The sequence below is a fragment of the Arvicola amphibius genome, chromosome 12, assembly GCF_903992535.2.
Source record: "Arvicola amphibius chromosome 12, mArvAmp1.2, whole genome shotgun sequence".
In the NCBI taxonomy this organism is placed as follows: domain Eukaryota; kingdom Metazoa; phylum Chordata; class Mammalia; order Rodentia; family Cricetidae; genus Arvicola; species Arvicola amphibius.
This window is the reverse complement of record NC_052058.2, coordinates 164,872,594-165,160,951: the sequence shown is the minus strand read 5'-3', so window position 1 is coordinate 165,160,951 and position 288,358 is coordinate 164,872,594. Positions and strand designations below refer to the sequence as shown.

The window sequence follows — 288,358 nt, the reverse complement described above, 5'->3', positions numbered from 1 at the left end:
CCGCCAGGTGAGGTGAGGGTCTGGTAGTGGACCCAGGCTTACCCTTCTGTGAGTGATGCCAGATCAGATGACAAGGATATCCATTGGCATTCTCTTTCAGAGACCAGGTGGGGGGTCTGCTCTCTGACAGGCTACCAGTCCCATAAAAGCGGTGATTTATGCGCTAGTCGGCTGTGGACCATGGTGTCGTCTGTGCTGTGTTTATTTATCTGTGAGAGCCAATTAGGTTCTGGCTTCTCCGTCCTTCTGTCCGCATGTGTTCTAACCCCACACAGGGTTTGGGGGAGAGGGGTACGGATGGATGCCTTGGAATTATTTTGCATGAAATTGCCATGGAAAACTCTTTGGCCCGCGTTTGGTTTCACCCCTGTTACAGTATAATTTGTTTTCCTGAAACATGCGGCAGCTGAGGGCCTGGAGAGGCAGGCGTTCTGGGGGAGGCGGAGGCTCCACAGACAGAGGGAGCAACATCGTGGTGGCACTGCCGCCTCTGGCTGTGACCCGATTTACCTACGCCTAGGGAAGACTCTTGGAACCCTGCCAGCTTCGATTTGCCTGCCCATCGAATGGGGACAAGGCTGCTATGGTTTGTGTCTCCATCCCCGTGGCACAAGCAACTGAAGACACACGAGGTTTATTTCAGCTCCTGGTATCTGAGGTCTCAGCTGACTGTCTTTCGCTCTTGTTTCTGGGGCTGCCGTGACAGAGCATCATGACAGCCTGAGCGTGGAGAGAAAGGGGGGGGGGGGATGAATACATATCATGGGCGAGATACAGTCCTGAAGACAGCTCTACCGCCACCATGTGACCCAACTCTCAGCTGAGTCTCACTCCTGAAGTTAAACAGGACCAGCAGCTGTGGACCGAACTTTATGCTTTATAAAATTTTATCTGTGACCTCCTTGGGAGGTGACAATTCATATCCAAATCATAAAAGCTACCTTCTTCCTAGAGGTGAGAAATGATGTGTAGAAAGCTCAGAGCTGGGGATGGAGATGGCTCAGTGGTTAAGAGCACTGACTGTTCTTCTAGAGGACCTGGTTCAATTCCCAGCATCCACATGGCAGCTCACAGTTCACAACTGTCTGTAACTCCAGTTTCAGGAGTTCCTACAAAAGGCCTCAAAAATAGAAACAAATAAATAAAGTTTGCTATTATTTCTAGACAGCCTTTGAGGCATGAACAGGTGTGCCTTCTAGTGCAGATGTGGAGGTGGGGAGGACCGGGCTGCCCCTCACTATGCATGATCCAAACTGAAGGAGGCAGCAGGAGAGCATGACTGGGAGTTGGATTAAGAGCCATCTGGACTGGGGAGATGGCACAGCAGTTAGAAGCAAGCGCTGTCTGCTCTTCCAGAGGACTTGGGTTTGATTCCCAACACCCACATGGTGGCTCACAACCTTCTGTAATCCCAGGTCCAGGGAATCTGGTGCCCTTCTCTGGCACGTGAGTGGTACGTAGACATACATGCAGGCAAAGTAGACATTGAATAAAATACTTTTAATAAAAAAAAAAGAGATCCTTGTGAGATTAGTGAGGTAAAAGTCTTAGCGTGCCTACGAAGTATTTCCAGAGAGAATGGACTCTGGAAGACCCCCCCCCCCCAGATGTGGATGGCTCACCCTACTGCCAGGGGACCCAGAGAGGATAAAGGATGGGAAAATAGAAATAAAGTCCGGAGGATGAAGGCCTTGCCAACAGCCTAAATTTGATCCCTGGGATCGCATGGTTGAAGGAGGGAACCAACTCCTGAAAGCTGTCCTCTGGCCTCCATGTATGCATCACAACACCCCCCCCACACACACACACAAACAAACGATAATTTAAAATATTTTAACCACAAATCGCTGGCTCACAGGCATTATCCTTTTCTCTGTTCCTTGGCCACCATGCTACGAACTGAGCTGATCTGCTATGCCTTCCCTGACTACAACGGACTGAGCCCTCAAAAACTGAATCAGAAGCCAGACATGGTGGCACACTCCTTTAATCCCAGCACTGGGGGAAGCAGAGGCAGGAAGATCTTTGTGAGTTCAAGGCCAGCCTGGTCTACAGAGTGAGTTCCAGGACAGTCAGGCAGAGAAACCCTGCCTTAGAAAACAAAACAAAACAAACCGCTGAATAAACCAAATCTTTGCTAAATCTAAGTTGTTCTTTTGGGTATTTGATCAAAGTGCCGCAAAACTTAACTAATACGTAGGAAGCCGGAATTGTGGGATCAGTTATGAGGGTCGCGGATGCCAGAGACATCCACTGGAGAAGCGTGAGGAGGACCCTGAGCCGATTTCTCCACAACAAAGGGCACCCAGGCCTGAAGGGGAAGCTGGGTCAGGTCCATGAGCAGCTGTGGCGCCTGCTCTCGTTTCCTGGGCTTTCATAAAAAACGGACCACAGACTGGGGCCTTAAAACAACAGGAACCTGTTCTTAAACCTCTTACGCTACCCTGCCCCCTGGGTGGGCATGCCACAGCGAACGAGCACAGTCCGAGGGAGCTGGCTTTCTGTGTCCACCGTGTGGGTACCACAGCACTCAGGGAATAGGCTTGGTGACAGGTGCCATCTTGAGGCCCCTCTTACACTTCCTGATGCTGAAAGTCCAAACTCAAGGGGCTCTCCTGGCCATGCTCTTGCTGAGGATGGTAGGCAAGAACAGCTGTCATTTCTCAGGCGCAGTCTGCCTTTGAGATGGTCTCCCTTACTAGCGTGAAAACGCCTACACCTCTCCAGCGCTGGCATTACAAGTGGGCACCGCAGGAGTGGGCACCACAGCACCCAGGGTTTTGTCACTTGGGTCCTGGGTATCAGACTCGGGTCCTCAAGCTCACAAGGCAAACATTCTACGGCAGAGTCATTTCCCCGGTGAGTTCTCTGCTTTCCAGTTTCTGGTGGCAGCCAGCAAGCCTGGCTTTCTGTTCAGAGCAACACCACCCCAGTCTCAGCCACTGTTGTTTCCTGTGCCTTGTGTCCTCTCTGTCTCCTAGGGTTAGCCGTTATACTGGAGTTAAGGCCCATCGGAATCCAGTACAACCTGCACCTGGTATCTATCCGCCAAGTCGCATTTCCAGATGTTTACAGGAACCTCGGTCAGAAAACCAACACACACTGGGGAGTGGGACGCAATTCAGCCTACCACAGCTCCTGTAGCTTTCAGTCTCTCAGTCACTGAGAAGCGCAGAGGCTCTGAATCCCAGGACCCGGTTCATCAAGAATGCTCCTGCTTGGGATGAAAGCAATGTGGAGAATCACAGAACTGGGGGAACACAGTAAGCCCCCCAAGAGTACAGGCAGCGCAAAACTGTAACCAGAAAAAGGAGGAGAGGAGTGGCTGAGGCCAGGGCCATGGCAGAGAGATGAGGCCAGAGCTGGGGCAGGCCTGGAAGGGAGGGGAGGGTGCTTTCTAACTGCTTAGCAAGGAATGATGTCATCCTTGTTCCTCTGGGTGCGACTCAGTGACAGGCAGGGGCGTGAAGGCTGTCTGCCAGAGAGCTTAAGCAGGCAGCAGATGCTCTGTGAGTGACAATGAGAGATCAGAGAGACCCGGTGCTCCCTATGGGGATTTGGTTAGGGGTCAAGCAGTGTTGAGAATGTCAATTACATGGTAAGTCTTTATTCTCTATGGTAAACACACACACACACACACACACACACACACACACAGAGTGTTTTCCCGTGAATGAGCAAAACTGTGCTGAGCAGGGCTTTCAGTCCCTTCAGTGACACCCACACACCCTTCCCTGATGTCTGTCTGCCAGGGAGCCAGCCAGCAAGCAGCCCTGTCTTTGACAACTATCTGAACTGTCATCATGGTGGCCTGGCTGCTTTGAACATTGCGTGGTCACTCCTAGGAGGGTCCACTCCAGCTGGAAAGACCCCGGCAACCACAGCTGCTACTGAAACCCAACTCCTGCTTCGGATAGGCTCTCTCCAGTCGCAACGGCTCCAGACGGTGCACCTGCTTTGGAAGATACTTCTGGAGACAAGACAAGTCGTAGTGAGCTCCAAAGAATCCAGTTTGCCCTCCAGCCATGGGCTCTCTCGGGACAGGAGATGGACAAACCTCAGTGACTCAGCAAGAAGCCTGTGATCGATTGGGTCAGTGCAGAGCCTGCGATTGGTGGGGCTAAAAGCTGTGCCTGAGTGAGGGCTGTTACTGGAGGAATTATATACCACATTTCTGGCTACTTAAGAAGGCCTTTCAGGATGGTGTGGGCTTCTTCTTCCCATGACCCTCAACATGAGGCCCTTCACGGCTTCTCCTAGGCAGTCCTTTGATTTCCTGGGTCTTTATCAAGAGTAGAGCAGGCTGAGCTGTTTGAACAAAGAACACAAAATGGAAAAAGTGTGTGTACGCGTATAGGTGGCATAAGACCCTGAAGGAAGGGACAAGGACATCAAGAGGAGGAGGAGGATTTCAGTGGAGGAGGAGCTGCTTTAGAAATTTGCCCAAGCTGAGCCTTGGCTGCTGACTGAATTCACAGGAGGCATGGGGAGTCCTCAACACTCTTAGTTCTAAGTTTAAAATGAATCAGCTGTTAAGACTTGAAAGCAAGCTAGGTCAAAAGAGTTCCTTGTTTTAAAGACACGGTCCATGAAAATGTTGGAGGATGAGGCCAACCTCTGTCTTCTGGGAACTTAAGGCACCCAAGAATGGGGGTGGCAAGGCACAGAGCACTGCGTCTGTTGGCATCTGGTTTCCCGGACTGGGGGCAGTTGACAGGAGTTTCATAGCCTTCCACTCAGCTCCCCAAGAGGAGCCATACCTGACTCTGGAACCCAAAGCACAGATTCAGCAGTAGAGTATGTGTGGACCAACCTCAGTCGCATGCACACCCTGATGCCATCAGGAGTCAGGCTTGGGGTTCGGCAAATATGGCGGTGGGGGCTCTAGCTCTCCGGCCTGACCTCCAGGGGGGCTCCAAGACCCTTAATCATCCCCGAAGGAATCTACCGACCCGTAAATGTCAAAGATGGATGATATTAAGAGAAAATACGTTCACAAGAGACAACAAGAGGAGCCTATGGGACACGTGGAAAACCCTACAGGAGGGAGTATAAACCAAAGTGGTAGGCACATTCCAAAGCCCCATCGCAAAAGGCCACGAAGGCCCAGAGCTGGCCCTCCCTGCTCCTGCAGGGAGCAGACAGATGTCCAGGGGCTGGGGAAAACAGAGGGAGCCCTTATTTCCCTCCCTATTCCCAGCCTGCTCATTGCTCTGAGCACCCGCCCCTTCTGCACCTCCTTGATCCGTTCAATACCAAGAGGGGCCCCAATCAGCCTCACTGCTGGGCCAATGAGAGCAGAGAAAGGGGCTGTCCCAAGACCACGGTTTGGGGCTCTTCCCTTCTTCCTTCACACCAGTCTCCCTGACAATGACCACGCTGAGGTGCTTCTTAGCGCCTTCGTGAGTACCAGGGCCCATTTTTACCTTGTATTGCTGTTTCTTAGGGTCCCCAACTGAGCGTCCTAGGAGATGCTAAGGACTGGCTCCGGTACTTTAATCTGTCCGCACCTTTCATGTTGCTAACTGAGGTGCAATGGCGTTGGCCTCCTCTCCTCAGCCACCTCCGGGCTGTGTGGATGTTTGTCTGACAGATGTAAACAGAGGCTGCTGGCTCACAGGCTAGAATTCCATCTGCCTGGGTCTCCCAGGGAGGAGCAGGCTGGCTGGCTTTCAGAGGCCTGGGAACCACAGAGCCCTTGGGGAGCCCAGAGCCCTGAGTTCATTGCTTGCCTTCCTTGTCCCAGCCTAGCCTGAGGCTGCTTGGGACACCCAATTCCTCCTGGAATCTCTATTTGGGTTTGGTTTGGGGTTGGAGTTTGTTTCCATTCAGGGCAACTTGATCCCATCCCAGCCTCTACTCTCCTCTGCCCCCAGCCTGCGGAGGGAACTTGACTTTGCCGCATGCTGACAGGGCAGGGGCTCAGACCTCCCACAGAGGGGGAGGGAAGCTTGGTGGCCTTTGATGTCCCTGTAAGGAGGCCTCCAGCCTCAACCCCCTCAATACTTAAACAACTCAACTTGAGAAGACCGAATGCCACCCTGTGGGGAGGAATGGAAAGAGAAATGAGCCTAGGGAGGTGGAGGAGCTAGGATATGGATACATCCTGGTCAGTTCCTCACTGTTTGATCCAGAACACACCGACCCTGTGGAGAAGTGGCCAATATGGCAGCCCCAACAGATGGGTTATGTGGCTGTTGAGGTCTCATCCAGTGCAGAAGGGAACTGGATGCCTTGCTGTAGGCTGTTGGCTGTAGATTACAAAGTCAGAAGCATTTAGCTCCTCCCCCTACATTTAGCTCCTCCCACAACCTCAAAGAACTTGTGGGGAATTAAGTTCTAGAAAAGTTACTCAGCGAAACAGCCACTCCCAGGAGCAGGGCAGATCGGACTCAGCCAAGGATGCTGTTCTCTGCCTGCTACATATGAGGAAACTGGATACCATGGACGACTGGTTGTCTGCAGGGTGGAAGTGATGCCCAAGAAAGGCTTAGCTAAACTGCGCCCTCCCTGCTGGGGGTAAGTTGGTGTCCTCGGTTCCTTCTTTGACCACAGACACCTGTGTTTCCAGCTGTCCATCATTGAGCCTCATCAGGACCCCAGAGCCTTCCAGAGAACGAGGTGTTGTTCAGGCCCCACACGCTCCGTCTCTAGAGAGAGCTTAGAAAATGATGGGCCATGAGCTGGCAGTGGAAGAGCCTCTCGTGTCCTCCTTGTGTCCCTGCTGCGTACAGAAGGCCTGTTGGGTGCTGCAGGGCTGGGGTCAGACTCGTTCTCTGCATCCTGCTTTTCTTCCCACCATGCCGAGAACCCTGGGCTCTCCCTTAGCTGGACCGCTCTGTGGCCCCAGACAGGGATCTTCATGCCTGCCATAAGCGGTGGGTCACTTGGGTGCAATTTGACATTTTTGACACAGGCAAGCTAGCTGAGATGCTAGTATTCCAAATGCAGAGATCCTGAGTATGGAATCTCTGGTTTTAACATAATAAAGCCTTAAGATTATCATTGTGGCTCCCTCTGATTCCGTGACTGGAGGAATCTGGGATTACATGAGTCTAAACCTCCATTATCCTATGATTCTAAAACCTTAGAATTCTAATTCTCTTGAGAGGTTGGGCTTTGAGGAACAGGAAAACCCAGTGGGGAATGGGGCTGAGGCGGTGAAGGCAGCCTTTCCCATAGCAGAGTTTTCTAATTGTGAAGGACAACACATTGCAATGCATTCCCTGATTTTCATTGTGTTTAGAGGAAAATGCTCAGTTAAGTGTGGCCAAGCCACATCAGAGTGTGAGTTCATCTGCCCGGGGCAGACAGCCTCTTGAGTTAGCGGAGGGGGAGGAGGGGGAGGAGGAGGAGGAAGAGGAGCAGGAGGAGGAAACTAGATGTCTCCCTCATCCGTTTTTTGCGGGGAGGGGGCAGTGTTTCTCTGCCTAGACCTGGCTATCCTGGAACTCACTCTGTAGACCAGGCTGGCCTCCAACTCACCAAGTTCCACCTGCCTTTGCCTCCCTCTGCCTCTGCTGCCATTAAAGGTGTGAGCTCCCATCGCCTGGCTTCATCTGCCGTTTTGGGGATAAATTGAAGTCATCTTGCCCTTGTGCAGAGGTCACCTGGATGCTGAGGAAAACCGGGCCGGAAACACCACCATGTACAGCTACTGTGGTCTGCAGAGCCCTTCTCAGAGGACTTCCAGGGGCTGGATAGAGAGGAGTTCCCAGAAGAAACAGAGAGCCACACTGCAGCCTGGACTTCCTTCTGCTCTGGCTATTCACTTCTGTGCCCCCCACCCCTTTCTGGACATCTGCTGTCATCCCTCCCCCACCCCCCGCAGTCTCAGGTTCCCATCATGCAGCCTGGCTACTACCAGACTCATGGAAACAGTGCCCCTTGAACCTGGGCTTCAGACCCTGTTAACCAGGTGCCGAATGTGCTTTAAACCACAGAAGCAGCCGCAGGAGCCTCTTTAAGGCAGGAGAGAGGCAAAGCTGGTCCTTCTAGCATATTCTCTTTGCAAGAAGTAGTGGCTTCCCAAGTCCTCAGTCTCCTGCCAAGTGCTTGGACCCTGGAGGACACCATCCTCTCTCTCCTAGCTCCTTGGCTTCCCGGGGGGGGGGGCCCTCAGATTCAGTGAACGAGTCACACTGAAGGCCCAGTCACACTGAAGGCTCGCAGACTGCAAATGCCTGCTCACCTCGTGTGATGGAGGTGGCGCCTGCTGCTGCAGTCTCTGCCTCAGCTAGGATGTCCCTCGTGGAGGAGTGACACCCACCGAGCATTTTCACCGATAGTGTAAGCCTGGGATATGCTGGCTAACAAAGGATGTCGTCTTCAGTCTACAACAGACAGCTGGGTCATTACCTAGATACGTTCCCATCAAGACAGAGAATGCCGGGACCTTTTTGCATCGGTGACACCGCCGTATCTAGCCCTACACATCTCAAGGTCACATCTCAAGGTCACAAGACTTGCTTAGGTGCACCCTATTCCTTCTGAGTCACAGACACGGATAACACCAGTCACACACCTCTGCACGTCTCAAAACCCACAAGGCTGGATTCTGGGAGAGGCCTTTGAGAGAGTTTTCATGTCCCCGAATCCCAGACAACTGTCTTGCCAACAGCCCCATCCATCCCCTCCCCTACTGCTTATGTGTGTGTGGCTGCGAGTACACACATGTGTGCACGCATGTGGTGGTCAGGGTCAGCCTTGGCTCTCATTGCTTGGGATCTTTCACTGGCCTGAGGCTCAGTGAGTAAGCTAGACTAGCTAGCCAGTAAGCCTCGGAAGTCTGCCTGTCTCTGATTCCCCAGCGCTGCTGGTATTGCAAACACATGCCACCAGGCCCAGTAGGCTCTGGGGATCAAAGTCAGGTCCACAAGTTTACAAAGTAAGCGCTTTGCCAGATGAGTAATCGCCCCAGCTCAACCTCCTTTTACTTGTTGCTAAAAGATTTATTTTTGAGCTGGGTGGTGGTGGTTTATGCCTTTAATCCCAGCACTCAGGAGGCTGGTGGATCTCTGAGTTCAAGGCCAGCCTGGTCTACAGAATGAGTTCCAGGACAGCCCGGGGGCACACAGAGAAACCCTATCTACAAACAAACGAAAAGATTTATTTTAGTTATTTTTGATTATGTGTATGCATGTGTGTCTGGGGTGGGGACATGAATGCAGATACCCAAGGAAGCCACAGGCTTTGGATCCAGGCAATTGTGAGCTGCCTGACGTGGATGCTAGAAATTAAGCAAGAAGCATGGGTCCTCTATAAGACCACTTTGTGCTGCTGGTAACTGTTAAGCTCTTTCTCCAGCCCCCCTAAATTTCTTCCAATATTTTCACCTGTTATGGTCTGGAGATGAAATGTTCCCATGAGTGCACGTGTTTGAACACTTGATCCCTCTCTAGCAATGGTATTTGAGAAGACAGGACATGAGGCTGAGCTGGCCTTCAAACCATCGGGAGGGATTGCAGGATATAGGCTGCTTCTGCTTCTGGCCAGAACTCTCAGCCTCCTCTGAGATGGAACAAAGGCCCATCTCTATGCTTCAGCTGCAATGATCTCTGCTGTGCCATGTCGGATTGTCCCCTCTCAAACTGTGAGCCGGGGTAAATCCTTCCTCCCTTAAGTTTCTTCTTCTGAAAAGTGTGGGTTCACAGAGATGAGAGAAGTGGTCAATCCACCACCAGGAAATAAACCTCTAAAATTCACATCCCTAGCTCCAAACACTTAACCCTTACAAGTTTCCCATTTTGTCTCCATCTGAAAAGAGCTAGGGGCCAGATAGAGGGCACCCATTATCCACGATTGTCCCATGGGTCAGGAAGATGCTCATTTGAAAGGAAACCCGTTTAGACCTTGTCTGATGTAGCTGTGCAGCCTTCTGGTTACTGCAGTCTTATGACAAAGGCTCTGGGGGCTGTCAGTGAGGCACAGGGCACAGGGCACAGGTCTCAGGTTCAAATCCTCCATGTAAACCCAGGGAAGCCACCTTGCTTTGAGAGAGCATCCACAGGCAAGGGTACCTCCGGCACACTTCCCAGGCAGCCCTGCCTTGACCCAGAGATCACCCTGAGATGACATCGTCTCCAGAAGCATCACCCCAACCCAAGGCCTCACTGGTGGAGATGACCTCACCCCTAGCACCAGAGACAATTGCATCCAAACACTCAGTCATTCCTATAAATTAAAATCCTACAGTAATAAGCCAGCCATCTTGCAGTGAACTGAAGTTCCCAGAAGGAAAGGGGAGGAGAATGTACCCATCTTAAGATTCTAAGGGTCAAATGTCTAAACTCTGAGATTGTGGAGAGTTAAAATGTTGCAGACCAGAGCCAAATTATCTTGGGCTATTTTTAGTCCCTTTGAAAGCCTCCGCACCTCTGAGTCTGACCTAACATCCTCACGACTATCAAGACCTTACAATGTATTCTTAGCAGGTCACTGGCTCTTGCCAATCCGAGAGCTCAGTGTCACCAAATAGCAGCTGAAACCTAGTCAGGATGTCAGGATGCACTTTAGCAGGCCTACCTGTGGCCTCCACCAATGTATTTGCTAAACACAATGAATCATTATTTTCTTCAATTTGTAACTAATAGATATCTTGTGTAACCACTTCTACAATGGGACATGGTATTTGGAGAAACCAGAATCTTTGGTCCTGGGCCACCCAGCTACCAGGCAGCCCACGACTAGTGATATCATGACACAGGTTCTGAGGGATTGTCACCGGGACTTCACCCTGCAGCCACTGCTCTGCCTCCTGCTCTAAGGGACGGCCCCCTCTCTCCAGGCAGTGTGTCCTCACTGCTCTGCTTGTTGCTATGGCAACATACTTGATAACCTAAGGAAGGAAGAAGGGTACATTCTGGTCCACAGTTTGAGGGTACAGAAGGCGTGGAGGTGGGCACTTGAGGCAGCTGGTGACATCACATCTATGGTCAGGACGCAGAGAGAGAGATGGGCACTGGGGTTCAGCTCTTTTCCTAGTCCATGAAATGGTACCACCTACGTTCAGGTTGGGTCTTCTAATCTCAGCTAACCCAGCTTAGGAACTCCCTAGACTTGCCTAGAGGTTTGTCACTGGGGCGACACTAAGTTTGTAATCATAATAACGAGTGTGACTGAATCCTGGCACACGGGTGCCATGATGTGTGGGTGAAGCCGCCAAAGGACACCTCTCAGGGGTCGGTTCTCATCTTCCATCTTGAGGTAGGGTCTCTCTTGTTTCTGTTCTGCTGTGTCCTGCAAGCTGATCTACACCCTTCTGGGCAGTTCTTCTATTTTCACACCCCCCCCCCACACACACACCTCAAAGTAGGAGTGTTGAGATCACAGATGCGTGCTCTATGTCCAGCTTCTTCCTGCTGGTCCCCAGATGAAGCTCAGGTTGTCGGGCTTGCACGGAAAGCAATTTGCCTGCTGAGCCTTCTCACCAGCTGCTCTAGTGCAGGGTTTCTCAACCCAAGAGGCACAACATTTTGGGCGGGCAGGGGGATCAAACAACCCTTTCACAGGGGTTACCTAAGGCCATCGGAAGCACAGATATTTATGATTCCTAACAGTAGCATAATTAGTTATGAAGTAGTAATGAAATCATTATGAGGAACCACATTAAGGAGTCGCATGAGGAAGACTGGGAACCACTTCTCTCTGTGTTCTATACCCTATTGACTTGACAATTGATATCAGTCTTCACACCTTGGATAAGATTCTTGTCCTGGGGCATATTATTTTCCTGCCTAAAGTGCCTAGGAACATCCCCACGCCTGCTAGGTGGGTCCTGCTGTGAGAGTCTTGGACATCTGAGCCTCAACCACCTTAGCACTAAACTCAGAACCGTGAAATCTAGCCTAAAGCTCGTAGCAAGAGCCAGAGGAGAGCATGTCTGCAGGATCACTCAGCTCAGCACCCAGACATCATAAGCACACAAGTGTTAATTTTGATGACTGTGCAATCGCAGAGTTTTCCGTAATGGAGGAATGGACGTTCCTGTGCCCATTTTATAGAACGGGAAAACTGAGGCGTGAGACCACGCCCCCTAGGGAAAGAGCTGGATCACACCAACTACAGGATTTTGAGCGCTCAGGAGTCAGAGCCCTGCTGAGGAGGCCCTCTCTGATTGGGCTTTAGAGAAATCTTTGGGACCACTGTCCTTCAGGCAAATCCCAGTGACGTCTGTATCCACCCACACAGCTGCAAACAAACAGCCTAGGTTAAGGTAGACAGGACACAAATCTAGGTCCCCCGTCCTAGATGTTCCGGAAGCCACACCCTGTCTCCACGCCTCTCTGGAAAGTCTGGCAGCCTTATCTGAAAGGGGAGGGAAGAGGCCAGGACTGGCTGGGGAATGTCAGAGGAAGGAAGAAAGCAAGACAGAGGAAGATGGAGAGACCCTATGGGACCTGGGCCCATGAGTGTGTCTGTACTATCCTCAAACACTGACGGCCAACCTGAACTCCATCCCATCTCTAAACCTCCTGCCAACCTCGAGTAAACCATGTCTCCTCTCTGGCCTTGGTTTCCCCATCTCTGGGAGTGTAAGGGAAAGCACCCTGGAAAGCAGGTTGTCCAGAAGTCTGTGGCCTCCCCCTCCCCCTCCCACAGCCCCACACCCACCCGCCAGAGCCTCAGAGTCTGTGGTATTTTCATTTATCATCCCTGTGGTTCATAGGTACCAGGGCCGGCAGGCTGATTACTCAACAGGTTTATTGCGCTCCTTGGTGACTAATAGATTCTTCTTCTGTTTGTGTTTCAAAGCCATAGCAATAGCATTGGCTCTCAGGAATGGCATTGAAATCACCACTATTTAGCCAGACCCTACCTACAATGATAAACAAGTTGGGCCAAAACATGGCTCCTTAGAAAAAGGAGACGCCGGCCTCTCGTCTCTGGACCAGTGGCTGGTGGTACCGTAGCTGTGTGTTGGGGGAGGGCTGATCTGATGAAGTGAGAAGCAGCAAGGATTAGGTCATTCACCTAGCCCTTTCCAGCTCTGACCTACACATTAAGACTCCTCAGAGGGAAGGGGGGCTGAATAGATACCATCTTGGCTTTGAAAGGTCGAGAGTGTAGGGTTAAGAGCCTGCCCAGGAGTCAGACAGCCTGGCTATGGGTATTGGCTCCACTACCTGCTGGCTAGGTGACCTTGGCAAGTCATATCTTCTGGGGGAGCTTGTCCTGTCTGAAAAGAGACAGAAATAAGATGCCCCCCGAAGAGGCAGCTTCTGCCTCGCTCCATTCACTCCCCACTTCTCCCCTTCCCCCTTCTGTCTCCCCCCTCTCTCTTTTCTCTTCTCCCCCTCTCCTTTTCCTCTCCATAACCCACTAAATAAATATTCAACCTAAAAAAAAAGATGCCATCAGACTGAGCAGCGTGGTACACGCCTGTAATCCTAGCAATGGGGATGTTGAGAAGGAAGATTGTTGAGCATTTGAGGCGAGCTAGGAGGAAGTACTGAGGAGCCGCACTCAGCACACAGTAGGCCCAGCACACAGCGGGCATTTAGAAGTTACAGCTTCTAAGTGCCATGGACCGGAGCTTAGCAGGATGAGGGACTGACATCAAAAGGGACTTGACACCCCGGGGGAGCAAGCTGAGGCTGGCCACTGTCGAAGCCACATGGCCTCTCTTGCTCCGTTTATCTGTCAAAGCCCCAATGAACAAATTAGCCCAGAGACACAGCAGCCTCACGGGATCCCAGCATCTGTGTGCTGTGCAGAATTGCTAGTCGCTAAATTCTTCGGGAGCAGTAACCGCATTCCACAGCCGTTTGCCTCTTTCCCGGGCTCTCATGGACTCAAAGCTTCCTGGCTGGTTCAGAAGCCTTCCTGTCACCTGCCACAATCAGTGTGTCCCCACTTCCATCTGCATCAGCCTGCAGGCCCCATGCCCTGCCGTTCCACAGGGATGATCGTCGCTGATAACACTGCCTGTTTCCACTCACGGTGACAGAAGCCAGGGCCGCCGGTGAACTAGTAAATATTTAACAGCCGCCTCCCTGAAGGAAAAGGGAAACTTGATTTATATCACTCGCCAATTTCCGTGGTGTAAATACTTCCTTCCTGACTGATTTCAACCTCCGGCTCTAACCACGGGGAGCGGAGTGAGGAAGACACACAGACACGCGGGTGTAAGCACACTCTGCGTTCGCTCACGAGACTTGGCTCCCGCACAGCCTTCACGGGGAGAAACTGAGAGGAAATAAATGGAAAGGAACTGCTAACACAGCACACAGGTCATCATCTTCACGCTGGGGCTGGCGGCCCTAGAGGATGAACCGGACGGGTGTACATGTAGGCTCGCTATGGTGGTGATTTCTATACACACAGGCTGGGGGCCAGGAATGTCCAGCTGGTCCTCAGGCATCACCAGAAGTACTTCTGTCCATGCCCTGACTATTGTGAAATGGCAAATCACTCTCAAAAAATGTTCTGAACACAGGACAATCTTCCCCAGGTTAAAAGGTGACTGTATTTCTGGAATCACTAGGGTGCATTCGAATCCTGCAAAAAAAAAAATTGTGCATATATGTAAAAGAGTTATATTTGAGTCATAGCTAATGTCTTTTCAATCATCCGTACATCCTAAAAGACTGTCAACTGTCTCCACTCACAAAATGTGAGTGGAGACTCCACTCATTGTGACCCCCCAAAACTCACTTCCACAATCTTCTGACAAAACAACTTCCCTGACAGTCCCTCAGTTTAGCACTGGGCACCTGTTAAGATCTAAATGTTCATCCGTTCACCTAAGTAGCCGCTCTCTAAGACACTACCGTGTTGGAGGCTTTATTAGCTCACTCAAAGTCTTCCTTCCAAGTCCGACATAAGCTTAACCATGAACCCACTCAAGATCCAACCACCATCATCTACCATCTATCCATTTACCCGAGTTTATCCATCCACCGCCTAGTCTCTCCATCCACCATCCACCCATCCATCCATCCACCCATCCATCATCCACCCATCCATCATCCACCCATCCATCCATCCACCCATCCATCATCCACCCATCCATCCATCCATCCATCCATTCGTCCATCCATCCATCCATCCACCATCCATCCCATCTATCCATCCATCATCCACCCATCATCATCCATCCATCATCATCCACCCATCCATCCATCATCCATCCATTCGTCCATCCATCCACCCATCCATCCATCCATCCACCCATCCATCCATCCATCCATCCATCATCCATCATCCACCCATCATCATCCATCATCCATCATCCATCCATCCATCCATCCATCCATCCATCCATCCATCCATTCGTCCATCCATCCACCATCCATCCATCATCCATCCATCATCCATCATCCATCCATCCATCCATCATCCATCATCCACCCATCCATCATCCATCATCCACCATCCATCATCCATCCATCCATCCATCATCCATCATCCACCCATCATCATCCATCATCCACCATCCATCATCCATCCATCCATCCACCCATCCACCACCTATCTACTCATCCATACATTCACCATTCATAAATCCTTCATCATCAACTCCCTACCCATTCATCTACTATTCAAAACCTCCCATCCATCAGACTATCTATTATCCATTCATTCCTTCATTTATTCAGTATCCACCTATCCATCCATCCATCTACCCATCTACCTGTCCGTTCAGCTCCTCTATTCCAGACCAAGTACTGACTCCTCGGGACTCAGGATGCTGTCAATCCGATTTCTGTCCTCAGGAAACCGTCAGGTAAATGAGACCCATATATATATTCAGGAATACATCACAGAGCTGGTGAGTGTGGAGATACAAGTGTGATGATGGGCAGGTGTCCTTGGCCAGTGTAAAAATTTAGAGCCCCAGTGTTGATCTTGAACACCTGGATTTGACTCCTACCCAAGTAGGCATTTGCTGGGTAGCCTCAAGAGTGTGGTATCAATCTCTAGGCTTCACTTTTCTCAGTACTAAGAAGTGTCAAAGCCTGATCTCACAGAGCTGTTGTATTCAGTGATAAATAAAGTTCTTGGCGGCCACACGTGCCCAAGCAGGGTCTCAGAGTCCAGGTGGGCAGTCCCTGACTCCAATGGTCTCTGTAGCCTGACCTTGAGGGTGGGGAGGCTTCTGTCTCAACGAGGGTGGGAAGGTTTCCATGGATAGAATAATTCATAGATGACCCTGGGCTTCCCAGATAAAACTTCATAGTTAATTGAACTTCACAAGCTGTCCCAGAGTTCTTATCGCGGCCCTGGTCAGTTGAAGTAACCTGACTTGGGCAGGCTACATAGCTTAGTAGAAAGGGATCACCAAGCCTGCTCTGGGCTAGCCCTCCATGCCGGGTGAAGCTGAGACATCTGAAGGTAAGTACAGTCCTCACTCGGGAAGCTGCAGTCGGACAGAGAAGGTAAGTCTGTCTCCGTTGGCTCTCACGTGACTGGCTGACGGTCCCCAGCATATTCTTATGACCCCTGACACCTTCCTCTTAGGCCCACGGTGGACCCCTGGCTCCCTCGGGAGATGCTCCTGACACAGGCTTCGGAGCTCTTGGCTGCATTACGCCCCCTTAGGGAGGAGGAAATCACCCCACTTCCCTGTCTTCCCTCAGCTCCAGTATGATCAAGGCCCCATGGCTTACAAAATAGCAAACAGCTGCTGTGACCATGGGCTGCCCAGACCCCAGGGGCCCGAGGGAAGCGAGCCAAGGGGAACTTGGAGAAAGAGCTCTTAATAACATACCTTCCCCAAGCTGCTTCCAACGAAACTGCTCCTCACAAATCATTCCATAAACACTTAGCAGGCTCTCAGGAAAGCTCACACGGCTCTCACCCGGCTATTAGGGGGCTCCTCACAAGTAAATTGAGACCAGGCAGCAGAGGCCCGTGCCAAACCCCCCTTCCTGCCCCTTTCCCATGTGGCCTCTTCCTCCTCCACCCTGGGCCCTTCAGCTCCAAGGGCCAGTGTCTCCCACTATACCTTGGGCCTCTCCCGGGGTTGGGATGGGGGCTTCTGTTTCCTTGGAAACCAATTCAAACCTCTGTAACCCAGCTGCTAGATTTTCAGAGGGTTCTCCTGATTGTATATAGGCCTAAATTCTTCAGAGACTTCTGAGGGCCACAGCACCAGGTCAGTCATCAACAGATTGGGAGACCCACATCTGTCCCTACTACCCCTCAGCTGAGGCTGCTGGTGCCTCTCAGGCTGGAGCTGCTCGGTGGGGAAATAGCTCTAGGTTCATCCAAGTCACGCTGGAAAATCCCTCCCATCCAGCAAGCCCCCTCCTGGGAGAGCATTGAGCAACTCGCTTGGGCTGATATCCAGCCCTTGGCTAATATCCAGCCAGGATCGGGGAATGACCGCTGTTCAGAAGTTGACACGTTTGCTTGGAGGTTCACAGCTTGTTGTGGGGAATGGCTTTATATGGATGTCTGAGAACAATGGAGCGGGCTGGTACCCCGGGACGATTCTGGATCATAATTTGGCTTTGGGAAAGACTTCAAGAATGACTTCTCCCTTTTCTTCTCTAGGCCAGGATCATCTCGAAGGTCAGAAAGCTCTAGTGAAAACAGAATCCTGGTTGAAATAAATAAAGCATTTGGATGAAAAGAAATGTTCATATCCACGGAGCCTGAAGTTAGCGGTAGATGGGCCTTGGCCACGGAACTTGGGTCAAATCCCAGCTTAGCACTTACTGGAAGGCCAGTCCTGGCGAACCTGAGCTCCCCCGTTGTGCCATGGGGACAGGCCTGCCTGTCTCATGGAGCCATGGAACTGCTCTTCCTGTCCTGCTGCCCTTGCACACACTCAGAGGAGGTCTCCCAGGGGCACTCAGAGGCTGGGCCTTCACTCACAAAGCCAAGAGCTGCCATCTGTCCACTTCAGGAGACGACTCTGGAGCTGCTCATTCTGTCTTTCAACAATGTTTAAAAAGCGGTATGCTGCCCGTGATGGACACAGGGCTGCTCCGGGCACCAAGCTGTATGCGCCCACCATGGACACCGGGCTGCTCCAGGCGCCAAGCGGTATGCGCCCACCATGGACACGGGCTGCTCCGGGTGCCAAGCTGTATGCGCCCACCATGGACTCGGGGCTGCTCCGGGCGCCAAGCGGTATACGCCCACCATGGACACGGGGCTGCTCCAGGAGCCAAGCTGTATGTGCCCACCATGGACACGACACTGCTCCATGAGAAGCAAGCAAAAAAAAAAGGGGGGGGGGACAGACACATAAGGACAAGGAATGACTTGCACTTTTGGCAAGAGTCACAGTGTCCCAGAAGTCCAAGGATAGACTTTCTGAGAGACGGGGCTCAGGCTGTAGGCTTGAAGCTGCCAGGAAACAGGTCCAAGAGGCCTCAGTAAGAACCAGCCGTCTGATATGTTAGCCCCAGAGGAAGAAATGATGGGTGGAAGCAGGGAGGAGGAAGCCTAGCTCTTGTCATCGCATCTCAACCTCAGCTCCATGTCCAGATGGGACTGTTAGGCTCAGAAAGCAGCCGGGCATTGCTCATGGCCACACATGGCACCTGAAGTCACGTGGAAACCTGGGATGCTAGTCCATCTAACTTCAAGATAAGGTGCTGAGAGATCCCTTCTCCATGTGTAAGACAGAGGGCATCATCCCGGGAAGCCAAGCGTGGTGGGCACCATACCGCAGAGTAACTGGAACACTCAGGACAGACCCTCAGCCTCATCCAAAGGTTTTATCATCTTCTCACAGTTACCTAAGGGTTTAGTTAGCATCGTCCTCTCTGGACACCTCTATGCCTCCATTCTTGGCAGCCAGGGGACTCTTTTTTTTTTCCCACTACAAATTATTCAACACGGCACATAGTACCTGTCCACTCATGAGTCTGTCCACACATGGTGTTAGTCAGCAGGCCAAACCTCTGTTCCCACCCCTCGGATTTGGCTCGCTAACCTGCCCTTCTACCTTCTCCCATCGGAGCACCCTTCACGCCTGAATTCCACGTCCCAGAGCTTGTTCTGATTCCTCATCTTCCCAGAAGGTAATTCAAGAGGGGAGAGGAAATGAGAGTTCTGGCCGGGGCATTAGTGAGCATGTGACCAAGAACCAATCACATCTCCTCTCTTAGGTTCTGTGTTTCCTACCTACAAACCAGTGCTAAGATTCCTTACTTCCTGCATGCTGGGGGTGATTAAATGAGGGGAGAGTATAAAAGAGTTCTACAAACTTCATAATGCTGTTGTTATTTGTGTGATCCCATTGTTATAGAGTAACCAAAATGTGCTTGTGTGTCTAGGTATGGTGGTGTATACCTGTAATCCCAGCACTTGGGAGATGGAGATAGGAGAATCAAGAGTTCAAGGTCATCATAGTTCCCTGACCAAAAGAAAGAGTCTTTCTCAAAAGTCCCTATGAATATTCAGATATTTAATCTTACTGCTTCTGATGGGTCACGTGTCCCCGTGGCCAGTCAAGCTCCGATATGATGCTTGTTATTCAGGCTCAGGTCTCATTGTTGGCTGGGGTACTGAGGTTTAGGGGCCACACTACCTGAAATAAATGAAGCGATGTGTGGAGACAAGCAGAACAAGGTCACTGTGCAGCCCTTTGGTGGGGTAACAGTCACGTACGCTTTTATTTACACATAAAATAATGCCTTCCCATCCCTTTTCCTCCCCCAGACAGAAACAATACAAAGGCTTGTGATCACCTAAGTATGGATCTCTGGGTGATTCGTATTCTCTTCTTTCAAGGTTAGATGGGGTCTTTGGGTCTCGCTATCTACTACAAACCATGATTGTACATTGGCATAAAGAGAATTGGGTCACTGTAACAGTTTAGACTTGAAGGAATGAGGAAAGAGAGGTACCTAGAGCTACCAGTACATAACATTAACCAGTTTTTCTGATGAACAGGGATCACAGAGTCTCCCGGTCCTGACCAAGGAAGGAGTTCTGTGGATGGAGTGACAGACCTCTACTCTAAGGATGTCACATAGTGCTGTGGGAGAGAGGTCTGTACCCTGTCACTTGCATTTTTAAATAAATGCTGGTTGGCCAATAGCCAGGCAGGAAGTATAGGCAGGGCAGCAACCAGGCAGGAAGTAGAAGTGGGGCAAGAAGAAGAGGAGAATTCTGGGAAGAGTCAGTCTGAGTCCTCACCTAGATTCAGAGCAAGCAAGATGTGACAGCCTCGCCGAAAAAGGGTACCAAGTCACGTGACTAACACAGACAAGAATTATGGGCTAATATAAGTTATAAGAGTTAATAAGAAGCTTGAGATACTAAGCCAATCTGTTTATAATTAATGTAGACCTCTGTGTGATTTCCTTGGGACTTAACGACTGCGGGAACCAGGCAGGACAGAAACCTCAGTTAACAACATACCAATAATCCCTAGGCTGCGACTACATCAGATTAAATGATCAAGAGGAAGTGAGATCACAGAGGGAGGGAAGCTTTGGTATCACTCAGTTTTACATTACTGTCATGAAATATCTGTGGCAGGGTACCTAACCAAGAAAAGAGATTTCCTTAGCTCACAGTTTTGAAGAGCAGAAGTCCTAACAGCCTGCTACACACATCCCGTACTTCACGGTGGACGACGCTATACTGTGGGACACTTGTGGAAAGAGGGAAGATCACATGGCCAGACAGGAAGCCAGAGAGAGAGAGGAAAGCCAGTAATGACCCTGTGATGGTTAGCTTCACTGTCAACTTGACTGAATATGAAGTCGGCACGAAAACACACCTCTGTGGCTCTGCCTTTCCCATCACCTTCAAACCATCAGCTGAAACAAATTGCTTAGTCAATTGGCTATTTGTCAGAGTAACTGATACAGACCTCTCACAGGTTCTGTCTCTTAAAGGTATATCCTTTTTGCTTGTTTGGTTGGTTGGTTGGTTTTTCGAGACAGGGTTTCTCTGTGTAATCACCCCTGGCTCTCCTGGAACTCACTGTGTAGATCAGGCTGGCCTCGAACTCACAGAGATCCACCTGCCTCTGCCTCCCGAGTGTTGGGATTAAAGGCGTGCCCCACTGCAGCCCAGCAAAGTTGATCTTTTCAATTTTATATTTTTGTTATATTTTACATTTACTGATTATTTGTATGTGCAAATACATATGTGTGTGCACAGATGCCAACCTTCACATGCCTGTCTTCAGGTCATGTTTTGTCCTCCGGTATATCCTTGCCCAGCAAGGGGCACCCATGCCCACATACCAACAAGGATGCAGCCTTCCTAGTGGGACAGCCTAGAGGAAGGAGGCTGGAATGTGGGACCATAGCTGACCAGTAGACAATAATTCCAGGTCCTGGGGCCTTGACCGTGACTGTGCTGGCCTCCTGCTTTCCTGGGAGGAGCTCTTCCTACCCAGATCTAGACTGTAGTGCGCCTCCCAGATCTGGACTGTAGTGTGCCTCCCAGATCTAGACTGTGGTGTGCCTCCCAGATCTAGACTGTGGTGTGCCTCCCAGATCTAGACTGTAGTGCGCCTCCCAGATCTAGACTGTAGTGCGCCTCCCAGATCTAGACTGTAGTGCGCCTCACAGATCTAGACTGTAGTGCACCTCCCAGATCTAGACTGTGGTGTGCCTCCCAGATCTAGACTGTGGTGCGCCTCCCAGATCTAGACTGTGGTGTGCCTCCCAGATCTAGACTGTGGTGTGCCTCCCAGATCTAGACTGTGGTGTGCCTCCCAGATCTAGACTGTGGTGTGCCTCCCAGATCTAGACTGTGGTGTGCCTCCCAGATCTAGACTGTAGTGTGCCTCCCATCTCTACTCAACTCAAAGCCGTGTGGCTCTCAGCTGCATCCGTCTGTACTGGTGGAGGAACGGAGGGGCTTTGCCTCAAGATTGATTCCTCTCTCTGTTGTCACCTCCACTCTCATCTGATCTGGGAGTGTTCCCGGAGTGTTCCAGGGGGAAGGGCCAGTGCCTCTGATTTCTTCCTGACAAATGTGTCAGGGGCCATGGGGGAGGTAAAGAGATCCCTAAAAACGCTTGTGTGCAGTTTGGGGTGGAGGAAGTTCATGTCAATGTAGGGTTATGAGGGTGCACCCCAGGAGCATCACGGGCCATCTGACAGGCAGAAACAACTGCCTCCTCCTTCCCTGATGCATACAACCCATGGAGGCCCAGGCCACTGCCGTGACTGAGCGAGACAACCAAGGGTCCCAGACAAACACCAACGCTCAAATACAGACCCTAGGATGGCCCAGTGAAACATCCTTTAATCTGATCTCTTTATTGGTCCAGAGAAGGGAGTTAGTTTTTCGTGGGCCACACAATAAAGCTGGAACTACTACCTAAATAGGGCTTAGTTTTCTGGGGGTAAAATCAGGCTCATGAGAAGCTAGAGTGAGGAGAACTTGCTGAGAAACCTGAGTGGGAAATAACAGCCCCCTGTGGATCAAGCCAACAGTGCATGCAGGGCACCTGACCCAATGTGCCAGGCTCATCTTGTTCCGCCTTCACGGTGCCCTGTGATGCTATCATTTCTCCCATTTTTTTTTGTATGAAGAAACCAAAGCTCCATGAGAGAACTTTAGAGACGTGTGTGTGGCTGTATACACATGGAAAAAGTATATGAGCTATGCGTGTTAGATTGGGAGCTTCATTCTGCCAATTTTATACCGTTACTTGTTTAAACGCTGGGAAACGGGCACAGAAGTTAATGAACTATCTAAAGACTGCACAGCCAGGGAGTGGCAAAGCGTAGCCCTTAGCTGTCTGCAAAGTCCACAACTATGCCTCTCAACACAAGGCTGTGTCCCATGTCAGCATCCCAGCCACTCTGCCCCACACGTGGTTCCAGTTTGCTGGACCCAGGCCCAAGGGAGTGGCTAGGAGGCTCCAGAGGGAGGCGAAGAGGTCTAGATGCAGGACACCCAAAGGCCTCCCAGTTGGCCCTGTGTGATACACAATCTGAAGGCCTTATAGCCATTTCCACACCCCGGGGCTGTAGAGCAACTCAAACCCAATCTCTGTTTCCAGAGCTGTGCCTTCCTTCCTCCCTGCAGCCCTCAGCGTCTCTACCCTGCTTTTCCCTGCCTCGCCTCCTTGCTTCTGCCCTTCTGCCTTCTAGGCTGGGCAGACGGGTCCCCAGGGGCCGCCTGCCTGGGGCTGTCTGAGCTCCCTGTGTGGGATGTGTACAAAGCCAGCTCTCCAGTGGGGGCAATGGTCCTTGAAAAGCCCGAAAGCATTCCTTGTCAATGTGTCGTGACGGCAGGGATCAGCGGGAAAGGGTGGGAGGGAGGAGCGGGCCGTGGGAGAGAGCAAAGTCTAACAGAAGTCCCTCTCATTGCTCAGCATCCAGTTGGGTAAGGCCTCTCTGCACAGTTTGACACCTGAATCTGCTGACGGTCAGGTGGAACCAGGGAAGCTCAGAGAGTTCTAGCAATGTATACCCTGACACACAGCAGCACAGAAGGCCGGCTGAGCATGAGTGTCAGCCTGTGGCTCCACCTGAGGCCCCCTTCACCACCATCCCCAGATATTTTCTGGCTCATGTGCAGCGCTCGGGGAGGCAGGCAGCCCACCTGCCAAGCACACAGAGGCGCTGGGGTGTTGGCAGGGATGGTTGAGATGCTTTCTGCTGGGAGGGGTCACGGTCTGTAGGCGCTGTAATCAGTTGGCTCTGTGGCCAGGATGAAAAGAGGAGATTCACCTGCACCAGATGGGCCTGGGCAGGGGCCCACGTAGTGGATGCAGGGGGATCTCAGCGGAGTCAGAGAGACAGCAACAGGCCTGGACCCTCCTGCCTCCCACTCCTGCTAAAACGGGCGTGTGGTCCTCCAAGCAAAACCATTGCTGTCTTCATCAGATCAACCGTGCCTGCTTGCAAGAGGCCGTGAGGAGCCAGTTTGTTGACTACTGGCATCCCCTCAAAAGGAAGCAGAGAATCATCAGACCCTCAGCTGAGAATCCAGCCGCTCCTCTCGGTCATGTGTGTGTGCTTCGGCCATAAATGCACATGGCCTCGGGATCTTGAGAGGAGCAAGAGTACATAGACCCGGGTGCCTCAGAGAGGGGCTCCATCTATGGAACCCTAAAGGACCCATCATCCATGCTGGGTGCAGACTTCCCAGGGTGTCTACTTTGGGGTCACCAATATTTTACAAATAAGCCCCCAAAACTTCTTTCTGGCACTATTAGGTGAACTTTGTTAGAATTGTATGGTTGTTGGGACCTTATAAGGAGGAAGCAGACGTAGCTAACAGCTCCCCAAGGAAGGAATTCTTCAAACAGGGGACAGGCAGTTTGTCTGAACCTCCTTTGTGGCTGGAGATGAATGACAGACTCCAGGTTAAGGGCAGCCTTTCCCGGGCTCCATGCAAATCAGGCAAGAGTAGAGGTGAACATGGCCACTCTGGGGTCACTTTCCTGGATTCAAACCTCAGCTGCCTAAGTATGACCAGGGACGCAAGTCACCTTGCAGATGGGGACAGAATGATCACTGCAGAGAGAGGTTGTGACGTTCCAGTTTGAGAAGTTCAGTGTGTTAGGGCCAGGCAGGGATGACGGACGGGTTGTTGTCTTTCCAGGGAGCTTAGAACTCTTGAGAAAGGACTCGTTGAGGACACCTGCCTGAAACTGCCCCCGACAGCCCTGTCTACCCCTAGTCTCAGTCTGCCATCAGAGGTGAGTAGTTCGGTGCACAGAGTCCCCGAGTCCCTGAGGAGTGCCACACCATGCCCTGAGCAGGCCCCTCAGACAGAGAGAGGACAGTGTGTAGGTACCTAGTTTCCTAACACCTCTTTGGCAATCAAAGCAGATGACAAGTTTTCTCTTTGGTGTGCAGTGGTAAAGACGGAGGACTGACGCACCTTCCCAACCCACCTTCGCGCCCCAATGCTGTCTCTACAGTTCCACTCTGTCATTTGAAAATGGGGCTCACTGTCTTCCCTCTCAGGGAGACATACACGGGAAGGCTCCCTCACCAGACCTGGAACTCTGGAAGTTGGAAGCCCCTGCTTTTTGGTGACTCAGTCGACTGCTGTAATGCTAGCCCAGGTGGAATAGGTTCTGATGTGTCGGGGGGGCCCCAGAGAGGGCCCCCAGAGACCAGCCTCAGTCTTACTTTCCAGGGACATCATGGTCCCCAGAGAAACCAAGGCTGAGGTCAAAAGTGTTGCCGTAAGTGAAGGCTTCATGCTGGCAAAGGAAGTGGCGACCCTTTTCTTGGCCATCGACATGGGAGTAGGATATGTAGGAGGATCCATGCTGTTCTTTGCAGTTCTGTCCTTGCTCTAAATGGTCCACAGTTACAGGAAGTGTTTTCATGAATCACCCAAGTCATCCCAAATACAATCAGCAGCCTGTGGCAGTCAACCAGGCTTCACCAGGAGCCTGATTCTGGTTCACCTAACGTTGCCCACCCCAGACAAGCTCCAGTTGTATCTAGGCATCCAGAGCTGGCAGCACTCCCAGGCACACCCCCTTCTGTGGTTCTGGCCCCCATGCCTCTAGGGATGCAACCCCAAGATGACAGGGCCCTCCTCTGCAGCCTCCCTTTGCTGGCTCCCGCCACTCTCCTGTTCCTATCCTGGGTGGCCTGCAGGTGGGCTGAACCACAGGTGGCAAATATTTGCTGACCGAGGGAATGTATTGTCACCAAAGACACTTGGCAGGTGTTTGTGCACACACTCTGGAGGGGTGAAACAGGGGACAGAGCCAAGGAAGGAACAGCCTGAAGTCCTGCACCTGTGGGGGAGCTTAGGCACTGCCCACCACCGACATGATCAAAGACTGAAGAAGGCCAGGGACAGATCATACACTTGAACATCAGACACTTGAACGACAGACGTGAGACATGAAGACATTGTCAGAGATTAGACAACAGCACCTTAGCTATGGGGGAGGCAAGTACAGGGATGCAGGCCGGTATGCCTAGAAGGGTAGGGGGAATGTGCTTCCAGGAAGGACCCAGAGGCCAGGAGAAGCTGAGCATGCACGGCTGGAGGCTGCGCAGTGCAGTGTAGCACACTAAGACTTGAGTTGAGGAGAAGGCAACTGTGCAGTGTGCTGAGCACAGCGCCCCCTAGAGAGTTATAGTGCCATAACACCTTCCTTCTGGGTTCCCTCTGACGTCAGTACCAATGGCTAGGAGGCACTGGGGAACTCTGACTGCAGGTCTTCATAGAAGAGAAGTACTCAATTGTCTCTAAGTATCTAGGGCAACCCTGGGGCTCCTGGATGCTCCTGAGTGAGACTGGCCCCAACGGTCACAGGGAAAAACATGTTCCCAATGATGCTGGCTCATACCTGGGATCCCAGCTCTCAGGAGGCTGAAGGGTGGGGACCTGAACTTCCAGGCCAGCCTCTGTGCATAAATCCTGTCTAGGGGGGAAGAAAGAGAAAAGAAAAAGAAAAGTGACCTCCAGACGCCAGGACATCTTATTAAGTAAGTACTTGCCAGGAGTCATACCAGGTACTGCTTTGTGAAGGAAGTCATAACCAAGGCATCTTGCATGAAACAGTATTTCGTGGCGTGTTTGCACAGTGCTCCACCAGAGATACAGATATGGTGCTCCCCAAGAACTGGGGGTGTGGTGCTCCCAGGATACTGCCCAAGAGATGCAGATATGGTGCTCCCCAAGGCATGTTGATGAGATGTCCCTATGGTGCTCTCTGATACAGACATGGGTGTAATGCTCTCACGATGCCCCACAGTGCTCCTTAGGAGAGGCAGATGCTAAGACCTCCTGCTTCAAGGCCAGCACATACCACGGGATGCTGTGGCCAGCCAGCCCGACTTCAGGGCCCTGTGAGTCAGTGACATTTTCCTTTCTGTGGCTTGTCTCCTGCCTTTGTGGTTCTTAGAGCCTCTAGCGGGAGGGATGCCTGTGGGTCCTGGGAACTGAGACTTTACACAGCCTTCTGGATTCATGCTCAGCCTGGGAGAATCAGGGAGAGACGTGGGCCAGGGTACGGGAAGTGCCGATGCTGGACAGGCAGGAACCTTCGACATCTCGCATGCATGCCTGCACAGCCAGAAGAGGAAATGGGAAAGCCCAGGGGTGCAGTGGGGGAGGGCATTGGTTCACCACCCTTCACGCTGCTCTGGGACTCAGAAATTTTATTGAGAAAACCTGGTCATGTTGGTCTCAGCAAATTGTGTGCCCAGACTCACCTAGGTTGAGACTCTAGGATGGCAATAGAGGTCCCTGTGAGTTAGAGGGGCTTTGTTGGGCTGGACTGGGAGGGTCTTACTGGCTCCCTCTGACCTTGGAAACCTCTGGACATCATGAGTCTTTGGTTCTTCTGGCACTGAGAAGTGGTCCCTGCTCAAACAGCTCAGCCCAGCGCTACTCCTTGCCTGTACTGTTCTGACCCTTCCAGGCTCCCCTCCTCCTGCATCTCCCCGACTCCTCCCAAAGGGCTCTCTCTCAGGCAAGCAACAGGGAGGGGATCCTTCTCAGCAGTCCTTCAGGAAAATCTCCATGCAGAGAGAGCAGCAGGACCTGCCCTGGAGTCTGCAGAACCTGGCTCATTCCCATGCCTGGGTGTTCTTTGTATGACCCAAGGGGAGATGGTGTGGGCCAGGCTGAGAGCTGAGCTGGCAACTGAATGCTAGGTGAGGAGATGAACTTGAAGAAGGGTTCCCTATCCTGGAATAGAAGGTATAGGAAGACAGAAACCAGCACAGAAGCTGGAGGTACTGGCCAGGCATGGAGCCTAGACAGAATTGTCAGGATGATGACTGGGGAGTGGGTGCCCACTTCCTGCGTGGGGGACTCCCTGTGCCCAGGCTTTCTTCTGTGAGGTGGAGGGAGCACAGTAGTAGTACTCAGCTGAGACTTGGGTCATGGGCAGGACTTTCCTAAGAGGTGCTGGACCCACAGGCAAGCACAGAACCCCTAGACAGCATCACAGGTGCTGGCAGTATGACCATCCAAGATGAGTTTAGCCAGACATAGGCAGGAAGCTCACCCCAGCCCACCTGACGAAGGCTAGCATGCAGTCCCTGCCCAGTCTCTCCTGCAATATCCAGCAACAGGGGTGCTATCTCCAGGATTCCCTTGCCCAGAATCACCTTGTCCATGGGACTCACCTACAAGCTTCAGAACCAGATAAGGCCGCTCTCCTGAGAAGCCTTCTTTGAGCCTCTTACACTGGGCTTCTGTGTTTCTGGGCTTCTCACTCTGATCTCAGTGTACTGTCAATGCCTTGTCTGTGCCTTTGGCCTTGTGAGCTGAGGAAACTGAGGTCTGGGACTCAAGTGTGGCTCTTCATAAATGTGGGATGGGTGTAAGAAAGAGAAAGAAGGGAGGAAGGAAGGAATGAAGGAAGGAAGGAAGGAAGGAAGGAAGGAAGGGATGGAGGAAGGAAGAAATGTGCTGAAGGCCTCAGAATTTCACAAAAAAACAGCATGCCAATAGCAAAGGTTCGAAAAAGGACTTTTCCATTACATGGCAACAAGCCAAGGAGATTATAAGTAATGACCTACTTGTTCTTTATACAACCAAACATCACTACCTGCAGGAAGTAACCCAAAGGATATTCAGAGGAATGAAACCTGGCAGATGTAAATAGAGTTTGGAAAACTAAAATATGCGTACCACACCACTGACACCGATTCCAGTTTTCAATGGGCAACTGCTGTGAGTTTGGGAAAGGTTGATTCGGTAATCACACATTTGCTAAGTTATGGCCATCATGGGTATACCTGCACAAATAAAGACAGACAATGTCTCCAGCATATGTCTCTAAGAAAAGGAAACAGTTTTTTTTGCTTATTATAATATAAAGCATATTATAGGAATACCACATAATCCTACAGGTCAAGCAGTTACAGAACGATCAAATCAAACTGTAAAGAATATGTTAAGTAATCAGAGAAGTATGATAAATACCCCCTGGAAATAGATTACATAATGCTTCATTAACCTTTAATTTTCTTAATACAAATGAGAAAGAAACAATGGCTGTAGGAAGATATTGGATAATATAAAAAAACTTCTGAATTAAATCAGTCAATGTATTTTAAGTATATATTGACCTCAAAATGGAAACCAGGAGATGTGCTACATTGGGGAAGTGGTTTCATTCTTGTTTCCATGGGAGAAGAAAAGCTATGGATACCATCAAAATTAATCAAGATTTGGTTTGAAAAGGAGAAACCTCTTGATAAAGAGAAATGACAGCTCATCCACAGAGGTGACAATCCTGTAGGTTGTAAGAAAACCTCATAATGGTTGGGGCAGGGTTCTGCTCTTGTCTTTACAGGAAAATACCCATCTTCAAAAAGTCAAGAGACCTTGAACATCTAGATGCCTAAAGAAGAAAAGATAGCTATCCAGAAAGAATCACCAAGCAAAGAGAAATCTGACTTATGATACCAGTATCCTCTGCAGGGTAAAATCTCACTACCTAACCATCCATATCTCCCTACTTCTCATTATAATGTTAGTCATGACTCACTTAACAATCAAAGCTGGCTTTGGAGTTGGACAGTGACTCTCTCCTTCTCTAAATTCAAGCATGTTGTTAAAAGAGTTTCTGTCTCACATCAAGAGCCACCTGGTGTGGGACAGAAGGAAGATAAAATCTAGGGACTAACGTTATCAAAACTCTGCTTTCAAAAAATTTACGTCTCCCCATCCCTATTTTCCTCTCTATGGCACCTTTCTTTGAATAAATGTCTATTGAAATTCAAACTTTCCATTTCGATATAATGTTAAAGTTTTCCCAGAGGACAATACATTTTCCTACAGTAATCTTTGAAGTCTCCAGGAAGAAGGTGTGGCCCCACAACGATGATTCCACCTGGTTCATATGATGCCATTCAGCTGATAGCACCCCTTACAGATCAGCTTTAGACTACAAACTGCTCAGAACAACTCCGAGTTGGCTAGCTGAGATGATCCAGCCTAACAGACTACTACTCTAGCCAGGGTTGGAGACAAGTCCTGTCATTACTCACATTTTTTTGAAGATTGCTTGTTTGCAATACTCAATTAATATGCGTACTCAATTAATATGATTTAATGTTAATATGATTTGATGTGGGATTCCCCTCTGTAGGCTGTGAATATCATTGGTTAATAAAAGAACTGCTTTGGACCTATAGCAGAGCTATAGGGGAACAGAGCTAGGTGGGGGAAAACTTAACTGAATGCTGGGAGAAAGGAGGTGGAGTCAGAGAGAAGCCATGGAGCTGCCGGAGACAGACGTGCTGAAATTTTGCTAGTAGGCCACAGCTTTATGGTGATGCACAGATTAATGGAGATGGGTTCAATTAATATGTAAGCGTTATCCAATAAGAAGCTAGAACTAATGGGCCAAGCAGTGATTTAAATAATATGGTTTTTGTGTGATTGTTTTGGTTCTAGGTGGCCGGGATGAGATGTTTGCTGGGGCCCAGATGGATGTCCCTAGTGGATGCTCTCTTTTATGAAGAGCCCAGAGCCTGGTCTCATTAATAAAATAATTTAAGAAAGGACTCAAAATGGAAGCTAAAGGACAATTTTATTAGATTTTAAAAACAAAACCCCCAAGGCAGGCAAGCTGCAAACCTTGGCACCTGCCCAGAGGAAAAGGATGGAGGAGGGAAGGGAAAAGGCCATGCCACTTACGCTGGAGGTGGAGGACACAGCAGACAAGCAGTCCCATGGTGGGGAACGGAGACTCTTGGGAAAGAGTAGGGAAGTTCAAAATGTTGAAGGTATAGTCTAAAAAGAAACGGTGCTTAGAAAAGAGGCAGAAAGTAGAAAAGGAGAAGATATACTGTTATGAATAATTCAGAAAAATGGGCAGAGACTTAGACATTACATGACTGTAGCCCTAAGCAATTACTAGCCACCTAAGTAACTAACTATACCGACTGGGATTCTGGGAGGAAAATTACAGTATCTCATTAAAGGCTAGTTATTCCACTCATCCCTTTAGCATGGTTTAAGGTGAGCCCTCTTTCCCAAGGCAGGTCACTTGGCTGAGTGAAAGACTTGGGATGTTAGGTCTCCACCTAGGCCAGACATTCTGGTCTCCTGACCAGAAGGAGTTTTTTAACTCTGACAAAAACATGGTTGCGAGCCGGGCGGTGGTGGCGCACGCCTTTAATCCCAGCACTCGGGAGGCAGAGGCAGGCGGATCTCTGAGTTCGAGGCCAGCCTGGTCTACAAGAGCTAGTTCCAGGACAGGCTCTAGAAACTACAGGGAAACCCTGTCTCGAAAAACAAAAAAAAAAAAACATGGTTGCATGTACCGTGGATTATGGTACGTCCATGCCTCGGGACCTCACTGTCTCAGTCGGTCTGTGAAATAGTGCCACAATTGCCCCTAAGCCCATTCCGTAGGATGGCTAGGCTAGTTCTGCCTATGAGGAGAGAGCGTCGGGCATCCTCAGATGCTCCAGCATCCTTCTGTGAGTAGGATTGCCTGGGGTTAGCTCCTGGGTTCTGTGGAGAGAAGAGAGGGAGGAAGGAGGACTCTCATCTGTTTTGTGGTCTCCAGGGCCTTACCCTGCCTGCCCCTCCCTGCCCTGCCCTGTCTGTCTGGGAAGCAGGTCCCCAGGTCACCCTCCCATTCTAAATTCTGGGGACAATGCACATACCATTCCAGGGATTCTGTAGCCCCCACCTCTGCCCAGTCTCCTTCAGAGAGGCAGCAGAGCTGGATCTGTCCCTGAAGGGGTGCCAAGCTGCATGCCTTCCCACCTCTCCCAGTGCAGGGCCTCTGAAGTCCTTCCAGCTGGCCCTGAGGAGGGGGCCTGTGCTGGATGCTGTGGCCAGGCCAGGCCTCAGTAGGGGGATTGGGCTCCACTCATCTGGACTCAGGCAAGGATTTTCCTCAGACAGACTGGGCAGTTCCATTTAGCCACTGGCCACTTCCCCTTGGGACTTCTTTCCCCCCCCTCTATGAAGGACGGTAGAGACAGCAAGCAGCATATGGTCATGAACAAACCATAAACTTTGCAGTCTGAGCTCTGGGATGCTGCTCCTGGCTGCTTCTTAGTTCCCTCTGTCACAGAGGAGGGCGCCAGCATTTGCCTCTCAGGTGGTGTGCGGTAAGGCGAGCTGGAAAGGTACTCCATTGTGCTGTGCTGCAGGACCCGGTCTCCCTGCATTTATTTGTTGGTCCCCATAATCCTCAATGTGATCAGAACTGGAGCTTTTAGAAGTAATTATTCAAGCTGGGCGGTGGTGGCACACGCCTTTAATCCCAGCACTCGGGAGGCAGAGGCAGGCGGATCTCTGTGAGTTCGAGGCCAGCCTGGTTACAAGAGCTAGTTCCAGGACAGGCTCTAAAAAAGCTACAGAGAAACCCGGTCTCGAAAAACCAAAAAAAAAAAAAAAAAAAAGAAGTAATTATTCACGTCATGGGAGTGGAGCCCTCCTGATGAGGAGGAGCCGAGCCATTTTAGAAAGAGACATTTGGGCCTAGGAGAGGGTTCGCTGGGTAAAGGTGCTTGCTGTCAAGCCTGACAGCCTGAGTCCATTCCTGACACTCATGTGGCCAAGGAGAGAAAGGAATCCTACATGTTGTCTTCTGACCTCCACATGTCTGCCGTGGCATGCTGAACCACCTCCCCTACCTACATACGATACATACAACACACCCCCCCAAATGTAAAACATTTACAACAAATGTAAAACACAATAAATAAGAAGGAATTGGAAAGTCTGTTTCCTCTCTGTTTCCCACCATGGGATGACAGTGCAGCAGACAGGCCAGCTATGGGCCAGGAAGTGACCCCTCTGTGGCCACCACGCATCTGTTTGAGCCTTGACCTGGGACTTCCAGCCAGAATGGAGAAAGCAGTCTGGTGGTACTAAGTGTTGTAGCATGCACCTGTAATCTCTACCTGTAATCTGGAGGCAGAGACAGGAGGATTGCTGCAATTGAGGTCAGCCTGGTCTACATAGTGAGTTACAGGCCAGCCAGGGCTACATAAGGAGACCTTGTCTTAAAACACCAAAACAAAACAAGCAAACCCACACAACAACAAAACCTTACCAAACAACATAGAATCGTTGTTCAAGTAAGTAATCTAAACTCAGACCCACAGAGAAATCAGGGCCTGCCACCCACGCCACGTCACCCTTGTCTCTGTCACCCACATACCCTAGAGCCCCTTGGAGGTAGGGTCTGAACCTGCTCTGTCTTCAATCCCCCTTCCCACCCAGCACAAGCTTCTGGCTTTACTGCTAAGCAGAGGGGTGAATGATAGAAGGGAAGGTGGGGTTCTCCAGGTCTCTTGAGACCCCAGGACAGCTTTCCTGAGCCTGGTACCCCTGCTTTGCCCTCTCGGGGAAGATGCAAAGACATCCTGTCCCCCACCAGCTCTGATTTGTGTGGCTCCTAAGATGGTGAGAGCATCTTAGGGTCCCCTCTCTCCTGAGCTTATCCCACATGGTCCTCTCAGAATCTCCCTACCAGAAAACTCTCCTAAGGCAGTAGCTTTCAACCTTCCTGATGCTGTGACCCTTTAAAACAGTTCCTCATGTTGCAGTGACCCCTTCCCAACCATACAATTATTTCGTTTCTACTTCCTAACTATAATTTGCTACTGCTATAAATCGAAATGTAATTATCTGATATGCAGAATATCTGACACATAAAACCCAAGCCGGGTCAGGACCCCCAGGTTGAGAACCACTCTCCTTGTTGGGGGCCATCTCTCAACAGCACCAGAGGACGGACATAGCCAGCTCATCCATCAGCCCTGCTCGACACCTGCCTGTGCTGCTTCACGGGGAAAGGCTTGCTCTCCCTTCATGGCATGTTTGCCTTGGAGCCCTTTCCTAGGCCCGTCTGCTCCCCACGAGCGCGACCCGCTCATTTCCTTCTGAAAACACCAAGACTTCCTGGCTTTGCAGAGAACCACCGGGTGAAATGGGCCACGGTCCGAAAGGAGCCTGTGTACCCTCGGCTCTGGCTGCGCCAAGATGGCCCCTCCCTAGCACGTACCGTCCCCCAGAAAGCCTTTATGGGGTCAGCCAGGGTCTGGGCTGCCAGCGTTGGTGACAAGACTTGGAGAAGAGAAGCCAGGGGCTGTCGCTCCAGATTGGGTACAAGTCCTGACTGGGCGAACCCAAGGCTGAGTGTCCGGGTGAGGATCCCCAGACATTGGCATTGGGTACAGATAGGGCAGGGCTGTACCCAATGAGAAAAGTGCTCGTTGATACGAAGCAGGCACCTGGGACAGAAATACTCAAACTAAGGAAGCGGTTCCTGCCAGAGACATCAGACCTTTGCAAACGGGGGTGCTTTGAGGAGAGCCACCGAGAGCCCCATAGTCTGGAGACGATGATGAACCCTCACTACCTCTAAAGCCCCAGAGTCTGACTTCCTGTTCTGGAGGAGGGGACACTGAGAAGCCTGGAGGACCAGGACTCTGTTTCAGACACAGACCCAGGTCGGGGCAGTGGTTTGGATGGGTTCAGTGTAGTCATTGCATTATTGAAGGGCAGGTCTCTGAAGCCTCCCACAAACCCATGTTCAGGTTCTTTGTGTTTCAAAGAATTGAACAAGGCACAGGTAAAGCAACAGTCAAAGGGGCAGCCTTAGTAAAAAGCAAGAAGGACCCTCCACAGGGTGGGGGCAGAGCCTGTGACGCTACAGCTCCTCTTTCAGGGTCCAGGGGAAGAGTAGCCCCCCAAGGGCGTGACCCTTCCTTTGAGCAACATTGGTGATTGACATTTCCGAGCTATACAAAGTTCTGTTTGTTGTACAGGTGCTGCCACACTGTCCTCCATTATGACCACAGGCAGGAGATGCAGCCCTGATACATTAGCCAATAGTGGTTTGTGATGTCTTGGGACAATCTTGTCCCTGGAACGCATGTGCATCTCCAGGGGAATTCATTTCATATTTCCATTGCAGTCAACTGTTTCCCATTTGTTGGAGGAAGTTTGTATAACTTGCAGCCATGGGCAAATGACCCAACCGTTGTCTTCCCTCGGTCCCACCTCCTTAGGAAAAAGGGATGCACCAAGGGGAGATGAGAGAGAAGATGCGGAGGACAAGGTCCAAAGGAGTCTGACTTGTAGGTGAAGGGGAAGATGTGGACAAACGTGTTTATGTCCAGCCACCCTCAGACAGCCCAACCTTGTAGGACCCCTGGATATTCCTAGACCTGTAGACTCAGCCCAGGATGGGCCAGGACAGGACACTCCTCCCTTCTGGGACCACTTGGTTATCAGACAGTTCACCTGATGACACACAGAGATGGGTATATTTGGAATTTCCTGATTGTATATGATACTTCAAAAAAGGTTTGCCCTCCCTCCCTCCCTCCCTCCCTCTTTTTTTCCTTCTTTAACAGCCTCCTGTAGTGTAGACTATTCAAGACTTGAACTTAGCCGGGCGGTGGTGGCGCACGCCTTTAATCCCAGCACTCGGGAGGCAGAGGCAGGCGGATCTCTGTGAGTTCGAGACCAGCCTGGTCTACAAGAGCTAGTTCCAGGACAGGCTCCAAAGCCACAGAGAAACCCTGTCTCGAAAAACAAAAAAAAAAAAAAAAAAAAAAAAAAAAAAAAAAAAAAAAAAAAAAAAAAAAAAAAAGACTTGAACTTGCTGCTATATAGCCTAGGGTAGCCTTGAACTTGGGATCTCTGTCTTCACTTTCCAAGTGTTGGGATTAAAGGCTTCTGCTGGTTTGCTGGGGCTTTGTGTTTGCTAGGCAAGCGTTCTACCAACTGGCTCCCCCCTCAGCCCCTCAAAACAAGTTTCCATTTAAAAAAGCAACAACCATAGCTCCCCTGTCTGCTGTCCCTTCTTCTCCTACCCTAGTCACTGCCCAGTCAGGACATCATAATGTCCCCTGGACCACAATTCTGGTTTTATCTCCATCCTTGCTCCAAATTAGAGCTGCCAGAATGAGTAAAATATAGATACCCTCTCCTTAAAGCCGCTTGCTGTGGTTAGGGAGATGGCTCAGTGGTTAAGAACATTGGCTGCTCTTCCAGAGGACTTGAGTTCGAGTCCCAGCACCCACATGGTGGCTCACAGCTGTCTGAAACTCCAGTTCCAGGGGATTCAATACCCTCAAACATGCAGGCAAAAACACCAGTGCTCATGGAATAAAAATGAATAAAAAAGACCCCCCAAAAACCACTCGTTGTTTCCTGAGTTGCAGATTTAACTGAATATGTGTATCTGACCCAATACTTATAACCCCAGTTCACCGAGAGCCCTGCCACTGGGTGCCTAAACCTGTCCCAGGACCCCCAGCTGTGGGATCATCTAAGTTCCTGAGAATGTTTTTTTTTTTCAGCTTCCAGCCCCTTCCAGATCCTTCCACATCTCCATCTCCCACAGCCAAGCTACAGTAAACTTAAGATTTATCCATCTCTCCACTCACTCAGAGTTTTTTTTTTTTTTTTCTGAGCACTTACTATGTATCAGTCTCTACCCCAGCTGCGTGAGTCCTCCAAAGTACGGTCATTTTGCAGGTGCTGCTGCTCTGCCTAGGAATCCCCTCCAGAGTTTAGCTAGCTGATTAATTCATCTTCAACATTCGGGTCAAGTTCCCCCTATCCTCCCAGGGGACTCCCTGACCCTCCTGACCCCAGGCAACGGGGGGGGGGGCTGTCCTCGGGTTTCTTTGTCTCACACTGGTTTCTCAATGTCATTGCCTGTGTCCACACCTGTCTCTCTATCAGACTGTGACTTCATCCTGGACAAGGGCCAGGTCTGACTCATCTCAGGGTCCCCAGGCTCACCTCAGTGCCTGGAGCATAGCTGGCACAGGGAAAGGTGTGTGGAGCCTGCAGAGGAATGGGTGATAAATAAGCCAGAGTTCTTTCATTTCCGTGGCTCCCCTAAGAACCCAGCGTGTCTTAAGTGCAGTTTAGGGGGACATGATCCCAACCGCAGGAGAGGCCCAGAGATTGGGGTACGGTGTTACATGGTGGCCAGCAGCTGGACTGGAGGAGGTTCTAGCTCTGTCTCTACCTCAGTGTGTCACCTCCCCAATCCTCCACAGCCTCTGTCCCGAGGCTATGAATGGGGCTGTGGAGACTGGAGGGTGTCTGATTGTCCTTGTCACATGGCCTTTCCAGTTCTGGCTTGCCTTCCTCCAATGACCACGGGGCTCACACTCCATCGCCTCGGACTGTGGGAGTCGACACCAACAGCAGCTCAGGTGAAACCCCAGTGCATTAATGGGGCCCCTGTTTACCCAGGCCAGGCTCATAAAATGCTTCAAGCAGAACCGATCTGCACTCGGAGCTGTGGGGCACTGTCCGTTCTGGTTGCTGATCCTTGGAATGGACCACCCGGAGGGCCTGTCCTTCCATAGACACCCTAGGGAACTGAGGAGGGAAGCCTGGGAAAGCCTGGGAGCTAGAGAGGGCAAGGGCGGCTTTGCGAGGAGCAGGCCACTGGAAGGTCAAGCTGTCCACACCTTTCCCTTTGCCAGGGTCCCCCCGAAGGCCATCTGATAGCCAAAAGGAAGAAAGACATAGGCTTCTGCTTGCTGCTTCCAAGCAGAAGCCTGCACGGGCACCCAGCAGACAGGGCTCAGGGACATGCCACCTCTGCCTAGTGTTCTCTTTCCCTGTACTTGTGGAGATCTGGGGTAGAACCCTGGTTCTTCTCTGGTCTGCAGCCTTGTTCCTTTCTACCATTGTCGTCTGTGCCTTGCCCTGTGAGCTATCAGGACCAGATATAGGTCAGATTCAGTATTGCTTTCGGGGAGTTTATGTCTAACCTAGACAATAGCTGGATACCCAACAAATTTGAGAATATAGCAAGAATCTGTTGGGACCATTTGGAGTCCTGGCCTCCAGCTGCTCTTCCCTGCTAGAGATCTTTACTTCTCTTCTGATTTGAGTTACTGAAAGCTGTGTCAAAGTTGTTTACCAGCTCTGCTTCACGAGCACGTGTTGCCTTGGCCTTGAGGATCAGAGGATAAAGTTTTCACCTGTTGGCCCACCTGTGTTGGGTATATAAGCCTCCGTGGTGCTATTCAATGAAGGGCTTCTTACCAGTGACTAGAGGTCTATGTCTCTGTGTGTTTCAATCTCCAGCCCCTTGCCCAAAGCTCACGAACTCTATGGTAGCGCATAGAGCGCAAACAGGCGTTGTGTGCTGCAAGAATCCATCCCTCCATCCCTCCATCCCTCCATCCATCCATTCATTTCTTGAGAACAGTTCCATCAGCTTCTTGAATACAGAGATATAGTGAAGGCTCTAAGTTCCTGTAATCCTGTCTTTAAACTTGCCTTTTATTACACTATCTCTGTCTTTCCTGACCTTAGCTATGGAACTGAGGATTACAGTAGGGCCTGCCACTGTGGCCCAGGTACCAGGAAGCTGATGAAATCCACAGTGCAAAAAAAAAAAGAAAAGAAAGAAAAAGCCGGGCGGTTGTGGCGCACGCCTTTAATCCCAGCACTCGGGAGGCAGAGGCAGGCGGATCTCTGTGAGTTCGAGACCAGCCTGGTCTACAAGAGCTAGTTCCAGGACAGGCTCCAAAGCCACAGAGAAACCCTGTCTCGAAAAACCAAAAAAAAAAAAAAAAAAAAAAAAAAAAAAAGAAATCCACAGTGCAGGGATCTTTCTTTGAAGCTCTTCCTCTGGAAGAGCCCCTAGCTATGTGTTACCATGGCCACGGTGTTCCGTGAAAATCTTGTGAAAAGGGAGCTGTGCTAGCCACAGAAGTTTGGAGCACAGTTTCCTTCCGTGCCGAGTTCCCTCCATCCTCCTTTCCCTACAGGAGTGTTGAACAGCAGAGACATTTGCGGGGCTGAGCCAAGAGGAGCTGAGCTGGGGATTAGTGATGTATATTTATATGGTTTGTGGTCACTTATGGGTACAGTCATTGCTAAAGGTCCCCATGTAGGGAGAGCTTCCAGAATGAGCACCCTGCTGTTCAGGGCACGCAGTTATGTGACACCCCAGGAAGCCAGTGGAGAAACAAGTTTTGAAATGTTTGGCACTGGAAGCTAGTCAGTGGGCTGTTCTTTTAGGCATCCAGAGTGTCACACTGTAGGCAAAGAATCTGGGAACTGACGAAACAGATTCTCTTCTGTCAAGAATGTAACCGGAGAGCTGAAGACCTGGCTTAGATGGTACAGCGCTCGCCACCCAAGCATGAGCACCTGAGCTGGGTCCCCAGGACGTGTGTAAAAAGTCAGACGTGGTGGCATGCACTTCTGATCACAGCACTGGGAAGGCAACTATGGGAAGACCCCTGAGGTGTGCTGGACAGCCAGCTGAGCCTCATTGGCTAACCCAAGGTTCTAGAGCGAGACCTCTCCCCTTCCGCAGACAGCAGCAAAGAGACAAGGTGAGGGGAGTCTGGAGGAGCAACACCCAACGTTGATTTCCGGCCTCTCCATGCAAGCGTACACGTATGCACACATACTTACACACACACACCATACATACATACATACATACATATACATACATACATGCAGCAGAACTGCAAGTGATAACACAGCCTATATAATGAGATAGCATAGCTGTATCTTTGTTTTCTTCTTGGTTGGCAGGTGTGTGAGGTCGAAGCCGGCAGCTGCTCTATGGTTGCTGTCAGGCACCAAGCTAGAGCAGGGCTGAAAGTGGCAAGCGCATTTGGCTCTGAAGCTGCACACATTATAGTTAACTGTGGCGACCGAGTTCCAATTAACCGTGCGACCTAGAGACCGGGCTGCCTTTCCCTTTGTTCTGTTAGAGACAGGTGACAGATATTATAATGTAAAGCAGAAAACAATTGGGACAAGACCCCAATTTCAGTTTTTTTGTTGTTTTTTGTTTGTTTGTTTGTTCAAGACAGGGTTTCTCCATGTAGCCCTGACTATCCTGGATTGCTCTGTAGACTAGGCTGACCTCAAACTCAGAGATCTGCCTGCCTCTTGACTTTCAAGTCCTGGGATGATTAAAAGTGTGTGTCACCACCAGCAAGACCCAAACTTGTAAGAAAAGAATATTGAAGAGAAATTTCTGATAGTTAAAGATACATTTTTTTTTTTATTTGGTGATACTTGTTGGCCTTTAAAAATTTGATTGGGGGCCAGCTAAGCTACGCAAGACTGAGCACCTGGGCTCAATCCCAGGAACCCATAAAAGGTGGAAGGAGGGAGCCAGTGATACAAAGTTGTTCTCTGAATGCTACACACACACACAAACACACACATACACATACATTTACACATACACACAAACACACACATACACAAACATACATACACATGTACACACAGAATGTCCCCCAGTCACACAAAAATAAAGTTTAAAAGCTTTTTAATTGTAATTGATTGCCAGGTGGTGGCGGCACGTGCCTTTAATCCCAGCATTTGGGAGGCAGAGGCAGGCAGATCTTTGTGAGTTCAAGGCCAGCCTTGTCTACAGAGCAAGTTCTAGGACAGGCTGCAAAGCTACAGAGAAACCCTATCTTAAAAAACAAAAACAAAAAAAATTGCAATTGATTGTGATTTTTCTCATTTAAAATAAATATTCACGTCTGTACTTGATTTTAATAAGTTTTTTTTTCAGCCAGCTTCCTCCAAACTGCAGCCAGGCCTGCCTAGCACACGGCAAGACTCTAAACACTAGAAGGTCTCTCCCTGCACCCTTTCATCCTGACCCACTCCATTCAAGGCCTTCCCACTCTGCCATCACGGACCCCAGAGTCGGCCTCCCATATTGCAGCTACAGAGGCCCTCTGTCTCCCCGGAGAGTCCTGTACCGCTAACCTAAGTGGGAACGTCATTGAGAACAACCCGCTACTGACCTTGGCAATGCGGTGTTGGGTGATGTCACAGCACCCCATGCAGTGTCCTTGTTCACCCTGTAATGTCAGGGCTGCCTGCAGCTGCGGCTTGCTCACACCGCCCAGCATCCTGAGGGATTATGGCACTGCTCACCACTGCCCCGGGAAGAGACCCACTTCCAGTTATTTTTTTTTTTATTATGTATACAACATTCTGCCTCAATGTATGCCCGCACGCCAGAGGAGGGCGCCAGATCTCAGTACAGATGGTTGTGAGACACCATGTGGTTGCTGGGAATCGAACTCAGGACCTCTGGAAGAGCAGCCCCCACCTTCCAGTTTTTGAAGATCTGGGGTCATGCCCCATTTTTCTTGTCCCAGCTACTTTCGGGATTGAAACAAGAGGGTGACTCCATGAGTTTAAGACAAGGCTGGTATAGGGAAACCCCCTTCTACTCCCTCAAAAACAAAACAAAACCCTAAAAGGTGAGATACATTTTCTACTGGCTAGATCGCTTCTGTGCTATCAAAGTCGAAACTGTCTTATGTTGGAAAACCACAGGTCAGTATAAACAGATGTATAAATAACATGGGGGATAGCACAGGGTCAGTCCTAGCTGCATCTGAGATGCATTTAGTCAGCCAAACCCTGCCTCTCCCTCCAGAGACTGAGCACATAGGCTGGACCATGCATGACTCACGTGGGTCCCTGAACAGGATCCTAGCCTGAAGGGGGTTTTCAGACTCAGTTTCCCCTGGCACTGAAGATATCCACAGGGATACAGTTTCCCCTTTGTATCTCATAGAGAAGAACACAGGGCTAGAGAGATGCCTCAATTGTTAAAGGCCAGGCTCACAGACAAAAAAAAAAAGAAGTCTATGAGCATGCTGAGCCATCTCTCCAGCCGCAACCCACTTCTTAAAGGTACCGTAACCTTCAAAACCAGATGGTGACTAGGTTTTCAAACATATTGGGGGATATTTTGGATTCAAACAGAACAGACTCCAACCCCCCTGACCCCACCCTTCCCTTTTAAATGATACATTGTTAGAGATTGTTATTTTGTCCCTGCAATGTGGCTGCAACTACTGATCCAAAATAATGAGCACCATGGATGCCCCATGTTCTCTGGGGCTCACCCCAACTCTACACTGTTCTTGTTCTTAGTCTACAGTCCTGCTCCAGGCTCAACCCACCCTCAGCAGCCCCCTGGGCAGGATTTAGATCTGGTCCACATGGCCCTGTCATTTCCCTTCAGGTCCTGCAGCCCCAGTGACCCTGCTGGGCTTCAGTCTTAGGGGTAAGTTCAGTATGAATGGTGGCAGTAACAATTCACAATGGCCCAAGTTCACAGAAGGCTCACTCTCCGGATGTACCTGCTCCATTTCACCAAGTGACAGGTGCTAATTCAACCAGCCTGCAGCCACCTGAGAAGGTGCCACAATTATCCCACTATAGAGATAAGAACACTGGAGCCACAGAGAAGTAACTTGTCCCAGGGTTCCAGGAGTAAGACTTTAGCAGAGTCCGGATAAAACTGATGAAGCCTGGCTCCGAGCCCTGAGTGACATCTCGGCATTTGTGACATGTTCCTTTGTAAAATAGTTGCAAACCGGGACTGGAGGACACAGGGCTGTGGAGATGAAGGTACCTGCGGTTGAAACACCACAAAACAGAAATGCAGGTGTCACACTCAAACATCTAAGGCCACGGCTACTCCTGCTCTCAGACGAGGCGGCTGAGCTCAAAGAGATGGAAGTGCAGAGGTTAGCCCAGCCTTACAGAAGGGAAGAAAAGGACCCCAGGGGCCCCACATCTGAGTGCCCAGTGTTCCTCAGTCCTTGGCCCTGTCACCTATGATGGGATCCTTCCCAGGCAGGCATCAAGTTGATGCTCCTACTTCCCTGGCCCTTATGGAATGCTGACCCTTGGCTATGCCTCAGCTCCTGGTAAGACTCTGAGAGTTAGGAGGGAACGTCAGGCTAGCACCTCATTTTTTTAAAAAAAAAAAATATTTATTTATTATATATACAATATTCTGCCTGTGTGTATGTCTGCAGGCCAGAAGAGGGCACCAGACCTCATTACAGATGGTTGTGAGACACCATGTGGTTGCTGGGAATTGAACTCAGGACCTTTAGGAAGAACAGGCAGTGCCTCTTAACCACTGAGCCATCTCTCCAGCCCCCTAGGCTAGCACCTCTTATCCAGATAGAGGGGTCCCTTGAATGTCGCACAAGGTGCCGCGGGCAAGTCATGGAATTGCTCTGAGCTAGCGCTTTCTCTCTCTCTCTCTCTCTCTCTCTCTCTCTCTCTCTCTCTCTCTCTCTCTCTCTCTCTCTCTCTCTCTCCTGCAGTTCGATATTGAAGAAAGGAATGGTCATGAGAGTCAGTAAAATAAAGCACGTACAACTGACCCGTGCAACAGACTAGGCTCCAAAGCGTGCAAACATCAACTTGACCTTCTCATCACCATCTCCAACCCTGCCCTGCACTGCCTCCCTCACGCCTCCCCCTTGCACTCCTCTGGGATGGAAGCCGAGGATTTGCTGGGACTGCTGAATTCACTCCAGGGCTCTCCTCAGGACCACAGCACCCTGGAGTAGACCGTGGCCTTTCACGGGGCCACCTATCGTAGCAAGCTAGGACTTCAGTACACTGACCTGGGTGGTGCTACTTCCCGCTGTCCTTGGCTGTCTTTTCTCCCCACCCACATCCTCAACCCTCTCTACCGTCCTTGGCAGCAACCAATGTCCTAGCCTGGTCCTGGCTAAATATAGCAGAGTGTCCATGTTAACCCTGTGGCCCTTCTCCTCTCCTCCCAACCCAAATCTTCAGATGACTTAACCCGTCAAGAAGACACACAAACCCCACAGTCCTTGCCCACCAAGGACTTTCAGCTCCAGCCTCCTTCGTACTTGGCTGGGAACAACTGTCCTTATCAGATCGGTTTGGAGCCTACACTTTGTCTCTGTTTTGCACAGATGTCTTAAAATGTGAGTGTAGGGCAGGGTGGTGGCGGCGCCCGCCCTGAATCCCAGCACTCAGGAGGCATAGGCAGGACGACCTCTGTGAGCTCAAGGCCAGCCTGGGCTACAGAGTGAGTTCCAGGAAAGCCAGGGCTATGCAGAGAAACCCTGCCTCGGAAAAAAAGAAAAAAAAAAAAAAATGAGTGTGGGACCTGAAGCAGAGAAGGTGCCCACAAAGACTCCCAGGCCCTTCTCTTCCAAAACAGGGGGAGACAGAATCGGCAGGCAGAATAAAGAGCAGAAAGCAGGGCAACATGAACCACCAGACAGTCGGACCCCTGCAGGCTCCTGGAGATAGACAGAAACCCAGGGATTGGGAGGGATTCGTTTTTAATTAAAAAGCTATCAAGGCCCAGATATAAAGTATCATGACACTAATAGCCCAGGAAATCTGGAACCTTAAATCACAACAATTCCTCCCCCCGAGGGCAAGCCTGGGACCCTGGGATTGGACGTGGATTTTGCCGCGTGCCAGGGCAGGAAGTGCTAGTGGCGAACTCTGACCCCTCCCTCTGCCGGAGCTTCCAGAGGAAAACAGGCAAGTGCTCCGGCTAGATCTGGTTGGCACCGTCATTTCTTAAATGGGGAAACCGAGGAAGGGGCTAGGGGCACCAATATCTATCTCTCAGGGAGCGGGAGCAGAAACTGAGCGGAAGGTTCTCATTTTAGAGCTGGCTTGCCATCATTCTCAGGCGGCCTGACGGTGGTGGGTGGGGCTGACATCAAGACTGCAGATGGGCCACGCAAGATGTCCCCCTGGAGCAGAGGCTTTCTGCATCCAACATGGCCCTCTCCCACACGGGCAACAGCCTTCCACGAGGACACCCTGACTTGTTAATCTAGGGACCGGTGCCCACCTCCCTCTGTGGTGAGGAGGTCGGCTAGACTCCGTAGAGGCCCTTCTGCTGCTAACAGTCATCAAGGCTTTTGGTCAATCGACCCCGCTGTTCAGCTCCTCAGTAAGATGGATTCTGGATGCAGAAGGCGACCAGCAGGGAGCAGTGATGAACGGAGAGACCGGAAATAGTTTGAACTCTCAAAGCAAAACTCTAACAACCACCTCCAACCTGGAGGGTCCCCCTTGTACCACCTGACTCCCCAGAGTTTTCATCTCAGGGCTGGCCTGAGCCAAAAGCCAGACACTTCCTTCATTCTTCTTCCCGAGGATTTATAGCTTCCTGGGAATGTCTTGCTTCTATAATTCTTACGTTGTCTGAGGGCATCTAGCTAAGGTGGGAGGATTTCCCTGCCTCGGCTGAGGGAAAGACGAGATGCCAAGCAACCGCTCATCCCTTGGGCCACATCCACGGAGATACTGTGCCCAAATCCAGGGAGAGGTTATTCTCAATCTATTCTAGATTTCCAGAGAGTGGTGACTGGTATAGGAACGGGACGTTGAAGATCTCCAGAAGAGGTGGCCAGGAAGCTGGGACCTAGACCATGTAAGATTGCCAAGTCAGGTCGGCTCAAAGACTGAATAAATGCAAAGGGCGTGGGTCCTGGGTTCAAGTCTCGAGAAGCAGCTCTGCAGCAGAGGACACGTGTGTCTGGGGCAGTTACAGGCCTGAAATTCTCTCTGTGGAGCTTCTATCGGTACAGTCTAGTGTCCCCAGGCCTGCCAACAACATCTGTCCTCCTGGAAGTTCCTTCCTCATAGGCTGATCTGAAGCTGAGTGTGGTGGTGTATTCCTTTAATCCTAGCAGAGGCAGAGGTAGGTGGATCTCTGTGAGTTCAAGGCCAGCCTGGTCTTCACAGTGAGTTCCAGGGCAATCGGGGTTATATAAAGAAATCCTGTCCTCTCCTGAAAAAAAAAAAAAAAAGATTTGAGCTGATAGGAAGGTCTGTTCATTTGTGACATCCCGGGAGATTTCATTCTCACAACGCTGAATTACCCCTGGTTTCTACAAATCCCAGGCTGAGACCATGCCGGGCAGCCCCAGCAACCACTGATGGAGCCAAAGCAAGCTGAGAGTCTGCCTTGCATCTCTGACACCGCAGAGCTCTCTCCTCTTTCCTGCTTCTGCCACCCTGGTCCCCTCCTCCCTAAGCCTCATCTTCTGAGAGCCTCTGCTTTTGCCTGAGGCTCCGGGTGCCCAGAGAGTCCTCCCTTCATGGCTGGAGGCTGGAAACCTCCTCGTGAAGGCTATGTGTTTCTCATTGCTACGCCATACATGCCCAGCCCCTGGGCTCACTCTCTGTTGTCCCCCAATAGGTACTTGGCATTTGAGTCCTTGGGACATCCTTCCTTGACTCAGCTCTCCAGACCTCCAGGGTGAGCAGGTTTTTCTCTGTTCTCACCCCATGCCTAGCTCTGATGTCTCTTTCGACACCCACATTGGCACAAAGACTTGACTTCGGGAAGGCATGTGAACACCAGGCAACACCGGATCACCAGTGAAACTCCTCCGTGGCAGCCTCACCTAATCCCCTGCTGTTGCAGAAGGAGAAACTGAGTCCCAGGGAAAACAGACTTGAGGTCAGGATCTAAGCAACAAGTTTCCATAACACTAGATGGTCCTGATCAAAGAAACAAAGCAAGTGAAGAGGAGACCTCTGGTGGCCCCTGCTGGCCCCTCAAGCCGGTTACCCTGCAGTGGTCTCGGACCTGTCTCTGGGACTTTGGAGAGGTGAGCCAGAGGTCAGGGGGAGTTGCTGAGGCTTCTGCCTCCCCACAGAGGCCTCTTATGTTCCAAACTGAGGGCCTGCTCTCCGCTGGCAGGAGGAAAGGCCCCTGGTGGGTACTGAGTATCAGCCTGAGGTTCAAAGGCTGCCTGAAACAGGCACCAGCCCTCAGGTTCTGCCACGAATTTACAACCCCCAAAAAAGTCCTCTATGCTGGGAGTGGGAGGCGATTTTCCATGGCTGGCCCTGCTGCCCTGCCTAGTCCCCAACTTACTGGAAAGTCAGAGACAAAGTGGATTGTTCATGCTGGGGAAAGGCCGGGCCTGGCCTGAGAAAACAGACCCCGACTAAGTGGGCTTTGGGTGTGATGTCACAGGCACCCCAATCTGAGAAGGCCTTGTCCTGGGCTCCCCAATCCTGGGATCTAGAGGAACAACCGGGGGTCATTAGGGAGGGAAGGAGACTGCCCTTCTGCTCCCCTTGGCCTACAGACGGGCAAACCTGGCAGAGGATCCCAGTACTGTAGACAGGGGAGAGTGGTTGGGACACAGCGAGCAGGTGACTCGAGGCTGCAGGGTGAGCCCCTTGAGAAGACATCATGAAGGCACAGCTCCTGGGAGAGCAGGATGCCTGCTGTGGCTACCTGAGACTTCTGCCACACTCCTCAGCCCCACAGTTCGCGGATGCTAGTGTCAAATGCCTCAATAGGCGCTGCACTGATTTATACCAGAGTTTACAGGATCTGCAAGCGCCAGAGGCAGGAGAAGCCAAATGGGTCCCCGACACCAAAGTCAGCTTTATGCAAAATGGAGAAGTAAAAGGGAAGAAAGGGAACTGCCCCAGGCTAGAGCTGAACCGGGTAGGAAATGAAACATACCTGGTTCTCCTGCAGTACAACCCGGCTTTGGGGCGTTCACACCTGAGCTAGCTAGGAGAGCTGCAAGCAACACCTAACCCAACCTTCCCTGATTCAGGCTGCATGGGTATGTGGCCCTGAGGTCTCAGATCTGCTACAGGCCTCCTAGTGAGACAGACGCTGAGGGCAGACCCTGTGTTCAGAGGGATAAAGGCAGGGATAGAACGATGTCACAGGGAAGTGGGAGAGAAAGAATCTAGACAGTAGACAAACATGTTCAAAAATCGAGAGGGTATACCCAATGAGGAGCGTACCCAGCCAAGGGTGTGGGTGTGTTTGGAGCATCCCAGGATACAGGGTGGAGTCAAGATGGACAGAAAGAAAGGAAGCAGGAGCTGGGGCAGGAGAGGTATGGTGTGCTGAGCCAGGCTAGGTTTTGGGTCTCTTGTGCATGAAACAGGTTTTCCCCTGAATTTAGAAAGGGTTCAATCAAATGCATCCCTCACAGTTTGCTGTGACAGAGCCAAGCCAATGCTCAGGTACCTTGTTCTGTCTGCACCCATCCGCTCACCACAAAGAGCCACATGTCCCCAGGCCTGAAATCACAAAACACACATACTGGGCCATGCCCAGTCAAAGGCCACCCCAGATCTCATCAAGGTCCTACTCTGGGGAATCTTGTGGGGGGGGGGGTCCTATTTGTCTAGTCCTGGCCTTCTCTAACCAGAAGTTAGCTTCCTGAGGTCTCTAATTGGGGCCATTTTCTTCTGCACATGACACAAATCAAAAACAAAACAACAAGCCTTGTTCCCTGTTGCTTGGGGACAGATTTCCCCACCCAAGAGCCCAGTAGCCTCCACACATGGCTCCCCATCATTAGCTACAACTCCCGTGTGGGCCAGACTAGGGGGCCAAGGTGTGGCGGGTCAGCTTGCCCACCACAGGCTGCAGGAGGGGCCAAATCACAGAGTCCATATAAATTAATTTAATTGGGTCCTATTATCACTTTGCTCTGAGCCTGCAAGTCTAATCTAGCGTTGAAGTAATTCATTGGGTGTGAAGCGTCCCTAGCCAAGACTTCCCTCTGCTCACGGAACAAACCTCTCCACACTTGGCGGAGACCCTGGGCCACTGCAGCCTGGCTCCGGCAGAGGGGTTGTGCAGGGAGCAGGGCCAGCAGGGGAAAACTTAAAATAGCTCCAGCGTTGGCTGCTTCCCCTGACTTTTCCCAGAATGAGGCCCCAGCCCACACCCCACCAACCCCCCCAAAGTACACATATGCTCAGCCACACAAGTACAAGATGAAGTGACATTCAGGCCTTTGCAGAGCCAGAGGACAGCTATAGATGTCCCAGGAAACCCAGGTGAACCCTAAATTACTAGGAACTTTGGGGGCAAGTCTTTTCTCTCTGCTCTGTGCCTCAGTTTGCCCTCCTGAAAAAAAAAATGCCCTGGCTTCTCACTTCAGAATCAAGTCACTCAGTTCTCACCTGTGAAACGGACTCTCCTAACGGCTAGCAGAGCCTCTGGAAGGGATAGAGGAACTAGCAAATGATGCAGACACAATGGCACGCAGTAAGCGCTCCCTAAATGCTCACACATTGTGAGACTCAGGTAGGACAGGGTAGGGAGTCATCTGCAGCTGTAATGGCTGAGGCCAATGCACACACATGTTGTAATTTCAGAGATGCAGAAGGGCGTGGGCTGGTGTGGTTCCCACGGAACCTTGATCCCGGGGTTGGGGGACTGCAAGGTGCCCAGCTTGATGTGTTATGATTTGATTTGCATAAATTATGATGCAATTATGCATAGCCTGACGTCAAGCTCACTAAGTCATCAGACACCATGAACCTGTTGGTTGAGCCCAAATCTGAGGTGGGGGAGACACAACTTGGGGGAACCTGGGGACCTGAGCCCGAGGATATAAGCAGGAGCTCATGCATGAAGACATGTACGCATAGCACACCCACCTCGGGGCCTGCTCCTCTGTCCCAGGCCCTCCTCAGAAAGGGTTGCTGGTTGTAAAGGCCTAGGGGAGGTAGAGGATTTCCTGAGCTGTCTGTCCCTCAATCCCAGATACTGAGATAGCACCAGTTGTTGTTGTTGTTGTTGTTGTTGTTATTATTATTATTATTATTATTTTGGTTTTTCGAGACAGGGTTTCCCTGTAGTTTCTAGAGCCTGTCCTGGAGCTAGCTCTTGTAGACCAGGCTGGCCTCGAACTCAGAGATCTGCCTGCCTCTGCCTCCCGAGTGCTGGGATTAAAGGCGTGCGCCACCACCGCCCGGTATTATTATTATTATTATTATCTGGCCTGGAACTCACTATGTAAACCACTCTGCCCTTGAACTCACAGAGATCCATCTTCCTCTGCCTCCCCAGTGCTGGGATTAAAGGTTTGCAACCACAATGCCCAACACTACCAACTTTTGTCCGGTTCCTGCTCCTGGGTCTGGGCTGACCTCAGAATCTGAACTACACCACAGCTATAGGAACAGTCACCAATAGATGGGGAAAGTGACAGGCGGCAGGAACAACCAGAACCTCTTCTAGCAAGCGACAAAGTCCCGGTCTCCCTAATTCAGATAGTACAGGACCCTGGCCCCCGACTCAGGGGAAATATCTGGGAAACTGAAAGGTGTGGGAAAGGACTTGGGAGCTCAGTTTAGGCCCTTTCTCTTCTCCAGACTCAAGTCTTCTACTGGGAATCTGTGCATGCTGATCTCTTCCGCTGGGGATTACTTTGGCCTCAGTCTTCCCTTCAGCAATGGGTTGCTGTGCAAAATTGTGTCCGTACAAAAATGACTCAAAAATCTCCATAGGGTGCACATTAGCTGTACCAAGACAAACAGCTTCAGAATTCAGCTCTAGAGACACCAAGTCAGGAAATGTTCAAACAGCTCCTTCCTTTTACGCCTCTGTCTCATGAAAGGCCCAGGCTTAAGTCTTCAGAGAAATTCTACAGGCTGGATCTCAGGACTCCAGCCTCATTACCCACAATGCAACCTTCTGTGGTCTCTTACCATGGCCCATGGAGTGGTTGGGAGGTGGGCGGTTCTCCGCTCGGCACCCACAGCTCAGCAGAAAAACCTTCAGACCTCATTCATGTCGGGCTCTGCAGCCAGACAGCCTTAACCTGTCTTCTGCTGATCGTGATGGGGATAGGGACGCAGACAGATACTCTTCCTCTTTCCCTCGTTCGAGGATGCCAAGGCTCTGTTGGGGGAAGGGGCAGGTCATACTTCAGATTGCTCTTGAGTTCTTTTCCTCACATCCGGGTTCCCACCGCTTTTTTCACGATTCACCATGGTGCTTAGACTCCCAGCGTCCTGTCTTTCAACCAGGCTGGCAAGTGGTGTGCCCACACAGAGTGGTGAGAACCCAGCAATGTGCATAAAGATTTCAGTAAAGTGCTTGGGGAACCGTGACTATGACTGGGTGTTGGTGTTTTGTTGTGCTTTGCTGTTTAGCTTGTCTAATCCGTGTCCTGGGAATGGCGGGGCCCAGCTCAGCCCTACCTGTCTTGCCCCTTCACACACAGGGCTGACATTACCTGCTGGCTCTCAGCCAGGACCCGACCATGTCTCTGAAGGGCATGGGGCCATGGATATCACCACAGTCAAGTGAAGGCAGTTCTGAGGCTGTGAAGCTCCAGTAGGAGGCCCCAGATCTCCCTGATGCTATCTTAGGTATCCCAGACCGGCCTCAAACTCCCTGTGTAGCTGAGGGTGGTCTGGAACTGCCCATCCCCCTGCAACTTCCAAGTGGTGGGATTATAGATGTGGCCAACCAGACCCCATCTATGCAGTGCTGGGGATCAAACTCGTGGTTTCATGCACGCTAAGCAAACACTTTCACAGCTAAACTACAGTTCTAGCCCCTCGTTATGGTTTGACTGTGTCCTCTGCAGTGAATGCCAGGCACTGGTACCCACTCACAGCATTGGGAGGTGGGCCTCTAAGAAGTAACTCAGCCACAAGGACCCTCCCTCCTGAGTGGATCCCTATGGAGTGTGTGCTCACAGAAAGGAGTTACCTGCTCCCCCAGATGCCTCCACCGTGTTATGACTCAGCAAGACTCCCTTCCCAGGATGCTGTGCCGCCCAGAGCTGTGAACCCAATCACAATCCTATTTCACTGCAGATTACCTATTCTGTGACATTCTGTTCCAGCAACACAAACACAATAAGATTCTATAAATGGTCGAAGACATACCATGTGTGAGGAGAGACCCATGCTATGTGTGAGCTCTGCAGGGCTATTCCCATCCCGCTTCAGGAGGGAAGCGTGGTAGCCTTGGCCGTCAGCACTTTGGGGAGGATTAGCTCAGCTGAAGAAAACATGAGCAGGACCAACCCCTCTTGTGGGATAGCTTGCATCGGGTTGACTCACAGAAGATGCAGCCCTCACCTCAAACTGGGACAACTACGCATCTCACCCACGTCCCAGAGTTCATTCAGCCATTCTGGCGCGGTGTCTCCCCAGGCCCAGGAGTGCTTCCCCTTCTCTTGTTTAGGAGAGATTCTAAGAGAGCATTTTGCAGGTAAGCCTCCACCACAAAGGCTGTGCACAAGGAAGCAGCTGCCACAGATGGACGCTGATCCACAGATTCATGGCTTTGGTGGAACTGCAATGAGACACGGGGACGAAAGACATTCCTTACCACATGGAAGATCGGGGCGGACATCTGATTCAGGCAACACTCCTGGTCGGGATGAGACTGTGAGTCTGTGAGGAGGAACTGGAGGTCTCAGGAGAGCCAGACGTGGCAGACGCTCACGGGACAACCTCCTAAGGCTTGACTGCTTGCTTGTTTGCAGGGTGGAGGAGGGGAGGGAGCCATCTAAGAAGATGCTTGACTTTAGGCCCAGCTCTAAATGGGTAGTGAGGTCATTTACTGATCTGAAGAAACATGGAAGAGAAGAAGTTGGATGAGGCAGGGGACGTAGATTAAAGCCCTGATTCATATGAGGTATGAACAGTCAAGGACCGAAGCCCAAGCATTGTGAAGTAAATGTGGAGATAATGACTGGGAGCATCTTAGAGACCCAAAGGACCTTGAGCGGTCTTTCTGCAACCCAGCCTAAGTCTGGGAGAGAGATCACGTTGGGTAAATGTTGGCCTTGTGGGTAGATGATGAACTGATTGGAGAAAGGATGGGTAAGCGAATGGGTGTGTGAATGAGCGTACATACACACACATACACACAAATGCACACACACACATACACGTGTGCACGCACACATGCGCACACACATATATACACATGCACACACATACACCACACACACACACAGCGAATGGATGGGACAGTGGGTGGGTGGGTGGGTGACCAGAGGAACAAAAGGATAGCGAATGGACGGATGGATGGATGGATGGACGGACGGATGGATGGATAGGTGGATGGACGGACGGACGGACGGACGGATGGATGGACGGCTGGATGGACGGATGGGTGGACGGATGGGTGGATGGATGGGTGGACGGATGGATGGATGGACGGACGGATGGGTGGACAGATGGACATGTGGGTAGGTGGTTAGGCAGGTATGGGTACGTGGAGAGATGAACAGGAACGTAGGTAAATAGACAGATGGACAAATGAACATATGGCTAGAAGAGTGGCTAGGTGGATAGATGGACGGGTGGAGTGATGGGCAGATGGGTAAATAATAAGTGGACAGACTGAAACGTAGCCATGTTCCCTGCAGCCCTTCAGAGTCCCTGACAGGAAGGGGTGGTCCCTTTGCTGATGCTCACTACCTAGCCCAGGCCTCAGACATAGCCAGTATCTTGGCTCCTGCTGCGGCCACCAACCTCTCAGGAAGATGGAGAAAAGGAGCTGGGAGGACAGCAGTCTGCGATCTACCGATCTCAGCCAGCACCGTTGGGTGCCTACTGATCTCAGCCAGCACCATTGGGTACCTACCGATCTCAACCAGCACCATTGGGTACCTACCGATCTCAGCCAGCACCATTGGGTACCTACCGATCTCAGCCAGCACCATTGGGTACCTACCGATCTCAGCCAGCACCGTTGGGTACCTACCGATCTCAGCCAGCACCGTTGGGTGCCTACTGATCTCAGCCAGCACCGTTGGGTGCCTACTGATCTCAGCCAGCATCATTGGGTACCTACCAATCTCAGCCAGCACCATTGGGTACCTACCGATCTCAGCCAGCACCATTGGGTACCTACCGATCTCAGCCAGCACCATTGGGTACCTACCGATCTCAGCCAGCACCATTGGGTACCTACCGATCTCAGCCAGCACTGTTGGGTACCTACCGATCTCAGCCAGCACCATTGGGTACCTACCGATCTCAGCCAGCACTGTTGGGAACCCTGGGCAACAGTTATGTCCTGGGAAAAGAAAAACCGAAGCCCATGGGGAATTGCTCACTTGCCCAAACATACACCTTCAGGCAATGTTTCAGACGGAAATGAACTGGCTTTTGAGTTTAAGGCTTGATTTCAGTTCCTCACGAAAGACACTGAGCACTGAGTACTCAGGTCTATTCAAGGTCCCCTGTGGGTCCCACCTCCCGCAGTGACCAAATGACACTGGAGAGGCCTGGTCTCTTGGCTTTGGGCAAGGTGCCTCACAGACTAAGTAGGAGCACGGTCGACTTTCCAACCCTGTCGGTGGCTGGCGGGCACCATCTCATCACCTAGCCCCCTGCAGGCCTTGCTGATGTCAGTGGGTTGCCAGCCAAGCAGGCTGGCCTGGAGCAAGGAATCAGAGCTGAGATCGAGATTCCTAAGACGAGGCTGTGTGAAGCAATGCTGGCTCAACTCAACCTGCCAGGTCTTTCCCTTACCCTCCCTGGGGCACTCTGGCTAAAAGGTGCATGGCCATCTATCTGCCTGTGTGCAGATCCCACCACACGCACCCATTCCAAGGGATCACAGGGGACCCATTATCTGCAGCACAGGTGGGGCAGCTAAAGCCAGGGAAGGATGGGGTGTTGCCCAGTGCTGCAGTTGGTAACAGGTTTACACACTGGAGAGAAATCCTCCCCCAACCTCCTCTGCAACCTTTCTGAGAAGAAAAGACTCTGCCGGGAGGAACTTGGTCCACACACCTAGTCAACGACAACACGGAACTATGAGACAACAGTCCGAAAGGGCTGGGGGAGCCCAGAGGCGGCCCACTAAAGGCTCGGATGCTGGGATGCCTTTTGGGAGAGGCTAAGTGAGCACAAAAGCGTTCTCAGCACAGGCAGCACAGAGTGTGCGAGCGACTGCTCGCCCAGCCTGTGCCCCCACCTACCCTGTGTCTCAGTGGTGTGGGACAAGTGAGGAGATGACAGCCCTGCAAGCTGTGAAGAGCACACATGCCGGCCTCAGGCCTGGGGGTGAGGGTGCCTCCTACTCCGTCTCAGCAGCCACCTCTGCACCCTGTAATGTTAGGGAGGGCCGGTGCGCGACACAGGGAAGGGCAGGCCATGTCACGCTCTGGCCTCCAGTTGGGGGTCTCCGTAGATCAGGGAGAACAAAGACACCCACACTACATGAAAGCCGCAGGGAGGATAGGGAAGTCTCTACATGTATGTGTCCCGGTGACCTCTGTGTGTATTTCCTGATAGGCAGCAAATGGTTCAAAGATGAGACAGGGCCAGAGGAGGAGCAGAAATCAGGCAGAGAGGCTACAGGGCAAGCCAAGACTTGCCTGACTTCCCACCTGCAGTGGGATGATGGTTTTCCTCTCACGTCACCTGAGGCAAGTCGGTGGCACCGTCCCAAGAGTCGATCTGATTTTTCTTACTGGGAAATCAGCAGGGACCTCTCCTTGCATATCCCACAGCGGGGCAACAGTGACCAGAGAGTCCCACCATCCAGGACAGGGTGGAGGTAGATAGAGGCACCTCCTCCCGATCGTGAAGTATTTGCCTCGTGGATGTGGTTAGACCCCTTGGCTGCATCAAGCAGCTGTGACCAGGACCTGTGGGAGACACTGGGGAAGCCTTCCAGAGAGGATGACCTCACCACATGGTGTGATGCTGTCTGGCAGCAGGCAGGCGCCATGTTGGGCATACCAAAGTGGCATCTCTCTTCCCCAGCAATCTTACAATGTCCTTCCCCACATATTCCCTCAAAGATGTTCATCTAGAAGGAGGATACACTTGGGGAAGGCTCCCAGCACTGTCTGCACACTCATCCTGGAAGAGAACAGACTCAGACTAGCTGTCATTGAGACCCGGGTTGCACCAAGTACACACTGACAGAATCTCCTGAGATGATCTGAGCAGCGCTCTTGACAGAATAGGAGGCAATGGAGGACCTAGGAATCAGACCTGCATTCTGGGCCTGGCTTACTGTGGGACTTGGGCAGGGACAACCCTCCCCAGGCCTCTTTCTCCTTCAGATCATCAAGGGCTTCCAGGTGTCTCCAACCTTTTAACGTTGCCATGTAATGTTGTTACCTACGAAGTTTACACATTATAGAAACAAATAAAAAAATCTCAATTTTTAAAAGAACTTTATGATTTTTGTGTTGGGTTGCATGCATGGCTGTCTGTAGAGGCATGTAGCCCACGATGAGCCACAGTTTGGACACACCTAGCAGCTTTAGACACTGAAAACCCCCTCCCCCACCTCTGGCTGTGCATAGTTCAGGACTACAGGGACAGCGAACCCAGAGTTCTCAGGGGAACTCCAGGCTAAACTTTTCCCAACCGGTACCTAAAGGCCCAGAGTCACATCATGAGCTGAGGGTCCTCATATCACTTATTCCTGACCCGGAGGCCTGAGCCCACTCTGGCAGCTTCTCTCTCCTATGCCCACATTGTGTTTCTTAGCAGTTAAGTGTTTTCAGCCTGTGCCCTGCCTGTCCCATCCAGGGGCAGGCACATCATCTCTCCCCTCCTTGCCTTGTGGCACCAGCCAGCTCTCTGCAGGGCTTCTTGGGAAGATCACGGACCAAGAGCCTCCTGTCCACTGGACCTTGCCACTTCATTGGCCTCTAGCTGGTCATAGACACCACATCAACGTCAATGTCATTAATGCCCAGGTGCCTGACTAACGCGGAATAGTTGGGGCTCCAAGGAAGGGAGGGAACCTCGCTTCCTTTTAATATCTTTGCTTTTAATTATATGATGTGCATGCAGATATGCACACATGCATACAGGCATTCACAGCGCCAGGCATCGGATACCCAGAGCTGAAGTTCCAGGCAGTCACGAGCTGCTTAAAGTATGTGCTGGGAAGCAAACGTGGTTCTCTGCAAAAGCAGTGTGAGCTCTTAGCTGATGAGCCATCTTTCCAGCCCCAAACCTCACTTCCTGAGGGCACTCCGCTGCAGGAACCCAGCTAGCCTCCTGAGAGCTCCATTCCATCCCTGTAGCCCCCAGCATGACCCACTGAGCTCATGTGCCCAGGCTCTGCGGTATCAGCCAATGTATGGAACATCCTTCATCACACACTGCTGTGTGGTGCCAGCGAACTCCCAGCTCTTCTGGGGGGGTTTAAGTCTCCGCGTCAAGAAAACCAAGACACTCTGCTCTCACCAGGTTGTCAGAGGCTGCATGGGAAAGCACAAAGCCTGCCCCGCCGGAGGTGGGCAGTGGCAAGGCATTCCCACAGTCCTGCTCATCCAAAATGACTGTGCTGAGCGCTGTGGCAGAGGATGGAGGTGGAGCAGGTATCAGGGCCCCTGCCTGCAGGCTTTGAGTCATCCAGCAGAGCGGACAGACACAGGGTACTCAGGCACAGCCTCACAGGCAGAGGAACCCGGGAGGTGCACCTAGCCCTGCATGTCCCTGAGGCCCCCACCGAGGCACAGATGCTGAGCTGCAGCTTGACCAGAGGTCCATGCAGGGAACATTTCAGGGGTAGGGGACCTAGGCAGATCCGCATGCTAAGAGAACGCGGGTGTCTGCCACAGGCCCTGCTGCAAGGCCGAACAACCTGTGGTGACCAGGACAAGACAGGAACTTTAGCAGGGAAGGCTGACAGTAAGATCAATGGGTAGAAAAGTCCCCTGGAGTTGGGGGAAGGACTTGGGCAGTCATGTAAAAGACCTACAGCTCAGAAACCTGAAAGAAGGCTGGGCAGTTCTGCCATAGCCAGGCAGAAGGTTAGGGAAGGGATGGAGGGATGGCAGGAAGAAGGCAAACAGACTCAGAAGGAGGAAGTGGCTGGGTGGGAGAGGGAGCGCCCATCTGGCACACTAGAATCTCCATATCTTACCAACCTATCCAGCGACTCAGCCAGCCCCTTCCTCGCCAGGCCTTAGTTTCCCCATCTGGGAAATAGGAGTCTAGGCCAGAGCAGCCCCAGAGGCCCATCCCAAGACACACACCCCCGAGAGGCTTTAAAGCAGTCTTTTCGTGCTTCAGGAGTTGGGGCACTGGGCCCCCACAATTGAGCCTTTCTCTCAGTCTAAGCACTGGAGTTAGGGGGCCTCCCCCACTCCCAGGTGAGGGGCAGGTAACCTAGCCCAGGAGGCTGCATGTGCAGAACTCTAGCGCCACCTACTGTCCATCCGGGAAAGCCCGCCGGGTTCAGGCACTTGTGTAGACCCAAGTCCCTGCGGACCGAAGCACTTCCGGTCCCTCTTCAGGTGACTCACTGCCCAGATTCTAAGCTCATCAGCTCTTTCCAGGAGGGGCACTGGGTAAGACAGCACCACCTACCTACCCTTGCTGCCTCCTGGGAAGGGTCTCCGTTCCGTTCATTTCGCTCTCTCTGGCCCCACAGCCCATCAACTTCAAAAGCCAGCTGCCACCTTGGCCCCAACACTACACCTCGTGTCCTCATTCTCGTGGGACGAGAAGACTGGAGGGCGCGATCTCTCCAGCAGCTTGTCCAAGGCCACAGGCTGGTCCGGCTCTTTCCCGCGTACTACACTTCTAAACCCAGTGCTGCACTGACGCATCTGACAGTAGGTCTTGGCATATTCTGTCCCCCAAATTCTTCCATCTTTAGGAACTTTTTGAAACTGTCATCAAGAAGCCTGGGCTGAACGGGGAAGCTTCCCGCTGCTACCTACCCAGGGGCCGGCTCTCTTCCCTGTTGGATCCCAGGCACCCTTCTGGTGGTCAGGACAGAAGGTGCAATGAAAAGCTGGTTTCCATGCCTGACTGCCCCACCCCCAGCCCTGGCCCAGTAACGAGGACTTGAGGGGAGGGGATGGAGGCTGTAGGAGCTCAGGAAACACCTTGCACCTGGGTTGTCCCTGGCAGGAGATGGGTGCGGTGCATGGCTAGTGGAACCCAACCTCCCCCCAGGCTCCCCCTACCCGCCTCTCTGGCAGATTCAGCCTGGAAGCGAAGAGCCCCCATCTTCATGCTCCCACCTGTACTGGCTGACCCAGAAAGGCAGAAGAAGCCTTCCAGGGAGGCAGGTGTGGCACTCCCTGTGTGCGTGGCTGTTGCAGAGGCACCTCTGCCTGTAGCATCCTAACTGGGCTCACTTCCCAGGCGGGAAACTGAAGCATCCCAAAGCCAGAGAGAAGGGCCTGCTGTGTCCACTCTGCCTTTGGCATCCCCGTAGACCGGGAGCAGCTCACTCTTGGGTGAGCACAACAGATAATCAGTACATACACGAACACGTGCTCAGAAAAATATCAATCAAAACTGCACGGAGAATCCATCTCACCTTAGACGGCTATCATCAAAAAAGCAACTAACAAAGACTGGAGGGATGGGGGGAGGTGATCTACAGCTGACGGGAATGTAAATTCTCGTAGCCACTACGGAAATCGGTATGGGGGTTCTTGGAAAACTAAAGGCAGAACTGCCACACGATCCAGATGTTCCTACCCCTCCTGGGTATACACCCAAGGGAATTGAAAGCTGGGGCATAATTAAAATCCTCTCACTTCTGTGTCTGTCACACCAGTAGCAACAGCCAAGACATGAACTCAGCCTCTCACAGATGGGCGGATGAAGACACCGTGAACAGATGAGCACAGTGGGGTATTACTCAACCATAAAGGAAAATAAAGTCTATCTGAAGGAACGTGGATAGACCTGGGAACCATCATGATCAGCAGTGGAAGACAAGTACAGGTACAGTGTCTTCTCTCATACTGAGAATCTAGAAAATGCATTATCAAGTGGCGGGGCCTATGAGAGAAGCGGGGAGGGGGGAAGCTGGGGGTAGGAGCATAAGAGAGGGCCTTGGGAAGATAAGAGCAAAGTACCTCCTATGTCTACATGAAGATATCATAATGAAACCTGTTGTTTTATATGCCAGTGACGATTGCCATGAGGCCTGGGGACGGCTCAGTTGGTAGAGGACTTACTCAGCAGGCACAAAGCCCTGGGTTTGGGGCCCCCCCCCCCCCCCGGCACCAGATGAAGTCAGGCTGGCCTTGGAAGGAAAGGATTTGAGTCCCGAAGCCAGAGCTTTGCAGCTGTGAGGTTAACCTCTGTATCCTGGCTCCCTCTTGCCCCAAAGGGAGATAGCGTCCAACCCACCAACCAGTTCCTGTAACACCGGAGATCTGGTGAAAGTGACTCACAAAGTTTACCCCAGCCCTGGTTATGTTTCCAGCTATTGCAAGCTCTCTATGAGAGAAGCCGGGCTGGGAGTGGCTGGTGGGCTTAGCAGCCCCTCTGCAACACCACCCTGGGCCAGTCACGTGGAATGAAGTCCCTCTTCCTCCATATCACACCCAACCTCCCCACAAAATCTATGGCCCTTCCCTGTGTCTAGGCTGACTTCAGTACACGTGTTCTTTTCTCAACAGAACGTGACCTCTGACCTCTTCCTTCGAGGTGCCTCAAAGTCAGCAATGGCAGAGGGACTGGTAGGAGGGGACAGAGCTGAGCTCAAATTCTAGCTCTGTCAAAGCTGTGGGAATGGTCTGTGGATCGATGTCCCCGAACCCCTGTAGCTAGAAAATGCTATGTATGAATGAAATGGCCCTGGCAAGGTACATCTGCCACTGGGTTGGCCCAATCAGGTCAGGCAAGATATGAGCTTGGGAGACAAGAAGACATCACAAGAAGTCCCTTGAGCATTTAGAGCCGGGATGGGTCAGATTGAGGGGGGGGGAGCAAAAGGGTTCTTCTGCACCCCACAAAGGTCTGGTCACACTCTGTTGAGGTCTATAAGTCAGCGGTAAATCATCCTTTCTCAGTCATGTGCTGCTGTTTTTCTCTGAAAAACTGAAGTGGGATCAAGATGGCAAGCTGAGCGTGTCCCTTGTCCCGCGGTCTTTCCTGAAACCAATCAAGTCAATGTAAAGTGATTTTTATCAAAACATTGGAAAGTAGGCACACCGGACCAGGAATGGTAACTGCCTGAGTGCAAACAGACAAGAAAACAGCCCAGAGCACACCTGAAACCTTTAGACCAGTGGGTTCTCTGGTTCTCTGCTGTGGGATAATGTTCTTGTATGCTGTAAAGATTTCTCACTGGTATTGGTTTAATAAAATACCGATTAGCCAGTAGTCAGGCAGGAAGCATAGGTGGGGCAATCAGACTAAGAGAATTCTGGGAAGAGAAAAGGCAGAGATGCAGTTGCCAGCCAAATACAGAGGAAGCAAGATAAAAATGCCTTACTCAGAAAAGGTTTTGTTTTGTTTTTTTTGTTTTTTCGAGACAGGGTTTCTCTGCAGCTTTTTTAGAGCCTGTCCTGGAACTAGCTCTTGTAGACCAGGCTGACCTCGAACTCACAGAGATCCGCCTGCCTCTGCCTCCCGAGTGCTGGGATTAAAGGCGTGCGCCACCACCGCCCGGCCTTACTCAGAAAAGGTAACAAGCCATGTAGCTAAACATAAAGATTATGTGTAAATTTAAGTTGTAAGAGCTAGTTAGGAATAAGCCTTAGCTATTAGGCCAAAGAGTTCATAATTAATATAAGCCTCCGTGTGTTTCTTTGGGACTGAATGGCTGTGGGATCAGGTGGGACAGAAACTTCCATCTATAGTTCTGAACCTGTGGGTTGCAAGCCCCTCTACTGACTGTCCCTGTAATATTTACATTATGATACATAACAGTAACAAATTACAAATATGAAGTTGCAATGAAAACAGTTTTATGGTTTGGTTACTATAACATGTATTAAAAGTTCACAGCATCAGGATGGTTGAGGACCACACTGCCTTAGATGTTTCTGGAATTCACTATGCCAAGTACTTCTGAAGCTGGGTAGGTACGGAGGCTAACTACAGGAAGGCTGCATGAGAATCTATTTAAGAAGCAGATTCCCGGACCAGAGAGATGGTTCAGTGGTCAGAGTACCTGCTGCTTTTACAGAGGACCAGGGTTCAATTCCTAGCACCAGTCATTCACAGCTATCTGTAACTCCAGTTCCAGTAGATCTGATGCCCTCCTCTGAATTACATGGCACCAGGGTACACATGGTACACATACATACATGCAGGCAAGCACTCATGAAATAAAAGTAAATACTTTATTAAAATTGGGGGGAAAGCTGAGCGGTGGTAGCACATGCCTTTAATCCCAGCACTTGGGAGGCAGACGTAGGTGGATCTCTGTGAGTTCAAGACCAGCCTGACCTACAGAGCTAATTCTACGACAAGCTCCAAAGCTACATAGAGAAGCCCTGTCTCAAAAAACAAACAGACAAACAAAAAAAAAGTTGGGAGGAGGAGGTAGACTCTTAAATTCCCCATCACACCACACCCCTCTGAAGATGCCAGTAATTAGCTCAGGAAGAATCAATTAGAAAGTTTAGGTAGAGCCAGGCACAGTGTCACATGCCTTTGATCCCAGCACTTGGGAAGGTGCATCTCTGTGAGTTTGAAACCAGCCTGGTTGACAGCAGTAGTTCCAGGACAGCCTGGATTACACAGAGGAAACCCTGTCTTGAAAACAAAAGCAAAACAAACAAACAAATGAAAAGAGTTCAGGTAGAAAAAAAAAGAGGCGCTTTTCTCTTGATTAGTGTTGAAATGTGAAATGCCTCAGCCAGATCCTTGTACACAGTTCTATCTTATTCCTGGAGACCTGAGTCTGTGCTGTAATGTTCCAGTCTCAGATATAAGCAAATGAGATTAGCAGGCACTGAGGACATCCCCAGTGGGACAGTTAGAGACTTTAAAGGCTAAAAAGTGAAATTACAACAACCCCCCGGGGGGAACTAAAAAGGAATTTAGATAAGATAATGTACAGAAAGCAGGCTTCATGCAGAAAAGAACAATTACTGCTCTCAGAAATGAGGTATTGTATCCACGAACAAGAATGGGATGCTACAAAAAATAATTTAAAAAATAAAATAGCAGAAAGTGGGGATGAAGAAAGAATGGTTGGAAGAGCATTTTGGGAAAATCAAACAGAAAGATAAAGAGAAAACAGAAAAGGCAAGATAATTAGAAGACACAAGGGAATTCAGCCTCTGAATGATGGGACGGCAAGAATGAGGATGGAGAAAATACTGTGAACGAGACAAGGAGTTTAAGATCAGAGTGACCCCAGGTCAGCAAAGACGGCTCAGCTGGTAAGGGAGCTCGCCTAAGCCCCGTGTCCTGAGTTCAATCCCTGTGACTATTGGAAGCCGGCACCTCTGCCATCCTCATTATTAACCCTGCTCACTTGTGAGAGTCCAGCACAATCTGGCCTGTGGACTGTAGAGATTCCCTCAGAATGGGTGGGGGGTCATTGGACCATTCCCTGGATATTCAGCCATTCCTCCCAGCCCTCTGTATGCCCAGTCTGCCCTAACTGTACATGGCTTTGGGCTGCAGTGTATAGGCGGGGAAGTCTGGGGAAGGAGACTCCATCTATGTGCTTATGAGAATGTCATCATCAAGGCTGGGCGAAGACTTTGCAGTGTGAGTGCTTTGGGGTCAGCCACACTCCTGCAAGCAACCCCTCATCTATGCTCTGTAAATAAGCCCCACAAAACCATTGGTTCCCCAGGGTGAACTTCAGTGAAATGAGAGGGAGTAGGCAAAGTTTATGTTTTCCCCCAAGAAGGAATTCTAACATGGTGGAAGGGGAGAACAGACTCCTGAAAGCTGTCTTCCCACCCTCCCTGGAGCCAGGCTACAGAAGAGATGAGCAAGAAACCAAGGTAGAGGAAGATATGGCATTCAAGGAAGGATGCAGCCAGGAGGGCAGGATGCCAGGGGCCAGTGGACTTGCCTGTGACCTGCAGTAATGCTTCCTTCCCCCTCCCTGTATCAGCTCCTGTTACAACTATGAGTGTCCCGTTTCAACTGTTCAGGAGATATTTATTAGGTCTCATCTCTCCCACATCACAACTTTGGCTACAACAACTCTTTGCAGTACCAGATCAAGTCAAGGTGGCCAACAATGTAACCATGTAGTGCTCCAACAATATAGTCATGTAGTATTCCAACAATGTAGCCATGTAGCATTTCAACAATGTAGCCATGTAACATTCCAGGGTTACTTTTCCTTCCCTTCATAGCAGCTACAGGGGCATCAGTCTCAGCATGTTTCAGTGTGTAGTGACTGTTTAGGGCTCTCCCAGCCTCCCATCCTGTGCTCTGAAGTCTTCTAAGGACTTCAGCACAGATTAACTGCTCATTTGTCCCATGTGTGAGTGATCAGCAGCTTCTAAGCGCCAGGCACACACTTATGGAACAATATGACCCTTGCCGCTTAGTCAGCAGAATGACTAGCCTTAGTCTCGCCCAGCCTCGTGGTTCTGGTACAAAGCAGATGCTCAACAAATTGTCCTATGTGTATGGTGGAGGCTCCTACACTCCAGTGTGCAGTAGGATTTGAACAACTCTCAGAACCTTCTAGCAAAGTGCCAGGATGTCCCCATGCATCAGTAGAGCTGATATGGTAGAGAATGACCTCTGGGTCTGGGAGGTGTAACCTGGGAATTGAGTATGAGGAAACAGGATGTGATGATGGGGGTCCCTGGAGGTTTCATGGGTGTCTTGGAGGTCTGCTGGAGGAGGGTGGAAGCAGGAGGAGATAGGAAGTCAGGGTATCACGGAACAGCTCTAGAGCAGCCTGGGAAGGAAGGTGACTCATCCTGGTCTGTCCCACTCAGAGCTGTCTAACTCACTGCCCCATGGTCCAGCTTCCAGTGTCCAGCTTGCCGAGGTCTCCATCTGGAAGGATGTTTGAGCCAGATTCTTCCCACACCCTGGGATGGGGTGGGTGGGGTCCCAAGCCCAGGCCTGTGTCCCTTGGCTGGTGCGTCACTGAAGATGCTGGCCCAAGGGCTCCAGAAGAATGGGACATTAGATCATTTAACCCAGAAGGTTCCCAACTTTTAGGGTTTGTCAAATTTGAACTAAAGAGATGGTAACCAACAAGTCATCTTTTTTTAAAAAAAATTTGTTAAGAACATTCCAAGCTGGGTGGTAGTGACACACACCTTTAATCCCAGCACTAGGGAGGCAGAGGCAGGAGGATCTCTGTGAGTTTGAGGCCAGCCTGGTCTACAGAGTGAGTTCCAGGGCTACACAGAGAAACCCTCTCTTGAAAAACCAAAACAAACAAACAAAAACAAAAAAAGACCATTCCAAGAAGATTTCATCTTTAAAAAAAAAAATGCATTTGTGCACCATTTGCAGGCAGAGGCCAGAAGAGGCTGTCAGATCCTCTGGAGCTGGAATTATAGGTGGCTTTGAGCAACTAGACATGGGTGCTGTGAATCTTAACAGCCACCGCCTTGGTATTTCAAAATAAATTTAATCCCAAAATGCAAGGGTGGCTGGGACTTGGCCTGACTGGGGTGGTGAGGGAATGAAGAAGAAACAGACACGTGTCCTGAAGCGCTGGGGTCAGGAGGGCTGAGCCTGCCCTGACGGAGTTACGCCCACTGTGCAGCAGCCCAGAACCTCAGCATGTACGTCCAGCAGCACAGCGGAGGGCTCAGTTGTCTTGGTCAGTTTATGCCTGCCACTCAGCTCAGGCTGTGCCCTCCAGAAACTGCAGAGGCTAGGTTTTTGCACACATAGGTCAATTGTTTGCAGACATTTGCACCTGCGTACTCCGTCAGCATTCACACTCAGAGTAGTGAAAGACTTTTCTATTCCTCTCAGCCTTACCCCAGCAGAACTGAGTGAGGCACTGGGTCCTCGACATGGCTGTGCCCGTGTCAAACAATACACATTCACTCTCGGCTCCCCACGTATGAGGAAGCCATGGTCCGAAGGACAGTCTAGTCATCCAGAAAGGTACGTTAGTAAAGTTGCAATAGCTTACTTCATGTGTATAATAAAACAATTTCCAGGGGGGACACGAGCAAAAGCTCCCTCCACAGCACCCTCACACATTGGTTTTTGAAAGCACTGCAGAGGCCTCACATCCAGCCCAAGCTTCCTGTACTGACAGGGCTGAGGAAAATCCAATTGCTCTTGGTTATCTTGGAAGCCACACCCAGAATACGGCCACTGAATGTGCTGCCAGAGAGGCTGAGAATCAACTGCCAGCCCTCTACCCTCCTGCCCTGAAGACCAGGCTGCGCAGAGAGGACTGGGTCATCCTGTGCCTTGATCACGAGGCAGAGCTATCAGAACTCTGAAAAGAATGCTGCGGACCCGAGAGACCCCAGTCAGTCCCTCTGTTTGCAAGTTTTTGGGGAATGTCAGCCTTCCTTGGGTCCAGAGAGGGGAGTGGCTCACTCAAAGTCACACAGTAATCTTGGGGAAAGAACCTGGGCTCTGGGAACAGTCAGCCCTATACCACCTAGCCCTGGGCTAGAAGGTCCACTGGTAATCCGCTCCTGGTCCTGAGAGCAGCTCACAGGTCCCACCATGAGGCCCTTCAGACATCCAGGGCTGGTGCTGGGCTGCAGGGGATGGTTTGAGTTACTTGCATGGAGACTTCCTCTCAGAAGCCAGACTGCATTCCCTGGTTGGCAGGAACACAGCTCAGCAGGGCAGGGCCCCTGCAAGAGGCCAAAGCCGCTACAATGGAGCCACCCGACACCTCTTCAGGGCTGCTGTCACCAAGCTTAGTCTGACACCCTGGCTCTGGCAGAGAATGGGTGGGAGCAGAAGGGGAGGCTAGGGAGGCTCTGCCAGGTGAGCTGGGGAGGGATATTTGGCCTCTACAAAACGGATCTCTTTCCATCTGGAGCTCCTTGCTCAGCTGGCCTCTTTCTTGCTTCCCTCTCCTCAGGAATGCCCAGTCTCCGCTGACTGCATAAAGCCTCTTTGATTAATGAGGTCAGGAAGAAGCTGCTTCAGGTTCTGGCCTTCTCCACCCAATCTGTAAGATGACCAGTTATAAGTGATCATCTTTTTTAAAAGGACTAAGTTTTTATTGTTTTAAAGTGTGTGTGTGTGTGTGTGTGTGTGTGTGTGTGTGTGTGGTGTACACGCACACATGCAGTACTCTCAGAGGCCAGCAGCAGGTGTCAGAGTCCCTGAAGCTGGAGTTACAGGGAGGGGTTGTGAGCTGCCTGTAGTGGGTGCTGGGAACTGAACTTGAGCCCTCTGGAAGAGCAGTAAGTGTTCTTAACTGCAGGGCCATCTCTCCAGCCCTATAAGCAGTAATCTTCAAGGAGCCTACTGGCACCCATGCTGAGTGCTGGGGAGTTTGTCAGGGGCCCATTCCTACCCTGAGCAGAGGGGTCATGACCTTTAAGTCTTCTCACACACAATAGAGAGACTCAAGTCAGGACGATGATCCGTGAACTATAGGTTCCGGATGTCTCGAAGGTGTGGTATTGGGCGAATGTGTGAAAGGACAATTAAGTTCATCTTAAGATCATTTTATTTTTGTTTTTTAGTGTAGGAGGTCCAGGCAAGGATAACGTTTCCACTATCAAGTCACATCCTCTGCTCTGTTTAATATTATCTTAAGCAGGCAGTGGGAGATGATTCAGCGGTTAAGAACACTTGCTGCTCTTGCTTAGGACCTAGGCTTGGTTCCCAGCATCCATGTGATGACTCACAACTACCCCTAACTCCAGTTCTAGGGGATCTGACACCTTTTCTAGCCTCTGCAGGCACCAGCCATACATAAGATACACATAAATAAAGCAGGCGAAACTCATATATGTAACGATAAAAACCAATCTTCAAGAGATATCTTAAGCAAAGATCCCATTGCCTCAACAAAGCAGAGTCTTACTCTAGCAGGCTGTACCTAACAAGGCCGGGACAGGGCCCTTCTTGCTGAGGTCACCGGGAAGGCACATGGGGATCAGGCTGACATCCTGAGCTTAGCTGTCAGATGGCTGTTTGTCTGATGAATGAGAATCTGGCCCTGGCCAGGGCTCGAAACTCTGTGGTGGGTATGTAGCTTACATGACATCCGAAGCCTCAGCTGCTCAAAAATCCCTATCATCTACCTGATGAGCCCACTTTTCACTGAACTCTTTTTGGGTTTCCTGACGCCCGTGGCCAGTGGGGTGGCTTCAGGAGCCCCCTCCTCAAGAATCTGAGAGGAGCACGGAGCTGCTGAGTGGCTCATGGCTCTAGTCGAGATCCTGAACCTTAAGTCAGCCCTGTGCACCATGCACACAAGACCCAGGGCCTGTTACCACCTGTGTCAGGGATGCTGAGCTCAGGTGCCCAGGTGACATAAGGACAACCCTTATTGCACGTTTTAGCACACAGTCTCCTGTCAAACACCAGTCAATAACTATTATTTAGGTTTGGGGTCCATATGCTCCCCAGCATGATGGTGTGTCGCTCAAAGTCTACCACAGATGTGGCAGTCTGGCCTCGAGTCCCCTGTGCAGTGGAGGATGACATGAACTTCTGGTCCTTTTGCCTCTACTTAGTGCTGGAACTGTAGGTATTCATCGCCCTGTTCTTGTGCTGGGGATTGAACTCGGGCTTTTTAGAGATGCTAGGCAAGTGCCCTGCCAACTGGGCCACATCCTCGAACTAAAATCCTTTTAAAACCTAAAAGCATCATAGCTTGAGGGCCATACCAAAAAAAAAAAAAAAATAGCCTAAGAATCCCCTACTGCTCTATTTGAAATAGATTCTAACTGTAAGCACATGACACCTTCCTCAAAATACCATCCCTTACTCCCTGTGGTGGTTTACAGTATCAACCCAGCAGGGTCCAGAATCACCTAGAAGCCAACTCCCTAGGCACACTAGTGAGAGATTATCTTGATTAGGGTAACTAGGAGGGGGAGGACCCACTCTAAAAGTGGGTAGCACTAGTCTCCGGGCTTGGGTCCAGGCTGCATACAAAGAAGGAAGCTGGCCAGGTGGGGTGGAGCACTTAGTCCCAGCACTCCAGAGGCAGAGGCAGGAGAATCTCTGTAAGCTTGAGGCAGCCTGGTTTACATAGTGAGTTCCAGCATAGCCAGGTCGAGAGAGAGAGAGAGAGAGAGAGAGAGAGAGAGAGAGAGAGAGAGAGAGAGAGAGAGAGAGAGGGGGAGGGAGAGGGAGGGAGGGAGGGAGAGAGAGGGAGAGAGGAAGAGAGGGAGACTAGCCGAGTACTAGTCCTTTTTGGCTTTCTCGCAGTAAATGCGAAGCCACCTCAGTCTTCTGCCTGCCATCAATTCTCTCCTCAGGACGGACTGTGCCCTCAAACAGTGAGCCAGAGAAACTCCTCCCCCCTAAGCTGTCAGGAATTCGACCACAACAGGAAAAGAAACTAAGGTGCACACGTTGTACATTACACTGGTCAATGGTCATGGGGTGTTTGATCTCACTCTGAAGCTGATTCTGGAAGCTGGGTTGCCCCTCCTCCATTTCAGACCCAAGTGTGGCTTGTCTCAAAGTGCCCTCTAAAGTCTGGGGATGTGCTGGCCTCCCTAGCTGTGATGGGGAAGGGAGGGAGAGCCAAACAGCCTAAGAGTAAAAGCATTGAGATCCTGCCGGCAGCCAGAAGGTATCAAGTAACTGCTGTTTATCCCGTGGCATTAAGGTGTCTGTAGTGGGAAGTTCAGCCACAGACCGAAAGCTCAATTGGGAATCTCATGACCTCCTCGACTTCCCCTGTGGGTTTCTGCTGGCTATCTGAAAGTCTCCAATTCGATGATGGTGTTTTTCTACTCTTCTCTGTTTTTGCTTGGAGGGGACACTCTGCTCTGCCCACCACTCTCTCAATTGGGAGCTCCAGCTGGCTGTCCTGAAAGGGCTTCCCTCAGTTTCCACCAGGTGACCTGGGTGTTCAATGTGATGGTGTGTGTGTCCTCTAACTCTCTCAGGCTCTCATTCCTTCTCTTTGTAGTTACTTATTTTACTTGATAAACTTACTCATTCAAAACAGAAGATATAGCCATCATTCTCTGGGCTATACGAAACACCTCTTCCAAATACAGATGCTCCTTGAAGCATAGGGATTTGTGGTAAAATAGTTTTGGCAATGTCATAGTTAGGTTTTCTATTGATGTGGTGAAAACACCATGACCAAAAGTCTCTTGGGGGAAGAAAGTGTTTATTTTGCTTACACCTCCACCTCATCAAAAAAAAGTCAGGACAGGCACTCAAACAGGGCAGGAACTTGGAAGCAGGAGCCAATGCAGAGGCCATGGAGGAACTCTGCTTACTGGCTTGCTCCCCATGGCTTGCTCAGCCTGATTTCTTATGGTACCCAGTACCACCAGCCCAGGGGTGGCACCACCCACAATAGGCTGGGCCCTCCCCACAGGCTTGCCTACAGCCTGATCTTACGGAGGTACTTTCTCAGTTAAGTCTACCTCCTCCCTGGTGACTCCAGCTGTATCAAGTTGACATAAAAGTTAGACAGCACAGGTGTGTACCTTGCCGCACAACTGGGGGTGGAGTAGCCTTTACCATGGCGCCTCCGCCTTGTGAATGCACTGAAATATTGGTGCTTCTCAAGTTTACTACTGGAACTATCTTTGCAGGCAGCGTCTCTGAGGATGTGCATTCTGGGGAAAGCACAAATGCCTTCCCTCCGGTACACGTACACGCTACGCTACGTCACTTCCTGCGGTGCGCTACTGGGTCCCCAACCCGAGAGATGCTCTGTGGGCGGAAACGCTGCTCCGCCACAAAGGATGAGAGTGTGCCCTCGTGTCTCCACCTTTGTGCATGCTGTTCCTTCCAACGGGACTGGTTTTTGGATCCCATTTCTCAGCCTAAGTTTTGGCTCATACAGTGAAGCATCTGTCTCGTGCTTTCTGCACGGAGACTAAGGCCTCTAAAGTGGCTTGACAGATGTTCCCAGGCAGTCACCAGAAGCGGGATATTAGTGAGCAAACATTGAGGAAGGAGCAAACTAGAGGCACAAGGAAGGGACGAGGGAATGCTGGGTAGAAGGATGCCTGAGACTGGATTCTTGAGTAGAGCGTGCAGAAGGTTAGATCCGTCTCCGGTTCTGCTCATGAATCTTGTAGGTCTGAGGGTGCCAGCATTTGGGCAGTCCCCAGGGACAGAGGGACAGTCCTTCTCTCCTAAGCTCTCCCTTGGGCCTCATTCCTATCTGAAGCTTCACCCAGAAGCTTCATGGCCTCTGGATGTGGATCTGCCAGGTCTTGACTTTTAGATAGTCCCCTTGGGGGACACATGAAAGCGACAGCACACGTGAGTTGGCCTTGCCACGGCACCGGTGGAACACTGAGCAAAGTGAACGCTCTATGCTTGTACCCAGACTCAGTGGACACCCAGCACCACCATTTCCCCAATCCCTCGAGGGTAGAGTGGGTGTGAAATGGCAAGAGGCCAGTTGACCTGCCTGACCTTGAATTTCCTCAGAAGCCAGTTCCTACCAGCTAATTTCCTCCCTCTTTCTTAACTCCACAACGAGAGAGAGAGAGAGGAGAGAGAGAGGGAGGAGAGAGAGAGAGGGAGGAGAGAGAAAGAGAGGAGAGAGAGAGAGAGAGAGAGAACCAACTCTCTGGTTTCTCTGGGTGTGGAATTAAATTACACAGGACGTGCTGGCATATGGTGGGCACTCAGCCACACTCTCCTGTCTCCTTTTCCCCCAGTGCTGGTTTCTGAGCTGCTAGAGAGGAAACATCCCTTCATTTTCTCTCGTGTGGCATCAGGACATTGGATGAAGGATGAACTGGGGGGGGGGGGGAGCTATGGCCCAGCCCACACAAAACATAGACCCACTCCTCCAGGGTAGCCTGAACCCCACCAGACCTGCCTCCAGAGCAGTCTGAACCCCACCAGATCTGCCCCTCCAGGACAGCCTGAACCCCGAGAGGGGCTTTGCTAACCCTCTGAGGTTGGCTTTGCCCTCGATGTCCTGGAACTAGCCAGATTTCTACCAGTCTGCCTTCCCCCAATTCTTCTGCAGACACTAAGCCCCTTACATCAAGCACCAGGACGTATCGGCTCTGTGTCATCAAGCCCTTAGAGGGCTTGGCCCAGAGTGGGTCTGCCTGATAGAATTATGAGCAGGGTGTTATCTGTAGTTGTTGATGAAATGCCCTTGAAGAGCAGCTTCTCTTGCCTCTGAGAGGGTGTCAAGCTCTTGGCAAGCGTGAGTGGGCACTAGGAGGCCGGGCAAAGGGAGGAAGGGGTGAGAGGTGGGGATGCACGGAGCTCAGATGAACACACTAGCTTTCAATTTCCCCTTGGCATTCATTCGTCAAACCCCACAAGCATTAAGCACCTAGGCTTGCCAAGATCGTGGGGCATTCTGGCTTGGGGCACTGCTGAGCGTTCCAGCTAAGAGCCCTATATGTCGGGCGCTGCACATTCTTGGGTAAGTTATTTAAGGTCTCTGAGCCCTGGTGACATCAACCCATAGCAATAATATTCAGTGTTCCACAAGGTTGTTCCAAGGAGTACACGCGTTTATTTGTATAACGCTTTTGGCACAGTCCTTGCTAGATATACGCTCATTACTATAACATGAAAGACAACATTCTTCTTATAGCCCTGCATGGTTAGAGCAGGCACTGGGGTCCTGTCTCCTAACCCAGCATCTTCATCAGATGCTTGAGAAAATCGAGGCCGGAGCAAAGCTCTGTTTTTCCCTGACTTTACAGAGCAGGCCTGCTCTCTGACTTCCCAAGTGTTCCTCTGGGGAAAGTGGTATGTGCACAGCAAGGCCCAGTTCACACACAACAGCACAGCCTGGGTGAGTCCTCGACACACAGCTGAGGATGTACTTAAGAGGCAGAACACGCTGCTGAGAGCCCGACCTCTCCCTCCCATCCCTGCGGCTGAGTTACAGCCTGGCCCAGGAGAGAAAGGCTTCACCCCAGAACATTCTCTTACAGGATTGAGTCCGTGGCCATCATAGTGATACAGTGTATTTGAGAGACTTTCAACTCTTTCCATGGCGCTAGCATACCCTTGATTTCAGTGAACCCTCACAGAACTTTATAAAGTTACATTGTGTGTGTGTCTGTGTGTGTGTGCACGCAGAAGGCAGAAGCATGCATGAGCATGAACACTTACATGTACCATAGCATGCGTGTGAGGTCAGAGCATAATCTTTGGGAGTTGGTGCTCTCTTTCCATCACGTGAGTCCTAGGGATCACACTCGGGCTCTCAGGCTTGGCTGGAAGTGCGTTCACAGACAGAGCCATCTTGACTGCCCTTTTTTTTCCTAACACACACAACTCTATTGTCCATTCTCTCAACAACTGCCACTGAGGAACAGAGGTCAAGGAAACAACCCCAAGATACACAGCCGGGGTTCCAATCTGTGTACCTGGGCTCTAGTCTATCCTCCTTGCTTTAATACCAGCCTGTACATATGAGGCTCCCTTGCATTGTAGAATATATTGCTGTCCTCCTGGCCTCTGTTCCCTCCTGGTCCCTTGATGCTGGGAGTCCTCCCCCTCTCCATAGCTGTGAGAACCAAAAATATCTCTAGACTCTGGCAAATACAACACAAGGGGTAAACAAGCCCCTGGGTGAGAATCATTGTTCTCATGCTATCCTGACAGAAAGCAGAGTCGTTTGGAAAACACAGCAGCTTCTGGTTAGATAAATACCGTTTCTGCAGATCTCTTTCCAGAACGAACGGTTATTGAAATTCAAATCAGCCTTGACTGCTTACCCTTGAACCCAGGCATTTTACAGACCATCATGAGAATGAGCTGATCAGAGCAATCCAGTTTCCTGCCCGGGATAACAAAGCTGGTCCGTGGAAGAATGGGAATTGGAATGCTGGCCTTGAATTCCATATTTCTAGTGCTAAAGCAGTAGATCAGGATTTCTCTCCATCCTAAGATACACATCCCCCTTTGATTTAACGATCTTGGATTTGAGATGCAACTTAACACCAGTGAATGCGTGGTAGAGCTGCTTTCTAGTTCTCCTGGACATTATTATTCAATCAAAAATATGTCTCAACAGTTTCTTAGAATCCAGAGTCGGGACACAAGCCATGAGGATTGAAGGCACGGAGGAGGAGACCCGTGATATTTTCCCTGCTCCAAGCTCTGGTGCCAGTCCACCATGCCGTCCACCTCGGCCAACATCCTGACCTGCTGAAGGCATCCGAGAAGACTTCCAGGTGGTGTGAACCTCACCTTTTCTAACTCCTTCTAGAAGTTTCTATCAAAAGCATTATGAGCAGCTGGGCATTTTCTCCTTCATTGTGCAGCACGAGCACCCCTGCTTTGCAGATGAGGAGGTGGGGGGGGTGTCCAGAGAGGGGTTAGCAGTCAGGCTGGCCACACCTGGCATGACTCTCTCAAGGCTCTAGTCTCTGATATAGTACAGTTGGGCTCCAAATCTGATCCTAGCAAAACAATACAAACCCCAGTGGATCCATCCACGACTAGACCATTGCCTACCAGCCTGGCTACTGGGGGCGTGTCCCTGAAGGGGACATTGTGTCCACAGCCCTTGGCACTCTGCCTGCTTTGCTCCTCCACACTCTCTTCTGCAATGTCTTCCTTGACGCCGGCCCAGGAATGGCAGAGCCAGCCAGCCAAAGGCTGAAAACCTTTGAAACTCAGAGTCAAGATGAATCTGTCCTTTATTTTCCCCGGGGTAGTTTTCACCGTAAGGAAAAGCAACAGCCAGCCCCTCCAGTTAGCACTCAGCCCAGCTTCATCTGAAAGTCTGCTTCCTCCTGTTGCTGTCTTACCCTGACCCCCTTGCTCGAACTCCCAGGCCTGCCCCTACTCTCCTTAGCAGGAAGGCTCGGCAGCCTCCTCCAGGCCTCCCCGAGGATGAGGAGCCTCACCTCTCCTCCCAGACGCCGGTGCTAAGATTAGACCCCTCCAACCAGCACAGTGGCATGTGAGAAAGCCACAGGGACAGAGGAAAGTAGACAGGAGGCCCAGGCCCATGGTGCTGCATTTGGCAAGTCTCCCAGGGACGGTACCTCCAACGAGAAGCTGTTATGAGGACCGAGCAGGTGTGGGGTCTGTGCTGCTACTTTCAAGGCCCATGATGGGACTGAGGCTGGTCACACAACACTGCCGATCATGGCCTCTGGCTGTGCACAGATGCTGGCCTTAGGCAAGTGACCTCTTCAAATGGTTGACTTGTAGGGACATTATATCCACCTCATTAAATTGTGGGCCACAAATGAGCTGATACAATCAACTCATCTCACACTGTCTGGCATAGAGGAAGCAGTGGGTGGACGTTCTGTTCCTCCTAAATGTGAGCACTGAGCACACAAATACCAAGGAGAGAAGGTGATTCTAGTTGTTGGAGAGGGTGGCTCCGTGGAGAACACCTGACCAGAGGCATGTAGAATTCAACCCCAGGTTTCTCTTATTTAAGCACATGGATAAATCCCATGCTGTGCAGAGGAAATTTAACCATTGCTAGAGATCTGAGATTCAAATGTAATCACCTCTCTTCCCGAGCACTCTAAAGCGGGAACAGGAGCTGCCATCCTGGGGGAAATGCCACCATGTGGTAGATAACTCAGAGGGACACGGCTTTTTTCACTTGCCCGCTGCAGGTCTGTTACCCTTCTCTGCTAAAAGGCTCAGACAGCAGCCTGCTCTAAAGAGAGCAATGAAAACTGTATGGGCTGTGGTCTGAGAAGGGAAGAAAAGCCCAAGGCAGGGATTACTTGACTAGGAAAGGAAGCGGTAAGATGTTGGTACATGCGAAGGTATTTAATAGCAGGGAGGGTGGTGAGTCCCATGCTAGAGGGGAGTTAAGATCTTGGAACATTTTGGGAGAAAGACTTTACCAAATCACAGACTTTATTAGTAATCATGATTAGCAGTGACCACGACGCTTGACTGTCATTTTCTAAACATGTCTATAAACTGCAAGCCAGGTACTTCCCCATTCACCTTGTGACCTTGACCAGTTCACACACTGTGGGACTTCAAGCTCAGCCTTTCCTGAACACCCCTTGACCAGAGATAGGCAACACCTGAGCAGATTTCCAAGGCTCCAGCTACTCTGCCTTCCCCGCTGGCACTAAGATACCCTTTGTTCGTTCACTAGAAAGGCACAAGGCAGCCGGTAACTGCCTGGCTTGGTCTGACAGCTGGGGATACAACCACCGTGAACAGGACGTGTGTCTAGGCCTTGTAGAGAAGCCATTTCGAGAGGAGGAAGCCTGCTTTGGCGAGCACGTGGCTCTCAACCTTCCTAATGCTGCCACCCTTTCATACAGTCCCTCGTGTTGTGATGACCCCAACCACAAAATTATTCCACTGCTACTTCATTAGCTATAATTTTGATAGTTACAAGTTGCAATGTCAATATCGGATCTGCAACCCTCAAAGGAACTGCGAGCCACGGTCTGAGAACCACTGAAACCACGGACCTAGTGGAGGTCAACTCAGACAGCAAAAAGGTGGACGATACCAAGAGCAAGGTAAGAGTGAGGTTGGAACCCGCAGACACGGTGTTTGGTTTTCTGTAATACTGGGTATTGAACTTTGGCCTCTCCCACGCTAGGAAAGGGGTCTTCCAGAAGCTTTCAAGGGGCACCCTGAACATCCTTCTCTGCCTAGGCTGAACGAGAGAGAGAAGCCCGAGAAAATCATTGAAGGTGAGACCACTGGTGGGCACAGAGTAGTTCACATGGCACCCTCACTCATGATCAGGGCCTCCGTGGGGAGGAACACTTGTGCTCCAACCACACTGGAAAAAGAAACTCAAGACGAACAGGTAAAGCAAAAGATGGTGGACCAGGGTGGCATCAGGAAGGGTGGTACCTGGGGGAGAATGATCGATAGTCGACATCTGTGCTTGAAGAATGAGCAGACAAGTATTGTTGCCTCTAGCGTGCAGTCTTTGCAGATGACACACCCAGAGTCACGGCTGGCACGATGTATACTAAGGGAACCAAAATTGCAAATATTCTTAAAGGAAAATGCTGTCATAAATAATATTAAAGTGTCTCCTTTAGAGTGCTACTGGAGTTTAAGATGAGAAAAAAAATGTATTATTATAGGACATGAAGCATTATGGAAGATGTTGGGCCAAAATTATCTCAGGGCCTGTACCTTGAGGCCTACAGGACAGAGAAAAGCCTGGCTGGCTTGAGTTTGAAGGATAGTCTCAAAGCTACTGAGTGAGCATGAGACAGCAAAATCTAGGTGGATGCCCCTCCAGCCAGAGGGAGGACTTGGCTGTCTCTCATTGGCTGGAGGTACCCCCACATCACACGATGTCACTTAACCTATATAAGCTGGCACTCACAGTAATAAACTAAGTTCCTGCTTTGTCCTGTGTTGTGGGGCTGCAGAAGGGGCGGAGAGCGCACTCACCTTTCCCTGGGGAATAAGGCTAAGGAGGCCTGGCAGAAAACATGTACACGTATTCACGCACAAGCATGCATGCACACACACACACTTAGAAAAAAAAAAAGATGCAATCAATACCAAGTATTTTTAGAGAAAACTTTTATGGTAACAAGACCAGCAGTGTGCCAAGCACTAGCCCCAGACTCTGGCCTGCTTAATAAATCTCTCCCTGTAAAGCTGACACCCTCCAGGATTACTGTTTACATTAGTAAGAGTTGAAAGGGCAGGCACTGCTCACCTGCCAAGACATGATTCAGTCTTTCTTTCTGTGTGGTATGACAAAACACAGCACCCACAGGACGCTTCTGCTCACCCCTGGCCTCTGTCACCATGTAGAGAGTGTGATTTGGAGAAAGCGGCCCTGTTCGGTCCTCTGTAAAATGAATGGCTGTCAGTGTAGCCTCCAAGATGCCTCCCAGCCCTGTCTTTATTTGATGGCCAGTCCTGGTTGTCAACTTGATTACATCTGGAATCAACTAAATCTCAAACTGCTGGGTTTTCTTCATCAGACTATTTGGAGCAGGAAGAGCCACACAGATAAGGACGTGGAAGGAGCAAACATTGACTTTGCTGGCTTGTCCTCACGCTCACTGGCAAGTTAATCTAGTTGCTGCAGCCGGTATCAAATCCACCTTCTTCAGGATCCCAAGAGAGACTGAAACCAGTATTTCTCCAGGAATCTTCTAGGACTCCAGCTCCAGATCGGGACTGCTGAGACATCCAGCCCTGAGGATTGAAAAGCTACTAGATTCTTGATCTGGCCTCTGAGAGACTGCTGGATCACACAGCCTGTTAACCACTTACTAAAGCCCTACACACACACACACACACACACACACACACACACACACACACACACACAGAGAGAGAGAGAGAGAGAGAGAGAGAGAGAGAGAGAGAGAGAGAGAGAGAGAGAGAGAGAGAGAGAGAGAGAGAATTCAATGTAACGTGGATAACATTGGTGTCAGGAAGCAACATTACATACTCATGGACCTTGCATACAAGATGTCACAGTTATTAATATTTTATCTCTTAGGGAGATGGTGGTCAAAGTAACAGCCCTGTTTTCACCAGGAAGGAAACAAGAGAACGTTAAAAACATTTGGGGGCTATTCAGTTACTTGGTAAACACCACTTTCAAAGGTCCATCTCTTAGCAACTGTTATTTCTCAGCGGCTTCAAACTTATTCCCTGGACTTTACCGGAAACGACAGGGGCAGGTCTGGTTGAACTAAATGCTGTTGGCACTCGGTAGTTTAAAGAGGATGTTTGGGAAACTAGTCTTACTATAGACTTCTGCTAGTGCTCAGCCTGCCAGCTTCCTATACTCAGTGATGCCCATGCCGAGCTTCCAGATAGGAGCACCCAATAACCACACAGGTTCTCACAGGGCTTCCATCAGTGAATGACCTGGGAAAACCCAGGGACCCACTAAGAGCTACTTGACCCAGGGAAGGGCCTACGAAAAGTGGCATCAAAGCTGTAGGATGAAGGCTGGGCACCGAGACTGGTAACGTGCCACACAGGGTACTGCCTCCTCTGAATGGCTAAAATCTTCTTCTCACAACCTGAGGTTTCCTTAGTGAAGGTGATCTGAAAAGCTCTGCACGGATGAAAATTACTTCATGCTCTCTTGAGAGTGCTGGAGTCAGGATGGCCAATTAGTTCTCTACCTGTAGCCCTGACTGTGGTGGTTCCCAGCTTGCGTGTCTGGTGCCCCAACACACAATGAATGAGCTCATGGAAGGCCTGGATTCCATCTAGCACCTTTGTATCCACAGCGTGGGCTTTGCTCATTCTCTGTATCCACAGTATTTAGCCTTGTGCCTGAGGCTAAGTGGTTTGAGCACAGCAGCCATCCAATGTTAATTTGAAATTAGGGTAAGAGGTAAGCAAACCTTCACGCCACAGCTCGCTAGGTGTCCAACTCCTGAGTCTTCAGCTCTTACCTGGAAAGGTGGCACAGATACCTTCTTTATGGGGTGGAGGTTTCAACTAGATAGACCAGGTGAACGGCCTCGGCCCAGGCCTGCCACGCACCAAAGCGGCTAGCAGAAGCTGCTACTGTGAACAGTAAGTCTCCTGCTGCTGCAGGAGAATCCAATCGGCACCTCACAAGAATCCCACGGGGGCTCAGTTAACTGCATTAATGAATGCTTAGTCTATTGCTAGGTATTGGCTGCAGACCAGGTTCTTGGATTACAAGACCCATTAATCAAAGTTACAATTTAGAACTCAGAAGTCTTTGACTTTTCTAAGTCCAGTTTTAGTAATTAAAAAAAAAAAAACCTCATTCCTGTGTCCTTAAGAATAAAGAAGCAGATGAGAAAGGAGGCAACTGCCCACTGTGTCCCAGACTCGTCCCGTGGAAGTTATTTGTGGAACCCAACGTGGACGTTTGGGTCCAGCTCTTCTTTGCTGTCAGCCTCTCGTGCGTAGTGATGAATGCACACAGAGAAAATAGAAAAGCCCTCAGACTGCACCGACCGCTTTCTTGATCCCTCAATTACAATATCCTCTTTTGCAGTACATCCCTGTCGAACATTTGGAACGAATTAGGACTTTAAACTTCCAGATGTTCAAACTACTACTGTAAATTTAAACTCATTAAAGCGAGGGCAGATTTACTACCTCTACTTAGTTTTGAAGCCTGTTGTTCACTCCGTCCAAGTACTTTGTGGGCACAAACACAGTGGCATGTCCTGTATTCTATTTATATAGCATGCATGTTGAGAAATACGGGGCATAAAAACAGGTCTGGAAAGGAACTGCCAACCTATAGTTCAGACTTATTGTTCCTAAGTCAGTAATTATTTCCTGAAGCTGACCTAGGAGATAGTTTTGTGCTAATCTATACTAAAAATGACGTTGTTTTTCCTGGGCATAGAAAGCTGGTTAGAACAGCCTTTGACGGTGGCGAGGTGAAAGCTGCACCCACTCATGAAACAAATGGACCTGGGCCCACAGCCCTTTGTGGTAGTGACTTGGCAGCTGAACAAAGGTGGCAGGCAGCATTTCTACATCCAGTTTGTAAAGCCTCAGAAGTCGCGGGCTCCAAGATTTTCTCCCACAAGAAGCCCATGTCGACTATAATGAGTGCATTTTCGATGTTGTGCTGAAAGCTGGCAACGGATAAAAGAAGTCTATGTCCAAGACAAATATTTCCTTTACAAACCTGAAGAATGAAGTGGCTTTCATAATCAATTTTAAGATCAAATGCCTGGGCTGAATGAAGTACCTGGTTCTGGTCCTGGTTGGCTATTTAATTTGGGACAATTAATTCACCTCTGTGCGCTTGCTTTCTTCACTGAGAAACGAACGCGATAATGAAGGTGCTTTGTCAGCTCTGAAATATCGTGTAAATATTAACAAACACTGCACGGACAGCTTCCCTGTGCCTGATAAATCACTTCACTTCAGTGCTAAGAAGTGGCCAACCCCCAGAAGAAATGAAAATAAACCAGACCCAGCTCATTTATTACAGAGGGGTCGATCTCCAGAAGAGGTCTCTTCCAACCCAAACCCCTACTGAACTTACTGGAGTCTATCAAAGAAGGCAGAAGAAATTACATGTGAATTTGAATGATCTGTTCACATCTATTTTATAGAGCCACCACCCCATAGTAGGATTCAACTGTGTAACTTCCCTCCAGAAGTGAAAGTAAATGCCAGGAGCAAAAATTCCTGAAATTAGATGTTAATTCTTGAATATATTCTTGACATTTTCTAAGCTGTCTAGATAAGACGTCTTCAAACTTCACAAGGCTTTCGTAGATACTTTTATTTTCCTTCGCCTTGATTTTAATAAATTTAATCTACTGAAGTTGTGCGTGTTGTGTGTATGGTTATTTAAAAGTACAGTTGTGGGTGAGGGTGGGCTGGAGAAATGGTTAGGTGGTTAAGAGAGTTCAGTGTTCTCATAGAAGACAAGGCAGGCGGTTCCCAGCTCCCACGTTTGGCAGCTCACAACAATCTGTTAACTCCGGCTTCAGGGCCTCCAACCTGTGCTCACAAACACATACCCCCCATACATATATACAAATTTTAAATACAAATTAATCTTTAAGAAATTAAATACGGTTGTGGTCCCATGGGTCAACTCTAGGCTGTAAGTTCTATGGGTTAGTGTAACTTGGTTATTGCCAATACTTGGTTGAGAAGTCTGGCATATTTGTGATATAGCTAGCCACCAGTCACCATTTTCTAATTACTAAATTTTTGTTTTTTGAGACAGGGTTTCCCCCATGCAGCCTTGACTGTCCTGGAACTCAATCTGTGGACCAGGCTGGCCTTGAATTTAAGAGATCCGCCTGCCTCTGCCTCGCAAGTGCTGAGATTAAAGATGAGCACCACCACTGCCCAGCTAATTACCTTATCTTATAAAGTAGAAATTCTCCACCAAATCTACACAGACTATGAAAATCCTTTTTCTGTTTACTGAAAGGGGGCTCTCACTATTTTTTTTTTTTTTTTTGAGACATGGTTTCTCTGTAGCTTTGGGGCCTCTCCTGGAACTAGCTTTGTAGACCAGGTTGCCCTTGAACTCAAAGATCCGCCTGCTTCTGCCTCCCAAGTGCTGGGATTAAAGGTGTGCTTCACCACCGCCCAGCCGGGTTCTCACTATTGTAACCTTGGCTGGTCTAGAAACTCACAGCAATTCCCCTGCCTGAGTTCTTCATATACCACACCTGGCATGAAAACTCCTTTTTAACAAACTAGGGCTTTAGCAGTGTGCAGCTCTGGCAGAATGCTTGCCTGGCACGCATGAAGCCTTTACACCTTCCACAAAGCCCCAAGCTAGAGATTACCCAAACACAAAAGATGGCACCTTCACACACTTCTGGCTACATGGCTACGGTGGACTGAACAGGACCTACTTTGCAGCTACTGCTGTCTACGGGAATCTATTTGCTCATCCCTTCCACTAGGCTAGCCAAGTGACTCGCTTCGACAATATGTGGTATAAGTGATACCCCCTGAGTTTCTGAGTCCAGACTTTGAAAGTACCCTTGACCTTGGTGCCACAATTACATTAAGATCAAAGACCACATGGAGAGACCAACCATCCTACCTAGACACCAACAAATTTTCAAACAAAAGACAGAAAGCCCACATGACCCTTGCAAAGAAATCATTTAACCAATCTCAAAAGTGGAAAAGTGAAATGCTTTCTTTAAGCCGTTAGGTCTGGGCAGCAACAAGGCATTAAGAATAAATTATCTAGTCCTGACAGCACCGCCTTACGGTGGAGGAAACAGACCTTGGCTGGGACAGCCTGCCAGGCACAAACGACAGGCCACTGCTGACTGGTCAGTTCTCTCTGTAAAGACAGAAACACCGTGCAGATCGCCAACAACATAAAGTCGTTTCGTCTTTTATAACCTGCATAGGCAACGTGTCCTGATTTGACACACCCACGGGGCTTGACCCAGCGCTGCAGCAAATGCATTCTACAAATGCATTTTCCTACACCTTAAGCCACATACGGAAAAAAGAACTAGAAAGTACCTCATCTTGAATTGTAAATCATGAGGGTGATTATTAAATAATCATTTTAGGAAAATGTACAAGAATGTGTTCTGATGTCAAAATACCTCAATTTTTGAAATTTAAACAAAATTCACATTTTATTTAGTTGGAAATAAACTGTACAAAATTGATTTTATTCACCAAAAATAACAGTAATATTCTCTGTATTACTTTTTAGATAAACCACAAAACATTTATTTTTGAAGGTTTTGCTTATAAATCAAGACACGGCGGTAGACATAATCACGAGACAAGAAAACAGACAAGTCGGTTCCTGTATGGGCGCCTTTGCCTGTCTTCACAGCGGAGCAGAAGTGAATTTACCTGTGGAAAAGAGGGCTCGACAAAGGATGCAAACAGCAACAACCAGGTGGGCTGACAGTGCCTGGCTCTGCCGTTCACTGGCTCCTCTGAGGTCCTTCTTGTCCTGCACAGACTACAGAAACCTGCTTGCTGAGCTCACAGACTTCTGTAATTCCCGGGACTAATCATCATCACACAGTTGGATTCTGTTACTTTCTTTCCTTTCTTCTCTGCTCCTGCAGTCCTGAGGCTTGGGCTTGCACATGCTCAGCAAGTGCTCCACTGAGCTATCCCTGGCCCTTGCTTTTTTTTTTTTTTGAGACAGTCCCACTATGTAGCCCAGGCTGGACTAAAACTTATGATCCTCATGCCTCTGCCTTCCAAGTGCTGCTACCACAAATGTTAAGGACCCATAACTCCTACAGGTCAAAAGTCAATGGTGTACTTCATCGTAATACATATAAAATGTATCTCTCACAAATTCATTTTTCAAAGGCCTGATAACGCAACACCTGACAACTGAATCCACAATGATAATGTTGTATCTAGAATAACTTTAAAACAATTCCCGAGTGCCGCCAGCAGGGAGGCATTCTGACATTCCCCGTGCCAACTCCTAGAACAGGACAGGTGCGGAAGGCATGAGAGCTCACACGGGGCCAATACATGGTTACCAACAGCTAATGACGTTCCACTGGAGGTCTCGCGGCAAGGTGCGCGGGGTTGGCTAACCCACTGTCCCTTACGCCTTTCTTCCAAACGGCAAACACAAAAACGACAGTCATTTTAGAAATCTTTTAGGCATTTTCAATGGTTTCCGAATTATTCGTAGGAAGCTCTGGTTTATTTGTATAAAGTTTGATGTACGTGTCCACCATTAAATCCAGATCATGTTTTATATCAAAATTTATGTTAAGCAAAGCCAGATTACTTGACCTCTGGTCTGTCAGAGTGTTCCGCAGATACGCCTTGAGACGCCTCCGTCCATTCTCGTAGCGCTCGTTCTCAACCTTCATCACAGGGAGGATACACAGGACCTTCAGCAAGGCGTACACATTGGGGAAAAACTTGATGTCAGGAAGATGCAGGGCTTCGTAGATGGTGGACGGGAGCTCGATGTCTTTCCCTCTGTGCTTCCACTTGATTCTCCAACAGTGCAGCTCGGCTGAGAGCGTGTCAGGGTTGGGGAGGTCACTCCTGTACATGTCGGCGTGGTGCTCCTCGGATGTGTTGAACTTGAGCTGCCCCATCACCGAGGGTACCAGAGACAGGCATTTCAGAGCTTTGAGGTGCTGCTCAGAAAATATATCTTTCAGCTCCTGAATAATGTGCTCCACTGTGGGAACACTGAGGGTGTCTTTATAGTAGCTCTCTGAGGTGAGCTGAGATTCCAGGTTACCTTGCTGCGCCCTCCGGAACTTCCCTGGGAGTTTCATTTGAACGTCAAGTTTGGTTGCTAAGTTTGTGGCTTCCTCAAACCAAAACTCATGATAAACTTCGATGTTCTCCATCACCTCGTTAAGCGAATGCAGTACTGCAGTCAGGCTGCTGGCCGCAAAGAAGACATCCGAGGTTTGTCCCTGGAGATTCTTCCCAAAGGCTCTCGTAAAAGATAGCACGTTCTTAAGAACAACAATGGTAACGATGAAATCAAAGTCTGTCACTGCGCTGCAGAGGACAAATGCTCGCCCCGCTATGCAGTTCTTCCACCTGATACTCGTGTCGCTGTTTATGCCGTCTAAACACAGAACAAGTGCTTGCAGGAGATCCACCAAGACCTCAAAGGCGTCGTGCCTGCCCGTCCACTGGGAGTGGCAGATCTCCTTCAGTTCTTTCCCTCGCTCTTCGCTGTTCTGGAAAAGAACAGAGATCACATTGTCAAGTTCTAAGAGCAGCTGTGGTGACCGGTGGAAGAAAGAACAGACTTCCTCGATGGTCCCCAAAGCCACGGACACCCCGACCACAGGGACAGACTTCGCCAGCCACGCATTTAAGGCACAGGAAGAGCAGAGGGTGTAGACGGCCTGTGGGTATTTTTCTAAAAGTCTCGAGGCAACAACTTTCATCTTGGAAGAAAACCCACTGGACACAATGTAGGCCTGACCACGGCAATACTCCATATTCAACCCCCACTTCTCAGTTATCGTAGTGTGAAATTTCACAGCCAAAATCTCTGCATCGGCTTCATACGGCAGGAAGCCCACAAACTCCTCTCTCAGGTTGTGAGCTTCATCGACAAACCTGACCAGCACGGGCAGGTGCTCCTCTCCTGCTATGTCCACCACGTCATCTGTGATGATAGAGAAGAAGTGTGAGTCCCTCACTTCCCTGAGTGTCTCCTCCCGGATGCAGCTCTCGCAGATCTCCAGCATCTGTCTCTGTTGAGCTTTAGAGCAGAATAGCGTGTTCACCGCTGTGGTCTCAAATCGCTTTCGCAGGACCTCTTCTCCGGAATTGATACGGCACTCCAGCAAGGCCTGAAAGTTGTCTGGAGCAAAGAGGCCTTCTGGGACCTCATCAGCCTCGCGCCCGTCCAAGGGTATGTTCTGCTTCCCCATGAGAATCAGGATCTCAAACAGAGACTTGAGGTACTCTTTGTTCTCCTTCTCTTCGAGGGTGAGGGGCAACACGTTTCCATCCTGCTGGCTCCCCGCTTCGGCACTGGGGTTCTGAGCAGTGTTGTTAGTTTCCTGTTCTTGTTCACAAGTTTCTTCAACTGGAAAACAAAGGAACCACAGAAGACAAAATAGATTACAATTTTGATTGGCTAAATATTTAAAATCTACAAACTCATTCATTCACCATTAAAAGAACACCGACAGAATAGGACCCAAATTAAATTAGTAAAATGAAGAGAAAAGTGCTGTGGACAGACTTTAATAAGCATAAATGCTGTTATGAAGTAGGGACAACTTTTAATAACAGTACACCGTGAGAAGAGGAAGGTGAAGAGGGCAGTGTTTCCACCGGTATCTTACATCTCACGTGTATCACACTACTTTCTTCAGGCGGATGCCATCAACGCCACTTGACAAAGAAGGACAGTAAGTAACTCGCCAAGTCCCCAGATAAAATTACAAGGATAGAAATGAAACGAAACTCAGGATCCACAGAGATGCTGCCTCTATCTGTTAAGCCACACTTCTATATGGAAGCCAGCTCTACAAAAACCAACATAATACAGATTCGTATAACAGGGGTGAGGTTAATATTAGAGTATTAGCAAGCTCAGTCTAGTCTTTTCAAATCCGGACAGGGAAAGTGTCCTGTCTACAGTCACACAGGTCAGTAATGGTCCCAGGAAAAGAATTAGAATCTGAAGAATCATTTAAAACCCAGCTCTTAAAGTCTAGGTCTATGAGAAAACCACCAAAGATTGTACAGCATCCTGGGGAGGGACAGGAAGCTGCCTTTAATAATTACATGAGTTTGGGGAACATGGGCAAGGAAGGCACAGCAGGGAGCTGGTGCACATCCTCCAGTCAGAACTCTAAGGTGCAGAGCAGTCTAGGGTAAGCTGTGCTCAGAACTCAGCACGGATCCCTGAGGCCAGGGATGATCCCCCTCTCCCAGTGTACAGGGTTCCTCCTCTATTGCATACACCACCCAGAAAGAAAGAGGTTATCCTGGATGTTTGCCTTCCTTGCTGCCCCTACCTTCTGCCTCTTCTATTCCTTTACTTTCAATCAACAAGTATTAATTCTAGTGTATTATTTCAAAAAGATGCTTGATAAAGCACAAAGAATATAAAGTAAAAGCCTGGTCTCTCTCCTTTTGGATCCCATTCTGTATGTGAATCACCCACACACAAGTTCTTCTAGTTCTGGCCCTTCTGACTGCATAGTTGTCTTTCCTGGTCCAGAGTGTTCCATGGAAGCCTGGCCATGTTGTCATCTAATTACAAACTCCTCAGTGGTTCCAACTGCTAGCAACTCACAACACTGCAAGTTCTGAACTCTGCTCTTTCCTCTGGGTTCATCTGTTAAGCGCTATAGGCTATCAGAGACACAAACAACATCTAAATGAGGCTGTTTACTTCAACCTAGCAGCTTGTTTTGTTCTGCTCTATGTTTCTATCTTTCCTGCCTTTCTTTGCTGAGCATGTTTCCTTACCTATAAAGAAGGAAAATAGTATTACTTATCATGCAGCTACTGTGGGGACTAAACAAAGCACCAGGACGATAAATGGTATCAGCCAAAGCTATGCTATAGTAGCAGAAGATAAAGGAGGAGAGATGGTGTCCACTGGTAAGAAAAGAAGCAATTTCTAGCCCCATCCTTTGACGGCACAGCTTACACATCCAGCACCTACAGAGACTCTGTAACCACTACACCCAAAATACCCACAGCCAAGAAATAATCATGTTCCACGATGCGCACGGCTGGCTTTTCTGGAGCATTCCTTCCCTACAGGGACCCTAACCACACCGAGGGTCCCTGGAGGGGAGAAGGCGCTGGGCTCTGCACATTGTCATGTGCACAGCACAACAACTTTGCAGACAGAGGATCCTCCAGGCTGCAGGACAACGTCAACCACAGTTTTACACTCAAGGAAGGTTTTGGATACGAAATACATTTATTTGTTCTTACCAGGCCAAGCCTTTTAAAAAGGAATTCAAAAGTGAGTCATTAACGCTATCACTTACTTTTTTTCTGTTTCAGTGTTCTGATTTCATCTTCACTCTAAAAAAGAAGAAAAAAATTTAAGACTATCATCTTTAGTAAATCATCTAGACTTAAAAAAGCCTGTTCAGAGCAGAAAAAAAAAAAAAAAATCTCATTTAAGTTTTAAAGAAAGTGTCTCATGTACTCCAGGGTGGTCTTGAACTAACCAGCTGAGGATGACCTTGAACTTCTGATCCTTTGGCCTTTACCTCCCAAGTACTGGTTTATGTGGTGCTAGGAACCGAACCCAGGCCACCATTCATGCTACACAAGTATTCTGATCAGCTAAGACTACATCCCTAGCTCCAGAGAAAATCAATTCTTCACGTTGAATACATTCTTAAAACAGATAATAGAAAACCAAAACCATGTGATGTGCTCATGATTCCAAGCTTATAATGAAGTACTAGAAAAAAAAATCACGTGTTATTTACCCTACTTTCTCCCTAATGTATCCTAACCGGACAAATGCATACTGAGTGATAATGGAGAAGATACGCCACGGCACTCAGCGTCACATTCACGAGGACACGATGACTCCTCTTCCCAATCTAACCCTAAATGTCACAAAACCAGGAGGGTGCTGACCACAGAACTTCATGAGAAGGCCTAGGAAGCACAAAGTGAGGCTCCAGCTCAGAAGAGAAAGAAACAAAGTCTCTCTTTGTACCCCAAACCAACCATCACAGGTAGAACTTTCCAGATCAGTCTTTCATTCTCCCACCAACACTCTCTAGTGTTTTTATACACTCCACCACTATCTGTGGCAGGAAAACAGTGCCAACGAAAGCCAGAGACAGCTCTGGACACTGCCACTAACAGAACCATTATTAGCACGCTGGTTAAGTTGACAGCCCTCCCCAAGCCCAGAGGGCGCAGTTAAGGGATGGCAAGTGTGGAAGTGTGCCTGTCATGAAAGGCCAGCACAGGGAAGCAACAGCTGATGTGAAGGATCTCCATGTGAGTGTGAGCACTCATCCAGGTCAAATCCCAGAGAAGCGGAAGAGAAAAGACGAGGAAGCAAAAGTCAGCATGAGAGATTAAGTCCTGAGATGTAGACTCGTCATCAGACCACTCAATACAGGAACTGAAAATACACTATGGCACTTGTTTTTGTAATTGTTTTGGTGGTGCTTGGAACTGAACCCAGGGCCCCGCAAATGCCAGGCAAACACTGTAACACCTGGCTATATGTCTGACCCTGTTCAATAAAATTTAAATGTCCACAATAAAAAACTTCAGAAAAGCTGGACAGTGGTGGTGCACGCCTTTAATCCCAGCACTCAGGAGGCAGAGGCAGGCGGATCTCCGTGAGTTTGAGGCCAGCCTGGTCTACAAGAGCTAGCTCCACAATAGGCTCCAAAGCCACAGAGAAACCCTGTATAGAGGAAACATAATAACAACAACAAAAAAAAAAACCCTTCAGAAAATTCTCAGGAAGAATAGTGGACCACCTGAGGAAGCACCAGACTTCAGGGACAATGGAGACACACATACAAGATCCTGTGGTCTATAGGTACCCTCTGTGTGCTACCTAACATTTGAAATAAACAACATGAAGAGGATTAAAAAAAAACCTTTGAGGACTACAGAAGATTACAAAATACTGCAGCTAAGCAAGCATTATACCTCTAAACTGGCTTGGGATACACAAGTGAGCCAAAATATTCAGGAAGCTAGAAAAAGTTAAAAAAAAAAAAAACCAAAACAAAAAAAACGCCGCTGAAGTAATTTGGGAACAGAGAAAGTGAAGCATTAAGACATTCTAGATGAAGATCATGAACTTCTGGAAACACAATTAAACCAAGAGAAGAGAAAACCGAGAAACTGAGCAAGCAAACAAACCTCCCACCTATTCCAAGCCTGGAGCAGGGTCTACAACATGCGAATTTATCTTGAAACAAAACAACCTCTGAAGTGTTGGGGAATATTTTAAGCTGAGCTACTTTTGTTTATGTTGTCTTTGTTTAACTCTGTGAAGCTGTGCTACTGTGCCTGCCTAATTAGACCAACACCTGAAGTCTAACAAGGAGCTGAGTAAACAGGAGGAGGAATCTGGGAGAGGGAAGATGCCGGGGCCAGGCAGGCAGTCACCCAGCCAGAGGAGGAGTGGAAGTGTGAAAGTAAGGTATAGAGAAGTAAGAAAGGAAAAAGCCCAGAGGCAAAAAGTAGTTGGGATAATTTAAGAAAAGCTGGCAAGAAACAAGTCAAGGACTAGTATTCATAACTAAGAATAAGCCTCCGTGTGTTTTATTTGGGAGCTGGGTGGTGGACCCCCCCCCCACAAAAAGCCAAGAGAGTAAAACATCACACAACACTGAAGAGCTAACTTGTCTTCAAAACTAGATGGGGGGAGGGGAGGAGCTGAGTCAGTAAAACGGCTTAGCAGGCAACGGTGTTTGCCTCACAGCCTACCCCAGGCTCCCACGATAGGAAGGACCAGTTCCTGAAATCTGTCCTCCGGTGTCCACATGCATGCTGCCATGGCATGTGTGCCAAATGAATAATTATGTAATTGAAAATAATGTGTATATAAGGGTGTTCACCCAAGGTCAACAAAGAAAGGTAGGTTTTAGCTATCTGAAAGGTGGCAAAGGATTATAAAAGCACATATAATTTATACGACATTATAAACTTTTTCTAGACCCTGTCACCAATAATAGTGAAATTCTCCACTCTAAAACAATCTAGATCTTCTTGCCACCAGTCCCAGGAAAGCAATGAGCTCCTGGACTGTAATCAACAACACACCTTGTCCCAAGCCAACAACTATCAGCTGGAGGAGCTTTCCCAATTTAAACAGCACTACGACAGACTAATCATCTCAATAAACACGGCTCACTTCCTAGCACGCTACCTGGGAGACACAGAATACCACGGGAGAGCTGCTAACAGATGCTTCCATGCTTGATTTAAATTAATAGGATGTGCAGAGAGAGCAAAGCTGAGGAGCCAGAGACATACCAACTCTTTTATTCGTTTTCTGTGTCTGCTATGTGGATTGTTCAAATGACTGGTGAGATCAAATATTGTTGGTATGGCATTATCTCGAAGAACTGTACGATAAGGACTCTGAAAAAGAAAATGCATCAATCAAAAAAGGTCCTTCAAAAAAAAAAAGGTAAATAAAATTCTACATTAATGACTTCTTGGGAACTTCTTTACCTGTCTCTAAAGTACAGATGTGCAAATTCCGATGCCCTTCTGTTCTGTCCTTCCATTAGCTACCAAGTCTACAGGACTCACAGGTCTCCCAAGTATCTATGCCCTTTAATGTGCAATTACAACGCCCCCCCCCCCCACCTGCCATTCCCTCCACTGTTGTTAGTACTGGGAAATATCAAGGCACAGTAAAAACATGAACTTGACCAATGACTTTTTAGACTCCAGTTTCTTGATCTAAATAGGAGTCAGGTGTCAAGTAGATCACGTCTTCCAAAATGAAATTATTCACATACTAAGGATAACAAAATACATAATCACAATTCTGCCAACACTCAATTAGGCATTTCTAAACCTCCTTCTTGTCCCAATGATCTGATCACTAAAAAGGCACCTTTCTCTGCCCTGCTGTGTCTCACCAGAAGCTGGACCTAAACCTGCATAGTGAGTCTTCCATAGTGAGCCAAGAGGAAGCTGGGACAACAAGAAATTAATTAACGAGAGTAACTGATAAATGACTATTATTCCCACTAGTTAGTCCAAGGAGAGAGTGGGAGAGAGTGACTTATTTCTCTCTCCAGTTACATGGAAACACACATGAGTTAATTTACTCAAGCAGACTACATTTGAGGGACTGAATATTCCCCAATTAAAATCTTCCTGCTCCATTTGCTAATCTCTCTCTCTCTCTCTCTCTCTCTCTCTCTCTCTCTCTCTCTCTCTCTCTCTCTCTCTCTCTCTCCTCCACCCCCCTCTCTCTCTGGTTTTTATGAGTAGCTTTGGAGCCTGTCCAGGCTGGCCTTGAACTCACATCCTCCTGCCTCTGCCTCCCGAGAGCTGAGATTAAAGAGTGCACCACCACCAAAGGGCACAAAAATGCAATTTCTCAATACTTGGCTTCTAAGCGGGACTAAGAACTCCGAGTCTACCAAGTCTGAGCTGGGATTGGTATGGACAAAGCTACAGAGGAAAGTTCACCTATGATACCCTGGGCTTTTCATTTTTCTCACTAAGCCAAAGTATCAAAATTAAACACAATCAACATCAAATAGTTGGGTGATTGGGGGGATGGGAGGAGGGAGGAGATAGTATAAAAATTTTTCAAAATTCAAATTTAGCAGACAAAGCAAAGATCAGAAAAATTAGAATATGAATGAAAATTATATACTCTATACTCACTGATAAATACACATGTCAAAAGATTAAATCTAACTCACATGAACAATGCTAATTCCACATCACAGTTTACTCTTCACAAATTTAAAGGAACCACACTTACTCTAGCATGAGAACAAAGTTTTGGCTTTGGCAGAACTGCTCATGTATGCTAACAAGCTCTTAAATGCCAAACTAATGAAGCCAGCAGGCTCACATGTTTCAGTACAGTTATCATGTAAGCCAGTCTTCAAGATGCTCATTCTGCACACTCAGAAAGAACATGTCTCCCATTTAGGTTAATTTACTCAAGATGAAAGAATCATTTGGGAATTACAAAAAGCAAAACTAGCTACTCTATTTCTACTCTATACTCTGACTAAAGTCAGCTACATTAGTGAGTTATATTTTAAATTTCTCAGATTAATCAGGCTAGAATTACACAGTTAAAAGATGATATTTACTATACTAAAATTAAAAAATAAAAATACATGGTTTGTGTATTTTAAAATGATTCATGATATTTTAACTGCATGTCAAGAACACAAAAGTAGTTTGCCTTTAAAACATGAAACCTTTAGGCTGATCAGTATAATGCTTGTAACAAAGCAAGGTTAAAAAAAAAATCCCTCAAATATTTGTGATTAAATTGTTGAACCGGAATTGGCTCACCTCCCAATGACTTCATAAGTATCTGCTTCAATTAATATTGAGAAATAAAATAACCCAATCATTCTTTAGTTTTCTGATGCCTCTGCAAAATGTATCTGAAAAAAATATCAAAATAAATTGCTGCATAATAATATATAGTGTACCTTCAAGTCAAGTTTACGTCTATCCAAGCCTAATACAGAACGTTAGTTATACCTAAGAACGCTATGGATTTACCAAACTTTCTTGTTGGTTTCTGGTCCACACACATCAATCAAATCTGCCAGTTTCTTTTATGAATCACATTCTTTTGTTAGAGAATCTTAGAACATTAGAAACCCTAAGATTTTGTTCGGCCCAGAAGGGAAAGGTCCGGGTGTGGTGTAAGAATAGCTTCATGTTACCATGTGATACAGATTCGTGTTCTAGCTAGCCCTTAAAATTACACAGTGGGAACGAGGTCAGTGTTGGCTCTTAAGAGGACATTCAAGTCATGAACAAAAGCATCATCCCTAGGTGAGACTGCCATTCACAAGAATGCTCTAGAGAGGGGCTGGGGCTCGCTCAGTGGTGGATCTGCATAACATACAGAAGGCTCCGGGTTCTATCCCTAGAACCACATTAAAACAAAACAAAAAACTCTAGAAAAGTAGCTTGAAATGAACGGCCACAGCATCACACATGTACATATTCTGTAAGTTTAAAAGTTATTACCTCCAGTGAGGGGGGAGGGGACATCAAGAAGAGGGGTTTAAAAAGTCAAGTTTTTGAGAACAAGCAGATACTACTTCTAGACTCCAGACCTATCTTCAACCCAAATGGTATAGGCAGACATTTCAATAAAAAACTGACATTGCAAACCAGGCAGCAAGGGAGGAGAAGCCAAGCTATTACTTACAGTTCGACAGATCATAGAGGTCTCAAAGTGTTTGGCGCATAGTCGATAATGCTTATTTAGCTGATCGGGGGTTTTGTCTTCTAAGTCTGCTCTCCTACAATTTTCAACCCACTTCTGGCATCTATAAACAAAACCAAAATATAATTATGAAATATAAAGTCAAAGTTTAAATTTTAGCGTTTGAGCTGGGCATAGGAGCACACACCTATAATCTCAGTACTTGGGAGGTTGAGGCAGGAAGACTCTGAGTCTGAGACCAGCCTAAACTACATAGGAAACCTCAATCTCAAAACATGAGTAACCTGAGTCAGGCATGGTATATATATATTTTTTTGGGGGGGGGGGGTCTTTCAAGACAGGGTTTCCCTGTGTAACAGTCCTAGCTGTCCTGTAACTAGCTCATGTAGTCCACGCTGCCCTTGAACTCAAAGAGATTCACCTGCTTCTGCCTTGCAAGTGCTGGGATTAAACAAATAAATAAAATAAATACATTTGGAGCAGGCAATGATCTCTTTTAAAGGGCCACAGACCATATATACAAGTTTAGTTAAAATATATATAAGCATATTTATAAATAGACTTAAAACAGAAATCTGTGCCAAGTGTGGCACATGACTTTGATCCCAGCACTCAGGAAGAAGCAGCAGGCATATTTCTGAGTTTGAGGTCAGCCAGGGCTAGAGAGCAAGTTAGGGCTACAAGAGAAACCCTGTCTTGAAAAACAAAAAGCAAACAAACAAAACAAAATAAAAAAAAAGCCAAAAACAAAAAACAAGTATTGACAATGTAGAGAAAGAGAAATCACCAACTGGAAATTAATTTCTGTATGTAGTATAAAGATAACTAATTCCCCCAGCACAGGGGACAGAACCTGGGACCTCACGTATGCCAATCAAGGTCTTTAGTGCCGAACTCCATCCCCTGGCTGAAGACACCTCTGGAATTCCCACCAAGCCTGTCACAAGTCTGTTGTCAGATGCCGCATTACGAATGAAACTTTTACTATTCCCCCAACAAACTGTATTTCCCAATCTTCCTTATGTCAGTAACTGTTTTATGTTAAAAGCCTCAGGAGTCTGGGAAAGATGGCTCAGTGGGCAGAACCACTTACCGGCCAAGCCTGGGGATCTGAGTTCAGATCACCGCACCCACATGAAAAGCTGTGTCTGCAGCTCTAAACCTATGGGAGCAGAGACAGGAGGCTTGCTGGCCACTAGCCCGGCTACAGGTTCAGTACCCACACTACCCTCATACACATACATAATCTCGGGAGTTACCCTTGACTGTTTTCTCTTATAACCCACATCCAAACTATTGGCAAATCAAGTTGGCTTCATCACCAAACTTTATCTAAAATGCACAGTGTGCCTCTTCCTCCTCTTCGGATTTGAACTACTGCAACAGTCGATCCCTGGTCTTCCTGCCTTCACTTTTGCTCCCCTACAATGAACAAGCAGCCAGAAATCCCTGGGAGAACCTCTCTCAGCTCTAAATTCTTCCACTTCACTCAGAATAAACCCCAGAGTGTTTCCCACGGGCAACTTCCTGAACAACTTGTGACTCCCACACACACCTCACCAGCAAGCATGCCTTGACTTCACTCTTCCTGTTTCCAGACTTCCTAAGATATTTCATGGATGTCCCCTGCCCTAATTCAACTCTTTGCTCAAATTCACTGTGGTGATACTTTTATTGTTCCCTCTGTTTAAAATAACAATGTGCCTCTCTTGTTATATTTTTTTTTAAAAAATGGATAAGTGAGACAAGATCTCAGACTGTAGCCCTAAATGTCGTGGAACTTGCTTTAACTCAGGCTGGCTTCAAAACTCAAGCTAATTCTCCTGCCTCCTGAGAGGAGTTGGGGGGGTGGGTTTAAGTCACCCGAGGTGGGCTCAGAACTCAGGTCTTCTGCAAGCGCCCCAAGTGCTCTTCAGCTGCTCCCTGGCTACTTTTAAACTCTTCCAACCTCTGCTGTATTTTTCTTCAGGGTATTTTCTCATTTGGGGGCACACTACTGTAAATATTTTACTTGCCAATTTCCCACCACTTGAACGTAACCTCTGAGAGCAGGGACTTTTCACTGGCTCATCTGTTACCCTGCGCTCAAACCAACTTCTACCAATTGTAGGCTTTCGATAATTATTTGTCCAACTAATAAATAGCATGCTACATTACAACGCCTGTTGATAGATCCGCTCCCTCCACGGATTAGGCGCTTTCTGCGGTTCCTGACAGCATTCCCAGGGTCCCCAGCACCTGACGTGAGTACTCCAAACACGGCTAAAGCACTGACTTTTAAATGAATGGACCAACAAGAGAGCCCCGTGAAACGCCTGCAGCCTATCAATCACACACAGTCTCTACGCCTCTCAGAGCACGACCCGGAGGATGAGCTGCCCCAGGGGAAGAGTGAAGTTTCAATACCTATTCCCACGCCCTCACACGCGTCCCCGGAGCTCCCCACAATAACCGAGGGAGACAGTGAGTAACGGTCTGCCTTTGAACGCTGCGAGCGATGACAACCCCGAAGGGGCAGCAGTTTTGACCCGATTGAAGATCAAAGCAAGCGGCCCGACTCCAAACAGAAACACCGTCCCAGGAGCAGAGGCAGGGCCGCCGGGACCGCAACCTGGGAGTCCTAGCCTTCCGTTGACAGCCAGGAAAACGAGCCGGACGACCGACGGCCCTCGGCGCCCCCGGGGTGGCAACCTCTCGGCCGGGTCCCCGAGGGCGCAGCAGCGCACGTGCGCCCGACTCCCCGCCGCCGCGCCCCGCTCACCTACCTGGCCGGGTCCCGAGGGAACCTGAAGAAGGCCAGGTCGGACTGCGTGCTCTTCCGTGTGCAGTTCGGGGCGGCGCAGAAGTTCGGCATGGTCGTCCGGCCACCGGCCGGTCCAGCCCTCCCCTCCCCGCCTCGTCAGGGCAGCAGCACGGCCGCCCCGCGGGGCCGGGGAGGGGAGCTGGGCCGGCCGGCCGGCCGGCTCCGCCAGGCCGCGCGCGCGGAGGAGGGGCTGGCAGGCGAAGCAGCGAGGGCCAGGAGGGGCGCGCGGGCCGAGGCCGGGCTGGGGCCGCGGCTCCACAGTGCTGTGAGCGGCCGGGAGGATTTACCGCCGCCGCCGCCGCTGCTGCACCTCCAGCCCGCCCGGGACGCTGCCGCCTCCTTCCCACAATGCACCCTGGCGCTCGGGGGTGCCCTCTCTCCTCTCAGCCCTCCTCCTCCCTCTCCTCGCCGGCGACCTTTCCCGCGGGCGAGCATGCGCACACGAGCCGAGCGCTTCCGACCGGGCGTGGGCTGAAGGCGGCGGAGCCCGGCGCCTCTGCCTCAGTGCGCACGCGCGCAGCCCAACCCGCGCGGGGGAAGCAGTGCGCATGCGGCCTAGCCTCCAGGGACTTCGGTGCGAGCAGAAGCCCGGGCTTCTCCGGTAGGTTTGTTGTCCTTCAGGTCCCCGGGGCGAGTTCCGACGTTACCGCCACTGCCGCGTCATCCTGCTTGTTTGAGTAGCCGCGCTTAGGCGTCCGTTGCATGGATCGCCATAAGCTCTTAGGACCACCGAACCCGCACGACCTTGGTGACTGCTTTGCAAACTCCGTGCACGGGTTGGACGCAAACGTGGGTTGTAGAGGCTTTAATTTTTCCCAGCGTTGCCTCTCGGTTACTCTATAACCCGGTTAGTGCGAGATTGCCAGCCCCACACCTCGACTAGACGCTAAGGGCGAAAACTCAGAAAAAGCAGAAACTTCCCTGGTGGCTTCCTGAAGAGCAGGAATAGCGGAATGACTAGGCCAGCAGCACCCTAGAGACTGATACCTCGGGGCTTCTCACCGTCGTGGCCTGTTCCTATGTGGCTTAATGCTGAAATGAGTGGTCGCTGTGTAGAGCAAAGGATTAGTATAAAGTTTTGAGTGAAATTGAACAAGTCTCCAAGTGAGACCCACCGTCTTTTGAAAGGGTTTATTTATTTATTTATTTATTTGGTTTTTCGAGACAGGGTTTCTCTGTGGCTTTGGATTTTGAAAGGGTTTAAAGTAGGGTGGGAAGATGGCCTGGATGATGCATGAAGAGGTCATCCAGTCACGCACAGGACGGATGAAAATACCCAAAAGGTCAAGGACTCGGTTTGTTCAAACAGGCAGTTAATGGTGAGAATGCTGCTGAAGGATTAAATTTAGATAAGGAACCGTTAGACTCATTCTGAAAGAAAACCTGAACATGAGAAAAGAATGTCTCGCCAAAGTACCCGCGAGTATTCTGAAGCATGAGCCTGAACTTGAGAAATTTGAATTCCCCTCTGACCATTCATTCAAAGGAAATTAGGAAAAGCCAGTTTATATATGAGGGAAAGGGTAACAAGTTCTGAGACGCGGAGTCCTTTGCAGCAGGAAGCTAGTCTCTTGTCTGTGTTGAATCCCAGAATCCACGTCCCCACCCCCACCCCTGCCAGGCAGCTTCTGCAGGGGTCAGCCTCAGTCAGCAAGCATTCCCCCTAGGGTGGCTCAGGATTGGTTCACATCCTGCTGAAATGAGCCTGAGGTCGCCAGAACCTGACCAGGGAGCTGCCCTCATCTGCTTTTCATCTCTGGCTCCTCCTTCATGCTTGGCAGGATCCATTTACATATAATATTGATCTGTGGGGTCCTCTTCCTTGCTGTTCCCAACCTTCTTGGAGGGCTTGTGGCTGTTGACTTCTGGTCACCAGCTTTTTATTTCTATGGCTCAGCAAGTGTGGCTCTCTTAAGTGCCTGTAGCTCGGCTTGGGGCTACCCGGCACATCCTGCTGACCCAGGGGATGTGCCAGTGAGAAGCGCCAGGTTGACGTCTATTTCTGTGTCCGGGGAGACATAATTTTCTGAGGGGACCCCAAAAGAAGTCCTGCAGTTTCAGCCTGCTTCACAGGGTCTGAGAGGTGTGGTACAGAAGACAGTGTGATCTAACCCCAATGACTCAGGGTCGGCCTACAATAGTTACCTCACAGAACTCCCCTCCTCCGACAGGAGAGCTAGGTGTGTCTCATTCTCCTGTGTTTTAGACCACCATTCTTTGGGGTGTTCCTTCTGCTAGAAGAGAAGGATTTGGCCCTAGAACATTTAAGCCATGAGACCCAGGTGAAGGCCGTGATGTCCCATGAAGAGATGAGATGATTCCTCGGGTCTCACGTTAAGGGAGTCTGGGATACAGTATCGATTCACACATGATATTTATTTGGTAACTGAGGTCAAGTGTGTTTGGAGCATCGATGGTGTGAAGCTCTGTAGTGAGATTTCTGAGGATAGGTGGGGTTTACGGAGGAGGTGGTTTTTAACTATATCCTTGAAGAAGGGTGAGAGAAAGGACCGTGAGATTGGAGGATGCACAGGATGGTACAGCATGAGGTGCACTTTTAGAGTTAAAATACTCATGTCGGGAGAGGGGCAGGCAGTGGTGTTGCATATGAGGAATTTGAAAACTTTGGGCTTCCTCTCTTCTGCCCTTAATTTTATGCTGGTAGTTTATACATTGCTAACCCTGTGTCTCGCAGGTGGGTTTATGATAAACTCCCTTGTTAGAGCAGCTAATTGGACCTCCCACTCCCAAAAGCAGGCCCTACAAATTTAAACACTCTCTTCGTACCTCACTGCCAGAGTTCATGGAATGAAACTTGTCTCAAGAGGGTTGCAAGTACTCCACATGGGCGGAAGGCATCTCAGAATGCCTAAGGGGGTGCAGAGGGAAGGGAGGCAACAGCATCTCCGCGCTGGCCAGTGTCTGCCTTACCCATGGTGCCCAGCACTGCGGCATGATTCACTTTACTGTCTGTCCTGCTTTCAAAAGGTTTCAAGGCTGGGTGTGGCAGCACACACCCAGACTTGGCAGGCAGGAGCAGGTGGACCTTCAGTTGTGAAGTTCCTTGAAAGCCAGATCTTGTTATCTAGCAAAGCTCTTGAAGGGGGGTGGAGAAAAGGCTCAGCAGATTCAGAGCACTGACTGCTCTTCCAGAGGACCTGGGTTCAAATCCCGGCACCCACATGGCAGCTCACAGCTGTCTTTAATTCCAGTTCCAGAGGACCTGACACCCATGGCAAAACACCAATGCACATAAAATAAAAAAATAAATTAAAAATTTTAAATATATATATATATATTTAAAAACAAGTAGCACCTTACAGACTTCTCCCTGCTTAGTAGTTCCAAGACATCCTACTTCTAGGTCATTAAATCGTCCTGTGAAATGAAGTTCTGGTCCCTCCATGCTTGTCACCCAGGACAGTACACCTTAGGATGAAGTTCCCACTATTGCAATAATTTTGATACATTTATTAATCTTTGCTCTGGTCTTGTAATCATTACAGAATAGTGTATTCATGGGCACAGACCAGGATCCCACAACCACTAACCCTGTAAATAGGTTAGCGTGAACCCGGCAGTGATGCTGAACTGACACCCATATTGTATTTCAATACAAGGCACCGGAAGTAAAACCATCCCGGTTAGGGTTTAGATACAGAATACTCAGATGTTGGGAGTGTAAACTCAGATTGTTCCAAGTGGTTTCCAAAAAAGGGACTTAATTTATTACCCGAAGTCAAGTCCCATGTAGCAGTCAGATTGAACTGCCATTTCAGCCCATTACTTCTTTGCAAGGCAGCAGTGGCAGGATGTCTCAGATTTGAGGGAGGTAAAATAACCACCCTAACTTCAGTCCACTTTCATATGGCTGTGCAGCATCCCTGAACCCAGCAGCAGAGCCTCGGGTCCTGGGTGACGGGAGAGCTCCTGCCCAGCAGTCGTCGCTGATGGCCTGCACCTCACTCCACAGGCTTCCTGAGTTCCTGGTCCTGTAGACTGAGATCCAGCTATGACTCCGAACCCCAGCGTCTTCTCGCGGTCCCTTCAGACATCCTGTTCTCTTCTGGTTTGCTTTTTGATTCTCTGATTCCCTGTGTTTGTTTCCTGGTTCTGAGCCTCACCTCCAGTTGTGGCTGCTTTGGGCCTTTGGTGTGGTATGATTTTCCTTCCTGATCTTTGGACCATCTTCCTGCTCCCAACTTAAGCTGTGGTCCAACTGAAGCAGGCCATCTCTGCTTCAACCCTGGTTCCAGGTTGTCTTCCTGCATCCCCAGAGTAGGATGGGGAGGGGTGATACAGGGGCTGGTGGCCAAGCCCCTCCCACCGTTAGCAATCACAAGGATTGGGTACCTGGGCCCTAGAGTCAGGAAGCCTTTCCAGAGCTTCAGGCTGGCAGGAGGCCGAGCCTGGCGGCCATCTGCATGCCTTGAATCATTCTCAGGCTTCATCCTCTGGCTCTCCATCATCTTACTACCGGCTCTCACCTGCACTCCTGCTCTGATTCAGAGTCTGTTCCGTGCTACTGTATTGCGTGTTCCCGCCAGATACCTTCTAGGAGGGTACCATTCAGTCACTGATTTTTGTCTACTTTTCTCTGTCTCAGTAACCTCATCTTGCTTCCTGTCCCACCCAAAGTAATGAAATAAATCATCTTTTGGGGGGAGGCAACATTTTATTGCTTATTTATTTATTTTTGTTGTTGTTGTTGGTTGGCTTCTCTGTGTAACAGCCCTGGCTATTCTGGAACTTTCTTTGTAAACCAGGCTGGCCTTGAACTGATCCCCTGCCTCTGCCTCCCAACTGCTAGGATTAAAGTTGTGCCTCCGGTGCACAGCTTACTTTTTTAGTAACATTTTTAAACGGCAATTTTTTTTACAGCGTTTTCCGTCAAATGTTTACCAAATCTTTTATTTGAAAACATAAACAGCCAGGCAATGGTGGCACATGCCTTTAATCCCAGCACTGAAGAGGCAGAGGCAGGAGGATCTCTGTGAGTTCAAGTCCAGCCTGCTGGTCTACAAGAGCTAGTTCCAGTGCAGGCAACAAGGTGACACAGAGAAACCCTGTCTTAGAGAGAGAGAGAGAGAGAGAGAGAGAGAGAGAGAGAGAGAGAGAGAGAGAGAGAACAACAAAAACCACGAGGATGGTTCTGCAGTCTCCTGGACTCTGTTCCTGACGGTGTCATTGAAATGGTAGCCCCAAGTTGAACGTTGTAGTGCATACCTGCAGTCCCAGCACTGGGGATGCTGAAGCAGGAAAAGTGGGGTTCAGATCCAATCTGGGCAACGTAGCACAGATCCTGTCTCAGGAAAAGTAAAGAAAACGCGCTTAAGAAGAGAGGCTGTGACCCTACATCCTGTTTTCAGATCCATTTCTTGTTCTTACTCCTCCTTTGCTGCGGAGCTTGCAGATCTAAGTGGGAAATGACTTGAAGACCGCGTAGTAAAGGAGCAGAGGCTATAAGGGAGCTGCCACCCCACGGCACCGCCCCGCCCCACCCCGCACCGCCCGCCCTGCTCGGTCTGCCGGCTCTTTCCCACATCGTTGCCAGCATGTCTCGCTAGATAGACTTGGGGGAACTGTGCCTCACGAGGCCCCAGGTCTCTCAATTAGCGAGCGCCTCTGCCCTCTGCGTGCCTGCTTGCTCGGCACTTGTCAGCCCATGCTTCAGTTTGACCGGCCCTCCTCCATTTCCTAAGCCTTTGCGTCTTATCCCAGGCGGCCATGCCTTGGTGTTCCGCGATCTCTGCCTTATTGGTATTTATAGTGCAAGTTGTATCACACTTCATCCCATAATGAGATCCGCCAACATCTGATGGGGGACTTGGGCCCCGGGGCAGTTGTCAGGAGGGCGGTGTAGGGGAAACACACTATGCTTAGTGAGCCATCCAGCCACTTAGTGAGCCATCCAGCCTCTTAGTGCGAAGCAGCCATAGCTCATATGGAAACGGATGTGCGTGGCCGTGTTCCAGTGGAACTGTATAAATGAATCTTGGAATTGCAGTTTCATAGTGTTCATAAAATATTTTGATTTCCTTCCTCCAGTCATTTTAAATGCAAAAAAAATTAAATAAATAAAAGTAAAAGTTTTAAACGGGGACCAGAGGAAAGCAAGTGGTAAACCACACTGGCCTGTGGGCCATCGCTTGCCTGTCCTGGTCTAGTGTACATGAAGTACGAATATAAAAGTGACAGGTGATGAATTGTTCACGCCAAGTCAGTTTGGTATTGTCTCACGACGTACACTCTCAAAAACATGGCATATCGGAAAGAGTATGAGGCCAGGGAACCCAGGCTTGACCACATTCTGATGCACAAAGTGAATTTTACCCTGCCCATCACTGAAAATGGTATTAAACAAGCCGCCGTCCACACTATTCTTGTGATTTTTTTTCTCAGAACCTCTTTGGCAATGCTGATGATGCTGTCAAGTTCCAGGGAGTACCGAGAGTCCGGCTCAGTCGTTCCGTGAGCAGCCCTGAACATGTTTATGTCATCATCGCTTATTAAAAGATGTGCTGCGTGGTTATTAATAAATAAAGCTGTGGGGCTAGGGAGGTGGCTCAGTAGTTAAGAGCTCTGCCTGCCCTTCCAGAGGTCCTGAGTTCAATTCCCAGCAACCACGTGGTGGCTCACAACCATCTGTAATGAGATTTGGTGCCCTCTTCTGGCCTGCAGGGATACATGTAGGCAGAGCACTGTATACATAATAAATAAATAAAATTTATTTTTAAAAAAACTGAATGAACAACTCTTTAAAAAAAATAAAATTAAACAAAATAAATAGGCCGGGCGGTGGTGGCGCACGCCTTTAATCCCAGCACTCGGGAGGCAGAGGCAGGCGGATCTCTGTGAGTTCAAGACCAGCCTGGTCTACAAGAGCTAGCTCCAGGACAGGCTCTAAAGCTGCAGAGAAACCCTGTCTCGAAAAACAAACAAACAAAAAATAAATAAATAAATAGAGGTGTGCCGGGCAGTGGTGGTACACGCCTTTATTCCCAGCACTCTGGAGGCAGAGGCAGGGGCATCTCCGTAAAATTGAGACCAGCCTGGTCTATAGAGTAAGTTCCAGGACTGATACACAGAGAACCTTTCTTGAAATACTAAAAAACAAAACACCGTGTATGGGTGCTTTTGACCAGAGCTGCGGTATGTCCTTTTAGGTGAATCCGTTTTTGTTTATCCTAAACAGATCTTTACTCTCTTGTCTTCATTGGAAAGGCTTTCCCAGGGCTTTGGTAGAATTTCAGAAGGAGCAGACCTTTACAAGACCGCTTTATCAGTGTTTCCCAGGAACCAGTAGTGACCAAACCCTCCGGCAGCCATCTGAAAGAAGATTCTGTGTTAATTCACTCAACAGATGTTACTGAGTGGCTCCCGTGCCAGGTGCCGTCCTGTGAGCTGGAATATAGCTACAGACAAAAGTGAGCCCAGCCTTGGGTTTGGCCCCTCTGCTGAAGACTGCAGTCACGTGTGCTCACGCTAACTCACTATTAATGGCAGACCTGGAAATAGGAATGACCTTTGCCATAGGCCTATGCGCCAGAAGTCACTGTGCCTCTCCAACGTCATTAGGAACCCACGGACTGTATGTTCCACTTAAATTTTATTATCCTTTTGCACAGATCCATATTGGTAGAAAAAACACACTGGCAATGTTGGAAGTGTAAATTGGCAACAGCTTTCTGTAAGGCAGTTTGGCAGTATCTGTGGGGAGCTTTGCAAATGTTTGTATCCCCTGATCCTCCAAGTCCACTTCTGGGAATCTGTCCTAAGGAAATAGTCTAAAATATGGGCAAAATTTATGCTTAATAATCTGAAAGTCTAACGGTAGAAATCGGTTAAATAAATTGTAGTCTGACTATGATAGGCTGATAGTATGCAGTCGTGCTAACAGAGAACACTTAGGAGCAGACTGGAAAAGCTTGTGATGTTTTAAAAGAAATAAAGAATTCAATGCATACATCCAAAAAGATTCAAATGCCTAGAAAGGATTTGTTAACTTTTGAGTTGTTAAACTTTAATTTTTTTGGTTTATATGCCTTTAAAAGATATTTCTTGCCGGGCGGTGGTGGCGCACACCTTTAATCCCAGCACTCTAGAGGCAGAGGCAGGCGGATCTCTGTGAGTTTGAGGCCAGCCTGGTCTATAAGAGCTAGTTCCAGGACAGGCTCCAAAGCTACAGAGAAACCCTATCTTGAAAAACCACAAAAAAAGGATATTTCTTTAAAATTAGCACAACAGTTTAAAAAATAGCATCAAAAGTTGGCAGTGGAGAGATTGCAGCTATATCACTTTGATCCGTGAACGTTAACTGGCTTGGTCACACGGAGGCTGCATGGTCTTGTGTTGGCAGCCACAGTGGGACAGAAAGGAAAAGGATCCCCACCTACCTCCACCCATGAAGGAATGTGACCAGAAGCCCCACAAAATGCCAAAGTAGTTATGAGGACACAACACTTTCTGGAAAGTCCTTGAGTCTCCCAGAGAATTTCTTGAGTGCTAAAAATAGCTTTCAATGCGCTAATACATCTGTCTTCTCCCATAGCAGGGCACACAAGCAACATGGCTGTGGGCTGTAATATTTATTCTACATGGGGAAAGCCACATGCAAATCATAAGATATTTAACATGGTAACTATTGAGGTTCAGAAATGATATTCCATTGCTGTCTGGGATATATAATATATATTCCCGATATACATACAGTAATACAATTGTATCCTGTACATAATTGTGTTTTTTTTAAGATTTAGTTCTAAACATTTGGAGGTGTATGCGTGAATATGAATATGGGTACCAGTTTGGGGGTGGGGCAGAAGAGGGCATCCGATCCTCTGAAGCTGGAGTTACAGATGGTTGTGAACTGCCTGCCATGGGTGCTGGGTACTGAACGTGGTTCTCTACAAGAACGTCGGGCACTCTTAACCAATGAGCGCTCTCTCTCTCTCTCTCTCTCTCTCTCTCTCTCTCCTCTCTCTCTCTCTCTCTCTCTCTCTCTCGATTATTTGTGTATAGTTTTCTGCCTGCATATATGCTGCAGGCCAGAAGAGGGCACAAGATCTCATTACAGATGGTTGTGAGCCACCATGTGGTTGCTGGGAATTGAACTTTATGTCCCTATACACACACACATACACACACACACACACACACACACACACACACAGAGACAGAGACAGAGAGAATAAAAATGTAATAAAGAGAACCTAATAAGTAACAAATCAGAATTAAAACCCAAATTAGATGAAGAACAGGTCCAGGGGGGTCCGACAGCTTCCTGAGTTACACATCCACTTGATGGCAGAGCTGGGACAGGAACAAAGGACCCTGAACTTACCCAAACCAGTCAGATGTTGTTTTTTCTTTTATGATGTCCTTGATAATCATTTCTTTTACTAAAATGTTTGTCCTTAAGGTGTCTTGTATTTGATGACAAATCAGATGATCTGTAGAGCTTTGAGGAGTATGGTCAAGGCACAGACCGTGGTGCCGAGGTTCCCCACATCCCCGGGGTGTCCGCTTACAGATGTGTATTTATGAGGACCTGATGGTCATTCTGCCTTTGGCCTTTTCCAGATGTTCTTCCCAAGTTGTACATTGTACTTTTATCTTTTTAGAGTTTTTCACGGACGTGTTTAATGTCCGTGAGAAAATGAAAACCTAAGCACATAAATCCTGATAAAGCGCCCAGCTATCTCCTCGCCGCTGGCTCGCATTTCCGTGTTTGTATTTATGACACGGTGTATGAAATCATGAAGCCTGTCACATAATTTGGACTTGCATTTCTGCAGGCTCTCAAAATCCTCAACACTTCACTTGTAAGCCCCACTGTATCATGCTACGGCGTTTCCATAGTAACATGTTTCAAACAGAAAAACAGGAAGCCCAAGGAGGAAAGATGGTTTCAAGCACAGAGAAAGGGAGGAGTAGGGGAAGGAGAGACGAAATCATTCGATGTGGTAGAATATACAAGGGGTTATGAGGGGCACACCGAATACTCTATCCAGTTAAAAGTCTCCTGAGTGGAGTGCCGTGCCTGCTTACCACAGGAAGGCGGGCTGCAGAGGTCAACGTTGGGCGTCTTTCTCCATCACTGCTATGTTGTATGAGACAGGTTCTCTCACTGAACCTGAAGGTGGCTGATTGGCTCTTACCTCGACTATCCTGGAGCTCACTGTGTAGAGCAGGCTGGCCTTGAACTCACAGAGATCCGCCTGCTTCTTCCTCCTCTGAGTGCTGGGCTTGAAGGTGTGTGCCTCCATTCCTGGCTTGCAGACTGTTTTTGAAATTGCATTTGTACCGTGCCTATCCCACAATAGGTATGTGAAGGTCAGAGGGCGGCTTGCAGAGGTAGATTTTCTTCCTTCACCGTGTGAGTCCTGGAAACTGAACACGTCATCAGGTTTGACAACAGGCACCTCTACCCACAGAGCCGGCCAGCTAGCTGGCCCTATATATACTATTTAATTTTATTTTTCATAAACATTGCTTTTACAATTATAAATTTATGCATAATGAACACTAAGATTACTTTTTAAGAAAGAAGAAAAAAAATACACATTTTATGGCCGGAAAGCGATCTGCCCCCAAGGAGCTGATGACTTCATGGGAGGCATGGGATACATACACACATACCTTTCTTACAAGGCAATAAGGAGGATAATGGAAATTTCACCAAGTGTGGGTGGAAGGATCAACTCTGCCTGGGAGAGCGGTCCTTCAGTAAAAAGAGGTGACATTTGCACAGGGTCATAAAGATGAATAGAGGTCTCCAGGGCTTTGTAAATCGTTAGGCACTGTGCAAGTCTAAGTTAGTCTTTGGCCGTCATTACCGCTGTCAAGGCTTCCCTCGGATAAAGCTCTCTTTCTTGTCTCTTTCCCAGGCTCTCCAAAGGCCAGGATCTCTGGGCCAGGAAGCAGCCACAGTTAACAGTCCCACGTCAGTGCTGAAGCCAGTGGAATGTGGTGCATCCACAAGTCACAGATTCAGGACCAGAGACATAAAATCACCCAGGAGCTGAGCCAGGAAGGTTGGAGCGGGAAGCAGTCACCCCACCTCCCCCATTGCCACCATGTGGAAAGGCCAGCTTTGCTTGGGCCTCCATCCTGACTGGTGTGGATGTCTCCACCTGGGGGGTGGTAAGAAGTAAGAGCACCACACATCAGTCTGATTGACCCCGACAGGAAATGACACCACGTTAGCTGCCTTACTGTCTGCAGACAGGGCGGAGTAGAGAGCTAGAGAGTGGGGTGTGAGCCAGGGGACAGGCCGGGTGGCAATGGATAATCTTCTCTAGATTAATGTCTTCTGGTTTAATTCTCCCGGTCCCCTCCCTGGGGTCCCCATCATGGTGTCACACTTCTCCCCCTTCGGGGTGGAGGTTAGAGTCCTTCTAATACCTCTGTGGAAAAATTAGTCAAAGCTTGCTCTGGGTCAGCAAAGGACTTGTGTTGGTGGCAGTGTGTCCTCCTGTGCCTGCTCTTATTTATTTACTCCCTTAACAAAAGTATACTGGACACTCACGGTATGTTCTACACATAAACTAATGGAGGAAAAGAGACAGCCAAGACTTCAGACTCCTGTGGATGGAGCGTTTTATTTTATTTGTGTGTTTTTATTTTCCAAGATGTGATTTTTCTATGTAGCCCTGGCTATCCTGGAACTCACTCTGACTTCAAACTCGAGAGATATGTGTGCCTCTGCCTCTGCCTCTCCAGTACTGAAATTAAAGGTGTGTATATAGGCATACTTTTTGTCCCACCAACTGCTCCCCAAATAACCACACAGAAACTTCTTATTAATTATGAAAGCACAACCTGTAGCTCAGGCTTATTAATAACTAGCTCTTACAGCCTAAATTAACCCATTTTTACTAATCTATGTGCTGCCCTGAGGCTCATGGCTTTTACCTCTCCTGCAGATCCTGCTTCCTTTCCTCCTAGGTGGTGACTCCTCTGACTCCACCCTTCTTCCCAGCATTCTCTCTACCCCCAAAACCCTGCCTAGCTATCTGCCAGTCAGCTGTTTTTTAACAATGAGAACAACACAGTTTTACAGTGTACAGAAGAATTATTCCACAGCAGGTGTGCACCACCACACCCAGCTTTGTTTGTTGTTTTGAAACAGAGTCTCATATTGCCCAGGATGGCCTCAAACTTGCTGAATAGCTGAGGCTGATCTTTAACTTTTTTTTTCAATTAAAAAAATTTATTTTATGTATATATTTGCTTGCATGTATGTATGTACACCATGTGCTTGCCTGGTATTGCGGAAGCCAGAAAAAGGCATCAGATCCCCCAGAACTAGGTTACAGATGGTTGTGAGCTACCACGTAGATTCATGGAACCAACCCAGTTCCTCTGCAAGAACAGCACTTGCTCTTAACTGCTGAGCCATCTCATCAGCCCCTGAAATACTGATCTCTTGGTACTCCTGCCTCTGCCTCTCAAGTTCTGGGATTAGAGACATGCACCACTAAGCCTAGATAGATCAATCATTTTGTTATGGGAAACATAATTAAAGAAAATATCATCTTGAGCTGGGGGTGGTGGCAAACGCCTTTAATCTCAGCACTTGGGAGGCAGAGCCAGGAGATCTCTGTGAGTTTGAGGCCAGCCTGGTCTACAAGAGCTAGTTCCAGGACAGACAGAGATATCCTATCTAAAGAAAAAAAAAAAAAAAGAAAGGGAGGAAGGAAAGAAGGAAGACAAAAGAGGAGGAGCCAAGGTGGTTGTGAGCTCCCCAGTGTGGGTTCTGGGGATAGAACTGAGGTCCTCTGCAAAAGCAGCAAGTAGCAAGTTCTCTCTCTCTCTCTCTCTCTCTCTCTCTCTCTCTCTCTCTCTCTCTTTCTCTCTCTCTCTCTTTCTTTCTTGGTTTTTTAAAGACGGTTTCTCAGTGTCGTCCTCACTGTCTTGGAACTTACCTTGCAGACCAGGCTGGTCTCAAGCTCACAGATATCTGGCTCTTTCTGCTGAGATTAAAGGTGAATATCATCACCGCCCAGCAAGGGCTCTTAACTGCGAGCCACCTCTCCAGCCTCTGCAGCTGAGCTATGAACCCAAGTCCTTCTGATACGGTACCCAGGTACTTGATCTTCTCTGTCATGTGATGTCACCAGTCCCACGTCAGTTCATGTTGTAGACCTGCCCTCTTTTCTCCTGGATCACCAGTCCTTGAGGGAAAGCTCTGTATTTGACTCCATTCCCTGTTTCCTACAGCAACAGAGCAGGGCTTGCCGTTGACTACACTAAGTATGTGTCTTCTTTTGAGACACGGTCTCACTGTGTAGCCTTGGCTGAGGTAGAACTGACTTTGTAGACCAGGCTGGCCTTAAATTCACAGAGTGAACTTCTGCTGCTGCATTCTGGAGTGTTGGAATTAAAGTCATGTTCCACCATATCAGGATGCAAGCAGGTTTCTGTGAGTCGGAGGCCAGCCTGGTCTACATAGTGGGTTCCAGGACAGTCAGTGATACGTGGTGAGTCCTTGCCTTAAAAACAAACAACAAAACATACACATATATTTTTAAGACAATGTCTCTCTGGGTGCTGAGATTAAAGGCATGTACCACCATGCCCAGCACACTCCACATGTCTTACTTAAATCTCCAAGGACTGGAAAAGAATGAGAACTTCTTCTGTAGACCAGGCTGGCCTCGAACTCACAGAGACCTGCCTGCCTCTGCCTCCTGAGTCCTGGGACTAAAGGGGTGCACCACCAAACCTTTAGTCCTTGCCTCTGATCACCACCACTGGCAAGAATGAGCACTTCTAACATCAATTCATAAGACAGTGATGGGTAGGAGGCGGGCACCTTTTGAGGGTAGGTACCTTCCCGGTTACCTCCAGGCATCTTTCTGGTTGGGGGAAACTGATGATACGCTCCGTGCTAATGCACTTTTAGAACTCACGCCTTTTGCTCAGCTCTCCATCTCGGTAGACAGGCATGCAGGCAGGTCAGGCGGAGGGGAACATGCATGGTTTCCGGCGAGTTGGGAAAATAAAGGTCAGGTTTGGATTCAGATAGTTATTTGTGTTTTCTAGGACTGCATGGTCGATAAACGTCCAAGGAGCAGTGATTCTGTCCCCTCATCTTTCATTGCTTTATGGGACTGCGGGGAACGAAAGCATAACATCCTGCTTTCCCATAAGTTCCCCGGCCGCTACCCTGGCACCGATTAAAGACACGTCTGCGTGATTAATCAAAAACCGATGTGGAAGCCCTCTGGCGCTGCTTGGATGTGCTGCCGGCTTCACACACAGTAGTTCCTCGGCTGCAGCCGGCAGGCCAGCACATAGGGGCTTTTGATGAACTGGCTATGCTGCCCCAAAGTTAGCTATGTCATCGGACATGACTAATGAGGCTCCTCCGGATTTGATCTGTGCCGAGCGGCCCTGCCGTCTAGAGGAGGCTGGGTTCCGCAGCCATTCTGGGAAGAGGCTGCTCTGTTGGGCTCTACGTACACTCCATCACGCCAGCTGGAGTCTGGGAGGCCTCTAGCGTTGGAGCTGGGAGTTGTCTAGAAGGAGAGTGAGAGAAATTTGGGCTAGGGTCTGTGCTAGGCCCTGCAGTGTATGTGACCCAGTTAAACTAGCTCAGCCTCTACTTATAGAAATGTGAATTAAGATCCAGGAAAAGTGAGGGGCTTGTCGCGGCCTGAGCTTTAGAGAGAGGAGTACAGGAGTCGACACAGGTAAACATGTATGATGTTAATGACTGCGGTGCCGTGTAAATACACCTTACGAAGGGCTCCACTCTGGCCTGCCTTCCTTCCTCAGCAAAATATTGACAAGGGTAAGGTAGACAGAGCCCCGTCGCCCCTGTAGTTCCAGAGAAAGGCATGTGAAGTCAACAGAGCTAGGTTTGGGCCAGCTTCATCTTCAGCAGATCACTTCGGTTTTCCTAGCTTCCATTTCCTCAGCTGGAACTACTCACGGGGCTACTTCCTAGAGCCTTGTGAGACTTGGCAGAGTCATTCATTAGTTCCTATTGCATTATTGCCCTCTCTCCGGAGCTCTGCCTGGACTCTGGAATATGGATCCACAAGACACCTTTAACCCTTTCCTTCCTCCTTCTAGAACGCACAGGGATGCAAGGGACATAAAACCAACTGGTCACCTATAAGCTCAACAGCGATCTCAGAACGCCCATGATGTAAAAAGAGGGAGAACACACTCATTGTCGTTTAATGTCGTTCCACACAGTGACTGAGCACGTACCATGTGCCAGACGCTGGCCGAGCTGTGCAGGGAAACGGAGTTGGCTAAAACATGCTTCCTGGCTACCTTGAGAAGCTCACCATTTAGTGGAAGAACCAGACATGGACACAAATAATGATAATGTATGGTAGAAAAAGTATAATTTCTGTGGGGAAAATACAAATCAAGGGCTTTTGGATAAGCAGAGGGTGGCGGTTCATTACCCAAAAGGGGCTGAAGGAAGGAGTGTGGAACGCGTGGTCCAGCCCCGTTGGTAGTTCTCACCTGGAATCCGTGAAGCCCTTGTTTCTACCTAGATCCCACATAAGCTGGGTATTGTGCACACCTGTAGCCCTGGTCCTCTTGAATGGAAGCAGGGAAATTGGGAGTCCCAGGCCATTTGTCAAAAGGATGTGACATTGTAGTACAGACAAGAGGCTGACTGTGTCAGGAACCACAAGAAAGAACGTCTCAGGCAAGAGGGAAGGTACGCAGATGGATAGATTCTGAAAAGTGTTTGTAATTGAAAGGACAGAATAAAAATCAAGGGACTCTCCGGGTGGTGGCGCACGCCTTTAATCCCAGCACTTGGGAGGCAGAGGCAGGCAGATCTCTGTGAGTTCAAGGCCAGCCTGGTCTGCAAGAGCTAGTTCCTTGTGAACGCTGCCATCAGGGTGACTCTGGAAGACCCAGGGCTAAAGCTTCACTTCAGACGTGCCATGCATCCCCCCCCCCACCAGGGACTCCTATCTTTCTACCCGTTCCACCCTTCCTCGTGAATTGTTCTTATTGTACAAATAACACAGTGATAAGAAAGGAAACTCAAACACTAGGAGAAAGAGGAAAGAGCAGCCACTCACCGGCTATGTCCTCATTCCTTCCTCCCCCTCCACCCACTGTCCGGGAAAAGTCTTTGCCTTTCTGTTGTGGCACCAACACAACTACCCATCCTGATCTCACTGCTCAGCACCATGCAAGTGTGACTTTTCCTATTTTCCTACCCGTTGCTATCCACACGGGCTTTGCTCTCCTGAGACTGAACTAAGAGGTCAGGATCAGGCACGGTCGGTGGTACACTTTTATAATCCTACCCTTTGGGAGACTGAAGCAGGCGGATGGCTAGGTTGAGGTCAGGCTGGGCTACCTAGTGGGGGCACTGTCTCAAAACGTCAAACAAAACAAGAGGACATGGAACTAGAAGAGGGATGTGGAGGAGTGGTCTGGAAGCAGCTGGGGTAGCTATATAAATATATTGCATTATGAAATTCTCTAAGAAGAAGCAAAATTAAACTGAATTAAAGAGACTTACTATAGATGCATGTTATGGTTTGGATGTGATATGGTCATACCCGCCCCCCCAAAGCTGGTTAACTGAACGATTAGTCTAACGGGCAGTCCTATTTTGACAGTTGCTGGAAACTTTAGGATGTTGACCTAGATAAAAGAAACAGGTCAATACGCAAGGGTCCTGGGGCAGGAGGTGGGGAGGCGGATCTTGGCCATGGTCCCTTATCTCTGCTTCCTATCTATCAGGAAGTGAAGAATTTCCTCTTTCATGTGTTCCCATGGTCATGGTGTTTAGCCTCACCTCTGCTCCTAATGGAGCTAGCTGAGCACACACTGAAAACAACTGATTTCTCTCTTGACGCTGGTCTCTGGGATATTTTCATAGCCACAGAAGGCTCATTGACACAGTCTTTAGTGATGGTAGGCACCGTTTCACAGAGTGAGAGCCTTCCTGGGGTTTTTCTTCTTTTGCCCGACTTTGGCTTCATCCTCACCACTGGGCTCAGCAGGTCTGGTGAGTCTGTCTAAATTCTGACTGGCTTGCCTGTCCTAGTCATTGGGTCTGTCACCAAAGTGTTCTTTGGTGAAGATTTTGTTCTTTCTCAGTTTTTAGTGTTTCTAATAATGATGCAAGAAATAAATGTCTTGGTGACCTGGCCCAGTGGTTAAGTGTTTACTGTTCTTGCAAAGGACACTGTGTTTGGTTCCCAGTACCCCTGCTGGGAAGTTCACGACTTCCTGTAACTAGTTCTAGGAGCCCCGATGTCCTCTTCCTGACTCCACAGGCACCTGCACACACATGCATGTACCAAACGCCAACACTTACACACAGAATTTAAAATCTTTAAACATTTTAAATATCCTTTAGCAAACCTGAAGGAGTCATGAAGATGATTATTCTAACATGTCTGAAGGGTCCTACCCCAGGGATTGTTCCTGACAGATCCAGAAGATAAGAATACACTAAGATATTTTTTGTTTGTTTGTTTGTTTTGAGACAGTGTGATTATGTACCTCTAGCTAGCATGTAACTTGCCATGTAGACCAGGATGGCCTCAGACTCACAGAGATCCATCTGCCTGTGCATCCTGAGTGCTGGCATTAAAAACGTGTGTCTTGCCGGGTGGTAGTAGTACACGCCTTTAGTTCCAGCACTTGTAGGCAGGTGGATCTCTGTGAGTTCGAGGCCAGCCTGGTCTGCAAAGGGAGTTCCAGGACAACCAGAACTGTAACACAGAGAAACCCTGTCTTAAAAAACAAAACAAAACAGTGTGTGTCTTTTGTTGCTGACTCCGGGAAGTTCTAAGATCACATCAAGGATAGTCAGGGAACTTTGGAAGCTACTGCTTACAGACTAGGCTGCTACTTCAACCGCTTAACTAATATGGTCTGATGTAACTAGCAGTTGTGTGGGCATTGATCATGTCTGTATATATAAATGTACTTCTTAGTTGAGCTGTGTAGGGCTCTGTGATTTCAGTTCCGTTCTTGTTCGGATTTTAGCTTTTCCTGGAGGTAGTCATGTCTTGTTTTCTTTTACCTAGTTTCTTCGTGCCCATCTTTTCCTAGACCCTTTGCCAAAACAATGTGCTGACTGACTCTGTCAGGTAATTTATTATGTCCAGTTATATTACAAGTGCTGTGCCACGCTGGTTCTGGGGATTCACCTAGGAGCAAGACCTACACGGTCCCTGCTTTCCCTGAGTTTATGGTGCAGCGAGGGGCAAAGTATAAAGTATAGCATCCCTTGGTAGCCGTGAGAGATTGGTTCTAGAACCCCCACCCCGGACCTCAGCAGACATTCAAACCCACAAATGCTAAGATCATAGACTTAATATGGAATAATATTTACATACAATTCACACACATCCTCCCACATACTTCAAATCCTATCTAGAGTGCTTACAATGCCTACCACAATGGAAGGACTGTGTAAACAGTTGTACTATATTGCTTAGGGACTAACGACAAGGTAACCATGTCTGTACATTTTCAGCTCGGAGGTGGCTTTTTTCCCTGTCTGTTTTCAGTCCTTGATTGGCTGAACCTGTAGGGGTGGAATTTATAAACCTATAACGTGAGGGAAAACAGAGACCGCGTCTGCCTTGCTCATAGCTGAATCCCCAGTGCCAGCCAGCCTTGCGTAGGACTGGAGATGATAGATTGCCCAACAGCTTCGGTCATCTGTTGTCCTGTCAAAGAGCCAACTGTAATTGTAATTAAGTGTTATAATGAGAGACCGTGTGGCTCCTCTGGGGACGCGCAGCAGAAACACCTCACCCAGGGAGACAGGAAAGAGTGCATAGTTGAAGAGTTGATGGAAACAGTTTATCCGGGCGATACAATTATCCAGTACCACTCTGCCACTGCGGACACACACCGCACTTGATACAAGGCAGCGAGTTGCCTGCCTTCCTGGAGCTTGCATTCAGGCAAAGGGAGAAGAAAAATAAGCACAGAGGATGGTTTTTAAAACCAGTCAGATTAACAGGGGCAGGATGGGGGATGGCTGAGCAGGAAGTGGGGATGAGGCCTCGCATGTCGGCGAGGTCATTTCGTGGAATGTCTTTCTGAGGAGAAAATGCTGAATGTGGTATCTGAAGCATGAAATCGACTAGCCACGTGAAGAGAGAGGGACCAGGAATGCAAGATCCTTGGGTAGTAAAAGCCAGTGAGAAGGTAAGAACGCTGGGGACACAGAGCAGTGGTTAGCACCAAGGGAAGGGGCATGAGCTCTAGGTTGCCTGTCCTAACAATATCACCAATAAAACCCCTCTTCTGTAGGCTATGTGTCTGTTTATTATAAGATCCATCCCCGGCAGCTCATGAGGCCCCACCCCCTCTAATCTAAGCTAATGATTTCTGGGGGTAGGAGTCATTTTCTTTAGTGGTATAACCACCGGTAAGTTGTTTACGTTCATGCAAGTAACCCTAAGTAAACTCATGGGCCAGAGAGAGAGAGAGAGAGGAGGGGAGGGAGAGGCTGGGAAGAAAGGATTCACTGGAAGTGGTAAAGGAATGAGAAAGGTAATGGAGAGAATATGATCAAAATATATTAAATACATGCATGAAGTTATCAAAGAATAAATAAAAATACGCAAAAGAAAAACTCATCCCCACTTTCTATGCCCTCCTCTGTATTACAGGCAATATAGAAAACTTGCAAATTAGGATTTCTTTTTTCCCTTTTACCACATCCCCTTGCTAGATGGCAGTGTTGACAGGAGACTGGAAAATATGTGGAGAGAAAAGGTTCTTGTTTTGTCCTGCTTTTTGGAGGCCCCTCTGGAAACAGCAGCTGCAGCACAGCCCTGGTTCCTCCTAACACTGTGTTCTTAGCAGCGGGGCCCAATGGACCACTGTCACTGGAGGCTGGCTGACTGGAGAGGTGGATGGATGAGTCGGTGGATACACACTGGCAGCAACCACCGCTTGCCACTCTTTTGTAGCCCCGCTAAGCCTTTTTTGTACTCCTCCCATACATCCGGCTTCTATGAAAACAAGTTCCTGAATTCATTCATCTACCACAGCGCTATCCCATAGAATACTCTATGGTGACAGAAATGGCCTAACTGCTGACCAACACAGCGCATCTTAGCCAGACGTGAAGAGTGAGCTCTTGGATGAAGTGGTTAGTGTCAGGAACTGACATTTCGGTTTCCTTTAGTACGTTAAATGTGGGCCGTTACAATGGCCGCCTCATGAGACAACACAGACCTCCAAGGATCTGTTGCGAAAGACATTGGGTGGGTTAAGTCGTTGTGGTGAACTGACCCACAAAGACAGGACTCCCACGGAGTACCTGACTGGGTTTGTCCAGTGATGACGTCACTGCCGACGCAAGAGGGGCTGCTCTCCACCTCGTGACGACATCAGGGAGCCCCAGGGCACCAGAAGCTTGGCCCAGCTCAGCAGATAGAGGAAAATTTCAGCAGGACCGCTGCCTGGTAGAGCAGTTCCATTGTCTGCAAGTCCGAGGGGTCGATGCAAATCGCTGGGACGGCAGTTTTCCGCGTCGTAGGGGAGTGCTCTGCCTAGGAAGCCCCAGCAGAGAGCTTCTACACGAGCAGGCAGGCAGACTATTTCCTTCCTTCGGGGGAATGAACTGTTGGCACAGGACTCATGCTCTAGGCTCTTTGACTACCTAATTCCTTTGTGACTAATTAAAGAAATGACTCAGGCGTAGAGCATAGTTAAGTCTTACCCGTTTGGCACATCTGTCAAGGACATACAGCAAACCCGGAGCTCTGCTGGATGACATCTCTCAGCAGCTAACGGTCTATTGCATGCAAGGAGAAAGACTTGCTTAAATACCACTTGTGAGAACCCTGGACAAGAGACTGTGGGAGACAAGGCTTTGGGAGACCACGTGATGGTTGGAAGGGACTTTATTTTTTAGTTTTTTTGAGACAGGGTTTCTTTGTGTAGCTCTGGCTGTTCTGGAACTTGCTCTGTAGACCAGGCTGGCCTTGATCTCATAGAGATCTGCCTGCCTCCACCTCCCAGGTGCTGGAATTAAAGGTGTGTGCCACCACATGCTGGAAGGTACTTTTTAAAAAAGATTATATATATATATATATATATATATATATATATATATATATATATATATATAGTGCTCTGCCTGCATGATTCCTGTAGGTCAGAAGAAGGCACTAGATCTCATTATGGATGGTTATAAGCTACCATAATTTGCTGGGATTTGAACTCGGATCTTTGGAAGAGTAATCAGTGCTCTTAACCACTGAGCCATCTCTTCAGTCCCTGGAAGGGACTTTTAAGATAGGATTTTAAGGTGGACTTACTTCTGACTGTTGAAGGTTTCACCAAAATAAAACTACAATCTTAGCATTCTAAAATCCCACTTCTAGGCATATTCAGAGAGCCAAAGCTTTGTTAATGGCTCTGAGAACTCTTTGCTTTGTGTGTGTGTGTGTGTGTGTGTGCGTGTGGTACTGTGGTTGAACCAGGGCCTTGCACATAGTAGACAAGCTACAAACCTAGCCCCAACTAACACATTTTTTTAAAAACATAGACCATCGTTAGGACTAATGCAATTGATACTCAGACCCTAACTTTGACCCTGCTGGCACAGAATCATCAAGACTAGCAGAGCCACGGATGCCCCAGGTTTCTCATGTGAAAGGATGCAGAATAGGAAAGAATGGGACCCAAAATTTTGAAATGAAGGCATTTAGTACCACTTAGTCAAACACAAGAATCCAGGAAGACTAATCCTGGGTGGGAAGGGGGGGGCATAAACATCAGGGAAAGGCGGGAACACGGAAAGTATGATCTTTTAAAAAATGTTATGTGTGTATGCAGGCATTCATGAGGTGGGGTGTACATATGTATAGAGGGTGTGTGCAAGTCAGGGACAATCTCAGGTGTTGGTCTTCAGGTACCTTCTGAAATGGTTGGTTTGAGACAGTCTCTCTGACCTGGAACTTCACTGTGTAAGCCGGAGTTGCTGTCTCCACCTTTGCTAGGATTACAGGCACACACCACGATGCTGGGCTTTAGCAATGGGTTCGACGGACGGACGAAACTGAAGCCCTCACACTTGCAAAGCAAGCCCCTTTCCACCTGATCTTCAAAAGATGAGTCCCTGTATATTGTGGTGGGGCATAGGTGTGGAGCAGTGAGCATGTATACATTCTAGTAACTGCAATCCTGAAAGGCTGTTGGAACGTACAAACTCAGAATTCTTTCCAAGTGAAATGAATCTAAGGTGTCCTGCTTTCTCCAAATCGTTCTGGCACCGCATCATGTCCTGTCTGCTAACTCTTCTGGATCAGGCAGGTCCGTGTGGAAACACAAAATTCCCAGTCATAAATCTCTGACTTTGAATGTCTTCCCAGCTTCTTGCCAAGTCTGATTCCAGCGCTCCTCCTGGGACCCCACATTTCCCCCGCTCCCATTCCTTCTACACTTTTATTGTTTGTTTATTGAAACGCTCCACTGGCTGGGATAGTCTCTCCAGGAAGTGAGCTATCATGCAATTTTGCTAAGGTTGGGATTCCAGGGCTGACCCTGGGGGGCCCCACACAACACACGCAGCAACTTCACGAGTGACGGCTGAGAAGAGCTCAGGGCAGTGACTCCTGAGCAACCTGAGGGTGAAGCAGTGACCACGTGTCGGAGGGTGACTTTGTTCTTACGCCGAGATTTCTCTGCCTAGTGGTGAAGACAAGAGAAGAGTTCAAGAGAGTCCCAGTCCTGGGAGACGATGGCGACGTTAGACACCAGTGCATGGCGTTTTAGGGTCCTCGCACTGCGGGGAGGGGTCCTGAAGGGCTAGAGGGTTATCCAGGGGCTGTCGCTGATCCTGAGAAGGCGAGTGGGCAAGGGGAGAGCTCCACAGGTCCTTCCCAGTCACTGTGAGCTGGAGTGCGAGGGGACAGTGAGGGACAGTGAGGCTTACAGGTGTGGCAAAGACGGGCAAATGCTTAGCCTAGTGTCACACTGCTCCTAAGTGGCGGTGGAGACGGGACGGCCGCAGGATCTTGACCCAGACATAGTGGCGGCGGCTGCAGAGGAGCAAGGGAAACCAAAGATGCTTCCTGCCCACCCAAAACTAAGACGGCTGGAGTTATCCGTCTTGGGTTATCAGACGCTTCCACAGGGAAAGCAGGGCGGCCCCTCGTGCCCTCTAGCGGCAAGGGCGTCATGACAGAGGTCTTCGGTTAGAGGTCACCTTCTCACTGAGCCTCCTATCAGGAAGGGATACAGAACTGCACTTCACAGGGTTGCAGACTGGCAAATTAACATGCAGAAATGCAATTAGAGAATGTTAAGTATGAACTGTTTCTAGTGATTATCTTCTGAGTTTCACACTCAGGGGCCATCCCTAGAAATCTCTGTAGGATTCCCGCAGCTCAAGCACTCAGGCAATAATTAGATACAGCTATGTTGAGTAGCTATTTATTAAGCACCAACGATTTTAAATGTTATCTAACTTAATCTTGTAACCTCCCCCAAACCAGGCATCCTTTCTTCCCCCTGTTTTGATTTTTTTTTTAGGTCAGGTGGTGGTGGCACACACTTATTCCTAGTACTTAGGAGGCAGAGACAGGTGGATCTCTGAATTTGGGCCAGCCTGGTCTACAGAGTTAGTTCCAGGACAACCAAGGCTGCACAGAGAAACCCTGTCTTGAAAAACCAAAAAAAAATTTTTAAATTTTATTTATATCTATGTGTATGTTTGTGTACAGCCTGGAGGAGGCCCTCCATGGCCTCCAACCCACCAGATTTGTAGGCAATTGTGAGCTACTCAGCACGGGTGCTGGGAACCCAACTGCTGTCCTCTGTGGAAGCGCACACTCTGAACTGCCGAGCCATCTTCTTTGGTTCTCATTTGTGTTTTTATTTTATTTTTGTGTTTTGAGACAGGATCTCCCGTAGTCCAGATTGTCCTTGAACTCAGCCCGTGGCTGAGGATGACCTTAAACTTCTGCTCCTCTTGTTTTCACGTTTCAAGCTTGGATCACAGGTCGGCACCACTACTGCCAAACCAGAAGATCTTATCCCCATCTTTCAGATGAAGAAATCGAGGCCTCAGAAAATGCATCATCAGTAAGTTCACATAATGAGAGTTCATAGTACATAGCTAACAAATAGTGTTTATCAGGAAGCCACACATGTAACAGGCACTGCTGGGGGCTCTCCCAGCATCTGTCGTACCCCTTCTTTGCTCAATGAATCCCAGTTCTGGTCTCCAGTATGACAGCCAAGCTATGACGGCAATGCTAATTTCCCTCGTCAGTTGTTGGGTTAAAGCATGAGATGTTAGTTAGCTCTGGCCAAAGATATGGGGGTGAGAGACAGTGAGGGGCATCTGGGAAGGATTTTCTCGTTTCTAATGATTTTTTTTTTTTTGAGACAGGGGCTCTTTATGTAGTCCTGATTGTCCTAAGCAAGCTTTCCGCTGAGGTTTGCAGAGCACAAGGAGCAAATAACCTGAGTCCTTGGTGAGCTTACCAGTCCTGAAACTCCACTACTTTCAGACTTCTTGTTATGTGAGATTCTAAAATTTCCTTCATGGTTTTAGGCACTTTGGGTCCTTGTTTATGCCTGGAAGCTAAAGGCATCCTGTCTGGTGCACATACATTTTGTTTTCTTAAACCAGTGAGAAAGTAGTACTCCCTTTTTTGTTTTTTCCAAGACAGGGTTTCCCTGTGTAGCCCTGGCTATCCTGGAACTCACTCTGTAGGCCAGGCTGACCTCAAACTCACAGAGATCCGCCTGCCTCTGCCTCCGGAGTGCTGGGATTAAAGGAGTGCGCCACCACTGCCACTCGGCATTATTCCTGTCTTTTACGTACTATAAAACAAAGCCTCAGAGAAGTTGGGTGATTTATCCAAAGTAACAAAGATAGGAAATGGCAGACCGCCATTCCGAGCCACCTTAGCCACCCCCTACCAGCACTCTTGTGATGACAACTGAGCCACACTCACTTCTCTGGCTCCAAAGACCAGGATCTTTTGTTTACATTTCATTGACTCCCAGTCTCTGGGGTAAAACTTTCAGATTCCTGGATCTTCGATGTATGATACTTAAAATATGACGTCCTTCCCCTATGAGAACGAAAAGGGACAGCAACAGGATGCAGAGCAGAAATGGCAGCAAGTGACACACCCACTGGCTTGACTTTGTCCCTGGTCACCACTAGGCTGGACCTTTGCCACCTGGGCTTGAGAACACCTACACCGTAAAGAGACTAACTGTGGTGTCTGGGCACAGGAAATCCCTCGCTCAGTACAGGTACTTCGTTCCACCTGAATGAGCCTAGCCGCTTTTCCACCTGTCCAGTGGGAACTGCCTTGGCACCGTGTCCTCATTAAAGATGTTCTAAAGAGATTCTTATCATCAGACACAAGAATGGACCAAAGGACACTTAAAAGCCATTCCTCTGCCAAGAGGCTCAGATGGCGTGAGAGATAAGAGAAAGCCTTTTCTAAGTCTACCAAATAAAACAGCAGGACGGAGGGAATAATCCATTCATATAAATATTCCCGAATACCTTGCATTTACCAGACCCTGGTGTTATAGACAGATAATATCTAACTTCTGTGGTCTAGGCTCTAAAGCACATGACCAAATAATTAAATAAATAGGTGAAGCTAGGCGGTGGTGGCGGATGACTTTAATCCCAGCACACGGAAGGCAGAGGCAGGTGAATTTCTGTGAAAATGAGTCCAGCCTGGTCTACAAAGCAAGTTCCAGGACAGCCTGGGCTACACAGAGAAACCCTGTCTTGACAAACCAAACCTTAATAAATTATAAATAGATGATACCCAGGAGTGTGTGCGTGCATGCATGTGTGTGTGCATGCATGTGTGTGTGTGCATGCATGAGTGCATTCATGCTTATATGTGTGCATGGTTATGAGTGCAGGTGGAAGCCATAGTTCAACCTTAAATGTCTGTCTCTATCGATCTCCACATTACTTACGAGTCTCTCGCTGAACCTGAAGCTCACGGATTCAGCTAGACTGGCTGGCAATCTGGCCCCAGAAATCCACCTGTCTGCCTCTCTAGCCCTGGGATTACAGGCTCACAAGGGCCATACCTGACAAGGGAGGAGGGAGGAGGGAGGTGGGGCAAGCAAGATTCTTTGAAAACCAGCGCATGCGCTGTTCCAGCTGGAATTTTTGTTGTTGATAGAGGGAGGGAAGCCGATAAAAAGTATTTGAGTGTCTTCTTGGGGGAGATACCACCAGATGCCAACACAGATAACTTGCTTTGAATTTGGTGGAAGGGGGGAAGGGTTTTGAAACATGACACACAGCATCGTGCTGGATGTGTGTTGATTCTGCAGACGTAAGCAGAACGGCTGTGGGGGAAGGATGGAGAGCAGGGATGTCAATCTGAAGGCTTAGGGGATCTCTTCTCCCTGATCCCCCAGTGAAAGCCGGGTTTCTAAGACGAGTGGGTCCCAGGCGGCTGGCTTACTGCAGAAAGGCAGCCTGTGTGAGCTGGGAGGAAACTCACACTTCATTGAGAGTTGCCGCCCAGCTGGGGGCTCACACATGTCACGGTGTACACAGAAGAGGTGCTGACAGAACCAGAGGGCTGGGATCAGTTACACAGGGAGAGGAGGCCAGAGTGCCAGAGCTGAGCTGCAGAGAATCATTGCTGAAGACAGGAGGTCCCCACGGGGACCAAGGCAGCCTCCACCGACCCACAGCTGTTCAGAGCCGAGAAGCGCGTCCCAGACTCTAGGGGAGCTGGAGGGTGCAGACGCACAGAACGGAAGGGCAGTGCTGGGCTGAGTGGCCGGATCTAGCCACCTTCTTCCTGAGCAGCTCGGCCAGCTCTCAAGTCCCTGCATATAAAGTGCACCTCAGTCTTTTGGCCCTAGATAAGGGTGTGGATGGATCTGCGCTAGCATCTCCCCCGTGGCATTATTACTGGTCCCAGAGAACTTCGGCCATTAGCAGCCTTTGGGACTAGAGAGTCGGCGTTGGCCTCTCTTCCGCAGGCTCTGGCCAAGCATGTCTCCTACACCTTTAAGACCAGCCCACCCTGCACATTCCTTCCTGCTGGTCTGCGAGCATCCAGTACTGTGAGATTTAATGAAAGGGAGGCGGCCCTGCGAAGTCATCGCTCTACCCGGCAGACCCTGCAGACGACAAACAAGAGAAGGGGACAGGCAGAGGAGAAAAGTGCTGTCTCCCTGAGGACAGGCTTTGTTTCCCCGTTTCCTGAAATGCCTGCCGTGGCAAGTTGACCTCTGTGCCCCAATTTTTAGCGACGCACTGATACTGGGAAATATTTTTCTTCTTAACAAGAACCGAGAACCCAAGCACGTGACCAAAAGGGTGTGGCGCATCTGCAGAGTTCCAAAACATTTGGGTGCAGTCACCTACCACACACAAACAACCCTCAGGACAACCAGAATGAGAGCCTAGGGTGGCCAGACCTGGATTTGAAACAGCCACAAAACAAATCATTTTCAACCTGTATTTGGGGGCAAACGAAGCGCACTGGAGAAACCTGTGAGGGTGGTTTACAGCCTGTTTTGCTGGGTTGATCTAAGCTCTTAGTGTTAGGTTGGGAGCTTAGGTCCCAGTCCCTAGCATCTACCCAGCCCCTAGGCCTGGTATGGACTTCAAATCCCAGCAGGCCAGGTCCTGACCCCTCCCTGGCGGTGGGGTCAGGACCACTCCCCAGGGTACTTAAGTGATCCCCCCCCCCCCAAAAAAAGAAACACGCGTTCTCTCCTTCTCCCTCCTGGGGGGTCGCGTTCCCGCTGCAGTTTCCCCCTCGGGGCCACCCGAGAACACAGATCTCCCATTAAACCTGGATATTTCTTAATTTGGCTTGTTTTGATTTGGCTTGATTGGGAATTTTTGTGTCATCAGAGAGCTCGTGTTAGGAAATATTTCTAACACTTAGCTTGGAGCTAAGGCTTTCATTCTGACCTCACATCTTTTCCCTTGTTTGATTCCCTGTCTTGTTAAGCCCTTCTTACTTCACCAACCTGCCTGCAGCCCTCTGGACTCTGTCTGCTGCTATCTTTTCCCTCTGCTTGGCTGGTCTTTATCTGCAGCAGAACCTCTCTCTGCCTGGGAACCTCCTGCACCCAGGCCGGACGCTTCCTTCTGCTGCACTCCCGGCCCTCTGCATAGCCAGAGACCCTCTCCATGACTCCTCTGCTCACACATCACTCTGGATCTGCTTCAGCCAGAACACCCAGGGCTCATCCTCAGCTTCTGTCACGAACCGCTCACCTTATGCTTTTTGAGCCCGTTTGAATCACCCTGGCTGGAGGGCATCTGCTGGTAATTCACTACCTGCCCTCAATCCTACTGCTTCAAATGCTCAAGCTCTAATGTTGTCTTGTTTGTACTGCCATTTAAATTTTTTTTACTTTGTTTTTTATTATCTTTTTTATTATTCTGTTATTGGTATTTTGATTGTATTGTGTATCTGTGTGAGGGTATTGGATCCAGATAGCTGTGGGCCGCCGTGTGAGTGCTGGGAATTGAACCCAGGTCCTCTGGAAGAGCAGTCAGTGCTCTTAACCTCTAAATCATCTCCCCAGCTCATAGTTTTACTTTGTTGGCATAATCCCTAAGTCTTCAGGTCAGATACTATGAAAGTCACTCCTCTCGGAGAATCTCGGGTTGGTGAATGAGAAGGAAACCACAAGTTTCGGATCTGTGAAAGACTGGTAGACGCTACACTAGAGAGGCATGGAGGCCTTCAAACCAGTGTTCCTCCTGATCCCCCACGGCCCAGAAGCGGCAATTTCTATGTGGTCAGGCAGCTGGGAACAGAAGCTGGGTTAGAAGCTAGGTCTTGCTCAGTTTAGGGGTACCCCGGCCCTGTAATTCCAGCTCTCAAGAGGCTGGGAGAGGAGAGACCCAAGATACTGGCCGGGGCCATATGACTGAGACCCACTCTCAACAAACACAGTTAACAGGGCTATTGGGGGACTCTCCTGATCAGTCCCGGCTTCCAGCCACTGTTGGACACTGAGCTGTCTGTCAGTCCACAGATTTCTGCCCCCATTCTCCCCCATCTCTTAAAACGCTTATGAAATCGGAGTGCCTGAGTTCTGCTGGTATGGCTGGCTGGGAACTCCATTGATCCCTGCTTCTGCCATTGGAGCAGGGTTTCCCCAGTCTCCGACTGTAGATATCTGCATTCTTTGTGGGTGAGATTTTGTGTGTATCGTGTGTGGGCTTGCTCCCGTGAGACAGGTGCCTTTGGAGGCCGGATGAGGGTGCTGGATCCACTAGAACTAGAGCTAAGATGGTCGTGAGCCATCCATCACCGGTGCTGGAGACCAAACTGGGGCCTCCGTAAGAACGCTACACGCGTCTATCTGCAAAGCCATTCTCCAGCCTCAAAGTCTGAATTCTTAAAGCTCCATACCTCATAGCTCGTGGTTGTTCTGTACCCACAGTTGAACACTGTGGTTTTCCTAATGAGGAAAACAACTTAGTGCACAGAACGATAGACTGAGATTAGAAGTCGAGCTTCACTAGTATCCAGGCCAGTGACCCAGATTTAGGATTTCACAAATGCTGGTGGAATTGGATCGAGGCCGTAGATTACTTCCAGTTCTTCATTGTTACAAAGGACACAGGCGCTGGGGATTCTGGGATTTACTTTTTAATTTATTTTTATATTATTTTCTTTTTTTTTTTTATAAATTTATTTATTTATTATGTATACAATATTCTGTCAGTGTGTGTGCCTGCAGGCCAGAAGAGGGCACCAGACCTCATTACAGATGGTTGTGAGCCACCATGTGGTTGCCGGGAATTGAACTCAGGACCTTTGGAAGAGCAGGCAGTGCTCTTAACCGCTGAGCCATTTCTCCAGCCCCCTATATTATTTTCTTTTTAAGTGTGTGTGTGTGTGTGTGTGTGTGTGTGTGTGTGTGTGCCACAGCACGTCAGAGTACAATCTCTGGTATTACTCCTCTCCTTCTACCTTGTTTGAGGCAGGGTGTCCCTGTTGCTTACTGCCGTGTATGATGACTGGCCCGCCATCTTAGGAGGATTCTCCTGTCTCTAAGCTTTTCATACAGGTGTTGGGATTCCAGATTCTGGGAATCTGAATTCAGGTCTCCATGCTCACACAGCAAATCTCCCACCCAGCTACCTCCCCAGTCCCTTATCTGTTTCTTGGTTCCATTTCTTTTCCTAAAATCAACTCAAGGGTATAGATAGCATCCTTTATGGCTTAGGGTCTGAGGTTTTTTAACACAGGACATCTGTTATATTAACTACATGTGGTCTTAATTGCTTGCAGTACAACAGATTTTTTTTTCCTTCTGGCTCCAGTTTTTCTCACTTTCAAGAGCTTTCCATACTGGGGGGAGGCAGGGAAAAAAAGACAGAGAGAGAAAGAAAACTTCACTCTTGTGCATTTTTCCAAGGAATGTATTTCATTCTGTAATCAGATCAGCAGAAAAAGACATATCAGGTTACCCTTTCGGGAATAAGAATGTTCTCGTGGGAATTATGGGAATGTTCTCTGGTCTGGCTAGGCTGGAAGTGGAAGAAACAAAGACATCTGGAAATAGAGGCTCTGAGTAAATTTGGGCTGGATGGACAGCAATCAACGGTGAACCACTTAATTGTAGGGAAATTTCTTCCTTGCTGCTTGTACCATTCTCAGCACTTGTTGGGGGAAGATAGACATGTTCATTTGTCTCCTGGAAAGCAGGATTACGTGTTAGTTCAATTACACCATCATTCAGGAGAGGCCTTCCCTAAAATAATCCTATGCTGGTTGTTCAAGATCATCCCTTGAGACATGTTCAGCTTACAAAAAGGGAGGAGTTACAGGACCAACCAGCCCTTGAGAAGACCTAGGAGGGTCTGGGGATAACTCAGTTCTGTCCCTAGCGTGCACATTAAAACACCAGGCATGACGGCACATGCGTGTAGTCCTGACACTGGGGAGATATAGAAGGGGATCTCTGGGACTTGCTGACTAGTCTACCTGAATCAGTGGCTCCAGGCTCAGTGACAGATCCTGTTTCAATGAAGGTGGGGAGGGATACGGGAAGACAAATGGTGTCAACTTCTGGCCTCCACCAGCAGGGGCTCACATACTTAAAAACAGCAGGACCGTCTTTCCCTCCACTGGCTGGGATCCGACCTTGAAGTCTTTCCCTAGTGTTCATTTTATTTATTTTTATATTATTTATTTATTATGTATACAGTATTCTATCTGTGTGTATGACTGCAGGCCAGAAGAGGGCACCAGACCCCATTACAGATGGTTGTGAGCCACCATGTGGTTGCTGGGAATTGAACTCAGGACCTTTTGAAGAGCAGGTAATGCTCTTAACCGCTAAGCCATCTCTCCAGCCCCCTAGTGTTCATTTAAAAAGAATCATAGGAAATGAAGTTTCATTGGGGGGTGGATTAAACAATTGCATGAAAGTCTTATAGGGTTGGGGAGATGAAAAGATTGGAACGCAAACTGGGTGGTGGTGACACAGGCCTTTAATCCCAGTACTCGGGCTGGATCTACAAAATGAGTGCTAGGATAGCCAAGACTGCCATACAGAGAAACCCTGTCTCAAACAAATAAACAAACAAACAAAAAAATTTGAAAAAGATTTGAATGCCTTGTCGTAAAAGTTTTTCAGTGTTAGACAAAAGAGACTGATATTTAATGTTTCCTACACTTAAAAAGATAAAGACTTGGGAGTAGAGAAGGGGTAAAGGCGTCGGTAGTGAAGAGAGGATGGCCGGGTGCAGGGTGCAGTCACAGGCACAGGGGAGGGGTAAAGGCGAAGTTGATGGCATAAGGATGGCCGGGTGCAGGGGTACAGCCACAGGCACAGGGGAAGGGTAAAGGCGTGGCTGGCAGAGCGAGTATGGCCGGGTGTAGGGTGCAGTCACCGGCACAGGGAAGGTGCAAGCCTTGTTCCAGGAAAACTGGCAGAGTGCTGTGACTGGAAATGCCCTCTCAGATTCAGTTCCGCACTCATTAATGCAACGATTCTAATCTGAGCAGGACCCTGGGTTCCCAAAGCCCTAGGCTCTTCTCTCAGTCTGTGATCTGCTGAATTAACTGCTGTTAACACTGATTGCCTTGTGATGCTTCCGTGTGGGTCATGTGTGTACGCACGTGTGTGCGTGTGTTCGCACATACTCAAGTGAACATGAGTCCATTTCCTTTGGTCCATTGCCTTCTCCCAACCGAGTCTCACTACACGCTCCCTGGGCTCTCCATAGGCGCGTGTTCCTTTATCGCTTTAATCTTTAGTGAGGCGTGGATTTGAGCCACTGACCTCAGGGTGACAAGTTTGAAGCCCACAGCATCACAACAAAGCCCTTTTCAACCCAAGGTGTCTTGCCTAGCTGACGCGGGAAACTACGAGATACTCTGGGGTTGCTCAGGGGAAGACCTTGATTGGAACTGACAAGAAAAAGGACACCTTCTGCCATTTCTCTGCAGACTTCGTGAGTTCTCAGCACTTGAAAGAGAGCATGCCTCCAAGCCTTTCCTCCAGCTGGCTGGAGAGGAGAGGATGAGCTGCTTCTTTTTTTTCTTTTTTTCTTTTTTTTTCTTTCTCTTTTTGCATTTCATCTCTGGCAAATCACAGCACAACATCACACGCAGCTGCAAACTCTCTGAGGCGAAGACAAGCTGGATCTTATGTTTGGATTTATCATCCCCTCCCCCGTAGTAGCTGATTTCCACTTCTGACAGGGTTATTATTTCCATTTTTAGGAACTACCTTAGACCCTGCCTTAGATAATTACAGATTATCATCAGTCCCTCACCTGAGGCGTTTTGGCACTGTGTGAACCTCAAAAAATGCCTAGCCACCCCCCTTCCCAGGAAGTAGGGGAGCAAACTCAAATGTGTGAGACTCTGTCTTTGTTCCGATTCTCATCTGCAGCTCTCCTGGGCTGTCTGATTATTGAGCCATTAATCAGCGTCAAGTCATGGTTGAGAGCACAGGCAACGCTTTTGCCACCTGGGGTTCACTGTGGCTTAAACGCGCAATGACTTGTGTCCTTCAGTCTGGTACTCTGTCATGAGGTACAGTGGAAATCACAGACTTAGGAATTGTTAGAGCAGAGATACCACCTCAAAGACCACCTACGACTTTCGCCCAAGGTTGGACATCCCAGAGTGCTCCCTGCATTTGTCTGACTGGCATTCCAAGCTGAGGACGATTAAGGCTCTAACATCCCTCGTTTTAGTTTTTAAGGTTGCTAATCTTTATGTTCTTTGCCTCGAGATCCTGGATATTTTTGTGACTGGCTTGTAGTTTAGATGGTAGAATGCTTGCCTAGCGTGCATGGGATACAGAGTGGGATACCCAGCGTGGCATAATGCTGGGCATGGTGGTGCAGAGATAATCTCAGCACTCAGAAGCAGAGGCAGGAAGAACAGTGGTTCAAGGTCATCCTCACCTATAGAGGAAGCACAAAGTTAGACTGGGTTAAATGAGATCCTCTCTCAAATTCAAACCAAAATGAAACCTTGTGACTTCAAGCCAGGAATGGGGCGCAAGCCTGTAGTCTCAGCACTCAAGAGGCTGAGGCAGGAGGAGCAAAAGGTCAAAGTTATCCTCGGCTACATATTTAGTTTGAGACTAACCTTGCTGAATTGGAACCACGTAGACCAGGCTGGCCTTGAACTCAGAGATCCACATGCCTCAGCCTCTAGAGTGCTGGGATTAAAGGCATAAACTACCATGTATGACCTCTACAGAATTCTATCTATCTATCTATCTATCTATCTATCTATCTATCTATCTATCTATCTATCTATCATCTATTAATCTCTATCTATCATCTATCATCTATCTATCTATCTATCTATCTATCTATCTATCTATCTATCTATCTATCTATCTACCTATCTATCTATCTATAGTTCATTTTTCAAGACAGGGTTTTTATGTAGCTTTGGAGCCTGTCCTGTAACTCACTTTGTAAACCAGGCTGGCCTCAAACTCACAGAGATCTGCCTGTCTCTGCCTCCTAAGTGCTGGCATTAAAGGTGTGTGCCACCACCACCCGACCCTGCAGAATTATTTTTTTGTGGAGCCTGCGGCTACTCTGTTACGTGGCTTGTTTTCATAGTAACCCCTTGTCTTTAAACTCTTCTTCGGCAACAGATCTTTTTGGTTTTAAATTTTAATATCCATCCATCCAAGACAGTTGTACTGATGTATTGGCAGGAAAGTCATGTGTGTTAGGATCTGGAGCTGAGTTTAAATTTGGGCGTGATTGTCAGCAATTTGTACTTTCTGGCTATGGCGCGTATTCCTGCCAAGTCCTACTCCCATGGCAGATTCACGAGGGAAAATAAATCATACTGTTTTCCACCGGAAATTTTTTTTCTGGTAATGTTATGTAGTAGTGGATCCGCAGGTCAAATTTTGGGACCCGGAGTAGGATGCTATACCAGAACTGAAAGTGTGGTTTCAGTGTTGGTGTTAGGGCTGACCTAACGAGTTTCAAAAAGACTTTCAGCAGAAGCCTGAGGTTTTGAGAGAAAACCATCTGTGAGAGATGAAAGGAGAGTGAGGAAAAGCTTCCTGGAAGCAGCAGGAGGAAAGTGGGTCTTTAACGAAGAGGAAACATTAATGGTGCTGCTGCCAGGGATGGCGGGTAACTGTAAAAGGTGAGTTAGCGAATCTCATTGATGCTTTCCAAGTACTGTTAGAAGTGCTACCTGGCTTCTCAAGAAAGTAAAGAATAACCAACCCATCAAGCACAAGAGACCAGGACTGGCTAATTTTTAAAATAAAGAGGCTTTTGTTCTTTTTTTTTTTCTATTCCCAGCTTTCCAGATGCCAAATCATGTTAATAAGAAACAGCTTTTGCTGTTAGAGATTAAAATCTATGGGGTTTATCAGGATAACAAGGTCTAAAGACACAGTTAAGGGCAAGATTATAAAACCCTCTACAAAGACCTCAGAGTATGGGCAGTGGTGGCACACACTTTTAATCCCAGCACTTGGAAATCAGAGGCAGGTGGATCTCTGAGTATGAGGCCAGCTTCGACAGAAACCAGTCCCTTTGAGCGTCTTAGCAGTATACTTCAAAATCTTTAAAAACGGTAGAGATCTAGGGTGGTAGGGCCTGCCTGGAATCCCAGGGATTGGGAGGTAGAGGCGGGAGGAGCAGTTCAAGGCCACCCATGGCCACATTAGCCAGCTGGAGGCTAGCCTGAAATAGATGGGACCCTGTTCCCGAATAAATAAAGATAGATTCTGTGTCCATTAAGCTTATTATCCCACAGCAAACTTACAGGAGGATTATGATAGGGAAGGGTTCCTTTGGATAAAACTTGTTAGTGTGACTATATGAATAAGAACGTAATTCTTGCTGGCGGTGGTGGTGCACACCTTTAATCCCAGCACTCAGGAGGCAGAGGCAGGCAGATCTCTGTGAGTTTGAAGTTAGCCTGGTCTACAAGAGCTAGTTCTAGAACAGGCTCCAAAGCTACAGCAAAACACTGTCTCAAAAGACCAAATTCTTCATATATTACAAATTTAGATGAAAACAAACAGATAAGGGTAAAGAAGAAAATAGAACTTTGGACTCCTGAATGTTCATAAGTAGGAAGCAAGTGAAAAAAAAATTACTTGGCCTCCAAATAGCTTTTTTTTTTTTTTTTTTTTTTTTTTTTTTTAATTGAAAAAGAGTGACTGGGAAAGCAGAATTCAGCAAGTGTTGAAGGTGGGGTCAGGGGCTGTGGAAAATCACGCCTACGTCAAAACCTGAGCCTTAGTCAGAGAAAGAGTGTCAGGGCTGAAGTGCTCGGCCAGCCTTAGATGCATGACATCCTAAGTTAGCTTGCCGGTGCTGTCATTATGGCTCTCCCCCTCTCTTTCTTTCCCGTGCGGAACAGAAGTTTATGGTGGCCATTCTGTGCCAGTTTCTGTCACTGGATGTTAGATACACAGGGAAAGAAGTTTGCTACACTGAGTGTAAATGCATCTGACAAAACTCAGGTAGACCAGAGCAGGGTAACAAAACTGTGGTCTTCAAGAGTATGGTGGGGCTGGCAAGATGGCTCAGTGGGTAAAAACACATTCTACCTATGGCTGGTGACCTTCCTTTGACCCCAGAACCCAGGGTGAAGAGGTTATTCTCAAAAGGTGTCCTCTGACATGGAGCTCTCCATGTGCATGAACACATGCATGCACACACACATACACACACACATGCATGCACACATGCGCACACACAGTTCACTTATTTATGTAGTTATAAAAAAAAGGAGAAGAAACCAGAAACTTATTTCTATCATGAGGACAGACTGGGAATGTTGAGTGAAGGGTGTGAGGGAGTTGTAGGAGGGAGGTGAGTTGTTTTGGCCGGAAACCAGGATATAAAGTTATTGTGGACTATGGAAGTTGTTATTTCAAAAATGTTCAGTAATCGCCCAGCTGCCAGCATTATGCCTGTAATCAGACCACGTGAGGTTGAAGTAAGAGGATTGCCAAGAGTTCCTGGCCAGCCTGGCTATGTAGTGAGTTCCAAGCCAGCCTGGCTATGTAGCGAGTTCCAGGCCAGCCTGGCTATGTAGCGAGTTCCAGGCCAGCCTAGCTATGTAGCGAGTTCCAGGCCAGCCTGAATAATAGGAACGAGGCCCTTTCCCAACCTTGCCTTCCCCTCCAAATCACCCAAATCATTTTGTCAGAAACTACAAACTGAATTAAAACAAAATATTCATTGTTTCAAGCCACTAGGGTTTGGGATAATTTATTAAGCATGAATGGCTAACAAACACAGGCGAAAATTATGTAAGGTTGAGGACTGATGGGGGATTCCTTCTATAGCTGTGAATATGCGTTGCTTTATTGGTTGATGAATAAATCTTTGGCCTATGGCAGGGCAGAATATAGCTAGGGGGGAAATCCAAGCAGAGATACAGGGAGAAAGAAGGTGAAGTTAGAGAGACACCAGAAGCTGTAGGAGAAGCGAGGTATTGCGTAACAAGCTATGAGCCTCATGGTAAAATATAAACTAATAGAAATTAGTTTTAATATTTAGCTGCTTAGTTAAGCAAGGAATAGTTAAGGCAGGTATTCTATCTGCTTCTAAGCACTACCCCAGACTGGGCAATTGTAGTCATTAAGGTCTAGCAGGGTGAGTTACTTCTCCCCCAGAAGTTTATCCATTTCAAATCATATTTTTGCTACTTTATTAATCTGCTATCTTGTGCATGGCATTTAACCTGTGTTTTTTTTCATCAACTAAAACATGGCTACTGTGATGGCTATCCTTGGTTGCCAACTGGACTACATCTGGAATTAATTAAAGCCCACATAACTGGGTATACCCGTGAGGTATTTTTTTCTTAACTAAACTGTTTGAAGTGGGAAGATTCACTTTTAATCTGGATCTTTTTTTTTAAAATAAATCCCATTGCTGTTATATTATCTGGTATCAATGGATAATCTTCTTATAAGGCAGTAATTAACGATGAAGTGACAGATGATGGAAAATTCATGGGAACAGGAAGAAGAAAATAGAACAATAAGTAATATATACATATCTATAGCACATCAAACTATGAGATACAGAGTTGATTGCTGATTATTCTATTTTATTACATATTAACCAAAGAAAATCCTGCTTTGAATATGCATATGATGTATTTACTGTTTCTTAGATTCTCTATTAAGTATTTTCACATTACTGTCATTAAAACGTGTTATATCACAACAGGAAAGAGACAAATTCACATCCGTAAATGTTTCAACTGGATTAGATATTTAATGTAATTGAGGAGCAGTGTGAAATCTAAAAGGCTTACATCATTATTTAAATTGTAGGGCTTTCCTTCATATGCGTTTGCAGGGGCAAAGAAAGTAAAGGACATTATAATCTATTGCCAGCGTTTCTTCTCCAAAATCAACACGCCTGTGTAACTTAATAATGGATGTTTGCTGAAGATGGTGCCAAATTCTTTTTAGTTAGAATCTTTTTAGCATTTGTTTTGCACTTCCTCAAACAGAACTTTAATATGAAAAGGCTTTAACCAATTTTGCACTAAAACCTTATTCTTGTAGAAAAACTACCATAAAATAAATTACCACACTGACTATATATATATCAGGTGTCTGCACAGTATATTTTCTCATGAATTTGAACTTCTGATACATGCAAAGGCTTTTCAACATTAGTCACATTCATAGGGTTTCTTTCCTCTATGTGTTCCTTTATATTTTTGAAAATTACTATGAATTGCAAAGGGGTTACTTCACTGATTTCATTCATAGGGTTTCTCTCCAATGTTTTTAATGCGTTGGAAAACTACTCTGATATGTAAAGGCTTTATCACATTGATCACATCAATAATTTTTCTCTCCCATGTGTTCTTTTATGTATTTAGAGAAGATTCTGATATTAAAAGGCTTTACCATCTGACTGCCTTCATAAGGGTTTCTTTCCAGTGTGTGTTCTTTCATGTGTTAGTACATTATGATGATATGCAAAAGCTTTACCACACTGATTACATTTGTAAGGTTTCTCTCCAGTATGTATCCTTGCATGCCTGTGAAGATGACTGGAATGTATAAAGGCTTTACCACACTGATTACATTCATAGGGTTTCTCTCCAGTGTGTGTTCTTTCATGAATTAGAACATAATTATGACGTGCAAAAGTTTTGTCACACTGATTACATTTGTAAGGTTTCTCTCTTGTATGTGTTCTTTTATGCTTTTGAAGATCACTGGGAGATGTAAAAGCTTTGACACAGTGATTACATTTGTAGGGTTTCTCTCCAGTGTGTGTTCTTTCATGAATTATCACATTACTATGATATGCAAAAGCTTTATCACACTGCTTACATTTGTAAGGTTTCTCTCCTGTATGTTTTCTTTTATGCTTTTGAAGCTCACTTGGAGATGTAAAAGCTTTAACACAGTGATTGCATTTGTAGGGTTTCTCTCCAGTGTGTGTTCTTTCATGAATTATAATATAACTATGATATGCAAAAGCTTTATCACACTGCTTACATTTGTAAGGTTTCTCTCCTGTATGTGTTTTTTTATGCATCTGAAGACCACTGGGAGATGTAAAAGCTTTACCACACTGGTCACATTTGTAGGGCCTCTCTCTGGTATGTGCTCTTTTATATATTTGCAGTTGACTATGATATGCAATGGGTCCATCATCTTGAATAACTTCACAGGGCTTCTCTTCCATGTGAATTCTCTCATGCCGTTTAAGAGGACTTCCACAACTTCTAGAACTTAGAGAATGCTCTTCAGTGTCATGACCTTCCCAATTGTAGCCAATGGCAGTGAGGTTCCTGAAGGTCTGCAGCATCACATCGTTGTAGAGATTCTTCTGGGAAGGGTCCAGCAAAGCCCACTCTTCCGGAGTGAAGTTCACATGCACATCGTCATAGGTCACTGCATTCATGGCCTGCCAGTCTTCCCTGTTTGATGACAGATGTGCATAGCTCATCATGGCCTGGTTGCACAGCTCAACCACGCTCCACCCACATGGAGCCCAAGACGCAGCAAACAGGAGAGCAAACCAGCATTAATCTGGATCTTTTGAGGTGAGTAAATCCATCTTTAATCTAGGCCACAGCTTCTGCCTGCAGCCTGTATGAACGGCATGGAAGGAAGCTTGCTTTTTGCCTTGCTTGCTTTTTCTGGCAAGTCTGTTCCTTCACTGGCATAGAGCCTACTTCCTCAGGATTCCAGTGTATGCTGAAGACCAGCTGAGACACCCAGTTTTATGGACTGAACAACTACTGGATTCTTGGACCTTCCCTGGGAAGACAGCCATTGTTGGATTAGTTGGACCACAGCCTTTAAGCCACTCTAATACATTCCATATATTTATTTATTCATTTATTCTATCAGTTCTCTTCCTCTAGAGAACCATGAGTAATACAGTCACTATCAGGCTATTGCATGGATTAAGGAAGCTACCATATGGAACAGCATCTGAAATGGAGAAAGCTGTGAGTGTATTTATTATTATTATTATTTTTTGGTTTTTCGAGACATGGTTTCTCTGCAGCTTTTTTAGAGCCTGTCCTGGAACTAGCTCTTGTAGACCAGGCTGGCCTCAAACTCACAGAGATCCGCCTGCCTCTGCCTCCCGAGTGCTGGGATTAAAGGCGTGCGCCACCACCGCCCGGCTTGTATTTATTATTTTTATTATGTGCTAGACACAAGAGTGCATATACCTGGTTGGTCCCTGTCCATAGAGTTCATTCTCATCAGGAATTTTCAAATGACCATAACTCTATGTATTGAGCTCTGTAACATGGTACGTGTGAGTACAGACACGGAAATTTCTGTCTCACCGTAGAGGGACTGGTAGGGCCAGGGGGAGTTTCATCAGATGTAAGGGAGAAGGGTAGTTTGAATATGATCCTTAAGAGAAAGGACATAGGATCATTTGGATGTACAAAGCAGTCAGAGATAGCAAAGAGAAGCTATTACAGCCTCCAGCTACAAAATAAATATGTTTAAGACCTAGGCGCAGTGGCATGTACCTGTGATCCCAGCACTCGGGAGGCTGAGGCAGCATCTCAAGCTTGAGGCCAGCCTAGAATACAAGGGGAGATATGGTCTCTAGACGAAAACACCAACTCACGACAGGAGAAAGGGGAAGATGTAAAAGCTATGTAGTGCCAGCATTATTACTTGGGGGTTTGTTGGAAACAGGACCTGGCCCTAACTATACAACCCAAAAGTTTGCATTTTTACCAGGACCGTCATGTGTTCCTGCTGAACACGAAAGCTTGAGAGCTACTACTGGCGGAAGGTGTAGACTCTGGGACCAAGCTGCCTAAATTTATAACACATAAAAGTTTGTATCAGGGGCTGGAGAGATGGCTCAGAGGTTAAGAGCATTGCCTGCTCTTCCAAAGGTCCTGAGTTCAATTCCCAGCAACCACATGGTGGCTCACAACCATCTGTAATGAGGTCTGGTGCCCTCTTCTGGCCTGCAGGCATACACAGAGACAGAATATTGTATACATAATAAAAAAAAAGTTTGTATCATTTGTGCGTGTATACATTCTGGAGGTCAGAGGACGATTTTCTGTAGTCAGTTCTCCCACTACCATATGAGCAGGTTCTGAAGACTGAGTTCAGGTCAGCAGGCTGGCAAGGTAAGTGTCTTTACTTGCTGAAGCTTCTCGACAGCCCAGGCTGCCTAAATTAAAAACCTTCCTTTGCCCTTCACTTATGTGGACCTTAGGGATGTTTTTAACCTGTATCAGGGACTTATTTTGAACTAAGGACATCCCTACTAATTTTAAGAAGATGTATATAGAAGATGGAGGATCAATCCCAATTGCTGCTCATATTTGACTTATAATAAGTCAGGTTTGTTTGCTTGTTCTTCAAGACAGGGTTTCACTGTGTAACAGCCTTGGCTGCCTGGAACTAGTTCTATAGACCAGGCTGGCCTCGAATTCAGCGAACCACCTGCCTCTGCCTCCCAAGTGCTGGGATTAAAGGTGTGCGCCATCACCGCCTGGCCAAGAGTCAGGATTTTGTTATTGTCTTCTTAAAACTTTATTTTCTGTGTATGGGTGTTTTGTTTGTGCACTACATTTGTACATTCGTGCGGCACCTAAGGAACTCCTGAATTACATATGGTTGGACTTATATACGGTTGTTGGCCACCATATGGGATGGAAGAGAGACCAGTGCTCTTAACCAGCCTCCTATTGTTGCCTTTCGAGACAGGGTTCTATTATATAGTTTTGGTTCACCAGATCCTGAACAACTGTGCCTTTCCATCCATAGGATGGGCAAACTTAATTACACCCACCTCGTGTACATGCTGCAAGGGTCAAATAAAGAAATGTTTGTTAAATTACAAAGTCTCCTATTAAGATTTAATTAACCACCTCATAAGGTGTCCTTAAGCAATTGACCTCACAGTGTGCACAGGAAGGTCAAGAAAGGCGTGGAGTAAACTCAAATGGTCCTTTTTATTTCTGACTAACCTACATCTCCATTCAAGAGAACGAACAGACTCACATTTATGCAGTAGTTCACAAAACAACAAAAACCCCCAAACGGTTTTTGGTCACAGGGCCTCCTGCAGTCCAGGCTGACCTGCTTCTTCCACTTCCCAGTGCAAGGATTAGAAATATAATTCATAGCGTCCCACTTAGAAATTGAACTTTCACCCACGCTTTGTATCTGAATATTCCCACAGAGTAGATTTTGCCCCTCCCCCTGCGCATCCTCTTCAGGCAAATCTACCACTGAGCTAGAGGTCCTTCCTGTGGTAACCCTGGTTAGCCAGGGAATTTGCTAACTGCAGGATGCATACTAACAATTCCTTCAGATGTGTGCACTTCCACCACATCCGATGTCACCAGAGTTTAGAGGGAGGGACACCACAACACTCGACGGGGTTTACAATCCTAGAAACGAACTGATTTTTTTTTTTTTTTTCTTTTTCGGATCGTTGTTAACAACACGTCGGGCCTCTTTCCATCTGTAAAGCGGGGGTGGGGGTGGGGACAAGACTTTTGACAACATGGTGCGGTTAAGTAACAAAGGCTGCAGGTGAACCTACCATGCTGTAGTGAGGGCCACAAGCAAATCCCTTCTTCCCTTGGACAGATATAGCACAAGATACCACTAGCTTTCCTATTTCGCACACGGCATAGCCCCAAGCCGAGAACGCTCGGATTCCCTTCCTCGATTAGCAACTCTCAACACCGAGAACGGGTTGTCGTCGGGGTGGTGGAGGACGCTGACGATGGCTCCCAAGAGTCTGGGGAAACAGATCTTCATCCCCCCAGCGTTCATCGGGGACCAAGCCGCGCTCTTTTCATCCCTCACCTCGCTAAAGGTCGCAGCGCGGCTCCGATTGCCGACGCCATTTTGGACGGTACGTGTGACGCCACACGTTCAGCTGAAGGGGCAAGCCGATTGGCTGGGAACGGCCCGGAGGCTAGGGCGCGCGAAGCCAAAAGGAACTACACTCCCAGACTTCCTTGCGCGCACGACCGGAGAGCAGCGAGAGAAAGAGGACGGAGTTGGAGGCTCGGACTACAACTCCCAGCAGGCTCCGCGACGCCCGTCCTTCCCTTTCAAAACGCGGTGGGGGGGGGGGGGGGAGGGACGAAAAAAAAAAAAATAAAAAAGAAGGACCAGACGAATGGACGCTTTTGAGGGCTCGTTTCGCAAAAGGCGGGAAAGGCGAACTACACCTCCCGACGAGCCGCGCGCGGCTGCGCCTGCGCTCTGGCCTCTGTCGCCATCTTGCCCCTTCTGAGGCACCGCAAACAAACCTAATTCCTGGTGTCCCCTAGTCTTGGCGGAGGAGCCTTTTAGATGAGCCCCGAAAGGCCGGGCAGGTGGGTGTCTCTCAGGCAGGGTCCGGGGAAGAGCTGGCAGCTTATCCAGGGTCTGGGGGCGCCGGGCCAGCCGTGGGGAGCCCGGCTCGGGGGCGCTCAGTCCCATCCTCCGTTGTTTCCTAACGGGATCGCGGGGCTCCCTCAAGTGGACCGAGGGGGGCTCCGGCACGCCTAGTGATGGGACAGCCGAGGTGGAGGTCTAGGGTCCCCGGGGTGACTCCGGGGGCCGTCCGGCCGGCTGTCCGCCTTCCCCGGAGGAGCTGGCCAGCGTTGCCGAGACCCGGCTGCCGGCCGCGGGGGCGCGGGCTTGACATTGGGGACCCGCGCGCAGCGGCGCCGGCGGGAGCCCGGGCGGGCTGCCCTTGTTGCGGTGCTGCGGAGGGAGTGCGTGTTTGGAGAGGGGGCGGGGCGGGCTGCCCGCTGACACCCGTGCCGGGCAGGGGGGCGACCGAGTCGGTGCGACCTCCCCGCCCTGGTCCCCCGGTCCCCCGAGCGCGCTCCGGATGCCGCCGCCCGGCTCGCCTCGCTTGTGCGGCCCCGGCGTGCGCTTCGCCGCAGGGGGATGCTTTGGGATGCCGTGACGTGGTGCCTGATTTCGGGCGGTCGCCTGCCGCCTCCGAGGTCCTGTCGGGAGGCGGGGACTGGCTCGGGGAGCGAAGCGGATTCCTCTGGCTCTGCCCCTTCCTCCTCTCCACCCCCTTTCTTTATGTCATCCTGCCAGCTGGGGCGCGCCGTCCAGTTGGGCTCGCTTGGGGTTGGTTCTGAGCTGGGAGGACGATGGGAAGTAGGGGGAAGGGGGACTCTACTTGAGGCCAAGAGTTGGAGTTAGCAGCCCAGAGGAGTCATCTCGGTTTAGTGTTCGACTCTTAAGCTGGTTCATTCATTCCTTCGTTCGCTCTTCTCGCCCGCTAACCATCCATTTATCAGTTTAGCAGATGTTTAAGGAAGGTCTGCTGTGTGTTCAGCCGGTAGTGTGTGGACCTACCGGCTCTGTGTCTTTTTGTCCTCCAGACTAGGGGATTCTCAGTGCGAAATTCCGGGCATCTCAACTTTGGGTAACTAATGGACTCATGACTGTTTTACTGCCAAAATGTGAGAAAAAAGTTTTACTAAGTTCCATTTACCCAAATAACATGCTCTACCCTTTGCTTATTTTATCTCATAACTTGTTAGTAAGGAAAGTGGCAGAGGTCAAGTCGCTTGCCCAAGGTTGCACCTGCGGTACAAACTATTCAGCAAGTTCTATGTCAGCCCCTATGAAAGAACTTGGCATGCCCTGTTTCCTAATACTTACCACTGCAAACCGGGTGGGATTGCTTTTATTTTCATAAACCTGTACGAAGTGGGTTCAGAGTGGCCAGTTCACCAGGATGAAAAGCTGGACCTGGAACCAAGTGTTTGACTCCAGAACCCATGCTCTTCCCCTGTTAGCTGGATCAGGGTGCTCTCGTGGTTTGGTCATTTCTCAGCAGCCGAAAAGCATGGTTATGAGGTATCTTTTCAGTTTTGCTTGTTAGCCCGTGGAGGGATCTCCAAGTGAATGGCCCGTTGCATATCCTTTGGTGATTTTGATTTGTTTTTCTTCTGATAGGGAGGACAAGCTCTTTGGGGCTACCAGACAGAAGCAGCAATGCCTGTTGTGTGGCCAACCCTTTTGGATCTCAGCAGGGATGAATGCAAACGAATTCTTCGAAAATTGGGTATGGATTTTGTTGTTACCGTCCTGAGCAGGGTCTCACTGAGTAGCACAGACTGTGGTCAGAATCCTGGCGCTCTCCTGCCTCGGCTTCCCAAGTGCTGGACCACAGCTGTGCTCCACCAGCCTACCTAACGGTTTTAGTCTTGTTGTTTTCTACTTCCCTGTAACCCTTTTCCCTTTTCTGTGTGGGCCATGGCTGTTGGTGGCTAGAGCCCTCATCTTTCTCACTGTTTTCCCAGGGCCTGAAAAGACTTTTTTTTTTTTTTTTGTAATTGAGATACAGGAATCATAATGTCAAGGAGCCATGATAAATGGGAAACCTGGCTGTCGTGTGTTCTTTTTTTAAAATTAACTTTTAATTTTCTTTTTTTTTTTTTTTTGGTTTCATGTAAGCATACTATTAACTTTAATAGATGTGTCTGTGTGAATCATTCCTTTCCTGAATCCTAAGTTAATGCAGGCTGCCTATTTTCCCAATTACTTAATTACTGTAATTGATTAAACACACTTTATGCTTAAAGTTATTTAATGTTTCTCTTTTTTCCATTTGTAACAACCCTTCTCAACCAGCATTTAGGGAGAGAAATAAGCCCTAATGCTAGGCACGCGTTTTGTGTGACTGAACTGACTTTCCCCTTGTGTGCAAAACGGTGTTAGCCACGTCCCATTCTTGGGAATATCGAGAGAAAAGCTACCTAATCATTTGATCTTCGGTTTAGAGTGAAAATCTGTGAAAAATGCTGTTTTAGACTCTCAGGCCCTTGTCGTATTTACCACTGTAGCCCGAGGCCAGTGCACTAAATCAAATAAGTGACGGCATAACTTGAAAATGAGCAGTGCTATTAATTAAAAAGCCCGTCGTTGTGACTGGCATATGAGAATATAGTGTTTAAAGCAACTACTTTTGAACGTACTTCTAGGCTACTAAAGTTTTCCTTCAAAGGAACTCTTTGTTGTAAATTCTATATGTAGGTCAGATAGAATTGTAGCTACTGTAGACCTACTGCTAATAACTTCTACCCTTTTATGTCTTTTCCCTTTCTCTACCCCCCCCCCCCGCACCCGAGGATTATAAACTACTTGACATTGTTTTAGCAGTTGGAAGAGGGCTCTTTTCTGGGGGCCAGTCTTTTAAACTTCCATGCAAACTTTTATTACTATTTTGAAGGTACTTGGCTATACATAGGCACTAATGTAACTTGCTGTTGATTATAAAATTTCTTTCAGAGTTAAAAAAATAATGCAAGATGAAAAGATCACAAGGACAGTAAATTGGACTGAGGTTTCTGGGTTTTGAGGGCAAAATAAAGTTAGTAACCTTTAAGTTTGCCCTTAGTTTTTTCCATAAATGATGTGAGGTGATGTATGAAAATGACTTGCCGATAGCACCCTATAAAATCATGCACATCGAGGGGTTAATGTTTCGATGTTGAAGAATGAACACTCCTGAAACAGCCCATGCTGTCAAGGTTACAGATATCCGGAAAGCTGTCAGGTACCAGGAAGATGCCACTTTATAAAAGTAATGTGTACCATTGTGTTCTTAGCATGATGGGGCTCTTATGTCTGCCCGGTTACAGCTTTGGGAGCTCAAGGGGAGTGCTTTCTTTGTTTTCTGCACATCGTCTAAAATGCAGAGAGCCATGCTTTGTTTGCTCTTGGGTTTATATGCAGATTCTCCGTTCCTGAGTATATCCCATGAACAAATCACCCAAGATGTGCTGGTGGACTTAGAGAGCTTAGGGTCAGATTTACCTATTTTGGGGGCTCCCCTTGCCACATCAGATTGATCATCACTGAAGAGGATCAAATTGTTCTTCAGCTAGAAGAAGAGGTAGCACAGAAAAAAAGAGATATCTCAGAACAAACTGAGGAAATAGACTTTAGGGTGCAGAAAAAAAATCAGCGTTAGAAAAAAAATTCAAGTAAAAATAAAAACAGTGAACGTGTCTGTAGTTTTAGGCAGACTGTGTGGGAGATGCTGCCGGGGTGCTGCTTAGTGCTGAAGGAAGCAGCCATCACCCTTGGCACTGCTGGCTCCATGACACTTAGGAAGGCGGGCCTTTCCTCCCCGGGTTGCTGTCTTGACCGTGATCCTTTGGATTGCTTTCAAACCCTAGTTCCAAGTCCTGAGTCTAGGGAGGTACACACTGGGATCTCATGCCCTCTTCTGAGCCGCCTCTGGCCTCTTTGGGCACCTGCACTCACAAGGCATACTACCCCCCCATCACTATTTTGAAGGTACTTGGCTGTATATAAGGACTTTGTTTTATACCTTACAAATGTTTAAATATTTTCCCTGGTATTCTGTCTTATAATATTCCTTTAGTAATTTGGTTTGAATTAGTGACTCTTCAACTACAGACAGTTTTACTTCCTTTAATGTAAAACTTTTCAAAGTAATTCTTGTTCCTGGAAGTTACTGCAGTAACATGAAGCATTCTCAGTTCTTTTGCTCTCTGTTCCTTTTGCAGGCGTTCGTTCCCCCACTCTGCACAAGGACAGTTCTCTCTCTTCCTGCTGAGAGCTTGTTTCCAAACCAGACGCCTTCACCTCTGTGCGCAACTGTGGTGATTGCAGTTGAATATTCGAGGGCAGGGCGGGACCCAACTCTCCTTAGTATCTGTATATTAGGACTCAACATTGACTTCTTGACTAGAATATTCCATAAGTATTTTAATGGAGCACAAACATTTAGTATAGTGAGTTTTCAGCTGGTTATTCCTAAGGCCATTTTTAAAAATCTCTTCTAGCTCATGTCAGAACTGAAATATATTTCTTGGACTTAGTATTTGCTTTTCGCCTTTGGAGCAGATCTGTGCTTTTGAACGACACCCCCTTCCGTGTCTGCATGGTGTGCAGTACATACTCAGCACATGCAGGCTGCTCACAGTCGGGGTATCGGCGGAACTAGACATTTCTGCTTCTTTTACTCAGCCTATTCCTTTATATAAGGCTTTCTTAAAAAGAAATTATCTTTATTTTATATATGGATGTTTTGCCTGCATGCCTGTTTGTGCACTGTGTATGCATGGTGACTGGGGAAACCAGAAGAGGGTGTTGGGTTCTCGGGAACTGGAATGATAGATGGTTCTGAGTCACCATGTGGGTGTTGGTATTTGAACCCATGCCCTCTGGAAGAGCAAGTGCTCTTTAACTGTCCAACCATCTCTTTAGCCCCTAAGGCCTCCCCCTGACAGAGTTGAGAATGCAATGAACAGAGTGAGACCATAGTTGACTTATTGGCTAGTTTTGAGTCTGCAGGCTTACATCTGGTATTACTTAACCCACATTTACTGGGTTTCTGTTGGCAGATAGAAGATATTTATCACAATGTGAGCGTGAAAATACTTCTAATTTGGATGTTTTTTTCTACCATTCTGGTTTGTTCCTGTGTCTCTGTTTCATAGTATTAATGGCTAAAACTTTTTTTTTTTTTACTTTGTTCCATTCTCTTGTTGGTGTTGTCTTGAAGGCATAAGTCACAAAACAATCCCACACCAGTTTGGAATTATAATTAATAAAAAGGTTATTTATTTAAGGGGGCAACTTACAGATCACTGTCCTAGACAACAGCCCTCTGAGCGACCAGGAACAGAGTCTGGCAGCTGAATCTGGAGCCAAAAGCAAGAGAGAGAGAGCAGGGCTACTGCTGCTTTTTAAAGCAAAAGAGACCACACCCAAGTGGGCTGGAATCGGAAAGGCTATTCTCCCCCAGCCTTGTCTGACTTCTCTTGTAGCTCCATTCAGCCAGAAGCTTAGGAGGGGACTAGGTATAGCTGAGGTGGCTGAGCCTCTTTCTTTGTGACCTTCTTTCTGGGTTTCTTGACAGCTTGTTGATGTTATGTTCCTAGAGAACAAGGCCACGAGCACAAGTACTTAGCACGTGTCTGCATCCTATTTATTTTCTGATGCATCGTTGGCCAAAAGTAGCATAGAACCTAGAATTGGTGTGGGAGGAGACTACACAGAGATCACCTGGGTGGTTGTGAAAGACCTGCATATTTTGGGGGAAAGGCTTGAGGACTTTTGATTTATATATATGTTTTTGCTTTTTTGTTCTGTTTGTTTGTTTATTTATTTATTTATTTTTTAGAGACAGGTTCTAGTTTAGCCTAAGTTAGCCTCAAAAACTTAGGATCTTCCTGCTTCATCTTCTGAGTACCAAGACTACAGGCGTGTGTTTTCATGTCTGACTTGTATGTTTGTATCTTTGTGTGCACATGTGCATGTGTGTGTATTTGTATATTTCTTCACATGCATGTGGAAAACAGAACAACCTCAATATTGTTCCTCAGGCATCACCCATCTATTTTTTTTAATTAAAAAAATTTTTAGGTAGGGTCTTTCACCTAGAACTTACTCAGTAGTCTAGGCTGGCTTAATGGCCGGCAAGCCTGGGGCATCCTCCTATCTCTCTCCGTCTTCCTCAACACTGGGTACTACTGTATCTGCTTTTCATTTCCGTTTTTCTCCTCTCCCCTCCCCTCCCCTCTCCCCTCCCCTCTCCCCTCCCCTCCCCTCTCCCCTCCCCTCTCCCCTCCCCTCTCCCCTCCCCTCCCCTCTCCCCTCCCCTCCCCCCTCCCCCCTCCCCCCTCCCCTCTCCCCCCCCCCTCCCCTCCCCTCCCCTCCCCTCTGCTTTCCTTTCTTTTCCTTCTTTCCTTTTTTTTTTCCTTTTTTTCTTTTTTGGTTTTTCGAGACAGGGTTTCTCTGCAGCTTTAGAGCCTGTCCTGGAACTAGCTCTTGTAGACCAGGCTGGTCTCGAATTCACAGAGATCCGCCTGCCTCTGCCTCCCAAGTGCTGGGATTAAAAGCGTGTGCCACCACCGCCCGGCTTCCTTTCCTTTTTTAAAGTAGATTTTTGTGGATTAAACTCAAGTGCTGATACATCTATGCCAAGCACGAGTCACCTCTCCTGCTTGTATTTCTTTGAGTTAGTGTCTTGTTACATATCCTAGGCTGTCCTTGAACTCTCCATCTTTCTGCTTAACCCTGTGAGTGCTGGAATTACAGGCATGTACCACCCAGACTAACTAGTCATTTTGATGGTAGGTTTTTATGTTTTAATTTTTTGGATGATAGTTTTTGTAAATGTAAAGATCTTAGATTAAAGGTATAGCCATCATGCCTGGCTACATTACCTGCTCTTCAGTAATATGTTAGAGGTTTTCTTTCCTAAGCATTTTATACCCTTGATTCTGTGAGACATTGTTATAGTAAAGCAATATGAATGATGAAAGTAACACTTAAATCTTTTTATTCAATAACATTTTTGAAAGGAATTTAAAATTTTGCATTTGGTTGATTTTGGATTTCTTGCCGTGACGTTAATATTGCATAGCTACATTTTTCAAAATTGAAGGCTTATTGTGATAAAACAATTTTCTTTTTCTAGAACTGGAGGCGTACGCTGGAGTTATCAGTGCACTTCGTGCACAGGGGGATCTCACCAAGGAAAAGAAAGATCTTCTCGGAGAGCTCTCAAAAGTCCTTAGGTAATTTGTCATGAAAGTTTTGGTGATGTGAATAAAGGTTTCATTTTATAGGGGTTGATTTCTTTTCATTCTCAAATTGAAGAACAGAGGTGTTCAGTGTGTCGGGTGCTTAACGGCCCTGTCCCAGTTGTGAGCTTTCTGCTATAGAAAATGGGGAAACTTAGTCTCTGTCGTGTAACCCAGTGAAAGGGTTTGAGTCAGGTGTTTTTGGGCTCCTGGAGTGGGAGGTCCATTGACAGAGGTGAAAGAAAGAAGAGCTGGTGCAACTGAATTCCAGGACATAGAGTGGCATTTACTGGCGGGGAGAGATGACCCAACATGGCAGTGGGTACTGGCCACACAGTCGCGGCCCTAGCTCCAGCTGACCCTTCACCTGAGCTAGAGTGCCGCTTGGATCCGCCCCACAGCTCCAGTGAGAGGCTCCTCGGTGCTTTATCCTGACTCATTTTTATGTCTGCTTTCTCAAAAAAATGTTCTGCCTTGACTTGTTTGCTTTCTACATTTAAAGTAATTTTGTTCTTTTTTTAGAAGTGAGAAGTGGAAGAGTCTCTTATTAATTAGCATTAATATAGTATTAATATGTATTTAAGCAGATTCTTAGTCTTACTTTTTTGTTTACGTTTCTTTGTAAAGTCTGCTTTTAGTCTTTAAGTGTTGTGATCCATGCTATAAATTTAGTGTTAAGTACTAAAGAAATAAGAAGAGTGGTATTCACTTTATTGGGTATTTATGAATGGAATGGATGTAGTCTTTAAAAATTGTTTCATTTATCAGTGTTTAATGTATGTACATTTCTTACCGTTGGTGACATGATGTAGAAGGCACCTAGCTGAAGTTGAGTCACATTTCATAGCATGAACTCACAAGAAACATGTTATCTTGCCACTCTTACTGATTTTATTATATTCATTGGACTCTTACGCCTTAGAAAAGACCTTAGAAGACTTTCTTCTAAGTGCCCAGTCCTGCGAGCAGCCATGAAATGAGGAGGCTCTGAGCACCTGTTTCCTTGTCTGTTAACAGGAAGCATTGCTAGTTACCATGGCCTGCTGTCTGCAGGTGGGAATCTGCACTCCAGGCTGAGTTTGTCTTCCTGAGATCTCCAGATAAATAATCCGCAGTTACACAGACTCAGTATGAAACCTTTCCTGTGACTTTGAAACATTTGAAGATACACATTAGGGAAAGTAATCCTCAGCCCCCAAAAGATGTTGACGTAACCTTAATAAAAGTGTAGAGAAGAGCTGCCTGCTTGGCAGAGTTCTATAATGGCTATTTTTTTTCATAGCATCTCAACAGAACGCCACCGTGCTGAAGTTCGGAGAGCAGTAAACGATGAACGGTTAACAACAATTGCACATAAGTAAGCCACTAGTCTACCACCCTGGTTTTTAAATGATGTAGTATAAAGTAGCTTTGAGACAGTCTTCCTTTTGTGTGGCAGGCCCGAGTCTTTTATCTTAATAATATCTCTACACTCAGAGACTCTGCCCGTAGTGATTACTGTTTACTCCATTGGTTACTTACTTTTTGTTTTTGTTTTGCATTTTGTTAGGGAAGCTTAAGGTACTTAGGTCAAATCCTATTACAAGGCAATCTCTGTATAATCAAAGACCACTGGAAGCTGAGCTCAGTACCAAGTAGCATGCCTCCTTAAATTGAAAGGTGCTTAGAAGTTTCTTGCAATGGTATTTGATATGTATATTGCTTTATAAATAGGCATTATAATTTTTTATGGCTCTAATTATTTCAGATATTTTGAGCTTCAGAAAAATAAATAAAATATATGTTCTTTTAAGAGATAAAATATAACTTAATGTACTTTAAAAAGCAAATACACTAAAATTATAAAGGTTTCTTATCAAATTGTCTTCAGATTGTCGTACCTGACAGATTGGGTAGAGGGTGGCAGAGGACCGAGCAGAATCCACAATTAGTTGCAGAGAGATAGTGCCTCCTGAAGAACAGAAAGGACCAGAAAGTAATCCTCTCAGTGATAATAGAAATTTCAAGTATAATCTGTTTGTTTTGATTTTTTATGTTTTAATATGACATAAAGCTACAGGAGAAAGGAACTCAGTGCGTTACCACAGTGAGATGACGTAAGGGCATTGGCAGCGTTTGCATTGATTACACAGCTCTGTTGACTTCCTGTACTTGACTGTCCCTCATTTTACTTAACACCTAGAATGGGGTACTCACCTCTTTAACGGTATAGTTTGAATGTTTTGCTGTTTGTTCTGTAAGTCTGAGATTTCTTCCATGGTAGGTATGCATTGTAGAAATTTAGAAATCTCTGTAGAGACAGTAGCGTTTAGTTGTCAGGCTAACGTAGTTGAAATACTCAAATTTAATGTGTCCCTTTTTGAATTTGCTTCAGACTTTTGAATTAGAATGCTTTAAACGGAGTCTGAATTCTAATTGGGGAACTGGTAATAGGAACCTGTGCTCGATACTGAAGTAGAAAATGGATACGTTGGAAGTGTTCAAATGGTATTGTGGGTCAATGAGTTGTAAGTTGATGCTCGGTGTCATTCTTAAAGGATAACATTTATTTAGTCTCCTTTTCCTTTTTTCCCCTTTTAAGAATGAATTTATCCTTATATTTGGGTGAAAGACCAAGTTACAGGTATGCAAATAGGTTATTATTATTTCAGGCTTTTTATTGTATTTATTTCCAAATTGACGCTCTCAATTATTCAGGGGCACACACTCCATTATGAATTAACCATGCCCCTTGCTTCTCCTTCTTTTCCCTCCTCACCTTCCTAATACTGCCCGACCTTTAGCCATTTTTGCTGCTTGGGAATATCTCTAGTCAGAGGATGGGAAGGGAGAGGAGGTGAAAATTTTTATAACTCATTTTACTGCTTGTTAGTTGGCCTGAAAAACAATTGGTGCAAGAATTTACTAGTATTTGCTAAAATAATTTTTGGATAATATGCAAATTTCTTTAACCTATTTGACCTCTCCCTTTCCTTCCTCTCTCCATTAGCATGGATAATTGAGAGTTGGCTTCTTTCTACCTGTGTTTCTCCGCCCCTCCCTTTCTTTCTGATTTCTTTAATAAATGAATTTCTTTTTTTGAAAAGAGTTTCTTCAGTATATAATTAAAGAAAAACCTTCTTGGGCTTTTCTGTACTCAGATTCTAATGTTTTATATTGTGGTTTTAGTTTGACTGGATACTCCATTTACTTGTTGAGCAGTAGTCAGGGGTGAGGATTGGTAACACTTTCTCCCCTTGGACCAGCAGTGGAGGCCCAGAGATGGCCTGTGAGGGCTTTAGCCTGGAAAACAGCAAGAGGAATGCATGTGAGCTAACTGCATTTCCTCCTCCTCCTCCCTCCCCCGCCTGAAGTTGCTGTGTGGCCCAGAAGGAATGCACTTGAAAGGTGATGGGAAAGCTGAGAAGACACTGAGCAGGAAGGAAGAGGAACAGGAGTAAGGGTCCTGGATGCACGAGAAACTGTAGAGGCCTCTGCACCAAGGCTTGACTGGGATAGTGTTTGTCTTTGATAGCGTAACTGAGTTCTTAGTTACAACAGTGCTAATCCTTCACGTGTTTTGCTTAGGCCACTCTTTGTCCTCGTTGTCTCTACAATGAGACTAAAATGATAGTTTGGAATATCGGATCTCTGCACTTGTGCCAGCTGTCAGACATTCCCAGGATACTGAGTTTCTTTGTGCCAATGCAGCGCTCTCAGCTGCTGCCAGCTGTACCTCATTAGTGTGTGGCTTTCTCAGTGTAGGATTTGTACCTTCCTTGTGGTCCTTGGATGACTAGAGGCAGGCGAGGGTACAAACTGAGGGGACCTGTGAGCCCTCAGGTACAGTATTTAATTTCTCAGTTCTCCTAGAGGACTTGTGCAGCTAACACGTTTACAACCTCACCACTGAGTAGACAGGAGCTTTTGACCTCATTTCCCACGCTTCCACGAGGGCACATCTGGCAGATTTACAGTTCTTCCTCAAGGTTGCGGCTGTGTCTTTTTGCCTGCAGGCCCCGTCTTTCAGTAGCTATGTCCATGTGCTTCATAGTATTAATCTTCCATAATTTCTGCCACCACTTAAACAGTGTGCCAGGTAAGTGTAGAGGAGTCACTTTATTTGTGTGGTAAACTCACACGAAACAAGTTTATCAGCGACAGTCTAATAAAATCATATCAGAATAGGAGTGCTAGTATAGAAAATGCTAGCTTTTGGAAAGTTTTCTTTTAATAATCAATAATCTCTTTTCTGTCTTTTTCTTATTTGGACTATTCTGTTTCTGAACTAGTGTTAACATGGAATTTAATCATATATTCACGAGGTTACTGGGACCTCGGGAAGACTGCCTTTCCTTGTCTTATGTAGGACTGCTTTAAATTACAAAAGAATTTAATATATTTTTCACAGTAACCTAACCGGATTTGCCAGCTTCTAGAAATTCCTCAGCCTAAATCCTTTTTTTCTTCCTTCCTTCTTCCTTCCTTCTCTTCCTTCCTTCCTTCTCTCCCTCCCGTTTTTGAGACACTGTTTTGTTTCCTTTCTGTGTTTTGAGACGGGGCCTCATTGTGTAGCCTTGATTCAGTTCTCTCCCTCTTGCCAAGGGGGTGCGGGGCCAACGGCCAAAGCCTGTGTCAGCACTCCTGTCTTGCATACCTTAAGCTGTCGTTTGTTTCCTCCAGCAAAATTTGGCAGTAATTAGACAATAATTGCTCAATTGGTATAAAGTAAAAGCTGCCCATAAAATCTACTGGAAAGCTTTTATTCTTTGTGTTTATGATATGACAAATAATTATGGAGCATGATACATACGTGTTGAAAGAGACACGTATTAGTTGTGTAGCGGAGGCTGGTGTTTAACTTCTCTGTGCCTCGGTCTCCTGTTCTAGAAAATGGAGACGCTGCTGCTGTCAGCCGGATAGGATTGTTGAGAGGACTGAGTTAGCAGATGTAAGATATGCAGAGCAGCCCTTAGCTGGTTTATGGCACCATCACGGTCACATCTGTCCACTGTCGGAGGCTTTGGGGTACTCTGCCTAAATCTGAAGAATTGTTGACTATAGAGTCGTAAGCACTAAGCTGGCCTGTAGAATCTATGGTTGAATCTTGAAGAAATATTTCTGATTTACTGAAGAAAATTAGATGTTTCTTGATTACTTTTAAACCTTGACACTAATCATTAGGGTGTTTCATGAAGCCAAGTTAGCGATATGGCAGCTGTCTTTTGATATTTTAGCCTCTTGTCTGATTTCTGGAACAAAACTTACTCAAGAAGTCTAAAGCAGGGAGACTTAAGACTATCTTAGAAAGGGAGAGAGGGTCCAGTTGCCTCAAGTGCCTTTTGGGGTACAGGGCACACCACACAAGTAAGGTGGATAGTGGTGGATCTCTTTCAGCAGCCTCAGTTCCACTCTCTTGTTACGCAGGAAGCAGGAAGGTGATAATATAAAAATGCAGTGAATATTAATCAGCGACACCTGCCGTCGTGTACAGCCGCTTCCCCTACTAACTCTCTCGTTTACTGCCTCAGTTTTCCGTGTTTGAAAGCCTTTAGAATCTCTGGCCATGCGGGCAGTTAGGAAATTTTGAAAGATTCATTGACCTCCACTTTTAACTGTAAAAGAAAGTCTGATTCTTAACACTATCAGTGCTTTTGCTTTCGTGTATAATTACAAAATTAAGCTCTAAAAGTTAATTTTATCAGTAGAAATATTTGTTTTCATTTGTGAAACCCAATTTCATAAAACTAATACCAATTTTTATTTTCAAAGCATAGAAAAAATTTTCATAGTTATAGTTATTCAGACTACAGAATAAAGTATGTAAGAGCCTCAGTGTGTGGCATTCCTTGAATTTAATTGTACCTAAGTTTGATTTTGCTTGCTTAAAATGAAGCCTCTCCAGAATTCAGGGTACTTCTTTTAATCATTTAAAAATTGTGTGTGTTTGACTCATTTTTAGCAAGTACGAACCCTTGTAGCAGCATTTTCTCTTTTGTGTAGTGTGTCTGGGCCCAATAGCTCTTCAGAATGGTCCATTGAAGGGCGCAGACTGGTACCACTGATGCCCCGGCTGGTCCCCCAGACGGCCTTCACCGCAACAGCAAACGCTGTGGCCAACGCAGCCGTCCAGCACAATGCGTCCCTTCCTGTGCCTGCAGAGACAGCCAGCAAAGAAGGTGAGTAGGAGCGCTGCTGCCGGGGGCGGCTCTTCGCGGGGGCTTTCTGTCTGTTTTTAGTAAGTGCTAAAAATTATGAGATTGGTATGTCTTTATTTGAAGCTAGACACTGCTTCAAATTGGTTTTCAATCTCCATCAAAATAGGATTTCTTTACTTCAAAGGGAAAATTATCTTAATCACAGAAAAAGTTTTCTAGGATTGAATTTCTGGTATTTGTCTTATTTTGTTTGTTTTGGTTTGGTTTGCATGCAGGTTGAGGTTGTCCTTTCGCCTCAGCCTCCCTACTGCTGAGGTTGCAGACAGAGGTCGCCAGGCCTGTGAGTGTCACTGGTTAGAGGTGAATGGAAGGACATAGGGAATGGCACTAGAAAACAAACAAGGTAGCAGAAGTACTGCTCAGCTGATAGCTCTGGAAAAGTAAAACTGTCTTTGTACATGTAGGCACTTAATCGTGTGATTGACATGCTTTAACCAATCTTTGAATTTTCTCACTAAATTTGAGAGTATGCTTAGATCAAAAGCAACTCTAAAGACAGTGTGTTTGCCAGATTCCTTTGAGACATGGTTTGTCTTGTCTAGTGGTGAGACAAGTTTTGTGTTGAGTGAGACAGTTGTCATTCTTGGCCAGGCTCGGCTCTGTGCCAGAGAAAGCTGCATTTTTCAGGGAGGCAGTCATCTGCAAACTCAGCTCTGCTGGGTTCCTGTTTTCTTTGTTGTTGGTCGTTATATTTCTTCTCTTCCCACTTTGACCTTTTCCTTTTGCTAGTTGGTAGAATGGGAAGAAAGTTGGATTTTTATTAGTAAATTTGGTGTTTGGATCTGAGTTTGTCATTTCCTAGCTTTGTGACTTCTGGCAAGTTTTATCGTCTAAAAAGGGGATGCAGTGTCAGAGTCGGTGACGGTGACGGCGGAAAGGGGTGAGCATAGCTGCTGGCGCTTGGGGCGTGGTAGCTCCAGGCTGTTGTTGGTGTTCCTGAGTGTGTCCTTTCACTGAATGAGAAGGAGGCAGGAATTTGATGCCATCATTAGTTTAGTTATTCTTGTACCACTTGGTTGGCAGATGACAGAAGAGTTACTTGTTTCTCCTCCTGTAAGTGCTTTGGGAATTGCTGTGGTTAGGGAAAGTTAGCCTCGTTGGTGCTGCTATTGGTAATAAAGAGTAGCTCAGGTTTGTGTCTGTTGTCCAGTTCTTGCTGTTATGAGGAATGATTTTCCTTTTTCTCAACATAGTTTTAAACTTGATTGCTTTGTACTTCCATTCTCCGCCATTCTCTGTTACCTGTTGACAAGCTGGTAATGCTCGAGAAGACTTATTCAGTGATTTTCTAAATAGTCTTTAACCCTTGAGTCTAGTACCTGTACTAGCATCTGGCTTCTGATCACATGAGAATGGTAAAGTTGGCCTACAAGAAAAACAGTCTCTCTGTATGTCTGGACAGTTGTGAAAGTTAACAGCAATCTTTCTTTCTTTCTTTCTTTCTTTCTTTCTTTCTTTCTTTCTTTCCCTCCCTCCCTCCCTCCCTCCTTCCCTCCCTCCCTGTCTCTCTCTCTCTCTCTCTCTCTCTCTCTCTTTCTTTCTTTCTTTCTTTCTTTCTATCATTCCTTCAGTAGTGGTTTGCTATTCCTACACAAGTACCACGTCAACCCCAACCTCTACCCCTGTTCCAAGTGGCAGCATAGCAACGGTTAAGTCTCAAGACCTGCCAGTCCTGCCTCCAGTGTAGTTGTCTTGCCAAGTGGAAGTACTGTGTATGTCAAAAGTAAGTGCTGTCTCAGTGTTACCAGGCCCTCTGGACAAAATGCTGCAGTCTCAGCTTTGGTTAGACCTGCTTTTCTGGAATCAGTCACAGGCCACAAACTGGTTAGTTTTTGAAGGTTCTAAAGACGTCTTCTCTGAGTATATGACTAGGTACTGGCTCTTTTGTCAGTTCTGGATTTGAGCAATGCCGTCAGTTTTGCTCTGTGGGAGACCTGCCTTTGCACAGTGCTGTCCTGGCTGTCCTCATCTTTGATTGCTGTGGGACACAGACATGAGTAGGGACTGCAGACATGTGCTTATGTGCCTATTCGGTTTCCCTGAATTCCAGTCTTTGCATTGTTTTCTTGACTTGCTCCACATATCACCCAGCTGTCTTCTCCTGTCACCGTCTGTCTAGAGGCTACCGTTTGTATTTCCAGTTGACATAATCTTTAGGAAGGTTTGAATTCCTGATTCTACTCTGCACTAAGCAGCAGTCTTTCCTGAGACAGAATCTCACTGTAGCCCAGGCCGGCCTCAGGCCTGTGCTCCTTCTGCTTCAGCCTCCTCAGGGCTGGCTCACGGCTCTGCTCCCATACCTGGCTCACAAGAAAGTTGGATGTCCAGTTTTGCTTCTATCAATGTCTCTTAATTTTATTTTAAAAACTGTTTCATGTTTTATTTTGTTTGCTTTGTATCATTAGTATTTGATTTTAATTGGTTTCAATATAGTAATAAACTGAATTTTCTTATGGATTTTAGAGGTGACATTTTCCTTTTTTAGACAGGTTTTTTAGGTCATTGCCAGTCCTGTATTGATGGAGGAGGGTCATCTGTCTATGTGTTATTTTTATTGGTTAATAAAGAAACTGCCTTGGCCCTTTAATAGGACAGAAAATTAGGTGGGCGGAGTAGACAGAACAGAATTGTGGGAGAAAGAAAGCAGAGTCAGGCAGACGCCATAGCTCTCCTCTCCGAGATGGACGCAGGCTAAGATCCTTCGCGGTAAGATACCACCTTGTAGTGCTACACAAATTACTAAATATGGGTTAAAGCAAGATATGAGAATTAGCCAATAAGAGGCTGAAACTAATGGGCCAGGCAGTGTTTAAAAGAATACAGTTTCCATGTAATTATTTCGGGTGTAAAGCTCGCTGTGCAGGAATGCAGCCCGCCGCTCCCATCACAACACTGTATAGAGTAAAAATTGAAGCTGTAAAGACTTACATTTTATTACCAATTCCATGAGTCATTCTATGTAATTCTTATGTGTGCTCTGTAGAAATTTCCCGTGTATGTTGCTTTCTGTATTTGTCATATAACTTTTACAAAATAAAGAATTGAGGTTTTTAGGCTATAAAAAATGCTAAGAACCATGGACTGTTAAGTTCATCTCAGGTTTCTGTAGATTTAACCAATGTGGTCTTTAGAAATGACTCTCGGGGCCTAGTTTTTAAAAATCATTTTTAAAACTACACTTAGTGAATCTCAAACATAAAGAAACTATCTCACAAAGTAATGCACTTTCAAATTACGTTTTATACTCAAAAGCGATGTTAGTGCAAGTCACTGTACCAGAGAGATCAAGTAGTTAGACGTTGTCGTTCTTGTCTGAGAGCTCGTCAGTATGAGAGCTTTGTAGACAGTTACATTGTCGCGTGGTGACTGGTTCAGAGGAGGATGTCAAAGTGCTTTATGTGCTTCAGCTCAGAGGAGAGGTGCATTAGCTCTGCCTTGGCCTCGAGGAAGGGGAGGCTTACAGGGTGACGTTAGCAGGATGAAGAAGAGGTCTTTGATATACAGACTCAGATAAGGGGGTGCTGAAGCATTTTTGGGCAATGGTGAGAAGCTTAGTTGGTCACAATTTCAGGGGTCACAGGGTTAGGATGTTGGTATTGTGTGCCTGAAAAGATAGGGTTCCTTGAAGTTTGGTCTGGCAGGGATTTTTGGAGGATAGGGAAATACACACTTAGGGAATTCTAGGTTGTGAAGTTTCCTGATTGGCTGTAGCATGGAGGAGTGTAGAATAGAAGTGTGAAGACACAGGAGCAGCTTTTTAGGAGGCTTTTTGATAAAACACAGAAAAGAGACAAGAAGCTCCCAGTGCAGGAATAGTTTAAGGAGAAGATGGTGCATGTTCAGACAAACAATTTTTCTGAGGGAAAGTTGTAGAACTTAGTAGTAGATTGGGCATAAAAGAAAGGGAGAGGGCTGGAGAAATGGCTCAGCGGTTAAGAGCATTGACTGTTCTTCCAAAGGTCCTGAGTTCAATTCCCAGCAACCACATGGTGGCTCACAACCATCTGTAATGAGGTTCAGTGCCCTCTTCTGGCCTGCAGGCATACACACAGACAGAATATTGTATACATAACAAACAAACAAACAAACAAATAAATATTTAAAAAAAGAAAGGGAGAGGGGCTGGAGAGATGGATGGCTCAGTGGTTAAGAGCCCTGCCTGGTCTTCCGGAGGACCCAGGTTCAATTCCCAGCACTCACATGGCAGCTGACAACTGTCTGTAACTCCAAGATCTGACACCCTCACACAGATATAAATGTAGGCAAAACACCAGTACACATCAAATAAAAATTAATAAATAATTAAAAGAAAGGGAGAGGCAAAGAATGGCACAGAAATTTTTAACAATGTGTAAGAGGCAGTGCTAGTGCTAGTTTTGTATAAGTAGGAATACTGTCCTTGTCTTTCAGGTGTCAGCTGTTCAGATGAAGATGAAAAACCCAGAAAACGCAGGCGGACAAACTCTTCTGGTTCTTCTCCTGTGGTTCTGAAGGAAGTTCCAAAGGCTGTCGTTCCCGTCTCAAAGACCATCACTGTGCCTGTGAGTGGCAGTCCCAAGATGAGCAACATCATGCAGAGCATTGCCAACTCCTTGCCGCCCCACATGTCACCTGTGAAAATAACTTTCACCAAACCATCCACACAGACGACAAACACAACCACACAGAAGGTATGTGGTGGAGGGGCTCCCAGTCGCTGTCTCTTTCCCGTAGTGTGCTCTAGAGTTGACGATCGCTCACGTCTCTTGTTTAATCTGCACAAAAGGCATTGAAATAGGTATTACTATCCACTTTTTAAAGATGAGGCTTAGTTGCCAGATGGCTTGCTCAAGGTGACAGCTGTCACATCTGCTTCTAGACTTACGTTTGTATTTGATAATTGTAATGCTGTTTTGAAACAAACTAGAAAAGTTTTAAAGTCTTTGTTTATGTGGTCTTGTGTTTAGGACGCTTTTGCTTTGCCAATAAAGTTAGGGAAGAGAAGGGTATGGGTAAGTGAAGAAATCGATTCTCCCTTTATCCTGTGTGTGCTGTCGTGCGTCCACTTCTGACCCTGTCGCTGGTGCTCTGTGAACCCCGTGTTCCTGCAGTCCCCAGTCTTCACACGCTAGTCTGGATTCTGGTGACCTGACGTGCATTTTACACCTGTGTTTCTCTGGTTTCCTTTTCAGCATCTTTCTGTTCTTCCCTTTTTATTAGTTTATTTATTTTACTGAAGCATGTCCTTTAGTAGCTTCCCAGTATGTTAGTGACTGTGAAGTTTTTTGAGACCTGTGTGTACAAAGGGAATCTTCGCCTGAGAGTTTTAGAGACACTGTTCACTTGGCTCCCAGCTCCCAGCAGTGTTCTCGAGACACCAGCATCATTCTGTTGTTTAGCTTCCACTCTCACCTTTGGAGACTGTGGAGTGGCCCTCAGGTTGTCCCCAGAGCTTTTATCCTGCATGCGCCTGCCTTCAGTCCTCACAAGTTCTTGGGCAAACTCTTTGATGTTCTGCATTTCCTTTGTGGGCCACTTACTGAGAATGTGGACTTCCTGAATTGCTCTTCGGATTTTCTCCACTCTTCATTCCTATTTTCCATGCTCTCCCCCCTCACCCCCCCGTAACAGTGGCTTGGCGTATGGGTTTTGAAATCTAGACTTACTTGATTTTCATTCCAGCTTGCCATTAGCTTTTTTGACCATGGGGAAACTAAACTCTATACCCAGGCTTTCTCTGTGAAATAGAGGGGGAGTGCCCAGTGTTTCTATAAGAGCTTTGGATATAGCAAGTAATATATGTGAAGATGTTAGAAGAGACCCTAGCGTGGTGAGCGTGTATCGACACTTTCTGTACCCTTGATTAGTATCCTGTAAAATACACTTGCATGGAATTGTTCGTTTTTGCTATAATTCTTTCTTTTTCTTGGTGAAATGATCTCACTATTTAGTTCAGTCTGACTTGTGACTTACTGTGTAGCCGCGGCTGATCTGAATGCCTGATTGCCAAGGAACACAGGCATGCATTAACATCCTTGGCCACCATCATACTTCAAATTTCCAATAACTCTTCCTTCTTCTGTTAGATGTTCCTTGTTTTTCTTTTTAAAAATAATAGCCTGCTTTTTGGTAGGATGATTGTATTCTTTTATTTGATTATATTTATGAGTCTTTTGGTTTGGTTTTCTTTTTTCATGTTCTTTATCTTGACTAGTTCATTTTATTACTTGATGCATCTGGCAGTCAGCTTTTATATGAACTGACACATTACTACCCTGTCCCTCTGCTGCTTGTCCTTAGGGTGGTCAGGTTCATCAGGCAGAGTCTTCCAGTTTCCTGCTTTGAGTATTATAAACTTGACTTCTAGTACTTTAGAGTCAGTGGTGGAAGTTGCTGTGTTACCTGAGATAGTAAATGTTTCTGAGTCTTATCTCAGGGGCAAGAGTAATGCCAAGTCAGTAGATTACTACAAGGATTACGTGAGATTGAGTATTTAAGATGTGCCACAGAACATGTACCTAAAAATGCGAGCTCTTTTGCTTTGCAAATTGCTTTTGGAAGTCAACATTTCACTAATAATGAACTGTTTCAAATGTATGAATCTACTGGCTCACTAAAACTTATCCACTAATACATTGAAATTAACTGTCTTTGATGATTTCAGTGTTTATTGAACATGTTTGCATTTTTACTTGATTTCAAGGAAGCATTTCTGAAGGCCACTTTTTATATGGTGGTATGGAATCCCTTTTCTTTTTGTAGGGGTGTGTGTGTGCGCGCGCATGTGCGTGAACGCAGGGCCTTGTATATACTGGACAAGTATTCTACCTCTGAGATGTATCATCCCTAGCTCCATCCTGAGCTGTCCTTGACACCAACTGACTATTATACGACGATGCTTCAGGTTGTTAAATCTTACTTCATTTTTATTTATTAAGTTTGTTAAGTAGTTGATGTTATAAATTACAAGTTTATTTTCTATTTCTCCCATAGACTGCTGAGGGTAGCTTAGATTTCTGTTTTGTTCATCACAATAATATTCCCTAGTATTTAGAACAGTGCCTTAGCTATGCTAGATGCTAGTTAATAATTTGTTGAATGAGTGAATGAATTAATAACTGAGCAAATCAGTCCACACGTAAGTAGTCTGACCCGCACTGTCTGGTCATTCCCCAGAGCTGTGTGTGTCACTGCCCTCTGCTAGTAGCTCCTTGAGCTGTCCCTTTAAAACAGAAGTCACAGTAGTTCTTCCTAAGAGTTGCCAGGAGAGTTAGGGGAGATTATTCACCTAAAGTAATTGTAGCCTACGCAATGAGCATTTAATAAACGTAACTTCACATCATTGACTTTCCAATCTTCTTTGGTGGATTTACGTGAGAGAGGTTTGCAGCAGAGGGCCTGGCTCCCTGTAGTGGAGTCTGGTGCTTTGCTCTCACTTTCTCCTCTGACTCCTGTGTCGTCAGTTCAGGTTGCTGGACTCAGGCTTTTAAGAAGGCTCATTTCTTTCCAAATTCATGTATAGGTCATACCATGAATCTTCAGATTTAGAGATTTAGATTTACTTGTGTTTAAAAAAATAAACATTTAAGGCAAATTAAATAAAAACTAAGACTCATTTATTCCACAAATAATTGCTGAGCATCTGCTGTGCTCCAGTTGTAAGGCTGTGCTCCCTACGTCACTCCTCCTCTGACATCTGCTTTAAAGCCTTTTGGACAACTAGAGATGGTGAGGACTAATAAACACACTTTCCATGATTTGTTTTGTTTTCTGTTTTCTGGGTAATTGGATTTAAAAAAATATTTTTATCCGAGGCTTTTGTCCTAATTGTATTTACCTTGGATTTCTCACACTTTGTATTTAAGTCAACTTAACAATTATATAGTAAAGTGACTTTACATTAAGTATAATTGTTTCTGATTTTGTAAACGGTATTCACATTTAGATAAATAGGTTGTGCTTTTCAGCATAGGCACATTTCCACGCATGTGACTATGCCTCATTTAAAAACAACATTGACGCAGCACGGATGCAAACAGAGCAACAGAATACAGCTTTATGCTTTCATGTGCTTGATTGATATTTTTCATTTTGTCCTTAGGGTGCAAGTCCCAGCACTCTTAAGGAGTTTTTGTGAGTGCTAGAAGGTCAGTAATCTGAATTATGGCCTGAATAAACACTGTCTGGTTCACTTGGCTTCAAAACCTTTTAATCTCCCCTGTTGTAATAAGCAACTTTAAAGTGTAAGTGATTTCTCCAGGGTGTAACTCAAGTTTGGGAAGCCCCTGTACAGATCAGAAATCATTTGTGTATTGAAATCTCAAACTATGTTTTATCATTTGTATCTGTAATTTAAAATGTGCTCCTAGAGACCCTAGATTTATTCTTTCTTCTTTAAAAAAATTTATTTATTTATTTATTTATTTATTTATTTATTTATTTATTTATTATGTATGCAATGTTCTGTCTGCATGTATGCCTGCCCGCCAGAAGAGGGCACCAGATCTCATACATGGTTGTGAGCCACCATGTGGTCGCTGGGAATTGAACTCAGGACCCCTGGAAGAGCAGCCAGTGTTCTCAAGTGCTGAGCCATTTCTCCAGCCCTGATTTATTCTTAAGTTAGAATCCTGCCTTTCTTCTGAAGTTTCAGATATTTGAGCTGTACATAACTTCCTTCTCCCTTTCCTGTCCAACATTGCTAATTAACTATGTCTACTTTCCTGCCAAGCCTGGTGAATCCTCTTGTACTGCAGTCATCAGCATTGTGCCTCTTGGAAGCTGTGGCTAGTGCTTCAGGATTGGCAAAAATGAAACCAAATTGCCTTTAATGCCCTATTATTGTGGATCTGGTAGCTGTGGATTCTTTGCATACTCAGGGATATCAGAGTTAGGCAGGGAAGGAAAGAACATGTTTCTAATAAAACAAACCCAGTATATTCCATATTGTTTCTGGATAGAAGTGGTCTACATCCACATTAAATAGGAGCAGTGAGCGTCTAGTGAGTACCATTTGTTAGCTGTCATATTGACCACCTGCTATGTGCCTAGTAGATGCTTCATGTGATTGTATCATCTAATCCTTGTCATGATTTTGTAAGGTTGGAATTATTATCCCTATTTTATAGAAGAAATAAATTGGAGCTTAAAGATTTTAACATGTCCGGGGCCTGTCATTTCGAGGTGGTAGAGGCAGGATGCTCTAAGGCAGGCTCTGAAGCGTTTGACCGATTGCCGTGTTGGTGCACTTGTCAGTTTGTATAGTAGTTCTGGGTTGTTTTCAGTAATACTGCATACTGTTTGCTACTCCAGCCTGCGTGTGCTCACACTCACCAGCTTTCTCCACATGTCTGCTTAAAGTATTGGACAAGTGCTAATGTCTTAAGTTCTTTGTTACACTGAAAATATGCGGGGATGGTATGGTTTATGTTTCCTTGATACCAAGTACAGACTTACTCAGAAAATTTTTGGCTGATTTAACTTCAGATTTTCTTTAGGACCAATGTAAAACTGAAAGAATTTCTCCCATAACTTCTTTGGATATTTTCAAAACAATTTGTTCTGTCCTAGGTGGGCACAAATGATTTTAGTGAAAGAACTGGGTATTACTGTTGCACTGCTTACCCCAAAGTGAAGCTGCGATGTGCACCACCAAAGCATGCGCAGTTGTTATGTTCTTTACCATGAAATGGGGATAATAATAGTGTCTGTGTGACGGGATTCGGGACAACTAAATAAAACCTGCACATATCAGCTGTGGGAGCTTTTCTTGGTTCTGCTCTAGGAACTCCACAAGTTTCAGTTTCTCTGCTTGTCAGAATAGTTTGAATCTGATCACTTCCCTTTTTTTCTGATAACCCCCAGCCCAGGAGACTGCTGCCGCTTCTCTTCTGGCCTGCTGGAGTCGCTTCTACTTTGCCTCTCACTTCATGGCAACGGGAATGATCTTTTTAAAAATAGATACCACGCCTTGTTTCTGTGCTTAAAAATCTTCCCATGGCTTAATTGTTCTTAATATGAAATCCAGATACTTTAGTCTGGCTTTCATATTTGACCAGCTTCTGCTTATAACCCTCCTTACTGCAGGCTTCGGCACTGCTTTCCTTTCTGTCTTCAGCACCGGGTGGTTCTGGCCATGGGTCTTTTACTCAGTGCTACTCTCTGGGAGATGCACTGCTGCTCAGTCTACGGTTTCCCAGCCTTACTGGCCAAACCTTGCCTCCTCTCTCTGTCTCTGTCCTCGGTTCCAGGCTGGGAGCGCATCCTTCCAGTCCACTTAGAAGGTGTAACTAACGGTGTCGCCACCATGTCTGCTGGTTTTAGGAAATCTTCATTTGTCTGTGTCTGCTGTCACTGCCTACTGTAGCTTCCATTTGCAGATAGATACGTTAAAAAATAGATTCAGTTTTGAGAAGTTTTAGATGTATAGAAAATTTGTAGAAGTTGCATATTTTACACCTCTTTCCCTGTTAATATTTTTATTTGTATGATGCATTGTTTTAACTTATGGTAATAATGCATTATTAAATATTAACCTAAGAGGGGCTGGAGAGATGGCTCAGAGGTTAAGAGCATTGCCTGTTCTTCCAAAGGTCCTGAGTTCAATTCCCAGCAACTACATGGTGGCTCACAACCATCTGTAATGGGTCTGGTGCCCTCTTCTGCCCTGTAGGTGTATACACAGACAGAATATTGTATACATAATAAATAAATATTAAAAAAAAGAACAAAAACCCCAAACCTAATTTAAAAAAAAATATTAACCTAAGACCATAGTTTATTTGGATTTCCTTGGGTTTTCCTTATTGTCCTTTGATGTTCCAGGATTCCTACCCAGGATGCCACATTCTATTTGCCTATCTCCTTAAACACTTCTCATTGTTGAAAGTTTCTCAGATTTTCCTAGTTTTTTTTTTTTAAATAACTTTGACAGACCAGGTGTTTTAGTTAGATGCCTCACTCCTAGAATTTGCTTGATGTTTTTCTCCTTATTAGGTAATAAGGTTATGAATGTTATGGAGGAAGGTCACAGAGACGCATTGCTGTGCTGCTGGCATGGCGTGAGCTGTCAGGACTTCCCGTTGTCTGGTCCCCCATCACTTCTCCATCGTGTGTCCCTTCGTGAGGATCCAAAGCTTGATTTGTCTTAGGAGCCTTTGTTTCCTACTCCCCATGTCACTGTGTGTCTGTCTAAGTATGACTAGCACATGGTTCATACCCTGACCTCATTCTGGTTTCTGCTGAAATGTCACCTTACAGAGAGATCTTCACTGAGAAGTGTGTACACTCTAACCATCCTTCTTTCTTTACCCTGGCCTATTGTCTTTTCCATTTGTTTCTATATGTCATGTATTTTTTTTATTTCTTTCTCTGCACTAGAATGTAAACTCCATGCAAGTGAGTTTTGTTCATTCTTCTGTCCTCAGCATCTGGAACCATGCCTGGCACATAGTAGATGCTCAATAAGTATTTATAAGTGAACACGTCTCCAGATTACTTGCTCATGTGATGGTGTATTGGGATGCTTACAGAGCCAGCCACATCATGCACAATGAACAGTGCCTCTTAAATGACTTGCTGAAAATTGGTGTAGTTTTGATGATTGCCAGTAAAGGAAAGTGTTCATATACGTTCAATTAACTGTATACTCCTCTCTGTTGAATTGTTTTTCCTATTTCAAAACTAGTTTTAAATTATATGAGTTTAAATACACTGATAGTATATATAGGTACATGAAAATAACTTATTTTTCCTCCTTTAGGTTATTATAGTGACCACATCACCAAGTTCAACCTTCGTGCCCAACATTCTCTCCAAATCCCATAACTATGCAGCAGTCACTAAGCTTGTACCAACGTCAGTCATTGCGCCCACAACTCAGAAGCCACCTGTTGTTATAACTGCATCACAGTCCTCTCTGGTCACCAGTAGCAGCAGTGGCAACAGCAGTTCCACGCCATCACCTGTTTCTAGTACAGTTGCAGTGACAGCTGTGGTGTCTTCCACACCGTCTGTGGTCATGTCAACAGTAGCACAAGGTGAGTGGAGAGCCGCTGTTTAATTCCGTCCCTGTGGTGGGGGATTTTTGAAGACAACAGGGAGGGAGGAAGGAAGGGGGGAGGAGAGAGAGAGAGAGAGAGAGAGAGAGAGAGAGAGAGAGAGAGAGAGAGAGAGAGAGAGAGAGAGAGAGAGAGAGAGAGAATGTGTATTAGGTCAGCGAAGACTTCCCTGTTCACCCTCCCTTAGCCTGAGAATGAAGTGTTTGCATTTTTCTCTTCTCTGTACCTCCTGCACCTTGCTCTGTCCTTTCTAAGTTCTTCCATTTATAAACATGGAAGCAAATAGACACACACTTAGGCTTTTCCTTAGAGGAAGGTTCACAGCATATTGTACATGCTGTTGTGCATGTGTGATCTGGTATTTGAAAGTCTGGTGCTGCTATCATAGAGAGAGGTGTGAATTGGTATGTTTTCTGTGTGTGTTTGAAAACAGTTTATTATTAGAGGATTGCTCCTTATTTGGTTCTTCTGAATCTTTGCTCAAGATCAGAAGCTGTAACTAACTTTTTGATTATCTCAGGTATGTTCTTTTGCTCTCCAAAGACCAAAGAATGGGCCATTGCAAATTAGTTAGGTTGGTTGCATTTTTTATTCCGTTGCTACCTTCTCTTACATGGTAAGAAGTTTTCTTCTTTCATTTTGTGGTTTTCCTCATGTTTTCTATGGATTTCATGAATTCCTTTACAATAGTGTGACAGTCTTCTGCTGGCCTTAGATCTCCTATCTCGAGCCTGTTTCAGCTTACGTAGTATGTTGCTTCCAATTATGTTGTACCTGCTGGTATTGCTTCTTTTATTATATTTAGACCAGCTCTGAAGAAATCTCTGTTCTCCTGTCTTACTCCATGGGGTTCTATCCTTGTCAGATTCCCTATCCTCCCAGTTTTATGATTGTCCGCATTTAACATCTGAGCAATGTTTTTAAAGTCTTTAAAACTTCAAACCAGTGGATTCAGGAAGAGAACAGTAGAAAAATGAAAAACAAATTCAGGATATTACACAGCGGTCACGTGGCAAGAGGAAAGGGTGCATATGTGTGCCTTCTCTGAGTGCTTTTTCTCTTAAAAAGCCACTGATACTCAGTTGTGGGTTCCTCCCAGACTACCCTGCTTAGTTTTATGGTGTTCTAAAAGCTCTGCTTATAAACTGTAGTCATTAAGTCAGATGACGTTTCCAGCTTTTTAAGACCTTACATTGGGGATTGAATTTTAATACATGGACTCTGGTATATACTTAAACCATAGCACATATTTAACCAAAATTATTAATGTAGTTTCATTCACAATTCTTCCAAAGGTAGACTAATATGTTTGATTTAGTAGTATTCCCTGCATTCTTTTGTGCATCCAAATGTATAATAAATTACTTATTCTGAGTCTGACTGGATTAATGTCTAAATTTATTTGCAAAATGTGCACAGTGATTGAATGACTGACTGCACGTAAGCACCGATTGACAGATTGGTGTTCTAAGAAGCTTTATTATTTCAGAAGTTCATAAGACAGAAGTCTTCAGTTAAGTTGTGTGAATCATTGGGCCAGTAAGGAATTTTTTTCCTTTCTGGGTAACTATGCTATTGGTTAGATGCATACATTGTAGGCACCATAGCCATGAAAATACCAAGGGAAAACGAGAAAATCCTAGAAAAGAGAGAATACCTTACCTAGATGTCCTCCAGGAAGATTCCTCTCATAGCATGTTGGCTATAACTAGTTTTACCTTTTTGCTGGAAAAGTAATGGAGTACCATGGCAAGCTTAGGTTGTCAACTGAGAATTGTCCTCTAGAGCTGACTTAGGGACAGGCCTCCCTGGAAGTGTATGCCAGTGCCCAGGACTGTGGGTTCTCAAGGGGAAAGACGCTGCTTTGTTAGGAAGGGAAGAAAGAGTTAGCGTGGCAGCCAGCAGTGAGGCTAGGACTGAGCTGCAGTGAAGACAAGTCAGGCGGCTACGGAAAAACTAGGGCTTGTGAGTGAGGCCTGTGACCAGGAGGGGCACTGCAGTCAGTCTGCTCAGTAATGTGAGTGAAGCCGGCCTGTGACCAAGAGGGGCACTGTAGGCAGTCTGCTCAGTGAACAGTTGACTTTACATTTGATCCTTTGTGTTTCCAAGACATTAGTTGGATGATGGTTTTTTTGTTTTTGTTTTTTTATCAGATAGTTTTTTTATTGAAATATTTTCTCTTGTTGCTTCTTAACTAGCTGGGCATTCCACTGTTGATGTCATCAATGATGTCACGAGGGTGGCAGCCATCCACATTGCAGCCCACAGACTGTGCAGTACCCAGGATCTCTTCAGTAGTTCCAGAAAATTCTCTGGCAATGTGGACGATCTTGTGGGAAGTGATATTTCCACTGTGCTTCTTTCTGCCTCTTGGAGGCTTCTTGAACAGGGCAGAGGCAGAGGGCACCACCTCGCCCTGGGCCTCTGTGTCCTGGATGGTCAGTCTCACTGTAATCCTCAGACTTTCCAGGCACAGTTGCCTTGGCAATGTCATCATCAACCTTTTTTGGAGACAAACCCAGGGGGACAATTTTGGGGCCCAGGTGGATGGTGCTGACCTCACCTCCAGTGCACATCCAGTGCATGACCTTGACCTTGTTGGGATCGTACTTGGGCGGCATGGTGGAGGCGGCTGGTTTCGGGTGAACCTGATTTGGAATGACTGAAGAAAGTTGTACCATGGCTTCCTCTGAGCCGAAACCCGGAAATCCCAAAAGCCCTAAATCTTCTTTACTTTTCTGTAGGTGTATCCACATCAGCAATCAAAATGGCATCGACAAGACTTCCTTCCCCCAAAAGCTTAGTGAGTGCCCCTACCCAGATTCTCGCGCAGCTCCCTAAGCAGCATCAGCAGTCCCCTAAGCAGCAGCTGCAGCAAGTGCAGCAGCAGACACAGCAGCCCGTGGCCCAGCCTTCCTCAGTGTCTCAGCAGCAGCAGCCACAGCAGTCACCGTTGCCACCTGGCGTCAAGCCTACCATTCAGATCAAGCAGGAGTCAGGTAACTGGAAAAATGCATGAGGGCTTCTGTTTTATTACCAGATGTTTAGAGGGCTTTGTTGTTTTTGTTTTTGTGGTCCTTTTGGTATTTGTTTCTATTGGATTCTACTATGGATTGGAAATATTCTCTGTGGTATTTTAGTTGGCATTAAGCAGTTGTGAGGAGGATAAGCTGAAGTCCTGCTTCTCCTGAAAAGATGTCCTCTGGCTAAGAGCAGTGCAGAAGAGCCGTGCTCTCTGTAACTGAGCTGAGGGAGGGGAAAGAGAAATGGTCTTATCTCAGAACTCACGACATGATTTTAACTATTGGGTTTGGTAGGGTAGACGTTTCTTTGTTTGCTGTTTGCTGTAAAGCCCTTTCCAGATGTCTTAGTCAGGGTCTCTACTGCTGTGAAGAGACACCATGGCCATGGCAGCTTTCGTAAAAGAAAACGTTTAATGAGGGGTGTAGTGGGAGCTGCGGGCTGTGGTCCTGCCGCCCAGCTCCTGGCCACCAGTTAGCTTATGCCCCGAAATAACAACACACAAACTGGATTCATTTTAACACTGCCTGACCCATTAGTTTCAGCCTCTTACTCACATCTTGACTAACCCATATCGAATAATCTGTGTAACACCACGAGTGGTGTCTTACCGGGAAAGATTCAGCATGTCTGACCTGGCGGCTGGCTCCATCGCATCTGTCCCAGAGAGGAGAGGCAGGGCGATTGCCTGAGCCATCTGCCTCACTTCCTTCTTCCTGTTCTGTCTACTCCATCCACCTAAATCCTGCCCTATCAGAAAGCCAAGGCAGTTTCTTTATTAACCAATGAGAGTCCTCCATCATTTCCCCCTTTTCTATTTAAACAAAAAAGAAAGGCTTTAACTTTAACATAGTAAAATTACATATAACAAAATAGTTATCAAGCAAGAATTATAGTTACAATATTTATATCTATTTTATCTTTTATCATAACAATGGAAAACTATAACTATCTATCCATTCTTCAACTCCAGAAGGATATAATATTACCTAAGTAAATGAGAAGTAAGCAACTTACAAAACTCTAGAAATCACAGAGACATCTCACTGCCTGGACAGTCACCCAAAGTTCCTCTGTACCGTTGGGGCATCCATCTTTGGCCTACAGGCCCATAGTTTCCAGCAGACATTTCCATGAAGCAGGAAATTTTGAAGGCAGTTCAGTCAGTCTCTGCTGTGTCCTGCAGAATGTCTCACAGACTCTTTTCATGAATCGGGAACCCCGAAAGATCATCTCACCTTTAGGCAAGTTCAGCAGTCCTCTTTGTGCGGGTTCTTTGTGTCCAGTTTATGCCAACAGTCCAGGCAAGGGCAGTTTCTTGCCCAAATGGCTATCAAACTCCATAAGGAGCCTCTTCAATGCCCATCTTCCTCTCAAAGTAGATTGGTGCTGCCAGGAGCAGACGTGTCTCATTGTCATAAAAAGCCCTAAGTTATTAAAACATTTAAAATGTGATATTCTGTAGTCTTTGAAAGATATGAGGAATGCCTATTTAACTTAAATGTATCTCCATATATCTAGAAAATATAACTAACATGACTACAAGTTTACTGTTATCGATGATTATCCATTAGCAACCTATATTTCCTAATTACACATTACATTTTTAAATGAATTACACAATCATAATATCTTAATCAAGATCAGAAATACATATACATATAACAAAATTGACCTTAAATTTAAATCACTAAAGCAAAATCCATATCAATGCAAATTATTCATGTCTATATCATATCCCCCTTTAAACGTAAAAGAACATTTATAAACAATATTTGGGAACATGGGCGCAGTTATTTCTTTCCAAACTGCATCCTGCTGAATGGGGGGCGCTGTTAATCAGATCTTTCATGGTATAACCTGTGTGCTAGATTTCTCTCAGTCGGCAGTTGAGCAAAGTAATTTTTTGAGGGTGTTCACAGCAACCTTTCAGGAGGGCGTGGTCTATCATACCATATTGGGATAGAAGCAATCCACAGGGTCTCATTTTCTGTAAAAACAAAAGAAAAAACTTCTTTCCAAAGCATCATGTCCTTAGATCCAAATTTTAAAGTAAGGTATTTTCAAAATATCTGTGTTGAATTAGTTCAGCAGCATTTATAAACAAATATCTTTTAGCAGCTGTTGCTCCTTCCTCAGCATTCAAACAATTCAAAGAGCGCATAATAGCATACAGTATCAAGATTCTCTGTGTATTTTCCATCTTTGTGCGGCTTTATTTTAACCTCTGTTTTGTTTATTTTTACTTTTATTTTTGAGACAGGTTCTCTGTATATCTTTGTCCTGGAATAACTCTGTTGACCAGGCTGTCCTTGAACTCACAGAGATCTGTCTCTGCTTCCCCAGTGCTAGGATTAAAGGTGTGTGCTACAACACCTTGAACTCACAGAGATCTGTCTGTCTCTGCCTCCCAAGTGTTGGGATTAAAGGTGTGTGCCACCACACCCAACCATTCTCTTTCTCTCTCTCTCTCTCTCTCTCTCTCTCTCTCTCTCTCTCTCTCTCTCTCTCTCTCTCTCTCTCTCTCTCTCTCTCTCTCTCTCTCTCTACTTTAAGAACCTACAGTTCAGAAGTTTAGAAAATCATCATCACGGTGGAGCATGGCAGCATACAGGCACATGTGGCGGAGAAGCCGAGAGTTTTACACCTTGATATGCAGGCTACAGAAAGTGGTTTTTCCTCTCTGGATGTGGCTTGAGCATTTATGAGACTTCAAAGCCCACAGTGACACACTTCCTCCAACAAGGCCATACCTACCCCTAATAGTGCCACTCCCTTTGGGGGCCATTTTCTTTCAAACCACCACACAGAACATTCTTTTTTATTGCATTTTATTTATAGTTGGTGTGTACATGTGTGTATCTGCACATGTTCTGCGTGAGAACATGTGTTTGTGCCAGTGGTGTGCATGTGGAAGTCAGAGTATCCCTTGCATGAACAGGTTCTCTTTTTCCACCATGTGGGTCTTTGGGATGGAGCTTAGATGATCAGGCTTGATGTCAGTTCTTTGACCCATGGGTTGTCCTGTGGTCCCCAGAGCCTTTCAGTGGTGATTGCTTTGTAACTCCATTAGCGCCATTGTGTGGATTGAAGAGCTCCTTAAGCATCACAGGAGGCACGGCGCTCCAGAACGTCTTAGTCCTCTAGAGGGCAGCTTCCCAGGCCTGCCGCTTTCTGAGAGGGTCGGAGTCCTTAAGAACCTCTTTGGAAATGTGTTTATTTGGTTGGCTTTCTCTGTCATGGTCAGTTGATTTGCACAGGACTGAGTAGAATTGCCTTTTGATTTTGTGAAAATTTTTTTTTGTGTGGTTATTTCTTGGAGCCTCTTTCTGCATGGACATTGTTGTGTTTCTTTAAAAAAATGCTACGGAGTTCCAGGCGGCAGCTGTAGGCAAGCAGCAAATGCTGTGAAGTCCCAAATGGTGGTAGCAGGCCATGTGGTCGCGGACAGCGGGCTCTGGGAGCAGCCAGTCCCAGGCAGAGATGGCTGCCCATCCCTGAGCAGTGGCTGGTCCCAGGCAGGGAGACACAAGGCGGGCGGGCAGAAGGCAGAGACATGATGAGGTTGAATATTTATTCAAGGGGGTTATGAAGGGGGAAGGGAGAGGGGGAGGGAGAGAGGGGGGAAGCAGAGAAGTGGGGGGAGAGGGAGAAGCGAAGCTGCCTCCCTGAGAGTAAGATGGAAAAGAGAAAGAGCTCAGGCTGGGAAGCTGAAGATCAGCCTGCCTCAGCGGATGGGGAGGGAATGGGCGTGGCTTGTCTCTTAAAGGGACAGGGACCAAAACCATAACAGACATTATACAGGATTATCGTTCATTAGTAAGAAATACTAGAAATAATTTTCCTTGGATGACCTTACTGTTTATGGTTCATTATATTCAGAAATGTTTCCACAATACTTATTGAATTTCAACATGTATTAGAAACTTTACAAGTTTATTTAATCCTTACAATAATAGCCTTATGAGGTATATATTGATTTTTATTTTGTAGATTAAAAAAATAGTCACAAGAGTTGTTACCTAATTATGCCCAGATACTGTAATTTTAATTTCTTTCTTAGCTAGTAGAAGTTTAGAATTACTTAAAGCTACTAAATATGTAGACCTGTGTCATAATTTCTCAGTTTAAGTCACTGCCTGCATTGGTTGCTTCCTTGATGCTGTGACAGAGGCCATTTAGGAAAGGAAGGGCTTACTTACTGGAGGTGAGATCCTGGTGGGGAGGTGGTGGTGGCAGGAGCTTGAGGCAGCCGGTTGCTCCTCAGTGAAGCAGCAGAGTGGGTCGGTCCTTGTCTCCTTTTTATTCAGTCCAGGATGAGCCGAGGAAGTGTAGGTCTTCCTTCTTAACCTAATCCAGAAAGTTCCTCCAGGCAAGCCCAGAGGTTTGCTTCCATGGTGATTCTAAATTCTGTCAAGTTGACAGTCAAGATAAATTATCACACTACACCAAAAGCAATGCAGTTCTTAATTTTCTGTATGAGAATGTTTTTTTCTGTATTTTCTTTAAAAGATTGGCAATTGAGAAATGGGACTAAATTTTCCTTCTTTAGTTACCACTGATTTAGAAGTGTAGTTAGATCTCATGCTTTTTAATGAATACTTTGTTTGGAAAGCCAGTGTAAACATCATAGCATTGTAAATATAAAAATTAAAAAAAATTAAAAGTCCCAATATAGCTTCCATAACATTTTTATTGTTTTTATTGCATATCGCCTTTGAATTCTTTTTTCACATGCATGTTTTATATAGGTGCAGTACTGGTGTGGCCTCTTTTGGCATTCTGCATTTGATAAAGTGAGTTATTAAAATACTCTTTTTAGAGCCGGGAAGTGGTGGCACACACCTTTAATTCCAGTACTCAGAAGGCAGAGACAGGTGAATCTCTGTGAGTTGAGACCAGCCTGGTCTGCAAGAGCTAGTTCCAGGACAGACCCCAAAGCTACAGAGAAACCCTGTCTTGAAAAAAGCCAAATAAACAAACAAGATACTTTTTTTTAGAAGGCTGTTTTAGGACATCAGTATATAGCTTAGTGTAGAGCACTTGTGTGAATCCCTGGGTTCAACAGTACTTTTTTTCAAAAGCAAGAAAAGATTTTTAAGCTGGGCATGGTGATACACATCTGTAATCCCAGCATCTAGGAGGTAAAGGCAGTAAGATCTGTAGTTCCAGGCCCGGCTGGACTAGTCAGTGAGTTTCAGGCCATCCATGGCTATATGATAAGATCCTATTTCAATATAAAATAAATGAAAGATCAGACAGGACAGCCATTTAACAAATCAAACAAAAACTGTGCTTAGCCTGTTAACTGTTTATCAGCTTATGTCAGTTCCGAGTCAGGAAACGTCTCTGTTGCTGCTGGAAGGGCTGTGTGGACTGCTCATGGTGCCTTATGCTAGTCCTTTCTTCTCAAGCACTTGGATGAAACAGATTATTTGCTTTTGCTAACTCGTTTGAAAACTCGTATTATAGATAAAAGTTCAGATTTAGTTTTTAAAGAAATCTGTTAAAATAATATAGCTGCATTCTTGCATTGGGAGGATTTAGGAAAGAGAAATCTGAGCAACGAGAGCTTAGAGTTTCATCAGTGTTAAAGAAGCATCTCTAGAGTGAGACTCAGTAGACGTGTGTAACTGTTGCCCTATGGGGCTAAGTGGCGTTCTTTTACAATTATCTGTACTGAGATTTATCTTTTTTCTTTCAAAGGTGTTAAAATCATCACACAGCAGGTTCAACCAAGTAAAATCTTACCCAAACCAGTGACTGCAACTCTACCCACCAGCAGCAATTCCCCTATTATGGTGGTTAGCAGTAACGGTGCAATCATGACAACCAAGCTGGTGACTACTCCTACTGGTAAGTCTCACAAGCGTCAGTCCGTCCGTTCACGTCAGACAAGCCCCATGCAGCGTCTGATGACTTGCACATCGAGAAAGGGATGAGACAGTTCTACAAAGTCTTTTTTTTATTTTGCTTTGAGACAGGGTCTGTAGCCTAGAACTCTGTGTGTAGCTGAGGATGACCTTGAATTCATTCTTGATCCTGATTACGCTTATCAGGTGCTGGGGGTCAGACCAAGGGCCTGGTGCACGCGAAGCACCCACTCTCCCAGTTTTCAGGTCTTTCTGACTCTGAACTCTGTCCCGGCCCTGAAGTTAGTTAGCCCTCTTTGACTTTTTCCTCATAGCCCTCTGTTATTTCTCTTCATTGCAGTGAGTTACTCCAGTTTCTACTTGTGTAGTTGTTGGTTGAGTGGCATCCACATAGACAGCGAACTTCATGGGATAAGGGGTCCTCAGCCAGCACTTGTTGAGTAGCTGAACACGTGCCCACCTCACAAGGACGTCACTCACAAGAGTCTGTGCACATCACAGTGTAGTGAGGGCCGCCTAGACTGGAACATGCCGTTGTTCCCGTGCTTGAGAGGTAGCAGGGAAGAACATTTTCAATAACTACCCTTTGTGAACCTTAAACGTGTTCAATGATATCAAGTCAGGAGCTAAGGCGATAGCTCAGTATGTAAAAGCACTTGTTAAGGCACAAGGGTAAGGACCTGAGTTCAAATACCCAGACCTACATAAAAGCCAGACCTCCCCCCCCCCATCTGTCTTTAATTGTTGTGAACAGAAGCTGGAGTTGTTTTGTTTGTTTGTTGTTGTTGTTATAATTCAAAACATTCAAACTTTATAGCCCTATACCATGTTTACTTTGCACTAGACTTCTTTTTTCCTGGTTCGAATGTATTCTGTGATCAGACTAATTCTTCTTACTGTTCCTCTTGTGGTTGTAGAGGTTGTAAGTTTTTATAGCATGTGACTTCCTAGCCTAAAAGTATTGTTTTCCGAGGTGGGATATTTTGGAAATAACTGTTCCGAATCTCACTTCAGGGTAAGCAAATGCCTTCTTAGTCCTTTCTCCTTTTCCTCTTCCTTTTCCCTGAGGCTGATCCTTCTTGAAGGACTAGCTTTTCAGTGTTCTGTGTTTATACAAAAGGGCATCACGCTCATCTGATGAGTTTTCAATCCTCTGGGAAAGAGAAAAGTAGAAGTAGTAGGAGAGGTGTAAAATCTGTGGAGAGAGATGTAAAGACAGATTTCCTAATAGGCCAGTTAAAGTGGAGGGAATGTGCAAATAGAGGTAATTTTAGTCTAAAAATGGTTCCTGACAATTCTTGGCAGTTTCAGCTGCACCTCTAGTAGAATGATGGGTTGGTCCTTGAAAAGATGAAAATCTCTTTAGAGAGTAGCAGGGTATAAAACAGATATTGCCTTAATTGGCTGAATGGTGTCACTGAGTTTAGCTCTGGGACAGCATCAGACAGACTCAGGGACCGTAAATATCTGTAACAGAAACACCTACAGGGCTTTGACAGGCAGGCAGTTACATTTAAGCTTTGATGTAAAAACTAGTGGAAGAATGATAGCGGGAGAGGGAAGGACATGTTCCACCTTCCCTTGGGCTGGTAATTTGATGCAACATGTCACAAAGTTTTATGTGTAGAATTAATTAGAATAGACTTGGCATTGGTTCTTGCTGTACACATTGAAAACTTTCATTAAATTGTAAATGGACATCTTGACGCCTTGTGGTTCCGTTTTCAAGTTAAAGTGACACATATAATATTGAACTATGGTGAAATTTACAGTTACAGTTCTTTTTATTAGTGACACATGACATTGAACTATGGTGAAATTTAGTTACAGTTCTTTTTATTAATGATACATATGACATTGAATTATGGTGAAATTTACAGTTACAGTTTTTTTTATTAGTTGAAAAGTTTGATCAGTTTTTCTTTTCACTACTTCCTATAGGTACTCAGGCAACCTACACCCGGCCAACCGTGAGCCCATCCTTAGGTCGAGTAGCCACAACCCCTGGAGCTGCAACCTATGTGAAAACTACCAGTGGGAGCATCATTACTGTAGTACCCAAATCATTAGCTACCTTGGGAGGCAAGATAATTAGCAGCAATATTGTTTCTGGTAGGTATGTCTAGAATATGTAAAAGATGATTAGCAGCAATATTGTTTCTGGTAGGTTTGTCTAGAATGTGTTAAAGATGATTAGCAGCAATATTGTTTCTGGTAGGTTTGTCTAGAATGTGTTAAAGATGATTAGCAATAATATTGTTTCTCAAAGGTTTGTCTAGAATGTATTAAAGATGATTAGCAGCAATATTGTTTCTGGTAGGTATGTCTAGAATGAGTTGAAGATGATTAGCAGTAATATTGTTTCTGGTAGGTATGTCTAGAATGTGTTAAAGATGATTAGCAGCAATATTGTTTCTGGTAGGTATGTCTAGAATATGTAAAAGATAATTAGCAATAATATTGTTTCTGGTAGGTTTGTCTAGAATGTGTTAAAGATGATTAGCAATAATATTGTTTCTCAAAGGTTTGTCTAGAATGTGTTAAAGATGATTAGCAGCAATATTGTTTCTGGTAGGTATGTCTAGAATGAGTTAAAGATGATTAGCAGCAATATTTTTCTGGTAGGTATGTCTAGAATGAGTTAAAGATGATTAGCAGCAATATTGTTTCTAGTAGGTATGTCTAGAATATGTAAAAGATGATTAGCAGTAATATTGTTTCTGGTAGGTATGTCTAGAGCGTGTTAAAAGCATGGTGATTTTCATTTAGAAGAAAAGCCATGTTTGGGGCTGGAGAGATGGCTCAGAGGTTAAGAGCACTGGCTGCTTTTCCAGAGGTCCTGAGTTCAGTTCCCAGCACCCACATGGTAGCTCACAACCATCTGTAATGAGGTATGGTGCCCTCTTGTGGCACGCAGGGATACATGTAGGCAGAGCACTGCATATATAATAAATAAATAAATCTTTTTTTTTTTTTTTAAAAAGCCATGTTTCTCTACAGCAGGACTTTATTAACACCAGATTTTGCTTCAAAATTTGACACTTTTCAGTCCTTATATGTAGTGATTAAATATAGCCGTTGATAAGTCTCAGGTTGGAAGAGCATTTAGTTGTAAGTCACAGTGCAAAGCTATGATTTATGTTTGCATACTGATTTTTTTACTTAAAAAATAGTCTCACATTTGTCAACCCCTTTAGAGTCTGCATAACTTGAGGTTTTGTGTAACTTGAGGTGTTGTAGCAGCTTTATAAAAGGAGACCTGAGGATTTAGAGGTAGCATAGTGTCCAGTACCTGCAGAGAGGACAGTGGAAGAGCTTGTGTTTGCATCTGAGTGTCTCGGTCACTGATGCCACTTTAGCCTATTGAACATAAAATACTTGAACATCTTTGTTTTCGTACCGTTTGTAGCATTTGCTTTTTAAAAATATTTTACTGAGATAGTAAAACTGCCTCTGCCTATTTGTTGGTATGCTGTAACAGTACCTGGTTTTTATTGGCACATTAATCTTTACAGTATTTGGGTTACAGATTCTGAAGTGGAATGTTAATGTGGCATTTGTTTTCATTGATTATTATTTTTAATTACAATTATGTAAATGATGTGATTAAGCAAGCCTTATGGATTTTAGCTGTCTACTAATTTTGTAGACTAGTCATGTTTTGTCTGCCCCAGGTGAGTTGTTCTAACTTTTACAATGAGAGGAATAAAGTTCCTGGCGGTAATTTGATATTGCTGATAACTCAGAGAATGGAAAAAAGCAGAACAGAGCGTGGCGTTGGCACAAAGCTCTCTATTCAGAGCTGTTAATTTTGGCTCCACTCTTGAGTGTGAGTGAGAAAACCCGAGGAGGACAGGATCATTGTGCTGTAACTTCTAAGTGGATATATAAGTAAAACAGTTAATACTCTAATGTATCATTTGATAGTGCCTTTCAACAGTATAAAGCTCTAGCTCAAACACATTTCAGAGAGTTGACTTCTTTGGAAGGTAGCTTTTTATGACCCTGAGCAGCTTTCTTACTTGTATCTGAGTTCATAGTACTGTATAGCTTGTGGGTGTGTCTAGACGTCAGGAGGTCTCTTCTGGGACCTTCTTTATGGCATTGCTACTCTCTACTATATTAGATTGTACACAAAAGTCCTAGAAGCAGAAGTTTGATCTGATACCTATCTATCTACACACACACATACACACACACACACACCTTTGTGTTAGTTGCTATTTGAAGTGAGTGGGTAGTTCTACATGAGAAAATTATTATAATGTTCCAGCATTGTAGGATATATTCACTTAGAGTTAAAACAGTCCAACTTAGTGGCAAGTACTTTTACCTAGTGAGCCATTTTTCTGGCTCCCATTTCACAATCTTTATTTTTAAAAAAATTAGTGCTTTTTTTACTTTATATTCTTGCTGCCCTATGACAATGAGATTATAGTATAGTAATTAAAAAATATCTCAGCATCAGGTGGTAGCCTGATTGAACAAATTTAGGTAATTTCTGCCTTCATCTATGAGCAAGTGGTGGGTTCTGATTCCTGTGTCCTCCATACAAAGACTCATTTCTGATCACATGTTCTCAGATTCAGCTGTAAGAACAGAAGGACTGAAACAGAAACACAAATCTCCCTCTGATTGGGGAAGAATTTAGAAAGGTGCAAGCAAAATTAAGAATCTATGTTTGTGTAATTTAAAATTCCATTTTAATTAACAATTTAGATATTTTCCCATATCAGTAAATGTATTTTGATTACCCCATGGTTATGTATTCTCTTGTGTGCCATAATTTAATCATATTCTTATTGTTGAGTGATTTAATTGTTTACAGATGTGGAATTTTTGGCTTTTAGATTTTTTTTCTTGTTTGGTTATTATAAATAATCCTGTGGTGAATATATATATTATTTGTGAAGCTCTTGCTTCCTTTGTATAACACCTTAGAAGGCAGGTTAAATTTTCCATAATACTTTCTAGAAAAATTGTTTTTTTTATTTTTCTTGTTAGAAACAAATAGAAATCATGTTATTTATATGCATATGCATCACATAACTTTCAGATTATATATATGTACATATATATTTTGTGAATGTTGTTGAATTTTGATTGTAGAAAAATGCTCCTTTTATGCAGAAGTTTGGCTCCTTCCGGGATGAATTAATTGTCTTAACTCTCAGGGTATTTTGCAGGCTTGGGGCAAGACTTGGCCATGGCTCTTTATCTTCCCAGTGTCTAGCAAGGAACTGTTGCTTGCGCGTTTTCTGCTTATTTATCAAATTAATTTTTGGGCAAAGCTGCATAAAATATTACACAGAAACCAAGGTAGAGTGGTTTAAAATCTGTGGAGCTGGACTAGGGTGGCGCAGGCCTTTAATCCCAGCGCTCAGGAGACGGTGAGTTTGAAGCCAACCTGGTCTACAGAGCAAGTTCCAGGACAGCCAGGGCTACAGAGAAACCCTGTCTCGAAAAACCAAATCAAACAAACAAAGAGTCTATGGATAGTAGGATCTAAGCCAATAAATTTAAGTCAGCATACCATAATATTCACGCTCCATTCCCCAGTCCCAGCCCCGGCTTCCAGCTGAGCACACCTCTCAGTGTACCTGTCCTCGCCCCGGCTTCCAGCTGAGTACACCTCTCAGTGTACCTGTCCTCGCCCCAGCTTCCAGCTGAGCACACCTCTCAGTGTACCTGTCCTCGCCCCGGCTTCCAGCTGAGCACACCTCTCAGTGTACCTGTCCTCGCCCTTTCAGCCTCAGATTTTGAACCAGGCTTTTCCCAAGTTACTCGGGCTGACCTAGAACTTGTGATCTTTTAGCTTTAGTCCCCAGAGTAGTGTAGGCTCATACCACCAAACCTGGCTATAACAGTTTTGATTTGTTTCATAGTTTGTTGTTACTATTGGAGACAGGATCTCGCTGCGTATTGCAGGCTAGCCTCACACCAGCTATATAGCCTAACCTGCAACTATATAGCCTGCAGTTCTTTTGCCTCTGCAGTTTAAGCATCCCACACCCCCCAAAGTAAAGAATCTTTGGAACTCATCATCATTATTGGAGAACCATTGTGATCATTATGTAATTGTTATTTGGTTCCATTGTTTTTACCCTTAAGTATAGTCTCTGTTGGTAGTTCTCTGAACTGCCAGATTCTGTATGTGGTGCTATGATATATAAACATGTACAGGATTCAGCATGTGCCGTAAGAAATGTTAAATGGGTCAGGAGATTGTGGGACACGCTTTTGTTCCCAGCACTTCGCAGGTGGAGGCAGGTGAATCTCTGAGTTTGAGGCCAGCCTGGTCTGCAGAGTGAGTACCAGGACAGCCAGGGCTGTTACACAGAGAAACCCTATCTTAAAAAACAACAACAACAAAAAGATTTGAGACTGGAGAGATGGCTCAGAGGTTAAGAGCACTGGCTGCTCTTCCAGAGGACTCAGGTTTAATTCCCAGCATCCACATGGCTGTTCACACCTTTCTGTAACTCTAGTTCCAGGGAATCCATCACCCCCATACAGGCATACATGCAGGCAAAACACCAGTGCACATAAAAAAGATTTATGTGCTTCATTTTTAATATCCACAGAAGGCAGTTGTGGTGGCACACACCTTTAATCCCAGCAGAGGCAGAGGCAGAGGCAGAGGCAGGCAACTCTCTGACTTCAAGGCCAGCCTGATCTATAGAGAGAGTTCCAGGATAGTCAGGGCTACACAGAGAAACCCCCGCCTCAAAAAACAAGGGGAAAAAAAGAATCCTATATTGACTGCAGTGAAGCTCGGGTACCTGAACAGTTGCTGAATGTGAGCAAGGTCCTGGGGTTGATTCCTGGAACTGCAAAAGAAACAAATCTTAAAAACCAAACTAAAGGAAAACAAGGTGCTAGCCTTCTTGTGCGTGTTCTGTTGTATTATGAGAACTGCAGATCCTCTACTGCAAAAGCCCAGCCATGGCCTTCTTTTCTTTTTGGATGTGTAACTTTTTTTGCATAGACTTCTCTGTAGGTCAGACATGTACACTGGTCATTCTAGAAAGGACTGATGTTCCAGACTAAGGCAGTGTTATGCTTGCTGTTTCCTTTTAGTCCTCTTCCTCCCATTTGGTATTATCGACACCCCCTCCCATCCCCCTTGTTAAACTGGTAAACTTGATTTATGACTGTCTCCTGACTTGCAAAACCTTTATAAGGACTCAGTAGATGTTTTAGTACATGTAAATAAAACCAGTTGTTAAGCAAGTTTTATCTTAAAACCAAAAGACCCTTACATTTTGGTGTTAATTTAAAAGCATAGTTTATGATTGTTTGAGGTCATTTTTATAAACCCACTTTTCCATTACCAAATATTTGATAATTTCCCAGTGTCTAAAAAGGCCTACACATCATATGTGATGGGTTAGAATTAATCAAGAGTTAAAGTTGCCTTAACTGAGCAATGAGCAGCTTGGTTCCTGTGATTTATAGTGGCTCATGTATTAACAGTGTAGTTGAAGGAAGAAAATGATTTTTCCCATATGCCTGGATGAGGCTTTGGGTATTGAATATTGCTACACAACTGCAAGTATATTGTGAAGAATTATAACAGGATTGCCCCAATGTAGCAGATTGCTTCATAATTCTTTAAACATTTTTTAGAGTTATTTTATGTGTATGAGTGTTTTGTCTTCGTGCCTGTGTGTGTGTGTGTGTGTGTGTGTGTGTGTGTTCGTTTGTTCGCCATGTACGTGCCTGGTGCCCATGGAGGTCATAAGAGAGGGTATTGGATCCCTTAGACCTGGAATTATGGATGGTAATGAGGCCCCGTGTGGGTGCTGGGAACTGACCTCAGGTCCTTGGCAAGAACAGCATCTCCCAGGCCCCTTCTGAATAAATCTAGAACCCTATTATTCTTGGTGTAAAATTACTTCCTATAATATGTTTATTTGAAATTCTAGTAAGGAATGTTAGTATTTTTCCAGTGGAAAATAATACAACTTTATGTAATATTTTTGCAAATAAGTGGTGTTTTTGTTGAGTGCCCATTCTGTATTTAAATATTCACTGCACAGGCCTGTACAAAAGTAGAATCTGCCTGCTTCCTTAGGCACAGAAAATTTAAGGAGCAAAAGTAGAATTGGGCCTAATGTGCTCAGTATGAGATCAGCACACTGAGGGAAAGAGGTAGATGGAGCAATCTTAAAATCTCCGCATAGGAGTGTGGACCTAGTGGATCAGTGTGGGAACTTTGGAATCTCCGCACAGGAGTGTGGACCTAGCGGATCAGTGTGGGAACTTTGGAATCTCCGTGCAGGAGTGTGGACCTAGTGGATCACTGTGGGAACTTTGGAAGCTCCGCGCAGGAGTGTGGACCTAGTGGATCACTGTGGGAACTTTGGAAGTTCCGCGCAGGAGTGTGAACCTAGTGGATCAGTGTGGGAACTTTGGATGCTCCGCGCAGGAGTGTGGACCTAGTGGATCAGTGTGGAAAGCCTCATAGTTTGTTGTCCGTTTGTGTTCCCTGTGAACAGGAGGAACTAATATGGTTATGGAAGCTGCTATTTTTTTTTAAATATTTATTTATTTATTATGTATACAATATTCTGTCTGTGTGTATGCCTGCACGCCAGAAGAGGGCACCAGACCCCATTAGAGATGGTTGTGAGCCACCATGTGGTTGCTGGGAATCGAACTCAGGACCTTTGGAAGAGCAGGCAATGCTCTTAACCTCTAAGCCATCTCTCCAGCCCCTGGAAGCTGCTATTTTTGTTGGTTGGTTTTGATATTGATTTTGGGGATGGAGGTGCTGAGGTGGAGGACAACTTGCAGGAGTTGGTTCTCTCCTACCCTGTGGGGCCTAAGGATTGAATTCAGTCATCTGGCCTGGTGAGCAAGTAGCTTCACCTGCTGTGCCACCCTGTTAGCGACCTTCAAGAGGGAAGAGTGGGGGATTAGGAATACTCTTTAAAACCAGTTTAACCTGTTTTAGAGTCTTGGTATAAAGGCTTAATTTAGGATGCTGGGTTTGGTGTAGAATATCAAAACTGGGAGATGGAGAAGCTTGAAAGGGAGGAGCAGTAGCGAAGCAGAGGAGAGCAGTGTTGAGCGCGCTTGCGTGGCTGTCATGTTAGAGACGTGTTGCTGGTGAACCCTTGGCTACACACCGAGCCATCAGTGACATGAAAAAGTCATATTTTTTTTTTTTCTGGCAGGTACAGGGACTCAAGGTAGGAATCCAAAGTCTGTACCTGGCCTTTAACTTGGACAGTTAGAATACAGAGTACAAATTTGATAGTAAGTAGATAGACTTGATAGGTGGGAGAGAAGCAGATTCTAGAGGGAAGGACACTATATTTCTGTCAGTAGAGTTACATATACACTTAGAAATTAGATGTTTTATCTGTCTTATAGAAGATTAGGCTCATTGTGCCGTTTTCAAACTCTATTATTTTGTTGTTTCTTTACCCTCTTGTGCCCCATCCCTGTCCCTCCCTTCTCCCTTCCTGCTCCCACTAGAGCCCCCTTTCCACTTTGATGTCCCTTTTGCTCGCCCTCCTTCCTTTTTTTTTTTTTTTTTAATAGTTTTTCAAGACAGGGTTTCCCTGTAGTATTGGTGCCTGTCCTGGAACTCGCTTTTGTAGATCAGGCTGTCTTCAAATTCACAGAGATCCGCCTGCCTCTGCCTCCGAGTGCTGGGATTAAAGGCGTGCGCCACCACCGCCCGGCCAAGAATTGACTTTTTTTTAAAGGTTTCTAAGACAGTTTAACTATGTAGCCATTTTGGTCTGGAATTCACTATGTAGACCAAGCTGGCCTCAAACTCAAAGAGATCTGCCTAGCTCTGTCTCTGCCTCTCAAGTGCTGGGATTAAAGGTGTGCACCACAACAGCCTCGCAAGAAGTGAGTCTTAAAGCAACCCTCTTCTGAAAATCTGAGGACCTACACCAGATTCCAAGTCTACAGCTATCACTGTCCATTTCTCCATTAGCACTCTTTCCTGACTGGTTCAAAATTAAACAGAAATCTTATGACACGTGTTTCCCTCAAATCTAATACTAAATTTATGTGGTCAGCATGATGAAAAAACTCTTCAAAAAGGAACATTAGAGGCATATATCAAAATTCACTAAATTGTTGAAAGGATTTATGGAAAGATGTAAAACAGTTGTGTGTGGTAGTCAAGGCCTGTAATCCCGGCATCTGAGAGGTGAGGGCAGGAGGATTGTGAGTTTTAAACCAGCTTGCACTAGAATGAGACTCTACCTTAGAAAAAACAAAAGAAAAAGTGAACACGGATATGTAGATGAAGCGGCAGTCAGTGTGAGCATCTAAGTGTGCACAGCTCTAGAGACCTAAGGGAGGAAGCAGACTTCCAGAGCAAATTGTTTTCGGCCTTAAGATCTACTTTCTTACTATACTAAGTGAGATAATTCAGCCTCAGTAAAACAAGCACCTCATGCTCTCCCTCATGTTTGGATCCTTCATGCATGAAAATAAGGGAATGTGAGGGTCAACAGGTGTCAGCAAAGGAAGGAGAGCCGGGCGGTGGTGGCGCACGCCTTTAATCCCAGCACTCGGGAGGCAGAGGCAGGCGGATCTCTGAGTTCAAGGCCAGCCTGGTCTACAAGAGCTAGTTCCAGGACAGGCTCTAGAAACTACAGGGAAACCCTGTCTCGAAAAACCAAAAAAAAAAGTCAATTCTTAATATTTATTTATATGTATTATCCTGGGGCGATTTAGAATTTACTGTTCTAAGCTTTCACTTTGCCCGTAGGATCACACGCGCGCCACCTAGCGGTGACGCTGTGTAGGTGACGCTGTGTAGTTGTGTAGTTGTGTTGTACTGTGTACACCATGAGCAGGAGCAACCAAGCATCGCTAGTCCTTAACTCAGGCCTCCTTTTCTTCCCACTCTCTAAGGAACGACTACCAAAATCACTACAATCCCAATGACTTCCAAGCCCAATGTGATTGTTGTTCAAAAGACCACAGGAAAAGGAACGACCATTCAAGGCCTCCCTGGCAAAAACGTTGTCACAACATTGCTAAATGCTGGAGTAAGTAAGAACTTGAACACACTCAGAAGTCCAATAAACATTAAAAAACATAATTTATTTTTATTCTATGTACATTGGTGTGTTGCCTACATGTATGTCTGTGTGAGGGTACTGGATCCCATGGAACCAGAGTTACAGAGAGTTAGGAGCTGCTATGTGGGTGCTGGGAATTGAACCTGGGTCCTGTTGAAGAGCAGCCAGTGCTCTTAACCTCTGAGCCATTCCTCCATCACTCCACGAAGTATTTTAAAGGCCATCCAACATCAGTACCCCATAGTGGGTGGACCAGCTCGAGTCTCCAGTGCTGTGATAGAATCACCTTATCTGTCTTCTGCTGATGCCATTTTCACGGTAGTCTGAAAGCGCTGTTCGTAACTGCTCATAGCGAGGTGGCTTGTCACCATGGCTTGCGTGCTCAGTTTCATGCAGATGGAGAATTCCTGCTTAACTGCAGGAAGACTTGGAACAATTTTATTCCTGCTTATGGCTAGTAGATTAGTAGATTTACACTGGACAAACAGAAATATTTGAGTTTAAGATAAAATTGATAGATGGGGATTTGCTGCACTTTTCCCATTTTAGACTCTGAAGGCAGGTGTTAAGAGGTTGGACACATTTAGCTTTGTCTCACTGTTGTTCTCTGACTTTGGGTGGCTTATTAGCCACTGAAATCTTTAATTCTTCGTGTCTACAGTGGGGTGATGATGGGTGTTTTGAAAGTGCTTAGAACAGTGTCTAACAACACATGGGAAGTTCTTAGTCATTGGCTTCTTACTGTTCTTGGTATTTAAACACTCAGGCTCAGAAGCATCTTTACCTTTTCTGACCTCACTAGAAGTCGATCCTAAAAGCTTATGCACCACGTCTTTTATAATGTTGAAAATGGTCCACATTAGGCATTTTTGAATTTACATAGCAATTCAGCAGGAAAGCCAGGATTCTGTAGTATTTGAATTTATAATACAAAAAAGGGTATAGCCGTGTGGTAGTGATGCACACCTGTAATCCTAGCACGTGGGAGGCAGAGGCAGAGGCAGAGGCAGGCAGATCTCTTTGAGATCCAGGACAGCCAGAGCTGTTACCCAGAGAAACCCTGTCTTGAAACTGCCTCCCTCCTGCAGGGTATTTTGTCTGCTATGGGAGATCTAAGAGTCATGTCTGAATTTTGTCTAGTAGATACTTGAGCAGTAATTTGGCAGGAAACACCAGTAAAGTAAGTGAATCAATTTATGGGGCCATTGTCATCAGCACACAGAGCACACAGCACATGCTTATACTTCCCACCTGCATCCATGCAGGCCCACTTACATCAGAGGAGTGTTCCCACATGACATCCTGCAAGTTGCATGTGGGTTCTGTGTGGGTCACAGAGCTTGGACAGGCTGCATACTTGCAAACCAGTGCCTGTTGGAGGACAAATCACAGCTCTTTCTGGTAACACTGCTGCAGTCAGGATGTGAGCTGAAATAAGACACGTTGTTTCCTTTAGATAATTGTAGCTGATAGTTAGGTTTATAATTCTTAGGCCCAGATTTAGATATGAATTCTGAATGGCTACTCTTTAGACAGCTCACCTGGTTGCTTTCAGCTTACCAATTGCTAAGTTTGAAAGCTACACATCTATGATGATGATAGCTAAAATTAAAAAAAAAAAAACTGCTAATGTGAAAACTGCTAACTTTTATGAAATTTAATTTGAAAATTATAAAATTACTGTATAAAACTGTGATGATATTAAAACTGACCAGAAACTGGTACTTCAGAAGAAAACAAAGGGCTGAGAGTATGGATTAGTAGTAGAGCATTTACCTAGCATGTATGAAGCCGTGGCTTCAGTCTCTAGCAGCACACGCACACACACGCACACACGGAAAGAGAGACAGACAGAATAGAGCAGGTGAAAATTCAGAAGACGGTGAAAGGTTAATGGGCTTGAATCTGTAATAGACTACAGTGGTATTCGTAACGTACTAGTAAGACATGAGAAATGCTTTAAGTTTTCTTCCCCCTTCCCTCCATATAACCTTGGAAAGAATGTCAGTATCTTTTGTCTTTTTATCTTTCCATAGTTCTTTCTACAGCATCCTGCTCTGTGCTCCTTTACAGTTCCCTGTGCCTGGCTTACTTGTATGTGTATGTTTATCTGTGGTATACTGCACCGTTTTTTGTTACATAAATAATTCACTTCAGGTTATTAGAAAGTAAAAATTAGTGTGGGAGATGACTTACAATTTCAACTCTCAGATATAACAGTTGTTAAGGTTTCAGTGTATGTTCTTCCAGAAATTTCTGTTTTAATATAGGTGTTCCATGAGTAGGGCAGTATAAGTTCCAGGATGTTCTCAGGTGTGGTGATTTTTTAAAACTTACCTAATTTCTTTTTTTTTTTTTTTCTTCTGGCTAGAAAGTTGGTCAGTTATAATACTGAACTGAGTCCAGGATTTTTTAATCACTTTTGTGTACTTTGTTGCATAATCTACAGTCCTTTTCTCATCCTGGCAAAATCTTTCTGTTCTTTTTCAGTAAAATGGCAGTTTTTTGTTTGTTTTAATAATTTAAATGCATATAAACCTCCTGAATAATGATTGGCTTCAATTTAGGGAGAAAAGACTCTTCAAACAGTGCCAGCTGGAGCAAAGCCAGCTATCATTACTGCTACAAGACCCATCACCAAGATGATTGTAACACAGCCCAAAGGAATAGGTTCCACAGTCCAGCCAGCAGCTAAAATCATCCCCACAAAAATTGTCTATGGACAACAAGGAAAAACGCAGGTATGTTGTAAGATATGGTAACTTTTCTTGCCTTTCGAATATTTAAAATTCCCAGGTAGAAATTTTCTTCCCTTTTCTTTTCTCCAGAAGACCAGAGTTTCATTCTGTGTACTCACATTGGGAATTCCAGCTCTAGAGGATTCAAAACCCTCTTCTGGCCCCTGAGGGCATCCATATACATACACAATATACATACACAGACACACAAAATAAAAAGAGTCATAGCTGTTGCAGTTTGGCATGTTAAAATATTGTACGTAGCTTAGCTTCTTGCTCATCTGTGGAGTGAAATAGTCTTTGGTAAGCAATACTGGACCCAAAACCTAATAATAAATATACATGATGATAATTTCTTTATCTGGAAATGGCCTACAAGTTTAGCTTTTGTTGTTCTTTGTTTCTTTTTAAGACAGGCTTTCGTTCTAGCCAAACCTGTCTTGGACTTAGTGACAGTCTTCTAGCCTGTCCCGAGTGCTGGGGTAATAGGCATAAAGTACCGTGCCTGGCTAGTTTAGCGTTTAAATGGTGTTCTGAAATTTCATCTGGGCACGTTTCTGATTTTCTTCTAGGTTCTCATTAAACCCAAACCAGTGACATTTCAAGCTACAGTTGTTAGTGAACAAACAAGACAGCTGGTAACAGAAACATTACAGCAAGCATCCAGGGTCGCAGAGGCCGGTAATTCGTCTACTCAGGAAGGAAAAGAAGAACCACAGGGTTACACAGACAGTAGTTCCTCTTCCACGGAGTCCTCCCAGAGTTCCCAAGGTAAGACTTACTGTACTTCTGATTACACAAGCCCTGATAACATTGTGCCTCAGTTTCTAAACAGCTGTTTCCTCTAGGGACTCCAAACTTGTATGCTCGTAGTTCTTTTGATTTGATTTGATTTGATTTTTTTGCCTGTTTAATAAGCAAGTTGATGTTTCATTTTCATATAGCTTACCATTCTTACCTCGTGTCAATGTTTATCAAATCGTTGATAGATTGAAGGTGATGTTTTTGTCAGGTAGGTAGTGTTGATCTGGGCAGAGCTGCGGCTTCCAGATGGCAATGTTCATGTTCTACTCTCTGGTCTGGGTAAGCAGAAGAAGTGTGTAAGAAAAGGAGTGTGCTTTTAGAATTGATTATTGCTGAACCTTGAGAAAGAGTCAAGGTGGCCAGAGGTGAGCGGTAGGTGGGTAGCTGTGCATCCCTGTTTGTATGGAGTCTTAGTTTATGTTTGTTATTCTGCCTAATTATGAGTAACATTTCCTTTAACTCTCAAAGTTATTAGAAACTGAATATCACAGTAGGAGATAATTTTCAGTATTACCGTCATTATGACGTTTTTCTAGGAAGTCTCAGAATATACACTCAGGGTCTACTCTGAAGCCCTGAGACATTGTCTTCTGTTCATATGACTCAATTATCCTGACTGCCCTTTTTATTGGGTGCTACAAACTGAGGATCCTGTCTGAAATACTTGGGATAACAAGTGTCTTGATTTCAGATTTTGTATTTGTGTGTTAGTGTTTGTGTATGCATGCACATGCATTCATGCATGAGAGAGAGAGAGAGAGAGAGAGAGAGAGAGAGAGAGAGAGAGAGAGAGAGAGAGAGAGAGAGAGAGAGAGGAGATCTTACAGATGGGATTCGAGTCTAAACATGATATTCATATATGTTTCCTATAAACCTTATACACTTAGTCTGAGGGTAAGTTTGCAGGGTTTTTTCCTGCACATGTTCTGACTGACCGTCATGTGAGGTCGGGTGTGGGATTTTCTGCTGGTAGTGTCACTTAGCTCAGAAAGTTTCCGTTCATGAGCGTTTTGGATTAGAGTTTCCACTTATGTTTATGTCTGTGCTTATGCACTCTGACGCATCTAAACAAAAACGCCCTTCTCTCCTCCTAGTCCTTACTCTTCTCTTCCTCTGCGTCAGCCGTGCTGGCGTGCCTGCTGCTTTTTATCTTTTTAAACACTATTAGAAAGCACATTTTTTGATATCATACCCTTAATTATTTTTAATTCTTTAATGATGCCTTCATATTTGTTTTACATAGAGTTTGTTGACAGTTATTTGTTGGTTTTTACTATATACTAAGAACTGTGTTAGACCCTATAAATGTTGAGTAAAATACAGTTCTTGCTTCATTCCTGCCCCCACCTTAAAGAAAGGGTTTCTCATAGCCCAACCTGACTTCCCTCTCTGTAATGACCTTGACCTTGTGCTCCTCCTGCTTTTGTTTTCCTAGTGCTGGGCTGACAGGTGTACCATAGGATGGACAGGTGCACCACCACGCCTGACTACTAGGGCAGACAGGTGCACCACCACGCCTGACTACTAGGGCAGACAGGTGCACCACCACGCCTGACTACTAGGGCAGACAGGTGCACCACCACGCCTGACTACTAGGACGGACAGGTGCACCACCACGCCTGACTACTAGGGCAGACAGGTGCACCACCACGCCTGACTACTAGGGCACACAGGTGCACCACCACGCCTGACTACTAGGACGGACAGGTGCACCACCACGCCTGACTACTAGGGCACACAGGTGCACCACCACGCCTGACTACTAGGACGGACAGGTGCACCACCACGCCTGACTACTAGGGCAGACAGGTGCACCACCACGCCTGACTACTAGGGCAGACAGGTGCACCACCATGCCTGACTACTTCTCCCTGCCGTAGGAACTTAGAAGTTAGACCAGGAGATTTAAAAAGATTTACGTACAATTGCAGCATACAAGTTTTTGTTAGTAACGAACAAAATTATTCCAAAGGCTAAAAGTCCACACTCCAAGAAAATGAGAAACGTCCATTCACAAAACAAATAGAATTTAAGATGATCTTTGAAAGCTTGTTAATTACACAAAAAGCTCTTGATTTCAATAAACACTACAACACCAATTTTAGAAAGTAGATCGTTTTCTTCAGCCTGCTATCAGGGATTGTAATAACTTGCAACTTACTTTACTAATATCTGTGTCAATCAGTATGTAAACTAGTTATGTGTAGCTCTTATTATCAGTCATTCCTATTTACTTATATTTTGTTCTGTTTGCTTGATTGGTGGCTTTATTTTTTAAAATTTTATTCTATATGTGTATGAATGTTTTGCCTGCATGTATGTTTATGTACTGATGTGCCTGCCTGGTTCTGGAAGAGGTCAGAATAGAGCATTCGTTCTTCAGGGACTAGAGTTATACACAGTTGTGAGCAGCCAGTGTTCTTAACCACTGAGCTATATCTCCAGTTTTGTATTTTATTTTTTGGTTCTGAGGATGAAACCTATAGCCTTATATGTGGCTAAACATACGCTCTCCCAGTGAACAGTCTCCACATCATTGCATTATTGCTTCTGTCTCTCGTTTCTTTCCTGTTGTGTCCATTGTATGTGTGTACAACTTTGAAGTTTTTTTCAGCCAGTTGAGAGTAGTTATAGGTACCAAATCCTTTTACCTCTAAATTACACTTTTAGGTCTGTTTGTTATAGGCTATCCTTTCTGCTACTAAATCACCATTATCAAAGTCAAGGAATCTAATGTCATTAATAGTACTGTTATCTAATTTATAATTCATGTTGCCATACTACCAGTTGATAAGTGATGCTCCTATGGCTTTGTCTCCTCGTCACGTCCGGCCCAGGGTCACACATTGTGCACAGCTGTATTGATGCAGCCATCACGGTTACCGTCATCCTCCTCTTGTCACTGTGTGGCCCCGACTAGCCGTTTGGTTAGGACGCTGCCTCCTGGTTTTCCCCACTGTGAAGTTAGTGTATCCCTCTCCGGGAGGAGATACTCTGAGACTGTAACCACAGGGCTCCTCGTTAATCACTTATCCACAGTTTTAACATCTGTAGATGATTCTTTAAGGTTCATTATTCTTTGTTCTATTCTAAGGAAGAATCAGTCTATTTTTTTCTTTTTTGCTTCAAAAGTCCTAAGGTTCCTTCTTAGTATATCCACCCCCATCAGGAGACATCTCAGCCCCATAGCTGAATCCTGAACGGTCTCTTCATAGGTAGAGTAGACGCCTTGGACATCTTCCTGATGTGCGACTTGGCCACCCTGGCAGGGTTCATCATACTACATTATGCTACTGATACTTTTTTAAATGTTAATCACTTTGTTTTGTACTTTTATTATTATTTCCTTCTCTGTTATTGCCTCAAGGATAATAATAACCAGGGAATGAGTAAGCTTCATGCTTATAAACTCATTTTAATTCCCTCATTTCAAACCATTGTATCCCCTTTGCAGTTTCTCCTAACCTTGCAAGAGCTCTAGACTGTTGCTTGGATACCAACAGACAGTGAGTTAACCAAGACTCTTAGATCAAAGACACTTTTGCTTAGGTCACTCACTGGAAATCAGACCATATATTTTTGTTTTCTGAAGCTACTGTGCTTTTTTCCCATTCCTAAATATTCTGCTTTTTTCTTTCTTATATTTATAAAGGGTATCATTATTGGTTTCCACATTTTTAGAAAAAGTATTGGTTTGTTCATTTATATCCAGTTTTATCTCTAAAGGCTTTTTTCTTTTTTTGGGGGGTTTGCTTTTTGTTTTTTAAGACAGGGTTTCTTTATGTACCCCTGGCTGTCCTGGAAGTTGCTTTGTAGACCAAGCTGACCCTGAGAGATCTCCATGCCTCTCTCTCCCGATTGCTGGGATTAAAAGTGTGCACCACCACCAGTGGTCCATCTAAAAGGTTTTAAAGTGGATTAAATGCAAGATTATATTAAGCAAACCAGAAGAGAACAGGGAGATGAATTCAGAGTAGACATCTAAAGGAGCTGGGCATGAGGCAGATGTGAGAATAAGTGTCATAAAGACATTGTTTTATGTCAGAACTCAGTCCCTGGAGATCCATCATCTTAGGGATTTAGAGTGAAGACAATTTTTAAAATGCCTTTTTTTTTTGCCGAACTTCATTAGCTAATTTATTTGGTAATTTATATTGTTAAGGATGAAAACTAGGATATATAATTACATAATATAAAATGTTTCCCAGTGTTTTTGACAACAGAACCCTCTTTTGCAGAAAATTTGTGGAATTGATGTTCTCTAGAACATTGGGGCAGTACTTCAGAGGGAAGGTTTATATTGTCACATAGAAGGAATACAGACAACTTGGGCTTAGCTTAGAAGAGCTGGCTTAGGGAGGTAAACATCTGGGAATCATTTTCTGTGAGGAAGGATTGGTGGGGATAGATTGGTTGGGAGTAGTCATGTTGCTGTCTGTGATATAGATGAAGGAAGTGATTGGGTCTCTGGATAAGAGGAGAGACAATAGTACTATTATAGAAACCACAGGGAGATGAAGGAACCGTTAGAGAGCCGTGGGTCCTGTGGGACTCTAGGGTGGATGGATGGTAACATTGACCTTTAAGTCCCTTCTGACTGAGAGGTCTTGAGACTATGGAAGTATGATATAGACAGTTTATGACAAAGGCATAGAGATGCCTGGGTTTGCCTTTGAATGTAACACTAAAGTGTGTATTTCTGGTACCTAATATAGAAGACATTCAATAAATAATTGTTATGACATGTAAGGAAAATCTGCAGCAGGTCACCATCCTTGAGAAGTATGGAGGTCTAGTTCTAGGCATGCCAGAACCATATTGTCATGTTAAAGTGTCGGAAGGCTGGACACCTGAGTGCACATTGCAGAAACAAGTAGTAATAGTCAGATCAGCCTTCAAGTGTCCTGTGATCGAATCATCACTAGGTTGAGCCTAAGCCAAAAGAGCACGAGACGGGGAGACTGTGAAGAGTTTTCTCCTAGGGTCACATCTCATTTTGTATTGTAATGGTTGGGGTTGCTCCATGTAGACAGAAAGAGATGGCACAGTCTCCCAGTCCCTCTGGAATGGTTTTATTTGAGGAGATGTTACTTGGTTAGCACTCCTGTACAGAAATTTGTTACTTTTTCTATCTTTTCCACCATATTTTTACACTGTCCCTATTTTCAATATTCAGTGTATCTCAGAGTTGGGTTGCAGAGACTCTCTTTGCCTATATCATCAATGAGAATTTGTTTGTTTTTGAGACAGAAACCCGGACTAGTCTGAAACTATATGGCTCAGATTATATGACATCCAGTTGATGTTCCTCCTGGGTGCTCAGATTATAGGCTTGTAGGCATATTATTCTGTCCTGCCTGCCAGCTCCCAAAGAACCACACTGAGACTTCTTATTAACTAAGAAAGCTTCGCTGATAGCTTAGGCTTGTTACTAATTAGCTCATACAACTTAAATTAGCCCATATTTATCAGTCTGCATGTTGGCACATAACTCATGGCATTTACCTCTGCCCTAGTCTAGAACTAGACTTTCATACTCTCAAGGAGCCAGAGTGCTCTCTGTCTGGCTCTCCCACCTGGACCTCTGCCTGCGTAGCCATTAGCCATTTAGCTGTTCATTAAACCAATGGGAACAACATATCTTCACAGTGTGTCAAAAGATCGTTCCACAGCATTTACCCCTTTTTGTCTAATTATAAAAAGGAAGGTTTTAACTTTAACATAGTAAAACTATATACAACAAAAACAGTTATCAAGAATTAGAGTTACAATATTCAGTCCATTTGTTTTTGGCAAATTTAGAAAAAATACTGTATTATCTATCTTGTCTTTGTGGATCTAAAGTTTCATACCTAATTTACTTTTTATCATAACTAAAGAAAACTCTAAGTTTAACTATTTAGTCTTTAACTCCATCAAAGACACCAAAAGGAAATAATATTACTTAATGGCAGGGGCATCTGACTACCTGAACAGTCACCCAGAGTTCTTCTGCATTGTTGGGGCATCCATCTTTGATATACAGGTCTGGAATATCTGACAGGCTTTTCTGAGAAGCAGGAAAATTTGAAGGCCTGTCCTACCTTGTCTTGGTAAAGTTGAGCAGTCACTTTCTTTTGTGTTCTATTTGTCTGATTTGGACAGCACACAGTCAGCAGTCAAGGCAAGAGCAGTTTCTTGCCCAAGTGGCTAGGTTTGCCACAAAGAAAGTAAACTCCATGTAGAGGTTCTTCGATGCTCATTATCTTCTCTGAAGTAGATTGGTGCTGTCAGTAGCAGATTTGTCTCACTGTCATGAAAAGCCTCAGGTTACTAAACATCATTAATACCATAATCTGTATGTCTTTGAAGTATTTGAAGACCATCTATCTATCTATCTATCTATCTATCTATCTATCTATCTAATATCTGTTTAACCTTGAAAACATACCTAATATGACTACAAGTTTTATTATTAGAGATGTATTTCTTAATTATACATTGCAATTTAAATAAGCAGCATAAACACAATACCCCAAACAAGAGTAGAGTATATCCATATAGTATAACAAAAATAACTTTAAACTTGTACCAATAAACCAAAATCCATACCAATGTAAAATATTTTGAGGTTAATAGTTGCTTTTTGGATTAAAGAATGTTTAATAAAGCCTTTAATAATAAACCCATCATTTCTATACTATATCCCCCCTTTTTCCTTTAGAATGAGGTCTGTGTATCTAACTCTTTTGTTTAGGTCTTTTTCTGACCATGACCAATGATAACTTATCTAACCTCCACAAATGATGACAAACATCCATAACCCATCTCTTGGGGATGTGGACGTTATTTTCTCTAGACTGCTTTCTGTTGTCTGGGGCCACTAATATCTTTGGGGGACACTGAGAAATCAGGATAATGGTCAAGTCCTGGCTGGAGTCTGAGGCTGGACCATCTCAGCCAGCAGCCTTAAAGCGTTCTGGAAGTAGAAACTGCAACTGAGGAACTCTGAGGTGTTGGATCACCTGGGCCTTTGTTTTTATTGCTGTCTCGTCTCCTTGCTCTGAAAATACATAAACTTTCAAAGGTAACATATATATCTGCATTAACACAAGTATAGACTGTGCGTTGTACACAAGTCAGCCAAAGATGATTTTTTGTTTTATATTTGAGCAGATAAAATATACATCACCTGTCCTGTAGTTTTTTTAGGTTTATTTTTTATGTCTGTAGCCAGGATTTCCAGGGGATCTTCCTTGCTCGAACCTGATCTTCTTCAACCCTGAATGAATCCTCAACCTTTTGTTTTCAGTGGGGACAAAACTATAACCTCTTCTTGCATTTTGAAGTCAAGACTCTTAAAACATATAGGTTGGTTTGACCCAGCAGCATCCATAACCCAGTGTCTCTCAGCAGCTGTCACTCATTCATCAGCCATCAGAAAGTTTATTACTTTACAGGATGCTCACTCCCTGTAATTTTCATCTTTAAGTGTTTTTTTTTTTTTTATTATTTTTAAACTAGTTTTTCTGTGACTGTCTATACCCTAAACTGCTGTGCAGCTTAGCTAGTGGCATGCTGGCTGCTGGCTCCACCGGGTGAACCTGACCGCATGGTGGAGGTCTGGCAGGAGCATGTTTCTCGCTCCAGCTTTGGGAAGTTTCTGGGTCCACGCTGCTGTAGGTGTCTCTACCTAGTCACAGGCCGTTGAGGAGTGTGCCGACCGCTGCTCATAAACCCCACGCAAGTTCTTGGGCCTCTGCAAAGAGCCATGCCTCTGCTTGGTGGTAGCACTGAGCCTACTCCAGAGTGTGTGGTCATCAGAAAGCCACATTTTACTCTGTTTCAAACTCTCTCAGGCTTTATGTGGATGTATGTGGACCCACATTGTGTGCCATATGTAGCTGAATTTTCTGTTCTGCCTTTCAGCTCCCAAATAGCCACACAGAGACTTATTAATTATAAAATCTGGGCCAATAGCTCAGACTTGTTACTAACTAGTTCTTACAACTTAACCCATACTTATCAGTTTACATGCTGCCACATGACTCAGGGCATTTTCCTGCCCTCTTGTGTATGTACCTTGCTCCCTCTCCATCTGGCTGGCCACTCCACCCTTCTTTTTCCCAGAGTTCTCCCTGTACCCAGAGTTAATGTCTATACTTCTTCCTGCCTAGCTATTGGCCATTTAGCACTTTATTAAATTAATAAGAGCAACACAACTTCACAGTGTACAAAAACATTGTTCCACACTAGGCTTGTGCTCATCGTTCTAATTTTTAAGCCCATATTCTGGCTTCCAGGCCTGTGCCACCACCCCTGACCTGTCTAAAGGTGATTACACATTCTGAACCTCTTGTATATTTTCTTCAGGAAAATTGTTTCATTATAAGAATTATTCTCTTGCTCCAGTATTTTTGGGCATCCTCCTGACTTTCAGAGGGTGGACCTCCATGGTTTTTCTTGTATTTTTGAGCCACCAGAAGACTTTCTGATGCTTTAACTAAGCAGCATAAGGAGAAGCAATCTCTTTCCTTGTTTGAATCATTTGATGTTTACCCCAGAATGTGAAGCTATCTCTCCATTTCTGCTTCCCCCATTGCCATGTCCAGATCTGGGCCTAGGGATCTTATCTTTGTGTTCTCTCCATGCTCTGACTTATTTGGTTTATAGAGAGTGCTTAAGTATTTGTTGCTTAATCTGATGCATATTTTGTATTTATGTGTGTGCCTCCACAGCTTGGACATAAAGATCGTCTAGTGCTGGAATTGATTTTCAAACCAACTTAAATAGAATTGAGTTGTCAGTCACCTCCCAACAACCACGTTATACTGCCCTTTTTAATTTATTAAGATTACTTATATATCACCATACACCTTATAATAATGTTTTGCTCTGCAGTGGACTGTAAATATATGATGACAGTTTTAGGGTGTGCTGTGTAGCTGACATGTAGCAAGCTCTTTCTTCCAAGTGTGGAAGTGTTCTCACAGTGACACCATTGCCTAAGGTGTTCCTCAGAATGTCATCAGCATCACAGACTATCAGTGTGCCATACCCACCAGTCTCGTTCTTATTCAGCAGTAGAGCTAAGACCCGAAGAATCATCTTGCTAGTAACTGACAGGGTTGAAGCTTTTACCTGGCTTTGACCTCTGTTAGACTTGTGTTACTTTATGATCTTTCTAGACTGTCTCTCTTTCCTTACTGTCCCAAGTACTCAGGCTGTATATAGGAACCTTTTCATGTACACTGGGAAAATCTAGTCTCCTAGAACATTTTGCTTTTAGTAAACGCAAACAAGCATTCACCTATATAGATGCACACCTGTGTAGGCAGCAATTAGCATATTGAATTGTACTGTCTTTTTACATGTTTGTCTCCTCAAATAGACTGTGTGCTTTTTTGAGCATTCTTGGATTATTCTGTGGGTTTCTTGAACCTTTAAATGTGGATCCTGATATTTAGGTAAACTGAGTGAGTGAGTGAGTGAGTAAGTGAGCTCAGAAGTGAGAGATAGCGTGCCTTCTGATAGCTGCAATCTTCCTAGAGAAGTCAAGTGTGACGTTTACATTAAATACGAAAATAAAAAATTGCTTTATTTTAAGAGAAACTTTGTTTATAGGGTTTGTTTTTTTTTAACTAATATAAAACAGATTCCCAGCCTGTAGTTCATGTAATTGCTTCCCGGCGTCAGGATTGGTCAGAACATGAGATTGCAATGGAGACTAGCCCCACCATAATATATCAGGATGTATCCAGTGAATCACAATCAGCTACTTCAACAATCAAAGCTCTGTTAGAACTCCAACAGACAACAGGTATGAACTCACATGCTCAGCTGATGAAGCATGTTTTTTCTAGAGACGGGTTGTGCTGGAATACACCACTGTTGCATAGTTTCTCCCCTTCTGGACTTGTTTGTAATCACTGTTCCTTAAGATACACGTCGGAGTACGATGTATAGATGGAGAGTTGTCATTAGAAGACAGACAGACAGGGCTGACTTCTGTTTCAAATGGACAGCCCTCTTGCCAGCAGGAGGATGGGCTTGTTCCTTGTAAGCACAAGCGGGACACAGATCGAAGGGTCCTACTGTCCTCATTGATGCTGCCGGAGCAATTTTGCAGCATAAAATGCTATTAGACTTGATTGTAAACATTCTCATGTTCTCACCTTATTTTCAGATTGATGATTTATTTACTTCTTGTGTAGGTTATCCACTAGAGTGTCTGTGTGTAGTAAGAGCCTGTCGGTGTTTGTAGTTACTAAATATCTTTGATATCTTCTAGGACATCCCTATGAAAGTTATACTGAGTTTTCTGCTATAATAGGACATTTATGTGAATATTTTGAGGGTTGTATTGATGATCTCATCTAACCCTTTCATGTTTTGGAGAAGCTAGCTGAGATTGAGAAAGGTTACCTACTGGCTACCTACTTGTTCAGTGGCAGGATCCTGGCCAGGGCCAGGATCACAGCAGGGTTTGACTTCTTTGTTTAAAATGATTGTTCTCTTTTGTTTGATTCTGCTCTTGGTGGGAGCTGTCTTTTAGTGGACTTAGTTACTGAAAACTGTGTATTGTAAATTCTATGCTAAACTGTATACTTATATTTGATATAAATTATAGATGATTCCTTCTAGTAATATTATTTTTTAGCCTTGGGTACATTTTTTAGCTGCTTGTCTTTGACAAATTCAACCATTTCCATCAATGATTTATATAGATAGGAATGTTGAGTAAAGAGATTTTGTTGAAGAAGTGGTAAGAAGTTAAAAATATATCTATACATATACTACTATATGTATAAATTAAATACATCTATACATATGCACTATCTGTATTAATTAGAGGCTGTTTTATCAGACATTTTAGACACATAAGCAGAGAACCTATTTTTATCCTAACAGTGAAAAACTTTATTTTATTCTTTAGAAGTCGTTAAAGACTTATAACAGTTTTTTGGCCATACCTTAAATCACACACACACACACACACACACAGTCTCACTCTATAGCTCAAGCTGGCCTGGATATTGCCCAGGTCAACACTGAACTCTGCAGTCCTCCCTCAGTAAAGGCTATATGAATTTCCCCCTTGTGCTGGGGATCAAACTCAAGACCATGTGTGTGCTGGACAAGCACCTGACCTCTGGGTGCCATTCCTGGCCCTTGGATTTTTAGTAGGTCAGATGAAGTAATCAGTCAATGGGAAGTGCTATTCTGGGACACGCCCTGGAGCAGATGGTGCTGTTGTGTACTGAGGATACAAAGGAAATAACATCCTGGAGGAGCATGTAAAGAAACAACTGGCTGTCTGGAGTAACAGGGGACTAGGAAGTGTTGCAGGCTGCTGGGCGTGGTTATGCAGGCTGTAGGCTACCCAACCACACTGAGCAGTCTGCAATTTTCAGTTCATTCTCTTTCTAGTCACTGCATTGTGGCTCCCCAGAGGTCTGGTTCATTATTCCCATAGACAACTCTGGTTTTAGTGTTTGTTTATAATAAAAGTTAACTTTTCCCCGACTTTTTTATGCAGTAAAGGAAAAATTGGAATCTAAACCAAGACAACCCACTATTGACTTGAGTCAAATGGCAGTACCTATTCAGATGACCCAGGAAAAGAGACATTCTCCTGAGAGTCCATCCATTGCTGTGGTAGAGTCAGAACTAGTTGCTGAATACATCACCACTGGTAGGTGTCCTCTTGCAACATAGTATTAAGGTAGTGCTGCCTTTGTGGATATCATGGGTGCTCATGTGGGGGAGGACATACCTTTGTATTTTAGCTCTTCTCCTGTTTGTTTTCAGAGCAGATCAGCATCATCTGTGGGGTCCCTGACCTTTTCATCTCAATCATTCTCTCTCTCTTTCCCCACCCCACAAACACACACACACACACACACACACACACACACACACACACGGGAAGGAGATTAGATATTTACCTATGGTCCAGCAACCGAGTACTAATGAGATTTTGGGGATGGTACCTATGGAGAAGTGAAATTCTTTGTCTTGCATCCAGGTGAGGTCACACCTGGAAAATTGCTTTCCGTTTTGAACACTTAGCTTGAGAACTAATGGAGCTCATGATGTGAGTAACTCAGGCTTGAAGAGAGCAGACACACTAGCGGTTTTTCTAAGCAGTGGTTAAGGGAGAAGGTAAAGTTTCTGGTATCTGAAGATTCCAGAGGCCATAGGGAAAAGGGAGTTTTTTAGCATTATTGAGCAGGTACTGAGACTGATGGGTGAAACTACCCAGAAAAGAAATCCAGTAATGAAAATAGAAAACTATCAACTTCACAGATACTTAGCAGAAAGCCATTGGTGCAGAGGCCAGTGTGCTGGAGAACTGAATGTTAGCGCCTCCAGGAGCCTAGACAAACACGTAGTGAATAGATAAAAGACCTATGATTTCTTCCCTTACTTAGCCTTTTCAGAACGCACTGATGAGGGGTCAGAGATTGCTTTTCCCCTTCTAGGTAAGTGGTGTGCATCCACTTGTAGCATAATGAACGGTAGACGATGATTAATTATGGGGAACTACTTAAATGGATGCGCTCTGCTCTGCTCTGCTCTGGTGAGCTCCACTTAGCGAAGGGAAAGAAATGTTATTTTGCAAAGTAGAGGGAAAACGAACTCTTTGCTGAAGAAAAAAAAAAGACTTGTCTAAAGAAATGGACAACTGTGAGTGGGCTTCTCTGGGCAGCAGAGGTCGCGCCATCTGTCCCGTGAAGGCCCTTCCAAGGCCTCCATCCATTGTCCCCACCTCTTACTCATACAGCGGCGTTGGGCAGCTGTGCTCTGTGCCCTCTTCTGTTCTGCAGTTAGTGCTAGTGTTGGGGTCACTGAACTTCAGTGACCTACACATGAGCATCTGGTATGAAGATATTTATAGAAATTTAAAGGAGAATTATTTTTACATAGTATTTTTTGGTCTTTTGTTAAATCCAATTTGTTTCTTTAATTTAAAAGGCCTTACTACTGGGACTGGAGAGATGGCTCAGTGGTTAAGTATGGATACTGCTTTTCCAGAGGTCCTGAGTTTGGTTCCCAGTACCCATACTCAGTGGTTCACAGTCCCCTGTAATAACTTAAGATCCACGGTATCAAACACCTTCCTTTAAGCCCTGTAGGCACCCAGATATATGTGCGTGCACGCGCGCGCGCACACACACACACACACACACACACACACTCCAAAATAAATAAATTAATGAATGAATAAATCTTTTAAAAATAGCTTACTGTAATAATTATGAAAGCTAGTATGGGTATCAAAATGGTCTATATAATTAAACATTTTCATCAGAAATTTATTGTTATGTTTCAGATGTCATTCATTTTTTATATTGCTTTCACTTAAAATTTTCATTGATTTGCTTGCTTGAGTTTAATGTTATAATTTATTTTTTTTCCTATTTAGTCTTATTGTAAATGATTTCAGTAGTGTTTTAAATGTAAATCCTGGGTCTTTATTTTCAGTTTAGCTGAGACTATCTAAAATGCACATAGAAGCTACTGTGAAATGCAGTGAGGCCGTCCACTGCAGAGTAAAGGAGTCCAGGGGATGCTGTCTGGACCTCATGGCGCATCAGCTGCCTTTGTGAGTGTAGACAGAAGAGCTTGTGACCAGTCGTAGCTGGACTCTAGTCCTTAGACCACCACACACACGCTTTGATCTTAGGTGCAGCTCACTCCTGGGTGGGCACTCAGCTCTTTCTAAGCATGGAGCAGTGCTACTTGAAATTGAAGATAAGCTACATAACTTTACAGTTATGGGTTATTGGAGGAGTTTTCATACTCTCAAAACTCTTAGCTCATTTACAGATTTGTTTTTTTTTCCTGTTCTTGATTCAAGGGTTTCCTTCCCAGTAGCTAAAGGCATTTGAGTGTTCTATGGGTTTGGATGTGGCAAGTGTCTATACTCTTAAAACTTGAAGTTGAGACCGATATGGGGCTGGAGAGATGGCTCAGCAGTTAAGAACACTTGACTGTTCTTCCAGAGGACCTAAGTTCAATTCCCAGCACCACATGCCACTTATACCTGTGTGAAACTGGTTCCAGGAGACCCAACACTCATGGCAAAACACCAGTGCACATAAATAAAAATAAATAAATTTTAAAAAAGAAGAAATTGCTGACAATTTCTTCTTTGTAAATGATGACACCTATAAAGATGAGTAGTTTGAATGAGCCCTGTGGTGGGAAAGGAGGAAGTGGGGTTGACCCCTGCAGCTTCCCTCTTGCTCGTCTGTTTGGGCTAAAACTGAGGTGGCAGGCAGAGCAACCTTTTTTCCTGTTGATCCTTTGTTTAAGGACCAATTTCAACCCATTTTTTTCATTTGCCTTTTGTAAGAAAAAAAGCAAATTTTTATTATTCCACTGAAACACAGGCAAACAGAGCCAGGCTCCGAGTTTTGGTGCTTTAATAGAAAACCAGAGGCTCCAGATCCACAGGAGTGGTTGGGGCAGAGTGAGAGGGATCCTGTGCAGCGTCGTTTTGTCCTGCCACATTCTCAGGACCTGTAAGGCTGTGAAGCGCTGTCTCTGCGTAGAGGAGCAGTGTGAGTGTTGGGGTTGCACTCGTTTCCTGCTTCCCTTCACGCTGTGTCTGGGGCTTTGTTTCCCTGGGACCTCAGTGGGCTAAAGTCACTAGAGAAAACCCACGTTCACAAGAGGGTGCCACTTCAAAGGCCAGTTCTCACGGTGCCTCTCTGCACATGCCCTTGGCATACAGTGGCTCTATTCCCATTTTGCAGATGAGGAAGTGATTTCATAGGAAGCTCTTAGGGTTTACAGAGTTCCTAGATACAAGTTCACGCGTGTGTTTAAAATGAGGTCATTGCTTACCGTTGCTGTGGTGACTTCTGAGGAAACATCACCCACCTCCTCTGTTTTCAGTCAGCCATCGCTCCCAGCCTCCACAGCCTTCCCAGCCGCCACGGACCCTGCTGCAACATGTGGCTCAGTCACAGACTGCAACACAGACGTCAGTTGTGGTCAAGTCTGTCCCAGCGTCTTCCCCGGGAGCAATCACCCACATTATGCAACAGGTTGTATCTATGCTTTTTCTTCTTATGTTCTGTAACCTCTTTATTCCTGAAGTAAGGTTCATTTATTTTTTATCTGAATTGTAGAATGTATGTGTAACTCATCCATCTGTGAGGAATGAATAATCTGAATTGGGGGTCTGGACACCAGGAAATAATTAGAAAGCAGTATTTTTTTGTTTTTAACGTTGCAGAGACTCTTGGCATTTCAGAAGGGTTGGGCTGTCTGGGTGAGTCTCCTAATTTTAGAGTTGGTCACTGTCTCTGTGTCTCTTACTATTGCAGACGGATTTACTAATGGTATAAGTAAGATTTTTCAAAACGAAGTAGCATTTGACTTGTTCAGCTGTTTGCTAAGTTTGTTTTTGCTTTTATTTTATACTTTATAATGAATCCTCATGAGGCCATTATGAACAAAGAAGGGAAAGAAATATTTTACTCCTTTAATTATATGTGACCAGTAAAAGAAGATTCAACAGGAAGGAAATGAATTGATATCAGATAGGAACCTGGTATTCAGGCTAGTGAGGAAAAAGAAAGCTATGCTGTTAAGTTGATTTTTGTGTGACGACATGTTTTGAGCTATAAGTACACCTCACTATGATTCTGAAAGGTAGGTATATTGTACCTCTTATTAGCCAAAATCGTGTAACTTGCTCCAGGTGGCAGAACCATGATTTAAACCTATAGTGACATTTCTGCTGCATAGCTTCATTGTGGGTATCAGATTCAACTGTGACTCCCCTTAGTCACTTGGCTGCCAGCAGTTAAACCCGAAAGACCGTGAAGAGGCGCTGAACCACAACTGTCTGTATCAAGTCTGATCCAAGGGCACGTTCCACTTCTGAAGTTAGAGTAATGGTGTACTATACGACAAGGCAGCAGGAAAGCTAGGATAAGGTGGATTTTGTTGTGTCCCGAAGGAAAGCCACCCGTCTCAAGATTTCACTGGGTGGGAGCTCTTAGTCTGTCCTTCACTGGTAGGTCCTGACATTGATCTTTCTTATATACGGACAGGCCAGAGAGCCTGGCTCTAACAGTTGCCCTCAGTGCTAGATAGCTGGAGCACCTGGGCGGTCAGTCTCCTTGCCCACGAAGAGGAATGTCCTGTCCCCTGGCTCACTCCCTTCTAGGAAGCTGTGGCCTAGTGAGTCCTGGACTCTGAGACTCACAGATCTTAGTGACACAACCTCTCCTCAGAGAGACCTGCTGACAGTCCAGCTGACCTTTGGGGTTAAGGGCATGCATGTGGCTAAAGAGGGCTTTCCCAAGCCTTGGTTTTGCAGCCTTTAGACAGGTGAGTGTCCCTCGGGCACAGGCTGAAGTGTGGCTCCTGACCTGGGACTTTCTCTGTAATAATGAGTGGACTGGATTTTGAAGTAATTACTGTTTGAGAGTTCAAAATATGGGTTTTGATTCAAAGCCCATGAAGCTTTGTAGTCTCTTTAGGCTCCTCTAAAAATATCAGAATGAATCTCTAATATTTTCCAGTTCAAGAAAAATGTGACACTGTAAGTGGTTTTTGTTTGTTTGTTTGTTTTTTCTTATTTCATTCTTATTTTGTGTCTCTTGTACTTAGGCATTAAGCAGTCACACTGCTTTTACCAAACACAGTGAGGAACTTGGAACTGAGGAGGGTGAGGTTGAAGAGATGGACACATTGGATCCTCAGACAGGTCTGTTTTACCGATCCGCCCTGACTCAGTCTCAGTCAGCTAAACAGCAGAAACTTAGCCCCCAGCTGGAGCAGACTCAGCTGCAAGTGAAGACTCTGCAGTGCTTCCAGACCAAGCAGAGGCAGACCCTCCACCTGCAGGCCGACCCGCTCCAGCACAAGCTCACGCACACGCCCCAGCTCCCCGTCAGACATCAGAGACCGAGTCCTCTCCAGCAGGAGCAAGCGCAGCCCCAGCCAGATGCACCGCACACACAGCATCCCGTGGTGGCCAAAGACAGGCAGCTTCCTACCTTAATGGCACAGCCCCCACAAACTGTAGTACAGGTGCTTGCTGTGAAAACCACGCAGCAGCTCCCTAAACTACAGCAAGCTCCAAACCAACCAAAAATCTACGTGCAACCCCAAACTCCCCAGAGCCAAATGGCGCTCTCAACGTCATCAGAGAAACAACCGGCAAGCCAGGTAACAGAATTTTGATAGCTTGCAAAATTACTTCTCTGTTCGCGGGGGTTGGGCATAGGTGAGGTTTTTTGTTTTGTTTTTTAAGGTTGTCATCACAGCCAGCAGTGCTTCCTCCAAGCAAGGGAACCCCAAAGCCTCATTATGCTGGTGTTGGTGTTGGGGGGAAAAGCACTCTGAGAGCTGGGCTTTCCTAGGCCGTTTCTAAAGAATCACGTCAGCTAAGTAAACCGCAGGCTTTTAAGGAACGAAATTGACCATCTGTCTTCCTTTCATCTAGTTGATGAATTTACCCTCTAGATTTATCAGAAGAAATATGTGGATAATTAAAAGAAAAATTTCATTAACAACTAATTGATAATTCTGGACTGATATGTGTGTGTACATATATATGTATATATATATATTGAAAATACATATATAGAATATGTTTGTACAGTTGTACTTTGAAGGAAAAGATTGAAAAATCCAATTCACTTCTAATTTTAAAAGATATGTGAAATAACTTGAGCGGGTCGAAGGTATCTTGGGATGTAAATCTCAGAAAAACTAGGCTGCTGTGATTTTTTTTTTCCTTTACTGCCTTAAAGCTTGGCTGGCTGAACAAAGGTTCTTTCAACCCCTCCTCTTTCCCTAGGTTCCTTAAAAGAAAACAGATCCTTCCCATCCAGCCCTCTTACTAAAACATGGAGCTTCAAAATGTCTTCTAGTATACTGCACAAATGTTTCTTTTACCATATTTTCTGGAGTGTTTGATTAGTTTTTCCTCAAAGAGATGTAGCTATAATACACACAACCCCAATTTGTTTTCAGGTGGAGCAGCCAATTATAACCCAAGGATCCTCTGTTACAAAGATAACATTTGAGGGGCGCCAGCCTCCCACAGTTACAAAGATATCTGGTGGCAGTTCTGTTCCTAAGCTGACGTCACCAGTTACAAGCATATCTCCCATTCAGGCCTCTGAGAAGACAGCAGTGTCAGACATTTTGCAAATGTCTTTGATGGAAGCTCAGATTGATACAAATGTAGAACATATGGTAGTGGATCCCCCAAAGAAGGCTCTAGCCACCAGTGTGCTCGCTGGTGAGGCAGGAGCTCTGCCCTCCACGCACGTGGTGGTGGCAGGGGTGGCGAAATGTAGAGAGTCCTGCTCAAGTCCCTCTGCTGTTGGCCCTCCCCTAACGACCAGAAGGCTGGAAGCAGCAGGAGTGCCTGCGGCAGGCCAGTTCATGCGCATTCAGAATGTAGGCCAAAAGAAAGCTGAAGAGAGTCCAACAGAAATTATCATCCAGGTAAGACCCGGAAGGAAAATAGACGCCTTGGGCAGATGGGAGGTTGTGGGTTTGATACATTTTGGGGTGTCACCAGACTAACCACTCCAAGGTGGTAACAAAAAGCAGAGATAGGTTTTCTTTGAGTTGGTTTAGAGACTATTACAATATACTAATTTATATTTAGTTTTTTTATTGTTGTTTGTTTTGAAAGCAATCACAGAAACTTGGTAGATATGATCACACAGCATACTGTGTGACTTAGGGACTGTGTCTTTGTGTCACCCTGATTTCATGTCACTCACAAGGTCATTGCTTTCCGAGGCTCACATTTTGGGCTGTGTGGTCTGACAAACTGGAATATAAGTGTTTGCACTTCTGTTCAGCTGGATTTCAGGGACACTTTGTAAACATTTCTTGTTCCTCATCTGAATTTGTGGTTCCCAGAATAGTCAACTTCAGCCTGCTGGAATGTCTGCAGGAACACGCTTCCCGTGTGTGTGTGTGTGTGTGTGTCTACCTCGGCATAACCATAGACTTTGCTTCTTGTGTCAGTGTTGTTTGATCACCTTGTTGAGGTGCTGTCACCACCGTGGGCAGTTCCTCGGCAGCCTCCTTCTCCTCCTTTATCGTCTGTCCTAAAAGCCGTCTGTCATTCTGTGTTATAGGTTAAGGTTGATGACTCAGACTGAGTCAGACTAGCCCTTAGGGGTTGTGTTTTATTTCAGTCTCTTAATGCAAGATTTTAAGACTTTTTTTCCCTTGATATTGGCAGTTTTTATTTGTTCCAAACCGGTACATAGTTTGCAAAGTATAAGAGCATCCCATTTTAGTTCACCGGGAGTTCCCACTTACAGACCTGTGGGTAATCTAGAGTTGGCATAGAGCCAATGTTGTGTGCTTCAAAGTTCATAAATAAACTTTCCATTTGCGATGCTGTTAAGCTTTGGGAGGATGCAAATTGACCATAATTAAATCAAATGAGACGAAGGATGATAATTAAGATGTGTCAAAAGTAGCTGTTAAATTATTCAATTATTTTTCACATCTATAAAAAATAATTTAGTGAATTACATATTTCTTAATAAAAGGCTTTGTTGTGGTTGCTGGTCTTTTCCCTGAAGAGGTGGGCTGTTTGGTGGCTGTGGCCCGCACTGCTGACACCGCTCTCCTCGCCGGGCGTGGGAGTAGTGATGCCTCCTTTGTAGAGTGTGTAAGGGGCACCTAGCACAGTGGCTGCCTCAGTGTGTGTCCAACAGATGGTAACTCTTACTGATTTTACTAAAATGGATTGTGACATCTGGGGGCTTAGATGGCCATACTCATTTGGGGTGGCTTAGTTGAAATGTTTTTCTGCATTGTATTAGCAGGAATGAAAATGCAATTCATTCATGTCCAGGATTAAGAGCAGAGGTGTGATATAGCTGATATTCCAGGCATGGTAGTGCATGCTTATAATCCCCACACTTGGAGAGTAGAGGCAGGAGGATCGGAAGCTTCAGGTCATCTCAACTACATAGTCTGTTCAAGGCCAGTTTGGGATACTTGAGACCCCCCCCCCCCCATTTTGAAGATAAAAGATTCTGGTAGTACCGTAAGTCACCAGTAAGTGCTTACCAAGGGGCTCCAGCCAGTGTTAACCTAGTAATTTTTGTTGTTGTTGTTGTTGTTGTTTAAATGGCAGATTTTTGGCATACCTCTATTACTTAATTGCAATAAAAGTGTTGTGCGATGACTAAACATTTTGGTTTCCTCTTCGAACCACCAAAGAGTCTTAAAACTGTGTGTCAGCAACAAGTCATTCATCTTGAGGATGAGGAACAAAATATTGTATCATTCAGGCTGGGTGTGATGGTGCATGCTGTTATTCCCATAACTTGAGAGGTAGAGGCAGGTGGATCTCTGTGAGTTTTAAGCCAGCCAGGATTTCATAGTGAGATCCTGTTTGAAAAAACGAAAACAAAACTAATAAAATTCAGATAAGATGGAAGCAACAAAGCAAAAGGCCCAGCTTTTAAGTGTGCAGGAGCCATAGCCTTCCTTGTTAGAAGAGGCCCCAGTAAAGGCGTACAAAGGCCACTTTGAGTTGTATGGGATTTGAGGTTGAATCCAGCACTAACCTTGACAGCTGTGTGACCTTGAGGACATCTTTCACTTCACGGTTGCTCACCTGTAACATGAAAATGATAATCTCATTCATACAACATTGTCACGGAACGCAGTAGAATGCCCTGTGTGAGATCTAGCACAGTGCTCGATGTGGAAGTTGTCTGGTCCATGCCAGCTTTCTGTTTTCTATGCCTATTTCGGGGCGGGGAGGGGGTGCGTGCTCTGCTACCTCTCTCCACTGTAAGCATACTCTCCCGCATCTTCTCTTCCAGGCCATTCCCCAGTATGCTATTCCTTGTCACGCCAGCTCCAACGTGGTCGTAGAGCCCAGTGGGCTTCTCGAGCTGAACAACTTCACCAGCCAGCAGCTGGATGAGGACGAGACAGCCATGGAGCAGGACGTGGACAGCAGCACGGAGGACGGGGCTGAGCGCAGCCCCTCTCGGAACTCTGCCGAGCGCTCCTAGTCTCCAGACACCCAGTGCACTTTAGCGCCTGCGTGGCTACCAAGTGTCCAGGGAAACTTAGAAAAGCACTTTGCTCATTTAGGCTGTGGACTTAGAAACACAGCGTTCCAATGAGATGTTGCTGCAGGAGCAGCATTTTAACAAGATAAAACTCACAGAGGAATGTACTTTTTAAAAAATAGAGAGAGAAAAAGGAAAAAAGCAAAGGAAAAGGTGCACCATGGAGAGCTGGCGTCCTGCTGGAGCTGGAAGTGGGAAGAGACTTTACTGTGTTGGGTCCCAGCCACCTCCCCCGGGCAGACGCCACCAGAGGATGTGAAAAGGAAAAGAAGGAGAATGTGGAGCGTTTGTATTTTTGAAATGATGTATCTGAACATTCTTTCAAAATCGTATTTGTTTTTGCATATCCCTGGAGGTATTGATTTGGTTAACATTTTACATTTGGTCAGTTCATGGTTAGTTTATGGAGACCTAGGGAAGAAGTTCTGGCATTAAAGAGTCCTTGCCAGAGGGTGAACATCAGACCGCTGACCGGGAAGTGTTTGGGGTAGCTTGTATATGCTCCTTGGTTGTATACTAATTTATTGTGGTATTCCACACTTGCCTATTTATTTAATGTAAATGTTTCCAAGCAGGCTGAATCCCTTCTCCTACATGTCCTAGGAAGCCAGATCACCTGGCTTTCCTACCTCCCTTCCCCCCTTTAAGAAGATGCATTAGAGAAGGTTTGGTCGCAAAGCAAAGGAAAGACATTTCTAGCCCAAAGGAAATGTTGAGCTGTGTTGAGGAGAATGAGCTCTGTTCACTTATGCTCTCGTGACACTGAAGTTGCACACCCATGTTGGACTGAGACTTTGAGAACAACTTTTACTACTTTTGTTTAAGCCCCTTTGAAAGTGTATGGAAAAGTTCACTCGCAGTTCTAAATGTAATGTTTTTAAGTTTTTACTTTTCTAGGGAGCAGTTTGTTTACGTGCCGTTTTTTGGTCTTGTGATTGCTGTCTATCACAAGTTGAGTGAAGGGTGAGGGATGGGAGGGAAAGAATTTTGACAAGCTGTGGCAAAAGAAACTATACTTTTCATTTTTAAAAAGTGTAAATAGAAAAGTTTTTAACGGTTTTATATGAATTTCACTATAAATAAGCATTTTAAGACTGACAAATGTTGAACTGTATATACATTTATCAGCGTGACTGCCCAGTTTTTTTTTTGTGCTGAAGTACTGTAAGTAGAAGTTATCAACTGCCTCCTCATCTTCGCGTCTACACCTGGGAAGAAGAGGCTGTGATGCCGCGGTGAATAACTCACTAGAGCGATGCCCTCAGGACACTCTTGCTCTTCTGCCCGGTGACGGCTGTCTGCCCATAGATGGAGCTGTTGGGTAGCATATTATTGTACAGATTTGTCTCAGCCACTCTGTGGCTGTTTCTAGCTAAGGCAGAATCTAACCTCTCTTGGGTCATAGGCATCTTTAAGAATATGACTAAACTCTGAACTCAGTCACCAAAAATATGCACATGCCAGTACACATGTTAGATTTTGCATACAATTTTTGGAGCTTGTGGGCTCCCAAGAGCATCCGTGTATTCCAGGTTCAACCCTCTGTTATGGTCAATCCATTGCTTACAGGTGTAAGTTTTTATAAAATAAAATGCCTTTTGAATTCACATGGATCAGGAAAGAAGAACAAATTTGAACAAGTTATCTTTCATATCGTCTTTGAGCACAGCATACCAGTGTCCCTCTGAGAATTTAGCCTTACTGTGTTCCAGCAACTGAAATGCCAAATAAGTTTAATTAATTTACATTTAAAAAGTCATGTGTGTACACACACACACACATATGAATTAATTATTTTTCTTTTAATAGTTTTAATTCCAATTAGAGATTGAATTTATGATCTGGCTCTAACCACCAAGGATATTGCAGTGAGCAAATGGAAAGTCCTACCCATCTGGAGCTTACAAACAGGGCTTCCTGCTTGCGAAGGAAGGGGAGGGGAGGCAGGAATGATTCTGGGGTTCTTTCTCTCTCTCTCTTTTTTTGTTGGCACATATTCGGTTTGTGTAATTGTGGTTTTGTCTATGTATGTGGAGGGCAGAGATCAACCTTGAGGTTGTTGCTCAGAAGCCATTTTCCTGGTTCTTGTTTTTTACATTTTATGTATTTTATTTATATGTATATGTGTATGTCTACATATGTTACATGTGGCTGGAGGGCAGCTTCTGGGAGTCGGCTTTTCTACCATCTAGGTCCTGGGAATCTGACTCAGGTAGCCAGGACTGCAGCAGGTGGCTTTACCCACTGAGACATCTTAGTGGCCCCCACCTTATTTTCTGAAACAGGGATCTGGAGCTCGCTGGCTAGTCTAGACTGGCTGTCTACAGGCCCAAGAGCTGCCTGTCTCCGCTTCCCCGGTGCTGGGGTTATAAACACAGTTATGGCCTGGCTCTTGGAGTGAGTGCTGGTTTTCATGTCTGTGTGGCAAGCATTGTACTGACCTTTCTCCTCAGCCCCAGCACTAGCTTTCTTAGGGACATTTTCATATAAGTATATAATGTTCTTTGACCATATCCCAGGTCCCCCCATGCACATCTCTTTATTTTACATATGTGAATGTTTTATCTATATGTATCTGGTGCACCGTGCACATGCAGTGCCCATGGATCCCCTGGGACTGGAGTTACAGAGACTTGTAAGCCACTATGTGAGTTCTGGGAAGTGAACCCAGGCCCTCTAGAGGTTTCTTCAGTGGTATGTTGATGATAACATGGATAACATCCTTGATGACATGGATGATGATGATAACATGGATAACATCCATGACGACATGGATGGTGATGATAACATGGATAACATCCATGATGATAACATGGATGATGATAACATGGATAACATCCATGACGACATGGATGATGATGATAACATGGATAACATCCATGACGACATAGATGGTGATGATAACATGGATAACATCCATGATAACATGGATGATGATAACATGGATAACATCCTTGACGACATGGATGGTGATGATAACATGGATAACATCCATGATGATAACATGGATGATGATAACATGGATAACATCCTTGATGACATGGATGATGATGATAACATGGATAACATCCATGACGACATGGATGGTGATGATAACATGGATAACATCCATGATAACATGGATGATGATAACATGGATAACATCCTTGATGACATGGATGATGATGATAACATGGAAAACATCCATGACGACATGGATGGTGATGATAACATGGATAACATCCATGATAACATGGATGATGATAACATGGATAACATCCTTGACGACATGGATGATGATGATAACATGGATAACATCCTTGACGACATGGATGATGATGATAACATGGATAACATCCATGATGATAACATGGATGATGATAACATGGATGATGATAACATGGATAACATCCATGACGACATGGATGGTGATGATAACATGGATGGATCCCTCTCCAGACATGCTTTGCTGAAACTGATAGCATTATTTTTGTCTCATGTTTAAGTCCATAAATTAAAAGTGATTGTAAGCTGTCTCTGAAGGCTACTTAGAGGTGATGAAATTCATCTCCAACTCAAGTTGGTAGAGGGCTTGCCTAGAATGCACAGAGCCCTGAGTTCAGTCATTAGCACCACAGAAAAACTAGGCATAGTGTTGGATGCCTATAATTCCAGTAGTTGGGAGGTATAGGCAGGAAAGTGTCATTCTCTGCCGTAGAATACGTAGTATCTCAAAAAAAAATTTGTTTAAAGTAAACTTTAAAAAGTACCTACTGTTACAAGTGTAACTTGTGGGGAATCTAGAAGACTCCTTATGTTTTTCATTTTTATTTATTGTTTTTGAGACAGGTGTTACTATGTAGCTCTGGCTGACCTGGAACTGGCTACACAGACTGTGCTGGCCTTGAACTCGAAGAGATGCAGTTTTATTGAGTATTCATGCCATGTGCTTACACTTGTAACGTGTGGCTCCGTGGTTTCTAGGATTTTTTTTTTTTTCACAGATAGGACACCCAATACCAAAATCAGTTTTAGAGCACTTTTGTCATTTAACCAAAGAAAGTACCCCAAACAGTGTCACCACAGCCACCTCTCTAGCCCTCGTCTTTCTGTCCCTGTGTACTTCCTGTTTTGGACACCTCACGACTAGAATACAAGAAATGGTCTTTTGTGATGGCTTTTCACTTGGTGCCATAGCTCAAGACTTTTCCATGTTAGAGCATGTATCCATGCTTCTTTCATCATAACCGTTCCAGTATGTGGATGTGTCATGCGGCTGATGGGCACACATGTTGTTTTGCTTCTTGACTACTGTGTGCTGCTGCAATGCTTGTGCACAAATCATGCTTACGTTTCGATTCCCCTGACCTCTGACCTTTTAAGGAACTGTCAAGATTGGCCACAGAGACAGGTATTTTGCTTTCAGCCTCCCTGTGCATGAGGGTTTCTTGCCCACACTGGCTGTTGGCACCTTTAATGTAGCCATCCCAGTGTGTACAGGGTTACCACATTCATTTCCCTGACAGCCAGTGATGAACGTTCTTCCTGCGTGTCTTGGTCACTGGTTTACTTTGGAGAAATATCCCTTTGCTTCTTTTCGGCGGTATTATTACTTCAGTTGAGAATTTGTGAAGTATAAGAAGCTTTACTGCTGTTAGGAGAAAAGTAATTCTTCCCCATTAAAATGTCTGGAGTCAGCTCTAGTTCTTCCTCTGTGATGCAGCGTTGCTCCCTAAGGTTCTCACTGTAGGCTGCTTGGGCAGAGGGTGGCACCTGGATGTGAGCCCCTGGCTCCCTTGGTTCTCGCCCATGTGGACTCTCCCCCCGCCCCCCCCCTCCCCCAGTGGCGTGACATCTAATCCAGGGGCTCTAGAGGCCGGGCAAACAGTAATGTAAAACTGCCAGGCAAGGAGTTAGATAGTGGGTGTGTTTTGAATAGTCACACCGTTCCGTTTTATACACATACACAGATAACAAGGGATGGAGAAGCTAGAGAGCGTTCACAGGTTAAATGCAAATAAAATTGCACTGAGCCTTGCCTTATTGCTTTCTCCAGAAGGGCATGTTTATGCCATCCAAGAGGACTGGCCTCTGGAAGAGCAGAGGAACTTGGCTGTGTAACATTTATGAGCCTTCTCACAGAGGTCCTTGATTCAATTTTTATTTTTTAATTTTTTTATTTCTTTGTTTCTGTTTTAATGTTTCACAAATCTTTAAGAGGAAGTATATGGAAGACTTTTCCCAGAAAGGCTAGCGAGAAGTTGGGGTCTCTGCGTTGCGGGTTTGACCGCTTCTGAGTTGACCTGTATACTAGACAAAGAAAAGACACAGGCACAGATTTGGACTCGTGAGAAGGCTTTCTGTCTTCTGTGCTTACAAGTCCAGCGTTCTGTAAGGCGGGCAAGCCTGGCCTTGAACCCCAGTGTGCTGCCTGAACTTAAGCTCCAGAAGGCTGAAGACAGCAGAGGTTTGAGTTCTTGCCCTGCAGCACCTGACTTCTTCAAGAAGACTTTGCTCCCCATGCAAGTCCACACCCAACCACCACGGTTCTTTGTGGGGCCTTCCTTTTCTTTCTCTTCATGCATCCTTGGAGTACATATACAGCGGTTGAGCTTGGAGACTTCAGTTGAGGGTGGGGGTGTCCCGTACTGGGGGAGTTTGAAGCTAGTCGGGATGTGTGTGGATCAGAGGACTACGACTTAGACAGGAAGTGGTAAGAATGATGGAGAAATACTGAGTGCTTAGGAAGGCGTCAATGGGGCTGCTACATAGTGCCTCTCAGAGAAATGTGAGCAGTGGTCTAAAGGAAAAACGAGGATCTAAGCAAAGAGGAGGAGGAAAGCTGTCCAGGGCCAACCACACTCCTAGGCGGTACTGTAGGAGCAGGAAGTAGAGGTGGGATTGTGTTACAGCAAAGGGGTGTGCGTGTGTGTGCGTGCGTGTGTGGCAATGGGAAGTCACGGGACTCCTACGCTACCAGAGCTGGCCAAGTGAACTAATTTGGCCACAATATTTTTTTGTGTTGGCGCATAAGAACAAAGCATTTCTCAGCGTCACTCTTGCCTTTGGCTCTTAGCCAAAGCCCCAACCTATGTTCTAGAATTCGTACCCCATTTTGCTGCTTCTGTGCTCTGCGCTTGACGTCTCACTCATGCCTCAGAATTCAGCTGAGTCCCCTTCCTCATTTCTTTTTGTCTTGTGTCTGTGCTCCATTATTGGTATTAGAAAGATCCTTAGTAATATTCATAACACGCATCAACTCAGAAACACTACCACCCTGTCTTCTGAGGACCACAGGCTTCTCTGCTTGATGCTCACCAGGATTTGTGCTCAGCTCACAGCCCTTCTCAGGGCAGGGACATTTCGATACTGTAGCTACAGCTTCACCTCCCAAGTATGTGTAGTTAATGAAATCCAGTTAATTTACAGAAGAATATCATTTAAATATACAGTTTAAAATTGCATAGCACCTTAGTGTAGAGCCCGGTGTCTGTCTCAGGTTTTAAGCATTAGGGATACAGTGTTCCAAAACAAACAAACAAACAAACAAACCAAAAAACCAACTAAACTAAACTTACATTCTCAACAGGCAGGGAGTATAGATTTAACATTACATAGCATTTGGGTGATAATAAAGCCAATATAGGAAGGGAGAAGTCCCAAGGTGTGTGAATGGAAGTTTAAACAAAGAGAACTTCTTTGAGAAAGTGACTTGAGAAAACCAGGATGAGGTGAGAGCTCGCCAGGTGGAGGAGTCTGAGAGTCACGAGGTGTGTAAACACTAGTAAGGAGAATGAATGAGGAGAAAGGGAAGCTCAAGATAACTGGGTCCTTGTTTCTGAGTGTTTGCATCTTGAAAGGGTGGTGTTTGCTTTTTTATCAATGGAGGTGATGATTAGATTTTTCTCTGCTTTGCTCTGTTGTGTAGTATGCTGATTTTTTTATGTGGCGCCATCCTTGGTTCCTGGTTAAATCCCAGTTGGTTATAGTGTTGATACTTTCACTACGTTGAACTGAATTTGTGAATGTTTTCTTGAAGAATTTTGCATCTCTATTCCTAAAAGCTGCTGGTCTATAACTTCTTTGATGTCTTTATTTAACTTTTATAGGGTAATTGAGCTTCATCAAAATGAGTTAGGAAGGTAGTTTTTTTGGAACAGGATTTTTGAGAAGGATTAATGTTGATTCTTTAAGTAGTTGATAGACTTCACCAGTGATAGCATCTAGTCTTCAGTTTTTCTTTGGAGTGGCTGTCCTGGAACTCACTGTGTAGACCAGGTTGGTCTCTAACTCGTAGAAATCTGCCTGGGTCTGCTTCCCAGGTTCTGGGATTAAAGACATGTGCTACCATGCCCAGCTCTTTGTTTCTTATTGAAAGTGTTTATTGATATCTCCACAACTCTCCATTATTGTGGAATATCTTCTTTTGATTCTATAAATAATTGACTCATAGTACCATACAATGTTGCTTACCACATATCCTCTAATAATCGTTACATCTTTTTGCTCATTTATACATTTATAATTTACACATTGTCCTTTGTCTCCTGAAACGTTGGTCCGTCTGTTTCATACTGTGTTGTAGCCATGCCGATTCTCTTCTGGTTAGATGTACTATTTTCTGTTTTTCCTTACAGTCTGCTGGGTCGCAGATGAACCGTATGTCGAGTGTATATTAGATCGTGGTTTCAAAATCTGTTCTGAAGTTCCTGTCTCCCCTCCCCGACGAGCATCAAACCCAGGCTCCTTGGGCATGCTGAACAAGCGCTCCACCCCTAAGCTACATTTGGGCCCCAGCTCTTCTTTGGGACCGGAGATGTTTAACTCTGTGCCTAATGGATTACCAGCGAGGAATGGCTTCTACCATTCGGTTTGGTTTTCAGTTGTCATATGTCCTCTTTTGCTTCCTGGCTTCCTCTTTTACTGGCGTCTTCATTTGCTTGTTTCCTGGGAACTGTCCTCGTTCCTCACTCATTTTTTTTTTTTGGTGTACATCTTAAGGATTTTTGTTAAGCTTTTAAAATCACATTTATTTGTTGGGGGAGGGAGGTGCCTGTGCCAAGGTGTACCCATGGAGGTCAGAGGACAACTTACAAAGACTCTTCCCCCTTCACCATGTGCATGGAAGCCGTGGACTAAACTCACGGTGTAAGGCCTAGAGGGAAGTACCTTTACCCACTAATAAACTTTTCTAGGATATTTAAATATTTCCTTTGTGGTTACTGTGGGAATTATATTGAATGTTCTAAATATGTAGCAATTCAGTTTGAGGTGATACGAACTTACCTTCCAAACCTGTGTTTTTCTAATAGCTCCTCCTTATGATGTCACAACGTATATTTTTATGTCCCCAATAATATAGCTTTATAATCATCTTTATACTTTTGTCTTTTAGATCATGTAAATTAATGACTTTTAAGCCTTCCCGGGTTTCTCTGGGTGGTGGTGTCTGTTTGGAGACAGGGTCTCTCTATATAGTCCTAGCTGGTCTAGCACTCATTGTGTAGACCAGGTTGGCCCAAACTCACAGAGATCTGCCTGCCTCTGCTGGGCTGAAAGGCATGCAGACTCAGACTAGGTTTTCGGGCTAGCTATTGAAAGCTTTAGCAATCCATTTGGGTAGTGCTTTTTCCTATACTTCCCATGGATTGTTTTCATCCTCATGGGTGGTTAATGTAATCTTTGTTCCTAGCTGGTGTTCAGCTAATATTTGGCAGATTTTCTTGGATCCCAGGAGCTAAACAGACAAAAATCTTTACAGATTGTGTCTCTCATCTGGCTCAGCCTTACTCAGGCTTCCACAGATCCTAGGGACCTTCTAGAGGTGACAGTTTCAGGTCTTCTGGGATGAGCGTTTTCAAATTCCCTCTTCAAGGAGTGCTTTTTGAATGTCTGCCTCCCTCCCCGCCTTTTGCTCCCGGGCTCAGGGTGATCTACCTTGTTACACTCAAGCAGCTCTTCCCCTCGGCACCTGTGGGCTGTCCTCGGTGTTGTAGGACACTGTCAACTAAAGGTGAGTGTGCCTGGCATCTCTATCCTGCTGCTTCTAGAGCTGGGGACCAGGGTCCCACAGTGGGGACAGGAGATGGGCAGTGTCACAAAGTGCCATCAGTATCCCCTCCCTTGTGGCAAAATAGACATAAGCTGGAATTACCACTCTAACTGTCTTAAGAGTATCACTCGGTGGCATTTAGTGCCTTTACAGTGTTGAGCTGTCACCACTGCCCATCGCTGGATGTTTTCCATCAACCTGGCTGAATCTGTCTCGTTTGCACAGTGGCGTCCCTTCCCTGCCTCCCCCAGTTCCTGGTAAGTACCCTGAAATTGTGAAGTCACTTTTGTCTTTACTGAGTATTCGACTATTGCTGTAACTCTGTTTTCCAGAACTCTGACAAGGCTGCTTCTCACAGTTTCTGCTTGGTTTCCGATGCTTCTGTTGGGGGATGGGAGCATAGAACATTTTATTGGTGTCACTCAACACCAAGGTATTTGAACTGGGGCACCTTGGAAGAGTCGAATGGCCATTGAAGTGGGAAAGACGGGCAAGTTCTCATATGAGGGAGCGAGAGCAGGACTGAGTCTGTCACCCATTAAAGTTCAGGGTGCTTACTAGACATCAGATGGAGAAAGCCGGCGGGTGAGTGAGTCAGCCTAGGGCAGTACGGCACATGTGGCCCCGGGTGAGTCGGAACCAGAAAGAGGTGGAAGGGGTGGCCAGAAGGGTGGGGGGAGAAACTGGACCCTGGTGTCCTAGACACAGATGAAGAAGCAGAGATGAAGAAAGCCAGAGAGCAGCTTTCAGGAGTTGGCTCTTTTTTTTCCCTCTATGTGGGTTCCGGGTGTCAGACAGGCCATCAAGCTTAGTGATCTTTGACCAGTGGCCAAGCCATCTATCTCACCAGCCCCAGAGAAGGAATTTCTATAATGGCATCGAGTACAATGATCCTTGAGGTGCCCCACGCCCACCCCAAGGAAGGCATTGGTGAGCTTGGGAAAATCAGTTCTAATGAAATTGGGGGCAGAAACTAGGAGAATGGAGAGAATTGGAGAACACAAGAAAATCCCATGAGTTACTGTAAACCTACAAAATACGTCATTTCTGTAAGAATGGAATCAAGACGTTTTAGAAAACAAATTGATTGATTGACACTATGTGGTCCAGGCTAGTCTTAGACCCATAATCCTCCCACCACAGCGTCTCAAGGACTGGGCTTGGAGGCATGCGTCACACCATACATAGCTGCTTCTGGGGTGCTAGCTTGTTTATTTCAAGGTGAGACCTCACTCCTGTTCAGCCTAGTTGTGATTCTCTTGCCTCTGCCTTTTGGGAACAAGAGCTGTGCATCCCACCCGGTTCTCTGATTTTGCTCACTTAGTTTCGGTGTAAGAAATTGTTCCTGGTGAGATTCCTCCAGGGAGGCTTTCTGATGTGGGAGAGACTGGCGATACACTGGCCTCGGATGACAGGAGAGAGCTCCCAGAGAGGAAGCTGCCCAAGGTTAGCACATGGCCGAATAGATGCATTGGTTCCTGTTTGCTCTCCCCTGACCGCAGCGTCCCATCTCTGTGGGTAGAGGTGTAGGATGTGCTCCAGTCAGAGCATCCAAAGCAGAAAAGCAGAATGTGGAACTGGGCGTAGATGTGGGTGCCAGGGAGCTGGCCTGTCTTGCTAGAAGATTCTGACAAGCCCTTTCCCTTACTTGCTTCTTCCTCATTCACTACATCCACCTTTTTCTTTGAGGCAGGATCTCTCATTGGGAGCTGACTGGGGTTCTCTGACTAGGCTAGGCTGGCCGGACAGTGAACTCCAAGGACCCTCTGTCTGCACCCCAGCTCTGGAATTACAAATTCATGCCACCACACTTGGGGTTTTCAGATGGGTGCTGGAGAGCCAACAGATTCCCATGCTTACCTGGCAAGCACTGACAGACTAAGCCATGTCCCTGCCCTTGACCCCTCATTGTCTATGAAACCCTTTTTAATCTTTTATCTCGAGTCACCTCCCAGGACACTTCCTATTCTACCCCTTCATCTCCTCATCCCCACCTCCTCCCTGGATGTTTTCACCGGGTACCACAACTTTCACTGTGAGAATCCAGTTCACTTTCCTGCCCTTAGAGCAGGGCCTGCATAAAGGAAGCCCTAGCAAGTTCACTGACTGACTGTACAAAACCCCACAAACCATCTTGGTTTTTGGTCTCTGCACACAGGTGCACAGTGCTTCCTCACTGAAGGGCACGGGCAAACGGCAGAAATAACAAGCTTGTTTTGGTTGTTTTTAGATGAGGATGTTATTGTTGTGAGATGTTATTGTTGAGATGATGTTTATGCAGCATCCATTCTGGACGCGGGGGACAGTGCCCATCTCTGCTGTCATTTGTTCTGCCGCTTCAAAGGGCAGGAAGAACATGGGTGGTGGTTTTAGGATCACATTCAGAACCCCAGGGAATGAGTCATTTGGGGGTTGACGACTTTTCCTGTGAGTACAGCACAAATAAACGAAGCAGCAGGACATTGTTGATGTTATTGTTCATTCTAACCATGGTCCAGAGCTTCCAGAAGCACACTCTCGTGATCCCTTGACCATGAGTCCGTCTGTATTTCTTCAAACTGTTATGCTGAGCCTAGTAACTTCCCAGCTCAGCCTTGAGAACACAGCCTGGTGGGAGAAGGGATAGAAGGAAGTGGGAGTTCAGTGCTGTCACCTAGGGCCCAGAGTCCCCAGAGAAGATCTGGTCTAGAGTGCAGACCTAAAGCAGAGGCCGCTGGCTTGCCATAGAAGTGCGGGAGAGGCTGGCCCTAACCCTTGCTTCAGTGTGCTTTTTCCAGTGTGTAGCTCAGGCTAGCTTCAATCTCACTATTTAACCCAGGCTTGCCTCAAACTGGAGACATTCCTCCGGCTTCAGCCTACGAGTGCTAGGATTGCAGACATGGGTTGCCATGGCTAGCTCTCCCTGTGCCTTTGAGTCACCTGGTGTCTTAGTTTTCTCGTTGTGACGAAAGGAACTGAGAAAAGAAGGGGGGTCTTGGCTCGCAGTCTGAGAGGGCACGGTCCTTTCCGGCCCGGAGGTGTGAGGTGACGAGTGTCACTGCATTTGAAGTCAAAAGCAGTGATATGTACACACGTGTTCCCGGGCGTGGAGGCCTCAGACGTTCCTCATAAGCTGGTATTGATGTTTTATTTATGTGTATTTCTGTGGGTCACACATGCATGCTTATGTGGGGGGGTACAGCCTTGAGTGTCATCCTCATCCACTTCCTTTGAGGCAGGGTCTTTCGTTGACTTGGGAACTCTACGTTAGGCTGGACTGAGAACTGGCCAGTGAACCCCAGAGATCCTGCCTTTTCCCCAATGCTGGGGTTTCTGGGTACGCCACCACAGGCAGCATGTTTATGTGGGTTCTGGGGATTGAACACAGGTCCTTATACTTAAGAGGCAGACATTTGACTGACTTATCTCCCTTTGGTTTTTGAGGTAGGGTTTACAAGTGGGAATTGGGGCCTCCCAAGTAGACCTGACCAGCTGGCCAGTGAGCCCTGGGATCTACCAGTCTTCATCTCCTTAGTGCAGGGATTACAAGGGCTGGGAGACAGGCATGCTCCTCATTCAGCTGAGAGCTATTGGAAGCTGATCAGAGTCCCCCTGGGACTCATGCTGGGGTCACGCCGAGTTCTCCTACACATCAGTAACTCTTGGGAATGTTTCCTTTGTTGGCTGCCTTCTCTCCGCTGCAACCCCCTCCTCTCAACCAGGCTTTCCCAGGGGTTCTTGCTAAGCTTGTCTGGAGCTGGGGAAACTTAAGTTAGCCACTTTCTCCCACCATCCTGCCATTTCTCTGGCCTGCCTACCGCTGAACTCACATCGATCGTAGCATTTGTCCCTGGGGGGGGGGGGGGGAGAGTATCCTGTTAAGGTCACAGTCTCCGCCACCGCATCCCCCCAGCCTGCTCTAGGATTTTCCTCCTGAAACTCTGCCTTTTCTCTGAACAAAGATGTACTGCTTTCATGTCTGTAAGTGCTTTTCCTGTGTATGTTGTCTGTGCACCGCGTGCATACAGTATCCACCCGGACCAGAAGAGGGCATCAAATCACCAGAAACTGGAGCTATGGAAATTTGTGAGTTGCCATTTGGATGCTGGAAACTGAACCTAGATCTTCTGCAAGAACCCTTGTAACCACTGAGTCATCCCTCCAGCACCAAGGGATCCCTTTTCTATTCAGCATGGTCTCCCTTCCCTGTCACCGCCCCTACTCTCTTCCCTCTGTCTCCTTTCCTGATTATCCTGACTTATAAACATGCCTCAGAATAGCCCCCTGGGCCTTTGTTGCTTGGTCCTGATCAGCGCAGAGCTGTAGTGTATGAATTTTCTCTTCTCCTGGGCCAACAGTAAGTGGCACAGTGGTTTTCAAGACCTCGGACATCAGGCACCAAAGACCGAATCTTTGACATCCGTAATTGCAGCAGAGGAGAAAGCTTCACTGCCCGGCACAGGAAGCAGAACCAAGGCAAAGCCTAGTGGGCTCCACTGAAACAGGAACAGTGCAGAGAGACCCCAGGGAGCAAGAGTGTGCAGTGACCTCGGCTCCTGAGCTCTGCAGCCTCCCTAAAAGCTCGCCAGGAACCTGTGTGTCCATACAGAGCTGTGCCCCTAAACTACGGAGAGGAGGACCACCAGGGATTAGAGGAAATCACCGTTGAAGTTGACCAGGACGGTACCCGGGAAGCTTCAAGCCTCACAAGGCACTGGGCTAGAGTACCCAGAGGGTTTTGCTGCTCTAGTCCAGCTGAGCAGATCTCAAATGCTTAAAAGGATTCAAGTGTTTCCAAGTAACTATCCCAGATCAGAGCTGTAGAATATACATGCATGTATACATACATGTGCATCACTCAGACGCTAGTTATAGTTGTTAGTGCCGCGCACCACGGCCCCGGTCTGCGAGCTTCGGGCAAGGGGCTGGAGGTTGAGAATACACACGCAGAGACAGACCAACACGCAGACCTTCTAACACTGATACCAAAAGCCCATCTTTAATAGCACCATGGAGGCTTAAAGACACTTCAGTCAATGGCCAACAGGTGAAAATCCCATCCTCTGATCCTCTAAGCTAGGCACAGCTTCTAGTAACTTCAATTAGAAAGTTCTAGCAGGGAAGAGCAGCTGAAGGCCAGGACTCATTAGTCCCAACAGTTAGCATTACATTTTAAAAATGTCAAGGGTTAGCCGGGTAGTGGTAGTGCCTCTGAGTTTGAGGTCAACCTGGTCTGTCTTGGTCGGTGAGTTCCAGGACAGCCAAAGCTACACAGAGAAAACCTGTCTCAAAAAAATCAAATAAATGTCGAAGGTTGGAGAGGTGACTCAGTGGTTAAGGGCTGCTCTTCCAGAGGACCCTGGTTTGATTTGTAGTACCCCCGTGGCAGTTTGTAACTGTCTGTTTCTCCAGGTCCAAAGGATCTGATGCCCCTTCTGGATCTTTAGGCACTGCCTGCATGTGCTACACAGACCTAACATATAGGCACAGCAGTCATAAACATGGCATTTAAAAAGTGTATAAAAATTAAAGCTGGGCAGTGGTGGCACACACACACACACACACACACACACACACCTTTAATCTCAGGACTCAGGAGGGAGAGGCAGATGAATCTTTGTGAGTTCAAGGCCAGCCTGGTCTACAGATCAAGTTCTAGGATAGCCAGGGCTACCCAGCGAAACCTTGTCTCGGAAAAAAAACCAAAGAGATAATAAATAAAATTAAATAAAGATTTTAATGTCAATCTTGCAAGGAAGCAGGAAAATACAACCCACAACGAGAAAACTATATCAAAACTGACTCAGGATTGGCATGTGAAAACTGCAGACAGGATAGGAACTGTCGCTGTGACTGCGTTAGATGCGCCCAAAGTTAAGGAGAGGTGTAGTCATAAGGAAGATATAAATTGCACATCAGTGAAGACTGCAACACACAAGCTACAGAAACGTGTATGAAATTACAGTAGATGAAGCGTTTCAGAAGATGGAAGAGGACTATTTAATAACAGCAACTATCCAAAATGAGGCGACTTCAAAATGTATTTTATATGCATTGGTGTTTTGGTGTTGGGTTTCCTGGAACTGGAGTTGCAGATAGTTGCAGGCTGTCATGTAGGTGCTGGGGATTGAACCAGGGTCAGCAGTCACCGAGCCATCTCTCCAGCCTGAAGAATATTCTTTTAAATGAATAGAGCATCAGTTAACTGGGAGACAATATCAAGCAATCTGACGTGTGTAATTGGTATATTAGGTAAATAAAAAAAAATTGGCAAATTATACCAAGATACTTCATAGTCAATCAGCTCAAGGCCAGCAATAAAGAGAGAAAGTCTTAAAAGCACTTGAGTTTTCTTTTGGCTAATGTTCTGTGACAGAGTATTCTATGACTTTTTGTTTGCTAGTTTGAGGCAGGGTCTCCTGGTGCTCAGGCTGGCCTGGAGCTTCGTGTGTGTGTGTGTGTGTGTGTGTGTGTGTAGCCAAGGGTGACCTTGCATTGCTCAACCTTCTCCTCCACCTTCTATTTCCTGGGATTACGGGCATGCACCACCACCACGCCCACTTTATGGGGTGCCGGGAATGGAACCCAGGATTTTGTGCATCCTGGCAAGCACTTTGCCGACTGAGCTACTTCCCCAACCTTGTCTTCTTTTGACCTATCTATATCTTTTTGTCTAAAATGAGTTTCTTGCACACAACACAGGGTTGAGTCTTGCTTTTTCATCCAATATAACAATCTCTGTTTTGATTCTGTACTTAAGATACCTATATTTAATGTAGTTATTGACATGGTTGGATTTAAGTCTATCCATCTTGTTATTTTTTTGTTTGTCCATCTTTTCTGATTCACTTTAGCCACTGGGCCCGAGCCCCATGGCTCTCTGGCTGGGTCCTGGGTCGTAGGAAAGAACCCAATACGATTACTCTGCTAAATGGATGCGGTACTGAACCGCCCCTTCTGACTGTGTCTCTTACCCTCATCAGGGAAGCTTCTTTTTGCTGTAGGTGGTCACTAATATTGAGACACCCCCCCTCAAACTGGTCATCAGAGATTCAGAGTGCTCAGCTCTACCTGGGACATGTGTTTCACACCCCTTTCTCACCAGGCTTGGGGAATATGAGGAAGAGTGTGCAGAAGGGCTGCAAGAGCCAGCCACGGGCCGACTGAAGCAAGAGAGGCCAAGTCAGCCAAAACCCCAGCATCCGAGGAGCTATTAGCAACTGTCTTTTTGAAGAATGTTCGTCTTTATTTTATGTGCATGAGAGTTTTGCCTGCATGTACACATGGACACCATTTGCCTGCAGTAGCGCCTGTGGAGGCCAGAGAAGGTGTGAGATTACCTGGCACTGGGGTTACAGGGGTTTGTGAACCAAACCCAGGTCCTCTGGAAGAGCAGCAAGTGCTCTTAACCATTGAGTCATCTTGCCAGCCCTGGCAGCCGTCTTTTATGTTTGATTGGTTGTCAGACACTGTCTGTAGGACAGTGGGGATAGTAGGGCTGCAGGTTCCTGTTCAGGCAGACCCTTGGTGTAGAGGGATCAGTTTGGTCAGGAGGTGGGCTGGCCTTATTACTGTGGTCACCTTCAATGCATCACAGACTTGCCATTCCTCTAGGGTTAGATCTTACCACTGTCTGTCATTAAGACTCAAACTGGGTGTTGGGAGCGGGTTCTCAGTAATCCCTGGTCAGGCAGGCTTCTGCCATCACTACATGTCTGCAAGGGGCTGAGGATGTGTGTAGCTCAGTGGTAGAGCATGTACTTAGTGTGCACAAGACCCTGGGTTTAATCTCCAGCACACACACACCCAACCCCCCCTCCCACACACACACAAAGGCAATAAAAAGGCCATCTACAGTTTGAGTTTATCTGACATCAGCCAGGAAGCGGTGGCGCACGCTTTTAATCCCAGCACTCAGAAGACAGAGGCAGGCAAATCTCTAAGTGTGAGGCCAGCCTGGTCTATAGAGTGAGTTCTAGGACAGCCAGGGCTACACAGAGAAACCCTATCTTGAAAAACAAACAAACAAAAAACAATAAATGAATGACATCAACTTGGGGAGGAGGGCTGTTATTTTAACGTATGGGTTCAGAGGTTTCAGTCCACGGTCGCCTGATCTTCTTTTGGGTCTATGGTGAGGTGGAACATTATGATGGAGCAAGACTACTCACCTGGTAGAGGCTGGGAAGCAAGGACAGAGGGGAAAAGGGGGCGCGGGGAGAACCCACCCCTGCGGGGCATACCTCCAGTGGCCTATCAGCCAAGGGCCAAACCCTCACCACATGGCTCTGGAGAGAGATTTAAGGTTCAGGGTGCAGCACTGGCTTTTGTTAGAGGGTCAACTTTCTACACAGACATCCTGAGCAGCAGCTAACTCCTTCCTGTGCTCTTAGAATCCCACCCACCCTCTTGCCAGGTCCTTGCCCTGCTGCCTCCCTCAGTTAGACTCCTCTCTGCCCACTCTCCAGCTCTCCACGCTAAGGTGAAGGATGCCCCTGCCATGGTGATACCTGCCGTAAGGGTATTCTCTCTCTCTCTCTCCCCATGTGTTCTCTCTCTCTCTCTCCCCCACGTATTCTCTCTCTCTCCCCCCATGTATTCTCTCTCTCCCCATGTATTCTCTCTCTCTCCCTCCCTCCCTCCCCCTTCCTCTCCCTCTCCCTCTCCCTCTCCCTCCCCCTCTCTCTCTCTCTCCCCCCCACACACACACACACACACACAAGTATAAAATATTAAAACTATGCCTTTTAAATAATGACAGTAACTGGAGTCTGGGATAAGATGTGGCTGCTTATTCAGGATCGTCCTCCCCGACCTGCAGTTTTCTCTCTGTCTCTCTCTGTCTCTGTCTCAGTCTCTCCTCTCTTCTCCCCTCCCCTCCCCTTCCTTCCCCTCCCCTTCCTTCCCCTCCCCTCCTCTCCTCACTTTATTGCTAGGGGAAAGGCCAGGCTGTGCACAGCATAAAGCCCCATGGGACAGAGATGACAAGGGGCTGGAGAGTTTGGGGATGGAATTTTCCAGGGGGTTGAGAGAGAACCAAAGCAGCAAAGAGCAGGTTTGGATGGGCGAAGTGGGTTCTTGGAGGGCTCGATGTTTTTGTGCATTTTTTCTTCTCCAAAAAATGTACTGTTTTAATGGCCTCACTCGGTGTCCTTTTAAGTCCATTGCTGTCACAAGGCCTGTGCGTGTCATCGTGGCCTTGGGAGGGTTACACCACCAGTTTCCTGTGGCGTCCCGAGGCCAAACGTGGCAGTGACATGTCCCCACACCACATGCCTCAGAGGTGACAAAGCCTGGCCGGAAAGCCGGCCAAGTCTGACTTTAGCTCAGGAATTTTCAGTATTTCTGTTCAACAACTGTCCCCTGGTCACCCCGACCCTCTCTTCCACCCTGCCCCAATACCAGGGATAGGCGCTGTCTCAAGGTCTGGCTGCATCTCCATCCTGCCAAACTCTGCCACGTTAGCCTCCCATCGTACCTCCTGGCCCCATCAGTGAAGAGAGAAAGCTCTTGGCTTTCTGTCATTCCTTAGACAGCCAGGCCTCAGGGCTCATAGCCAAGCACACTCCTCTGGGTACCCCCAGCTTGGGCCCCCAGTCTACACTCCATCACAACGCTGAGGAGCCGATAGCTGGCAGAAGCTGACAAACCACTAAAGAGGAGATCCAGGCTGAGGGGCAAATCACAGCACCTGGACTCTAGATTATCACCAGACATCTATGAGAAAACCATTTCTGCGCTTCCTGACTGCATTGCCTACCTCACCCTGTCTCGGGGATGTGAGGCTCTGGGAACACACAGTGTCCTCAAGTAAAAGCACCACTATCAGGCTTCAAACCCTTTTCTGGAGAGAAGCTGCCCCCACCCAAGTAAAGGGGATAACCTCCTGCATGGGGGCCACCAGGATGTGCTATGCTAGTTCAAAGATCCAGGCTCAGGGCTGTCACTAACACAGTGGCAAACAGGACTGGGGATGCTCCCAAGATGGAGCAATCGCTGAGAGTGGAGCTTCCGTTAACTGTAACAATGCCCGGTGAGCTCAGAGGGCCTGCCAATTGCAGATTCTCCCTTTCAGGCTAGGACGAGGCTTGAGCCTCTCTTTTCAACAAGTTCCAAGTCTGCCAATGCTGTGGTCCCGAACCAGCTACCGGATCAGACGTTTGGTGACTCTGAGGCTCTGAGGTGCCTCCCTTCCTCATCCCAGCCCCCAGTGCTGTTCTGAGGTTTGGGAGCATGGCCTCATTCTCTAGAATCTTCTTCCAGCCTCGCTTTTAGGATCCGGAAGTCTGCGGAAACTCCTTGCTTCAAGGGGGTCACCCTTCCGCTTTGATTGTTTTTTATTGTTGCTGTTAATAGTTTGTGTGTATGTGTACATGTGTGGGCATCTATGTAAGAGTGCATGTGTTGAGGCCAGAGGTAATCCTTGGAGCCTGTTCTTCAGGAGCCGTTCACCTTGGGTTCTGAGACAGAGTCTCTCACTGACTGGAGTACCAGGCTGGCTGGCCACCGTGTCCCAAGGATCCGCCTGTCCGCTCCTCGCTGGTCTTGGGATTATAAACACTCTCCTCCATGTCTGGCTATTAAACATAGGTTCTCAGGGTTGAATTCAAGTCTTCTTGCTTGCACATTATGGGCCAAGCAATCCTCCCATCCTCAAAGAACCCCCTTCCCAAATTGTCTTCCCAGAAGACAGGTCCCCATCTCCACCGAGCTCGTGGGAGCTCAGCATACAGCTTTCTGTCTCGTGTGCGGATAAACTCACGAGTGGTACCCCTCACTTTCGTGTCTCCATATCAGAGCCTGGCTCTCCCTGCTTCCTGCTCCTCCCACCATCCCTGTCCACAGCAGCTGCTGGAGTAAGATTTATGTGTGTGCCATTGGGTTTTGTAAAGAAAAGAGGGCGTGTGTGCCTAAGGGAGGAAGAAACTAGCATTAAGGTCCATTGTGTGGCAGGCACATTGGAAAACATCACTCCCAGCCAGCCCTGAACCCTGGGAGGTGCCCTTGAAGCACCCCACGTGGTAGGGACGAAGCAGATTGAGTGTGTTCAGCTTCTGGGTGACTGACTCACAAGCAGGATGAGTAGACGGAGACCAGCCTGGCTTCAGAGCCCAGAGAAGGAGCTGGGGTGGGGGTCCAGCTCCAGAAAGACCGACAGATGTGGGGAAGTGGGGGTGGAGCGCCACTTATTCCTGAGAGCAATGGGAAGCAGGCAAAGGGTCAGGTGAGCTGGGAATCAAGTCAGGCTAACTGTCTCCAGAATGCAGTGTGTCCATTGAGGGAAGAAGGAGGGAGCACACTGCTGGGAGCCGGAGGGTCCCAGAGAGCCTCTTCCCACGTGCGTCTTAGGCTGGTGGGCTACATGGCAGATCTCGGTCTATACACAGTTGACAGAACATTCCTATCTGCCAACATCCCCTGTCCAGATCCCCAGGAGGGGGCAGCAGAAGCCTCAGTTTCCCCTTTGGAAGACAGGTCTAGGGAGCATCAGAGGCTTCCCCAAGACCACTCCTGAATGAGCCACTGGGTTGGTCTGGAACCCCCAATCCTGTAAGCTGTGCAGCTGTTAGAACTCTGCGTCCCTGTCGGGAGAAAGGCCATAAGGCCAGAGCCCAGCCTGGGTCAGCCAGGGTTTGTTATCAGGAGCACCGCCCAGCCAGCCTAGCTCAAAAATAGCTTTCCAGATGCAAGGACATTTTTCATCTCGTTCTGTTTTCCCACATGCACGCACACACACAAATAAATACCCCTGAATCTCAATGGGGCCAGACTCTAGAGAGGGGGAAGAGGGACCGGGGCACTGCTGACCGCCTACTGAGAGGCCCAGGTTTAATCCTTTAGTTCCTTTCTGGGGTCAAGACTTCGCTTCCTGACATGAGTATAGAAACTCATGCTGGTTTCCCAGAGGCCACTGGCTTGTTCTTAGGGCCAGGCTGGCCATTCCCTCAGGGTCATGCTCCCCAGACATCGTGACGCTGATGGGACAATTGAAGGGACCATGCACGGGTGTGGGGGGGGCGTGTTAGGAAAAATACAACACATTCTGCCTTGGAGGGGCTTCCTAGCCACAGGGAGACCTACTATGCTTCCTCTATTTCCAAGAAACTCCTAGAACCCTGGAAGTAAGAGGCCTCTCCTTCACAGAAAGCTGAGTACACACCAACCACCTCTACAGATGACACTGGCACACACCCGCCGCTTCCACAAATGCCAATGTCCCCTTGGCCCTCAAACTAAGCCGCCGAGGTATCTGGGCATGAACTGTTCAGGGTTTTGCCATCGGGACCAATTTTCCATCCTTAGCTCAAAAGGCCAGGCTGGCTTCCCACTGCCCACTTGGAGACTGGTAGGTAAATTAAAGGATCCCAGGGCTACTTGTGAACAGCAATTCAGTGTTGATAAGATACAAATGAAGCTAGAGGTATAGGTTGCACTGGGTCTTCCCAAGACATATTTATGTGCTCTGGTACACACGGACGAGAACAAGGTATTTGCAGGGGTAAGCAAATTACGGTTCGAGGTGGGCCCTAGCTGGAGATGATTAGAGTTATTTTTGTATGTACGTATGTGTGTGCGTGTGGAGGCCGGAGTCAGTTGTTCCTCCTCTGGCACTGTTTATCTTGTTTTTCAGAGACAGGGACTCTCACTGGCCTGGAGTTCATTAAGGAGGCTGGACAGTTGTTGAATGACTTCCAGGGACCTGCTTGTCTCTGCCTCCCCTGCTTGGGGATTCTGAGCACAGTGCACTGTGCCCTCGGCACTTCCGTGTAGTTTCTGGGTTTGAAATCGGATCCTTATGTTTTAAGGCAAGAACTTTACCAACTCAGATCCTTGAAGTCAAGATAGACACTATGCCAACGGAGTCAACCCCATCTCCACCACCCGACACCCCCTCAGCCCCAGCCCCTCGCACCATCCCGTCCACTCCAGGCCCTGTGCCTGGCGCTCCTGTAATGATGCGTGGGATGTGGCAGGCAGCACAGAGTCGGGATCCCAGCACTCAAGGAGGCTGCACTAGATGTAAGTTTGTAAGTTCGAGGACAACCTGGGCTGTTACCGTGAGATCCTGTCTCAAAATCACAGAGAATAAAGAGGAGAGACCACACATTTTGTTGCTTGGAATGTCCCTGTGTGCGGAACTTTATTGCTACCATGCTAGGGAACCCACAGGGTGGAGTGCCTCCTGCTGCCCTCAGCCTCTCTGGAAGCAGGCTGAGCTGGGGGACTCTTAGCTCGCCCATCTGCTCTGCCTCTGAGTGAGCGCAGGGTGCTTCCTGGGTTGTACACATGTCAGCTTCTGTTTTTAGTTTTGAAAATAACGGGTTTGGTTTGGTTTTGCTTTACATCCCAGCACTGAAAGAAAGGCACCTGTTTTTTTGTTAAAAAAATTCTAATGCTACCTTTTGCAAATGTCTTTTATTCATCTGCAATTGATTTTTGTGTCAGTTTGAGTCTGTTTGTTTACTGAGGTAAGGCTGGCCTGGAATTTTCCATGCTCCTGCCTTATCCCAAGAGCCAGGATCACAGATGAACACATCCACGTGGCTTCCTTGCAGGCCTTGCTGGAGCTTATTTACCAGGTTGCATCCTAAGCTGGCGGAACAAAGCCCCTCCCGTCTTCATCTTGCTATTCTGGGATATATATATATATATATATATATATATATATATATATATTATATATATATTATATATATAATATATATATATTATACATATACATAATATATGTATATATTATATATATATGTATATGTATTTGCTTCCCCCCACATACGGTCATTTTCTCTCCCACTTCCCTCTATCAGTCTGAGGATCACACCCTCCCACACACCAGTCAAGCTCTTTACTACTGAGCTACATCCTCAGCCCTAGAAAAACTATTCTCAACCATGTCCTTACATAAAGTTCTCTCGAAATAATATTAATATCGCTATTGATGTGAATGATTTACTTTGAAATTTGTAAACTGCAACAGAAGAGGCGTAGTTTGTCACAGATTCTGTGAGAGGCTCTCATTTGGTGTAGGCAGCAACAATGTATGCACGATGCATTTATAATTAGTTACGTCACCTTGCTCCATGTTCTGCTTTAACCTTTTCACTTATGAATACATCTTAAGTTGTCCATCCCTGTGACCCCAGCCCTCTGGAGGTGGAAGCAAGAGGATCTGAAGTTCAAGTTCATAGCAAGTTCAAGGCCAGCCTGGGCTACGTTTCAGACAGAACAATTTCTGTTTGCCTGGTAGAAAATGAGAGCGGCCTTGCTTTTTAAAACCGTCTTTACAAAGATTCACACCTTAGGTAAATCCTCTCACACATTCAACCAATTCCTGAAGAGATACTTTGGTAGAGTTCCTAATGACCCATTTTAAGAATAAATGTTTCCGATGCTCCCGCCCCTAAAAAAGATTGTGCTCATTTGTCTGCCCGTTGGTATCATGGCACACTGACCACACTAACAGGTGCATTGAATGAAGTAGCTGAACAGGCTCAGTTGAAGGCCGAGCAAGCGGGCTGGAGAGATGGCTCAGAGGTTGTGAGCACTGGCTGCTCCTCCAGAGGTCCTGACTTTAATTCCCAGCAACCACATGGTGGATCTCAACCATCTGTAATGAGATCTGGTGCTCTCTTCTGGCGTGCAGGCAGACATATAGGCAGACACTGTGTACATAATAAATAAATCTAAAGACCTAGCAAGGAGTGAAAGGAGCATGTTTCCCGGTCCTGACTGGGTTCGCATCTACTATGCTAGTCCCTTAGTCTGCTGATGAAAACTGTTCATTTTCAGATTTTCCTGCTGTTGATTTCCTTCGTCAGAGAGCATGGTTGCTAGGAGTTTGTTCAGATTGCTTTGCAGCCTAGTTCATGCTGAGTGCGTTGAGGAGGGCTCTGCGTGCTTTGGAGACACAGCAGTACGGATGGCGTAATGAATCGCGGTGTGCCGTCAGCATTATGTTGACTCTCAATGCTCAGGCTGGATCCCGGTCTATTTTGAGACAAATGATATTAACTATCTCGTCTCATTCCACACAAGTACTTCGCCAGGTCTCTCCAAAAGATGCAGGCTCTTCAACAGCCCCACACAGATAAATAACAGTTATCTAATAGAATCACACATCTAATATCTAATTTCCTTGGCTGTCTTTTAAATAACTGCTGTAAGGTTGGGGAACTGTCAGGAAACGTTTGGAAACGTCAGGCAGGCAGTGACAGCTTTTTCTCATCAGGTTTTAAAAGCATTCCTTTGTTTTTACAGTACGGGCTTGCTGTTTTCTGCCTTGCTCAGTGGGTTTGTTATGACGCACTGAGCCTCCCCAATTTGGCCTGGTGTGGGGGTGGAGGCTTCAGACTGGCTTCTGTGTCCCTTTAAGACATGCCATGGCTCCCCGAGAATGTCCTTACCCTGGGCATTGCAAGCTGCTCCAAGCTAGCTTTGTACCTTTCCTGTCCCACATTCTGTAACCAGGCATTCTCTAAGGAAATGCAAAGACGGTGATTTCTGATTATATTATTCTCTGTTTATTAGCTACAGTTCCTTTATTAAAGAAAACAACAACTTCCTTTCCACAACTGCAAGCCCATTTCCTCGAGGTTTACTTTAAATAGCGAGTCGGGATGAGTGTGTCTTCCCCTGACTCATCAGTTTTTATAGCCGTGAGCTAGTTTCTGACCTTCTCCAAAGGCGAACAGTCAAGGGTTTCTTTTCAGTGTTACGACATACTAGTCTTTATGCCAGCCTGTCTGCCATCAACTCCTACTGATGCTCAGATTTCCTGCTCCTTGGCTAGGGAAACCTGCTCTGGACATATGGTCTTCCATACAGGTCCTGAAGGAACAAGCCCACAGTCAGTTTTTCTCCCAAAACAAGATTTGTTGGAATCTCATGAGGATTCTGTGACTCTGTGGGTCTCTATAGGGAGAAATGACGTCTTCATGAATAAGACAAACTATTCATGAACATGGTATACAGCACAGCTTACTTAGGATAACTTCAGAGTCTCTAGTAAAAGTTTATTGGCTTTCTTCCAAGATATGTATTTTTATTGATAGTGGGAATCGTATATCCTTGTTAAAATACCTTTTCTTAGTAAAAACTGGTATCGTATAGGAGCACAATTTACTTTTGTATGCTGATTTTACGTCAGGCAAATTGATAAACTCTTTTAAATCTGACTTAAAGTTATTTTTGCTTTTCTATGTAGAAAATCATATAATCTAGAAAGCAATTGCTAGCTTTCTTTTGGTTCTCAGTCTTTACAATTTTTTGCTCTCTCCTTAGTAATTCTCCAAGCTTCTGATACGATGTTGAATAGAAATGGTAATACCAGGCATACTTGCTTCTCTTTTTACTAAATTTAATTACATATATCTATCCACCCACCCACCCACTCATCCATCCATCCATCCACCCATTCACCCACCCACCCACCTATTCATTCAACCATCCACCCACCCACCCATCCATTCATCCATCCATCCACCCACCCATCCACCCATCCATCCATCCACCCATTCACCCACTCACCCCCCATCCACCCATCCACCCACCCATCCATCCATGTGGATGTGTCTGCCACCATGCCTGCAGAAAACAGAGGACAACATCAGGAATGGGTTCTCTCCTCCACTTTGTGGGTCCTGCAGATCAAGCACCTCTAGCTGCTGTGGTATCTTGCCAGCCCTTATTCCTGTTTTTAAAACAGTACTGCTAACCAGACCCTGTGACTCGTGCCTACAATCCCATCACACAGCAGACTCCAGCAGGAGGATTCCTTGTTCAAGGCCTGCCTGAGCTACAGAGAGAGACCCTGACTCAAACAAACAAATACAAGCAACTCTCAGAATTTCATAAAATGTTTGCTACCAGGTTTTTGGGGGTGGGTGGGTATGTTGGATTTCAAATTTTAAGTTTCTAATGTTGCTTACTTGCTGGGAATTTTGTCATGAACAGATACTAATTTTTAAAATTGGTGCTTTGACCTGAATTATGATTTTTTCCCCTACTCTCCTAATACAAATACAAATCATTTTCAGATTTTCCTACTCTTGAATTCTTTTGACAGGGAGCATGAGTCCCATGACACTGGGACTTTGGGGTCTCTTAGCTTTGCTGTATAGCTCAGTTCATTATTGGTGTATTGAGGAGGTCTGTGTGTGTTTTGCATAAATTTGGCTACCCAGGGCTGTGGATACGGCTCAGCTGTTAAAAGCATTGCTTATTGTTTGTGATTTTAACCTTATTTAGGACCAGGCTCCAGGTGATCTGACACCATTTTCTGGATTCTGTTACACCATCTTCAGGATTCTGTGGCACTTGCACTCTGGTGCACACACACACACACACGCACGCACGCACGCACACACATAGTTAAAATAATAATTTTGAAATCTTTCAGTTTGGCTCCATTTTCCAGGCATTGCAGTCTGGTTCAGCCTCCATGCATCTGGTCATTTCTTTCTGCAGTTGCTAAAATCTCACAGGTGACATTTTGTTTACTTGGTCCACCAAACCTTGTTACCACTGTCTGATAGGACTTCAGCAGTTTTGATTCTTCCTGGTTGGCTGACTCTTTAATGGGATCACTTTATATAGACATTGTAGCAATGTTTCCACCGGTTCTGCCTACTAATAATCTTTCTGTTAGTATCTATCCGGAGGGCTTTGCTTTATTCTTTGAGCTGTCCTAAGTTTTTAACGTTTATTTTTGTGTGTGTGTGTGGGGGCTACTTTGACAGAATTACTCTCCATATTGTGCTGAGTGATGGGTCCAATTTGTTTCTACCAGACAGCACATAGTAGGGGCTCAGGCAAAGAGCCATGTTAACCCTGTGCCTTGCAGCGGTCTGCTAGGGTATGCTGTGAGGGAGAGTAAGTCCTTCGTTGGAGTGGGGATGTGTGTCATTGTTACCCTACTGTAGGGAGGACATGTTTTTTTCCCCGAGAAAAGCCTGGTGTTTCCAGAAAGATTTGGCTGAGAAAAACCAACTTTGTCGGAGGCCGCCTATCTGTTTCCTAGAAACTAGATGTGAGTGAAACCCGGCCGGTGCCCGAGTCACAGCGTAGGTTTCCTGTTTTTCACCCGCTAACTAATAAAGTTATTTCCTCCGTGTGCTGTGTGACTGAGCAGGAAGGCCCCATGGCTTCAAGGCCCGAGGCCAGCTATTATCCACTGCCCAGCTCCAGTGAAGGACGGAAGTTCCCTGGGCTCCCCTGGGGAGGAACTTCCTCTCCATCAGGGTTGTCAGCCCTTGGTGTCCTAACTGTGCTGTCCCCTGATCCCTAGCTGTCACGGTGGCCCTGAGACATCACTACTCTCTATCCTGACATCGTACAGGCTCTGTCCCCAGCCTGCTGTCTCCTGGATGTCTGGCCAGCATTTCAGGCCCCTTAGGTCCTAGATGAACTTTCTCTTCATTAAATTATATTACGTTATATTAATTGATTGGTTGATTGATTAGTTAGAAACTGGCTGTTATATAACCTAGCCCTGCCTCGGGCTAGCTATGGTAGACAAGGATGACTTGAACTTCTTCTGTCTTCTAAGGGCAAGCCCTGCAGTTGTGTGATTCCACACGGGGTTCATGGGTGGCTGAGGCTGGAACCCATGCTTCAGGCCTGCTGGGTAGGTGCTCTATCCACTGAGCTACATTTCCAGGCCTCTAAATGAATCCTGATATTGCCTAGTCTATGTTCCTTGTCGTGTTCCTGGAGACCAGAGCTCTCTGTGTTGGTCCTAGGTGCCCAGAAGCTCTGTCATCATCAAGAAAACATGTTTCTGCAACTGTCCCCAAACTGTTTGCCCAGCCAGCCCCCATCAGGATCCACTCACAGTAGTATGGGCTGGCAAGGGTTCTACCCTCTATTTTGGGGTGCTTCTCTGAGGCAGGTGCAGGTAGGTCAGATTCAGCACTGCACCTCTGGAGTACCCCAGGGGTGCCTTGGGAAGGCTTCTCAGAGAGTTTGTCCAATTGCTGAGTGCTGAATGAAGGAAGGAAGACATGCATAGACCCTTGGGTGTTTCCTGCAGCTCAACACCCCGTATCCCACTCACCAACCATTCTTCCTGGTCACGGTTTCCAGAACCCTCTGCTTCCTTCCCTCAGTAGCCAGGACAAGCTGGCCGTGAGGGCAGGACTTCTGGTGGCCAGAGAGCAGGAGACTTGAGCACAGGCTGCTGTACTTCTAAGAGACTGTGTGGCTTTGGCCAGCCTTTCCCCCTTCTCCTGCGCCGCATCTTTCTGGGGTGTAGACAGTGTCCAAAGACTTTTCCTCCACAGTGCCCCAAGGCAGTGTCTGTCTCCTGGGCGGAAAGGCTGGGTGTGGACCAGGAATCCTGGGCCTCCGGGAGCTGCTGCCCCCTGGGTGCTATTGTGTACGTATCCTATGTCTCTTGAGGGCTGGGTTCTGGCTCGCTCTCACACACTCAGGCATTCTTTCAGTCATGTGCTGACACTTGCTCACCATCGACTGTGCCAGGCTTTGTACTGGGCTGGGTAGAGGGTCTCAGAGATGCATGGGACTTGGTGCCTACCTTCCAGGGTTGCCCAGGCTGTGGGAGATCAGTCAGGTACGGATGTGGAAACAAAGATGAGATGACATCCCAGTGTCCTCTGCCATGGAGAAAGTGCATGTGTGTGTGTGCGTGCATGCGTGTGCATATGCATGTGTGTGCATGTGTGTGTGCATGTGCATGCATGCATGTGTGCGTACGTGTCTGTATGTGCACGCACGGGTGCATGTGTGTACATGTGTGTGTGTGTGCATGTGTACTGTGAGCGTGCATGCGTTCATATGTGTGCATGCGTGTGTGTGCGTGCATGTGTGTGAACGTGTCTGTGTATGTGCACGCACAGGTGCGTGTGTGTACATGCATGTGTGTGCATGTGTACTGTGCGCGTGCATGCGTGCACATGTGTGCGTGTGTGTGTGTGTTGGGGGTAGCTGTGGTGAAGGCATGCCATAGCAAGCCCCCTCTCCTTCTGTCTGTGAAATGGGTGAGAGCAGCTGGCCTATGAAGCACAGTGAGGCCCATGTGGAAGAGCTGAGCTTAGCCGTTAGGGAAGCAATGGACTGACTGTGGGCACCTCGTGGTTTTGGTGTGTGTGGCCCAGGGTGGGAGGTGCTGCCCTGGGAGCCTGTCTGTCCCTCAGCCCGACACTTCCTAGCACCTGCTGGAACAAAGCATGCCTCGGCTGCTCGGCTGCGCAAGGGACTTCTTGAGAACCCCCGAGATGCTTATCTGTGCCTGCCTGTGCTTCTCAGAAAGGGCCTAGATCTGGAGCCTGTGCAAACCCTGGAGCCCAGGCCCCTCCCTCCGGATCCTCTGTAGGGGACAGGGGACAGAAGGCAGGGGTAGAGCTACCCACGGGGTAGCCTAGGGTGGGTGGGAGTGTGCTGTGCGTGGCCCCAATAAGGCTGAAGGACATGTGGAGCAGGTTGACTCCTCTCAGATGCTGGAAGCTGAAGGACGATGCCGTGCTGGCCAGCCCTGATGCTGCTCCTCATAGGCCGTCCCATTACACCCCACATGCATAAGTATGTACAGACACATGTGTGACCCATACAATTCCCATTCCACAGATGTGGAAAGTGAGGTTTGGACAAATTAGGTCACTTGCCTAAGATCACATTGTTGATAGCTGACTGGTTGGAAGCTGGCTCCCGGTGCAGGGGACAGCGGCTGTCATCACACTTACTTGGCTCATAACCTGCTCCCTTCTGACATCTGTCCTGTCCTGCTGCCCTTGGACATCTTATTGAGTTATTTCAGATTTACCGTAGAATCACAGGGCTGGGCCTGGAAAGATGGGTGAGCCATTAAGAGAAGTTACTGTAGAAAGCTGGGGTTTTGTTCCCACACTGCAGCTCACAACCACCATTAGCTCCAGTTCCCGGGGATCTGACACTCTTTGCTGGCCTCCTGGGGCTCCCGTGTGTGCACGGTGCGTACAAAACTCATAAAGGATTGTACACAGTCACATAAATGCAAGTGTAATGAATTTTCGACAGGCAGTGGTGGTGCACACATTTAATCCCAGCTTGCAGCAAGCAGAGGCAGGTGGATCTCTGAGTTTGAGGCCAGCCTGGTCTACAAAGTAAGTTCCAGGACAGCCAGGGCTACAGAGAGAACCCCCATCTTGAAAAAAAAAAGTAATGAATCTTAAAAGATAATAATTAAAAAAATTATAAGGCGTAAACTCTCAACTCTTCCTTGTGGCAGACTGACCTGTGGGAACTTCCTGATGCAACCCTGGGAAAGGTGACTGGGAAATTCCCACCGCTCTTCTCTGTCCAGGTCCAGCCCAGGCTCCACCTTTAGGTGGAGAACAGAGACAAACCGTCTTTGTTCCTACGTCTGCTTCCACCCGGCTCAGCTGGAGCAGCCTGGATCTGGGCAGACGCTAGCAGCTTTGCCAGCCAGGCTAGGGCTTGTTGAGGCGGCAAAGACTGAGTACCACAGAATGGACACACAGGCTGTCAACACTGCAGGACAGATTCACCAGGCTTTGCCCAGCCCGGTTAAACCAGGATGTGGGGTTAGGAGCAGCACACTGTATCTTAACATAAATGGTTCATCACAGGAGCTGTGTACAGCCAGGCCTATCCCAGTGGAACCTAGGGTGCCCCTTGGGCTACAGAAGCAGGACTGGGCACGGACTATAGCTTATATTGACCCTCACTGGTCCCAACACCCCAAAAATTCATGCTGAAATCCTGGTTCTTTGTATCTTAGAATATACAGATACTGTCATTTTGTTTGGTGATTTTTGTTTTTAGGTATATTTTGTTCGTTTTTGGTTTTGGAGGAGCGAGGGTCTCACAGGGTAGTTCAGGCTGGACTGGAATGTGCCACCCTTCTGTCTAATCAAGTTAGAGCGAGGTCGTTTATAAGGTGTAACACTGTAACACTGGTGTCCTTATTAAAAGGGAAAATTTGGGGACAGGCTGAAATATGTGAAAAGAGAGGGCCAGAGACTCAGAAGCACCAAGGGTACCAGTGAGCCAGCAGAAGCCCTGGCGAAGATGCTCCCTGAAGCCTCAGGAGGTGTCGACCCCCACGTGATGACCCCACCCCCAGGTGAGGCAGCACAGGCTGTGGCTGGAGCTGCCTAGTCTGTGGTCTTTGTTATGTTGGTTCTAGGAAAATAGTTACCTCCTTTCTTTGAAAGAGGAGCGCCAGGCTGGGATGAGACTTCCCTGAAGGGGACTGATGACCTCAGTGCCTCCTCCTCATGACTGTGGCTTCGACCAGCACACAATCCTGTCAACCTCGGCTCTCACACCTGTGTGAGTATGTGCATTCTCAAGGTAAGTCACGTTCTGAGCTCAAAGGCCTAGTGGAAAATCAGTGTGCACAATCCCAAGTCAGGGAGCGGCCTGTGGGTAAGGTGCGTGAGCTGACGCTTAAGGGTGCATTTCAGCGTACACAGGTTCTGTGGGGGAAATGAGGCCGGCGCTGGTTTAGACTCTCCATTAGGGACAGTGGACCCGGGGGGCCACTACTCTTTCCAGGCTCCCTCTGGCCCCTGGTCCTTACACGGTTCTCAACTTAGAATCGCGCTACCCGGCCACACCGTGCCTTTAAAGCCTGGTGCTCCGCCAGCCCTGCTCATACTCCAGCAAATGGTGCCACCATTCTACCTCACAGCCACCCAAACCAGTAGCCTCCGAAAAAGCCAAATGTTCACAAGTCCCCTCCTTCCCCGACCCATGCTTCCACCCCATCTTCCCTGCACCAGCCCCAAAGGCTCTGGCTCCATCCCTTCCTGGACCCCAGTGCCCCACCTGAATCATGGACGTCAAGGTCGACCAGGCCAGCCTCTTGCGTTTCCTTGGCTAAATCCATAGGTCGCTGGAGCAGGACCGCAGGGAAAGGCTGGGATGGGGGCAGGGTGGTTAGTTGGATGAAGAGGGCCTGACAGGAGAGCATTTCTAGCCTTGGGAAGGTAACAGGACGTGTGGACTTCCACGTGCCTCAGGGGCAGGTTCTGGCCGGCTCTTGGCCTCTCGGGAAGTCACGATGCTGTGTAGCCCTTCCGTTCTACCAGCTGAGCTACGGAGGGATGAGTCTGCCGGAGTCATTGTGGTAGCTTCGGGACGCTGGGGTCTTGGTGGGACAGAGGAGAATGTAAATAGAACATTCTCTAGCTTCACTGTTTTTACCGTCTTGCCTGGAAAAGGTAAGAAAAGCCCCATCCCAGCACCTGACAGACGCTGCCTGTGGCAGTCTTTGACGGGAAGGTGGAGGGGAAAATTGCCTCTGAGTCCTCACTAGCCCCCTACCTCTCAGCCTCCCACTTCCTTGTGAAGGGAAGGCAGATGGAGGCCCCTCCCTGGGCATCTATGAGGTCAGCAAATTCAGCCATCCTGGGTGGAAGGGGGGTAACGTCTCCCAGCTGGGGGCCACGTGACAAACTCCCATCTTGTTGCGTGACTCTGAGAGTTACTTGTCTTCTCAGAACTGACTTGCTTGGCTTCCCAAGTGAGATAGCACTTGCCTGGCGGGCTTGTGGGGAGGTTTGCTGCCTCTGGGTGTCCAGTCCAGGAAGCTTCTGGCACAGAGTTCCATCTGTTCTGTATCTTCCCGGGAAGCCAGTGCAGGGGCCACGAGTGACCGGTGTGCTTGAAAAATGGTCACTCTAAAGGGGAAGTCATGACGTTATAAGATGCACACCAGATGACCATGCAATACAGAAGAACTGAATTTGGCATGCATTACTTTTAATACTGACTACACGCTGAAGCGACTTCTTTATGTATTAAGCTGAATAAAATAAACGTAAATGAATCAAATTGAGTTAATCTTTTTCTTAGTTTTGGACTGTGGCTACTGGAGAAATAGATTCAAGTGTGAACTTGAGCTGAGCGGTGCCCCAAACTTGGAGAGGTCATCTTTAGGGCACTTTGCCTCCTGTACCCCAAAAAGTGGCTTTGGGGCTTGCAGCAGCCTAGGTATCTACCCTCTGTGTCTTCTCTCCCTCCAGATCTCTCTCTCTCTCTCTCTTTCTCTCTCTCTCTCTCCAGATCCCCCCTCTCCCTCCAGATCCCCCTCTCAAAGCCTCAGATTCAGTCCAGGGTCGGGGAGCTGCCCTCCCGCAAGATGAGTAAACAGCCAGTTCCCAGCTGGTGGGGAATCTCAGAGCTGTGTGGGAATGCCCCTGGCCTCACTTTCTCCCTCCCAGTCACCCCAAGGGATGTGGCTTCCTGGCCCCAGGGTCTGAGTCAGATGTAAGGAATCCTCTCTCTTCTCAGGAGGGTCTGGGTGACAGGCAGGCCGTGGACACTGAGCATCAGACATGCAGGGTGGATCTAGGCTCAGCAGTGTAGATAGAGGCTCAGCCTCACGCTAGCCACGAGTCTGGGGAAGCCCCACGTGGCAGCATCACAATTCTCTCATCTGTAAATCTGGCATAATCTTCCTTTAGTTTGTATCCGAGTCCAGGGGAGGAAATGATGTTGTGGAGGTGTGGCCCTTGGTGTGGCCATGGGCCCAGGTCTTGTGCAGAAGATGACAGTGGTTGGAAGATCCTTGTTGGGCTGTAGTTGTGGCTGTGGTCAGTCAGTCTTGGAGGGCAGATCCAGGGTGCACAGCACAGGCCAGGCTGGCTTGCAATTTTCTTTCAGGCCTTGGGCTGTGCATGGTCTACTTATAGCCTGATGGTCCTTTTCAGATGGGGACACTGAGATGCCTTCGTGAGAAGTGACTTCTTGGAGGTCAGAGTCAGGGGTGTGTTTCCATCCCCAGAGCCCGTGTTCTCTCTACCACCAACACTAGGAAGGCTCCAGGAAGAAATGGATCTAATATAGAACTGTGAAGCCTTGAGCCTGTGTGTGTGTGTGTGTGTGTGTGTGCGCACGTGCGCGCGTGTGCATCCAGACAGGCATGGTGGCTTTTGTGCCTATAATCCCAGCATTCAGGAGACTGAGGTAAAGGGACTGCCAAGAGTTCAAGGCCAACCCTAGCTACTTAGTGAGACTCTGTCTCAAAAAATAGAAAGAAAGAAGTAAATCCATAGTGCTTGGCTTGAGCCCGCTCTCCCCAAGAATATGCTGAGCCAAGGGCATGGGTCCAGGCAGCTCACTCAGAAGGGGCACCAAGAAACACTTAGGAGCAGACCAGGAGGGAGTGATCCCTGGGGCAGGGGCGGATTTGCTAAGGAGGTTTCACCTGAGCTCCATCCTGCTCAGCTGTGTGTAGACACCCTTCCCCCACTGCATCCTGAGGGCCTGTGAGTGGGCAATGCCCACCTGCCATCTGTCCTGATTGAGGGCTGATGTGTTGGGAGTTCTGGCCCTTCCCTACATCAGGTAAGGTCTCTTGATGCCAGAGAGAGACCAGTGGATGCCGGGCCGAATGCAGCAGGGGCGTCTATGGGGACAGCCTCAGTTTGACTCTTAGGAAGTGCACTTGTGCGAAACCAAACCACAGAAGGGTGTGTGTTTATCACAGCCTTGACTGAGTCTGAATGTAGAGTAAGCTACAAATACAGCAAGAGGGGATTAGCACATCAAGATCCAGAGCATTCTACAGCCCCCCCTGGGAAGCCCCCGGTGGCACCAGGGAAGGGCAGAGGAGAAAATGCTAGCGTGGCCTAGGCAGGTGACCATGGGCCTCCTCCAAGGCCGAGTGTGTGTACTGACAGGACAGGTCTTGGTGGGAATAGGTGTGTGCCAGTCTCTCCGCCTTCCGAGTCTGGGAGCCGCTGTCTGCATTCCTTGCTGTCTCTCTATCCTTGAGATTGCTATGTAGCCAAGATTGATTCCGAAGCTTTGGTCCAATTGCTTCCATCTCCTGAGTGCTGGGTTTACACACAGTGCACCGTCTGACCCCTTCTCTGTCTCTGTCTTGCTCTCATGGATGTTACACAGTCTGATGGGGCCTCCTGCACTGGCTCTACCCTCCTCTATCCGCTATTAGGATCTCCTCACTTGTTCTACTGGGTCTCGGTGCCTTTATGATTCTCCGGGCTGCTATATCACACTTCCTGCTTCTCTCCCTTCTTCCCTCCCTCCAATGCCACAGGCCCAGCTGGTCCCTCCCTTTTCCCCCCTCTTGCACCTCCGTGCCTACCTCTGGTAGCAATTACTCTGGGCTAGAATGGAATCCTTTAGGGCCCACACAGACCCAGGAGCAGCACATGGGGACCACATGGCGAGCAAAATCCTCAAGAAACGAGACACTTTTCTCATGGGAGTGGGGACGGGGCGCACCTGGAGAGGACACAGCCCACTCAAGAACACAGAACCCGCATCCTGTAGCTGCTCCAGGGCCCTGACTTACCAGGCTGCTCTACCAATGGAACCAAGACCCAGGGCTGGGTCAACCTCCCAGGGCTGGCTAGAGGCAGGAGAAGGCTCACTGCAAACCAAGACATCAGGCCCAAGTTTGCAGGTGGCAGTCATCACTGCACCCCACTCACGACCTTCTAAAGGTCACCAATGTGTAGGAAGTCCAGGCTCTGATCTGGTGAGAGGCAGCAGCCTGTGGTCCAGACCAGCTGTGCTTCTGGCTGTGTGACCTAGGTGGCCTTGAGCTGCACTTCACTGTGTCTTCACCTGGAAATCAGAGACAACAGGAGCACCTCCGTGGGGGATGATGGAGAAGGTTCACATATTACCATGCGTGAAGCTGGCGTGGGACCTGCAGAATGTTCAAGTGATAATAAATAATAATGTAATAATAATAATAATAAAATTGTTACTAATTCTTTTGAAAATGCAGTTTACCTCAAGCTGTTCCTTCTCAGGAGTCTCCATGACTCTCCATTGCCTAACAAGTAAAGTCTAAGTAAACTCAAGTGGCTAATTTTCTGTCCTTATCCAGCACAACTTAGCAGACTGGTGCTCCCTCTCAGTCACAGAATTCGGCAGACCAGTGCTCCCTCTTCAAAAACTGCCACTTGGCTTCCTGGCCCCTGGGTCGCCACCCGCTCCACCACAGGCTTCTTCTTACGCTCTTGCTAGCTCTGCTCCTGCTAGCTCTGCTCCTGCTAGCTCTGCTCCTGCTAGCTCTGCTCCTGCTAGCTCTGCTCCTGCTAGCTCTGCTCCTGCTAGCTCTGCTCCTGCTAGCTCTGCTCCTGCTAGCGCTTCCAAGTTCACACACCTTTGCCTACTTAGTTATTTAATTTTTGAAGTCCTGGGGCTTGGATTCAGCATCTTGTGCAGGGCAGGGCAGGGCAGGGCAGGGCAGGCTCTACCACCAAGATGCTTCTCTGACACTTAAAAAAATGTTTGTGTATTTGAAGTAGAGTATCACAATTCAGGATGGCCTCGAACTCTTTTATATCCTTCTGCCTCAGCCACCTGAGCAACTTGGACTGCAGGCCTGTGCCACCTAGCCTGGCTTTTACCCACCGATTAATAATACATCTGTGTCCTTTGGAAACCTGCTGGGCCTCCCTCAGGCTGGAGCTCAGCTCTGAAGCTCACGTTTGAATTTCTGTCTTGGCCTCTCCCTGGCTTCTCCTCATGCCCAGCCAGCTTTTGAATATCAGAGTTAGCTGGTACAAACTAGAACTTGTGATTTTTCTCCTTCAGGTCTCTCGGGCATGCTCCCTGCCCCACCCCCACCTCTACACTGTTCAGAGCAAGAGCTTGTCAGCCACTCCTGGGTCCTCTCTCAGACCCATATCCAAAATGTCAGCAAATTCCGCCAGTTCCACCTTCAGAACTATACCCGAAGTCTCTTGAACCGTGCCTGTGGTTAACTAGTCACCGCTGCAGCTGTGGCTAGTTCCCTGCTGCCAATCACCCCTCTGCCTACTCCATGAAAAAGACGTGAGCCGTGGATGCAGCTAGGGTTGGTGGAGTTATTGTCTAGCATGCAGGAGGCCTTGGGATCGATCCCCAGCTCCTCATCCATCAGGTGTGATGGTGCAGGTATGTAACCCTAGAATTCAGGAGCTAGAGGCAGGAGAACCAGAAGTTCAAGGCCATCCTTGATTATGTATGTATGTAGTAAGCTTGAGGCTAGCCTGGGCTACAGAAAATTCTTTCTCAAAAACGAGCAAAGCAAAATGTAGCGTTTATGGGACTATATACAAAACCCACTACAAATGTGCTTTGCTCTGTAAATTATATGTTAATTTTTTAAAAAGAAGAAACAAAAACCAGATTCCATCGCTCCTCCTTACAAACCTGCACAACAGCTTCTCCCTCAGCTCTCCTCCGGCTGGCGACGACCTTTTAGTGGGTCCAGAAAGGAAGTGGAAATCAGAGTCAGCATCATTGTGTTTTATTTGACTTTCTGTAAAGCCAGGCTTTACACCGATCCTCTGTTCCCGGTATTGTGATTACACGGGTTTCACCACAGCTGACTTCAGGTCATCGCCAGCATTATGATGGTTTTGGTTTGTGACAGGGTCTTACCCTGTAGCCCAGGCTGGCCCTAAACTCAGTTTAACTGCTGAAATCATGAGCAACCACACTTGACATTGCCACCACTGCTGCCATCCTGCAGCATCATTGAGACGGGATAAGTAGAGAGTGGAATCTGCTATGTAGCTCTGGCTGCCCTGGAACGCGTAGAGGTCTGCCTGCCTTTAACTCCCATGTACTAGGATGGCCCCAGCTTTATTTTTAATTAAAGTAAAATGCTCAAATGCTTATTTTTATAGCTTTGCTTCACTTCTATTTTATGCATGTATGCTGGTACTGGATTGCAGAATAAAACTTTTCCTACAGTGGGTTGAAATAAATAAGACTTCAAGACCAACCAAGCATGGTGGAGTACGCCTTTGGTCCCAGCACTCGGGCGGCAGAGGCAGGGGGATCTCTGATTTCGAGGCTAGCCTGGTCTACAGAGTGAGTTCCAGGACATCCAGGGCTACAAAGAAAAACCCTGTCAAACAAAGGAGAGAGAGAGAGAGAGAGAGAGAGAGAGAGAGAGAGAGAGAGAGAGAGAGAGAGAGAGGAAAAAAACAAATAAAAAAATTGCTGCTGCTGGGCCTAGGCTGTCCCAACCTAGCCTCTGTTAGCCTGTGACGGTCACCTAGACTCTCATCCTGACCCTGATGCCGTCTTCCTCGGGGCTTATAATGGCCGTGCCATTCCTGTCCTTCTCCTGCCCAGGGCCTTTGCACTGCTGCTGGGAACATTCTTCCTTTCTCACTTCCTTTACTTCTTGTTTCAAATGTCAGTTCCTGCCTGGCGTGCTTAAAATAGCTGCGCTCCCAGCTTCCCCGAATGGCAGCCTCACTTCTTTCTGTACCGCGCCTGCGGCTCTCCACGACGTGTTTGTTTATCTGTTCACTTCCCTACGCTGGAATGCAGGCTCCGTGTGGTAAGAACTGTGTTGATTTTCCTCGCGGTTGCACCCTGGTGCCACAATGTTTACGCACAGTTGGATGTATGCTGTTCCGGTCTCCGAGGACCATGTGGTCTGGCTGAGACTGCTTCATGTGCGGCTCTGTAAATGGTGGCGCGCTGGCAGCCCTGTCCAGTGTTGGCTGAGTGGACCCTCAGAGCTGAGGGTTCATGGGGCCTCATGGACCTGGTGAGACTCATTGTTCCCCTGGAGCCTGCTGCTCTCTGGAATCCCTCCCAACTGGCTTTTCCATGCTCTAGAAGACTCCCCCTAGAAAGCCCCCATTCCCTGTGGGGACTCTAATAACCCCCATGGAGCTGCAGGTGTTGCAGTGGCCAGGCTGAAAGAGTTTGTAGGTCCAGTTGCGGCAAGCAGTCAATGCAGCCGTACAACTGATGGCTTCCTACAGCAGAAGACAGCGCTTGCTGCAGGGAGGCCGCCCCGGTTGGGAGTGCAGAGAGATAGCCACTTGCGAGTCCACTCTTTCTCGGCTGCCACGGATTTGAGAGTGGAAGCCCCAGGAAAAGAAGGCGAAGTCTCTGCAAACGGGGACTCCTCTGTTCCTGATCCCCTGGGCTCAGACCACTGTGAGAGTTCAGGAAGACCATGAACGACAGCTCCATTCCCTAGACAGGGCACTGAGGACAGTACTGGCGTCATAGAGCGTGCTGGGGCTTCAGCCCACACCGGCGCACGCCGTCCCCCCCAGCAACCCGGAGCCTTTGGAAGCCAGCAGAGGCCGCCTGAGCAGACCTAGGCCAGGCCAGAGAGCTGGAGCCAGCCATGTACCCTGGGCACAAGGCAGAGAGGGTAATTCCTTCGAAGCCAAGCCTGCATTTGAGGGACCCTGCAAGTTCAGACTGGCTGGACAGCTATAGGCACAGACTTGGAGGTGGGAGGGAAAGATGGGTTGTTTTCAAGCTGGACGGTTTGTTGGGGGAAGCAACAACAGTAGAGAATAGGCCTTGGGGGGGGCAGCCCCACTGTAACCTGGGAAATTTATGCCCAGTTCTCCACCTTTCCTGGACATATAGTTCACAGGCAATCCTACACATAGGCATAATATTATGTGTGTGTGTGTGGGGGGGGTGTTGTTGTTGTTGGTTGGATGTCTATCTATCTATCTATCTATCTATCTATCTATCTATCTATCTATCTAACCTCTGAAAACAAATGCTTTCTCTGGAGAGTGTCTAACCACTTCACCCAGAACACACACACACACACACACACACACACCTATGTACAAATATACATATGTATATGATGCTATTTTAGGATGCAGAAGCTCCCAGTTGAGTGAGCCCCCTTTGGGGATGTAGGGAATGGGAAGCAGGCACAGGGCCTGGGAAACCGGGCCATCAAAGCTGCCTGGCCATTCAGTTAGCCATGGAGGGAGTAAGAGGGCTGCAGGGTCACAGTGGATGGCTAAATATAGGGACACTAGGAGATGGAAGAGGTTCCTGTCAACAGCGGGGGGCCATCCAGTTCCTTATCCTAGGGGTGGGACCAGGATGCTGGGGAACCAGGGTGGATGGGTCTCCAAGTGCCACATTGTCTTGGGCTAGACTAGACACCTAGCCGAGCTGGGTCTGGAATCAAGGCCAGGGTGATCGGGACCGTTGTGCCTGGTTCCCACTCTTTGCTCTGTCCAGCCTATATTTAGAGTTCAGGCTTGGAGGTGTGTCCTCTGAGGACCAAATGGTTTCTCTGGGAGGCACATGGATGCCTGTGAGGGAAGGATATCAGCCTCTGCCCGGCTTGCCTCTGAGGTCCCAGGGAAGGCGAGGTACCTGTTGGCTCATTGCTGTATCCCCAGAGGTCAGCAGGTCAGCCATCTTTCCAGTTCCCTGTACACTATTTGGAATCTGAAAGAGTTTCGGTGCTTTTTGAATGAATTTTTCAAGAAAAATTTAAAATGTTCTACCTTCGGACAAGTACCCAGTAACAACTGCTTGACATCAGCTATATTAAAAAAATTAAAACCCTGTGCCCAGAATTGAAAACTGTACCTGTGAACACATATCTCCTAGCACTGTGGCTCTTGGGGAGGTAACTTCCCCCAAACATGACAGCATCAAAGCAGGTTTCAGATATGCATAGAAGCACACGCTGGTCATACCAGCACACAGCACACAGGAGGACTGAGAGTTCAAGGTCAGTCTGGGCTCCATAGCGAGAGCAAACACAGAACAGCAAAACCAAACAAAGAGGCAAATGGAATTAGGACTAGATGTTCAAATGAGAGAACTCCATCTCTCAACCAAGATTGTCGTTAAAAACGAAGCATCGGGGGCAGGGCTGGGGGCGAAGAGATCGCCCAGAAGGGAAATAAATTTGCCTCAAAAGGCTAGCCTGAGATGAGTCCCTGGGACCACCGTGGAAGAAGGGAACCAGATCCTCAAAGTTGTCTTCTGGCCTCATGAGAGTGTAACAAGAAAGAAAGAAAGAAAGAAAGAGAGAGAGAGAGGGAGGGAGGGAGGGAGGGAGGGAGGGAAGGGAAGGAGAGAGGGAGGGATGGAGGGAAGGAGAGAGGGAGGGAGGGAGGGGGGGAGAGAGGGAAGGAGAGAGGGAGGGAGGGAGGGAGGGAGGGAGGGAGGGAGGGAGGGAGGGAGGGAGGGAGGGAGGGAGGGAAGAAACAAAGCATGGTTAATTGCAAGTTGTTCGTTTTTCCACCATTCAAAGTCTGTCTTTTCAATGACCTGCAACTGTGTCTTTTCTAAAAGCATCTGGCCTCCCTGTAGGCTAAGTATCATCTCCTCTTTGGCTATGAGGTGTGTTAACCAGAGACATCAGCGAGTTTCTGAGACCAGTCATTTAATAAATGATTTGGATCCTTGGGTCTCTGGAAGCTGAGGACTCCTGCCAACCTGTCTACTTTAGCAAGGTTAGTCTCGTTAAGACTAGATCCGAGAGGAACGCCTCTGCCTCTGACTCATCCACAGAGAGATCAGGAAGCTGGGCCATCCTTTTCATTGTTATCAGAGTGTGGTACTTGGCCATAATTCTGATGTCATGTTCCGCGACTCTGTTCTTCAAGTCTTTCCACCTTTTTTCACCTTCTTCTGTAGAGCTGCAAACATCAGTTGCCGGGGTCTCGGGGAACCCTTCCGTAGCTCCACCCTTCCGTAGCTCCTCCCTTCCGTAGCTCCACCCCTCCGTAGCTCCACCCCTCCGTAGCAGCTCCACCCCTCAGTAGCTCCTCCCTTCCGTAGCTCCACCCTTCCGTAGCTCCACCCCATAGTCCTCGACCACCGCAGACCGACAGCTATCCCTGGGGGCCAGCACAGCCCTCAGATTTCAACAGACATGATTCAGACGACCTGAGGCGGTACACACCATGGATATCATCACACATCCCAGCTGCAGCAGGAATATGGACCCAGACACGGCCCTCGGCAGCAGCTTGGGCCTGGACAGCACCATGGTTCTGGTGGTAGCTCAGACCTCCCAGATCAGTATGGCCCGGCAGCAGCAAGGCCCTTGGACACAAATGTGATCTTGGGTGACTGTCCAGGGCCTCCACACAGCCCTTAGTGGTAACAGGAGTCATTGAATCAGCTCATACCCTGGCTGTTGCTGGGCCATGGACCCAGACATGGCCCTAGGCAGCAGCCCGCGCCCGGACAGCATGATGGCCCCATGTAACAATGAGGTCAGTCACATGGGAATGGCCCCGATGGCGGTACGGCCATCAGATACCAACACGATCCCAGGCCTCTTGCATCAGCATGGCCTCTGATGGTAAAAGGAGCCTCAGACAACACAGCCCCTGGCTATGGTAGGACCATGGACCAGACATAGCCCCCAGCTACAGTCTGGGCCCAGACATCACAGTGGCCGGCGGGGGAGTGGGGGGCCCGCACAGGTCAACCAGATTAGCATGGCCCCAGCAGCAGTGTGGCCCATGGGCACCAACATGGATTTAGGTGTCTGGCTAGACTCTGGTCGCCTGCGTGGCCTTCTGTGGTCACTGAAGCCATAGCATCAACACAAACCCTGGCTGCTGCAGGGCCTTAGATCCAGACATGGCTCCCTTCAGCAGCTTCTCCCTGGATGTCACTGTGTCCCTTTGGGGCAACACAGGTCACTGAGATCAACATAGCCCTTGTGGGCATGGCCCTTGGGCACCAAAATGGCCATAGGTGGTTGTAGTGATATTTATTTATTTATTTACTTATTTACTTATTTACTTATTTATTTATTTATTTATTTATTTATTGGTTTTTCGAGACAGGGTTTCTCTGTAGTTTCTAGAGCCTGTCCTGGAACTAGCTCTTGTAGACCAGGCTGGCCTCGAACTCAGAGATCCGCCTGCCTCTGCCTCCCGAGTGCTGGGATTAAAGGCATGCGCCACCACCGCCCGGTGCTGTAGTGATATTTATTAAGTTTGCCTGAAGATCAGAGTGCAGAGCTAAGCCACGAGATAGCCATAGAAGCCAGGCAGTGGTGGCGCACACCTTTAATATCAGCAATTGGGAGATAGAGGCAGATGGATCTCTGTGAGTTCAAGGCCACCCTGGGCTACCCGAGATTAAATCTGTCTAAAAGAGAAACAGAGCACTTGGGGGGGGGGGTCACCCGCCTTTAATCCCAGCACTAGGGAGGTGGAGACAGGAATGGTATGGCTGGGTGGAGAGAGGAATATAAGGCGGGAGGAGACAGGAGCTCAAATGCCGTCTGAGGATGCAGTCTGATGATCGATTCATCAGGATCGCCCTTCAGTCTGAGCATTGGTAGAGGTAAAAACCCTCTAGTGGCTGCTGCTCGGTGTCTCTGATCTTCCAGCATCAACCCCTGTATCTGGCATTAACCCCTATATTCGACTCAGGTTTTTGTTATTAATGCCACTTAGAATTCATGCTACAGGTGGTGGCCCAGGCCCAAGCATCCCCATGATGGCCACATGGGTGATGGTCGTCAACACAGACCCCAGTTGTGGGATAATCATGGAGCCAGACATGACCCTAGGCAGCAGCCCAGAATCTGGGCTCCGGTGGGAAGCAGGGCCACATCAGCCTGCTCCTTAGCACCTTCACTCCTTCAGGCCCACCTCTTTCCACTGCCTATAAACCGTTCTGCTTCTCTTTCTCTCCCAATTCTCCACCCTATACTCATTCATCACGCTGGCACTCACCGGTGCCGCTGGCAGTGTGCGGCATCACCGATGCAGCTGGCAGTCGCCTGTGCGCAGGCACCGCATGGGGGCCCAATCCTTGAATGCCTCCAGGCAGCCCGGATTGTGAGGACCCAGACTGCCCCGCTGGTATCTTTTGCCTGAGGCAGGACTCCTTCTCTGCATCGTTAAGGGGATGCCTGCAAGGAGGAGAGGAAGGCCTATCCAGTGAGACATCGGGGAACACTTTGGGGGAGAGGGGCTGGGCCCGGAACAGTTGGGGAAAGGGACCCTGGTAGGATGACTACGGCAGAACCACAGGACCACAAGAGATAGCGAGATTCCGGGAGGCTCAGCGCCTGCTCCAGTCATCTCCGGAGGACCTGAGAGTCAGCCACACTGTAACCTTGGAGGAGAGAGAGCCCTGAGGGAGGGTCCCAGGCAAGTCTTTGGGCCAGAGATTCTCTGCTTCCCCAGGCTTATGAGGAGGGGCCCTGATTGGGGAAATAGGAATACATCTGGGTAACCTACAGACCCCCAATGGGGAGACTAGGGCCCATGATGGGGAAGCCTTGTTAGCCAATTATCTTTGATCTAAGTTAAGGCGTGGCTTTCTGGGAGGGGAGAGAGAGAGAGAGAGAGAGAGAGAGAGAGAGAGAGAGAGAGAGAAAACGACCCAGGTGTGCTCTCTGTGTGATTCCCCTGCGGGGCACAGCTGAGCTTGGACTTCTCGTTCCTGTTTTGTGAGTTTCCCCCTTATAATAAATAAAAATATAATAGTTTTATCCTTTAGCTAGCCTGGTTATTTCCCAAATCAAGCTAATTTCCACAAGCTTAGAAAAAAGGCGATTGCTTCTTATCTCAGAATACACTAGAATATGGCAGCTGGATAAGAAGGTGTGGCCCTTCCGCCAGGGTTTGAGACACTCCATGCGAGGAGCCCTGGGTAGAGAACCCTTGGCTCTCACTGGTGTAAGTATGGGAGTTTCCCAAGGGGGCCTGCTTCAAGGGGGAAGCCTGTTTGCAGGGCTAGGCTACCTCTCACTGATGGCCTAGAAAGGGAGGGTCCGTGGTCTCCTGGTAGGCTGTTCAGAACAACTCCTGAAGCTCCCAACCTGGCTCGGAGGGCTTGGGGAGAACACGGGAAGTACCCATGTTCTTCCTGGCATTGCCCCAGCTTGGTGGCCGTGTTCTATCTGTGATATCTGTGATAGGGATGCCCTAGACAGTGGGGGACAGGTGGCGTAGGGGCAGTTCAGGCTAAGTCTCTATCCCTAGGGCCACAGGTAGGAAAACTGGCAGATGAGAGGAGACTCACACACGTACATGGGATGGGGAGCAGGGGGGGAGCAACATCCTGTCTGCTCTATTCTCAGCCTTAAACATGCACATAAACACCTCCTCCTGACTAACTTTCCCCTCAGCCCAGCTGAGCCAGGGAGAGCAGCCCTGTGAGCAGTTGGTGAGGGGAGTTAGAAACCTCAGGTCTCTTAGGTCTGCAGGTTGCTCTAGCAACAGACTGTGTTGTGATGCTTCAAAGGCCCAAGGGCCTGTTAGTCAGAAGCAGGCAGGGGTCATCATGTCCCCTCTGGCCCTGGGAGGCTTGGCAAGCTGGTCACGTCTGGGAGTGGTCCAAGGAGAGTCATTGTCTGGCTGCACTAGAATGAGCTTGGCCCAGAAGCAGTCCCTGTAAGCTCTTTGGTCTGCTATTAGATGTGATGTAGACTTCAGACAACCCATACCCTACTCTCCAAAGGGGCAAGAGACTCTACTTACCAGTGAGAGAAGACCAAAGGGGTGACTCTGGCCCAGCTTCGAACTGACCCTGTAAACAAACTCCCCCCTTGAAGCAGGCCCCCTTGGGAAGCTCCTATACTTACACCGGTGAGAGAAAGAACCAAGAGATGGCCCCCACAAAAAACCCAGGGTTCCTTGTGGGGGCCATCTCAAAGCCTGGAGGAAAGGCCACGCCCTTCCCATCTGGCTGCCATATTCTCTGGGCTCTAGACTCCCCACTGTGTGTCCACAGGCTTCCCAGGAGATGCACTTCTGCCTTCTCAGTCAGAGACCCTCTCACTCCCATAGCCTCCACTCCATCCACTGTGACTTCCCTACAGGGCCTCTCTTAGCAGACATTGACCTGCCTGCTGGGAACGCCCTATCCCATGACAAGCTGGCCTGTCACCTCCTACAGCCTGGCTGGCTGCTGCTGCCGTGGAGCTGAGTTGAAGGTGGTAGAGGCCCTGCCCCACCTGGACCCTATGAACAGGCCTGTCTCAACTGTCAAGAGACGGGTGGACCTAGGCCCTTCAAGGTAGTTCAGCCAGGAAAGGCACTGCCTCCACTTCCCACAACCCGAGTTTGATCCCTGGGACCCAAGTTGAGGGAGGAGAAAACAGATTCCTGAAAGTTGTCCTCTGACTGCGCACGCGCGCACACACACACACACACACACACACACACACGCACGCACACGCGCGCGCACACATGCACACACACGCGCACATATGCACACACACGCACACACGTACACACACACGCACACGCACACACACACACGCACACACACGCGCACACATGCACACAAACACACGCACACAAACACACACAAACACACAGACACATACCAACATACAAATACAAAAATATTAGATAAAGAGATTAGGAGAATTACAGGATTAATGGCCCCGTTAGTAGTCCCCTCCCTAACTGTCCCCTTATCCCACCTGACTGCTCCCCTTCCCCTCCAAGTGGGATCCCCCAATTGGAGATGCAGTCTCAGAATGACCAGGCAACACAGTCTCAGGGGCGTCACTTCCCTGCGTCACTTCCCTTCCACGCAGAGGAAGAGACTTGTGACCTCAGAAGGAGGAGGATTACAGCAGAGCCGGTCCCGTGCTTCTGGACACATTTAAGGAATTGATATTTTCATTACTATGTGGGCGTCTCTTGTGGGTTTTTTTGGAGGGGGCTGTTTGTGGTCACACCCACTCCCATCACCCCTTCTGTGGGGTAGATAGACGAGACCTGGGAGAGAACTCCGCCCTGGGAGAACCTGCCGCTCGTCTGAATGTCAGGAAGCCCAGGTCAAGCGTAGCTGACAATCTCTTGGTCCACCCCATCCCACGGGAGGGCTCAGAATAGATCCAGAAGCCCTTCCAGGAAGTGGCGTCCACACAGGGAAAGGCAAACTGAGGGACCAGACCCTCCCTTCTGGTCACCCTGCCTCTCAAGGTGATGCACAGCAGGTTGTGTGCTGCCCGACCTCATCCTGCAGTCTGGCTGGTCTTCCAGGCATCTTTCTGTGTGGCCCTGTGGCCCTGTGGATCCACACAAGCTGGTCCCTCTACCTGGGTCATCTTCCCCATTCTTCCTGGCTCAGCTCCCGCCTTCTGCACTGTCCCTAGATGCCCTGCCGGGAGGATCTTCCTCCCCACCATGCAGATATCCCAAGGACCCAGAATAAGAGCGCCTGGGTGGGGAGATGGCTCAGCAGGTAAAAGTGTTTGCCATGCCAGCCGGTGTCCTGAGTTAGAGTCTCCACGTCCCATGGTGGGAGTAGAGAATCCACTTTCCTCTATCTGTCAGGGGACAGAACAGGCTGAGGAAGCTTGGTAACCTCCAGAACTGTAAACAGGATGGCTGGGAACCTGAGACCCCTTCTTGCATCCATCACACATCATCCTGCCTCTGTTCACTCCATGAAACAAATTAAGTCATGTCCTGACATGAAGGCCAACTCAGCAGAGTCATGTGTGGAGAAGCAGTCCCCAGTGCCACGTCACACACTGACTGTTCTGCCCACTGCCCGTGTTAACAAATGGCGTCCTCTTTGGTAGAACATGATTTCTTATACTGATGAACTCAGTGAACTCTAAGGCCCGGGGGATGTGGGAGGCCACACTCTTGCCGTCGGCCCAAGGACAGCACCCCAGCACCGAGGACAGTCAGGGTAATGGCGTCCGTGTGGTGACACCGTGCCAGCAGAGAGCTAAAGGCTTTGCCTCCCTTCGTCCTCACGGCTGCTAAAGCCGTGTGGACACCGCTGTTTTACACCACTGGTAGAAGACACTTAGGTCAATACAGGTTGTTGGAGACCTGGACAGACATGCCTAACTCTGAAGTTCACAGTCTCGAGACGGCCACTCAAACACTGGAACCACTCCACTCCTAGGCTGCCCCTGCGTGTGCCCAGGCACCTCTGACCCAGGAACTTTCCAGGGACCCCTTCCTGGACTTTCTATCTTTTAGGGGCTGATCCCAAGGACTTCCTGGGCTGGTCCTCCCTGTTCTCTTTGCTCTGTTGACAGAGTGAGGGTTAGAGCAAGAGTTTGATCATGAAGTCACAAACCTTGGTCTTTTCTCTGCCATCATTTGCTATGCTATGACCTTGGGTCACTCATTCATCTACTGGCCTCCCAGAGACCATCTTCCAGGTGGAGTGAGGATGTCTGAGTGGATGGGCAGGTGCTTGGCAGAGGCGTAGGCAGGAGAAAGCCTGGGCCTAGCAGTCAGAGTACCTTGGTGTGTGTGGAGGTGGTGGGGATCTCAGGAATAAGCTTATGAGAGCAGAGGTGCTCTTCCTTTTGTGGGGATTGGGGGTTGTTTCGGGGCACTCCACATTTTCCTCTTCTGTGGGAAGAAGACACTTTCCCCCTTGGAATGTGCCTCTCTACCTCCCACGAGCCTCAAGACACAGACCTTCAGCATTTGGACTGAATTAAGTGCTCCAGACATCAGCAGCCTCTGAATCACGGGCTGCCGAGAGCTGGAGGGCACACGGGGAGCATTGGTGGTTTGTGCACCGTCCAGTGGCTCAAGGCAGTCTTTAGGGGTACTCACGGAGCAGGGGACACAAGGCATCCCGTGGCACGACCCACCGTAGCTTTCCTCTGTCTGCCTTTTAAAGTGGTCTCCTCTTAATTTAAGAGTTATGCATCCAAAGACAGAAAAATCACCCATGACTCTGACTCTCTCTTTACAGAGGTCCACAGAATTCACAAGCCAGACAGTGGGTGGGTGGGATTAGAACCATTTGTGGCTCATTCAGGCATGGCGGCCTTCATTCAGACATTAAGCCAAGGAGTACGCATCCAGTGTCCTTCCTGAGCCAGACACAGTGGGGGCTATCGAGACACAGTGGGACCCCAATCGCACAGGGTCCCTGTCCTCAGCTCCTAAAGCTTAAGGAATGGCATGCTTAATAACAGGTCTCTCATTAGCACTTCTTATGCCAGTTCTTTATACATTACCATGACAACCCCATGAGATATATAAATTTCCAATTTATAGATGAAGGATTATAGGCACCGATAGGCAAAAGAATATGCATGGGGCTAAAATAAATGGCAGAGTTGGATTTGAACCTCCAATATCTGGCTTAGGACTGTATGTTTGTTTGCACTTAAAATATAAATGTATCTTTTAGCCATGATAGTGTCAATAAATAATCTGTAACTGCAAATAGATTGTGTATCTCATCATTTGTGTTAGACTGCATGCCGCTATATAAACACGGTCCGTGCTGCTCTCTGTGTGATACATGTATACACCAGGAATCCAGACACGACGGGGTCAGGGTGTGGAGGAAGGACATTTGTGGGCCATTGACTTCCAGCAATGGAAGTCTCATCTCACAGACTTTCCCACATGGGGGCTGCGGTGACTGGATACACACGTTAAGGAAGGAAGTCAATCTCCCACCTCACACCAATACAAAAATTAACTTCAAATGTGTCAAAGGATTGACACTGTGAGACTCTTGGGAGAATATATTGTCTCAAGTCCGTGTGGCCTTGAATGGCTCCTTAAATATGGCAGCAAGAACACAAGCAACAAAAGGAAAGTTAGAAACATTGGAGATCATCCAAAAACAGCCGCTTCTGTTCTTCAAATTAAACCATCAAAGAGTGAAGCCAGAACATGCAGAATGGAAACAGTTTTTGTAAATCATGTACCCAACAGGATAATTGTATCTATAATATATAAAGAACACGTTCAGAACCCACTTAGGATCTGGGAAGCTGTGTCTCTAGACTGTGTGACTGGCCAGTGGGGCCATGAGACAAACACAGCCCAACCACAACCACGCTAGTCGAACCGGCTACAAGGGATATAATTTCAAAAAGGAGTCAAAGTGTTGACAGAAGTGTGTAGCTGTTGGAACCCCTAGTTTCACTACTGGGCAATGTGGTGCAGTTTCTGTGGTGGGTCTGGTCGTTCCTCCGAGGGTTATGCGCTGTAATCATATGACCCAGCAATTCCATTCCTGGGAATTTTCCCAAGAGAAATGAAAACATTTGCCCACACAAAGACTTGCGAACACAGACGCTCACTAGCAGTTTTCGTAATAACTAAGATGGGGAACCCGCTCAGATGCCTACCCGCTGGTGAATGAATCACCAGGGAGGGTGGCATCAGACATGTACTAGGATATGATCTGGCAATATAAGGAGTGAAAGCACTGGAGTTCAATGTGGTTGAACCTTGAGAACATGATGCTGAGTAAAGAGGCAGGCACGTAAGACCTCATGCTGTGATTTCATCCGTACGGACTGTCCAGGACAGACAAACCCATAAAGACAGAGATAGTGGCTGCCCTAGTCAGAGGAAGCGAGTCACTGCAGAGGAGGACAGTCTTGGAGGGGGGTAATGTCAATATTCGGAAACTGGTGTTGGTGAGAAGTACTCACTGGTGATGTGGGAGTCCCCTCTGTGTGCTGTGATTACCATTAATGAATAAAGAAACTGCTTTGGACCTATAGCAAGGCAGAGCTTAGGTAGGCAGGGGAAGCTAGGCTGAATGCTGGGAGAAAGAAGGGCGGAGTCAGAGAGAAGCCATGGAGCCGCTGCCAGAGTCAGACATGCCGAAACTTTGCTGGTAAGCCACTGCCATGTGGCGATACACAGATTAATGGAGATGGGTTAAATTAATATGGAAGAGTTAGCCAATAAGAAGCTAGAGCTAATGGGCCAAGCAGTGATTTAATTAATATATTTTCTGTGTGGTTATTTCAGGTCTAAGCTAGCCGGGCAGCCAGGAACCAACAAGCAGCCTCCTTACAACACAATGGTGAATATACCAAAATCTTGAATTATATACTTTTAATAGATAAGAGTTATAAAAATAAAAAAGTGGTTATTTTAAAAAGGTGACTGAAGAAATGTTGACTATGGGCCTGGGAGGGTTAGGGTTAGGGTTTGGAGGGAACTGTTCTATAAAAGGCACTGGGATGGGGAGCCTGGTGTGTTTAAGGAAACAGAGGAGACCGTATGATAAGAATAAGGGAGAAAAGAGGTGCCCAGAGCTTGCCATGGCCCAGAAGTTTCGGTCAGGGGACACGGCCCCTGTGTTTCCTGGGGCTGTCCTGCCACTTCCCCCTCTTCATTTCGCCCTGGGCCAGGATGCAGGACACAGGAGTCCTGGTCACTTGTCGGCCAGCCCTGTAAGCACCAGACCTGACGCTCGCCGTGTGGCGTGGGCACGATCCCTCTCTCTGAGCTCTGGTCTGCACTGTCACAGGGCTTTCCCTCCCTTCAGCGCTGAGCCCCTGTGAGTGGGGGCCATGGGACAGGGCCCAGCGTTCTGTAAAGAAAGTTCAAAGGTCACACGCTGCATCCGCGCAGCTGCCTTCCTCCTGCATTCCAGTTCTGAGGGAGCAGGGCTGTGCACCCCTGATCTCGGCCTGAAGCTGGAGGGAAGGCTCCCAGCCCTGAAGGTCTCCCCACCCAACATTCAGGCAACTTGCAAGGATATCCAGGAGTAGGGGACCTGGGAGTCCCAGAGCGGGTCCACATCCCAGGGCCTGACCAATTGGACAGCAGGAGAAACTGGGTCTTCGCAATATTGTCTGTTTATTTCTTCTTTGAACAAACACTGAGGCCGCTGTGCAAGCTGAGAGTTCATTCAGCTCAATACCAGCTGTGGATGGACAGAGGCTGCTGAAGCTGGGGGATGGCCGTCACGACCAGAGAAAGCCAAGTCAGCGAGTCAGAGAGAGGAGGAAGGGGGCCTTCTGGTCCGGCTTCCACACTGTGCACACAGAACAAAATGCCCACAGAGGCCTGCGCCATCACAGGTACAAACCGGCCTGCGGGCACGCAGCGGCTGTGAGGGGTTTGTCCTTCTGTTTTTGATATTGTCCAGCTCTGCCCTGGTCCCTCAGCCAGCTTCCTGCTGGAAGGGCCCGGCCACCTTCCATCCACTCCAGCCACCTGCTTCGTACATCTTCCCAAGCTGGGGTTGAGTCCAGAACCAGGTCCCATACCACCATGCTGGGTACATCCTCATCAGAGCCCGTCAGCTGAGCCTGGTTTCCAGGACCCTCTGGTGTCATCCCTGAAATGCCCAAGCAGCTCCAACATCCCCTGCCTCCCTTTCCTGTCAACCACTCCCTTCTCTGCCTTCGATGGACTCTAATGCTTGCCGGCTATCTTCAGACTGGGATACCCCACTGGGGTGTCCCAGCCCCCTCCCCACCTCACCCTCCATCCCCACCTCCTCACAGTATCTTCTCTCCGACATGTGACTGATCACAACCCTCCACTCACCCTTGGAGCAAAATCTAATTCTTCTGCATGGTCATGGAGGTCATTACTATTTTGCTGGCTCTTGTGATCTTAAGAGCTGCTGTTCTCTGGCCCCTCCAACTGGCAGTGTTGCTGACAGCAGCCAGACCTCCCGGTTCCCACCTTCCAGCTCTCTCTGCCTAGGACTCATTCTTCTGTCTATCCAACTGCCTAGGAACCCCCCTAATATTTCAAGGATCATATCTTCCAAAGATTTCCCCAGATGGTGGCATTGAGCCCCCTCCTATGCCCTCAGCTTCTTATTCCTTCGTACTTCACGCAAACCTTGAGGGCCATGGGAAGGTTCTTGAGTACCCAGTATGTCAGGGTCCTTGAGTACCCAGCCCTGCCTGATTGCTTCTCACCAGAGCACAGTAGGGGAGGGTTTGGGGATCCCAACTCCCATCTGAGGCTTCCATTGTGCATTGCATCCACAGTTCTGCTGCTTGGGCTGGCACCCTGGTTTCCATCTCTGAAGAGTAGAAATGACACCCTTGCTATTACTCCATGGGGGTCCTGCGGGAACTGCAGGAGGTAGCATATGAAAATCACTCCGACTGGCACCTGGCACTCAGCACATGGTATAAAAGGTTCTGCAGATCCCAAAGCTCGCCAGCTTGTGTGCCATGATTTTCTCCTCCGGGCAGGCCATCTTCTTCACTGTGTATGTTGGCTAGGGCCACACTAAGGGAAACATTTCAAGGCCCCCCTGAGCCCCAGCGTAGCCCCCCAAGGGGCAGCACACATCTTTGGTACCGATGAGAAGGACCTGGGGGGACACTGCTGGCAGGCCTGCCCGAGTAAGACACACTGCATCTGTTTGTGTCTTCTCAGGGCTGGGCCACAGGCACGAAGGCTCATGCTCCCAAGTACCCCAGACAGGGCCCATAAGGACGCCTCTGCCTCGGTCTGGGAGCCTCTCTGACTTAATCTCTCCAGATAGGGCCAGGAGGGGGAGGGAAGGCATGCCTCCGGTTGTCTGAGAATTCTCTAAAGCAGGCCTCTTGCTCAACCCCACCCACTGCTTCAGCTCCTGCAGGCTGTTCCCTCCTCTGCTGATCCCCATTCACCCTTGACCAGGGCCTGCCAAGCCCTACTCGGCTTTCTCTTGTATTTTGGTCAGTCCGTGAACAACTTGAAGAGAGGTCCTCACTGGTTGGGGCACACAGAGCAGGGGGGTGGGCTCCAAACTCCTCTCTGCCTAGGCCTCTTAAAACTCACCCCTCCTTCCTCCCGACTAATCCATTCAAAACCCAGTTCCCCTAAGAGGCTCTCCTATGACAATCAGGATTTGTCATGAAAGTTGGTGACCTGTCCAAGGGCCCCAACCTGGGCTCTGCAATTCAACCTGTGACATAGAAGCAGGGGGGCCTGCAACTCCATCACCATGAACTGTATGGCTACCCTGTGACCCAGTGTTGAGTCACCAGCCACCTAAGAAGGTGTCTTGAAGCAATGACATTTATTTTGCTCTCCAACCTGCCTTCTGGCAGGGCTCAGGGGAGAGTTGGCTTCTGCTCTAGGTGACCTTTCCCGGGCTGGCGGGACGTCTCGGGGACAAAATCACATAAAGCATCCTTCATGGGCACGTCATGCCGCTGAGGCTGGCTGTTGGCTGCGACTTTAGCCGAGGCAGGGGCTTTCTCACGACGGGATGTCATCATCTTCATCACCAACCAGCAGTGAGGGTTATGCTTAGGAAGTGACGTGACGTCACTTCTGCCACATCCTCCTTGTTGAGGAAATTCCAAAGGTGACAGTCCCCAGAGGAGGGGTGATGGATTCCATTTCCCCATGGGGGATTGATAAGGTTTCAGTTCAAAGGACTGGAAAGACTCCAGAAGGTTATTGTCGGTCACAGGGGCCTGCTCTCGGGGATCTCAGAGCACATTCACTTCTTAGATGGGGCACACACTGAAGGCTCCTCCCCACTGGAAGCTTAGTCTCAACTGGGGGAAGGGCGGAAACTATCTACCGAGTCTAGCAGCAGTGATGGCCCTGCTGTGGATACCAAGGGCCCTGTTTCCCTGGATCCCCACCACAGTCCTCTTACAAGTGGGCCACGCAGCCTTTACGATGCAGGGAAAGCAGCTAAGGTCACCAAGAGCCACCAGGGAGGCTGCAGTTTGAAGCAAGGTCTATGCAGCTCTGAAGGGCCTGTGTCCTGGCTCAAGACAGAGAAGGCACAGAAGCGGTAAGAGATCTTCACTTCTTAGTGTCAAATGGGATATTTCATCTGTCGGAGACTCAGTTTCCTTATCTGTCCAGTAAAATAAAATAACCCCTGCTCCAGGCTAATCGTGGCCTCCAGTCAGCCCTTCTAGATACCCAGCTCTCTCTAGATAGTACTGGGGAAGGCAGGTCAGCAGACACCTGCAGAACGGCCATCTCCACTCACCAGCGGGGATTCCCCAGTTCCTGTTGGCTATTTTTAGACCTTGTGGGCAACCACAGAACCACATGTGGGGTTTAACACGGCCATCTGAGTCCGGAAGAGTGAGTAACTGCTCTGACGATGGAAGACAGCATCCGAGGTCAGGGTACACCTCGCTTTTCTTCCTTGCGGCTCTGGCTCGACGCCGATTCCTCCTTTGCACGGCTGTGGGTCATAGCAGCCATGGCAGTGAGCATTTTCACCAACTCTAGGTGTCTTCCCACCTGAGCAAAAGTTGCCAGAAAGGAAGCTGGGTGGGGGTCAGGCATAGAACAGGGCTGGCTTTTACTCATTCTTCCTCAACCTCCCCAAGCAGATGGAAGTTCACAAAAATTAGTTAGGAATTTGGATGTGGGTTCATAGTTTAGCTGTAGGGAACACTGTAGCCTGGGTCTTAGAACTATGCCCCTGCTTGCCACATAGGTGACTCTTTCAGGGTTATTTAATGCCACGACCAGAAGAAAAAGGGCTTTAAAAACCCCAAGGACTGTGCTTAAGGCCAGAGCCCCTCCCAATACACACATGGGAACACTTTGGTCGGCGCTAGGGCCTGAGGCATTGCTGCTGTCCCCATCACCATTTTGGTTTGCTGTAGTGTCCTGTAGGCCTCTGCCCTCCTCTCTGAGGATCCCAAGCCCCACCCCTACCCCGCAGGGCCCCCATTCTTACTTTTTGGGCCCCAGGAAATCATGTTTATGGAAGTGCCACTTCATAATCATGTTTATGGAAGTGTGGTTAGGACTCGGAAGTTCTGTGATTTCCCAAGAGAAAAAGGAAGAAAAGACAGCAAGAGCTACCATTGCCGTGTGCGCTCACACACAAGTGCCGCCGGCACAGGTACACTTGCCTCACAAGTGCAGGCTTGAGGATCTCCAGCACACACTCATTCAACAAGCACAAACAACTACTCACGTGCCCACACCAGGATGCCTGCCTCCCTCACATCACAGAAACCTTACATGAACATACCTATGCCCCACACTTAATGTACGTTAATATACTTACATGCATACTTTATATAAAGAGGACAACCAGGACTCAGGAAGCAGAGGCAGGCAGATCTCTGTGAGTTCAAGACCAGCCTGATCTACAGAGTGAGTTCCAGGACAGCCAGAGATACACAGAGAAACCTTGTCTTAAAAAGCCAATAAAAAAAAAGCACAAAATGCATAAATTTACACATATTGGCATATTTCCCACTACCATACACTTTAGGGATAAGCAGGTGCATATACTCAGAGGATATTTGTCTGAACTATGAAATCTTGCAAACTCATAGATTCTTGTGAAAACAAGGGCTTATCTGTGCAAACCCAAGTATATGCATATACTCTCTTTGCTTATATTCATACCCAATAACAACCACCACAGATAATAAACATCTGCACACAGAACACACCTGAGTCATTTGCACACACCTGCATACCCACACTACACATGGAGACACGTACAAAAGCACCACTGCTGTGCACCGTGTGCATACACGCCCTCTTCTGAGCCCTGAAAACCCCCAGCCCCTGGGTGCGTAGGACGTCAAGCCTTCCACACGGGGGTCACGGTGGAAAGTATGACCTGAGCTATCTTGTCAGAAGAGCGAAGGCAGGGTGGGGCTCAGGGGGGTTTCCAAGCTGTTACAGCATCCATGTGTCTGTGTGACCCAATCAATGTTTTGAGTGGCCAGTTTGCTGGATTTAAATGCGGAATGTCTTATTAAATTTGCCACTTGTTTTTCCAACTCAGTAGTGCCCAGGGCTGGGTGAAATGGTTCAGCAAGTAAAGGTGTTTGTTGCCAAGCTGCTGACTCCGATCCAACCCTCAAGTCCCTCATGGTAGGAGAGAACCACCTCCTACAAGCTGTCTATGTCCACACGTGTGCCTACACACAAGTGTAATAAAAATTCTGAAAGCGCGTAGCAGTTACATTAGACACACTGATATTTGTTTCCATTTTGCATGCAAAATAGCACTATAAAGAATGTTCCAGAGGCCAAAAGTTATAGATCAAAGAAGGACTTAGCCCTGACTGCCCTGTAACTCCTTCTATAGACCAGGTTGGCCTCGAACCAATAGAGATACACCTGCCTCTGCCTCCTGAGTGCTGGGATTAAAGATGTGTGCCACCTGGTGTGAGAATGGCTTTGTTTAATAGAGATACTTAACACTTGTTCCTGGAGAGGGACTTTCTGGAGACACGTGCCAGGAACAGCCTTCTGGAAGTCCTATGGGGACTTTCTGGAAGTGCCTGTCTCCAGGGGCCATATGAACTGGACCTGAATTCTTCTCTGTCTTCCCTTGTGAGTTTGGCCAAGTCCTGTTTCTCCTGGGTCCTCAATCTCTTCATGTACAAAGGATTCACCTTCTGACATTTCACAAATCCCTCCAGCATCTTTGATCCCCCAGTATAGCTAGGGCACTGAGCAACGGGCACCAGAGAAGGTGAACCAGCCTTGCTGGGAAGCCAAGCTGCTGTGTTGTGGCCTCAGTCTGAATAGTGACATGATTTCAGGCAGGGGAAGGGGGTGCTGGCTATGCTGGCTGCAGGGTGGGGCTCAGCTAACTTTCTTTTCCTGGTAGTGTGCCGTAGTAAGCTCATTTCCTTTTTTTCTGAAGGGAAATGCCATTGACATCACACCACTGGATTTTCAGCGGGGGCCCAAGGAGAACTCGTGATCCTCTAGAAACATGCAAAAGATGCAAATGCACCCCGGGGAGATTAGCAGAGCTCTCATCTGAGGCCAAAGACTTGTGAGCCAACGCAGGTCCACCGAGGGAGGGTAGCATCTTCCTCATCCATTTTAACAAGGACCCCACGTGCCCACCATCTTGCCCAGCTCAGAACCCATCCTCCACCTGGACAAGCTACCTCCCAGCTCCCTCCTCCTTGCAATAACACTCATGCCCTTGCTAGGCTACCCCCAAGTATGGGTCTCCTTGTTCTTCTCTAGGGCAGGTTCAGCTTCAGCTCAGTCTCCCCCTACACATCCAGTCCATCCTCCTCCACTCAGTGGCCTGGTGACATCAATGATGCACAGAATCCACGACGTCATTCTCCAGCTGCAGCCCTCCTAGGGTGCTTTAGGTGGGCATTGGGGGCAACTTCATGTAGCCCCACCCTCCTCTCTGCTGCTCTTCTCAAAGACCCCTTAGCTCAGAGACTATAGAAATAGCCACCTTTATCACCCCCTCTGCTGGGGCTCCATCTTCCTCCTGCTCACCTTTGCTGGTAGTCACCCCTGGGAAACTCGGCTGTCCGCTCCCTCCCTAGGGAGACGCTCATCTCTTGATCTGTGCATCTGAGTCTTCTTCTACCTCCTTGAGAGCAGCAGAGATAGCTTTACTCTGGAACATTTCAAGCATACAACAAAAGTAGACGGGTAAAGAGTCCCACACAATCCCTACGCATTTTCACCTCACAAGAAGGTACGCCCCCAGCTTTTCTCCTGTTGGGTTATTTGGGGGCAACTCAAAATGTCAATATTACAGGCTTTTATCTGTAAGTGGTGTAACCTGCATGGCATTCCAAGAATACTGTTCTGTAAATAATAATAGTAATAATAAATAATTCTCTCTGTGTGTATACACACACACACACACACACACACACACAGAGAGAGAGAGAGAGAGAGAGAGAGAGAGAGAGAGAGAGAGAGAGAGAGAGGAAGAGAGAGAGAGAGAGAGATAGGAAGAGAGAGAGAGAGAGAGAGAGAGAGAGAGAGAGAGAGAGAGGTGAAATACTGTGTTTCTTATTAGTTATGTTACTGATTTCCAGAATCAGTAGGTTCTCAGCATTCACAGGAGTTATCCATTGAGGGACGGTGTCGGCAGGTGTTGTCTTGTTTTTTGGGTTTTTTTTTTAATATATATACATCATCTGCTTTGCTACATTTTTGACCCACAAGGATCTTTGACTCCTCCTGCATCCTATTGATCCAATCCTATGAATATTTTGTAACTTCTTCACTTTCCGGTATGACAAAATGTACAGACTGCAGGAGTCTTTTTTCTTTTTATGAAAAGTGAGTCTGGGAGCTTGGTTGCTTTTAATGCCGTTTTATTGGTCTTTTTTTTTTTTTACATTTTCAGTAGGCAGAGCTTGCAATTTATTTTTCTTAATGAAACATATATCAAGAGTTCATAGCCAGGCAGTGGTGGCACACGATTTTATTTCCAGCACTCAGGAGGCAGAGGCAGGCAGATCTCTAGGTTTGAGCTCAGCCTGGTGTACAGAGTGAGTTCCAGGACAGCTGGGGCTGCCCAGAGAAACCCTGGTGTTATTGCTCAGTGGGCAGAGTGCTTGCCCAGCATTCACCAAGCTCTGGGTTCAGTCTCTGGGACCGCATACACTGGGTGTAGTGCACCACGCCCGTCTGCGTTCTATGTGCTACCATACAGTCCGTGAACCGGGCAAGGGGCTAGAGATTGAATCACACAAAGACACGGTCATCCTTGAAACAGGAATGCCCCCTTATTGTGTCCAGGGGCAGCTTATACAGGGATCTTTAACTGATAGCCACACCCCAGCCAAACCCACCAGAAACCACTCTCCTGCCATCAAGACTTCCTGAGAGCCGGGCGGTGGTGGCGCATGCCTTTAATCCCAGCACTCGGGAGGCAGAGGCAGGCGGATCTCTGTGAGTTCGAGACCAGCCTGGTCTACAAGAGCTAGGTCCAGGACAGGCTCTAGAAACTGCAGGGAAACCCTGTCTCGAAAAATCAAAAAAAAAAAAAAAAAAAAAAAAAAAAAAAAAAAAGACTTCCTGAGGATCTCGTGCTCAGAGCAGCTACAAGCATTACAAGTTGTTTACCAGAAATTCAGGATCTGGGGGGTGTTCACAGCTCCCAACAATTGGGAATGGTGATATGTGCCTGCAAACCAAGTATTTGGAAGGTAGAGGTGGGAGGACCAACGTTAAAGATCAGCCTTGGCTATATAGTGAGTTAGAGGGTAACCTAAGCAATATGAGACTCTCTGAAAATTAAGCAAATATCGCATCTATATTGGGATGTCTACACCTAATGCTGGGAAGTTTACTTGCTAATGATGTTGACATGATTTACCAAGCCACACAACTGCCACATCTATGCAGAAGGTCTAGAGTTTTTAATGAAAAAAAATGTGCATGTTTGTGCATCCTCTTTCTCTTTTTGATAAATGATAATGCATTGTGCATATTTTATCCAACTTGATTCTCTCACTTGACACCGTGCCCTGGAGACTGTTCATCAGAACAGTCAGAGAGCCCCTCCTTCCCTTCTGGGCAAACCTCCCCTATCCGTGGCCCTTCAGTGTTCACACTGCAGAGGGCCCAGCCGTGATGGCTTCACACGTGTGCCTTGCTTTGGCCAGTGTATCTTTGGAACCAATTCCTAGAAGTGAGATTGCCAGGACGAAGGGTCCACACATGTAATTTTTCTAGAAATCACCAAATTCCCCTCCATATATGGTTCCCGCTATCCCGTATTCCCAGAAGACAGGGTGTGTGAGAAGGCCTGTTTTCCCACGGTACTGCTGAGGGGGTCTGCTCTTCGGCCTTTGGCTCGTCGCCAGTCCGATAGATGAAAAATAGCATCTTGGCCCAGCTTTAGTCTGATCACGCAGAAGCTTTAGAGCTTCCTGTATGCTCAGGGCCGAATTCACTTCTGGGTGCCCAGTGCCCAGCATGGAGAGAGCTCGAAACAGAGGGATAAACACACACACACTCAAGTGGACATGTACATACACATAGACACACAAACACACACATATACACACGAACACACACACAAGTGTGCGCACACACACAAACACACACAGGTGTGTGCGCACACACACACACACAAACACACACACAAGTGCGCACACACGCACACACACAAACACACACAGAAGTGTGCGCGCACACATACACACACACACACATGCACCATCCCCTCCCACATGTGCACACCCACAATCAGGTGGGCAAACAGATGAGGAAATGTAGTATTGACAAGGGTGACTGACTTGGCCAAGGTCATCTGTCCAGTGGGCCTCATGGCTGGAACTAGAGTTGCTTTCATTTGTTTCTCTTTGTCTCATTTAAAGTATTATTTTTTTCTGACTTAAAAGTGAAGAGTGGCCCCCAACAGACAGTCTGGAGAGCACAAGAAACCATAAACAGGAAAATTCCACCTGATGTTTCCGCCCATGGCTTTACACTCTTTTTATTCCTTAAAACATGTAATCTATTTATTTATTTGTGTGTGTGTGTGTGTGTGTGTGTATCGGGGGGGTGGTTGTGCTAAGTGCTTGTGTGAAGTCAAAGGACACTTTGTGGGATTTGTTTCTCTCTTTCCACCATGTGGGTTCCAAGCACTGAACTCAGGCTGCCAAGCTTGGTGGCAAGCGTCTTTCCGTCAAGCCACCTGCCAGCCCCCTTTTGTTTCTTCTTGAACACTCAGCATGTGTTTTAATCAATAATGAGTTATCAGAGGCAAGCTACTTGTGGAAAGAAAAAAAAGAGCTTTATTGCCTCACAATTTTGGAAGCTGGAAGTCCAATCAGTTAGGGCCTGACCTTGGGAAGGGCCTCACACGGAAGGCAGAGGATGGATGTGGAATGGAAGGGTGACATCTGGAACAGGAAGCTGGAGGGCTGGTGTGATGGGTGTTTTTTGTTAATGTGACACAAACCTAGACCTATCTGGAAAGAGGATTCTTCATTGAGAGAATGCCTTCATCGGATTGGCCTGGAGGCAAGTCTGTAGGGCATCTTCTTGATTAGTGTTTGATGTGGGAGGGCCCAGCTCATCTGCAATGGTGCCACCCCTGGGCAGGTGGCCCTGGAGGACATAAAAAGGCAGGCAAAGCAAGCCCAATGGGGCAAATCAGTAAACATCGTGCCCCCTTGGTTTCTGCCTGGGTTCCTGCCTTGATGACAAACTGCAGCTTGTGGGGGTGAACAAAACCCTCTCCTCCCTAAGTTGCTTTGACTGTGGTCTCTTTATCACAGCCGTAGGAACCTGACTTGGACAGATGGGTGGGCCAGCTCAGCCTTCTACGGCGTCTCAGGAGAACTGCATCAATCTCTTTGGAGGAGGCATTCTCAGCCACCTCAGGACGTCATGTTAGACTTGGCCTCTTAAATATTCCATCTGCTCTCACATCACCACCTAAAGAGCAAGCTTCCAAAGCACGAACCTTTGGGAGGGACAGCCAACATCCAAACCACATGCCACATTCACGACAGCCCTGCCAACGAACGGCCATACGCAGCCTCCCCTATTTTGACACACGTTGGTATATTTCTTTTCTGTTACCGCTAAACTCCCAGATCACTTCCAGATTTTTTGCTGTTATGAAAATACTCTACCACGTTGATCTTTGTTCACATTCTGGGTTTTTACCCCTTAGAATTGATTCCTGGAATCCCAGCCCTGTGATCCAAGTTCTTGGTTTTTCTTGGCCACACTCAGAGGGGAGTCAGTTAAGCTTTCCCTGTGACTCTGTAGAGTCCCTGCCTTGGCTTGCATCTCAGAGTCTTCCGTCTTTAGTCCAGATGCACACCCAAGACCACTCAGAAGATGGATGGACTGTGGCCCACCCTGAACAAGGAAGGGCCTCTGGTAGCATCCACTCATAATCTCTGCCTTGCCAGGCTATAGACAGATGACCTGGAGCCCACAGAGGGAAGCCACACACAGGCAGAGGGGAAACTGACAGAGGGGAGGGGCAGTGTGGATGCCAAGCGGGTCTGACTTGTAAGCACTCACAGGGCAGCCTAGTGAACGCCGGGGTCAGACCCTCCCACTCTGTGAAGGATTAATTGCACAAGTCCGAGATGGTAGGACCTGGGGGAGCTGTTGGAAGTAGCAATAGTGAGTGTCATGATAGGAACAAAACTCTCCACAGATGAGGTTGGGGGGCAGTGGGGCTCCCCAAGCCATGTCCAGAGACGCAGAGTCTTATCCCACAGACGGCAAAGCAGGGCAGGGCAGTCATGTTGGAACTGAGATCAGTCCTGAGGTTGCTGGGGCTGGGGGCAAGATTGAGGGTGGGAACTGGGCAAATGTAGGGAGAGGGCCACCCCATGCAGAGACAGTGTGGGCACACCACGACAACAGAACCCACATGAGAGGACGGAGATGAGTGATCTCGGCGGCCCAGAAGAGAAAAGTTGCAACAACCGTTAACAGAGAAATCTGCCCTGGAACCTAGGCTGCCTGAATGTGACCTGGAACAGACCTGGAACAGATCCTTGCCTCCGTTTCCAAGAGTCCAAGAAGGTGGCACGGGCTCATCTCGGAAGACCTTCATGCCATCAAAATCCTGAGCTCCACAGGCGGCCAGGGTTCCTGCAGGGAAGCAGGGGGGAGGAGCCTGAGCAAAGGGAATGCCAGGGTGGGCTCAGGGTCCCAGCTCCGTTTCTCCACCTCATCCATCTTGCAGGGCTAATAGCAGCAGGGTGGCCTGGGCCCAGGCCAGAGAACAGATGCAGGAGAGAGGAATCGTCTCAGCTGGCAGAACATCCAAAAAGCTGTGAACAACTTGTGGGCTCTGGCTGGGTGCCACCTGCCTGTAGCGAGCCAGGGTGGGGGAGGCAAGCCCATTTCCCCTCTGTGCATCAGGGCTGCAAGCCCGGGATGACTGACAGCATTTGAAAGCAAACCCTGCCTCTCCTGGGCTAACTAGGTGTTACCTGGCTGCAGGTCGAGTCTCACCCCACCCCCACATAAACTACTGCTATCAATAGCACAGATTGCTGTCTCTCCTGGCCTCAGCTGGTTCCCAGGATGGCTGTTATACTCCATGGCCTTAGAGAGAAATGACTGCCAGTGGCCGTGGAGACCTCATGTTTGCCTGCGGTTAACTGGCTAAAGGGATCCTGTAAGGATGGTTCTCCTGGCCTGAGCTGGAATTCCTTTTCTATACTCTGAATGGGACAACTCGGGTCCTGTTTCCATCTAATTACAGTCTCTCTGGAAATGCCCCATGCCAACTGGCTTAGAGCACATGGGATCCTGTCTGAGGGCCAGGAGTGAGGTGGGGAAACATTCAAACAGAATTGGGGTTCTCTGAAGCAGTAACGATGTGCCTGTGACCCCCTCAGTCTCAGCACCGACTGAATCAGGGGGGACATACAGGTCACTGTGGCACAGAGGGAAAGGGTGAGGGCCACCCAGAGGGTAAGTGACAGAGACAGAATTGAGAAGAATCCCACGGGCTGCAAGCTCCCCTCAAGCCCCTGCGTGGTTTCTCCAGGCTCAGTTGGTCTGCCTCAGTAGGGCTGGCTCTGTTCCAGCCTGCAGGTGCATGTACTTACCTACCACCCAAGTTGCTTTAGAGCTGACAGATCTCAGCTGGGATCCAAGGCTGGGGGTGAGGGTTTTTGCTAACTGTGAAGTGCTGTGGAACTACCAGGTTTCCGTTCTGCCGGACACATTGAGTACCACCAGCAAGCTGTGGGGAGCAGGCAGGCTTTGAATCTATTCGGCAACAGAAGAGGACATTAGTTCAGAGAGGGTTGGTAACTTGCCCATGGTCACACAGGACTAGAACTCAGGCCCGGTTTCCCAGCCTTGTCTCTTGTCCTAGGCCCCCAGGGTTGAGATAGGTCCAACCCTAGCCTGAGGTGCAGGGGAGGTACAGTTGCAACTTGCCAGTGTCTGCTTGCACGTCCTCCAGTTTTTCGGGGGGGCCGTTCTTCAGGGGGTCACTGAGGCGAGGCCACACTTCCCCTCAGGCGGCGGCTTCCTGTTTTTGCCAAACAATGACCTTTTCGGGGACCTGGTGCCAGCAGGCTGCAGCTGTTGCCAAAGCCCTGACTTCTTGCAAGAGAGGAAGAAAAGGTCCTGGTCCCCAGGGATGCAGCAGGTCTACGTTCATACACGGCTCTGAATTTGGTCATCCTTTCTGTCCTGGGCATGCGCATGCATGTTGGGCTTGTCTTGGTACCCAGATGGCCCAACAAGATAAGGTTCATTCAGCAGTTCCACGGACATTTATCCTGCACCCCCGAGGAGCAGGGCAAGGTGTGGCTGCAGGGTCAGAGACACGCAGGACGGCTCCCCTCAGACAGACTGGCTAAGTCCTCGGCTATCCTCCTCTCCTGGCTTGGGAAGCTCGGAGTTGGTCCCCATCCTTTTCTGTGGGCTGTTTAGTTCTGAAGTCTCAGGACGCGCAGGAAAGCAACACTAAGGGTACGGAGAACCTGTAGAGGTAAGAGGGGACCGAGGTTTGCAGATGAAAAGCCTGGAGCTGAGACCTGACTTTGGACTTCACAGTTCCTCCATGATGCTTTTTAAAAAATTATAAACCAGGCCTGGCGTGGTTGTGCATGTCTTGTGAGGCAGAGGCAAGCATGTCTCTGAGTTGGAGGTTAGCCTGATGAGCTACGTAGTGAGACCCTGTCTCATGAAAACAAGCAAAAACATTTTAAACATTTTGTATATTTACTTATTTTATGGGAGGGCCCTCGGTAGCATGAGTGTGTAGTTCAGAGGACCTATTTCCGTCTACTGTGTGTGTTCTGAGGATCAGACTGAAATCACTGGGCTCAGCAGTAAGTGCCTTTACCTCCTTAGCTATCTCCCCCCTACCCTCCCCACCCCAGCACACTTTACAAAGCAGCTAGTCCAACTGCCAGCCTCCTGGGATTGGAGCTGCTGGGAGGGGTGTCTGCTGTGAATAAAATATGCAGGAGAATGGATGAAGGGGATGATGGGAGGGAACTGATCGGTCCATGTGTGTTAGGCACATAGATAAGCTCAATTCCACTCCACAGTGAGTGGGTGCTGTCCCATAGAGAAGGCCTTGGGCTGAGAAGGCATAGCCAGCAGGGCCCTTATTCAGGATCCACACTGCAGATGCTGTGCAAGGCTGCTTTTACTCCAGGCCTCCTCTCCAGAAGGGCTGTGTCCTGCCGTGTCCTGCCGTGTCCTACCATGTCCTGCCATCCTGCTATGTCCTGCCGTGTTCTGCCGTGTCCTACTGTGTCCTGCCGCTTCCTGCCATCTTTTGCCGTGTCCTGCCATATCCTGTTGTGACCTGTCATGTCCTGCCGTGTCCTGCCGTGTCCTGCCGTGTCCTGCCGTGTCCTGCCGTGTCCTGCCGTGTCCTGCTGTGTCTAGCCTAAGCACTAATCAAGACTCATGCTCACAGCCAGAAGTGCCCCATCTCCTTGTCTGGTTTGTCATCTCCAGCATCACCTGGCCACATGCCTGAGGCAGGGGATGACTTGGCAAGACTAGCTTCCCCTAGGACCTCTGGGATTGTTTTGGGGCCTGTGCTGCTGCAGAGTCAATGAGAGATTTCCAAAGACTGGCATGGGTCCTGTCTCACCCTCTTTCCCAGGACAGACTGTTCTTCCTGGCCTGGGGCCTGGGAGAATCATAATATTCCTGCTGAGGATCTTGGAGAGCCGTGGCCTAGTCTCAGGTCTGTTTGCCCACCCCCAGCTGGGCCTAGACCTGTGCTGGGGATGCAAGAGGCAGAGACGCCCTGCTGGGCTTTAGGGCTTTCAGCAGTCCCCCGGGAAGTCCCTCTTGATTCAGTAGCAGGAAGAGGCCAGGAGGATTAATCCAGTACTGCTAGAGTTTGACTTCCTACAAGAGTAGGATGTGGGTCTGGTATGGCTCAATGGGTAGACTGCTTGTCTAAATGCAGGAAGGCCTGAGTTCTCGCTCGAGCACCTCGTGAACTGGATGTGGCGGCTCGTTCTTGTAATCCTAGTATTGAGAAGGTGGGGAGAGGAGGATCAGGAGTTCAAGGTCATCCTTGGCTATGTAGCAAGTTCAAGACCTCCTGGGCTATATCTGATCCCATCTCAACACACAAACAAATGAACAAGGCCCCTATCCGCCTCCAGAAACAGCAGAGTATGAAACAAGAGCTTGGTGTAACTAGTTCCCCATGTATCAGGAGTAAGGGGTTGAGGAGAGGGAACAGGGAATGGAGAAGCCAAAACCAGGGTGTATTTCATCAGTCTCTAATGTGGACAAAGGGGCTGTATTCGTCCATCACCTGAGAAAGTCCCAGAATAGTCCCAGAATCATCAATACACAATGGAAGCCGGGAAGGGACTTGTTGACTCACGTCCCTTCCCGATGAGGGATTATAAACATCTGAGCAGTGTTGCCTACACAGCCTCGTCCCCATGATATCAAAGATCCCCAAGCAGCCTTGGAAACCTCAGCACAGGGTGAGGGTAGAGCCTGGACCGGTAAGGAATTGTCCACCCTGGCTGTAATTTACATCCAGCCCAAGCTGAGGTAGCTGTGCAGAAGCATCCTTAGTTGTCAGTCTGAGAGGATGACCGGAGCTCAGCTGAGCGTGAATGCTGGGTATTGAAGAAGCCGTGCTCAGAGTGGGACAGGCATGAGCTTTGCCGTCAGGTTTCCCGACTTCCAACCTTGGTCCACACGAAGCCCATGTCACCGTGGAGCCACAACTAAAAAGCTAGGTATGGTGGCATGTGCTCCAAACCGTAGAGCTGGGGAGGCAGAGACAGGCAGACCCCCAAGGCTTGCTGGCTAGCCAGCCTATACTGATTGGGTGAGCTTCAGGCCCACAAGGGACCTTGTCTCAAAAGCAACATGGTAGGCATCCTGAGGAATTCAAGTATGACTTCTGAACTCTCCGTGCCTATGGACCCACGCGTACAGTATGAGGTTGCACATACATCCTAATTAAAGGCTTATGAGAATCAAATGAATGTATCTGGCAGAGTCTGATGTTGAAAGCCTTTGCAGTCAGTTTCCTTTCTCCCACATTAAAGGACAGACTGAATTCTTCCTCATTTCCTGTCTCAGCCAGGCCCACCCCCACCTCCTCCAAGGCTGGGACCTGTATCACCTGTATGACCCAGAGGCCTGGCCCTCTGCCTGTCTTAGCTTACCCCTGGTCTCAGCCTGGCCAATGCATCAGCAGCTCAGCCCCTCACTGCCCTACAGAGGGCGGAAGCCACGCGTCCTTCCTTCACCGGCCTCCGTGTCCATTGGGTCTGAGACTGTCTGTTAGAAGGGGAGTCTCCACTCATTCCCCCCAACTTCATGTGTTGCAGTCCTAACCCCCAAGAACCCCGTGGAATCGGGATCATTGCAGATGGAGACTGGCTGATGTGAAGTCATGCTGAATGACGTAGGGTAGGCATCCAATATAGTGCCTGATGCATTTTTAGAATTTTGGGTAGAAAACATGTATATCAGTAGGCCGTGTGTAGAGTGGGGTTACTTTGCTACAGGTTAGACCATCAGAAATTAAAAGGTCTGGAATTGATCCTCTCTAATGCTTAGAGGCGCAAAGCCAGGCTAATGCCTTGATCTTGAACTTTCCAGCCTTCAGAACCATGAGCCTAGCAGTTTCTGCTATTTTGTTACAGTAGCCAGCACACCATTTGAGAAGCCAAGAGACAGTTTCTTTTCCTGTTGCAGATATAATGCTTTCTCCTCATTTGCATATGGCCTTCGCATATCTGTTCCGGTATTCAGCCAGCTCTTCGAACGCAGTGGAGAGCCTGCACTAGGGTGAAGGGTGTGTCTTTGGCCTCAGAGCCAAGCCAGCCCACGGTAGGCACTCAGGAAAAGGGCCTGAAGCCCTCCAGACACAGGCAGCATTGCTGCTGGCTGTGGACAGCCATTCAGGCTGAGACGGGCAGTACTGAGAAAGGGAGGCATGGGAAAGACTGCAGATAGTGTGAGCAGCCGCAGGCAGCCAGGGTATAGGCTCTATAGTAGCAAGAAGGGTGGCACCAGAAATGTTGAGGCACACTGTTGGGGGAACTTGAGGGTACATTCAGTTGGGCGATTATGTGGCAGTGGGAGCTGTGGATTTGGGGAACTATGCAGGGGAGTGGGGAAAGTATTCTATGAAAAACAGATGGATCGTGGTGAGGCCATGCAGGGCAGTTCCAGCAAGCGAGGGTACAGGTTAGACCCTTTATGAGCATGAGCTGGGAGACAAGAGGAGGAAGAAATGTCGTCCAGGGTTGATAGAGTCTAGCATGCACAAAGCCCTGGGTTTGTTCCCCAGCGTTCCATAAATCTGGAATAGTGGTGCACACAGTAATCCCAGTACCTGGGAGATACCGAAAGGAGGGCCAGACATTCAGGCACATAGCAAGTTCAAGGCCAATTTGGGTTACTCTAGACCCTGCCTCCGAGAGAGAGAGAGAGAGAGAGAGAGAGAGAGAGAGAGAGAGAGAGAGAGAGTTGGCAGGGCAGTTTGATTGCTGACTAGTTTGTAGTCATTTTACTTTTAATTAAACTTTTATTGTTTATTAATTCATTATTTATTATGGTGTGTATATGGGTCTGTGTGGCATAGCACACACATGGAGGTCAATTCCTTTTCCTCTCCTTCCAAATGTGAGACCCTGGGATCCACCTCAGGTTGCCAGGCTTGGTGGCAAAGCACCTTTACTCACTGAGCCGTGGAGGCTTTTTGGTTTGCTTATTTACTTTTACTGTTTTAACTATATGTGGGTGGTATTTATAAGTGAGTGTGGGTCACTGGAGTGGCCCTGGCAACGGAAAAGTAAGACACTGTGTTTTGATCATTTTCCTATGTCAACAAATAGATTCTATGTTTAGATCATGTTGGGCAGATGGCAGATTTTCTCCCATCTACACGGATACTCCACAGCCTATTATGTGGATTCTCGACTGTCAGCTCTTTCTACTTTTAATGATTACTGATTGTGCAGTAAACACACGTGAAGCTGATCAAAGCCTTCTCATTTGCACAAGGACTTCCCAAAGGCCTGAGAAGGATCTAGCTGTTTTACACTCTTATTTTGCATTTTTTGTGTGTGTGTTAAAGGGGCCCTCCTATTTTATATAAACACCAGGCTCCACAAAACCTGGATGTGTTCATCGGCTATGATAAACACTCTCACACGTGTCTTTTTTTGTTTTGTGTTGACCGCTCTCTTGTTTCCTTAGGACCGATTCTGAGAGACACAGTTGCTGAGTCATCAAAGCCGACGCACATGTTTATGATTCTCGAACATGTCACCCAAGGGGCCTCCAGACAGGATGACCCAATACACAGCCCGGCTCAAATGAGGGCTGTGTGATTCCAATGGGGGTGTATCTCCCTGCGACTGTCACTCCGGGAGTTGCCACTGCTGTTATCCACACATCTCAAGGAAGGATTGTGACTTGAAAGGTCCATGGTTGTCAAGGGTAGAAGTTTTTTTTTTTTTTTTTTTTTTTTAATGTGTGAACTTGGCTGAGAAGAAAACAAACCCCAAACCAACCATGACACCTTTCCCCACGCTGTGAGCTTCTCCTTGACATTTAGCTGTTCTTCCTCCTTGAATGTGGGCCACGGTTCCTCCTAGTGTCACCCGACTCCTGCCACAGGCAGGAACCAGGCTTTTCCAAGCCTTGCCAGAGCTGCTGTTGGCCTCTCAAAACATCTTTCTTTCATCAGGGCCTCAGAAAGCACATGTGAGCACACCAGCCATTGTTTCATAACATGCTAATGAGAACTTATGTAATCACAGTGTGTTTTAAAATGTTCTCTCGACAACTGCAATAGGAAGAACTAGTTTCCTATAGAATTTTGTGTCTCTTTTATGAGTCAAAACTCTTATTATGAGAAGAGGTCTGTCCATGGACTGCCAAGGGGACGGGTTACAATCACAGCAGCATGGTTACCGACAGTGGGCTCACATTTCTTTAATACCTGTGCGTGACATGGAAGGGAAGAAGGGGCTCCTTCTGAAGCCCACACCAGAGCCACACTCTGTGCCAGGTGCTGGGGACTGGAGGAGACAGACCAACCCTCGCCCTTGAGGAACTCACAGCCTAGGTGAATGGTGTAATTTCACAGCCCCTGCTATGAGCCCAGATACACAGTGTCGTAAGAAAAATCAGAACTGGGAAGGTGGCTACGCCAGTACCGGGCTTGATAACGAGCCTGGAGACCCAGCCAGGTGTAGTAATAATTATTATTGCCTGTAGTCTCAACGCTGGGGAGACAGACGGGAGGATCCCAGGCCTCACTGCCAGGCAGCAGAACTGAATCAGCAAGCTCAAGGTTCAGTGAAAGACCTGTCTCAAGAACATGGCGGGGGGCTGCTGAGACGGTCAGAGGGTAAAGGCGCAGCCCTGGTGGCCCGAGTTTGCTCTCTGGAACCCACTAAAATGTGGAGGGAAATAACTCTACAAAGTTGTCTTCCGACCCCCACGCGTGCCATGCGTGTACACCTCCCCCCCACACACACCACACACACCATACTAAATTTATCAGTCAATAAACTAAAGCAACAGCAAGCTATAGCTGTTTTCTTTTTTCTTTTTTAAACAAATGATAATTCAAGACAAAATAAAAATAACCATGGAGAAGAACAGAGAAAGACACCTTCGCCAGCCTTTGGTTTTCCCATACCCGTGTGAGCACACATGCGTGCACACAGAGACAAAACCAGACTTTCATGTGTTCCCCCAGGAAATAACTGTTCTGGTTTTTTAAAGTTTTTAAATACTGTAAACTAATCAAAATTGTATAAATGCTTGTGTGGGTCAAATCAAGCATGACTGGAGGCTAAATATGAGCCAAAGACTATCAGCATTCAACCTTTGACCTAGGAAGTGGACCCCACTTCCTGTTTCTACTGACCGTGGAGACTGGGGCCTGGGATGGGAAGGAGACGCTGGAGAAGGTGGTCCCTGGTGCTGACTGAGAGAGGAAGAGAGCTGATGGCAGTGGGCACCTGGGGAGGGCGTCAGAGAGTAGAACAGGCCATTAATTGTCTGCATACAAGGAAGCTCAGGAGCTTCCAGCAAAGGGATAACTGGCAAAAATAAATATACAGATTTAAAATTTTTAACGACAAAATTCTTGAGTACAAGTATAAAATCAATAGTTTTGTGATTTTGACAATAGACATAGAAATGGACATTTATAATATTTTAAAATTTATAAATACTTATAAACTCACTTATAACATTGAATAAACTTAAATAAATTGAGCAAGGGAGAGCTTCCTCGAAGAAGGCTGTGCATGATATCCATGTGGTAGCAATGCCTGAATTCTGGAGCATCAGAAGTCGCAGGCAGCAGGACTAGGGGTTTAGTAGCATCAGCAGCTACACAAAGAATCCAGTGCCAGCCTGGGATACAAGAGACCCTGTCTCAAAACAACAAACCAAACAATGAACCAACCATAAAAGAAAGATAAGGGATAAACAGACGTCAACACATTTCCACTCCAAAAGTTATTCCTAAGAGAGAGCCATGACCCTGGGGTTTCTACGGAGAAAGAGATGCCCGCAGATATCCCAGAGTTAGTAGAGAAAATACTGGCGAGAGGACTCGCCCTGCAGGGATCAAAACAAACTAAAACCAACCATCAGGAGCTGGTATAAGAATGCAGATCAGTTGGATGGACCAGCAACTCAAATTCCAAATATATATTAGAACACAATTAACACAGAGTGACTCATTAATTTTAATAAATGAGGATGGTGTAATTGTTATTCATCTGAAACCAAATAGCAATTGATATCTGCCCAACTCATAAGTAGAGGTCTATTTCAGGTTACTTAAAAACGTATATGTGGACCAGCGAGACAGCTCAGTGGGCAAAATGATTGCTGTGTATGCCTGATGACCCAAGTTCTCTTTCCAGAACCTACAGAGAAGGAGAGAGCTGGTCAAACCGAGGGTTGTCCCCTGACCTCTCCATGATCCACAGAATGCCTGCACCTACACAAACACACACACACACACACACACACACACACACACACACACACACACACACACACACACACACACACCATACACAGTAATACATCCTAAAATTCAAAATCCCTACATCTAAAGGAGCACAGAGGAGCCAGGAGTGGTGGCGCACGCCTTTAATCCCAACACGCTAGAGGCAGAGGCAGGAGGATCTCTGTGAGTTCGAGGCTAGCCTGGTCTACAGAGCTAGTTCCAGGCTGTCATGGCCACATAGAGAAACTCTGTCTCAAAATGAACAAACAAGCACAGAAGAAAAATTACAAAAAATTAGGATAATACAAAGAGAATATGAGTGAGAAATAGATAAAATAGCTCAAAAGCCCCCCAAAACATTACAGGCCCCAAACTTCAGTCAAGAGACAGATGAGATGCTTGAGGGCCATTAGCCGGGAAGTGCTAGGCAGAGTTTAATATCTGTAGCACACTGTGAGGTTTTACCATAGAAATATGGCCGAGGATAAACACGAGGCCGTTCCCAGAAGAGTTCACCCAAATTTTCAACACAACTGTGCAGTAGGGTACCTACTTGAGGTAACAATGAGAGACCGATTGTCTTCACAGCCAGGGCCTGTCCTAGCAGGTTAGCACGGAGAAGGGACCTCCATCAACCGTGGAAATGGGACACATGACTGTCTTTTGAGATGTGAGGTGTATTAAAAACTCTAAATCAGGCTCTAGGGAGATGATAGTCAGTTAGGAGTACAGGCTGCTCTTCCAGAGGACCCGGTTTTGGTTCTCAGCACCCATGTGTGGCTCACTATTGACTGGAACTCCAGCTGCAGAGGATCTGACTCTTGTAACTTCTTAGGCAGTAGGCAGACACGTGGTGCACAGACATACGTGCAAGCAAAACAACCATATATATAACACTTCTTAAATGTCTAAATCAACAGGGATTTAGAATATATTATTTATTTTTCCATCTGTCATCTGATGTCTACTCTCTGTCTCTCTGTATTAATGGCAATTTTTGATTGTCAAATTGGTTGAATGAAGAAGCACACATTGGGGGTGTGTCTGTGGAAGCTTCCAGAGACAATGAGAGACCGAGGGCTTTGACCCACCTCAATTGGTAACATCTACACCTACACCTACAGCTGAGGAAACGTTGAGGAAGAGTGGGCAGAATGATTTCAAGAGCCAGAGGACCTGAGTGTTGTAGTGAGAGAGTGTCTTCTGTGTGAGGTAGGAACTGCACCTATGAAGTGTTATCATCATCACCATCATCTTCTTCTTCATTAACAGGGGAGAGCATGAACCTAGTTCCTCACTACCACAAATTATGTAGGCAAGTCTTCCCACATTTGGGGATATTGCAGGAGTCAGGATATCTAAACTACAACAGAGAGGCCCCACCTCAAGAAAACCACCTTTGCCGGGCGATGGTGGCGCACGCCTTTAATCCCAGCACTCGGGAGGCAGAGGCAGGCGGATTTCTGTGAGTTCAAGGCCAGCCTGGTCTACAAGAGCTAGTTCCAGGACAGGCTCCAAAGCTCCAAAGAGAAACCCTGTCTCGAAAAAAACCAAAAAAAAAAAAAAAAGAAAGAAAGAAAACCACCTTTGTGACCATAGCATCTTGCCTGCTAAGTAGGTGTACCCATGACGTCCTAACAATAGGGTCACCTAAACAAGACCCACATGGTGACAACACCAGCCGACATCCAGTGTGGATGTGGGAAGTCTTTCAAGGTACCACCCCTGAGTGAGGAACCACAATCAATTAATGGCTGCTAAGAGAGAGAGAATCAGCCTTTTCTAGGGATGAGGCCCCAGAGAGGCTATCAATCCCAAGTGGTTAACCATAAACAGATACACATATGAGCAACTCAAGATGGACTCAGCAGGTTATATTTAAGTATCTGTGTGTGTGCGTGTGTGTGTGTGTGTGTGTGTGTGTGTGTGTGTGCAGCAACGATAATCACAGAAGAGGTCATGAATTTGAAAGGGAGTTGGGGGAGATGGGAGAAGTTAGAGGCAGAAAGAGGGGGAGAAATCATGTAGACACAGTACCCATGTATGATATCCTCCCCCTCCTCAAAAAAAGGTATAAAAAAGAAAAAAAGAGAAAATGTCCATCAATAATTAATGGTTAAATAAATAAAAAACATTAACACTGAAATATCATGAACTCCAAAAATAAAAAACTGAATAGAGAGAGCTACAACAGTTCATTGGAGGTGATGTCTTTGAAATATGGTTGATTGTTTTTATTTCCAGGAGACTGTACAGACTACAGCCCCATCTTTAATCATGCAAATACATATTTGTATTTTCACAGTTTATTTTTTTGTCAGCAATAACTCGATCCTGGGGAAACATAAAGAGGACTTGGCAGAAGAAAGTTAACATGTGGTTGGGAAGGTGGGACAGGCAGGTATGATGTGGAGAGACCAGAAGCCAAACCCACTCTCTGGCAAAATAATAAGGACGGTAATGCCTATGAAAAGTGGGGGCCTTTGGAACTGGGCCCTTTCACCTCTACCCCCACAAGGCTTGGATCCCAGAACACCTCCCCATCCCTCCTCATCTCTGCTGGCTCTCTTCATGATTTCAGAGAAATGGAATTGAAGATCTCTGGGCAGGGCCGGGAGAGTCTCAGAGGCCACTGCCTTCAGTGAGGAGCCCCCGCCTCGGCCTCGGGGTGGGAAGTTCAGGCTCTGCTCTCTGCAGGTGTGCAGTCAACATGCAGAATATAATTCGGGGTCTCTCAGTTTATCACGATCTCCAACTCAGCCACCACGAGATCCTTGGAGAGGATTCCCCTGGGTCCCAGCCTGTCTCAGCTATCTCTCTGACTCCCTGACTCTCCGTCAAAGCTCTCAACACGATTTCTCATTGTTTTTAATTTGTGTATGTGGGGGAGGAGAGAAAGAGAGAGACAGACAGAGACACACACACACACACACATACAGAGATTATTTATTTTCTTAATGGAAGTGGCTGGAGAGTCCTCATGGCTCCAGACATGTCGGCTGCTTTCAGTGATTTGTTGACTCACTTGGTCTCCTTTTCTTTGGTCCACACTTTTATTTAATCTTTCATTTGGCCTCCAGTTCTCCCCCTAAAGCACATGTTACCAGGGATCAGTAGGTTTTCACTATCCGAGTCCCCCACCTAGTAGGAGGTGTTGGGGGAGGAGGGATGGACTCACGACAGAACCCTGGGAAGGCATCGCCAGCTTGGAAAAAGTGATCCCAGGCAAGTTGGAAGGTCTCCTGCTGAGAAGAGAAGATTCCTGGATGCTAGAGGACCAGGGAGCCCAAGGATGAGATCCCGAGGTGCTTTGGCTGTCCTTTAGCCAGGTCGAGCCGGAGCTTGGCTCTCCCTTCCACCTCTCCGCTTCATGCTGAAATCCTGCTGTCCCTGTAGGCAGCTCAGATGCCTTCCCAGCCCACTCAATCCTCCAGCTGTGAGGCCTGTGATCAGCTGCAAACAAACTCTCCCGAGCACGGAACCTCCCTCACCCCTGACAGCTTCCTGACTTGAGCGACAGCCGGAGTCTCCTCTCCTCCCACAGCAGAGGTTTTATCTAACTGTCCCCATGTTTCCTACAGACCCAGCACCCAGAACCTCAGGGATGCCCAAGCAGTCGGGCATGACAAATACGCGTGCACAGGAGCCCCGTTATACAGATGGACAACTGAAGACACAATTTGCCCTCGGAGCAAGAGTGGCCCTGGTTCTGAGTTTGATTTCACAGGCAGAGCTTCCTCTGGGCCAGCCTGATGGGAGGGGTGGGGTGGGAGCTGGGTCCTGAGAACCAGCTGGCTAGAGAGACTTGAAGTTGGGAGGGCCGAGTTCAGGGAAGGCACAGCTGTAGAGGGACCAGTCTGTTTATTATGCTTGGTCTGCACTCCAAACAGAGCTGATGGATGGAGCCCCTCGGCTCTATAAACAGCTCAGCCCTCCCTCCTTCCCTCCAGCCCCCTCTGTTCTCAGCACAGCTGTTTCTAGGGAGACAGAGGTGGCTGTGGGATGGGGAGAAGGGATGAGAAGACAGGCAGACAAAGATAAGAGAATCCTCAAGGCGAGGGGAGCCGGAGGACAGCAGAAGCTGGCCAGAGGGCACGCTTATGCGCTATTGCTGCCCCTGAATAGTCCGCCTCCGCCACCCGCTGCCTCTGTCCTCCCTGGATCCCCTGGGCCTGTCTGAAGGCTGGATTTAAATCCAAGAGTTCATAAGTACTGCAAGGCAGGGTCCATTAACTTGGGAAATCTTTTCTGAGCTCACATTCCCGGGGGACACACAGGGGACTCTGGGTAGGAATTTTTTTCCCAGGGCTCTTGATCTGATGGTGGGTCAGACAGATACCCAATGCTAGAGCTGAAGGGTCCATTGGGATACAAGCAGCAGGAGGAAAAATCCAGGCCGTCTCCTCGGAGGAGGTGGTCCAGCCAGACAGGCAGCAGGAGTTTGTGGTTGGGTCAGGGTGGGCCGGACAGACCTGGTGGGGGAGGGGTGAGCCTGGGGCTGTGAGGGTCAGATGCTAGGGTCACCAATAGTCAAGGCCGTCGGCTCGTCGTTGCTCGTCGTTGTGGTACTGCACACCTGCCATCCCTGTACATGGGGGAGGAGGCTGGATGATGATGGGGCGCTCACGGTCATTCTCAACGACATAGTCAATCCAAGGCCCACCCGGACCACAGGATACCGCGACTCAAAAACCAAAGAACAAGATGCAGGAGAGATGGCTGCAGTGGGTAAAAGCATTTGCTGCCAAGCCCGACAATCTGGGTTCGGGCCCTCCATATCTACAGTGGTAGAAGAGGAGAGAACTGATCTTCACAAGTTGTATTCTGACCGCCATGCACATGGGCTCAGACGCAAACAAATAAAACATAATAATAAAAAAAAAAATAAGAAAAAAACTCACCGGCTTCAGAGAGGGAAGAACCTGGTTTAGGTCTCACCTCTAGAATCTCAAGATACAATAGGAATCCCTTCGAGCACTGTAGGAAGAAGGTCCGTCGATGGCTCAGCCTGGGCTTAGCCGGATGGTCCACAGAGATGGGTGACAGCAGAGAGGAGCTGTCACTACCTCCCAGGGCGTGGAGTCTGTCTGGAAGGCAGGGGGTTTGCAGTGGGCAGACCCTGGGTCTGGTGGAGTGAGATGCTGGGGCAGCTGGAGGGGTGGGGTACAGGGTCCATGGAGGAGTGGGGCACCCTAAGAGCCCACTGAACTGGGTGGGGTGAGCGTGACACCCCAGGCGGCCTGTGACACAGCTCAGGAGAGGCCCCCTCTCCTAGAACTGGATGAAAGTTCAGTAAACCGGATGTTCTGATGACCTAGTTGGCAGCTGTGTTCACATTTCCCTGAAAACAGGAATCTCGGTCCCACTGGGGATCTCGGCCAGGTGAGCGGGCTCCCCTGTTTGCCGGGAAAGGGGGGTCAGGGCCCTGGTGGGGTCCTGTTGGAGGTGAGGCCCACAGGTACAACGGCCCGGTCCAACTATGCCTTCACGGAGCCTATACGGCTGTGGCTTCCCAAGCCCAGGGCTGTCCTGTGAAGCAGAGGTGTCCTCTCAGGAGTGTGAGAGTGGGGAGCGGGGATGCGAGGGAGAGACTGGAGGCAGAGAAGTTACTGACGGAATCTTCAGGAGAAGGCAAGGCTGTCTATCCAGGGCCCAGTGGCCACTTTGGCTGTGGGATTGCTTCCAGGTGCTTGGAGGCAGGCTGGGGAGGAAGACGGGGACTCGCAGAGGCCAGTACCTGAGTGTTGCTGTACTGAGTTGGGCCCGAGAGACCAGCTCAAGTGCTGCAAGCCAAGTAAAGAGACCGAGGCAGGCATTGCTGGTCACCCTCCAGATTCTGAACCCACTTCTCACATGACAACCTCCCCACCGCTGCCCTCGGTGAGGCAGATCCTCCCTTCCTCAAAACTCTTTCTCGGTCCCAAGTTCAATCTGACTCTGCATCTTGACGGCTTGCCGACTAAACTCTCCCCAGGTTCTCTAGCCCCTAGGAGACGCGTAACCCTCTAGGCCCGGAGACCTCAGTTGGGAGGGACAGATGGGACTTCATCTGGAGGTGGCTGGAGAAAGAGGATCTGAGGAAGGAGAGAACTTCAAGGATGGGGTGAAGGAGGCCGAGGGTGAGGTGGACGGCTGTGGTGGCCAGGGATAAAGACATGAATATAAAAGCATGCAGATCTTATAAGAAAGCCTTGGGAGACCTCAGCTAAGACAGGGTAGGGCAGGCTGAGGAATGGATGGAGGGGATCTGCCATAGAGAGCTGGGGAAGGTGGGATGGGAGAGCATACAAGGCTCTCCCACTGGCTTTAAGAAGGGGGTCATGGTCACTACTTTCTGAGAGTTGGGGTGACGTTGGATATGACAGGGTTATGAAGGAGGCGGAGGCCCAGGGTGGAGCCGGCTGAGAGCGTCAGTGTCCCCCGAGGTGCCTCATGAGGAAGGGTTAGGATTCAAGTGCATGCCACGGCATGGGGTACCCAAAGTAAGCAGACTGGCAGGCCAGTTTCTCCAAAATTATACTTTAATACATTCATGTGAGCTATACAAAGAGCCGGTCCCAGGGCCTGGTGGTGGCCAGTCCTGGGAGGTGACAGCAGCATGGTAAAATGTCTTCAGAGCTCAGGCACCGGGGTGAGTGCTGTATGCAGTAGCACCTAGACCCCACTGGTTGCGCCGGTGGGGATGCTAGCCCTAGATTGCCCATCCATTCTCTGAGCCTTTAACCCTCTTTGGGCCCAGTTTCCTCATCTGTAAAGGAGGGGCAGAGAGAACGGTGTTTCCCTGTACGTTACCGAGCGTGCTCGCAGACTGTGGTGGGCCAAGGCACAGCGGAACTGAAGAAGCAGGTTCTAGGATTGGGCCCAAGGCTCCCTTTCCTCCCTGCAGCCCACGAGAATGAGGGGGGTCTTGCTTCTTATTTCACATGCCTGGTGAGGATAGGCATGACAGCTGGCACTGTCCTGGGCTGTGGCTTCTGAGAGTCAGAAACCACACAGGTGACTGCTGGGCACCTAGCTTAGGGCCTTGGGCATGCAAAGTCAATACTCTACCACTATGCAAGAGTCCAGTTGGTCTTCTCCCGTTCCTCCCACAGTTCCTGCCATTGATTTGTGCGACCCTGAGCAAGCCCCTA

The 288,358-nt window shown here is 47.3% G+C and overlaps 4 protein-coding genes and 1 pseudogene across 14 annotated transcripts; 2 read left to right on the top strand and 3 right to left on the bottom strand.

The window, feature by feature from the left end:
• Positions 1 to 82,207: 82,207 nt before the first annotated feature.
• Thap12 (THAP domain containing 12) lies at positions 82,208 to 95,990 on the bottom strand. Its single transcript, XM_038314159.2, has 5 exons — positions 95,755 to 95,990; positions 92,972 to 93,092; positions 90,070 to 90,177; positions 87,087 to 87,123; positions 82,208 to 85,156 (listed from the first exon to the last, which is right to left on the bottom strand). The coding sequence occupies exons 1-5, from the start codon at positions 95,841 to 95,843 to the stop codon at positions 83,238 to 83,240; spliced, it is 2,274 nt and encodes a 757-aa protein (XP_038170087.1). The 5' UTR covers positions 95,844 to 95,990; the 3' UTR covers positions 82,208 to 83,237.
• A 413-nt stretch (positions 95,991 to 96,403) lies between these two features.
• On the top strand, positions 96,404 to 99,009 carry Gvqw3 (GVQW motif containing 3). The gene is given in 3 exon segments (XM_038314122.1): positions 96,404 to 97,118; positions 97,121 to 97,144; positions 97,147 to 99,009. Coding segments are annotated over 3 exon segments (471 nt in total). The 5' UTR covers positions 96,404 to 96,811; the 3' UTR covers positions 97,287 to 99,009.
• A 34,312-nt stretch (positions 99,010 to 133,321) lies between these two features.
• Positions 133,322 to 138,631, bottom strand: LOC119803084 (zinc finger protein 431-like). 3 transcript variants are annotated; one of them, XM_038314323.1, is made up of 2 exons: positions 138,579 to 138,631; positions 133,322 to 135,527 (listed from the first exon to the last, which is right to left on the bottom strand). In XM_038314323.1, exon 2 carries the CDS (start codon positions 135,214 to 135,216, stop codon positions 134,173 to 134,175), a length of 1,044 nt encoding a protein of 347 aa, XP_038170251.1. In that variant the 5' UTR covers positions 135,217 to 135,527; positions 138,579 to 138,631; the 3' UTR covers positions 133,322 to 134,172. The 3 variants fall into 3 exon arrangements, with proteins under 3 accessions (XP_038170251.1, XP_038170250.1, XP_038170252.1); XM_038314322.1 differs by having other exon boundaries at positions 138,310 to 138,628; XM_038314324.1 differs by having other exon boundaries at positions 133,322 to 135,184; positions 138,310 to 138,628.
• A 345-nt stretch (positions 138,632 to 138,976) lies between these two features.
• Positions 138,977 to 210,714, top strand: Emsy (EMSY transcriptional repressor, BRCA2 interacting). 9 transcript variants are annotated; one of them, XM_038313829.1, is made up of 20 exons: positions 138,977 to 139,096; positions 140,688 to 140,796; positions 146,191 to 146,290; positions 147,579 to 147,653; positions 148,878 to 148,919; positions 152,279 to 152,454; positions 156,904 to 157,163; positions 164,234 to 164,510; positions 167,276 to 167,530; positions 173,259 to 173,408; positions 175,367 to 175,537; positions 184,316 to 184,452; positions 187,053 to 187,226; positions 187,796 to 187,994; positions 197,662 to 197,826; positions 199,546 to 199,701; positions 202,914 to 203,065; positions 204,642 to 205,202; positions 206,013 to 206,492; positions 208,853 to 210,714. In XM_038313829.1, exons 2-20 carry the CDS (start codon positions 140,727 to 140,729, stop codon positions 209,045 to 209,047), a joined length of 3,795 nt encoding a protein of 1,264 aa, XP_038169757.1. In that variant the 5' UTR covers positions 138,977 to 139,096; positions 140,688 to 140,726; the 3' UTR covers positions 209,048 to 210,714. The 9 variants fall into 9 exon arrangements, with proteins under 9 accessions (XP_038169757.1, XP_038169759.1, XP_038169762.1 ...); XM_038313831.1 differs by lacking the exon at positions 148,878 to 148,919; XM_038313834.1 differs by lacking the exon at positions 197,662 to 197,826.
• On the bottom strand, positions 166,722 to 167,229 carry LOC119802739 (annotated as a pseudogene).
• Positions 210,715 to 288,358: the final 77,644 nt, after the last annotated feature.

Coding starts and splice junctions, on each gene's coding strand:
- Emsy (XM_038313829.1), top strand. CDS start 140,727: ATGCCTGTTGTGTGGCCAACCCTTTTGGATCTCAGCAGGGATGAATGC. Junction 146,291..147,578: donor GAGCTCTCAAAAGTCCTTAG/GTAATTTGTCAT, acceptor TTTTTTTCATAG/CATCTCAACAGAACGCCACC. Junction 203,066..204,641: donor TCACCCACATTATGCAACAG/GTTGTATCTATG, acceptor TCTTGTACTTAG/GCATTAAGCAGTCACACTGC.
- Thap12 (XM_038314159.2), bottom strand. CDS start 95,843: ATGCCGAACTTCTGCGCCGCCCCGAACTGCACACGGAAGAGCACGCAG. Junction 93,093..95,754: donor TTCCCTCGGGACCCGGCCAG/GTAGGTGAGCGG, acceptor TTTTGTTTATAG/ATGCCAGAAGTGGGTTGAAA. Junction 85,157..87,086: donor AACACTGAAACAGAAAAAAA/GTAAGTGATAGC, acceptor TTTGTTTTCCAG/TTGAAGAAACTTGTGAACAA.
- LOC119803084 (XM_038314323.1), bottom strand. CDS start 135,216: ATGATGAGCTATGCACATCTGTCATCAAACAGGGAAGACTGGCAGGCC.